Source organism: Amblyraja radiata, chromosome 17 (genome assembly GCF_010909765.2).
Source record: "Amblyraja radiata isolate CabotCenter1 chromosome 17, sAmbRad1.1.pri, whole genome shotgun sequence".
NCBI classification, from domain to species: domain Eukaryota; kingdom Metazoa; phylum Chordata; class Chondrichthyes; order Rajiformes; family Rajidae; genus Amblyraja; species Amblyraja radiata.
In genome coordinates this window covers 35,488,137-35,776,494 of record NC_045972.1, presented here as the reverse complement: position 1 = coordinate 35,776,494, position 288,358 = coordinate 35,488,137, and the positions used below count along the sequence as shown (strand labels likewise).

Genomic DNA, 288,358 nt, shown 5'->3' with positions numbered 1-288,358 from the left:
GGACGTTTTTTTAGTTTATTATATTGTGTACAGAGTGTACTATGTTTACATATTCTGCTGTGCTGCTGCAAGTAAGAGTTCCATTGTTGTGCTTGGTACATATGACAACAAAACCCTCTTGACCCTTGACCCCACCCAACACACTAAAGAATTCACCATGTTATTCTGCGAGAGGCTGTGAAAAAAATTCTCCATCATTGTGGACTCGTCAAGGTTGGACCAACATTGCTGATTTTTGACAGCTTTCTTTGCACTGAACCACGTGTCAAACACAATTTGGAGATGTGACAATTGCTGCTTGTGGAAGCTGCTGGATTTCATAAGTTGATCGCGCAAGAGAGAGACCACCCATCCCGCCCTGCCAGTGCCAGCATGTGGAAGCAGTGGGAATTATTGTGTGGGAAAAGATCTGTATTTACTGCATGCGCAAACATGCCGGAGAGGGAAAAGGTGGCTGGCCAACTGACATGTATCCCTATGCTTTTATTTCCCCCAGCCTAGTATTCAGCTGCAACTTTAATATATTTTAGTCCACTACCAAATCTAGTAGATAATTCCAAAAGCAATTGATCCAAAATATTACCTTTATCTTATATCTTGATGCTTGATCAGCATGGGAGTACTGTTCCAGGATCACCTTATTTATAGGTACACAAAAATGCTGGAGAAACTCAGCGGGTGCAGCAGCATCTATGGAGCGAAGGAAATAGGCAACGTTTCGGGCCGAAACCCTTCAAACCCTTGTTCACAGGCACATCTTATTTATATGTGCCTGTGAACAAAGTGGATACTGTGTAAATTAGAAATACATCTGAAGGGGAAGGTTGCCTGAGGAAATAGTTGAGGCACATGCAATAATAACATTTAAAAGACATTTGGACAGATACATGGATAGGTAAAGGTTTAATGGGACATGGACCTAATTCCAGGAAAATGGAACTAGCTTAGATGGGGCATCTTGGTCGGCCTGGATGAGTTCCATGCTGTATGACTTAATGACTCCATAATTGTCAGGACATGAGGATGATGATAGCAGCTTAAATTAGTACAGATGGGAGGAAAGGTCAGCTTGGAATTGGTGGACCAAAGGGCCTGTTCCTGTACTGTACACCATGTTAGTTGATACTTATATTTTACTGATGCACCATAGAGAGTATAGTGTCATACATATGTACCATAGAAAGTATTCTGTTAGGAACTGCTCTGCTCCAGACTGCGAGAAATTGCAGAGACTCAAGGAAGTATCCCAGTCCATTACACACACCAAACTCCACACCATTTAAACTTTATGCTGCCTCTTTATGGACTTCATTGTATTTTATAGTATTATCTAATTTGATTGTAAAGCGTACAAAGCAAAGCTTTTCACTGCACCTCGGTACACGTGACAATAATAAACCTAAACCTAAATTTAAATTAATGACATTATCCCTTAGTTTTCAAAGGTCGTTCATTTAAACCTTAGTAAAGCTTGAACACTTCAATGTCATTACAATGAGAATCATCCCTGTTGCACTTCCCTTCACTTACAACGCCTCACCTTTGAGTTATGGTAACTACAATCCCCTACAGTAATCCAGGCTGGATAACTCCACCCTGGTTTCTGCTTCCAGGTCATATATGTAAATCCAAATAAAAGTTTTTAATTTTTTTTATTTTAATTTTTATTAGAGGCATATGCATATCACAATCCAAACTAATACAAACTTTGTTTAACGATTAGATATTATTAGTATCTAGGATCCCCGGGTCCCAGCTACCAAAATAGCTGGGGTCCTCATTTGTCGATTACATATTAACATTGCCTCTAATTGTTTATTTATATTTATAGATAGAAAGAGAAAAGAGAAAAAAAGAGAAAATTTAAAAAATAGAATAAACTGTCAATAATGCAACTTGGGAGATAGGTCCATAGGTTAGAAAACATAACAAATTAAAGTCTAATAGAAATTCATCTTGGAATGCATTGGGCAGATTGCTCTGTCTACTGAGTTGTAGAACCTCAATGTAAATGAATGACAGGCAGAGTGAATAACAGGTGCCTGATGAAACAAAGGACCTTTGCAGCTACCGCCAAAGTCAGATTTCCACTCCAAAGGCACTAGGTCCTTGAGAAATGCTTTCTGCATTATATTGTTTTATCTACGTTGTGATCCATTTGAAATGAATTTTTGTTTAATTGGTGGTCTTTCATGTAGGATTTTGTAAAAGGTCTTCATCGCTAGGGCCTACCCTGAGTTCCCCCGTTTGTTAATCTGCATGCATATTTTATTATGCAATCTGTGAATATCAGAGAAGATTACATTTTCAGGGTAAACAATGCCATTATTCATTTGTCCTCAGATTAGCATATCTACTGTTTTTCGTGCTGGAAATACATTTTGAATAAACAATTGTTTAAGATATTCAATGACACACTACTTCACAAAATCCAAAGAATAAAATGCCTGCTTTAAAATAGCACAGAATTCTGTCAGGAGATTACAGGTACAGTTTTATAGGTGAGACACATGTAGAATGAAGAGACCACATCACGTGTCATTCCCAAGGCAGAGCATTGCGCAGAGAGGTGGATTTAGCTGAAAAATTATTCCTGTGCTCAATGAAGTGAGCACACCCTTGGATTATCGATAAAAACATGTTTGAGATTATTATCTATATGGAAGTGGTCAGGTCAGCCTAGGCCAAGTATGAATATGATTGCAAGTCCTCCATTTGTGTTGGGTCCATGTTGAGTTCTAATTTTGTGCATGTGCTTCTAACTTTCATTAATTCTTTCTTCTCTGGCAGAAGACAACAAATATTTTCATTTAAACGGCACCTCTGCTTATTGCAAAATGTTTTACATCTAATGGAGTTATTGTTGAAGTCTGGTCAATAGGAAAGGAGGTATGGCCAATTAGAAGGACACAATAGGAAGTATGGTCTTTTAGAGGGATATGAGCCAAACGCAGGCAAGTGGGACTAGTGTAGATGGGACATGATGGTCAGTGTGGGCAAGTTGGGCTGAAGGGCCTGTTTCCACCCTGTATGACTCTATGACTCTAATTGCAGGAAACATGCAGCTAAACCGTGCACCAATAGCAACCAAGTAAGTGTCAAGGTGATGGTTAGGGGATAGGGACCAATGGAGAGAAGTCCCTTGCATTTCCCTCACTAACAATGTTGGTGTAGATGGGGCACGCAGGTGGAGATGGTATGTAGGGAGCTTGGACCACTTATAAAGCAGAGGTCACCGGATGCAATCCAACAGGAATGAAAATCTTCAAAGCCTCCCATTCAAAGCAATATGATAATTAATTTAAGCCAGGAATGAAATAATCTTCTAATGAGCACATCCGGTATTCTATTTCTAGTAACTGTTGATATTGCTCAAATTTTTATTTAGAATGATATCAGAATGTGCCGAATTTAAATTAAAATGTTATTTGTTTTTCTCCCTATCGTCTCTCTCTGTAGTCCTTCCTCTCCTAGAAAAGATTGAACAGCGCTGAATTGCATTGCAAGTGTCGTTCAGCACCCTGTGAACAAAAGGCTTGCATCAGCTGACAAGATCGGACGCACCACAAACTGAACACATCACAAGCCAGTGACAGGTCATTTGTTGCAGCAGCTCCATCTGGGCACAGAACCACTGAAGTAGCACCACAGCGTGGAGATTATGTGACCTTCTGCTGAGAAAACTGACTTAAAAATACAAAGGTTAGTATCTCTTTGGTTGCTGGCCATTGGCAAATTGATTATTTCAATGATGCAACCAGACGATGCTTTCCATTAGCTTTTTTTGTTTGAAACTGACAGTGAAATATAAATTTAAGGTGTTATTTACTAGCTTTAATAGCTTTTAACTGGTTCTTGAATCCTGGGTTCATAGGTGGCACAGTGATTTAGTGTGGTTTCAAACTTTCAATTCATTGCTGCAGATAGGTGCAACAAATAATAGCAAGAGAGGTCTTCCCCAGTGCTCTTGGCAATCACTAATGTTGACAAAGAATTTGTCTGGTTTATGTACACCAAGCAAATTAAAAGCAGTAGTTCTTAAAATGAGATATTGTCATGTTGTGTCATGCCCTAACTGTGGAAGACAATTAAATATCCAACAAGGGTTCTTCAGAAGGATTTTGCACACTGTTTAATTCCATTTACAAATCCTCGGCAAATGAAGCAGCCCAGTCTGCATGCGGCAAGGCCTAAGCAATCCTCAGCAAGGCCTAATAAAGAGCAAGTAACCCTTACAAATGCCATGTATTAACCATCTCCAACAAGAGATCCACTTGCAAAGGTTCACTTGCACCTGCTCCAACCTCATCTACTGTATCCGCTGTTCCAGGTGTGGACTCCCATACATCGGTCAGACCAAGCGCAGACTGGGCGATCGTTTCACCGAACACCTTCACTTAGTCCGCCTTCCCCGACATGATCTCCTGGTTTTCAAAACTTTAACTCTCCTTCACATTCCCATCCTGACTTTTCTGTCCTGGGCTTCCTCATTGTCGGAGTGATGCCAAATGCAAATTGGAGGAACTGCACCTCATGTTAGAAGGGTCTCGACCCGAAACGTCATCCATTCCTTCCCTCCAGAGATGCTGCCTGTCCCGCTGAGTTACTGCAGCATTTTGTGTCTATCTCATATTTTGCTTGGGCAGCTCACAACCCAGCAGTATAAATATTAATTTCTCCAACTTCTCCTCTGCATCCCTTCTCTCTCCATCCCTTCCCCCACCCAAGTCGTCGTACTAGTTTCATTGTCATCCTGTTGAGTTTCACAGTCTGTATAACTTGTTATCACAGACTCGTCCACCTGCCAACAATGGACCATTGTGGGCTTCACCATTCCTTGATCATTGTTACTTTTTGCACATCTTCGTTCATTTGTTCTGTATCCCTCTTTATCACTATTGATATCCCTCATTCCCCTCTCCCCTGAATCTCAGTCTGAAGAAGGGTCTTGACCTGAAACGTCACCTATTACCTTTCTCCAGTGATGCTGCATGACCCGCTGAGTTACTTCAGCTTTATGTGTCCAACTAAAGATCGTCATGCTCCTGCTGCTGATGAAATGCCCTCAATCTGAAAAATGGTTTATTTTCCCCTCTCCACAGATGTAATCTGACGTGCTAAGTGTTTCCATCGTTTTCTGTTTTGATTTCCATCACCTGCAGTTTTTTTTACTTTTTAGGGAGAGTCTGCCACAGTTCCCTATATATTCAATGTCATTATCTTCAGCTGCCAATACCAACATCTTGGATGTTGGCATTGATCCAAACTGACCGAACCAGCCACAAAAATACAATGGCTACAAAGAGCAGTAGCTGGGGCAAGTGGCACGTGACATTCACCTTGCCATCCCAAAGCTTGTGCATCATCGTCAAGTCACAAGTCGGGAATATTAAAATTTTGGAAAGGCTCTATAACCCCCGCAATTAAAATGTGGATTATGGAAACGTCGGAGACCCTACATCTGGAAAGAATCAGACTTGTCTTAATGGACAAACAAGAACTTTTTGTTAGAATATGGTCTCCATTCATTGACTATTTGAAGGGGTAGATCGGTTCAGCACGGGAACCTAACTGAAGCTTGAACTCAGGATTATATGAAAAGTTATACTTTATAATTTACGAACCTATCTCCAATGATGTATTATTAGTAAATCATTCCATTCTTTTTTTATCTTGACATTTGTGTTTTTCTTTCTCTTTTTTTCTTACTCTCTATCTATAAAAAAAAAACTAGAAGCAGAATCAATGCACAATTAATAATATTAATAATGTACGACTGATATACATGAAATGTTTTTACTATAATATGTGTTTGCTTCTAATAAAAATATTATTAAAAAAAACCAAGTTGGGAATATAGAACATTGAACAGTATGGGAGTGGAGCAACTGGATGCTGTTTCAGTAGCTGTTTAGAAGCACAAGATCATCCAGGACAAAGAAACCACTGTAAACATTCATTTCCCCCATTGCTGGACACAGTGGTTGCGACGTGCACCACCGACAAAATTCACTCCTCATAGAGTCATAGAGTGATACAGAGCGGAAACAGGCCCTTTGGCCCAACTTGCCCACTTCGGCCAACATGGTCCAACTTGCACACACCGGCCCAGCTACACTAGTCCCACCTTCCCGCGTTTGGTCCATATCCCTCCAAACCTGTCCTATATATGATCCTGTCTAACGGTTTCTTACATGTCGGGATAGTCCCTGCCTCAACTACCTCCCCTGGCGGCTTGATCCATACACCCACCATCCTTTGTGTGAAAATGTTACCACTCAGATTCCTATGAAATCTCTTCCCCTTCACCTTAAATGCACTCCTGATGCATAAATATAGTGCTGGCTCTTCATGATCACTACAGTTATATTCTGGAACTCGCTACCTGACCGCTCCATGGAAATACCTACATCTGAATGTCTACCGTGGTTCGAGATAGCTCACTGCATCCTACTTCAAGGGTGAGAAATGCAACCTTGCCAGCAATGCCCAGATCTTCAATGTGGAATAAAATTAAATCAAAACATTGCTTTACATTGCTGTGACAATATCACCAAAGAATGGGAGTATGAACTGCCATTGTTAAAAAAAAATACTGAATTTAAGTGACAAGGTAAAGTATACAGGGTTGAAATGGGATTGACAGCTGCAATTGTTATGCAATTTTGAGGAGAGCATTAGAATCAAATACCATGTAACAAAGCAATGTTTGATTTTACTTCGGAGTCACGTGAGTGACTACGTGAAGAACCTGCTCAGCGCGCATGCGCGGCATTACGCCAGCAGTGCAACAAGCGGCGGCAGCTGGAGTCAGGCTCTCCAGCTGCAGGTTTAAAAAACGGACCGTTAGGTAAGTACACTGAAGGTGGAAACTAACGGAGAGGAGAGTTGTGTGTGTTCTTTCTATTTTACAGAGATGAGTACACTGAGGGAAAAAACTCTCAAAGAGAACTGCCCCCCGCAAAACTCCACCAGAGGAGCGTTCAATCTCAGGGGGACAGCAACAGGCGGCGGGACCGCTCGTAGAGCGGTCCACCATCCCTGACACCGTGCCAAGCCCAGTCCCGCTAATGCCTGAACAGCGGACTGGGAAAAAATCCGCCAGTAAAACCAACCGGCCGGTGGTTTCCGACTCGTCGGACGGGGACACGTCTCCACCTAAACGGAGGAGACACAGCCGCATGAGCCGCATGGAATGGCTCTTGGAGCAAGTACTCCAGCGAGTGCAGCAAAAGCGCTCTCGCTGAGGGAGGTCAGGCACCCCCTCCACAGTGTTCTGTACACTGTCCTCTGCTCCCTCATTACTGGAGGCTAGCATTGGTGACCAGGACTGGGCTGGTCTGCAACAGGGGTTGGCGGACGAGATCGGGAGTATGCAGGAGGTGCAGGAGCAGGAAGAGCTGCTGGGTGTGGTGGACCGCTATGTAGCAACCCCACGTGCTGGAAGACCGCTGGAACCGAAATTAGCGGCCAGCATTAATCAGCTTTCAAATAAGCCCTTGCAGGACAAGGTGCTCTCTGAGGCAATGGATCTCTACAAAACACCAGAGAACTGTGAGGCCCTCAGAGTGCTGACTGTAAACAGCCAAATCTGGGGGCACGTGGGGGCACACATGCGCAACTATGAAGTTAAGCTACAGCGGATCCTAAGGCTCCTGACGTCGGCCATCACAGCCTTTGCTCGTTCTGTGGAAGACACGGAGATGGATACCTGCCAGCAGGATGTACGGGCATTAATGTGCAACACGCAGTACGAAATTAACAACTTCCGGCGGGAAATCATAAGACCTGCCCTCAATCCCAAGTTTGCTGGCTTGTGTAAAACCCCAGCCGCAGAGACGGACGCTCTGTTATTCGGGACGGACCTCAACAAAAAGTTGAAGGACATGGAAGAGGCATCAAAAACTTTCAACCTCATGAGGGCAGGCCCTGGGACGAGCAAACCAAGACTTACAATACCCAAGCGGCAGCACCCCACAGCATCCACCAGTCGATGTCCTCAATATGGGACTGGTGAAAGCTCAAGGACCGCATTTTATCCCCAAAGATCATTTTTAGATCAGGGCCCAGAGCGGACCCCATGGAAAATGCGCCAACCCCCAACATCGCCAACACGTCAGACAAGAAAAATCTTCACGAACACAAGGAAACAGAACAAACGACAATAACCCTGGAGGTAGGTGGGTCTGGTTCCTGCCAGCATATAGAGAGTAAGGGTGCTTTACTAACAGGAGGGAGATTACACTTGTTCAAAACAGAATTTGTTAAGTATATACATTTCAAAATGGAGACATTTGTTACTGCCAAACAACTGATTTCCAAAGGATACTTCATGGCAAGCATTGATCTTAAAGATGCTTACTATCTAGTACCCATACACAAGGATCATCGCAGATACCTAAAATTTATCTGGATGGGGCAGCTATGGCAATATAAAGCATTGCCTAATGGTCTAACTTCAGCCCCAAGATTATTTACCAAAATATTGAAACCAGCCATGGCAATACTAAGAAAACAAAAACATATTGTCATGGCATATCTGGATGATATTCTGATAGTAGGGAAAACGATGGAATTGGCTGTGGCAGCAGTATCAGCCACAAAACAGCTCCTGGAAACTCTGGGGTTTGTCCTACATCCAGATAAATCTAAATTGAAGCCATCCACTATCATGGACTACCTGGGCTTCACAATTAACTCAGTCCATATGACTGTTACCTTGCCAAAGGCAAAAATGGTTGAATTAGCACAGTCATGCAACAATCTAATGGTCAACGAGCGACCAACTATCCGACAAGTAGCAAGAATAATTGGGAAAATGGTAGCAGCATTTCCGGCTACACAATTCGGACCTTTGCACTATCAAAATTTACAAAGAGCAAAGGTACAGGCACTAAAACGACATAAAGGTCACTATGATCGTATCATGAAATTACCCACTGCAGCAATATCAGAGCTACAGTGGTGGGCAGAAAACGTTTGGCATAGTTTCAGCCCTATCATTATCATTAACCCTACTTTAGTTATTCAAACGGATGCCAGTGCTCAAGGCTGGGGAGCGACTAACTCCATATCCAGCACAGGTGGGAGATGGACTAACATAGAGTCATCATTACTACTCACACTGGGCATTAACTATTTAGAGATGTTGGGCGCCTTTTATGGTTTAAAAGCATATGTATCTAATATGCGGCACTTGCATGTTCGGTTACAAATTGATAATACTACGGTGGTGGCTTACATTAACCATATGGGCGGCATAAAATCATTATCATGCGACAAATTGGTCAATATAATTTGGCATTGGTGTGTCGAAAGACATATTTGGCTATCAGCTACTTACCTACCAGGTAAGCTAAACATGGTGGCCGACACCAGGTCACGCAAATTCAATGATAACATCGAATGGATGTTAAACCCTAAAGTATTTGCGAAAGTTATTAAGCAATATGGAATGCCAGATATTGATTTATTTGCATCAAGGCTAAATCACCAGGTACCTATGTATGTCGCATGGGAACCAGACCCAGAGGCAGCAGCGGTAGATGCTTTCACGCTGGATTGGGGAAATTTCTTCTTCTATGCTTTCCCTCCCTTCTACCTCATCAGTCGGGTACTTCGCAAAATACAGATGGACTCTGCTTCAGGTATTTTGATGGTGCCCGACTGGCCTACACAGCCATGGTTCCCAGTCCTGCATGACATGGTGGTTGAATCACCAATGGTTTTTCCCAGTGATCCAGGATTATTAACTCAACCAGTATCAGGCATAAGCCACCCATGCCATGAGAAAATCAATCTCCTGGGTTGCAGGTTTTGAACAGACCTTACCTAGAACTGGGACTGTCCGAACAAACCATCACCACCATGTCAGCATCCCTTCGAACATCCACCAAGAGGCAGTACCTAACCAGCATCAAAAAATGGGAGAAGTACTACCAGGAAACAGGAACAACGTATGCAACAGCCACAGCCACCAATGTACTGGAGTTCCTGGCCCATCTACACCATGATGAAGGGATCAGCTACAGTGCCATCAACACAGCGCGGAGTGCGCTTTCTGCTTATCTCAAGCCACCGCCAGGACAACAGACGATGGGATCCCATCCACTGGTGGTAAAGCTGATGAGGGGCATTTACAATATCAAGCCCCCTAAGCCCAGGTATACCCACATCTGGGACATCAGTGTGGTCCTGACATACCTCAGGGAATGGCCACCAGCCAGATCCCTCGGCCTCGAACAAGCTACACTAAAGACACTCATGTTGATGGCACTGGTATCCGCTCAGAGGGTCCAGTCTCTACACATGCTAAGGCTGGACAACATGGTGACCACCCCAGATCAGATTGCATTCAGCATACAGGGTCTGGTGAAACAAAGCAGGCCAGGAACAGCCAATCCAGTAGTGGTATTCCGGGCCTACCCACCAGAGCCACAGTTGTGTGTGGTGACCCATCTACAACATTACATCGACACAACCTATAATATCAGAGGGAGTGAAAAAGCCTTATGGGTCAGCCACAAGAAACCTCATGGCCTCATGGCCGGGTAACGAGCCAAACCATTTCAAGATGGTTCAAACAGGTGCTGAAGGCTGCCGGAATAGATACTAATACATTTAAATCTCATTCCACTAGGGCAGCATCTACATCAACAGCAGAGAGAATGGACGTACCGGTTGACCATATTCTGAATACAGCAGGATGGTCGAGGGAAACGACATTCAGAACTTTTTATAATAAGCCGTTGACGAAACCTGATTTATTTGCAGCCAGAATATTACAAGCTGCAAATATTTAATTTAAGCCCGGGGGAGCAATTATTTTTTGTTATTGTTAATAAATACCTTTCGTTTCTCGAAAAACAGATTCATTGGTTGGTTACGATAACACTTCCTCCCTCAAGAACTTCGGCAGTGAGTGAAATAAAACTGTTACACGGTTTGAAATCACAGAGCTTTTAAGTCTTCACGTAGTCACTCACGTGACTCCGAAGTAAAATAGTAAGATTAAACGAGAACTTACCAGTTTGAAGTTTGATCTGTATTTTATGAGGAGTTACGATGAGGGATTACGTGCCCTCCGCTCCCACCCTCATTATATGGATCAAACTAAATAACTGATGTCTCCTTTTCTTTACTATGTTTACTTCAAATAACTGTGTCTATCTGTGATTCCACACCGCTGCTTGGAAGTATGCCGCGCATGCGCGCTGAGCGGGTTCTTCACGTAATCCCTCATCGTAACTCCTCATAAAATACAGATCAAACTTCAAACTGGTAAGTTCTCGTTTAATCTTACTATTAACTTGCAAAATATAGCATAAGCAATATGACAACATTTCCAGAGAGAATGGCCATTGCCCTTTGAAGATTCTACCATCCCCACCTAACGACTTCCCTGAGAAATGTTCACAACCTGGGACACTTCAGTTTGTGGATGATTGCGATATGGATTATGAGGAGAGAACCTGACACCCAGCTACTTCCACAGAAGTCGCAGGGAAGCAAAACAAGGGATGCTGACGGATGAAATAGAAGGAGGATAGGCGCAAAATGCTGGAGTAACTCAGCAGGTCAGACAGCATGTCTGGAGAAAAGGAATAGGTGACGTTTTGGGTCAAGACCCTTCTTCAGATCAAAAAGAAGCAACTAATTTTCATCACATTGGTTCAGGTATCACATTGGAAATCATATCCAGGTAAAATTAGCCAGATTTGGAATTGGAAAGGGCACATTGGTGAGCTATTCGTGTGCCTGTAGTTTCCCCAGCAACAGATGAATGTTAAATGATGTCATTATTTGCATTTCTACCGCTACCGACATTAGTAGGGACAGAAAGTTACTACTGACCATTACTGGACAGTCCCAGTGGAACCAGGAGCAAGTGGTTTAGTTAGGTGCTGTTTTAACTCTTTAACTAGGTATTTTGATGAAATCAGGAGAAGTAACTGGGCACCTTCTTAATTTACTGAAGGCTGCTCAAACAGTTTGCAAAATCCATAATGTGCATTAAAATATTTAGCTGGTGAATTTCCTATTCAATGTGTGCCTGAGGGTGATATCCTCTCCAATTTTCTGTCTGCCGTGATTTAATCCAGAAAATATTTCAAAATGATCTACTCTGGGGAAAAAAAACAAAAATCCCTTCACATAGTGTCCAAAAGTGTTGTTCTGTGCATTTCAATGTCCTTAGTGCCTTCACAATTGCTTGACATTTCTTCCTTTCTGTCATGATGCAAAATATAATCGCTGATGCCCTTGAATAAACTTCCATGCATAGTTCAGCTAGTAACCAAATATGGTTCACTTTTCTCTAAATGTTATAGGGCCAGTCTTGTGTTAGTTCTGGAATTTGTTGATGTGGAAAAATAAACTGAAAGCATTCAGGAACTTCATAACATTATTGACATGAACTAGTTAAAATCTCCCAATTAAAACCAATCATCCGTATTTACCTGGCTGTTAATCCCAGCATTTATAGATTCCACCACTTCACAGGTGCCACCAATTGCCAGGCACACCACATGTGTTTGGGGATTGAAGCCTTTAATGAGCTTAATTCTACCTCTAAAAATTCCATATAATCTTTCTCCAGATATCTCCTTTTATTATTGAGGTCACCTCATCTGTAATCACCAAGCCTACTGTTCTAGCTCCACAGTGTTCTGTTTTGTTTAACAAAACGCCATAGCTCGATAGATGAATGATTTCCAACCATGCTTCAGTCACTGCATTATCAAAACCTTCAGGGTGAGTTTGCACTTTATAATCTGTATATTCTTCACTCTGTATCTTCCCCTTTGCTCTATCTAGTGTACTTGAATTTGACTTGATTGTAGAGTGTTATCAGGTCTGATTGGATAGTTCATGCAAAACGTAGTTTTTCACTGTACTTATCCATTCTCTCAAGAGATGCTGCCTGACCCGCCAAGTTACTCCAGCACTTTTGTGGGGTTTTTTTTGGTCGAACTTCTGCAGTTCCTTGCATCCCTGTGTTAGTGTGGTCCAGGTTAGAGATGAGGAAGTTCCTTACATGGGAGCTCCCATCTCCCAGACTTCCCAGTCTGGTATAGAAGGCAACCTTCCACACCAGGCAGTCATTACTCACCCTGATACCACAGCAAACTGCCAGCTTAAACTATGAGTGATACTTCCCATCAATGACCCAAATACCGACCAGCCTCTCGGGCAGAATCCTCGGAGTGCAGTGCTGGGGCTCTGAACTTTCGCTCCCACATTACTGTTGTTGTTTACCTATTTACAAGTACTGTGAAGTACAGGCACAGTACAAAATATACATGCCTGTGATGCTGCTGCAAGCAAGCCTTTTCACTGTACATGGAGACAAAGTGGTGGAGTTCTGTGCCAGGGAGCCACCTCAGGGTGACGGTAGGAACACTGCAGACATCCATTTGTCCAGAGAGAATTAAAATGCATTGCCGACAAGAGAAATTAGTGAATGAGCCAGCATTCCAGAGTCTAATAACACCACATGCTAGTGCTCAGCTCAGGTCCCTGGGACCTGCTTCACCCATTACCCGTGACAGAAAACGAGAGTCAGAAGCAATGAGTCTATTTGTATTGACTTGAATTTTAATCAAATCTGTTTGTAAAGAACTCTTTAAGAATTGTAATTGGAATCCTTTAAATCCTGTGACCTGACCCCAAAAGATGACTCCCTGAAGAACTGGCACTGTAAATAATAAGTGATAGCTTTTAATAAAATGACAAGGCATATGTATAATCATATTGCCCCTCTGCCTCAATGGGGTTAGTGCAGTGCACAAGCACACTTCTTTCTCTAGATGTAGAAACAAAGTTAACTGCAGATACTGGTTTATACCAAAGATAGACACAAAGTGGTGGAGTAACTCAGCGAGTCGGGCAGCATCTCTGGAGAAAAAGGATGGGTGACGTTTTGGGTTGGGATCCTTCTTCAGAACCTGATATGTTTATTTACCCTCCATCCTGGTAAACAGGATTGAGGCCTCCTGCCTCCAATGGAAACTGGGACATGTCATGTAACATAAGCCGATGGAGAGAGATGCTCATTGAGTACCAGAGGCTAAATCACGTTAGCAATATGCCAATAGGGCAGCACAGTGGTGCAGGTAGTTAGGCCGCTGCCTTGCAACTCCGGCGAGCCAGGTTCGATCTTGACCTCCAGTGCTGTCTCTGTGGAGTTTGCTTGTTTTCCCGGTTGACCATGCAGATGCTCCTGTTTCCTCACATATCCGAAAATGCAGGGCATCAAGTTAATTGGCCATGGTAAATTGCCTCCATTGTGCTGATGATTGGTAGAGTTTGAGAGATATTGTGGGGAGAATAAGTTCCACTGGAAACTAGTGAGTAATGGGATTACTTTCTTAGCCGAGTTTAGTCTTTACAGCGCGGAAACAGGCCTTTCGACCCACTGAGTTCACCTCATAAACTAGCAAAGTAGCACACTGGGGGTAATTTACAATTTTTACTGAAGCCAATTAATCTACAAACCTGTAGGTCTTTAGAGTGTGGGAGGAAACCGGAGCACCCGGAAAAAAACCAAGCAGTCACAAGGAGAATGTGCGATTCCGTACAGACAGCACCCGTAGTCAGGATTGACCCAGGGTTTCTGTCGTTGTAAGGCAGCGCCTATATGGCTGTGCTACCATGCCGCCCTCGATAGGTTGAAACGGTCTCCTTCCATGTCTGAAGGAAACTTGGGAAAAGTTGGTTCTCTATTGGAAGGTGTGGGAATATATCTCCAATGGTGTACAGGATGATTTATTTCTACATTTTCTAGTACAGAGAAGACTTTTTCTTCAGGGTATTACAATCTGTGTTAAGCACATAGTTACTTCAGAAAAGTGATTTTTGCACTGCCTATTTATGTCAGTGATACCACCAGTGTTGGCAAAGTAGAATTGTTTGAGTGAAACCAAGTGTGGGTCCACAATGTAACACACGCAGCAGGATCCAAAGCTCCTGGGGATTCAGTAATTCACCTGGGAGGTACCGGTCATCCAGTTTCCTCTACTTGACGATGATCAGAACATAAACTGCAGCTCCGTGCAGAAGGCAATGATTTACAGGGGCAGAGCTATAATCTGGAGCAATTTCTCTCAAAAGCATCAAGTAAAACGCAAGTCAAAACCCACTCATTACTCACTATCTTCCCCACTCTAGACTGAGCGTGCCGGCATTTATGAACCACTGGTAATGGAATAAGGATTATTTCTGTTCATTGAAAATATACGTTTGCAGCTGACGTACAAAACACAACAGGTATAAATCTATTGATGCTGGTCTGCAAAGAGAAGCTTGGCTAATTTATTACTGTGTACCAGAAGGCAATGTTTCACCCCCACCAAGATCCCTGCACATTCTTTATCTATTACAACCTGAATCCTTGTCTGAATGTACTAGTCCATGTCCAGCAATTTGACTGGCCATGTGGTTGCCAACTCTTCCCTGTCAATTACTCCAATAATCCGTCTTCATTAGTCATTATTCTCTCACAATGTCCCCAATGGTTACCACTATTGTACCATCTCTGGAGCTGTCACTTTCCAACCCGACCATCCGAGTCCCTGGCCTGGCTCCCCCCTTCCCTCACTAATAGGTTTGGCTATCACAGGAGAGATGCATTTGATGAAAATGAAATTATGTGAATGATTTGCATTTCCATTGCAGGTGGCTGTCCAGAATTCTCAGCGCAGAAGGTCACATCTCTCCATCACAATTGACTGGAAAGGGTTCAGAGAAGATTTGCGAGGATGGTGCCAGGGCTCAAGGGCCTAACCTGTTGGGAGAGGTTTCGCAGGCTAGGACTTTATTCCTTGGAGTGCAGGAGGAATGAGGGGTGAACTTATCGAGGTGTACAAGTTCATGAGAGGAATAGGTTGGGTAAATCCACAGAGTCTTTAGCCAAGATTAGGGGAATTGTGAATCAGAGGAGAAGTTTAAGGTGAGAGGGAGAAAGATTTAATACATAAAGGGTGGTGGGTATATGGAATGAGCTGCCGGAGGAGGTAGTTAAGGCAGGTACTATCATAGCATTCAAGAGACATTTGGACAGGTTATATGGATAGGGTTGATTTCGGGGGTTATGGGCTAAGCGCAGGCAGATAAGATGGGGCAAGTAGGTCGGAGAGAACAAGTTGGGCCGAAGGGCCTGCTTCCATGCTCTATCACTGTGACTTTAAGAAAGCCTAACCTGTGGAGAATTGAGAAAGGACTGTGGACTCAGGGACACATCTCGATCTCCTCCAGCAGGAGCACTGTCAAGTTCCCATTCTAAGTGCTGCCCAAGTGCTGTAATAGCTTATGGAACATAACCCAGCTTATAGCACAGGACTGGTCCTTCAGCCCATAATGTCTATGCCGACTACAATGTCAATGTAAACTGTTCCCATCTGCTTGTACGTAGCTTACATCCCTCTGTCCCCTGCTTGTTCATGTACTTGCTTAAATCCATCTTAAATGTTGCCATCCTATCTGCTTCCACCACCTTCCTGAGCAGCACTGTCCAGGCACCTGCTATTCTTTGTCTAAAAATAGTGCCATACACCTTCTTTACCATTCTATCAATTTGTGTTGCCACTCTCAGGGAGCTATCAACTTGCACCCCAAGACACCTTTGTACGTCAGTGCTCTTAAAGGCCTGCCATTAACCGTATACTTTCTTCTTCAGTAACATCACTCCCTGACGAGCTCAATGCGTTTTACGCACGCTTTGACAGGGAGAATACTGATGTGCCTTCCCGATCCCCCATTCGCTGTGATGGCATTTCAGTCTCAGTCACAGAGGCCGATGTCAGGAAATCCTTCAGAGGGGTGAACCCCCGAAAAGCACCTGGTCCTGATGGTATACCCGGTCTTGTTCTAAAAACCTGTGCGGACCAACTGGCGGGAGTTTTTACGGACATTTTCAACCTCTCACTTCTGAGGTCTGAGGTCCCCACCTGCTTTAAAAGGGCATCAATTATACCAGTGCCCAAGAAGAGTAAGGTGACGTGCCTCAATGACTGTCGACCAGTGGCACTAATGCCGCTGGTGATGAAATGCTTTGAGAGGTTGATCATGGAGCAAATCAACTCCTACCTCGACAAAAACCTGGACCCACTGCAGTTCGCGTACCGCCACAACAGATCAACGGTGGATGCGATCTCGCTGGCCCTCCACTCCGCACTGGACCACTTGGACAACAAAAACTCATATGTCAGGCTGTTATTCATTGATTACACCTCGGTATTTAACACAATCATCCCCTCCAAACTGGTTACCAAACTCGCAGAACTGGGTCTCTGCGCATCCCTCTGCAACTGGATCCTCGGCTTCCTCATCCACAGACCACAGTCTGTTCGTATTGGTGGAAATGTGTCAGCCTCGATAACAATCAGCACGGGAGCACCTCACGGCTGCGTGCTCAGCCCTCTGCTGTACTCACTCTATACCCATGACTGCGTAGCGAACCACAGTGCGAACTCCATCATCAAGTTCGCTGACGACACCACTATTGTGGGGCGTATCACTGATGGGGATGAGTCAGAATATAGAAGAGAGATCGAGCAACTGTCCATATGGTGCCAGCGCAATAACCTGGCCCTCAACACCAGCAAAACCAAGGAACTGATTGTGGATTTTGGAAGGAGTAGGAGGGGGACCCACAGCCCCATTTATATCAACGGGTCGATGGTTGAAAGGGTCAAGAACTTCAAATTCCTGGGCGTGCACATCTCTGAAGATCTTTCCTGGTCCGAGAACACTAACGCAATTATCAAAAAAGCTCATCAGCGCCTCTACTTCCTGAGAAGATTACGGAGAGTCGGATTGTCAAGGAAGACTCTCCCTAACTTCTACAGGTGCACAGTCGAGAGCATACTGACCAGTTGCATCGTGGCTTGGTTCGGCAATTTGAGCGCCCTGGAGAGGAAAAGACTACAAAAAGTAGTAAACACTGCCCAGTCCATCATCGGCTCTGACCTTCCTTCCATCGAGAGGATTTATCGCAGTCGCTGCCTCAAAAAGGCTGGCAGTATCATCAAAGACCCACACCATCCTGGCCACACACTCATCTCCCTGCTACCTTCAGGTAGAAGGTACAGGAGCCTGAAGACTGCAACAACCAGGTTCAGGAATAACTACTTCCCCACAGCCATCCGGCTATTAAACCTGGCTCGGACAAAACTCTGATTATTAATAACCACTTTCTGTTATTTGCACTTTACCAGTTTATTTATTCATGTGTGTATATATTTATATCATGGCATATGGACACATTTATCTGCTTTGTAGTAAATGCCTACTATTTTCTGTGTGCGTAAGCAAAGCAAGAAGTTCATTGTCCTATACAGGGACACATGACAATAAACTCACTTGAACTTGAACTTGAACTATTTGACCTCACAAAATGGGCATCTCATATTTGTCCAGCTTATACTTAATTTCTCCGCTCATATGTCGATCTGATCTATACCCTGCTGTATTCTTCGACAATATTCTTCATCATCTCCACCATCATCAGCCTACCTTTATTTTCGTCCAAATCATTTATGAATGTCACAAACAACACAGAGGTCCGTGCACTGATCTATGCAGAATGCTGCTGATCCAGTTCATATCGCATTCCTCTGGCCAAGCCAATATTGAATCCAATCTACCAAGTCTCTGTGGATCCTCTGGATCAGCCTGCCTTGTCAAAAACGTTACTGAAGTCTATGAGACAACATGCGCTGTCCTGTCCTTCACCGCCTCCCCCAAATACTCAATTAAGTTTGTAAGACATGACCTTCCCCACGCAAGCCCTGCCGATTCCCTGTTCAAGTTCTTCCCTGCTTCCTTTATAATCCATGAAGTTCCTCTCTGATTTCTGCTAACATATCTCTGGTTGCTTTTTCTTTTTGACTAAATGTACAACCTTTCTCATCATGCAAGGTTTTCAGACCTTGCATGGACTCAGTCGGCATCTGTGAACAACATCAATGGTCATTGCCAGAATTAGGATTCAGCTTCAAGAGTGATAGAATGCAGTAAGTGAAAATTGGCTGACCCTTAAATTGATCATCAACAGAGGAAACAGTTCTGCTGATATCTCTGATGTGAGAGACCTCGGCTGATGCCCTTTGAAATGATGCAATCAAATTTTTAAGAGTGCACTGTGGGAGGAATAAGGTCATTAGGTCTGATACTGACAGTCCATGGATGAATCATGTACGAAAGTGCCTGGTGGAATTACCCGATTCCACCCACAGTGGAGCACTGCTCTAACACTATTGTATTTCCTCTGCATGTCACACCAGGCCTGTACTACCGAATTGTACACATTCTATTTACTCCTTCCTTACCTTTTAGACTGTGGATGCCTTCAGCTTCTATAAATACAGTGGTGGAAGAAGCACCCATTACAAAAATCTTGCCTGATTCATCTCTTCATTGAATTAAATGGAAAGGAATATAAGAAAATGAATTGTAACCGTACCAAAGACAAACTTCCCAAATAAACAATGCAACTTGTCATAGTAAAGTTATACCTAAGTATTTGTCACCCCAACAGTTATTTTGCTGAGTCTATCTGATGTGAGGCAATAGATGACACGAGAGACACCATGCAAGTTGCCGTGCCAATGTACCATTGCAAGTACGTAGATGCAAAGGAGATTTGTGAGACACCTTAATTTACACAAAGTGGTAGAAAGTTGGAACACACTCGCAGGGGAGGTGGTAAAAGCAGATACAATAGCAAACTTTAAGAGGCATTTTGACAGGCATATAAACATATGGGGAATCAGGGAGATAGATCAATCACAGGCAGATGGGTTTAGTTTAAATTGGCATCATGGTTGCCATTGGTATGGTGGGCCAAAGAGTCAATTCCTGTGCTATACTTTTCTATTTTCTGGTTATCTTGGTGCATTTGCATCTGAAAATAATAATTGGTTTTATGCTAATCTGTGAAAATCATCTAGTAGCCTAGCACCGCGACAATGTGGCGAGTGAACCGATGTTGCAGAGTGCCGCAACGTTGCAGAGTGCCGCCCGACAATAAAAAAGCAACTGACTTTCAACTCCATTTATTTCTGGTTGGCAAATTGAAAATCCATTCTGTTTTTGTTTCCATCATCACTTCATCAATCAACTTACTTTTGCATTATGGCCATATTGCATTCACATTTTGCTGAATAATAAGTTTGGAATATTTTAACCCCTGTTATACAATCTCACGACATGGAGATTCCAGTAGAAACATTTCTTCACTTAGTCTACTTCTGGAAGTCAGTCAGTGGATTCATGCAGTCTTTCTGTTTTATCACACACACCAGCTGTCATACTTTTTCACATTGCCTGAGTCACTGATAGTTGGAGGATAGATGATCTGTATTGGCACCAAACTATGTGACAAAACTTTACAGCTCGTTAAACACACAGACAAATTTTATGGGCAGCATGAAATAGAGCAAGTACAAAAGCTAGAGATGTGTAAGCCTTGAACCAAGGCCACGTTGAAGTAGGACTAAAAACGGAGAATGCTGGAAACACTCAGAAGGTCAGACAGCATCTGTGGGGAGAGAAACGGAGTTAAGATGGAAGTCTCTTGGATCTGAAGCATTAGCTCCATTCTGCATTAGCTCTGTTGATGTCTGAGGACCCTGGATGCCAAAATGAGGGATCTGCTTTTACAACAAAAAAAAACGAGATTGATCCTTTTGCTCATGGGATTGTAGGCATTGTGTTTTGGCCAACTAGTCTTGGTGAATGTGGTAATGGGGAGCCTAGACAAGCCCCACCATTGCACACCACAGGTTAGTGCAGGATTATCCTGTTTTGAGCGGTAGATGTTGCCTGGAGAAGTTACTGTAGTCTTGTGCCTTCCTGCTCAGCTCATACTCACAGCTCTTCAAGTAGTTCCTAATTTACTTAGAGCCTGTGGGTGGCAATCCTACTGCAGCACCTATCAAGTATCTCATGGAAAAAGTGTGAAAATCAACACAATGTTTTCAAGACGATACTGTAGAAAAGATCATACATCACGCATCCATTATTTATGTATCGCACTGTAAAATATTCCTGAGATATATATTAGATTTCATTTTCACTGCGTTTTATCTTTCACTTCCACTTTGTTACTTCCAAGACACAATTAAGGTACCACAGTGCTGTAGCTATCAGAATGCCGCCTCACGGCACCAAAAACACTTCATTGCTGACCGCAGGTGCTGTCTGTGTGAAGTTTGTACTTCACGTTATCTCTCTGCATGGATTTCCTCTAGCAGCTCAGGCTCCTATCACTTTCCAATCATTCCAATCACCAGTCATTTAAGAGTGAGGTGAGGAAAAACTTTTTCACCCAGAGAGTTGTGAATTTATGGAATTCCCTGCCATAGAGGGCAGTGGAGACCAAGTCACTGGATGGATTTAAGAGAGAGTTAGATAGAGCTCTAGGGGCTAGTGGAGTCCAGGGATATGAGGAGGGCAGGCACGGGTTATTGATAGGGGACGATCAACCATGATCACAATGAATGGCAGTGCTGGCTCGAAGGGCCGAATGGCCTCCTCCTGCACATATTTTCTATGTTTCCAAGATGTGTAGGTTAGTAGGTTAACTGGGCATTGTAAAGTGACAATAGACAATAGACAATAGGTGCAGGAGTAGGCCATTCGGCCCTTTGAGCCAGCACCGCCATTCAATGTGATCATGGCTGATCATCCCTAATCAGTACCCCGTTCCTGCCTTCTCCCCATATCCCCTGACTCCGCTATTTTTAAAAGCCCTATCTAGCTCTCTCTTGAAAGCATCCAGAGAACCTGCCTCCACCGCCCTCTGTGGCAGAGAATTCCATAGACTCAGCACTCTCTGTGAGAAAAAGTGTTTCCTCGTCTCCGTTCTAAATGGCTTACTCCTTATTCTTAAACTGTGGCCCCTGGTTCTGGACTCCCCCAACATCGGGAACATGTTTCCTGCCTCTAGCGTGTCCAAGCCCTTAACAATCTTGTATGTTTCAATGAGATAGCCTCTCATCCTTCTAAACTCCAGACTGTACAAGCCCAGCTGCTCCATTCTCTCAGCATATGACAGTCCCGCCATCCCGGGAATTAACCTTGTAAACCTACGCTGCACTCCCTCAATAGCAAGAAGTGGTCAAGTCTAGGGGAGAATTGATGGAAATATAGGGAGAATAAAAGGTTAGGTAGGATTGCTGCACAAATGGGTGCTTGATGGTCAACAGTGGCTCGGTGGGCCGAAAGGCCTGTTCCATCCTATATCTTTTATGACAATTTGTTAGGCAATTTACTGCCCAATTAGTTTAGTTTTAGTTTTGTTTAGAGATACAGCGCGGAAACTGGCCGTTAGGTCACTGAATCCTCACTGACCAGCGACCCCTGCACAGTAACATGACCCTACACACACGAGGGACAATATTACATTTTTTACATTTATACCAAGCCACTTAATCTATAAACCTGTACGTCTTTGGAATGTGGGAGGAACCCGGAGATCTCGGGGAAAACCCACGCAGGTCATGGGGAGAACGCACAAACTCCGTACAGACAAGCACCCATAGTCAGGATCGAACCCAGGCCTCTGCTGCTGTAAGGCAGTAGCTCTACCACTGCACCACCGTGCTGCCCTTGGGTATTAACTGGGGATGCAAATCCCTCCAGATCCCAGGTTGGAACTCCAAGATACGTACTTTTGAAAGTTAAACCTATTACCAAGCACTTCCCCCTGGCAGCAGTCGCCAGTCATATGTTTCCTGGAACACCACTCTTCTTTATTTATCACTGCCCCTTCAGGCTGCCTCTCGCACAGTGCTAGAAAGAATGAAAAGAAAAACTAACATTTATGCAATCTCAACCTCAGGATGTCCCAGAGCACTTTCCTGTCATTGAGATTTCGTTTTTTCCCGTCTTAGAGATACAGTGCGGAAACAGGCCCTTTGGCCCAGTGAGTCCGTACCGACCAGTACATTAATACCATCCTACACACACTAGGGACGATTTACACTTATACCAAACCAATTGACCTACAAACTTGCACGGCTTTGGAGTGTGGGAGGAAACCTAGCATCTCGGAGAACAAGGTTGCCAATTGCGCACAAAAACCTCCCACAAATATCAATGTGATAATGACCACATAATCGGCTTCAGAGCTGTTGACTGAATCATATTTTGAGTCAGAGAAAAATGCTGTGTTTTACCTGATGCCATGTCTTATATTGTGTAATGTATTAATGTCCCATCTATTGTCACAAGGAGAGGTAGTCCAGTTGAGCATGGGAATCTCTGGTGCTGATGCCATTCATCTTTCAGTGGCTTTTAACATAGGCATGATATTTCCACGTCACTTGTGTGGCCAACTAATTAGTATCAACAGGACTGGCAGAATTCATGGACTTCAACTTCAGGATTTCTGGTAAAACTTACGAAATGCAACCTCTGTGGATGGCACTGTGGCACGGCTGGTCGAGCTGCTGCCTCACGGAGTCAGAGACCCGAGTTTGATCCTGACCTTGGGTGGTGTCTGTGCAGAGTCTGCACGTTCTCCCTGTGACCGCGTGGGTTTCCTCCAGGTGCACATCCTAAAGGCCTACTGGTTTGTAGGCTAATTGGCTTCTGTCAATTGCTCCTAGTGTATGGAGTGTGGATGAGAAAGTGGGATAACATAGAACTAGTGTGAACGGGTGATTGATGTTCGGAGTGGACTCGGTGGGCCGAAGTGCCTGTTTCCTTGCTGTATCTTTAAAATAAAATAAAATAAACCTGAAATAGATTGGAGTGAGGATCCAAAGAGAGGAAAGTGGGATGATGGAAGGCAGAATATCAAGACTATGATACTTGCTTGAGTTTGCCATTCAGAACGGTGAGAACCCAAAGGGATATATTGATCTGTAATGAAGGGAGGAAGGATCAGGCTGATTATATCAAGAACGTATATCTGGAGTTAGCAAAGAGCTCAGAGCAAGGTAACCATGCTATCTATATTCCTGGATAAAGTGTAAGCAACATTTGAGTGACCTTGGCAGATAAAGTAAAACCAATGGTAGAGTATCCCTTCTTATGTTGTCATCATGCAAAATATGTGACTCTGCTTGCTCAAACCAGTCAAAGAGTCTTACAGCGTGGAAACAGGCCCTTCAACCCAACTTCCCCACACTGACCAACATGTTCTATCTGCAGTACACAAAAATGCTGGGGAAACTCAGCGGGTGCAGCAACATCTATGGAGCGAAGGAAATAGGCAACGTTTCGGGCCAAAACCCTTCTTCAGACTGATGGGGGGTGGGGGAGGGCGGGGAGAAGAAAGGAAAAAGGAGGAGGAGGAGCACGAGGGCTGAGGGATGGGAGGAGGCAGCCCGAGGGCTGAGGAAGGGGAGGGGACAGCAAGGGCTAATAAAATTGGGAGAATTCAATGTTCATGCCCGCAGGATGCAGACTCCCCAAGTGGAATATGAGGTGCTGTTCCTCCAATTTCCGGTGTTGCTCGCTCTGGCCATGGAGGAGACCCATGACAGAGAGGTCGGATGGGGAATGGGAAGGGGAGTTGAAGTGCTGAGCCACCGGGAGGTCAGGTTGGTTATTGCGGACCGAGCGGAGGTGTTCGGCGAAACGATCGCCAAGCCTCCGCTTGGTCTCACCAATGTAGATCAGCTGACATCTAGAGCTATCTACACTTGTCCCACCTGCCTGCGTTTGGCCCATATTCCTCTAAACTCAGGTGAACCATTCTCCAGCAAATTACTTCGCAGTACACTAATTTTGTTCAGACTACACTCTTCACATCTGTATTAGTCCATCCATCAAAACCATGAACCCCATCTCACTGCAACCTTCCCCTTATAGTCACCCTTAACGAATATTCTCCAAATAGCTGGCCCTCCAGCTAAACTCTTCCAGGGCACTTAAACCACATAATGGAAAATTGTTCAAGGTTTTCCTGTCCATAAAATGAATAACACTCCAATTCAGATAATTACGGCCCAATCAGTCCACTTTCAACCATCACTAGAGTGGTGGGAGATGTGGTCGAGTGGGCTATCAAGTTTTATTTATTCAACTATAATCTGTTCACCAATGCCTGGATTGAGTTTTGTTACTGCTACTTGGCATCAGTCCCCATAACATTAAACAAGAAGAAAATAGACAAATTTCAAAGGTGAGGTGAGGTGAAAGTGACAGCCCTTGACACCAAGGCAGTATTTTACCAAGTGTGGCCTCTTTGGTAAGACTGAAGTCAATGAGTGTTAAAGGCAAACCACTCCACAAACTAGGGCATACAATATGCAGCAATATGTCTGTCGCTGTTGGAGTCACCCCAGCCCCAGGACATCACTGTGTGATTCACCTCCTGAGACCTCAAACCTGTTCCACCATCCACAAGACGTACAGTAAGTCAAGAGTTAATGGAGTTCCCTTCATTTGCCACCACGAGTGCAGCACCTTCCGTACTCATGAAGTTTGGCATCCCGCCTGAACAGAGTGTCATAATATTTCATTCCCTTCCCGGCCCATGACAGTGGCTAAAGTGTATAGTATTTACAAAATGCACCGCGGTTACACACCTCGGCTTCTCTAACCTGTGACCTCTACCACCAGGAATGGCGAGTACAATGAGCACATTGCAACACCACCAGTTGCCTGTATGGTTCCCTGTCCAAGTTACACGCTGTTCCTAATGGTAAATATGCTGCTGCACCTTCATTGTTGCTGGATCTAAACCTCTGAGTTCCTTACCCAGCAACATTAAAGGAGTACATTTACCAGAGGATTTCAGAACGTGACTTACTACTACAAGGGCAATCAGTGAAGGGCAATAAATGTGCAGGAAAGTGCTGCAGATGCTGGTTTAAATCGAAGATGGACACAAAATGCTGGAGTAACTCAGCGGGACAGACAAAATCTTTGGAGAGTAGAAATGGGTGATGTTTCGGGTTGAGACTCGGGGCAGTAAATGTTGGTCCTGTTCTTGGTTATATTCTGTCATTACTCCCTTTTTTCTCTTTCAAAGGAAAAGAGATTCGAGGAAGAGCCAAGAAACTGGCATTAAACTCCCAAGCCCATGTTGATATTGTTTTAATGAAGGAACTTATTTGCTGAAGTTTATCAACATGTGCAGCTTCCCACATGAATTCATGTGTTTTCAATTTCTGGGAAAACTTTCTGGGAAAAAATAGCTGTTTAGTTTAGTTTGGAGATACAGTGTGGAAACAGGCCCTTCAGCCCACAATGTCCGCGGCAACCAGCAATTCCCACATATACACACACACAATACACAATACACAATACACAATACAATTTATTTGTCACTTGAACCTCATAGAGGCTCAAATGAAATGTTGTTTCTACAGTCATACACACAAGAAAAAAAGACCCAAGACACAACACAATTTACACAGACATCCATCACAGCGCATCTCCTCCTCGCTGTGATGGAAGGCAAAAAAAATTATCTCTCCCCTGCACTCCCCATTCCCCTCCCGATGTCAAAGTCAAAGCCTCCGGCGGGCGATGGTAATTGTCCCACGGCCATTAATGCCGCACTGGGTGATGCAAGGCCGCGCTCCGGGTCTTGTTGTTGGAGCCCCCGGCGGGTGCTAGCAAAGTCCCGCAGCCATTCCAAGCTGCGCGGGGCGATGATGTAAGGCCCCGCTCCAGGTACTCCTCGACCCCGCGACTCGGGCGGGAGAAGTCGCCGTTGCGGAAGCCCCGAAAAGCGGTCACCCAGCAGGGACCCGCGGGCTCCCGATATCACCGTCCAGCAGACCCGCGGCCGGAGCCTCCGAATCCCCGGGGGTCGGGTCACAGCAGCACGCCACCACCGCTCCTCCCGCTCCGAACTCGGCCAGCTCCGCGATGGTGAGCAGCTCCGCAGCTCCGCGACTGGAGCCCCAGGTCGTTCCTGCTGGAGGCCGCTCCACGTTGCAGCCCCAACGACAACGGAGACCCGACAGGGAAAAGGTCGGCTTCTCCGTGCAGGTGAAAGATTTTAAAAGTTTCCCCCCCCCCACACACACACACACACACACACACACCCCATCAAAAAAAAATAAAAACTACATTAAAACGGGACAAAAAATAACAAAAAGACAGACGGACTGCAGAGGCTACACACACGAAGGACAATTTACATTTTTATACAAAGCCAATTAACCTACAAACGTGTACGTCTTTGGAGTGTGGGAGGAAACCAAAGATCTCGGGGGAAACCCACGTGGTCACAGGGAGAATGTACAAACTCTGTAAAGTCAGCACCAGTAGTCGGGATCGAACCCAGGTCTCTGTTGCTGAAAGTGCTGTAAAGCAGCAACTCTACTGTTGCCATCACTGTCTTTCTTTCTGTGTGGCTTCTTTCAGTTTGGGTCGGCAATTTTATTGCGTCTGTGAAGCAACAAGTTGGGAGAGAATGAACGTTATGCTATGTTGTGTGATTTTCTTCCACATTGGAACAAATTTCGTTCAAGGCCTGATAGGCTTGTTTAAATTGCGGATTGATTCGGGAGTGCAGCAAGCTTGACATTCATTGCTCTCTTTAATTGCCCCTGAGAAGGTGGAGTTTGTGTCTCCCGGCTGGATCACGGTACTCCGAGTGGCGCTGAGGGCAACGTTCAATTGGGAGGTCCAGAATTCTGAACCAGCAACTCTATTGCAGACAAAGTGAACGATAATGAATTCACTATCGGACGAATTAATTGGGACCAGGCAGCAGATCAGATCACTTAGCTCAGGTCATATAATAGACTGCAGATATTCTAACATGTTCCCTGCTCCGTGTGTGTGTTTTGAGTGCATTCCAAATGACTAGCTTTGTTTCTGGAGTTATTTTTAAGTGTGAAACAGAAGTGACAGATAAAGCCCAACAGTCAGAAAAATGTGTGCTGTATTACTTCCCTTACATAACCAGCAAATATCCCATGGCATCGCTCACAGTAGGATGGAGAACATGCTGCTTTATAAACACAGGAACACAATGGCATATAAAACACAACTACCCACATTTCCATCTCTGTCTAGGTGATTATATTTCTGTGGCAGAGTAAAGGCATCTTTATTCTGACCGTCCTCCTAGTGACGAAACACGAGGATCTGTTAAATGCTTTGCCTCAATACCACTCTGAAAAGGCCATGGGTGGCTGTGCTATTCCTGGTTTGTAAAGGCAAACAAAAATATATTGCTTGCTTGCTGTCTCCAAGTTATTTTTTCCTAGCAGAGCTTTCTTTCATATACGCTAATTGTGGAAGTGTTTATGTTATGTGGGAAGGCAAGTGGAAGAAGACAAGTCAAAAGAACTGGACGGTACTAAGTTATGGCTTGAGGGAACTCTGCTGCTTTAATACATCTTGTAGCTCTAAGTGCTTTTGTGGACATTGTCTGGTGACATGAATAGCTGACCCATGCACCAGACTGTCTATCTATCTATCTATCTGTCTGTCTGTCTGTCTGTCTGTCTGTCTGTCTGTCTGTCTGTCTGTCTGTCTGTCTGTCTGTCTGTCTGTCTGTCTGTCTGCCTGTGCATTTATTTATTTATTAATTTATGAAATTATTTTGAAATGCCAGCATTTATTCCCCGCCCTTCTGTAGGTGATGTTATGCTGTTCTATTGAACCACGGCCGTCCTTCTGTTAACTGTACTGCCAGAGGAGAAACCCAGAAGTGAGGAAGGGATTAAGATACATTTCCGAGTCAGGACGGTATGTGATTGGAGGGATGGGCATTGAATATTCCTTCCTCATAACCGTCTTGGTGACAAAGGTAGTGGGTTTGAGAGATCCTGTCTGTGTGACCTTGGTGAGTAACCACAATGCATTTTGTAGTTGGTATAGGGTTCATCCCCACCGAGGGTTTAAACCAGAATCAGAATTCAATGCCAATCCCTCCAATCACAGAAAAAGTACCCCATGATTCACATTGCAGGCGGCCGATTCAAGTGGAGTCAAATAATGTAAAGGAAGTTCAAAGATGTTCCGGAAACATCTGTGCCAGTGGTGGTGTGTAAAAAGGAACTGCAGATTCTGGTTTAAACCAAAGATAGACACACAAAGCTGTAGTAACTCAGCGGGACAGTCAGCATCTCTGGAGAGGAATGGGTGACGTTTCAGGCCGAGACCCTTCTTCAGACTGGTTAGGGATAAGGGAAACGAGAGATATAGACGGTGATGTGGAGAGATATAGAACAATGAATGAAATATGCAAAAAAGTAACGCTGATAAAGAAAACAGGCCATTGTTAACTGTTTGTGGGGTGAAAATGAGAAGCTCGTGCGACTCGGGTGGGGGAGGGATAGAGAGAGGGAATGCCCGGGCTACCTGAAAAGGTTGTTCAATGATATTCAATGAGTCAGAATGCTGTGAACCTCTCAGAGAATTGAACACAAAATGTATACATTCTTTCCTCTAGCTTCACAATTCACAATCCTTTTGTCTCACATCTTCTGTTTTTTCATATCTGGCCTTTGTCCAACCATCTGCCTATTAAATAAACATCCTCACCTGTTACCTGCCAGGGTTTGTCCTGCACCTCCTCACTTCTAGCTTTCTTCCCCCCTCCTCTCCACAATCAGTCTGAAGAAAGGTTCCAACCTGAAACGTCACCTCTCCATGTTCTTCTGAGATGCTGCCTGTCCAGGTTGAGCTGCTGCAGCACTCTGTGTCTTCTTTTGTAAGCCAGCATCTGCAGTTCCTTGTTTCTACAAAATGTATATCGACGGTTCTGTGCAGTACTGAAGGAATGCCGCCATTACAATGAAACATTAAAGTCAAATCTCTGCACCCTCTCAGATGAACAAAAAGTACCCCATGGTACTATTTATGCAAGAGGAGGGTCATATCTAGGCCAACATTTATATCTGCACCAACACCTCAAACAGTTTATCTATTCATGCATCTCACTGCTGTTTGCCAAGCGCAAATCACATGCTGCCTGTCCTACATTTCATGGTGACTACACCTTCAAAACAACAAATGGCAGCTCCATTGAAACAGCTGAGCACCTCATCCATGAAGCAATCACTGTTTTTGGGAAGAGATTTGATGCATCTCAGGGCCTTGTAAGGCATCGTAATTAATTGCTAGCCTTTCATGTTTTTCTCTTATCATGCTGTTTCTCTCAATAATGCAAACACTCGTAGGATGAATAAATTGTTGCACACCTTACAGGCTACATTTAAAAAATAAAACATTCTGTCGAGCATCACTGTAGCTGGGAGCCGGGGGTGGGGGGGGGGGGGGGGTAGATATTTATTTTTAGCTCATTCCTGGATTCAGAGGGGAATGTACTGAGCTCAGTAACGTAGCAAGAACCCAAATTCAATGGAGTATATGGAGTTACAAGAGACTGCAGATGCTGGGATTTGGAGCAAAAATGAAACTGCTGGTGGAATTCAGCAGGTTAGAAGAAGGGTCGCGACCCAAAACGGCAATTGCTCATTTCCCTCCACAGATGCTGCCTGACCCGCTAAGATCCCCCAGCAATTTGTTTTTTGCTCTGTGTATAATCCTGGAAAGGTCTCTAAACAGAATACAGTTATCTCGTTACCATACACTGTTTTGCAGAGTTTAATGTTACCTGTGCATTTTCTTACGTGTGTGGGAGGAATATTTCCAAGGCAAGTGGAAACAGACATACATTTTTTTTTATCCTGAAATAATTAAAAAAATCTTGGGAATGCCATTTAATGCCCTTGCATGTTCTCACCAGATACTGTAGATTGAGGTTTCTCAGCACCATCCTGACTGCTCCACCTCAGCTCGATCAATCACATGCCAGGTATTCCCACAAATCAGTGAGAATATTATATTTTTTCAAAGAAGCTTTGAGACTCTCCATTGTGAATACATTAAAGAGCAAAGCAGCCAACAATATAAGAGCTGAAGGTACACAAAAATGCTGGAGAAACTCAGCGGGTGCAGCAGCATCTATGAAGCGAAGGAAATAGGCGACGTTTTAGGCCAAAACCCTTCTTCAGACTGATAGGGGGGGGGGGGGGGGGGGGGGGCGAGAAGGAAGGAAAAGGGGAGGGGGGGGAGCCCGAGGGCGGGGGGATGGGAGGAGACAGCTCGAGGGTTAAGGAAGGGGAGGAGAGAGCAAGGGCTAGCAAAACTGGGAGAATTCAACGTTCATGCCATCGGGACGCAAACAACCCAGGCGGAATATGAGGTGCTGTTCCTCCAATTTCCGGTGTTGCTCACTCTGGCAGTGGAGGAGACCCAGGACAGAGAGGTCGGATTGGGAATGGGAGGGGGAGTTGAAGTGCTGAGCCACCGGGAGTTCAGGTAGGTTATTGCGGACTGAGCGGAGGTGTTCGGCGAAACGATCGCCCAACCTCCGCTTAGTCTCCCCGATGTAAATCAGCTGACATCTAGAGCAGCGGATGCAGTAGATGAGGTTGGAGGAGATGCAGGTGAACCTTTGTCGCACCTGGAACGACTGCTTGGGTCCTTGAATGGAGTCGAGGGGGGAGGTGAAGGGACAGGTGTTGCATTTCTTGCGCTTGCAACGGAAAGTGCCCGGGGAGGGGGTGGTACGGGAGGGAAGGGAAGAATTGACAAGGGAGTTGCGGAGGGAGCGGTCTTTGCGGAAGGCAGACATAGGGGGAGATGGGAAGATGTGGTGAGTGGTGGGGTCACGTTGGAGGTGGCGGAAATGGCGGAGGATTATTTGTTGTATTTGCCGGCTGGTGGGGTGAAAGGTGAGGACCAGAGGGACTCTGCCCTTGTTGCGAGTGCGGGGATGGGGAGAGAGAGCAGTGTTGCGGGGTATGGATGAGACCCTGGTGCGAGCCTCATCTATGGTGGCGGAGGGGAATCCCCGTTCCCTGAAGAACGAGGACATTTCCGATGCCCTGGTGTGGTATATAAGAGCTGAGCTATTGGTTGTGAATTTGCAGAATTTGCTGGTTGATTTATTCTGCAATTTTGCTGTTTTGCTACCTACAGCTGCTTTCCTATTATTTTTTTTAAATATTACTGGGTTTGCACATTAATTGCCTATTACATTTGCTGTGGAAAGTTAAGGCTGATAATTAATACGACCAGTACAAATTTAACAACATGATAATTGTTAATGCAGCACTTGTTCATGTTTTTGGCGCATAAAGGGAACATATTAAATTATATTGTCTCATTCCTTCATGTTGATAATTATTGTCAGAGACTTGAAAAATATAGCATTTCAATTTTTTGTGCTTTTCTTCATTTTCCTTTATGCTGTTTCATTCTCGTTATATCCATGAATTTTGGGCATCACTGCATTTTTCATTCTATACTAAATTTATATGTATTTCATTCTCCTTCTGCTCATGCCAGTTTTATATAATGTGTAACTGCATGGAAACAGGCCCTTCAGGACATCATGTCTGTGCTAGCCAGCAGCTACACTAACTATTCTGCATCATCCAACCTCTTGTTATAGACACCTTCGCTAAGGTAAAGATTTCTCACTCTTGACCCTGTCTACGCCCTTCACAGTGATTATATCTATCATGTCTCCCTTCAGGCTCCTCCTTTCCAAGAAAAATAAATCCAGTCTATCCAAATTCTACTCATAGCTGAAACACTCAAAGGCAGGCAACATCCTGCTGAATTTCCTCGGCATCCTCTCCAGTGTAATCACACCCTTCCTATATTTTGGCGACCAGAACTGTAGTCAACTGTGCAATGGTCTTATTTTGAGCTAATGAAGGCAAGTATCCCGCATGCCTTAATTCCCCAACAATCCTTAACTGTCATTGCTTAAGGAAGTAGAATGTTGACATCATCATTCGCTAATGTTTCAGTTGCCCACACTTAAAAGTTAGCAGTTTGCACTGCCAGGAATATGCAGTGTCAATGGCCACTGATCTGAGAAACCAAGGTGTGCAAGAAACAGTGAATGGTGCAAAATGCCCCGTTCTGCAGAATTTGGTAGATGACATGTACAGCTACCCAGGGGAAATGTCCAATTTCAACACACACTGTCACAATTTGCCTGTGGTGATAAATTAAAAAGCAAATGTCAGTTGAAGTCGTTCAGATATAACTTCTAAGTAAACAAAAAATGAGATGTGACCAATGGCAATAAAAGTATTCTAAATATATAATCAATGCTTCAGTTCTAGGACCCTTCATCTGATGCAAATTACAATCTGTTCTGATGATGTGCCCAGACTGTACTATGATGAACATGTCTTTCCAAAGGTGTTTGTCCAGACCTTACAATACTCCAGTAGTGTAACATGCACGAACAGCTGCATTTCCTAGTTAATGAAGGGTGGCAGGGTTTTGCAGCTGGTAGAGCTGCTGCCTCACAGTGCCAGATACCTGGGTTCAATACTGGCCTTAGGTGCTGTCTGCGTGAAGTTTGTTTGTTCTCTGTGTTGGACAACAAAGATTGTTCCATTGTGAATTTGCTGATCTGTTTTTTAGGGGAATATTCTTATTGTGATGAACGCCAGGTTTAATAGGCTGGAAGACAATCTTATCTGAAATTGCCTTGGTCTTTTTGTGCTTATTTTAGTGAGAAGATGTTAATCACAGGCTATATAGGTTTCATTTTATTTTTCTAATTAGTATTGGTGAATGTTTATTATTGTCACGTATACTGAGACAGTGTGAAAAGCTTTACTTGCATGCTGTCCAGTCAAATCATACAACACATCAGTACAATCAAGCCAGACCTAAGTATAAAGAGAAAAATACCAACTGGACGTATCCACACAACACGTAGGAAAGACATGTTCAAGCTATAATTGGTTGTAATAAATTACCTCTTAGGTGTAGGTTCATGGCAAAAAGATATCAAAGATGAGTTGATGGGCAAATGAAAGAAAGCAAGTTGTGGGGCTTTAGTGAAAGAAGGAGAGGGAGTGATGAGACGGATGGAGTTTTCCTGTATGGACATCATGGGTAAAATGCCCTCCTTCCATTATAGGTTTGTGCATCATTTGTTCCAGTCATCACGGGCAAATGTCCTGTGCTGAGAATGGATTGATGATCAGTCATGCAGTTGAAACTGCTTTACTGCTGGTCTTACGCCAGATTACCTTTGAGAATGCCTTAGGTATCATTTCTGCTAGGTGGCATAATAGCATGGAACATGGAACATGGAACAGCACAGCTGAGGAACAGGCCCTTTGGCCCACAATATCTGTGCTAAACTTGAGACCAACATCAACTGCCTACACATAATCCATATCGTTTCATTCCTGCATATCTATTGTTTATGCAAAAGTCTCCTAAATGCAACTATCGAATCTGCCTCCATGGGCACCCCTGGCAGCACATTCTAGGCACTCACCACTCGGAGTAAAAAAATTGCCCCACACATCTCCTTTAAACTTTGTCCCTCTCACCTTATGCCCTCTGGTATTTGATGTTTCCATCCTGAGAAATAAGTTCTGATTGTCTACCTTATCAATGCCCCTCACCATTTTATATACTTCTGCCGGGTCACCCTGCAACCTCCAGGGTTCCAGAGAAAACAAACCAAGTCTGTCCAAATTCTCCCTGTATCTAATACCTCCTAGTCCAGGCATCAGTCTGGTAAACCTCCTCTGCACCCTTTCCAAAGCCTCCACATCCTTGCTGCAATGGGGAGACCAGAACTGCACATAATATGTCAATTGTGGCCAAAGTAAAGACATACAACTTCATCATACAGGCTGCAAAAAATTGCTCAGGTGTTCGGAGAGTTTCTACAGGTCTTTGTTTAGTTTAGTTTAGAGATACAGCTTGGAAACAGGCCCTTCGACCCACCGAGTCCACGCTGATCAGCGGCCACCCCATACACTAGCACTGTCCTACAGGCTAGGGACAGTTTACAATTTTACCGAAGCTAATTAATCTACGTCTCTGGAGTGTGGGAGGAAACCGGAGCACCCATAGAAAACCCATGCAGGTTACAGGGTGAATGTAAAAACTCCATACAGAATGCACCCTTGGTCAGGATCGAACTCGGGTCTCTGGCGCTGTAAGGCAGCGACTCTACCGCTGCGCCCACGTGCTGGTCACGGTAAAGTTAGGTGATGATGCAAAGTTTCCAAAACTGAGAGTTTAATCCACATATGAGAAGTTGTAGAAGATTGGTGAAGATTATGAACAATGCAAACTGAACTGAATGGGAGGGAGGGAAAGAGAGAGAACACCTCCAATGCGGGTAACTTCTCAATAAATTGCAGACTAATGGGCCTGTCCCACTTAGGCGACTGTTTAGGCGATTGCAGGAGACTATGCAGTCGCCACATGGTCGCCACATGTTCGCGGGTGGTTGCCGGGAAGTCGCCTTCATGGTCGTGTGGAGTTCCCGCATTCTGGGAACTAATCGCGGCCTCATTATGGTCGGCGCGAATTTTTCAACATGTTGAAAACTTAGCGGCGACTAGAATGAAGCCGCCATGGAGAGTAGCTAGAATTCTTGAGCCATAGGTGGGTCGGCAGGAGGTCCTAGTGGGTTGCTAGGAGGTCGAAGGTTTTCGGAGGTTCTCGTAGGTTGTAGCCGGTACTGACCGGTGAATTTCATTGGCTCATTGGGGAAAAAAAGGTAAGCAGTAGTTTTCAGAACCAAGGATACCCGACCGGTAATGTTAAATGTCCACCGAGCTTCACAGCTGTGTATCTCTGGCTTCTTAAAAGTTGTCTCCACTCCTTCTCTCCCCCCCCCCCCCCCCTTCTCCCCCCTCCCCCCCTTCTCCTCCCCTCCCCTCCCCTCTTATAAAGGACTTACCGTACACTGCTTTTTATTCGTCTTTTTACAGCGCCAACATTCCTGTTCATCGCGGTGTGTGTCTGTATCACCTTGGCTTTGCACCATGTGAATTTTTTAGACAGGGCAAGCCAGGGGAGCTCTGTCTGAAAAATTCACACGGGCTGGTGAAGGAAGGGATGTGTTTATGTGTGTGTGTTCCACTCTGAGAGTCGCTGTTCCAGTTCCCGGTTTTTCAGGCAACTGCCGGCAACCTGATAGTCGTCAGCAGTCTGCTGAAAAATCGGCAAAGTGGTTCAGGCCCATCAGGCTTGTTGCTGAAGAGGCAGAAGAATGAGGAAGCTTTCTCGGGTATTTCATCATAACTTGCAGTCAGGGGCGGAAAACCCGGGGGGGGGGGAAGAGGGTTTTCTCCATGTTTTGAGAGGTGGAGGACATCCCCCCAAGTTTTTGTAATCCGGATATTAAAACCCGGTGAAATCTCCGCTCTCCGCGAGACAGTGGGGGTGGGACTTATGATCGATGGCGCCGATTGGACGAGAGAGATGTCGGTTAGCAGGCATTGGGGGCGGGACATGATGATTTTGCGCTATGATTGGAGGAGGGAGGAGTGGGGGGAGGGGTGGGACTGAGGATAGAGTGCGGTGATTGGAGGAGGGAGACGTGGCACAGACCTGCGCCTCATCCGCAGCCAGGATCTATCCCGGCCAGCTCTCCGGCGCTGTCCCGAGTGCCCCCCCCCAACGGGTGGCCAGAGAGGTCAGCAGCAAAGATCCTCCGCAATAGGATCTTTGGTTGGGAGTCAGACGCTCGCGGTGCCCCCAGGCCCACAGCCAGCGCAGAGAAGCAGCGCGAAACCCAGCTCAACTCTGCCTGTCCCGCCAGGTGAGCCTACAGCCTTCCTGGACTTGCGGGAAATATGGCCAGTGTGGAGAAGCAGCACTGGTATCCCGTCAGTCCAGTCAGGGTTGCAGTTAACCCGGTGAGACAGGCAGAGTTGAGCTGCATTTAGCGCTGGATTGAGCCTCCTAGCCTTGCGCGTGTGGGTGAGTTTGCGCATGCATGCGTGGCTGCCAAAAAATTGTGTCCCCCTGTCCCCTCCACGTTTTGATAGCGAGTTCCGCTCTTGCTTGCAGTAATTGACGTGATTAGAGGTGAATGGAGGTTAATGCAGCCGGAATTCATGACTTAGGACAAATACATCGAGGTCAGCTGCAGAAATAGAGACACTCATGCAGTGTACACTTACTGTTTATTGTCCCTTTTCTACTAGCTGGAGTTTGAATTACAGCTAAGTAACTGTCCGGAATATAACAAGTTATTATTCATTCACAGGCTGAATGGCAAAGGATATTTTTAGGAATAATTCGTGGTACATCGTTGATTGTCCCCTACATGTTTGTACAAAAGCAAAATGTGGCAAAAACTGGGTACCTGAAATAAAAACAAATATTCTGGGAATGCCCAGAAAGTCACACAGCATCAGTGGGGAGAGAAACCGAGCTAATGCTTCAGGTAAATTTCATCAGAACCAACTTAAGGTGTAGGTTTATATTGGCACGTGCTCTGATGTACAGTGAAAAGCTTTGTTTTAAATGCTGTCCAATCTTTACTCTGAGTTGTTGCTTTATGTATAAAAATTATCTTGAATTTTGAAATATTTTCATGAACCTTAGCATACATATCTGTCTTATGTGTCATTTGGGATCTCTGGTAATATAGTTATCTTGCTTCTGAATCTGGCTCCTATCCAGTTTGAGGTCATATCCTAGGGCGCGATTCCAGTGCATTATTGAGGAAACGCTATACTGTCTCAGGTTCATTCACCAGACACGTTACACACCGTGTACTTCTCAATAGTTCTGGCAGAGGTTAGAGGCTGTCTGGTATGCTTAAACATTGGACACATCAACAAAAGCCGAGTAATCAATTCTGATTCTATGAAAATTGGCATTAAGAAGTTGTTGTTAAGTGATATCTATATTACTAAATTTCTGATCTTGTCAACTTCCTGTTGTTCTGTATATTGATTTTAGAAAAAACGCTGCCACTTACGGCTGTGAATTTTGGCCACCTTACTCAAAGTCCCCCTCCACTGCGCAGGACAAGAGGATTTTTCCCATTGATGAAAAATAAAAGAGTTATTAGTGTTTAAAAAATGTTAGGATTCCCTCTCCTGAAGGCCACGCCCCTTCCGGAGGGACTATAAAACCCGGAAGTGTTGAGTGCCTCAGTCAGTCTCTGCAAGATGGGGGAGCGAGAGGGTCACGTCTTTCAGTCTGAACTGAACACATGTCTACTAAACTGTGAGTGGTTTTACTGACCTGTCAGTGCTCTTAATGTGGTTTGAAAATATAGTTTGGAAATGCTAAAGCTGTGTTGCCTTTGGTTTGGAAATGCTAAAGCTGTGTTGCCTTTGGTTTGGAAATGCTAAAGCTGTGTTGCCTTTGGTTTGGAAATGCGAAAGCTGTGTTGCCTTTGGTTTGGAAATGCTAAAGCTGTGTTGCCTAATTAAAGTTGCCTTGCCTAATTAAAGTTGGCTTGCCTAATTAAAGTTGCCTTCTATATAATTAAAAGTCTAACCTTGACCATTTCCTATTTGCGCTTTATATTGATCTTAGAAAAGACGCTACCACGTATGGCTGTGATTTTTGGCCATCTTACTCAGTCCCCCTCCGCTCATCAGGTGCTGAGGATGTTTCCCAAATAAAAGAGTTATTAGTGTTTAATAAATGTTCAGATTGTCTCTCCTGTCAATCACGCCATGAAGGCCATGCCCCTTGAGGTGGGAGGGGGGACTATAAAACACAGAAGTGTGGGCGTGGCTCAGTCTCTGCAAGATGGAGGAGGGAGAGGTCATGACTCACTGTCTTTAGTGGCCTTGCACCCTGCTTGAAATGGTATGAAACTGCACTTCCATAGGTGGCCTTGCATCACGCTTGAAATGAAATTTCAAGGAATAGCCGTGAGTCAACTGCCAGCCCACCAGCCGTGAGTGAGTGAGCTACCAGCACAACAGGCTTGAGTGACAGAGCCGCCAACCCAAGACTCCATTCAGCCCACAATGTGCATACTAGCCCTCTGGAAACCTGTCCCTTCAGCCCACAACACCCATACTAGCGCTCCAGGAAGCCCCTCCACCCCCCCCCTCCCCACCACACTGGCCACCAATATTGGAACTGGTGGAGAGGTGGAATATTGTGTTGGGGGAACCAGCCCTCCCGTGTGATGCTGGGACCCAACGGGTCCCGCTTAGTCTAGTTCAGAGATAAAACTGAATTTACTCTGCATCTTAGAGCTAAGGTCCAATCTTTTCATTTCTCTTGGTCATGTCGTCTTATTTGAAGGATTGACTGGAAATGCACTGGAACAAAAAGGCAAGAGACAATATTTAATACATCTGCTGTATTAAATATTGTGTTGAACTACAAGTAATGTGCCCATTAGCCATGGGTGACATATGCCCAGGTACAACATAGAGATGATAAGTCAACATTATACGCAAGCAACAACAATTGGTGATGTGTAGAAAGGAACTGCAGATGCTGGTTTATGCAACTGGTCTGCAGCAGCTACAGAATGGTTCATAACACTGCCAAATGAAACTCGCTCAGGGAGCTGCAAGGTAACTACATAGTCTTTGGCCCATTGTCTCCACTCCAGGGCTATTGGTTCAAGTGAGCAGCACAGTGGCACAGCTAGTAGAGCCCCTTGCAGAGCGAGAGACCTGGGTTCAGGTGCTGTCTGTGTGGAGTTTGCATGTTTTCACATTGACGTGAATGTCATTTGGCTGCTCTGGCTTCCTCCCTCACCCCTAAAGTGTGAGGGAGGAAACCAGTTAATTGGCTGCTGTGAATTGCCCACTGTAGTGTGCAGACGAGCGGGAGCATCTATGGACATTTGATGAGAACATGGCGTGGTGGGGCTGGATAAAAAATAGATTGACGCTGGATCAATGCATGGATTTGGAGAGCCAGAGGATGTTTCTGTACAGTATCTGTGACTTAAATTCTGCCCTGGGTTTTAGGCCAAAAGGGATTCAAAGCCACATTTGCCAACCACATACGAGAACGGTGGGGTTTAACAATATCTCGATGTCTGGCTCCCTCGCGTCTGAGTTCATAGAAGCGTGGAATCATAGAGAGGTATTCATTTATTCTGATCCTAAATCAACTCATTTTGCTCCCCCCACTCTCCCTCATATTCTATTAGCTAAACCCCCCAAAATGAGCAGACTGGCAGTCAGTTGATACGTGTAAGGAATTACCTTATGCATAATGGACTGTAATGTTCTGTAGCATCACAAAACAGCTAGTGCCACTAAGCACTTACATTGATGGCACCAAGCCTACAGCCCAGTAACAGGCCCTTTGGCTCAGCTGGTCTATACTAGCACAATTCCCCTCCTATTCTCCTGCATCAAACCCCATGACCATCCCCTTATATTTATTTCCCTCTCGTGAACTAAAACGCTCTTTGCCTTAAACTTGCTTGGGGTGGCCTGTCCCACATTCTAACACGACAGTGGGTTAAAGTTCTCCTCTGAATTCCCCAGCTGGATTTATTCTCCTATAGTTTAGACCTTTGCCCATCATCACACACAGCCCCTACCACCTTGGCCATCCCAATCCTCCACAGAACAATAGCCTCATTTTTCACCAATGTGTTTCAATGCATCTTCTCATGACTTGAGAATTAGTGAGCTTTCTCAATGATACATCACAAAGCAATCACTTACTGAACCTCTCGACTAACAGACTAATGTTGACACGCTCACTATTCTGAGGTGTAAGGATTGGTGTCGGCATCTCAGCGTTCTAACAAAACCACACTGAGATACATTAAGATCAGCTGCCAAACCAGGTCAAGCTAAATCACTGTCCTGGTTATCGGTAGAATTAAAAAAAAACATGTCAAAGTTAGTGTGTGAACGTAAATTATGATGAATAAGTCCATAAGAAGTAGGAACTGGAGTAGGCCAACCTGCCCCCCTCCAGCCCACTCTGGCTTATGGCTCATCTGATGAACTCTGCATGTCCTCCTGATTTATTATTCAATTGCCATTTATCTTCCATTTTTCATATCATAGGCATTTTATTGCAACATAGAAGGTGGTCATTTAGCCCACTGAGTCTATGCCAGATCTCATCAATCTCTTTCCTCCACATTTTCCCGCAATGTGTTCCCTACCACCCGATCTCCCATCAGCCTGCTACACACTCGGGCCAACTTATAGTAGATGATTAACCTCAAGCTGGAGTTTGCAATACGAGAGAAAACCAGAGCACCTAGTGAAGCCCACATGGTCACAAAGAGAAGTTGCAAATTCCACGGAGACTGCACCAGAGGTCAAAGTTGAGTCCCGGTCACCTGAGCTATGAGACAGCTCCTGACCTCCAGTGCCACTGAGCTAAACTGAGAGATAAAACCAAAGGCAATCAGCTTGTGAACATCCCATACAACAGTCTAGTGTGGAAATAACCATGTGTCTCAAGGGCATTCACAATGACTTCAATAGCTTGGCTTTGGTATGGTCATAATAATCCTGCTGTAGAATCAGGGTTGATGGGTTCAAACCCAGCCCAGAGGTTTTAGCAGAGAGTGGTGTGATGTTCTAATGCTGAAAGGAGGCATTGTTGGAAGAATGTTTTTAACACAAGATATCAATTTGAAGCTTGCTCTCATCTCTCAGTGGGTGTAAGAGATCTGATGGCATATTTTTGAAGAGAGTGGTTTACATTCATCCCTCAATGGGTATCACTGCAAAGAAATCTAATTATGGTCACATTGCTTGTTCTAAGAATGAGCACAGCAAAGATTTCCAACAGCCACCATTCATTGGTGAGAACATCACTTGGACCACCTGGGATTATAAAACTTTCTTTTCATTTCTTCACCGTGCGTGGTTGTCACCAGTAGTGCCAACATTTACTGAACATTCTTAATTGCCTCGGAACAGTTAAAAGTTTACAACATGGGGCGGTATCGTTTACAAGTAGATGTATATCACATAGATCTGTCACATCCCAAAGACATGCAGGTTGACATGTTAACCGGCCACTGTAAATTACCACTAGTGTGTAAGCAAGTCATAGAATCAGGGCATAGTTGATAAAATAGCAAGGAAATTAAAATAATGCAATTAATGTAGGATTAGTTTTCATGGCTGGTTAATGATTGGCAGACTTTGTGGGCCAAATGGCCTGTTTCATGCTGGATCTCTCTGTGACTCTATGACTCTCGACAAGCATCGGCAGGTACTGTAAAGGTGGCATTTTTATGACCATCCAGCAGTTTTATGCTTACTATTTCTCAAACAACATTTTAATTACATTTGAATTCTAGATTTACTTAATTATCAGAATTTATATACCCTAGCAGATATGATGGAATTTGACTGTACATATTTGATCAATGGTCTGGAATTCTGGTAGCTAGCCCAGTAATATTAAAGAAAGAACAGCAACTGCTGGTTCAAATCGCAGGGAGACACAAAATGCTGGAGTAACTCAGCGGGTGAGGCAACATCTCTGGAGAGAAGGAATGGGCGATGTTTCGGGTCGAGACCCTTCTTCAGACTGAATGTTATCAATGCTCTTGATGTTAAACAAACACTAGTTGAGTCTGAAGAAGGGTCCCAACATGAAACGTCATCTATCCATGTTCTCCAGAGAGAGTTTGAAGAAGGCCCCTGATACTAAATGTCACCTATCCATGTTCTCCAGAGATGCTGTGTTTAAGAAGGAACTGCAGATGCTGGAAAATCGAAGAGTCTGAAGAAGGGTTTCAGCCCGAAACGTTGCCTATCTCCTTCGCTCCATAGATGCTGCTGCACCCGCTGAGTTTCTCCAGCATTTTTGTGTACCTTCTCCAGAGATGCTGCCTGACTAGCTGAGTTACTCCAGCATTTTTGTACAAATTTTGAATTTGAGGTTCCTTGTTTCTACTCGTTTAAAAAATATATATTTTTCCTGTGCGTTCTCACCTGGAACTTTTATATCCACCTGAGTTCACAGTTCTAGAGATTAATGTCACTTCCACAATAGAACAGTTCTACGCTTCAGTAATATATAGCTAATTAGGTTTATGATGCTATAAATGTTAGTGAGTCATTTACTTCTTCCTTTATATAGAGAATAACAGATGGTGGAGAGTCACATATAACTCAAGCGGTTTTGATGATGTCAAAGACCGTGAGAAGAAGCCTCATGCATTTTTGACCAGCATTCAAATCTGAGAGTGCACTTTGGTTTAAGTACATTGAAAATGAAATCGTACTTGTCTTGCAAGTTCTAGGTTGAAATACAAATTCAGTTGGGTTTGACAGAGATATCTCCTTAAGTTCTGTTTAAAATCACTCACCATGACAACAGAAACATTTCACCACTGGTTCAAGACTACATATTTAGCTGCCAATTGTATCAGCTGCCATATTAGAGGTCTAACCAATACAAATATTTCATTCTTGAAACCATGCATTTATCACGCTGAGCTGTAGCCATTTTTGCAATATTCACTTTCTTTAAATGCCTTTATAAGTACATATACCTCTAAAGAAAATTCATTGCCACTGTAACCAGGTTCATTGAGAAGCCAATTCTTATCATTATTGGAGAAATCAACGTTTTGATAGTTTTTCAATGCATTGCTTAAAGTTGTCAGTAACTGCTGAATTGAAACTTTATATTGCCAGAAGTTTAATGAAAAATCTGCAAATAAACGCAATAAGTGCTTCAAAAACAGCCACATAACTCCACATCTTCAGTACACTACCTGGATGAGTATAGCTGTCACTAATGATGATTCAAGGTGTTTTGTTTCCTCAAGATAATGTTTTCTTTCCTTGTGAATATTTTTCACATACCACTGCAATAGGCGAAGCCAAAACTGCTCCAATTGGGTTAAAATTCCACAGTGTTACATACCAATTTTATGGCCAGAAATATTAGTTTACAGGTTACCTGGGTTTCTTTTTTTAAATCTCTGGATAATCCAAGGCTTGTGTACATTAAACAGTAATAATATATCTCTTTAAAATCCTGTGGTACTTGTTCAACAAAGAGGGTTGAGTACTTATATTAGAAATACTAATGTGAGATCGATTGGCAATGCCCATCCTTTTGATCAGTCAGAGATGGAGCAATTTCACTCTGCCCCAACTTGTGTAAAGAAAGTCTAAAACCACATTTCAGCTAAAGTGACCACTGAGTACTAACTGGTGAAGACAAAGGCGGGGGTAATAGTACAATGTCTGATGGGGTTCGTGAAGCCCTTTTCCAGCTTGGAAGAGCTAACTCCACCATTAGGCAGTGCCTCTATGTTCAGGGGATTTATGTTTCTCTAACATTGTTCTGTCTTATACACACCCATGATAATAGAGAACGCAAATGTCTTTTCAGGTGCTTTCTTGAAATACACTAAACTGAGTAAAGATTTTGTTGACATTAATTCATGGGGATTTATTTTCATTCCATCATACGGATGACATGATACCCAGTCAGTCTAGAACATGGCTCTGATTTGATGGAACAGTCAAAGACACAGTGGCACAGTGGTATATTTGCTGCCTTACAAGCGCCAGAGACACAGGTTTGATCCCGACGACGGGTGCTGTCTGTACAGAGTTTGTACGTATGTTCTCCCTGTGACCACGTGGGTTTCTCCGGGTGCTCTGGTTGCCTCCTACATTCCAAAGACGTGCAGGTTTTTAAGTTAATTAGCTGCTGTAAATTGCCCCAAGCGTGTAGGATACATTTAGTGTGAACGGGTAATCGTTGGTTGGCGTGGACTCAGTGGGCCGATGGGTCTGTTTCTAAACTAAGCACTCGAAGTAGTCGAATCAATGCTTGTCAAAGTGACTGACACCACCAGGAAAGAACGTGATGAGGGCCTGACAATGCAAGCCCTTTACAAGCCTTTCTTATAGACTTTTTTTAAACACCAGAATCATTCAAAACTCTGGTTAACTTGAGCATCTTTGCTCACTCAATGAAGGTAATGCTGTGACTCACACAAAGAATTGCAATGATCTTTGCTAGTTTTTCCTTTCTTCTTCCACTTGACTTACAACTAAGGCAATCAGAAGTTATTGTTGGATTTTTTATAATGGACTTCAAGTAGATGGGCCATGATCTTGTTAAATGGTGAAGCAAGTTCAAGGATGAAATATTTTGCCACTGTGCTGAGCAATCATCAAGTTCAAGGCTGAAATAGATTTCCACTGTGCTAAGCAATCATCATCAGTAGCCTGCTCCATTATCCAGGAGACATCACTCTATGTAGGCTTTGCATTTTTGGGTATCTGATAATTGTTGTTAGTTAAGCTGCTTACGAGCATTTTGATGGAAGTGATCAAGTGAAGCGGATATTTCTTAAGAGCAACTAAGCATCTGCTATCAGCAGAGAAGGGGAATTATTTAATTGTACAGGGCCACAAGTGAAACACAAGTGAAACATAAACATATACCCCTGATAAATAAATATCGGTTCAAATATTTTCCCAAAACATTCTTCCTTCTAGCTTTGATTGAATGCCAGATTGTTGTTTGCAATTCATATGATTTCCATTGTAGAGAGAAGCCGGGCTCTGAGCTCTATTGTTTCTTAGTTTTTCATGTGTGATATCGTGGTTGTGACGGCCAATGTAGCTTGGACTCAAGCAGTAGAGTGGTTGGCGCTCTGGACCACCAGGGGTGCCGCAGGATTGGCAGCCCCGCCAACAGTCTGTCTGTTTTTTCCTCTTTTTCTTATTATTAGTGTGTGTTAAAAGTCTGTGTAAATGTTCTCCGTTTTGTTTTATGTGGGAGGAGGGGGAGGGGGAGGGGGGGTCAGGAGAAACTTTTTTTCAGTTTCTTACCTTGCCGGAGATGCAACTTTTTTTCCGGGTCGCATCTCCGGGCACTCTGCGGCCTACCATCGATGGAGTTGGAGGCCTCCTCGGACTGGCGTTGGGCCCCACCGCGGGGCGTGGACTTAACATCGGAGCTGATCCCTTGCCCGGGATCGCTCCAACCGCGGCTTGCGGACTTACCATCAAGAGCTCGCAGTCTCGGGAGAGGCTTGTCGGGAAGCTCCAAAGACGCAGAGGCACGACCAGCCACGACCTGGCGTCCGATCGCCCGGCGCGGGGGAGCTGACATCCCCCCCCCCCCCCCGATGCAGGAGCTGATCACCCCGATGTGGAGGGCTAAAATGCCTTCGGGAATTGCCCACAAATCCTACACTTCTGCAACTATCAACCTCAATGTCGATGCTGCAAAAAAGTCTTGAATCTACTGAGGCAAGTAATGATGGCGATGATTTGATGTACTTATTAATAACCAGCATCATAGTAAGACACTTGTATGGTCTAGTGCAAGTTTCTAATTCAAGGCCTATTGTTCTAGAATATTGGATCATGGTGTATTGTTCTGGAAAATCATTTTGATGGCAAATTATCCTGGAGAGTTGAACTCAGCAGATCATGCAGCAATGGGCATTTATGGCCAAGTTAAGACTCTACATGTTTAACAACTTTGGATTTGAATCATACTAAATGGCGCCAGAAATGTAGCGACACTTGTGTACTGTCTCAATGTAATCTACTATTCCTGCACTCCTGTACTTAAGTCTGATTGTGTCTATGTATGGTAAGATTTTTACTGAATAGGAATTTCACTGTACCTAGGTACATGTGACAATAAAGTATTGACATTGAGTCATTGGATACCTAAATCATGGCAAAATATTTTAGTATATTTAACAATGGGAGACTGTTCTGGAATAGCTAATTCAATCCGTATTGTCCCAAACACCCAACTGATGGCACTTTCCCCCAGAATATCTAACATTGTTCTAGAATATCAAACTGCATCCAGTGTTCCAGATTATTTAATGACAGCCCATTGTTCTGGAATATCAATTTGCCGACACAACACGAAATATTATTTCTGTACAACTGCTAATCGGGAGTTGTATGGTAATACTTCACTGGACTGTTTGTAAGAAAAGAACTTCACTGTGTGTTTGCACTTCACACATATGGCAATAAAGCACCATTGCACCATTGATATTTAATTCATGACAATCATCATGAAACATCTAACATGTTCATTCTTCTAGAATATCTAATCGAAAGGAGAAAAATAAATTAAGAAATTATCTATTAACATGTATTTTATCCTGAAATTCCACTCACAAATCATAACCTATCATGGGTCTCGACCCAAAACATCACCCGTTCCTTCTCTCTAGAGATGCTGCCTTTTCCCGCTAAGTTACTCCAGCATTTTGTGTCTATCTTCGGTTTAAACCAGCATCTGCAGTTCCTTCCTACACATATTAGTGCAGAGCACCATTTTCCTTTCAGAACAACATTCAATTGAGGTGAGCACTCTTTTCATGAGTGTCTGCTGTTTCAATAGACAATAGACAATAGGTGCAGGAGTAGGCCATTCAGCCCTTCGAGCCAGCACCGCCATTCAATGCGATCATGGCTGATCATCTCCAATCAGTACCCCGTTCCTGCCTTCTCCCCATATCCCCTGACTCCACTATCTTTAACAGCCCTATCTAGCTCTCTCTTAAAAGCATCCAGAGGATCAGCCTCCACCGCCCTCTGAGGCAGGGAATTCTACAGACTCACAACTGTCTGGGTGAAAAAATATTTCCTCATCTCCATTCTAAATGGCTTACCCCTTATTCTTAAACAGTGGCCCCTGGTTCTGGACTCCCCCAAGATCGGGAACATGTTTCCTGCCTCTAGCGTGTCCAAACCCTTAATAATCTTATATGTTTCAATAAGATACCCTCTCATCCTTCTAAACTCCACAGTGTACAAGCCTAGCCGCTCCATTCTCTCAGCATATGACAGTCCCGCCATCCCGGGAATTCACCTTGTGAACCTACGCTGCACTCCCTCAATAGCAAGAATACCCTTCCTCAAATTAGGGGACCAAAACTGCACACTTCCTGTTTTTGCTACCAAAGTAGATAACCTCACATTTATCCACATTAAACTGCATCTGCCATGCATCTGCCCACTCACCCAACCTGTCCAAGTCACCCTGCATTCTCAGAGCATCCTCCTCACAGTTCACATTGCCACCCAACTTTGTGTCATCTGCAAATTTGCTAATGTTACTTTGAATCCCTTCATCTAAATCATTGATGTATGATGTAAATACTGTAGTTGCGGTCCCAGCACCGAGCCTTGTGGTACCCCACTAGTCACTGCCTAAGATGAAAAAAATATAAATTAAAACCTGTATTTCCGAGAATACATTTAGACTATTCTAATACTTCAAACTCAGTCTGAATACGACCTGGTCCGAATCTTTGACATTCAGTATTAAAACTGAGAGTATTTCTTGCTGCCTTACCACCTCATTATTAGCTTAATTGACTGTTAATCGTTCATGGTGGTAAGAGTTATTATTGGTCGTTAACACTGAATAAAAACTGGAGAAAACACTCTCCATGTAATATGGACCGAAATAAAATATGGATTATCAGCACTATCAAATCTGTTAAATTACTAGCTTGTGTGGTAACAAAATCTGTTAAAAACAAATAAATCTGATATGTCGAATGTAAATACTGTAACAGGCACATCGGCATTATAAGGCAAGACAATTCTGACAGGCGTCTCATTCTTCTAAGGGACTGAGACAGTGAATAAATAAATAATGTGAAGCATTTGCAATGCAGATTAGTTTTGAACATGTACGATAATTTTATGAAATGCTCAAACTATATTTATGTTTAGAAATATATGCATCATATACCACCTCTATAAATGCAAGATATTTCTTTCAACATTGGACATTTCTTTGAAATTATTTGTGGGTCGTATTTAAAAATATATAAAGACATTACTAGATCAATTGAGTGATCCTTTGTGTATACAAGATTATTCTGTTAACTGATATAAATATCAGATGAGGGTGTAATGAAAATGATAGAGGATTCTCCAATTAGGAAAGATTCAGAAGGTTGGATGCTGTTAATACCCTTTTCCTTTTCTATTTCATTTAATTATGAATGTCCAACGTGGAATGTTTGTTTAAACCATATAAATCAGTCCTGTCCTATCAAGTTATAATGCATATTATTCCCCACTACATTTCCCTGCAGCATTCCCATCACCTCCCGTACTGATTCAACCATTCACCTGCACGTTAGGGGCAGCTCATAGTGATAACTAATGCACCCATATGGTTTTGGCATGTGGGAGGAAGCGAGTACCCAGAGGAGATCACATAACCACATGGACAGCCTGCAAACTCCACAATGACAGCACAGGAGTTCAGAATTGAAAAAGGCTTATCGGGGCTGTAAGGCAGCAGCTCTATAGGCTGTATCACTGTGCCACCCTAACTTTCCATGTAAACTTAAAAATGGAGTCCATTGTGACATCTATCCTTTCCTGAATTATCTTTTGTTATGTTGAATGTCTGGAGGAGAATCACTCGAAACAGTCTCCCACGATGTTTCTCTGGTATATGTTCCTGATCAAATATTACAATCATTTTACCACAGCTATAAAATATTAGGCCTTCCTTCAAAATACACAACACCATCAAATGTTGTTTTGAGGCGAGGAATATGTTGTTATATTAAAGGTGGCGAGTCTCAACTCTTTCTAGTTTTTGTCTGTGATTCCTGGTCTTACTCCAGTGGTACTAAACAGTTTTATTTTTAAAGCAAGGGCCGGATTAACAACTCTGGATCAGTTTTGAAGGCATTCATGGAAAAATGTGTGGGATTTCCAGACTTCCTGAGAGGCTCGTGGCTGTCATACTGGTTGTAGTCCAGCACTGGACTCCAGAGAGACAAGGCCACGCAGTTTCCCAACATTTATCTCCGTCATTCACTCAGTCAGAGGTACTCAAAGACCTTTGACAGTTTTGACGGCTGGTAATCCGGGTTTCGCCAGCTGTTGCAATATTTCTGGGGGTAAAGGAAGGCCCGAGCTTTGCAGGACTACCCCAGTCTGCAGCTGCCTTTGAGATCAAGGTGTTGCTGTAACTCTATGAGGATAGGGGAGAGGCAAGTACCATACAGTAACTGGGCTGCAGCCTAGACTGAGTCCACTCATGGACAAGGTGTAGTCAGTAGAACTATTGTTTTAACCTGACCTTTTTTGTTTTATCCTGACCTGAATCAAGGGATATGGGGAGAAGGCAGGCATGGGTTATTGATTAGGGACGATCAGCCATGATCGCAATGAATGGCGGAGCTGGCTCGAAGGGCCGAATGGTCTCCTCTTGCACCTATTTTCTATGTTTCTATGCCAGCCTTGTGAGCTTAGGCAGTAAGACTCATATTAGTAATTCTTGTGTCCTTCTTTAACTTGGTCCTTTACAGTCACTCACATTATGACTGCGGTAGAGTTGCTGCCTCACAGCGCCAGAGACCCGGGTTCGATCCTGACTATAGGTGCTTGTCTGAATGGAGTTTGTACATTCTCCCCATAACCTGCATGGGTTTTCTCCAGGATCTCTGGTTTCCTCCCACACTCCAAAGATGTACATGTTTGTATGTTAATTGGCTTGATATAATTGTAAATTGTCCTTAGTGTTTGTAGGATAGTGTTAGTGTGCAGGGATCGTTGGTCGGCAGGGCCTGTTTCCGAGCTGTATCGCTAAACTAAACTAAAAAAAGCTAAAAAGCTTGGATAAACAAACCAAACTTATGTTTGCTTCAATGCTATTGTATTGTAAAATTGTAAATTTTTTTATTGTATTGTATTGTATTGTAAATTGTAAATGCTGCAAGTTTAATAATAGCTGGAGAAAGGAACAAAGGAGGGTCCCAACCTAAAGTCATCAACCTATTTCCCACCACAGATGCTGCCTGACCTGCTGAGTTCCTTCAGCTGTTTGTTTTCAAGCAAAATTGGTATTCAATTGTAAATATTTCCTACAATACAATAATGACTGCATTTCGTACAATGCAATAACGACTGCACTTCAAAAGTGCTTTGAGAGGATCCTGAAATTATAGGACTAGAAATCAAAGCTAGAGGCATGCTCCACTAAGGCCTCATCTCTCAAACTTTCATTTGCTCCCAGAGTTTATATATCATTCTGAGTAACTCTAACTGGATCATGATTCACAAAGAACAAACATCAACAAGAATCCACTGCGTTGGTTCTTTGATAAGATTTCAGGGTCACCGCTATTAATGATGCTATGATCCAGCGAACGTTCCTCCGCACACCTTTATCAACATATATCCCCAAGGATCAGGAAAGTCTTCTTCCTGTGGTGATTTCCTTGCATTCCCTGATCCTTGCAGACTGTGATGTACAGACAAGCATTGCATTGTGCAATTAATAATTATTCAAACCACAACATTGCATTTGGTTAAATTACAGCCATTCTCTTAATTCTTATCTTCTTTGACCAGATAATTCTGAACCCCTTTGAAATGTAAATTAGGAATTTTTTAGAAGTACAGGTAGTTCTGATAAAACATTATAATTCCATTCCTAAGAAACCTTGCGTTGTAAAATATTGCATTATAAAATCTATTCTACTGATGGGGCTAGAGAGTTCCACTCACAGTAGTAATGTTATTTTACCTGCATGATTTTGAAAAATAAAGATCTTTTTTGTAGCTGTAGTTTATTTTTGTCACTGCAAGCTAAAAATACTAAAGTATCATTGCTGAATAGCTCGAACAGAAGTGATTGCTTGTCAATTTCAATGGCAACCCGGAGTGAAACTAATAGTTGTGTTCTTAAGAGACAAGTGTGCCTGATTACTGTGAGGAGGTTACATGAAAACTTGGCTTTTTTACCCACATACTGTTATTTTTTTTTAACCTGAGACAGCTTGTTCTCTGCTTGTTTATTTCCAAAATAACTTTTGAGAGGTTCTCTAGTTCACATTCAAAATTGGCTTCTAACCGATACTGCCTGCATAATACAAATAGTATTTCCTAATTCATCAATCGTGTCGTATTAAATTATCGTTCTGGAAGCATGCACTCTAGCAGAACTATATAGCAGAACCCATAAATATATTTTATAGAATGTTTGGTAACAGTCAAGATGTGTGTGAGATTAATTTCCTGTTATATTGACATTCTAGTCTAATTGAACCATAAGGAGATTGATTGATTGATCGATCATTTGATTGATTGCTTGCTTGATTGATTGATTGAAAGATACAGCATGGAAACAGGCCCTTCAGCGAACCATATCTACGTCCATGAATGTCCATGCACATGGTCTTTATTATCCCAGGCCTATAAACTTGTGCATCTTTAGGATAGAAAACTGGAGCATGCGGAGGAACCAGTGCAGTCACAGCTGGAACGTGCAAACTCCACACAAATAGCGCCTGAGGTCAACATCGAACCCGGGTCTCTGGTGCTGTGAAGCAGCAGCTCCACCAGCTGTGCCACTGTACCGGATGAAATTTAGGTTGAGACAACTTACAATCTTCCTAGCTTTTTTGACAATTATCAAAACAGTATAGAATAAAAGAACCTTCATTATAGCCCTCACTTTCAACTCATTTGAAGCTTTTAAAATAATCCTGGTGGTGTGGTGCTGCTAAATTAATTTACACGTCAATCGTCACAAGTTGCCCTGAAAAGGAATGGGCAGACTGATGGGATTAGTGGCCTCTGCAGCCGTTTGTATCAGCTGACTGGTTTGCAAGATCACTTCAAAGATGAGATTAGGCAAAGTGAACCTTTATACAGTAGGTCACTAGAGTTTTATTACAACAATCTGACAGCTTCATAGCAGTCCCAGATTTCAATTTGTAGATTGGTTGCTGATACCGAATTCAGACTGATACTTTTGCAGTGCGTATTAAAGGCATGAATTATCACTGCAGGTTTCTGATTGCTAGTCCCGGAATACAACCACAGCATGGCTGGCCCCATATTTAAATTCTTATTGATAGTCTCCTGTGTGTAACAATGATACAATCCTCGTTGGTTGAGCTGAATGAGGGTGATTTCACTTTAGGTCCTACTGGGTGTAGGTGGACAACAAAAAACTGGCCACAGCTCAACATCATACTGGCAGAGTCTGTGAGAAGAAAAGCCAACTCATTCCTCAAGGATTGCCTCATTTGTTCTCTTCATCAGTGCTCTAAACATCTGCAGTCTTTGACTCTCCCCATTTAGTCTGGCAAATTATTCCAAACTTTTATCTCTGGGTGAAGTGATTCTCTTTTAATTTTACCATTCATCAATCCTCCACTGAAGTTTTGATGTAGAAATATCCTGTTGATGAAATGGTGACATAAACTGAACAAAGGCACCTATAGAATATAGTGTGACAGTGTTATAGTATCACAGCCACAGCTAAAGTGCAGATTAAATAAAAAAAAGAGCAATGAGGTGGGTTGGGAGATCGGGATTGTGATGAATGGCCTGATCAAGATATTTTGATATTCAGGAATAAGAGTCATGGAAGTCTGGTATAAGAAATTATTAATTCACAGTAAGGCAACAGGGTGCCTCTATTGGGGGAAGGAAAAGGATGGGGTATCTTGTTTTGCAGCAGAATAAGCCCCACCATCTTCAGTTGTTTTATTAATGGCCTTCCCTCAGTGATGTGCTCAGGACGCTTACATTTGACACCTTTTGGAGAGGCATGTGGACTCATGCATATGTACTGAATGTACACGTGCATGTCTGTTATACGATGTTATATTTATGTTTGGTTGATTACCATCTCAACTTGGTTTGGTGAAAGCTCGTCCCAGGATCACAAGAAATTGCAGGAAGTTGTGGATGCAACACAGACCAGCACACTTCCCAGACCCTCCACCAGGGGCTCTGCACTTTACACTGCCTCAGAGAGCAGCCAACATAATCAAATAATCAGACTTTAGTCATTCACTCTTATCCCCTCTCCTACTGGGCAGAAGGTACAAAAGCTTGAAAGCCCATGCCACTAGATTCAGGAGCAGTTTCTTCCCCGCTGTTATCGCACTGTGAACAGGCCTCTCAAAGATAAAGGTTTGTTCCCAATCTCCCAACCTACCTCATTACAGCCTTGCACTTTTTATTTAACCTGCACTTTCTTTGTAGCTGTGACGCAGTAACACCTTAACACTATATTCTGTAATCCGGTGTCTTTCTCTTTGCACTACCTGTTGTATTTGTTTATGGTTTGATTATAGTCATGCATGGTATGATTTGACTGGATAGCATGCAAACATGTGTTTTCATTGGATCTCAATACACGCGACAACAATAAACCATTTACAATACCAAGGTTTGCCCCAATGACAAAATTATAGAGTCATACAGATTTGAAATAAACTCTTCGGCACGACTTGTCCATGCTGACCAAAACGCCCATTTATGCTGCTCCCATTTGCCCCATCTTTGGCCCATATTCCACTCAATAATTCCCATCCATATACCTGTCCAAATGTGTTTTAAATGTAATTACTGGACCTGCCTTTACAACTTCCTCTGGTAGCTCTTTCCATATACACATCACCCTCTGTGTGAAAACGTTGCCCCTCAGGTTCCTATTAAATCTTTCCCCTCATTCCTTATACCTATACCCTCTAATTCTTGATTCCTCAATCCTGGAAAAAAGACTCAGTACATTCATCCTATCTACAATCCTCGTGGTTTAATTAATCTCTATAAGATCATCTCTCAGTCTCCTATGCCCCAAAGTAATTCCTTCAATGGAGAAGTATGAGGTTTGTAAGGTAAGGGAGGTACATATTTCACCCAGTGTCAATATGCCCGGTTTCCATTCAGAAAAGTCGGGAGCCTCTCTCTAACGTCAGACTGATATATGTTTGCTATCTTCATGGGCTGTTACATCCTGTTGGTAAATATAATGCTGTGTGTTTTGAGGTCACAGCCACACACCCAGGTTTCTGCGGTTCTGAGCTTCAAAATACCATTGCATAGCCCCATTTGTAATTGTCTCTCCATCCCATATTGTTTTTACAGATATAAGCAAAGCCAGAATATATTGCCCAAGCTGCACAGGCTTTGTAAAGGTGTGTATGCGCTGCCTTCAGTTACAAAGACTGCTAGCGTAAATAATAGGTTTATAATTGATAAAACCTGCAGACAGGGGATGTTAAGTGTTCCTGGTTTGTGAGTGGGTGAGTCCCCTTTCGCACACTTCCACACACATACACTGGATTATAAGCTGTTTGTGTTAACCAGTTATCTTAGTTATGTTGGCATGGCCCTGAAAGGTTTAGTGTGAAATTCCTTACATGAGTTATCCATCGCGTGGTGATGTAGGTTAGAAAACAATCCTTGGTGTCTCATGCTTCAGTTTGATAAAGATATTGGGCAAGTGCTGTTCAGATCCTTTTGTTTATGAACAGTATGTTTCAGAAGGATGCGAGCCAAATGCAGGCAAACGGTACCAGCATAGATGGAGTATCTTGATCGGCATGCACAAATTGGGCTGAAGGACTCTATGACTATGACTGTGTGCTGTCCTGGCCTTTCTTTGTGGTGGAGATTGTGGGTTTGGTGCTGTCTGTGTGGCTTAGGCAAGTAACTGTAATGCATTTTATTGGTGGTACACAGCAGGCAGGGAGCGCTAGTGGTGGAGGGAATGCATGTCTAGGGTGGCAAAGCAGGTAACAATCAGAGTGTCAGTCAAATAGCAAAAGGATTTGAGTATAGGAGCAGGGAGGTTCTACTGTAGTTGTACAGGGTCTTGGTGAGACCACACCTGGAGTATTGCGTACAGTTTTGGTCTCCTAATCTGAGGAAAGACATTCTTGCCATAGAGGGAGTACAGAGAAGGTTCACCAGACTGATTCCTGGGATGTCAGGACTTTCATATGACGAAAGACTGGATAGACTCGGCTTGTACTCGTTAGAATTTAGAAGTTTGAGGGGGGATCTTATAGAAACTTACAAAATTCTTAAGGGGTTGGACAGGCTAGATGCAGGAAGATTGTTCCCGATGTTGGGGAAGTCCAGAACAAGGGGTCACAGTTTAAGGATAAGGGGGAAATCTTTTAGGACCAAGATGAGAAAAACATTTTTCACACAGAGAGTGGTGAATCTCTGGAATTCTCTGCCACAGAAGGTAGTTGAGGCCAGTTCATTGGCTATATTTAAGAGGGAGTTAGATGTGGCCCTTGTGGCTAAAGGGATCAGGGGGTATGGAGAGAAAGCAGGTACAGGATACTGAGTTGGATGATCAGCCATGATCATATTGAATGACGGTGCAGGCTCGAAGGGCTGAATGGCCTACTCCTGCACCTAATTTCTATGTTTCTATGTTTCTAAATAGATGGGGTTGTCATGCATTCCAGAGGTCTGTTGGAGCTGCACTTATCCAGACATGTAAAGTGACGGGGACAAAGTTTAAGGAAGATGTCTTTATTCTCTGGAGCGCAGAAGGTTAAGGGGGGACTTGATAGAGGTCTTTAAAATGATGAGAGGGATAGACAGAGTTGATGTGGACAAGCTTTTCCCTTTGAGAATAGGGAAGATTCAAACAAGAGGACATGACTTCAGAATTAAGGGACAGAAGTTTAGGGGTAACATGAGGGGGAACTTCTTTACTCAGAGAGTGGTAGCGGTGTGGAATGAGCTTCCAGTGGAAGTGGTGGAGGCAGGTTCGTTGGTATCATTTAAAAATAAATTGGATAGGCATATGGATGAGAAGGGAATGGAGGGTTATGGTATGAGTGCAGGCAGGTGGGACTAAGGGAAAATAATTGTTCGGCACGGACTTGTAGGGCCGAGATGGCCTGTTTCCGTGCTGTAATTGTTATATGGTTATATGTACGAGGCAGGTTTATTACACCGAGGCTGATGGGTGCCTGGAACGTGCTGCCAGGGGTGGTGATGGAGGCAGATACGAAGGCGATGTTTAAGGCTTTTAGATAGGCACTTGTATATGAAGCGAATGGAGGAATATGAATCATGTGCAGGCAGATGAGATTAGTTTATCTTAGCACCATGTTCAACAGAGACATTGTGGGCCTGAATGACCTGTTCCTGTCCTGTACAATTCAATATTCCATGTGTAGATTATACCTGATTTGTGCCTTCTTGATGGTATGAAGGTTTTGGTATGGAGTCGCTTACCACAGTCTATCCACCCTAAGACTCGCTCTTTTGGCCACAGTATTTAATTAATCGGAAGGAGAATGAGAAAAAGATAGATTAGCCACGATTGAATGGTGGTGTATATTCGATGGGCCGAATGGTCTAATTCTGCTCGTATGATTTATGAAGTTATGAACATTTCTGCTCTCACTCCCAGGCTGTTGCTGGTGAGGTTTCAGCAAAGATAACAATTTTCAAAGTCAAGCAGAAACAGTTGGAATCTCTCTTGTGGGATATGGCCTATGTCTGGTGTGTTGTGAATGTCGATCATCATCAGCTCAATGAACATCCTGCATGGAGGCACTGACCACTGCATTATCTGAGGAGCTGCAAAAGGAATTGAATGTTGTGCGATGTTGTGAATGTTGGCCATCCCTACTTCTGACCTCAATGATGAAGGGAAGATTATTGACGAACCAACTGAAGATGGTTGAGCCTACGGAATGTGAATTCCTGCAGCAAAAACCATGAGGCTTGGATAATTGACTTCCAACACCACTAATAATGTCTGAAGAAGGGTGTCGACCCGAAACGTCACCTATTCCTTTTCTCCCAGAGATGCTGCCTGACCCGCTGAGCCAATCCAGCTTTTTGTGTCTGTCTTCAGTTTAAACCAGCATCTGCAGATCCTCCCTACACCATTAATAATTTACTTTATACTAAACATAATTCGAATCATCGGAGAGTTTTCCTTTTTGACGCCAAATTATTTCACTTTTACCAGGGCTCCACAATGCTTCACTCAGCTGAGTGCAGCTCGACCTCGAAGGCAGTCAATTGTACCGCACCCCTGGAATTCAACTTCTTGTCAATGTTCACTGTAATGAGGTCTAGACTCACTGGTCCCAACAAAACCAAAACCTAGCATCAGGAAGTAGGTTACTGGTAAGTGCTATTTAACAGCTCCATCAGTGACACATTCCAACCCTCTGCTGACGATTGATAGCAGACTAATGGAGCATTAATTAGTCAGATTGGATTTGTCCTACTATTTGTGGATAGCACAGACCTGGGCAATTTCCAAATTGGCAGGAAGATGCCAGCATTGTATCTACATTGGAACAGCTTGGCCTGAGGTGCAGCTCGTTCAACAGTGCAGTTCTTCAGTCTGCAAGTGGAGCGGTGTTTGGCCCCATCGCCGTTTCACACAACTATTTCTTCGCAATATGTGGAGTGAATTGAATTGGCTGTAATCTGGCACCGTGACAGGGGAGACATCAGAAGGAGGAACATTGTCCAAATGGCACTCTGGGGAAGAAGGTAATTCCAAATGCTCCATTCTTTGGCCAGAAGACGGAAATAAAGGATAGAGGAAATCTGAAATAAAAACAGAAGATCTTAGACACACTCAGCAGGTCAGGCAGCATCTGTGAAAAGACAAACCTTTCAAATTCTGAGACTCTGCTAACTGTCTTTCCAAAAAATGCTGCTGATTTGCAGTGATCCAGCATTTCCTTATTTTATTATCATTGAATATGGAATTGTTTTTGAGACACTTCCTCTACAAACGGTTATGACAGTGTTCAGAGCTTTAATCTCATCAATTTTATGAGATCACTTTATTTCATTATTCTCTCAATGTTTCATATGCTTTATTTAGGTTTATTACTGTCACCTATAGCAAGGTACAGTGAAAAGCTTTGTTTTGCATGCTATCCAAACAGATCAAATAATAATGTACATAAATGGAATCAATTCAAACTCAAGTACAATAGTTGGAGCAAAGGGGAAGAAACAGAATAGGTCTCAGCATTGCAGCGCATCAGTTCCATAGACAACATTCGATGGCCATATGGGGTAGCGATAAATAGGACAATACTTATGGAAGGACCATTCAGAAGTCGGATAATGGAAGGGTAGAAGCTGTTCCTGAATCTTTGTGTAGTTTTGTTAGGATGCATCATTTTAAGGTGAGCATGGTACCACTCTGGCCATGGCCATCTGCACACCTTGAATCAGGTTGGCTTCCCTAGCTTGAAACTAATGGCACCGTTCTGTGTGGTCAAGAATGTACAAGTTCCAATGGAGTACAGTTCTTCTGCTATCTCCAGGAATGTGTAGTATTTACTCCCAACAATACTGTCACACTCAGGTGCATTGAGTTGCTGATGGTCTGCAGCAGCCGACCTAATCTAGCAGATATTTCTTTCGGGGCTCGTTCAACTTAGTCAGTGGTAGGGACACATTGACTGAAGGAAAGGATTCAGTAAACATAGCTCCAACCAAATGTTCATGAGGCTTCACAAGGATAACTGGGCAGACAGAACCTTTGCTACATCTGAGACCAGTACATAGATCAATATTGGATGTACTATTCATTTTATTCTTGTGTTTAAATAGACTGGTTTAATTGGGAGGTATTCCTGATCTTCCAATCTATTTTGCTGCAGTCCTTATTTTATTTTAATCTGCACTTTCTCTGCAGCTATAACACTATATTCTGTACTCTGTTTATTTTCTGTTTTGTACTACCTGTTGTACTCATGTAGAGTATGATCTGTCTGGACTGGAAGTTTTTCTCTATTTTTCAGCACACACCACAATAATAAACCAATTTAAACTGTGTGGCTTACAAAGCGAATACAGAAGGCAGTTAATACTCAACCTTGTAGCCATAGGTCAGGAGTCACCTAGAGACTAGACTGGGTGACAGCGTCATCAGTGAAATAAGTACATTTGTTTAATCAGAATCTGGCAGTTTCAGCATCTCCATTCCTCTTGAGACTTTACTTTAGACTTTAGAGATACAGCGTCAAACAGGCCCTTCGGCCCACCGAGCCCGTGCCGACCAGGGTTAGTCACCCCATACACTAACACTATCCCACACACTAAGGACAATTTGCAATTTTACCTAAGCCAATTAACCCACATACCTGTACATCTATGGGGGACTGTGGGAGGAAACCGGAGCACCAATAGAAAACCTACGCAATCACAGAGAGAAAGAACAAACTCTGTACAAACAGCACCTGTAGTCAGGATTGAACCCTGGTCTCTGCCACTGTGAGGCAGCAGCTCTGTGGCTGTGCCACTCTGCCACCCCTCTTATTATTTTATTTAGAATGTAATTTTCCTGATGGACTGTCAGCTGAGGGGTTTGAATGATTTGGCCAGGCCTCTGGATTGCCAGTCTGACACTTCATTCATTATGTTGTCATTCTCTTAACTTCTTCTCCTAACAGTTATTATTTTGATGTCATTAACTTTTCTCCCCCTTCCCAAGCAGCTGCTGCAGAGTTGTGAGGGTTGGAATACCTTACCCGTGCCTGATCTCTATTAAGTCACCTGCATTTATGTCAAAACAGAGGCAACATCCTAGGCTAATGTTACCCTCCATGTCCGAGACTCATGTCTGGGAGCAATGCACTTTTGCAGATTCAGCTCTGCTATCTCAATCTCTGTGCCTGCAGAGGTCAGCATCTTGAAACCACTGCAGAAAACAGTAAACAGCTGTAAAGCTGTAGAAACAATGAGAAATTAACCAGCAACACCTCCTGTAAGTGACTGATGATCCCTTTAAAAAGGACTGGTGTTGGGATCCATCCTGTTGCTCCACATATGTTCCGTCATTGCTGTTACATTGAGCTCTCAGTGACAAGCCTTGAGTCAAATCAACTGAGAGCCTGCAGTGATTTGTTTGCCTGCTCTGCGGATTTATGGCAGGCATTCAACGCACACACACACAAATCTGCCCTGTATTGCGTAACGTTTGAATTTGCACTACAGATGCTATTTTGGATATCTCAGGACTCTGATATAGAATCATATGTAGACAACCGTGTGCTGATTTTCACAGAGCTACAAGGACTACGGATCAAGGGATTGCTGTCAGCTAGTGTGAACAGGTAGGAATGAGAACTGTACCCATCTCTTGCAAATGTAGCTGTTGGTTGATTTTTTTCTGGACAAGAACTTGCTTTGGAGTGGACTGGTGAGGTATAAATACCAGCTGCACATTCAACAGAAGAGGCTGAATGAACAATCTGAAACGACAAATCTCCCAATCTGTCCTACATTGCTGAAAAGGTATTCGAAGCTGGAGCTTCATCAACATTACTCTCGAGCAACCTTGTGAAATCTGCAAGCAATAATTGCTCGAGTGGTTCCACACCCATATCACGATCTTCCAACATCATGCACACCTGCTCAGTACAGGCCGATTTTGCATTCCAGAGGAATTATCTTACAGTAGGATCAGAATCAAATCAATTGGGCTAAAGAAACAAGAAAAGTAGAACGTTGCGTAGGCAGCAAATGGACACTGAACTATGACCAAGAAATATTTGACATAATGATGACATCCTGTCATCCATCTTTCTCTTTATATATTTTCCTTGAATTATGTCACATTCTCTTAACTCAAGCTGTCCATTTTGATTGAATGGTGCAGGTTTTTGGGCCCACCAAGTCCACACTGATCATCGATCACCTGTTCACATTAGTTAGTGTTATCCTATTTTCCCCATCCACTCCCTACACATTCGGGACAATTTACAGAGGCCAATTAACCTAGTAGCCCTTAAGTCTTTGGGATGTGGGAGGAAACCGGAGAACCCACAAGAAGCCCACTTATTCACATACAAACTCCACACAGACATCACTCGAGGTTAGGATCAAACCTGAATCTCTGGCGCTGTGAAACAACAGCTCTAACAACTACACCACTGTGCCACCCATTCACCCTCAACTCTTAGAATCTTTCCTCATAACATAGTTTGCGTTATCTTTAACTTTTCACATTCCTTCAATTTTATATCTCTTGATTTGCTACAGGCAACCCACAGATCATGTAAGGGTTCCGTTACTGAGAGTTGTTTGCAATCTAATTTCTCCATAAGTCATACATTTCTGCTTTCTATCATGACCCATATCATCTCACTCGATACACATGATAATAATTCTTTCATTTATTGAATAGTCAGCCCCCATAATTAAACTAATGTAATATATGCTGTATCCAGTCATCAGTGAATACCTTGCTTCAATTTCACATTTCCGTCTGTCAGGTCATTCGTAATATGGGTGACTATTTTCAGCTTTCATTGTACTTGTTTTTTATTACCATATTATTCAAACCTTGTAAAAATGTCCTCTAATCACAAAGCAATATAAACATCTTGTAAATGTGTGTTTTTTCTACATCATCCAATATTGTCACAGTAGAGAAAGATGTTCTATACATGGAGTAAACTCTCATTTATCCAGGTTTAATACATTGTGCAATTTGCCAGAATTCTTGTGCAATTTGTTAAGAAGTTCTAAGAAAATTTAGCATTATGAAAATAGGATAAAACAGTGGCATTTAGACAATAGACAATAGGTGCAGGAGTAGGCCATTCAGCCCTTCGAGCCAGCACCGCCATTCAATGTGATCATGGCTGATCATCCCCAATCAGTACCCCGTTCCTGCCTTCTCCCCATATCTCCTGATTCTGCTATCTTTATGAGCTCTATCTAGCTCCCTCTTGAAAGTATCCAGAGAACCGGCCTCCACCGCCCTCTGAGGCAGAGAATTCCACAGACTCACAAATCTCTGTGAGAAAAAGTGTTTCCTCGTCTCCATTCTAAATGGCTTACCCCTTATTCTTAAACTGTAGCCCCTGGTTCTGGACTCCCCCAACATTGGGAACATGTTTCCTGCCCCTAGCGTGTCCAAACCCTTATAATCTTATATGTTTCAATAAGATATTTATTTCAAGTGTTATACAAAGTAAGTGCGTAAAGATTTATTCTGTACTCCCCTACAGAAGGGGAGTGCAGTTGTTGGCAGGTTTGCAGCAGCATCCTCTGGAGATTTTACTTCATGTGATTATGAGTTCAGTCATTCATTTGATTTATTTTTGCTTCATTTTATATTAATATTACATTTTATATTAATAGTGTTTGGATTTAAAATATAGAAATTTGCTGTAAAACACATTGTTATTTAACGTAGTATGAAGATAACATATAGTTTGGTAATTTATTAAAACAGAGAGTTAGAACGCTATGTTTTAGAAATGCCCATGCTAGTGAACTAATCACACAACTGACACCTTCCATTATCCATGGTTGCTGGATGGCTGAGAGTGTACTGTATTATTTATACAGTAAATCTATGCCGAGCCACTTGTCTGTGCTTACTGGATGTGATGACATGTTCAGGTATGATGTTGGGTGAATTGCAATATATTCGCCATCAGCTGGTTGTAGCAGACACAAAGGATGTAGCAAATTATCTTTTGTCTGAGGGTATACCACTAGATACTGTGTGGGAAAGAACTGCAGATGCTGGTTTAAACCGAAGATTGACACAAAATGCAGTATCACTGTACCTTAATTGGTACACCTGACAATGCTGGAGTAACTCGGCAGAACAGGCAGCATTCTGGAGAGAAGGAATGGGTGACATTTCATGTCTGAAGAAGGGTCTCGACCCGAAACATCACCCATTCCTTCTCTCCAGAGATGCTGCCTGTCCTGCTGACTTACTCCAGCATTTTGTGTCTACCACTGGATACTAATCCATTTGTCCATTCTGCTGACCTACTGTAGTTGTAGGCTTGTAGCTTGTAGCCTGACCAAACCTCTTCTTTCCATTTTTTATCCTCTCCGTTTCTCTACCTTGCATGTGAAAGCTTCCTTCTTGCTATATTCTCTGAAATGGATGCAACTGTTGGTGCAACAGGGAGAGTATTGATATCAAAATCCCATGGTTCGTAATAATCTGCCCACGTAAAAGAAGACTCCATTACAGGAGGGAAACAGAACAAGATCTTACTGCATGTGAAGGAGTCCAAGAAATGGGTGGTCTCAAACCTCCTTAGGCATAAAAGAGAATTTGCTATTTGTTTTGCAAAGTTGCAATATAATTTTTATGAACTATTTTCATAACTGGCATCTTCCCCAGAATTGTGATGACAGCTTCTGCCGTGAAGCTCTTTGTGCAATAAACTATAACCTTCAACCTTAGTCTATCTATTTTTATGGTGCTGCTGTTTGTGACACTGCCTCAATAACTGCTGGACAAGCCTGTATTAAAATATTTTATTTTGGTTTATGTTGATTTCATTTATTTTCTTGCAATCCCCATCAATTCCCTTTCTTGCCCTGTATGAGGAAACTAAATGCAAGTTTGAATCATGGCTTGATATAGAGCAGTGTTATATTAGAAACTTCAGAAAGCTCACTTAAAGAGTGAAGAAGATTAGACATTATTGCCTTCCATCACAGTGAGGAATGTGGGGAATCCTTTGTGGCGGATGTTTATGTTAACTTTTATGTAGTTGTGTGTCTTGTTGCATTTTCTTAGTATGGCTGTACCAAGCATCACTGTACCTTAATTGGTACACGTGACAATAAAATACCCCTTTGAACCCCTTTGATTTTTGGGCATTATTGTATTATCCTGGCGAACAATGGCTACCTTGCCAACAGTCTGTTTGTCCTTTCCTTCTTTGTGTTTTAATAGTATGTGTTAAATGTATGTTTTTAGTGTTCTGTAGCTTGTTTTATGTGGGGGGAAACTTTTTCTAATCTCTTACCTTGACGGAGATACGATTTTTTTCCATATCGTATCTCCATCCACACTGCGGCCTAACATCGAGAAGTTGGCGGCCTTTGCTGAGGACCGATTTCGAGAACTCCACTATGGGTGCCTACGGGACTTTAACATCTCAGAGGCCACAATCCCTTTGCCAGGGATCGACCTCAGAGCCTCAACCATGGGTGCTTGCGGACTTTAACATCATGGAGCCCGCGATCCCTGATCAGAGACCGACTTCAGGAACTCCAAGCCGCAGGAGTTTCGACCACCCCGACACGGGAGCTTCGACCGCCCCGACACGGGAGAATAAAGAGGAAGAAGTTGGACTTTTTGCCTTCTATCACAGTGAGGAATGTGGGGAATCCGCTATGTTAACTTTTTTGTTGCTTTTGTTTTCTTATGGCTGTGTGGTAATTCACATATCAATGTACCTTAATTGGTACATGTGACAATAAAAGACCTTTGAAACGTTTGGAGTTTGCAGTTCTCGGTATCAGAGCCTTTCAGTGGCCTGGTGGTCTCTCGGGGATGAACTGTAGAAGGATTCATTAGGCAGCAATGTTAATGGATTTAGTGGTTTTGGGTGGTGCATTTAGATCTTCTTCTTCAGTTGTCAACCCAGAGTTGTATGAGTTGTTCTGTTCACACTATGAATATAAATGCTTCATAAGTGCATACAAGTAAATAAATCTTTTATTTTATTTTATTAAGTTATCAAGATGATGGCTATTCCTTATAACTGCAATAAACAGGGCATGGATGAAAGCAGGGTAGCAACTTCATAGATGCTGCAAAATGTTTAATTGATCACCCATATTCATTGTCAACATTAGAGAAGATTTCCTCCACCTTTCAGCAATTGGATGACTAGCCTCATACACTGCTTTGTACAACAACCCCTTATTACTCACCTAACAACAATTGTTATCAATTATGCCTCCTACCTAACATTTATGGGCCCTATCACAGCCCAACTAACATATCATTACTTTGGATTAACACCCACATTTCACACTCTCCCAGCTATTGAATCAAGACAGACAATTGGTTCTGATTTATTATTGCCACGTGTACTGAGATACAGTGAAAGATGCTGTTTTGCTTGCTCTCCAGGGAAAGCACACCATACGAGAGAACATCAAGTTAGACCAAAAACAAAAAATAATCAAGGAGCAGAATATAGTGTTACGGCCACAGAGAAAAGTGCGCGGGCTGCACAAAGTAGATTGGAAGATTAATAAATCATCCTTACCATAGGAGTCTGATAACAGTGGGGAAGAAGCTGTTCATGAATTTGGCTGTATGTGCTTTCAAGCTTGTGTATCTTCTGCCTGACCGGAAGAGGAGAAGAGAGAATGACTGGTTCTTGAATGTGTTAGTTGCAATCGAGAGGCAGCATGACGAATTGATGGAGTTGATGGGGGCAAGGCTGCTTTGTGGGATGAATTGGGTTGTGTTCATAACTTACTGCAATTTCTTGCAGCCTTGGATATTGCCATGCCAAGCTGCGATGCATTCAGATAGGATGCTTTCCATGGTGAATTTGTAGAAATGGATCATTGGCGACATACTGAATTTCCTTAGACTTCTGAGGAAATAAACATGTCGCTGTGCTTTGTCGGCCATTGTAGATTGGTTATTTCCTACTAACCAATTGTAGTGCTTGTTAGTAGTTGCTCCGCTTAATATGCGATTTATATTACCAAGACTCAAGATTCAAGATTCAAGAGAGTTTATTGTCATGTGTCCCTGATAGGACAATGAAATTCCTGCTTTGCTTCAGCACAACAGAATATAGTAGGCATGAGTCGAGTCTAGTACCAACTCGACTCAACTCATTACAGCCATGGCATTAATGTGATTGGACTAGGACAAATTGTTAGTGATTGTTCTAGGAACTTGAAGATCGCGACCATCACCATTTTCACACCGGTACCACACCATGTTTCTTGAAGTCGATGTCCTGCTCCTTTGTTTTGCTGACATTAGTGGTGAGGTTGTTTCCTTGACCCCATGCTACTAAGCTCTCTATCTGTTTCCTGTACTGCATCTCATCATTATTTGAGATCCAATCTGCTATGGTGGTGTCATCTGCAAATATATAAATTGTGTTAGCCCAGAATTTAGCTGCACATTCATAAGTGTATAGGTAGTAAATAAAGGGATGTGTACAAAGCTTGGTGGGGCACTGATGTGTCCTTACTGATTATGGTCTTTGGGTCAGGAAGTCAAGGATTCAATTGCGGATGAGGTGCTGCGACCAAGGTCCAGGAGTTTGGAGATGATTATGGCATTGAAGATGGAACTATGGTCAATAAATAGGAGTCTGACATAGATGTCCTTGTTATCCAGATGTTCAAGAGTCAGTGTATGGCCTCTGAGATGGCATCTGCCATGTACTTGTGCAGAGGTAGTTGAATGACAGTGGATCGATGGGCTTTGGGAGGCTGGAGTTGATGTACACCATGGCCAGTGTCCCAACTTCATGATGTCAGAGTCACCAGGCAGGAGTCATTAAGGCACATTATCTTGTTTTTCTTTGGCACCAGGATCATAATGGTCTTCTTACCTCAGATTGGAGTAGAGAAGGGATGAAGATGTCTGTGGAATCTCCTTCCAGCTAGTTCATGCAGGTTCTGAGGGCAGAGCTGGGGACTTCATCCAGGCCAGTTGCTTCCCATGGTTCTCTCTCAGGAAGGCCGATCTGACGTCTGCAATGGTAACCGTGGGTACAGATGCACCCAAGGATGACGGGGTGGTATGATCTAATTCCACTGACCTTTTGTTCAAAATAAGTATAGAATTAATTGAGCTCGTCGTTGTTGCCAATGATTATATTGCTTTGTAGCCCATTATACCGTGCAAGATCTACCACAACTGGCAGGTGTTTATGTGGTTAGCTAGAGGCTCCAGCTTGGTCTGAAATTGTTTCCTGGTGTCCTTGATGGCTTTGCAAAAGTCATGCCTAGATTTCTTCTGCAGTTAAGAACCACCTGACCTGAACACTTCAGGTAGACACAAAAAGCTGGAGTAACTCAGCGGGTCAGGCAGCATCTCTGGAGAATATGGACATGTGACGTTTCAGGTAGGGACCCGTCTTCTGATATAAACCAGCATCTGCAGTTCCTTATTATTGCAATTGAGCACCTCAAACTTGGTCTTCAATCGGGAGTGGATAACACGGTTTATCCATACTTTCTGGTTTTGGAAAACGGATTGACTTATTTTGCATGGCAGTCCTCTGCGCACTTTCCTTGATGTTTGTGATACACAGATATATGCTATGTCGTTTGCTAAAGCATCAACCTCTGCCTTGTTGGAGAAGGTGTCTCACATTCACACCAGCATTTGGCAGAGAAAACACTACAATTTACATAGAACCTGCCACAACAAACCTCCGCTTCATGTGAACCTGCTTTCGAGCCTTTCTTATATCAAGGAAGCTGCTGAGCTACGAGGGAGCAAAGAAAGAAGCACTCCATCTCCTCATCTGACACAGTGTCATCATCTCAGATACAGCCACATGGTGCACCATAGAGAATAGCATAGAAAGACACAAAGTGCTAGAGTAACGCAGCGGGTCAAACAGCATCCCTGGAGAACGTAGATAGGAGAAGATTCTACAGATTGAGAATAGGGTAGATTGGGATCTGCAAATGGCATACTACTGGTGCAAAGTAAACGTACAGCCAGAGCTATGTTAAAAGTAATCCTCCTCAGGCATGTATATAGATATGCAGGGAATGGAGGGATGTGGATCATGTGCAGGCAGAGGAGAACAGTTTAACTTGGTATCGTGTTTGGCACAGAATTATCGGCTGAAGGGCCTGTTCCTGTGTGTACTGTTCTATGATTTCTGATAAGACATTAGGGACACTAACAGGATTGCCTGAAAGACTGCGTGGGATGTACCCCATTGTGGGAATCCCTGTCCAATCTTGCACACGGATTGTGTGGAGCTGACAATTCAGCCTTTCCAGGATGCAAGTGGTTGCCAGCTTCATTTCAACACTTGCAGTCCCAAACATTACATATGTGTGAGGCCCAAGATTTAACTTTCCATTGTAGCAGAAGCTGAAGCTCCTCAACACGTGCACATTGTAATGCAATGCTAGCTCGGACTGATTAATAAGGCACAGGTTACATGGCACAGGCACATGTTAAAGCCATCACAACTCTCCATCTGTCCTTCAACTGGTCACAAGAACCGCTGAGGTACCAGTCTGGAAGAGTGGAGCACAAACCAGCTGGCCTGTCTTGGAATAACAGCATTCATGACTCCACCACTATCACTCCTGGCCCCATCACTGGTGTTTGTCAGCTAGCCCAGACCCCGAGGCTGGACTAAGTGGGTCAATAATTGCTCAAGATTATCCGTCCATATCCAAAGAAGTCAGACACCAAGGATAAGGTGATTAGTAGGAAATTGTATGGTTTAACTGTTATTGTATATATATAAATTGGGGCAGCATAATGGCACAGCTTGTAGAGCTGTTGCCTCATACCTCCGGTGACCCAGGGTCATTCCCTACCTCCAGTGCTGTCTAGATGGAGTTTGCACGTTCTCACTGTGACAGCAAGGGTTTCCTCTGGGTGCTCCAATTTCCTCCCAAATCCCAAAGACTTGCAGATTGGAAGATTAATTGGCTGCAGTAGCTAACTTGCATGCAATGTGTTGGTGAGTAGTAGAATCTGGAGAAATCGATGTGAACGTGGGAAAAATAGGAAAACTGGGATTAATGTAGGATGTGTGTAAGCGGTTGGTTTATGTCCGGCACAGACCGATGGTGGGCAGAAGGAAATGTTTCCATGCCATAACTTCCTGTGACTCTCTAAATGTGGTTTGCAAATGATGATATGGTTGGACTGTTTTCAGGAATTGTGGTCTTGTGACTCTGACGAAGATTAGAAAAAGAGTGGCGGTAATATTGCAGCTCGGGTAAATGAGGAATCACAGTTTATGTTATTAACTCGTGGGTATGGACATTACTGGGAGAACAGGATTTAACAATCACTGCTAACCGCGTTAGAGAAGATTATGACAGACCTTAACACTATAATTGTTGCAATGCTGTTAAACCTGGAAAACTAGAATGCTGATCCAGTGATAAGGGAGAAGTGCAGCCTAATTATCCAAATCCCTGCACACGGCATTGGGGGTTCAGTATTGATGTGGATAGAGAACTGGCTGGCAAACGGGAAGCAAAGAGTAGGAGTAAACGGGTCCTTTTCACAATGGCAGGCAGTGACTAGTGGGGTACCGCAAGGCTCAGTGCTGGGACCCCAGCTATTTACAATATATATTAATGATCTGGATGAGGGAATTGAAGGCAATATCTCCAAGTTTGCGGATGACACTAAGCTGGGGGGCAGTGTTAGCTGTGAGGAGGATGCTAGGAGACTGCAAGGTGACTTGGATAGGCTGGGTGAGTGGGCAAATGTTTGGCAGATGCAGTATAATGTGGATAAATGTGAGGTTATCCATTTTGGTGGCAAAAACAGGAAAGCAGACTATTATCTAAATGGTGGCCGACTAGGAAAAGGGGAGATGCAGCGAGACCTGGGTGTCATGGTACACCAGTCATTGAAAGTGGGCATGCAGGTGCAGCAGGCAGTGAAGAAAGCGAATGGTATGTTAGCTTTCATAGCAAAAGGATTTGAGTATAGGAGCAGGGAGGTTCTACTGCAGTTGTACAGGGTCTTGGTGAGACCACACCTGGAGTATTGCGTACAGTTTTGGTCTCCAAATGTGAGGAAGGACATTATTGCCATAGAGGGAGTGCAGAGACGGTTCACCAGACTGATTCCTGGGATGTCAGGACTGTCTTATGAAGAAAGACTGGATAGACTTGGTTTATACTCTCTAGAATTTAGGAGATTGAGAGGGGATCTTATAGAAACTTACAAAATTCTTAAGGGGTTGGACAGGCTAGATGCAGGAAGATTGCTCCCGATGTTGGGGAAGTCCAGGACAAGGGGTCACAGCTTAAGGATAAGGGGGAAATCCTTTAAAACTGAGATGAGAAGAACTTTTTTCACACAGAGAGTGGTGAATCTCTGGAACTCTCTGCCACAGAGGGTAGTCGAGGCCAGTTCATTGGCTATATTTAAGAGGGAGTTAGATGTGGCCCTTGTGGCTAAGGGGATCAGAGGGTATGGAGAGAAGGCAGGTACGGGATACTGAGTTGGATGATCAGCCATGATCATATTGAATGGCGGTGCAGGCTCGAAGGGCCGAATGGCCTACTCCTGCACCTAATTTCTATGTTTCTATGTTTCTATGTAATTGTAGGTTGGTGTGTGACTGCACCTCAAGTGATTGTGAACACATGTCTTGCTGCCGATATCTCTCCACGTGACAAAGGCTACAAGTAAGTTTGTCACTGTCACCACAGCACCCATTATTTCCTGGTCTAGCCTATTATCCCCAGCTATATAACATTGATTCCCATTGTACACTGTAGAAAATCTCTCAGTGTTTTTAAATGTACACAGTATACTGCATGTTCCATTGTTCTCCAAGGTTCTGTGATAGGAACTAACATCATTCACTGGCAGTAAATTAAAATTAATTAAAAAAAACTACAGATGTTGGAATTCTGGAAGAAAAAAAGAAATACAGGTGTTGGTTTCACACAAAGGGCAGTGGGTGTATGGAACGAGCTGCCAGAGGAGGTAGTTGAGCCAGGTACAATCGCAATGTTTAAGAAACGTTTGGATTGGTACATGGATAGGACAGGTTTAGAGGGATATGGGCCAAGTTCAGGCAGGTGGGACTAATGTAGCTGAGACATGTTGGTCAGTGTGGGCAAGTTGTGCCGAAGGGCCTATTTCAACACTGTAGGACTCTATGACTATAAAATGCTGGAAACATTAAGCAGATCAGGCAGCATCCGTGGAGAGACAAACAAAATTAATGTTTCAAGCCTGATAGAGTCCCTCTGGTAGACTGATCAGGAAGGTTAAGATGCATTGGATCCATGGTGACTAGGTCATTTGGATTCAGAACTGGCTTACTCATAGTACACAGAGGATTGTGGTGGAAGGGTATTATTCTGGCTGAACATCTGTGACCAGTGGAATTCTGCAGGGATCTGTGCTGGATCTTTGTTGTTTGTGATATATATATAGATATAGATATAGATATAGATATATAGATATATATATATATAGATATATATATATATAGATATATAGATATATATATAAATGACTTGGATTTAAATGTAGATGGGTTGCTTAGGAATTTGGTGGAGTTGCAGACAGAAATGAAGGATGTCAAAGTATACATTAGGTACAGGATACTGAGTTGGATGATCAGCCATGATCATATTGAATGGCGGTGCAGGCTCGAAGGGCTGAATGGCCTACTCCTGCACCTATTTTCTATGTTTCTATACAACAGGGTATAGATCAGCTGCAGACAGGGGCGGAAATCCCTATCAAAACATGAGAGGGGGGACACAATTTCTTGCAGGCTGCGCACATACCCACACACAAACACACAAACGCAAGGCTTCGGAGGCTTCGGCCGTGGGCCCTGTGGACGGTAACATCGGGAGCTGACCTGGTTGGTGACCGACTCTGAACTCCAGCAACAGCAGCTTCGTCCACCCCAAATCGTGGGGCTTGAATCGGCACATTCGTGGGGTCTTTCATCACTCAGCACGGCTTAAAATCAGCATCGGGAGCCTCGATCGCCTCGATGCAGCAGTGATTTTAAGCTGGGCCGGGCAATGAAAGGCCCCGCGAACGGGCCGATTCAGCCCTTAGAAAGCGGCTGATACTGTAACGGGTATAGCTTGGACCCAATAGCAGCACAGAATCAGGCAGGTATAGTTGGTAACGAACTTTATTACGATACTGTAACACAGAGTAGTAACACAGGAATGGGTACACACCGTACTCACACAGAGGCTCAGGATTGAGCGAGGGTTTCGAAGAGTGGCAGGCAGGAGACGTAGTCGGGGTAGCGGAAGGTCCGGTCACCAGGAGATCCAACACACGATGCAAACAAACCAGCGAGGGACAGACGAAAGGAGAGTCGAAGCCAGGCAGGAAGTCGGGAAATCACTGGAGAGTCTTGCATGAATGCTGAGAACAATCTGGCACTGTGTGAACGGTGAGGAGAGTCTATATACTGGGTTAATTGGTGATCAGAGGCAACTGAGTGCAACAGGTGAGGAGAGTTGGGCTGATGAGAGGGGAGTGGCAGGCAGGCAGGTGAGGAGAAGGAGGGACCGGTGGAAAAGTACTGGGAGGTGAAGTGGATGAGAATGAGGAGAGGGCAGACTGTGACAGAACCCCCCCCCCTCAAGGGACGGCTCCTGACGTCCCAAAACAAAAAAAAAACAATAAAGAAAATAAACCCAATTCCACGCAGAGTTGGGTGGGAGGAGGGGGACCGGAGGAGGGCTAATATTCGTCCGAGACATCCATGTCCGCATCCTCCTCCATAGCATCAGAGGAAAGCTCCGTCTCGTCGTCACTGGGCGCCTCAGACAGAAGAGGGGACAGAGTCTCAGGGGCGGCGACCCCTCTAGGAGTGGCGGACTTGGACGGCTGGTCGGGATGACGCCGGTGAAACTCCCTGATGAGGGAAGCGTCCAGGATGTGTCGAGCAGGAATCCAGGACCTCTCCTCTGGACCGTAACCCTCCCAATCGACCAGGTATTGGAGACCCCTCCCACGACGGCGGGAGCGCAGGAGGCGGTGCACCGTAATGGCGGGGCCTCCGTCGATGAGACGAGGAGGTGGAGGAGGAGGGACTGCGGTGACCAGGGAGGCCTCCCGGACTGGCTTTACTCTGGACACGTGGAACGTAGGATGGACCAGCATGGAACGAGGCAACTTGAGCCTCACAGCCGCTGGGTTGATGACCTTCTGGGTCTCAAAGGAACCGATGAACTTGGGTGCCAACTTCTTGGACTCCACCCTCAAGGGAAGGTCCCGGGTCGACAGCCAAACCTTCTGGCCCGCGAGGTAGGTGGGGGCCTGGGTGCGGTGACGGTTGGCAGCCGTGGCGTAACGGTCCACGGAGCGGAGAAGAGCCGCACTGGCTTGGGTCCACGTCCTGCGGCAGCGACGAATGAAGGCCTGGACGGACAGGCAGGAAACCTCTTTCTCCAGCGCCGGGAACAGTGGAGGCTGGAACCCGTAGGCACACTGGAAAGGGGAGAGCCCAGTGGCCGAGCTTGTCAGGGTGTTGTGGGCGTACCCCACCCACAACAACTGCTGGGACCAGGAGGAGGGATGCTTGGACACCATACACCGCAGCGCCGTCTCCATCTCCTGATTCTTCCTTTCAGTTTGGCCGTTGGACTGGGGATGAAATCCGGACGTCAGACTCACGGTGGCCCCCACAAGCGTGCAGAACTCCCTCCAGAACACAGAGGCAAACTGGGGTCCCCGGTCAGAGACCACATCGACGGGAGGACCATGGAGCCTGAAGACGTTAAGTAACATGAGCTCGGCAGTCTCCTTGGCTGACGGAAGCGTGGGCAGGGGCACGAAGTGAGCCATCTTGCTAAATCTATCGACCACGGTCAGGATGGTGGTGTGACCACGGGATGGGGGCAGGCCGGTAATGAAGTCCAGGGAGATGTGGGACCATGGTCGATGGGATACAGGCAGTGGAAGCAGATGACCCGCAGGAGCTTGGTGTGAGACCTTGTGCTGGTTGCAAACGGGACAGGCGTTGACAAACTCCCGAGTGTCCCCCTCCAGCGATGCCCACCAGAACCTCCTTAGCACCATCTCCTTGGTCCGCTGAATGCCGGGATGACAGGTGTGTCGAGAGCTGTGGGCCCACTGAAGGACGTCGGACCGCAGGGCAGAAACCACAAACAGGCGATCAGGAGGGCATGCGCTGGGTCCCGGCTGGTTCTCCAAGGCCGCCTTGACCCTCTCCTCCACTTCCCAGGTGAGGGAGGCAACCCTGTGCGAGGACGGGAGGATGGTGTTGGGGCCAGAGGCAGGCTCCTCCTTCGCCAAGAACTGTCGAGATAGGGCATCGGGCTTCACGTTGCGGGACCCAGGTCGGTAGGAGAGGGAGAAGTTGAAGCGGGTGAGGAAGAGAGACCAGCGGGCCTGACTAGAGTTGAGCCTCTTGGCTGACTGGAGGTATTCAAGGTTCTTGTGGTCAGTCCAAACCAAGAAAGGCTGCTCGGTTCCCTCCAGCCAGTGACGCCATTCCATAAACGCCAACTTAACCGCCAACAGTTCTCGGTTGCCAATGTCATAATTCCTCTCAGCAGGGGTCAGGCGTCGGGAGAAGAAGGCGCATGGATGGAGCTTCTGGTCCCCGGCAGCCCGCTGGGACAGAACAGCTCCCGCCCCCACATCGGAGGCGTCCACCTCCACCACGAACTGTCTCTCTGAGTCCGGAACTTGGAGGATGGGGGCCGATGTAAACCGTGTCTTGAGTGTCTGAAAAGCTTCGTCGGCCGCGGCAGACCACCGGGACGGAACCTTGGAGGAGGTGAGTGCTGTGAGGGGTGCGGCCACAGTATTGTAGCCACGGATGAACCGTCGGTAAAAATTGGCGAACCCAGGAACCTTTGGAGCTGCTTGCGGGAGTCAGGAACAGACCAGGTGGTGACAGCAGAGACCTTGGCGGGGTCCATCTTGATGTTCCCTTGGCCAACGATGTATCCTAGGAAGGAGACTGACGGGGAGTGAAACTCACACTTCTCAGCTTTAACAAAGAGCGAGTTCTCCAGGAGCCGATGTAGAACTGCCTGGACGTGGTGTACGTGTTCCTCCTTGGTCCATGAAAAGATGAGGATGTCATCAATATAGACGAACACGTACTTGTTCAACATGTCTCTGAGAACGTCATTGACCAAAGCCTGGAAGACGGCCGGGGCGTTGGTGAGGCCAAAGGGCATCACCAAGTATTCGTAATGTCCCGTGGGAGTGTTGAAGGCGGTCTTCCACTCATCTCCCTCTTTGATGTGGACCAAGTGGTAGGCGTTGCGTAGATCCTACTTCGAAAAGATGGTGGCCCCCTCCAGGAGCTCGAAAGCAGAGGAGATGAGTGGGAGAGGGTAGCGATTCTTCACCGTGAAGCCGTTGAGCCCCCGGTAATCTATGCAGGGACGCAGAGATTTGTCCTTCTTCTCCACGAAGAAGAACCCAGCCCCAGCAGGAGACGAGGAGGGACGGATGAGACCAGCAGCCAAGGAGTCGTTTATGTATTTCTCCATGGCGCCTCTCTCAGGGGCGGACAGGGAGTAAAGGCGACCCCTACGAGGAGCGGAACCAGGCAGGAGGTCTATGGCGCAGTCATAGGGCCGATGAGGAGGAAGGGAGGTGGCCCTAGACTTGCTAAAAACCTCCCCAAAGTCATGGTACTCGGCTGGGACCCCCGTCAGATCTGGAGCAGAACTGGAGCAGGTGGCCGGTTGAGGAGCTGAGGCTTGCTTCAAGCACACTTGGTGGCAGGAAGGGCTCCAACCCAAGATGACCCCCCGTCCTCCAGTCGATGTTGGGGTTGTGTCGCCGAAGCCAGGGGTAACCCAGGATGAGGGGAAGACGGGGAGACTGCAGGATGTGGAACTGGATGGTCTCATGGTGATTACCAGACAGGAGCATGCGCACTGGGACCGTCTGGTGAGAAACAGTCCCCAGGAGATGGCCGTCGAGGGCGTTGGCGGGAACAGGTTCAGGCAGGGGAACACAACTGATGCCAAGCTGGCGGGCTAGTTCCTTGTCCATAAGATTAATGTCACAACCAGAGTCTATGAAGGTGGTGAGGGTGTGAGAACCATCAGACAACAGCAGACGGGCATGACAAAGAGGGCGTCGGGCAGAGGAAAGTTCAGAGGTTCGACTCACCAGTAATTCCTCCGCTACTGGTGAGTCTGGCCTTTTACTGGACACTTGGAGATGTAATGACCCGCCAGGCCACAGTAGAGACAGAGGTTCTCCCGACGCCAACGTTCCCGTTCCTCGGGGGTGAGACTGGTGCGACCCACCTGCATGGGTTGGGGTTGCCTCGACGGTTGCCCCAACGAGGGTAGTCCAGTCTCCGGAGGAAAACGAGCTTGGGTGGATAGCTGGCGGTCCGCCTGTCCCTGTCGCCTCTCCCGACGTCTCGCCAGGATGCGTCGGTCCAGACGAGTCGTTAGCTCGATAAGCCCATCCAGAGAAGAAGGAAGGTCGTGGGACACCAACTCATCCTTGATATAGTCATTCAAGCCCAGCAAGAAAGCGTCACACTGGGCCGGGGCGTTCCAATCACTCTGACGGGCCCTGGTGCGAAAGTCGATGGCGAAGTCAGCGACGCTCTGGTTCCCCTGGCTCAACCCCAGCAGACCTCCCGCAGCGTCCAGCCCCATCGAAACCTCACCAAACACATTGCGAAGCTCCGCGGCGAAGGCCTGGAAAGAGGAGCAAGCCGGCGTGCGTCGCTCCCATTCAGCCGTTCCCCACAGCCGAGCTCTGCCAGTCAGGTGATTAATGGTAAACGCCACTCTCGCCGCTTCCTGGGCGAAGGTGTAGGGCTGTAGGGCGAAGAGAATGGAACAGTTCGTGATGAATGGGTTGCAGCCCTCCGGGTCTCCAGCGTAGCGCTCCGGGGTTCCCACCCGGGACTCAGGTGATGGTCCTGGCGGACCGGGAGCTGGTGCTGTCGGAGCCGGAGGCGAAGCATGGGGTGTAGCCTGAGCGAGGGTGGTCGTCAGCTGTTGGACCTGGGTGGCTAGTGCAACCAATGCTTGCTCCTGGTTTGACACAGCCTGTCGAACCTCGGAGTTGGAGGCAGTGAGCATAGCTTTGTGCTGCAGGAGCGTGTGCTCAATCCTCTCGAAGCGGTTTGACGGAGACGTTGTGTGCGCTGAGTCCATTGTTGGCCAGATTGTACTGTAACGGGTATAGCTTGGACCCAATAGCAGCACAGAATCAGGCTGGTATAGTTGGTAACGAACTTTATTACGATACTGTAACACAGAGTAGTAACACAGGAATGGGACACAGAGGCTCAGGATTGAGCGAGGGTTCCGAAGAGGGGCAGGCAGGAGACGTAGTCGTGGTAGCGGACGGTCCAGTCACCAGGAGATCCAACACACGATGCAAACAAACCAGCGAGGGACAGACGAAAGGAGAATCGAAGCCAGGCAGGAAGTCGGGAAATCGCTGGAGAGTCTTACATGAATGCTGAGAACAATCTGGCACTGTGTGAACGGTGAGGAGAGTCTATATACTGGGTTAATTGGTGATCAGAGGCAACTGAGTGCAACAGGTGAGGAGAGTTGGGCTGATGAGAGGGGAGTGGCAGGCGAGGAGAAGGAGGGACCGGTGGAAAAGTACTGGGAGGTGAAGTGGATGAGAATGAGGAGAGGGCAGACTGTGACAGATACCCGCTTGAATCTTTCAAAAGCTACAATGTGATAAATAGCACAAACAAATAAAACTGAAGCAAATTAATGCAAACAGAAGCACCAACCTTGGAAGGGGGGGGGGGGGGGGGGAGGGGGGGAGAGAGGGAGAGAGGGAGAGTGGTAGAGATGGAGAGGGAGATAGAGGGAGAGAGGGTGAGAGGGAGAGAGCGAGAGAGAGAGAGAGAGAGAGAGAGAGAGAGAGAGAGAGAGAGAGAGACCCCGATTAGGAAAAGGAGAGATGCAACGAGACCTGGGTGTCAGGTACTCCAGTCATTGAAAGTAGGCATGCAGGTGCAGCAGGCAGTGAAGAAAGCGAATGGTATGTTAGCATTCATAGCAAAAGGATTTGAGTATAGGAGCAGGGAGGTTCTACTGCAGTTGTACAGGGTCTTGGTGAGACCACACCTGGAGTATTGTGTACAGTTTTGGTCTCCTAATCTGAGAAAAGACATTCTTGCCATAGAGGGAGTGCAGAGAAGGTTCACCAGACTGATTCCTGGGATGTCAGGACTTTCATATGAAGAAAGACTGTATAGACTCGGCTTGTACACGCTAGAATTTAGAAGATTGAGGGGGGGATCTTATAGAAACTTACAAAATTCTTAAGGGGTTGGACAGGCTAGATGCAGGAAGATTGTTCCCGATGTTGGGGAAGTCCAGAACAAGGGGTCACAGTTTAAGGATAAGGGGGAAATCTTTTAGGACCGAGATGAGAAAAACATTTTTCACACAGAGAGTGGCGAATCTCTGGAATTCTCTGCCACAGAAGGTAGTTGAGGTCAGTTCATTGGCTATATTTAAGAGGGAGTTAGATGTGTCCCTTGTGGCTAAAGGGATCAGGAGGTATGGGAAGAATGCAGGTACAGGATACTGAGTTGGATGATCAGCCAGGATCATATTGAATGGCGGTGCAGGCTCGAAGGGCCGAATGGCCTACTCCTGCACCTAATTTCTATGTTTCGATGAGAGATGGGAAAAACATACTAAATACTGTGAGTGACCTGAATGAGGGACTGACCTGCAAGCCAGCCAGGAAACCCGTTCGACCGGATTCCTTAATGACCTGACCCATTTAAATCCGATACCCTGTTTAAATCTTTCCCATCCACCAATACATCCAATTAGTTCAAATAGTAATTGTACCCCCATCAGACAGCTTTGGAAATCAAAACACAACTGGTGACACATCGTGTTAATACGGTGTTAATAGAGACATATAACAAGCGCTTAACATTGATACCCCCACTGTCTCACGGAAAGTGGAGATTTTAAGGGGTTTTTTTCACCTAATTTCAAAATCCGGATTAAAAAACATGGGGCTGCGGAAATGGGCAGAGAAATAGCAGATGGAGCTTAACCCAGTCAAGTATGAGGCATTGCAATATGGGAGGTTGAATTTGACCCTTAACAATATTGATAAATAGATGGATCTTTGGATCCTAGTCCATAGCTCCCTGAAAATGGCCACATAAGTAGATAGAGTGGTAGAGAAGACATATGGCATGCTTGCCTTCATTGGTCGGGCATTGAGTATGGGCATCAGAAAGTTTCATTGCAGCTTTCTATAGAGTTTTGGTTAGGCCGTATTTAGAGTATTGTGTGCAATTCTGGTCCTTTTCAGAAAGGATGTGGGGACCTTGGAAAGAGTGCTGAAGTAAAACAGAATGCTGCCTAAATTAGAGAGTGTTAGCTATATGGAGAGATTGTGCAAACTTAGATTTTTTTTTCTGAGGCATCAGAGGTTGAGGGGGACCTGATGGAAGTATATAAAACGATGAGAGGCATAGAAAGGGTTGACTGTCAGAACCTTTTGTCCCCAAGGTTTAGAGGGCAAAGCTTTAAGTTGAGCGGAGAAAAATTGAAACGAGATGTGTGGGCATGTATTTTACCCAAAGTGTGTTGGGTTTGTTTGTACCAGCCCTTTCGGTCTTCTTGGGTGGGATGATGGGGCGGTAACCCGTGCCCATTGAATCATGTGAACTTTGGAACGACAGCACTGCAGCGGCAAGCAAGCGCCGTGGGACATGTAGGGCGGGGAATAAAACAGCTCCTTCGACGGAAGGCCAATTCTCAGGCGGAGCTGGTATTCCGGCAATTATCGAAATTAGTGTTAACCCACTTTCATCGCAGAGTTTTCACAATTCCCATTTTAGCACGCCTTTCATCTTCGCCTCTACTCAACACACCGCGATGCACATCTCCTCAAACCACTTCATAAATATTGCATTGATTAAAAAAAATAAATGTCTAGTAAAACATAATCCTCCTAATGGATGATCGGATATTCTAAACCTGTTTGCTGCGGGAATTATTATTCTGGGGGGGGGGGGAGTGGATTGATCCAGATGTCACCGTGGGAGAAATTATCAGTTAGGGATATTTTTTTGGGGGAGGATGATGTTCTACAGAGATTGTAAGAATTTCACAGGCAGTTGGGAAAGGGCTGTTGCAGCGGGAGGGGTTTGGCGGTGGATATTATTTATAGATTTGAATTGTCAACATGATGCTTACTTAAACTGGGCGGGAGCTTGTTTGGCTTGGGTACCCTGCCTTGCCCATCTCAGGTACACGCCCAGAGACCTGGTAAATAGAAGCATAAAATTAACAGCATTTATTGGGCCGTAGGCTCACGTCCCCGACGCCGTGTTTGTGCTAATCTAACACCTCGCTTCCCGGTCTAATAGTCCGATTTAAGACGCGTTTTCCAATCTGCGTTACGCTAAAACGTCATAGGCATTAGTGCTTCAGCGCCCGGCGATATTGTGGTTAAAATCCATTCGGAGACGAGGGTGTGATCAATTGAAAGTGCTGACCATAATATCTGGCTCCCGGGGGCGTATGGATCACAATCCCATTTAAATTCGATAAAAGGCATGTTAAACGAGCAGCGTGCATGTGTGCGCAGAAGTGAGAGCGGGTCTCAGACATTGATACTGCTCCGCTTTGCATTGAATATTGTAAGCACACAGGTTGATGGCTCTGAGTTCAGATTTCGCAATGCAAATATTGACTTCAGTCGCCTTGATCCCGTACGTCCACTCCCACAATCGGTTTGAGGGGGAGGGGGGGGGGGAGGGTGTCACAGGCGAGATTGCAGCCTTTACTGGCACGCCTTGCAATGAGGAGATGCACTCGGACGCCCACACCCCACCACACCTCCAGTGCTCTCTCCCGCTGCTTAAGGTGCAGTCAGCGGCGGCGCTGGGTGTTGGTGGCTTGGCGCAGGCTCAGTGTGTTTTGACGTCAGTGTGGAGCGGAGCAGAGGCTGGTGCTCTCTCTCTCTCTCTCTCTCCATTGTCAGCAGTCGAACGATGCGATCAGGCTGAACCGCCGCCGCCGCCCAGCATATCTCACCCCCACACTAATCCACTGACAGCCTCGGCCGGCCCCAGTCCCCATTCTTTCTCTCTCTCTCTCTCTCTTTCTCTCTCTCTCATCCCCTCCCCATCCGAAGGCTCATCCGCTGTCTTGATTGTGCAGAGCTGCGGCGAGAGAGTGAGAGGAAAAAAAAAAATAACGCCAGCTTTTTTCCAGGATATTCGTGCTTCTGTACAACGGTAAAGGGACGGAGTGAGTCCGGCTGCTTTTTTCCCTCCCCCCCACCTTCCGCCTTTGGATGTGCGATTAGAACCCCGGCGTCTCGCAGCGAGAGGGTTCAGTCGGAGCGAGCGAGTGTGAGTGAGTGAGGAGAGAGGCCAGAGCGAATTTCCACACACTAACCATGGGATGTACAATGAGCGCCGAGGAAAGGGCAGCCATGGAGCGGAACAAAGCCATCGAGAAAGGCATCAAAGAGGATGGTATCACCGCCGCCAAGGATGTGAAGCTGCTGCTTCTCGGTAAGCCCTGAGCTCCCCGACTGCCCATTAATTACCCCTCCCTGCCTCTTCCCCGACTACCCTCACTGACAGCCCCGGCCAGCAGGCAGCGAGCTCCCGGCAGCTCGGCGGGCCTGCCCGCTCACTCCAATCTCTCTTTATCTCCTTACATTCACGAACGCACCCTTTCCCCCCGTCCTCCGTAACCACTTTCTCTCATCTTCACCCTCGTTCTCTCTGTTTTCCTACAGGGGCGGGCGAATCGGGGAAAAGCACCATCGTTAAGCAAATGAAGTAAGTGGCTTCTGCTTTTATTTTGAGGGGGGCGATGATTTGATTTTATCATTCGAAATGGATTATAACATCGCGCACACATTACCCTCTTCATATGTTCACGCCTCAGTTTTGAGTCGAGACTGTATCTCGAGGTTAGATGTATATTAATGATAGAGACCGCCATATTTATGGTGCTGTTACCCAGTCTCCTGTCTCCAATATATTGAAGGCTTTGGTGGAAGGACAGTGACTTTTCTCAACATGTGCACTTTGGCCATTGGAGGGTCCAGATTTGTTTTTGCTGAGGATGGGCTGTTTATTTGTGTCCAGTGTCCTCAATTCTTTGGGAAAGGGTGTGGATCCGGTGTATTTAACGTTGTAGCTGTGTTGGCATGGCTGGGTCTGCTCCAGTGAATGTGCGAGTATGCATCAAGACAGAGATTGGGGTTCGAGGGAGTGGGGAGGGGGGAGGGGGGTGGGGGGGTATCATCTACCGCTACCAATTAAGATGTAATACTAAGCTCTCATGTTTGTCAAGTATTTTTGCCACGTTTGACACTGGGCTGGAAGGCCAGCTCTCTGAGATTTATTAAAACAAATGTCTACATTGGATGCGAAATTAACCCGACAGACGGCAACCTGGACATTTGTCATTTTAAAGCCTTTAACCTATATTTTATCGTCACGATCCATTGTGGTAATTAATCAGCCTGGTTGCACAGATTCCGATTCACAGTATTAATAAATGGGTGGAATTCGTGGAATTTCTGGTCAGATTGGTCCCACCCTATCCAATACATTCATTTGAATCCTGATTTCTTCAGGCAATGTGGGATAGAGACGCTTTGAAAGGAGGGGGGTGGTTTAATAAAAGAATGTGCTGAACATTTCTAACCAGTCTATTTTTGCTGTATAATAATGATCGAGGCCTGTCTGTAATTTTTATGGCTGGCCCGGGTTTGTGTATGGTGGAAGTGAATGTCCATGCCCACAAATCGCTGAAAGATAGTGGATGGGTTGGGACAGCAGTCCAAGGCATGTCCCATTTGTACAGAGCGCATCTGGAGTGTCATGTGCTGTTTTCTGGTCATTCCATCCTAGGAAGAGTGCATTGCCTTGGATAATAAATGCAGCACAGATTCACTAGGATAATATTGGAGCTTAAATTACGTCCTTGGCTTGTTCCCTTGAGTTAAGAATGCTAAATGCCAATCAGTTAAATATTTTTTGATAGTTAGAAATGATAATTTCACCTCACACTGCCCCGCCCCAGACCAATTGAAACACAGGGTACATTAAAAACCAATAATAATCTTGGCATTTCAATATTGAAATCATGGAAAGCTTTCCCCATGTAAAGGTAGTAGAAATCTGGACATTTCTTCTCCAGAAGTGTTATGATTGCTGAGACAATTGAATTGTTCAGGACCATGATTGATAGGATTTAATTTGGTACGGTGTCAAGAAATGTCTTGGCGGTGATTGCATGGAGTTGATTAAAATAAAACATGAGCTGACTGAACAGCAAAGCTGGCTCCAGGCTAGAATGCCTGCATGTTTCTTCCTGTGACAATGCCTGCATATCTCTTTGTATATCAACATGGAAGCTGGAGATGGAGCAACTCAGTGGGCCAGACAGCATCTTTGGAGAAAAGTTAATAGGTGGCGTTTTGGGTCGAGACCCTTCTTCAGTGAAAGCTGGGTTCATATCTGGGTGATGAAGTTTGAGTCTTACTTGCTTCTTCTTGGAAGAACAAGCAGATAAGGTTGAAGATGCTGTTTCTGGGACTCATGTCGGTGTTGCAGCTTAAATTAGTTTGGTTTGTGGATTGTTTTGCACTGGGTTGGTACAGGTCAGAGACACCTAGTATGGTCAAGGTCTACTTTCTGAACCATGTTGGCTTCCACGCATTGGTTCTTTTTGTACACATTAGCAGGGGTCTACTACTACTGCTACTACTATGTCAATGTTCTATATCTCCAAACTGCCTCAACTAAAATCTCACGCATATTCATGTTACTTCTGGACAATATCAAAAATCTACCCTTTATATCCAAACTAGTGCCAAGTTCTGTGTTTCCCAAACCCCTACAAACCAATTTACCCCCCCCTTTAACTCCAGTCACCTGGTAAAATCCCACCCTTGGATTTAGATATTTCCATAACTCCATCAGTTTACATTCTCCACCCTGCAAGGCACAGAAAAATGTGCATCTCTAGCTTTCTGGTTGTCTTTGCTTCACCACAAGAAGCCAGCCATGAATTTATGTCTTCTACCCACCCTTAAGCACCCGGCCTCTCCACCCCTCCTCCTGAAAAGCGCTTCTTCTAGTCCTCTCACCACAACCAAGCATTTGATTATATGTCCAATGTCTTCTGTCAAGCATTTTTGGAGATATTTTATCCCGTTTTCCGTGGGCTGTTTTGTGGCGTTTGATGCCGGTGTCCGTGCCATCACCGTCCACGTTTGATTTGTTGGGCTCTTGGCTCCATGTGTTATGACAGGCCCTGTGTGCGCTGAGCCGGGTCAGTGCGCGCAAGGGGTAGCGTTTCACCGCCGCTCAGTTCTGCGTGGGACCAGAGTTTAGCCCGGACTGTGCTCTCTGATCGGCCGGGATGAAAGGTGATAGACCCTGTCCTGTCGCTCCTGACCAAGAGCTCCATTCAGGGACTGTCCCGGCCCCCTGGATGGGGTTTCTAAGCTTGGAGCCAGACCAGTGGCAGGTTGGAGCCGGGATGAGGAGCCGGGGACCGAAGGGCGAGAGGCGGCGTGAGCGTGTGGAGACCGGTGGCGGCCGAGCGACTTTCAGCCGCTTTCGTTGGTGGACAGCGCCCAGGCAGATACGCCGAGCGGCTTCGGCAGCGCTCGGGCGAAGTCGGCGCAGCGGGAGGGAAGGAGAAGGGCGGGGCTGAGCGGCCACGCAGCCCGGCGGAGCTGCTCGAATCCCCGCGGGTGCTCCGAGCCTGGCGGTGCACTGGGCTAAAAGCCCGGAGCTCACCGTGCTGGCTCTGGGGAACGCTGTTAACAGCAGGAAGAGTGGCGAGGTGCGGTGCGGACATCAGCAGAGAGAACCATTCTTGTTTTCCTCACGACAATCCTGCCGAAATTGTCCCAATCTCCGCGCCGTCAAACAGCACAGAACACCCCGAGGCAATTAGGGAGTTGCGCCTTTTCTTGTTGCCCCAGCCCTTGGCATGAGTGAGCTATGTACCACACAGGAATGAAGCACTGCCTACCAAAGATACAGTATCTTGCTGCCTACCGGTACAGAAAGGGCGCTGGAGGCAAGGCTGTAATATGTTCACTTACGCAGCACGCCTGTCGCTAAGACTGGTGTCACTAGTGAAATATAATGAAGCTACTCTGCAGTTCAGAATTGAAATATATTTTACCGTGTGTGTGACCAGATCTTGCCACACGGTTGGAACCTGGCTATGCGTGTTCTGAGTTTGATATGATGTGGTCTTTGCAGTGTTTCAACCGATTTGAGGTCGAGTGTTGACTGACCCGTGGAAATTGTACAGAGTTGAAGTCCATGCAAATGATGCAAATACAATCACTTATCTCTAAAAAATAAATAATTTTCAAATATATTTACATTTTTTAAGTATTGCAGTACTGACCAATTGACACTACTGGTAATGGCACCAAACCTAATTGTTGTAGGTGGATTCTGGACCAGTTTGGTTTTAAAGGAAAGAGATGTCGAATGAAAAACATTGTCAGCATCTGAGAGTTTAATAGCTATGAAGGAAAATAACATTATTAATCATTTGTGAATTATGGAGAGAGATAATGAATACAAAATATTGAATTATTCACACATATTGGGCACGGAATGAGGGCAGAATCAAACAGTGGATACAGTCTCTTCGAAACTTTCCACTGACACTGTATGATGTGAACAACAACATTTAGATATTTGAGATGCCCCTGGTGATATTATGCAAGAAATGCAAATGTTCAATGGATTTCTGAGCATGGTTGCTTATTTGCATTGCGATGTATCTAGGGACATATCGAGCTATTGGCAGATATGTGCCATAAACAATATTTGAGTCACAGCTGGTGGCAAATTGGCTTTGGACAATTAGGTAATTCTTAGTACAGACCAACATCTGAACACGCAATGTCACTGGGTGGAAGTTCGTGTTTATTAAATAGTTCTGCTTGGATTGATTAAGCGAAAGATTGAGGAAGTTCTTCTAAAATTGTTCATTGCTGGAATTCACAATTGAGCTGCACACAATTCCAAAAGCCCTTTCCATCTTAGAGAACATTCAGAAATTTTACTCGATGTATGATACTTTGGTTGAAAGCATAATCATTTTTGGATACATCACAGAAACAGTCACGTATAATGAGTGTTAGAGCACCAAGTCTTGCCACAAGATGATCTGCAATAATGTGCAGAAAACTCACATTGAATCAAATTTATTTTGTTTTGGTTTTATTTTAGAACTCCCAATAGTACCACTGTTAGGTCCCTGATCTTTGCAATTCAAGATGATTAAATACCGTTATAATGAACTTTTTGCACCTGATCCTGTGTAATCAGTTATTGTGGAGGGTGACAAGTGGGGGGAGGGGGTCCAAAAATAACCTCTACCCACTGCTTAAATAACTACGTCCAAAATAAATCTTTACATTGCATGGAATGTCACAATTCTATTTGCAATTAACTGGAAGTGTAGTGTTGAGTAAAATTGAACTTCTTTGGGTTCTTAGTGGGAGAGTCTTTATATACCGGCAGCAATATTTTCCCATTTCGCAGCTAACAAAATGACTGTGTCATAGAGCAGCTGCTAAAGTCCAATTGTGTTCATTTGAAATGGCACGTAATCCATTTAACGTTCAGGTCGCAGCTCCTACAGCCCGTGTACTGCCCGTGAAATGCTGTAAAGTATAACACCTTGATGGCAGGTATTTTTCATATCATTCACTCATTACTGACATAATTATATTTTGTATCCGTCATAAACAGCGATTTATGAAGTTTGTGAAGTCATTTGGTCAGCTGCTGCTGACCTCCACTCCTCCCCGTACCTACCCACATCTTGTTTTTAAACAAAGATACAATAAAAGGAATTGGGAGCTTCCAAGTGCTTAAATGGTTTCACGTAGAACATTAAGGAATCCCAAGCCGTTCAGCTGAAACTCATTAATGGTGTAATATTTCTCAGTGCATAATTGGTGAATGCACACTAAGAAAAAGTGCGAGTTGCACAAGAGAATTGGGGTTTGGAATATTTTCTTCAAAGCTTGAAACTTTCCAACTAAATTAATTTTTCCCACCTTGAAATTTTACCAATTATTAAAATTTCTAAGAATTTCAGGAATATTTTTATTCATAGACGAAGGAGATTTAGAGATCACCGTGTTTTAACATAAAAAGTGTCAAGATTCGGAATCCTATACAGTGAAACAAAAAAAAATAACACTTTCATTTCTGGTTTTCCCAGGACTGAGTCATGTGGTTAAACGTTAAATAGTTTAGGATGAGAGCTATTTGTTTGTTGGCGGGACAGAGCATTACTAAATAAACTTACAATTCTGTACCTGGGGATGGTGTTAGATTACAGAGAAACCTAAAAGGGGATACCTGAAATAAAGGTCTATAGATCTCTTACAATGTGCTTATTAGTTGGTGCAAGTTCACAACACAGATTATCCACCGTTTTTATTCATTTGAAATTGTAATAAAGGATATGGATGGCTAAATAAAAAACATACATCTCAATATTGGTGCAATTACTTTCTTTTCAAGGATGAACCTAAGGCTAATTGAAACAATAGTCAGGGAGTGATTTTCTTTAGGAGCTTAATGGGGCAATGTGGATAAAGCTTTATTTTTGTATCTTCTCACTGAGACATCCACGAGGGATTGATAAATTGGTTTCTCGGGCTGGGAAATCTACATTTTGGGGGAATGTTTTCACAATAAGGAGTGAGATGAGGAAGCATTTCTTTAAAATGAAAGGTTGCATATATTTGAAAATCTCTACTTCAGGGGGCCACTGATGCTTAGTCATAGCACCATGTTTATTTAGTGCTATTGGAGATGCTTTGTTCCAGTCAAGTAGAGAGTTTTCCGTCGCATCCCTGGTTTGTGCTGTGGAAATGGAATAATTACTTTGGGCAGGGACGACGACCATCCTGGAAGTGGTGATGTGCAGTAGGGGCAAAAGGTGGAGACCCATGCATTGCAATTCAGAAAAATTGGATTAGAAGCATACAAAGTAAATTCCACATAGAATGATGGTCCAGAGGGGCATCGGAAAGTGAAAGTGCAGTTGAATATGAAGCCTTAGTCTATCTTTACTCCCACTTCAACAGTTATGGCTGTGTGTTCAACAGCAGACAGCCATTTTTCTTCCAGCTTTCTACTATCTCTATTAAATCATTTTTTTCTTAGCCTTTGCCTGTTTTCCTTCTTGCCAAAATCCCGATTTTTTGATTGGATTTCTGTGAAGTCCTTCACATGTTTAGTTTTCCTGCAATAAAGGTACAAAATAAGTTGTTGTCGAGAAAGGGTAGTCCACATTGATTACAAACACAGAGGAACTCTCATGTGCCTCAAGCATAGAAGGATATGGACCTGGTGCAGAAAATTAAATTTGTGTCCATTGGCAAATAGGTTGCATGGATGTAATGGCCAGAATGATCTGCTTCTGTGGTGTACTTTGCCTTTATAGTTTTTGAGGACAGAAGTTGACCTGTCATAATTATGCCTGGGAAAATTATGGGACTTTAATGTGAAGCTGGATGATATGAGTGCTTTTCGTGGACCTTGGAGAGGAAGAGCATATGATGAGCGGTTGACAACTCTCGGCCTGTACTCACTGGAGTTTAGAAGGATAAGGGGGACCGCATTGAAACTTAGTGAATAGTGAAAAGTCTGGATAGAGTGGATATGGAGAGGAAGTTTCCACTAATTTAGTTTGGTTCAGAGATACAGTGCGGAAACAGGCCCTTCTTCTCACCGAGTCAGCCCTGACCAGCGATTCCAAAACAGTAACACTATCCTACACACTAGGGATAATTTCCAACTTTTACTAAAGCCAATTAGCCTACAAACCTGGAAGTCTTTGGAGTATGAGAGGAAACCGGAGCACCCGGAGAAAACCCACGCAGTCACAGGGAGAATGTACAAATTCTGTGGAGACGGCACCCAGAGTCAATGTCGAACCCAGGTCTCTGGCACTGTAAGACAGCAACTCTACCACTAGGCCACTGTGCAGCCCTTTTTTTTTAACTCGTGGGAGAGTCCAGGACCAAACTGCACAGGCTCAAAATAAAAGGACGTACCTTTAGAAGCAGGATGAGGAGGAACTTCTTTAGTCACAGTGTGGTGAAACAGGTTCTTGATTAGTAAAGGCATTGAAGGTTTTGGGGGGCAGGCAGGAGACTGGGGTTAAGAGGTAGATCAGCCATGATTGAATGGCGGAGTGGACTCAATGGGCCAAATGGCCCAATTCTTCTCCTATGACATGAACTTATGAAGGATGGATAGAATTGGAATTACAGACAGGCATTTATAGTGCATGAAAAAAAGAAGCAAAGAGAACATCAACTCACAATGGGGGAAGAAAGGAGAGTCGAATGATGAGAGAATTCGTGGAAAAGTAGATAGAGATTACAAATGATAGAAGCTGAGGGGTGAATAGATGATTATACTGCAAGGGGAGACTTGTGGAGAAGGTGGGCAAATGAAAGAGAGATACAGTAAAACTCTAATACAAGGGACCCCTGCATTATAGGAGGAATTGTATTCATAGTATTGGTCCATTTAGCAAATTTCCATAAGGCAAAGTTGTGTCATCGCACAAGATGAAAAAATGCATTTTAATTTCAATCATTTATTTTTTCTCACATGGATACTGTAAGGATGATTTTCACTTACACGAACAGTGGTAACGTGGAGGTCACCTATAATTTGGTATCCAGTTGCTCAGATTTCCTGATGATTTGACTCGCATATCAGACCAAAGTGTGATCTGGTGGTTGGGAACGCGAGCGTGGTGTGTACCTGGGTCTGGTCTTTTGACTTTTGACTGGAACCAGAAATGGGTCTGGAATATGAGAGGTCAGGAACATTTGTTGGTTTACAGTCAGAACCAGGATCTGGAGTGTTTGTATATATGCTGCTTCCTTTAAACTCATTGCATTCACTGGAAAATGTATTGTACTGATATGAAATATAAAAAGAGAGTGAAATGGAAATCTATATTGGTATTAATAGAATTTAATATCCAATAGTCTGGTAAAACAGTCAAGTCAAAAAGGTGCCAGATTCTCATAATTTTACTGTAAATTGTAGCAGTAACTACATAGATAGTTCTAAGTTTGAAGGAGAGAAAGGCGATGAAACCAAGACACTCCACCTCACCCTCACCACCCCTTGTCTGCGTATTCCTTAACACATTTTGGGAACTGAGCAAATGTTGTAATCAAATAAAACCCAGTATATTTACATGTCATCTCTCTCTATGATGATGAAACATCTGAACAGGTACCCTAATAATAGATTGAGGTTACAAAACAACAAAAATACAGAGAATTCTTAGAGTACACAACTTATAATTGTTCTGCTATTTTTATTTCATATCTTGTGCCTGTTTGAATTGATTCGACCACATTCATTTCACATGGGAAGAAAATCATAAAGCCTATTTAATTGAATGTCCAGTTGTAAATTCTATCCCAAATGAGTTATTTGTTTCAAAATGTAGGGAGAGGATCACCTCTGATGTTTCAAACTACGATATACGAAATCTGTCAGAATAAAAATCTGGAATGTTTCCACCTAATTATAGGAAACATGAGCAATCTCTTGCTGTTTCTACATAAACCTAAAGCAAAAGCACCTTTTTTCTTACAAAGCTATAATTATTGTCAAAGGGTTTTAATGTCCTCATGAGCTAGATGAGATGTAAAAATGTTCACTATTGTCCGGGCAGTTCGGCACTATATGTTTATTCTTATGGTATCATCATCCGCTGATTCTGAATAGTGTGCTGCTACTATTTTAAAGATACTCCCATTGCCATCTTCTCTTTGTTGCTTTAGACCATGTTTCTGCTTCCTAAAACATGTAATTAATCTCATTAGTTCTTTTTAGACACTGGTGCAAGTTGAAGAGCATTCATTTGCATTGCCACATAATTCTCCGCTATGCAAGATACCCCATCTCCCTCTGAATTGAGTGCTGTCCCAGTTAGCCTCTCCTTTGGAACCAGGTTTTAACATAATTTTCCATACTTTTCAAATTCCAAACATCTGCTCTTCCTTTTAAAAGAAACTTAACAATTTCATCTGTAAACCAATGCAAAGGAACTGGAAGTTTGTCAGTGATCGCCTCAGTGGGGTCATGTAACCTCATGTTTTGATTTGATAACATAACTGGACAAATAGACTACAATATGATAGTCTGTTAGCTGATTGTGGTATTTAGAAGTATTGATTAAATGATATTCCATAGAAACTGATATATTACTGTAACTGCTTGTTTTAGACTGTTCTAAAGACCAATCTACCTGCACCCCTCCCTTTGGCCTCTTACATTGGCATTGACTATTCCATTTTTTTCCAAACAAAGGAATTTCTTTCCTTTGAAGTTGCAATACACTGCCCACTGAGAACCCACACAAACATTATTGTTAAACCAGCTGACAAGGGTGCTGCTATTATTTTGTTGAACTGACCTCTGCCTCAGCGAGGTTGAAAGCCAGATCTCAGACATTCCCTCGTGCCTCCCTCTGGACCATGTCAGGACATTGTCTCTTACTCACTGCCCACATTTCCTCACATATCATCTCTCCGCAGCCTCCAGCATCATAGTCTCCCAACCCAGCGCAACCTGCTTCTACCTTTCTCCCTATGGCCCACAAATAGGAGTAACCTTGGAGTCATCATTTCTTCTCTGGTGGAACCTATTTCCATTTGTGACATCTCTGATGACCTCTGCCTCGTTGAGTTTCCAGTATCCTGGTCCCAACAGGCTCATTTTCACCATGGGCATCCCATCCCTGAACACCTCCACTTTATTGCAGAACAGAGACCTTGACCAATCCCCCTCACCATCACACTGCTTCATGTGGCTGCTCATTCTCACACTAAACAACTTCTCCATTTTTTTAAACTGCAAGTCAAGGGTGCAGATATGAAATCCTGCAGAGGCCAATATGTCTGTATTGTTGTGGGAGGCTTTGGAAACTTCTTGGTTCAGACCTATTTGGCCTCCTCCCTCTCTTCTTTCCCACCACTTTTTTGATTGTTTTGGTGATGCTTGGCAACCTTGTACAGAATTTAAACACATTGTTGCTGCCAGTTTCACCCCACTCTCATTTTGATGTGATTTTCCTCTACTCTTTCTCAATTTATTTCCTCAATCTCATCGGACAGATTAGCAATCAATATCCGTCACAGACTCCCACAGCTGTCCTGAGCACACCTCCTCCCATTCTACAAGCATTCCATTCTCCCAGTTCCTCTGGCTCCATTGCACATGTATGGATAAGGCAACATTCTTTAACCATGCCTTTTTCATCTTTCATTGTTGACAGGACTTCATCTGCATCTAATTCATTTCTTGCTGTTTTGCACTAACCTACTCCCCCCCCCCCCCCCCCCCACTGCAAGGATAAGGTTCCCCTGAAATTTGCCTTCCATTCCACCAACTTCCACATCCTCTGTAATTTCCACCACCTTCTACATGATGCCACCACCAGGCACAACTTTTCCTCGCCTCTTATCTCAATGTTCGAACTGGCTCCTTGGTTCTGCTTTAACAACCTCAGAAGTTCTAACTGCAGTTTCCCATGAAACAGTAGGAGATGCAACACCTTCCCTTTTGCCATTTTCTTTGCTCCGTCCAGGGAGTCCTGAAACATCTTCCCCGTGAATCAGTGATTCACTTGAATTTCCACTCCAGTGAACTTCATCTGGAACTTGCAAAATGGCCTCTTCTATATCGGAGAGAAATCTAATGCAGATTGGGTGAACACTTTTCAAAGAACTCCCCTTCAGTCTGCAAGAGGGTTCCTCAGCTTTCAGATGCCTGTTTCTGAGTGGAATATTTTTAGGTCAGTCAACTGCACTAACCAGCCTGTTGTGAGACAAGATCGAGGATTGATGTGAAATCTCGCTTTAAGAATGCCTAATGTGACCTGTAAAAATGATGTGTTGTCATAGAAAGACTCTTTGACTGCAGTTAGCATTAATTAGTGGGGCAGAACTGGGTGCTCTACATTTCATCCTATTCATACCATGGCTGATTTGGGAGCACTTAGGACAGCAATGAAAGGTTTATTCCTCGGGTCTGCCGTCAATCATCTCTTGAGCACAGAAATAAACATGAAATTTGAGAGGATTTGATTGGGTGACTAGCGTAAACCTGTTTATGCAAGATAACGCGGGTTTGGACATTCTTCACAAGTCCGCCTTGTTTCCACCACTGGCATTGATCCATCTTGTGGAGGTATTGATTGAAGTTTGGCCAATCCCCATAAGAAATAGTTCGAATGTGAAGCATTACTGTGCCACATTGTGTGGTTGGCAAAAGTTGAAACTTTTATCAACTGAAAACGCTGTTGGTTCCGTTGATACATGTCAGTGGTGTCATCTCGCTGAGGCGGTGAATCTGTGGAATCCCAGATGGTTGTGGAGGCAAGGCCATTGGAAGTATTTAAGAGGAAGTCGATAATCTTTTGTAAGTTTGGGGAATAGAGAGCAATGGGGAAATGGCTTAGAAGAGGAGATAGGACTAGGGCAGGTCAGCTGTGGTTGAACTAACTTGAGGGGCCGAGTGACCGATCCCAGCATCTATTTTCCTATATCCTTATGTTCACAGAAATAAAAGGATTTTGTGGATGTGACCCATTTTTGGACCCATTTGCTTTTAATTGTGAGAAATTCTATGTACCAACCTTTTTAAAAATAAATGTTGTTAGTGTGGCCAGGTTTATTGGAATATTTAAGCGATCCTTGTTTCTGATTGCCAAACCTGGTTTGTGAGAGCTCCACCTAATATTGACCTTGCTGACTAAAGTAATTGATGGTGATTTTAATTACACAAGAAAGAATAAGCCAGTATCAGTGTGGAATCAGTACCCAGTGAAGCAGGTCGTGTATGACTGGCACTAACTACTCCCTCATCGGCTCTACTGCTGTAACTTTGGCAGAAGTACAGCAGGGTTGGCTATGGAAGTGTACTGGTTTTTGAAGCTGTGGGTTTATGTCACTGGTAAAATCAAGTGGTCCCTCTTGTTCCTTAATTTTCCATTTGCTTTGTTGATCGCTGCATCGGCTGGGGCAGAGACAAATAGGCAGAGACATTTTGTGTCTGTTGTAGATTAATGTTAAGAAGTTAATGTTTTCATAAGACAGGAGCATTTTGTGGAATAGATTATGTAAGACATATGAGCAGAATTTCAATTCCATAACTCGCTAAAGGTGGTAGCGCAGGAAGATAGTGTGGTAAGGTGCGCTTGCCTTCATTGCTAGGGGTATTGAATATAAACATCAAGAAGTCTTGATGCAGCTCTATGGGACTTGGAGTATTGAGTGCAGTTCTGGTTGTCCCAATACAGGAAATATGTGGAAGCTCTGGAGATGGTGCTGAGGAGATTTATCAGAATGCTGCCTGGATTAGAGGGATTCAGCTATAGGGAGAGGTTGGATAGACTTGGATTGTTTCCTCTGGAACGTAAGAGATTGAGGGAGACTTGATAGAAGTATATAAAAAATGATGGGAGGCGTAGATAGGACAGGCAGCCAAAGCCTATTTTCCCAGGGTGGAAATTGCCGACACCACAGAGAATAGCTATAAGGTGAGAGGGGGGAAATGGAATAGAGATGTGCGGGGCAAGTTTTTTACACAGAAGGTGGTAGGGCATGGAACACATGGCCACAGATGGTAGCGAAGGCAGATACAATAGTGGCATTTAAGAAGCTTTTACATAGGCACATGGATTTACAGCGAATGGAAGGATATGGATCACTTGCAGGCAGATGAGATCAGTTCAGCTAGGCATCATGTTAGGCACAAACGTTGTTGCCTGAAAGGCCATCTCCTATGCTGTACTATGTTCTAATTAGGCCATTCAGCCCATCGAGCCTATTCTGTCATTCAGTCAAGACTGATCTATTTTTCCCTTGCACCCCAATTCTCATGCCTCCTCCCTGAAACCTTTGACGCTCTTACTAATCAAGAACCTATCAATCTCCGCTTAAAGAATACACAATGTCTTGGTCTCTGTCCAAGCTCTATCACAGCTGTCTGTGGCAATGAATCCACCAGCCTCTGGCAAAATAAATTCCTCCTCATCTCCATTCTAAATGTGCAATCTCAGGTTTATCATTAGTTCCTCTATATAATTTTACCAGCAAAAATTAGATTAAGCATTGGTGTGCTCACTCAAATGGAGAGATCCAGAGACGAATATGAGCTGGCTGTTTCGCTTCTAATTACTACCTAATGCACAAGAATAGGTTTCAGTTCACAGAAGGAGTGTCCCCTGAAAGCTATCTTGTGTGAAGAGGATGAATAATTAGAGTCATACAGTGATACAGCGTGGAAACAGGCCCTTCGGCCCAACTCGCCCACACTGGCCAACAATGTCCCAGCTACACTAGTCCAACTTGCCTGCACTTGGTCCATATCCCTCCAAAAACGGTCCTATCCATGTACCTGTCTAACTGTTTCTTAAACGATGGGATAGTCCCAGCCTCAACTACCTCCTCTGGCAGTTTGTCCATACACCCACCACCCTTTGTGTGAAAAAGTTACCTCTAGGATTCCTATTAAATCTTTTCCCCCTCACCTTGAACCTATGTCCTCTGGTCCTCGATTCCCCAACTCTGGGCAAGAGACTCTGTGCATCTACCGGATCTAATCCTCTCATGATTTTGTCCACCTCTATAAGATCACCCCTCATCCTCCTGCGCTCTATGAAATAGAGACCCAGCCTACTCGACCTCTCCCTATAGCTCACACCCTCTAGTCCTGACAACATCCTCATTAATCTTTTCAGAACCCTTTCAAGCTTGACAATATCTTTCTTATAACATGGTGCCCAGAACTGAACACAATATTCTAGATGCGGTCGCGCCAACGTCTAATACAACTGTAACATGACCTCCCAAGTTCTATACTCAATAGTACACAAAAATTCTGGAGAAACTCAGCGGGTGCAGCAGCATCTATGGAGCAAAGGAAATAGGCAACGTTTCGGGCCGAAACCCTTCTTCAGCAGTCTGAAGAATACTCAATACTCTGACTGATGAAGGCCAAAGTCCCAAAGGCCTTTTTTACCACCTTATCTACCTGCGACTCAGCCTTCAAGGAACCATGCACCTGTACTCCTAGATCCCTCTGCTCTACAACACTATCCAGAGGCCTACCATTTACTGTGTAGGTCCTGCCCTTGTTCGACGTCCCAAAATGCAACACTTCCAAGCTCTATCCCATTCTCTGTATTAAATTCCATCAACCATTCCTCTGCTAATCTGGCCAATCGATCCAAATCCACCTGCAATCTTTCACAACCATCTTCACTATCTGGAAAACCACTAACGTTTGTATCATCAGCAAGATTTGGAAATGTCACAAATTGTGATACAGTTTAAGTAATTATTTTTAAATCTAAATATATCAAGCTGATTAACACATGGGATCATATGAGTGCTTCTGCACTAATTTTATGCATTGTAATTTCTTGAGGTTGCAATAAGGAATATGCTCCAGTAAATGAGAGCTATCGATCACCAGCAAGACTAGTATTTATGGCCCATCCTTGTGGTCCTTAACAGTCTGGATCAAGCAGTGATCAGTTAAAGGTCATAAGCTGACTGGTCCAATAAGGTGAGCCTAGGGCAGCACAGTGGCGCAGCGGTAGAGCTGCTGCCTTAGAGCCAGAGACCCAGGTTCGATCAATGACCACGGTGCTGTCTGTACGGTGTTTGTATGTTCTCCCTATGACTATGTGGGTTTTCCCCGGGTGCTCTGGTTTCTTCCCACATTCCAAAGACGTGCAGGTTTGTAGGTTAATTGGCTTCATTAAGCTGTAAAATTGTCCCTAGTAATATTAGTGTAGGTGGTGATCGCTGATCGCCGAGGGGCCTGTTTTCGTGCTGTATCTTTAAAGTCTAAAGCCAATTTCCTCACTCTGAAGAACACGTACATCATTTGGGTTTCTTTGACAATCTGACTTAACTGGCACCATCTTTTCATTTCTAAATAAAAGTTCTCTTTAATATTTTAACACGACAAATCTTGATTTTGTAATTTTAAAGTGAATAAGTCTCAACTGCTTTAACAGCAAATGATTTATAAATTTCTATTCACTTTTGTGTTAAGCAGTGCATCTCAGTGGGACCCCTAATCAGCCCGGGCCTGGTTATTAAATCAGGACCATGGTAATATTGGTAATTAAAGGAAATCTCTTCTGAAAGGTTCAGCATGCTTACATGTAAAATGCTTCCTGTGTACCATTTATTATTTCTGCTGGTATTGTGTGTTCCACTAAGAATATATATGTCGTGTTCCCATGTTTGTGTGTTGGTGATTTGGTGTAACAGTATTGAAAAGCTGCTGCACTGGAGGAGTGAGTTCCTAAACTTCCCTTGACCCTATTTTTTTTTTTTTAATTGAACGGATATCTTTGGTGCCCAAGGCAATATTTAAATTGACATTTATAATCAACTTAATTACCCTGCCATCCAATAATCCACTATTTCCTTTGTCCTATCCATTCCCCCCGGCTCCATACTCTGCAACGTAAAGACACCATTTTCTGTTTAGCTCCTTCTCAGTTTGTGTCTGATGAAGGATGCTGGACCTGAAACATTATCAGGTTATCTCTTGATACATTATCTCTAGTTTGTCTCTCCACGGATGCTGCCTGACCTGTTGAAGAGTTTCCAGCATTTACTGTTTATATTTCAGAGTTCCAGTTTTTGTGTTAAAAAATAAAAAATTCTAATTGATTTGCGATTGGTGAGCATTGTATTGATTGTTGTGGGGACATTTGTGTAACTTGACTGTTGTGTTTATTTCTTCCTATTTGTGCTTTGAGGCTTCTTAAGAATATAGGACTAAGAGAATAGGTCAGATGAATATGTGGCTAAAGGGAAGGCATATGAGGAAGAGCTTTAGATTTCTTGGGAAGATGAGACAGGTTGCACGAGAACTAGACAAAGTAAAATATTCCCAAGGAGGTTCGGAAAGATTTAAACTAATTGGGCCTGGAAATGGGACACAGAGGAGATGTGCATTTGGATGAATAATGCAGTTAAATATAGGAGGAAAAATTAGACCAGTAGTCAGAGTAGACATGAGCAAAAGACACATTGGAGGAATACATGGCAAAATTATAACTGTTTTAACGCAAGAAGTCTGATTAGTAAAGCAGATTAACAGACCATTGATCAGCGCATAGAAATGTGATATAATTGTGATCACATGGACATAGTTGAAAGAAAGACAGGACTGGCAACTCAACGTTGCAAGATACACAGTCGTCAGGTGCAATGGGCGGTGAGGGGAGACTCAAAAGAGGAAATAGCATTGCAGTATTGACTATGGAGACCAACACTGCAGTAGTAATGGAAAGCTTTTCAAAATGAGACCATGTGGTTAGAGTTTGCACACAGAAAGGAGGCAATCGCCTTGCTTGGGGTGTATTACAAACCTCCTAACAGTCCGCAGGAGATTGAGGAGCAGGAATGTAGACGGCATCCAGGGAAAGTTGTCACATTGGATTCAAAATTGGCTTAGTGTTAGGGAGTAGAGGGTGATGGTGGAGGGTTTTTGACATGATTGGAAGGCTGGTGTACCACCGACATGGATTCTTACTGTTTCCTACATATATTAGTGATTTGGATAGGAAATATAGTAGGTATGGTCGGTAAGTTTGCAGATGGCATGAAAATTGGTGCTGTTGTTCATAGTGAGGAGTATATTTGTAGGTGCAGGTCCTGACTACCGATGCTGTCTGTATGGAGTTTGTACGTTCTCCCCATGACCTGTGAGGGGGTTTTCCGGCTGCTCTAGTTTCCTCCCACACTTCAAAGACATCCAGGTTTGTAGGCTAATTGGCTTGGTAAACTTGTAAATTGTCCCTTGTGTGTAGGATAGTGTTAGTGTGTTGGGATCACTGGTTGGTGTGGACTCGGTGGGCCGAAGGGCCTGTTTCCACGCTATATCTCTAAACTAAACTAAACTAAACTCAGAAGGCTATGGATCAAGTGCTGGTAAATGGAATTAGTATACAAAGCACTTGATAGATGACATAAACATGGTGAGCCAAAGAAACTGGTTCTGTGCTAAATGATTCTAAGAAAGGTGCTATATTAACGCAGTGTTATTTTCTTTCATGAGTTTGTTTTTTGCTAATGATTTACTAATTGCTAATGAATGAGAGCCACTGAATCATTCAAAATGGGACGAGTGCCCTGTCTGTTCACTTACCAGATTTAGGCAGTGCGCTGTTCATCTTTCTCTTCAGCTTGTGCCTTTCTGTTCTGATCACAGTGATCAATTTTCTTGTCAGGCGAGGTTATAGCAGGTACATATCAGGCCGATCATGTAACAATGGAAGCCATGCGAGTTCTCCATTGAGAGACCAAATTGCCGGGCTCCATGGGAGTTCATGCCTTCACAGTCACTGATGATGGCCGTATTGATCTCATGCCAATAGAAAACATGCCAATTACAAGCTGAGAGAAACCATGCCCTTCCTGTGCCAAGAGACCAAACTGGTTCCTGCCGTGCGACGGCACTTTTCTATGCTAGGTATTCATGGGGTAAATCAACCACATATGTAGAAGAGCCATCACGACATATGCCTTGGAGACTCTGCCAACCATTGCCAGGCTTCTCGTAAATTAAAGTTGTCTTAAGAGACCTTGCTCAGTCTATTCCTGGAGAGACCATCTGATCTACTGCAGGAGCTGATGCACGTGCTCAAGTTATATAAACTTTGCAAGTAACTGGCTCCTGTTACAAAACAGTCACACAGCTTGTCTGATTGCACAGTTGGTGAGAGTGGGATGAAAGTGAACCATTGGTTTTAAGATATCCCAAGGTCAGAGTGTCTGCACACATCTGACATATAATGGCGTACTCTGAGCTATAGACAGAAAATTGTTGATCATTTACTCCTTGAGGTCAGGTCAAGAATGTTTTATCATTATATATCCCAAAACAGAACAAGAAAATTCAACACAACAATGCAGCACATATGTAAAACAAAAAATGCAGCACAACAGATATGTAAAGATAGTACTCTGTAAACACCATAATAAGCAATTAAAAAGTTCAGTATTTAAAAACAAACAATAATTGTGGAAAGCAAAAACAATGCTCCAGATCTATGTAGTTCTGAGCTCAGTTAGAAGTTGTAGCGTTTAATAGCCTGATGGTTGTTGAGAAGTAGCTGCAACTGAACATGGGGTGTTACCGTTTTCAGGTTCCTCCTATAGCTTCTTCCCAACGGCAGGAGTGAGATGGGAGAGTGGCCAGGGTGGTGTGGGTCTATGATGATACTGGTTGCCTTTTTGAGACAGTGACTCTTGTAGATCCCTTTGATGGTTGGGTGGACTTGCTACAGTGAGATTACCCAGTGCTGGTAACTGTATAGATGTAGTTATGCATTACAATACACAATAGGTGCAGGAGTAGGCCATTCGGCCCTTCGAGCCAGCACCACCATTCAATGTGATCATGGCTGATCATCCCCAATCAGTACCCCGTTCCTGCCTTCTCCCCATATCCTCTGACTCTGCTATTTTTAAGAGCCCTATCTAGCTCTCTCTTGAAAGCATCCAGAGAACCCGCCTCCACCGCCCTCTGAGGCAGAGAATTCCACAGATTGAATGAACTAAGTCACAACCAACAGAGAACACTAGGGTTATGATGAGTTGCATATTGATAAATTATGGACAGCTACAGATAAACCAGTATGCTCCTGAGTATACAGTAAATAATTCATAATTAGTTTTAATTTAATAAGTTCATTATTTTATCTTTTCATCGGTTAAGGCTATTTTTCACAATAGTAAGACCATTCTCCTCTCAGAATCATTAATCCTTAGTAGTGTGGAGATGGAGCGCTGGGGAGGATGATGATTTGATATTGCACAGTTGACAGTTGTAATGATGACAACAATTGTGTCCCTCATCTGGTTATTGTACCACTAGGAAAACCAAGGTGTGATTGACCCATCTAAGTCAGTTTTGAGTTCATCTGAATAAAAATTTGTCACAAGAATAGGAAAATCACACTTAATTTTTCAGTCCAGAAAGAAGAAGAATGGAATTGGTTCCTTTTGCAGAGCTACATGTGGATATGGAAATTGGGCATAGATAGGGTTAAGTCTGGTTCTGAATTACTCTCAGAATAAAATAATCTTACTTATGAGGCCAATTTTTCCTGCCAGATTTTGTCTGCAGCAAAATTGTAAACCCATTTATAGCATGTATTCTGAAGACTTTGCTATATTTGGGAAATATTATCTTATGTCAAGCATCCATGCAGCTCTGGAAAGGGGCGGTGTTTCAGGAGGGAAATTAAAGTATTATTTCCAGCAGGGAAACAATGAATTGGAAGAAATTATACCATTTGAGGGCTTCAAATTAAATACAACTTTTTTTTAAAAAGTGATAAATATTTTATTCCTGTTTGAAGCAATGAACCACCTTCTTGAGAATTGGAGATTTTTCTTTAAGCAGGAAAATGATCAAGCTGCCTGAAAGGGTGGAGGGACAGATTCAATGATAACCTTCATGGTAGATTGAATAAATGCTTGGAAATGAAACACAAGTCTGAGATTATTGAGAAATTGTCAAGGGATGGGGTTAATCGGAACACTCTTCCAAAACAATTGGCACATGTACTTAGCCATTCTAATGGTTAGAATTACTTTTTCTACTTTAACACTGAGTTTGTTGGTTTATCTAATCTTGTTTCCGCCACGGGAGAGTCTAGAATGAGAGGGCAGAGTTCCAAGATCAAGCAATGGCCATTTAAAACTGACAGTGTAGGAAATTCACCCAGACAATGGTCAATCCATGGAATTCTTTCGCCCAGAAGGTTGTGGAGGCTTGATCACTGGGATATTTAAAGAGGAGCTAGATATTTGTTTTGAGAGGTCACAGAATTGGGGCACTGGGTAACTGGCACAGAAGAGGAGCAGAAAGGAAGCGTGGATCAGAATGGGCCATTATCATATTGAAGGGCAGGCAGGCTAGAGGAACTGAGTGGCCTCCTCCTGCTCATCTTTTATATTTTTTTATGTTCTAATCTATGCTGGGCGAAGGCTCATTCATAGAAATCTTTCATTCCTCTGTATGCTGAAACAAGAGGGGATTCCTTCCATTGAGAAGATCAGTAAGTCTTTCCTGAATGCTTTCCCAACAATTAGGTGGCTTGTGCATCTCTGTGTTTTGCTAAGGCAGGCTGATGATTTCACAAACCTTCTCAAGCATTTAGCATACACCGTGAATGGCTCGATTGTAATTATGTATTGTCTTTCCACTGTCTGGTTAGCATGCAACAAAAGCTTTTCACTGTACCCCGGTACACGTGACAATAAACAAAAGCTAAACTGAACTGCTTCCAACAGTGTTGTCTCTTTATGATTATTGTGCTCACAGCTCTTATTGGCTTCAGACCACTTAGTCTTCAGACTTAGAGTCAAGGAGCTGAGCTCTGGCTGACATTAATCATACCCCAATTTCTTGAGATCTCTGCTGCTCTGATAGGAACATGATCTTGACTTGATCCGCCATCCATCCATGTTCTCCAGAGATGCGGTCTGACCCGCAGAGATACACCAGCATTTTGAGTCTTTTTTTTAAACTGGCTTTTACAGTTCCCTGATTCTACTCTTTTCTGGAATGTCTTTGTTTGCTTCTCCAAGTTCATCCACTTGACCAACTTTTTATGTCACCCTGTATTAAATCTCTTCCTTTCTAGCCTGGCTTCCATTTCCCTTGTGTCTCTTTATGTGTATACAGTTTATAAAAGCAGAGTTGTGTAAGTGAGTTGTGTACACTGGGGTGACATTTACGATGAATTCAACCTTTAATGGAGTGTAAAACTGACTGAAGGGGAGTTTCAGAGTTGTATCTCTGAAATCACTGTGCGGTTTTGTATTTTGAATGAAACACGAGAGTCCCTTTCATTAAATAACCTCTACAGCAGTCAAACCTTTATGGTTCTTCTTCCTCTTGCGTATGGCGTGCACAGCCTAAAGTTGTAGGACAACTTGTTCTATTTGACTGTGCACGCTGGGTTGATTGCATTCGTCGAAACAGGGCGGACCACGTGAAGGTTGCAATCTTCCACCCCAACATTTATGGATAGAAAAGATCTTGAGGAATGTGGGCAGGTGGGACTAGTATGGATGGGGCATGTTGGTCGGTATAGGCAAGATGGGACGAAGGACCTGTTTCCATGCTGCATGACTCTATGACAGGATAGGATGCCATTATGCAGTAGCTGGTCTATTATTGTGGAGACAGATTTTCTTACTATGAATTAGATGCAAGTCTGACCTTGGGACAAGGGCAGGGCTATTCTTACCAAAGATCTTATAAGATCTTTGATTCTTACCTATGTCTGACGAGTAGGTGTGAAGTGCCTTCTGACGCACTAACCTGAGAACAAGAGCAACCTGAAATGCTTCAGTTTTGTTCCATCTGTTTAGAAAGTGATGAAGGGAAAGTTGATGTTTTGTTGAAACAAGTTTGTAACAGCACTTTATGCAAATATATGTGCGTGGAGTAATATTGTGATTCGTGCATTGGGAAATGGGTGAATGAAGCTGTAATTGGCGGCAATTAACAGATTGCATGAGATTTGGATCTTGCCTTGGTAATTAAATGAATACCATAGACTCTCGTTGGGCTTTAACATTATCTATCCCTTGATAGGTGATGTAGGTAAGCATATGAGGGACAACGGATTAGAAGGATGTGCTGATGAGGTTTTCATTATTGGGGTTGGAGAAAGCTCACTTGCATTGTAAGCACTGAGCATTAGGGACCAAATGACCCACTTCTGCGTTGTATTCTGTAATTTAAGAGAGTGTTGTCCACCAGTATGGTTGCAGCTGGAGGGTAAAATCAGCATTTGGGAACTGGATATGTATAAGAAAGAACTGCAGATGCTGGAAAAATCAAAGGTAGACAACAAATGCTGGAGAAACTCAGTGGGTGAGGCAGCATCTATGGAGAAAAGGAATTGGTGATGTTTCGGGTCGAGACCCTTCTTCAGACTGAAGAAGGATCTCGCCCCGAGACGTTGCCAATTCCTTCTCTCCATAGATGCTGCCTCACTCGCTGAGTTTCTCCAGCATCGTTTGTCTATTTAGGAACTGGATATGGTTTGTAAATATTATTAACACTAGTTTACAGGATTATAATCCAGCAATGTGCTCAGAACAGGAGATTTGAGAAAGGTAATCCAGGATATGGCTTGAAACAGAACATCCATGGCATCAATTCATGAGCAGAGCAAAAGGGGGCAGTGCTAATGGTTCACCCGATAGACATCTGTAGAGATACCATTAATAGCCGAGAGTTGACCAGAGCTCTGTGAGAGTGGGGACTGCAGTCGGGCTCTGCGGTTGTCAAACTATATTGTTTTATTGGAACTTGAGGCAGGGCAATAGCTTGCAGTCCGCAGGGCAGCGTATTTTAGTGCTATCAGTTGCTGGTACATCCCGTCCACAGGCCGATGACAAGTACTCAATGCCAGACTTCTACAAAATGACAATGAAATAAGAGCAGCTGCTGAAAAGAAATGTGATTAAATGACATTAGGCCAAGTTCCATTTATATTTAATAGCAGGATTTGTACATCTGGACAGAGGAAAAAGCAACGTAGATTGTCGACGTGGGGATTGGCAACAGATAGAGATTACTGATTAAAAGTACCAGCCGGGATTTGCCCATGGCTTTTTTTTGAGAAAGAAATGCAGCTGTTTGAGGATAAGTGGGTTGATTTGAGGTTTGCAAAGTAAAATATGCTTCAGATCCCTCTGGTGTGTGCTTGTGCGTAGGAGATGAGTGATGGGATGTGCAGAATAGCAACAATAGCACCAGCAGACACTAAACCATTGGATGCTCTCAGTGCAGAGAGAGGCTCTCTAGTTAATTGTGTTTGTGCCAAGTCTTTGCCAGAAAAATCCAAAACCAATCCCACTGCCTTCCCCTCCCTGCAGACACGTATTTCGTTGTTTCATATGTTTATTCACGTCCTTTAAAAGAAAACCTATTGATATTAGATTGGTATCAGTTTCTCCCAGTAGTAAACTATTTCATACTTTCACAAAACACCAAGATAGTTTTCATAACCTCTCCGCTCACTCCTGAGAATTAAAAACATTTTGTCTATTCCCCATTTCCCTGTGAATTCAGCTCAAGCCTGGTTGAGAATCTTAAGAGTTCAGGGCCGAGGGAGTAGTGGCTTTTAAACAAGAGGATCCCCTTTCCTTTCCATCAGGTCATAAAACGAGCAAGGTGTCATTCATTCACTGATGAAGCCCAAGGGCATTTTCCCCATCGTCATTCATTAATAAATACAATGACTACTTGCTGTTCCTGTGACAGTTTTGCCAGATAAAGATGTCTTGACCTTTTCAAGATTCTGATTTGATTAAGAAGCTTGCGTGTGGCCTTGCATTATTTCTGCTCCGTCTGTTACTTGCTCCCTAGGCAGAGTATCCTTCTATTTCTAGTATTCTATTTCTTGATTTTTTTTTTTCCCTCTCCTTATGCTAAATTTACTACTTGGGACCTGAACTCAACACTCTCCCGATCTCCCTGACGCTACCCCATTCTGGTCAATTACCTTCCACCAGAATGATACATACAGAATAAATTGCAATACACCATTGTTAACGAGACCCCAGCCAGCTTTTCTTTTACATTGATGGTTATACACATCAATTAATGTTTGCCCATTAGTCTTTTAAATAGTTAGAAGATGAAGGGTGGTACAGCGATGGTTTCGGCAGATCAAAAAACATAGCAGTTTAGGTCCCACATTTGGGCTCAATTAATTCTTCCAGTCGTATCATTTCTGAAGGTTATTTTTGGTGGATTTTAATCCTGGTTCTGAATCTCTATAAATGTTGAGTATTCGTTGCTAATAAGACCCAATAAAGTACACCATCAGAAACTCGAACCATGGCCACGGTGGCGCAGCGGTAGAGTTGCTGCCTTACAGAGCTTGCAGCGCCGGAGACCCGGGTTCGATCCCGACTATGGGTGCTGTCTGTACGGAGTTTGTACGTTCCCCCACGTGACCGCGTGGGTTTTCTCCGAGATCTTCAGTTTCCTCCTACATTAAGTGGCTGATGGGCCCGGTTCCGTGCCGTATCTCTAAACTAAACTAAACTAACCATTTTTCCAATTTGACTAGATTCATTTCTCAAGTATAAATTCAGTGGATAAGTTTTTGAACCATGTTGTGTAAATAAGTGGTATGAATTTCTGCTGCAAGTGTAGGAAACAAATTTCCAATTATAAACAGTTGATGACTCGGGACAATGAAATATTATAAATGTCACATAACTGTTCTTTAGTATTTTTTAATTTTGCAATGACACAACCATATTGCTTGTATTGCAGTTTATAGATGTCTTGATTGAAACAAAATATTTTGGCAAGGGAAATATATCTATAAAAAATGGTCATTATTACCCTTGGGCTTTCTCTTAATTTCCGAGGTTTTCTTCCCTTTATGTGGAGTCTTATTTTATCATCACCAATAATTACTTGTTCCATCTCTGGCCTGCAAAACTTCTAATCGTTCTCACTTGGAAGCTTGGAGAGTCAGAACAGCTTCCAAATATCTCCGATCCGTGCCTGATGCAGATCAATTGCATAATTGTTACAGTGATTAATCAGCAGCTCTGCTCCGCCTGTATCATTCTACAAAGATAATGGAAGGTGAATTAAAGAGACCTTGGGCCGTCTTGCCTAATAATTCATTTTTATTGGCCAATAATTCCTCCGTACAATGTTGTCATTCCTTTTCAATAATAACACTTCACTTTACATTGTAAAGAAAAATAAATGTGACCCATAATATCATTCAGAATGAACATCCTTGCGTTCTTAGTGCATCCTTGAAAACTCGGTGCCACTTATTTTTCTTTCTATCCCGATTATTGGAAAATCCATGTCAGAATATGAAGACAATCTTCATCCTTGAATGGTAGAAGGGAATACATCCTTTACTCTACAAATTAATGACCCACTACCAAAAATCACAGTTTTCCCAAAGACCACTGTGTAGCCACAATGCCTTTTGATTTTGTTGGTGTACCATTTATTTTGAAAGGTTACAGATAAAGTTTTCTCCCAATACTGTTCATATAGTTGAAGGCTTCAAAGAACCAAGATCTACTTGTGTGTGTTTAATGAGAGTGAGCCAGTGTGTCCAGAATTAACAGTTACCCTTTTCAACTATAATTGGATTCCAGAACCCATAAAGATATCCAGCACACATACCTTGTGCTTTGGGCAAGTAGACTCTCAGTACCAGATCGAGTTGCACAGGTGAACATTGTTGAGCATTCAGATTTAGAACAATACAATGAAGTGCTTGAAGGCGAGAAGATAGGAAAATATTTTGAAAAATAACAGTTCACAGTAGTTTAAAAAATATTCTGCAAAATTGTAGCAGTTTCTTTGTAGATTTCTACAAAGCAGAAGTCACGTAACATTCCAAATCTAAGTTCAGATCCCAAAATAGAATTAAATCTGCTCTATCAGAACCACAATTTATGTCAAGTGAAACTTTTCTGGGTTACAGAAAAGCTGTAGATCAGTAGGTATTCTGAGAGTAATTTTATTTATCCCTTGTGGAGAGACTTTAATGTCAGGATGTAACCGTCTATCAGCAGAAAGCTTTCATTTCTGCTTTAATTAAATTTCTCCATCCTTGTGTATACTAACTATCACACATTAACATGTTGCACATCCTGTCCAACACAAGTATTAATGAATCTTTGAGTAGAGGTGATGATAAAAGGAGAATTTACCCAGGACAGAAATTGCTAATAATCAGACAATGTCTCAGCTTTCATTATAGAATCCTCTATCAAATTTCCAGACCTGTCTAGTTTCTAATGACTGCCTAATGCCTGCCTCAATTAAGCAAGGGTTCCCTTATAATCCAAGCTTATCTTCAAAGTTTTTTAAAATCTTAAACGGGTACAATTCCTCATTACCCTCTCCAGTTTCACAACCCTGACATTTTTCCATTTTCCATTATTAGTATTCCATCTCGTCCATAATATGCATGTCTGAGGAATACTGTTATACCTTGGTCCTTGTTAGTTGTAGTATTGAAGTGCAGTTATTTAATATGCTAGGCATGAGATAATGCTCTTACCACTGCATTGAATAATGAGGGCAGTACCAGTCACCTTATCCCCATGATATCAATATAGCAGTTCCTCGGGCTTAGACATCTTCAACTGCTTCATCAAAGGCATACCTTGAACCAGAATTTCAGAAGTGGAGTTGTTTGCACGTCCAGTTCTGTTCCCAATTTCTCAGCTAATGTAGTTGTGGCCCATGTGCATCAAGCTTGAGGTAATAATTAGACTTTAGCTGACAAGTCATATTTTCATTACTTTGTTAAGAAACAGCCACATTATTACTAGAATCAAACCCCAACCATCAACATCCTGGAGGCCACCATTAACCAGAGTCCTGATATAAATATCATGGCCAAGAAAACATTGTGCATGAAACCCTCATAAAATATGAAGCATCACTCGTGAAGTGACTGGAAGAGCCAGCTTTGACCAATTCTGAAGGTACGGCAACAATCATATTTGAAGGCCAGTCCACCATCCACCTGCAGTCATCACTAGCCTCACTCTGCACAATGAACACAGAATTCTTGCATCTACAAACACCTTGTCGCAGCCAATATCTACGCCTAACACACATCTTCACAGATGGCATGGACCTCAATTCACCATCTCCAGGGCATCTCAGAGACCATTCCATAGGAGGCATACAGGATGCCAGCATTGTTTACAAGGAGCCACTGTCTTATCAGAATACTAATGTCTGTCTAGGCTGTACTTCCTCAGGATGATCCTCATGGAGCTCTATGCTCATAAAATCTCACGTACAAGCACATATATGTTCATGGACAACACGTGGTCGAGGACCGTGTCTCTGTCAATGAATTACAAATGTTCTCAAATGGGTCATAAGGTATATGATCAGAGGAGCATGGATCAGGAGTAGTAAACTCAGCCGCTCAAGCCTGCTCTACCGTTTAATACAATCATAATTGATCTAACTGCAACTCAACTTCACATACCCATCTCCCCAACACTAAGCCTTCACTCTCTTGCTAATCAACGATCTATTTAACTCAGCCCAAAATATATCACTTTGCTTTCACTGATCTGCGAGGAAGAGAGTTGCAGAGACAGAGGACCAGCTGAAAGATGGGCACCGGGAAGATTGGCTTGCTTTGTAGGTATTTGGCCTCTGACATTATCTCAAGGGAAAAGTAAATGTAATTTAAATGAGGAATGAAGTTGCCTTTTTTCCAAGGATGGATGGTGATGACAAATAGACTTTCTCAACAATGCCTCTGGTTCTGAGGAAGCCCCTGTTGCTACATAGAAACATAAAAAGATAGAAAAATATGTGCAGGAGTAGGCCATTCGGCCCTTTGAGCCAGCATTGCCATTCAATATGATCATGGCTGATCATCTAAAATGAGTACCCCGACCCTGCTTTTTCCCCATATCCCTTTATTCCTTTAGCCCAGAGAGCTAAATCTAACCCTCTCTTGAAAACATCCAGCGAATTGGCCTCCGCTACCTTCCGTGGCAGAGAATTCCACAGATTCACAACATCTAGCTGAGACGGAGGAAGGAAGACTCTGTCCATTTTTGGCTCAGTAGATGTCTTGGAGTCACAGCTGCAGTATGAAGGTTGCAGTGAGAGATTGGATCATTCTAATGAAGACTACTTGTAAGGTTGTGGTAGCTGAAATAATGTTGCAACTGTAAGTGATTTTAAAGTGAGCGTGCAGGGAGTGGTGGACGTAAGGGGATTTACAAGTACCTTTCCCTGATCAGACGCTGTATCTTGGTACATCCACAGGTGTGACCTCTTGAGGTTGCCGGATGCCTGTGAGGCTCCTGTGGCTGTGGGTCTGGGCTGAGTAGTTCTCCATCCTCGACTTCCTCTTCCGCCAGGCGCACGTTTTCACCCGAGTACTTCTGCTGTCTGGCCTCAACATGCAATGCTTCAGCTCATCTGAAGAAGGATCTCGACCCGAAACGTCACCCGTTCTTTCTCTCCAGAAATGCTGCCTGTCCCGCTGAGTTACTCCAGTGCCTCCCTTCAATTTTGTGTCTACCTTCAATTTAAACCAGCATCTGCAGTTCTTTCCTACACGGTTCAGCTCGTCTAATGGCCAAATTATCCAGCAGACCACACTAATATAAGTAACTATGGCTGGTGATTGCTGCAGGGTATCACTGCCACTGGTGCTGGACAATAACGTCACACTTTCAGCAGCCCTGCCGTGGTCTCTGCTAAGGTCCGTGGCTGTGGCATTGTCCAGTTGGTATGCTTGGAGCTGTGAGTGGAGATGGCTGAACAGGGGAGTGAGGGGTTGGGAGGGGATATGGCTTTGTCCCTCAAAGTCCATCCTTAAGGGCAGTGCAGCCCCTGAAAAATGAGAAGCAGTTGTGATCATTTCTGAATGAATGAGCCGTAGGAGTTGCCGCTTCATATGGAATTGACCATCAAATTCCGGTTTACAATGCCATGCATGTTGTGAGAATGTAGCCCTTCCTATCAGTGATCGTTTGTGGGTTGTGAATGGAAACGCCAACAAGTGTGGTGTAGGCGTGTCTGCACAATAGGGAGTCCTCTGTGTTTGGGTTTTGGACCAGAGGGTCAACTCAGCACTGCAGCCTAATGCTTCTGGAGCAGAGAGGGTTGTGGTTCTGTCTTCTCCTGGGGTTTGAAGGAAGGCAGAGAAGGAGAGGGAGAGATATGTAGAACTGCAGGGGAAGAGAGAGCAGCAGGAAAATGGAAAGAGGGACAATGGCGAAGGGAGGCAGAGTGCGTGTGAGAAAATAAGTGTTACTAATCAAGCCTTATCAATCTCCACTTTAAATATACCCAATCTTGGGTACTTAAAAATACCCATTAAACTCATGGGGCCTTTATCTCCATACTACCCATAAACCCACTGTCCCTAAACCTTGTGGCCACTGTGTCCCATTGACCCTAAACCCATGGCATCGCTGTGTCCCACACACCCCCTAACCTCTCTGGACCTCATCCTTTATCCCAGTGGTCCAAGCTACCTTGCTGTCACTGAATTACTGTAGAAATCTAATATAAGGATGCATGACATGCGATTTATGGACTTCACATCACCCATGCTGCACTGGAGCATCAACCTAGGACATGCTTGTAAGTCTCTAAAAAGCAAGTCCACCAGCTGCCGGTTGCAAACTCAGCCTGGCACCTCGATTTCCTCATGTACGCCAAGCGAAAACAACAAAGGAATTAATTCCCTCCCAACCAACACTTCACTGTCAAGATAGCGGCAGGGTGTTTATTCCCTGCATCTTATGACCTCCAGCCATTTGTGACGTTAGCATTTCACTCTTTGTTTGCGAGTGATGTAGATTAATGAGTTAGATTTCTTTAAATAAATCAATGACTGACTTAATCTCATTGTACTAGTGATTTTGAGGAACTTATTTTCCTCCCAATGTAATTTTACTGAGGTAGGACTTTGGCTGGTCATAAAAAGCAACGTCCATTTCCTAGCTTTGGTAAATGAACACAAGTACACTCCCTTATTCCTTGTCAACATCACAGCAGGTGTCCCTGTGGCAGACGGTCTTTAAGATTATACAGCAGACAATAAACACTCTGCATATTTAGGAATTCTGAAGCCATTAAATAAATAGTTGCCACATTGGTAAACATTCCAAAGGCCATACCACCTCTCTATTCCCTTCTGATACTGCAAGATCAGAACAAAACCTACTATTTATATTCCGCCTTTAATGTAATAAAGTGCCCAGTGCACTTCCCAGGAGCATTTCGGACTCGTTTGCAGGAATGTTCTGAGCTGTAGAATTTAATAATGTATTAACGGAGTAATGCTCTGAGAACCTGTTATATTTTTTTGATGGATAGCTTGCTGACTTGCGATTCTGTAGCCCCACTTATATTGGTAGAAGAGTATTGTACCTAGCACCCTCCAGCTCAGGGTTTGTGGCTTTCAGCGGGTCTGTGGAAGGATTCGTTGCAATGAGAGCCAGGATTTTCCCTGGTCAGCTGCCAGTTCCTGTTTAGAGTCGCTTTATTTCAGACTGTGAGTGGATTAGGTGTTATGGGTTCAAAGGATGGCTCCCGTCTTGTAGAATTAGGACCCACTTGATTAAGTGTAGGAGCGTGGAGCTTGTATGCGCACATTCAGGATATAACAGCAATGTGGATTTAACTGCTTAATACTCATTTGCGCTGCTTTTTAACATGTGGAAGAATCAGTGTTTTTTGCTCTGTGTAGTAACAACATTGGATTCTCTCCAACAATGTTCTGGACTTGCTTTTCTGTGAAGGAAGAAATTCAGACTCTTGAATCGGGTCTCTTTCAAAGGCCAGTGCTCCCACTCTTCAAATGCTTTGTCCTTGTTTCCACAATCCTTCACTGCCTCATCTCTGAGCGTCACTAGTTAATTGCCTTCAAGTTGAAGTATTCTGAGTTGTTCTGTCACCTACCCAAGCTAGAACTTTCAGGAATTCCCTCTAAGAACTGGTCACTATCCTCTCACCTCCTTTAAGATATCTTTTGAAACCTAGTTCATTGACCAAGGTTTTGAGCCAGTATCTCTTTTTGTGGCCAGCTATTGATAGTGCGGTTGTTACAGTAAGTAGCTAACGATCCCAGATATGTGCTTGTAGCTGGCTTTCCAGAAAGATGGCTTGAGGTTGTATAGAATTGTTCAATGGAAGCTTGTAAGTTTGGAGGAAGAGAATGTTACCTGTGATCTGGTGTTCATACTGATCCAGTGGAGACCTAGGATCGTGTCACCATTCTGAATGGCAAAGGAGGCAGCTCTACAATTGTAATATTATGATGCTGGTGCAGGGACGGCACAGTGGTGCAGCTGTATAGTTACTGCATTAGAGTGCCAGAGACCCAGGTTCGATCCTGACTACGTGTGCCATCTGTATGGAGTTTGTACGTTCTCCCTGTGACTGCATGTGTTTTCTCCGGGTGCACTGGTTTCCTCCCACATCCCAAAGACGTACAAGTTTGTAGGTTAATTGGCTTTGGTAATAATTGTAAAATTGGCCCTAGTATATAGGACAGTATTGGTGTACGGGGTAATCAATGGTCGGCACGGACTCAGTGGGCCGAAGAGCCTGTTTCCGGGCTGTACATCTAGATTATAATAATTGATAGAGATAGCTTTTTTTAAAGGATGACTGATGCAATTTCCTCCTTCAGAAGAGGGATTTGATATTGTAAAATGACCATTTATAATGTAGAGGAGTATTCAATTCTCTGCATGTTTGGATCCCAGTCAGCGAGTCTGAACAGAGAGTTCCCAGAAGGAATCTATGGGTTTATGAGGTGAATATGAGTCTACCAGTGAGCCCCTCACCTCCCTGACCTCCACCCTGTCCATAGTGAGCTAGTGCCTTCTAGCTGTAGTTGTGAACAATCGTCAGAGATCAGTCCTCTAAACTTTGAGTTTGGGAGGAGTTAGGGCTGTCATTTGGAGGGACTGTGCCATCATCCTGCTGAATGTGTATAGGTTTAGATAGCTGCAAAGGATGACATTGGGTTTGTCAGTGAATTCCCCCACTATCAATTCTGTTGCTTATGATCAGGACTATGCACGTTCTCCCTCCGGCCGTGTGGGCTTTCTCTGGGTGCTCTGGTCTCCTACACATTCCAAAGACGTGCAGGTTTGCAGGTTAATTGACTTCTGTAAATTGTCCCTAACATGTAGGATAGAACTAGTGCATGGATGATAATTGGTCGGCACAGACTTGGTGGGCCTAAGGGCCTGTTTCCATGCTGTATCTCTAAACTAAACTAAACTAAACTAAACTAAGAATGAAGTGTGTAGGAAGGAACTGCAGATGCTGGTTAAAATGAAAAATGACTTTCTCATCAATAATTGTCACTTGATTCATGGAAAGACAGGTCTCCCTATAATTGCAGCACAGGGTACCTGAGGCAGAAGGTTCCTGATTTGTCAGTCACGTGAGAAATAATATTACAGCTAATAAAAGTCACTGGGTAGCATAATGACTTTCAAAGCCTGTTTAGATATTCTCTTTCTATATTTTCAAAAACAGTCAGCATCGCCTTATGAGGTACAATGGAAACTCTTTACAGCAGTTATCCGTGAAAGACAGACATGCCGGAAAAAGGTCGACACCAAAGAAGAAAGACATTGGCCTAGCCGCTGGTAAAGGGTTGTGACTTAAGAGTTCCGAACCTTTTGCATACTCTGTGTCATCTTCTTGAGCTGGGCAAAATGTTAGACCAAGGTTTGCAGATATTTATTGAGAAAAACTCCTCAATAAGTTTAAAGGGTGTGTGGGAACCATGGGGCCCCAGTGAGTTGCAAGGAAGCATAAGTACCGGAATTCCAATTAGTTTCAAGGGAGCACTGGAAATGGGGCACCAGTAAGTTTAAAGAGTGTGGGGACCAAGGCACCAGTGAGTTTTAAGGGAGAGCAGGAAACATTATCTACTAAGTCAGATGGCAATTCATTGGCTTTCAGAATAATAATATAGTGAATTATCCAAATTTTTACAAACCATCAAATTCTTTCAGATGATGGAAATCAGGATGTTTTACAGTTTACTCGTGTTCAATATGAAGGCCGCAGGTTGTTCTGCTTTATGGCCAATGGGAAGGAAAGCAAGTGGTTTCAACTGTCTGATGCTGGTGTACCTCATTAACCTACTTCTCTTTAGTTTTTTCAAGTTTGCCTACGACAGACTTCCAGCCTTCCTGCTTTTGCTTCCCTTTTCTGTGCACAATAAAATAGAAACATACTTGCTGTAGAAATAATTGATCCAGGTTGGCTGCCAGTATAGGGCAGATAGGGTGTAAGCAGTGGTACACAAAAATGCTGGAGAAACTCAGCGGGTGCAGCAGCATCTATGGAGCGAAGGAAATAGGCAACATTTCGGGCCGAAACCCTTGCCACTGCCATTAAGGTGCCAAGACGTGGGGTTGAGTTTGACTCCAGCTGATACTGGCCACAGAGGCATGAGCTTGGCCTTAACTTCCACTTCTAGACAGTAGATGACAGCTGATTGCTGGATTAAAGTTCTGATTTAGGCTCTGAAGGTCTCTTCAAGTTCCCAGTGAGACTTCAAAAGGCAGTCTGGGTTTTCCTGCATAGGCCAATGCAGCAGCACAAGGCATTGGGGCCTGGAGAGGGACACAACTGCATGGATTGTTTTTAGTACTTGTGTGACCCTGGTGAACCTGGAGACCAAGCGTAGGTTGGGCGATCGTTTCGCCGAACACCTCCGCTCAGTCCGCAATAACCTACCTGAACTCCCGGTGGCTCAGCACTTCAACTCCCCCTCCCATTCCCAATCCGACCTTTCTGTCCTGGGTCTCCTCCATTGCCAGAGTGAGCAACAGCGGAAATTGGAGGAACAGCACCTCATATTCCGTCTGGGGACCTTGCGTCCGTATGGCATTAACATTGAATTCTCCCAATTTTGCTAGCCCTTGCTGTCTCCTCCCCTCCCTTAACCCTCTAGCTGTCTCCTCCCACCCTCCCATCCGCCCGCCCTCGGGCTCCTCCCCCTCCTCCCCTTTTCCTTCTTTCTCCCACCCCCCATCAGTCTGAAGAAGGGTTTCGGCCCGAAACGTCGCCTATTTCCTTCGCTCCATAGATGCTGCTGCACCCGCTGAGTTTCCCCAGCAATTTTGTGTGCCTCCAGAATCACACCCACTTGATCCAGCACCTGGAGCTTATCAGTTGAAGACCTCCTGGTCCTAATTGATAGCAGAGCTCCTTGGGGTTTGCTGAGAGATGGCCAATGCTTCTCATCAAATGAGCTTCTCTGCAGAGGTCCTTGTTAGAAGTTAAATTTAGCGTGGAAAAGTGGCACTAGAGGCTATCAGACAGTTGCCTGTGGACACTGAATTGGAGAATGTATCATCAAATTTAATGAGCCCCAGGAGAGATTATTAATGAGAAAACATTTGAGACTTTTTTCAAAGTTTTATGAAAACTGCTTGGCTAGGGCTGTCGATTATCTTGGTTCGCACCTTCAAACCAAGATCTAAAATGTGCTTGTATCTATCTGCTTGACAAGGTGAACTGTAGGTGAAAAGAATGGTGCTTGCTGAGGATATTGTGGAATTTTCCTTCTATTTGTGGCTTACAGTATATTTCACTTGAGGTGCAGCGGTGTAGAATGCATGCTGGAGTGTGTTGGAGGTGGATGGGCAAAGATGTCATAAGTAACCGGAGTAAGATCTGGACAATCATTCATTTGATAGACACAAAGTGCTGGAGTAACTCAGCGGGTCAGGCAGCATCTGACTGAGTTACTCCAGCACCTTGTGTCTTATCTTTGATGTAAACCAGCATCTGTAGTTCCTTGCTTTTCATTTGATAGCCTAGCTACTCTGTCCTGCAGGTTCGTCTAGGCTTGCTTTGGCGTCATTATCGCCCATTATTCTTTTCCAACCAGGATTATTTTACCTCGGTTGGGAAGCCTTGATTATAGAAACATAGAAAATAGGTGCAGGAGTAGGCCATTCGGCCCTTCGAGCCAGCACCGTCATTCAATATGAGCATATCTGAAAATACACAAACTTTGGTGAGAGGAGAGCACCCGCACTTTACTGCCCTTGAAGTTGGCTCCTCTGTTAGTAAACTGCTAGGAATCTTGATGTAGCACTCTTGATGAGGTGAAGATAATGGTTCTGATAAGAACAGAAGAACACATGAACAGATTTCCAGCAGCTGTAGGAGCAGTCGACTAGGCACCTCAAGCCTACCCTGCCATTTAAAATGGTCATGTTTGATCGATGCTGGCCTTAGCAACTCTCATGTGCCAGTTCCCCATAACCCTTGATCTTTCAAATATTTATCTGTCTTCACCATCAATATATCTAATGACCTGGCCTCCATCACTCTCAGGGGCAGAAAGTTTCAAGAATCTCTGGGAGAAGAAATTTCTATGCACATAATTTTTAGATAATCAAGCCCTTATTTAACAGCAATGTCCCGTTGATTGTCCCCTCTCCCACTTTTGAAAACATCTCCATATCTAAAGAAGGGTCTCTACCCGAAACGTCACCCATTCCTTCTCTCCAGAGATGCTGCCTGTCCCGCTGAGTTACTCCAGCTTTTTGTGTCTATCTTCGGTTTAAACCAGCATCTGCAGTTCCTTCTTCCACATCTACCATGCCAGGCTCCTTATTTATTTGAATGAGGTTCGTTTGACTGATTCCTGGGATGTCAGGACTTTCATATGAAGAAAGACTGGAAAGACTCGGCTTGTACTCACTAGAATTTAGGAGATTGAGGGGGGATCTTATAGAAACTTACAAAATTCTTAAGGGGTTGGACAGGATAGATGCAGGAAGATTGTTCCCGATGTTGGGGAAGTCCAGGACAAGGGGTCACAGCTTAAGGATAGAGGGGAAATCCTTTAGGACCGAGATGCGAAAAACATTTTTCACACAGAGATCTCTGCCAGAGAAGGTAGTTCATTGGCTACATTTAAGAGGGAGTTAGATGTGGCTCTTGTGGCTAAAGGTATCAGGGGGTATGGAGAGAAGGCAGGTACGGGATACTGAGTTGGATGATCAGCCATGATCATATAGAATGGTGGTGCAGGCTCGAAGTGCCAAATGGCCTACTCCTGCACCTATTTTCTATGTTTCTATGTTTCTATGTTTGAACTCCAGGGAGTGTCGACCTAAACTGTCTCTTGGCAGGTCAACCCTCTCATCCCAGGAACTAGCCTTGTGGAACCCATTTATACTGCCTTCAACACTTCTATCCTTGCATCGGTAACTTCTGTTTCTCTTTCCACGGATGTTGCCCGACCTGCTGAGTGTTTCCAGCATTTTCTGTTTTTGTTTCAGATTTCCAGCAGCTGCAGTTTAATATTTGATTTTTAAATAGTTCCTCAATTTCCGGAGCAATCTCTGCAGAGCATAACTGAGAAATGGGAAATTATTTTTGAGCTGCTGAGCAAAATCAAAATGTCCAGTAGACTTCTTGAATGATATCTTGGTTGAGCCTCTTCGATGAATTTTCAGGATTTTCTTGAAAGGCCATTGGTGATATTCATAATGCTGTACTCTCATCTCTGACGCTGAGATCATTTCCATTGTCCAAGCTTACAGCTTTACTGGCAGTTCCAGAGTTCCTGCCTACAATGACCATGGACAACGTCTAGTAGGTAAAAACCTGCAGCTAAAACGCCTAGCCATGTTGGTACTGAATAAATTGATAGACTGGTATGAGAAAGAGAACAATTGTTCTCAGCTAAATGTTTGCCCATTGAGATGAAACAACATGTGACCACAGGACTTCTAGCAAGAGGTCTAATTACTTGGATTACTCTTTCGATCAAACATAATAAAAAATTCCAATCAAGAAGACCCTGGAAGGACCATAATTTGTTTTTGGTGGCAAATATCTGCCTTTTCTCAGCGAGAAAGGCTTTCTGTAAAATCGTTAAATTGTGCAGAAAGAATGGTAGCTTTTACCTAAACAACCACATCTAATCAGGAATGCAGCACAGATACTACAGCCTTCATCTGGACTGGACTGCCGAAGTCAGCCCAGATTTTGTGCCCCATGTTCTGGAGTCTTGAACCGATGACCTGAGTATTTATACAATCATATTATTAACATAATTTCTAGGTTATGGTGTACAAATTGAAAGCCTATGTTTGGCTGTGCAGTGTGATTAGTCATCAAGGGATTGAATATTAATCAGGAAAGGTCTTTGAGAATAATGTCTGACACATATCTTGGATCATTCATCCTCTTAATAATAGGCCCTTATAGCATGACAACCTTTCGCACTTGTTCAAGATATGAAAATCCCAAATCGGTGGTCTCCTTTCAGCTCAAGGCTCGAAAGAAATCAGCTGTGATATTATTGGCAATACTACTGGAGTGAATCAGTGCAATCAAATCAGTTTATATTAACAACAACACTGAGGGGAAAGGACAGAAAATGAATATTTATTTAATTGCCTACGGCCATAGTGGTTTGTTCCCTAATGTTTGTGTTGTATTGTAGGAAATAAAGTATTCTGATTCCTTTCCCCTCCACATGCTTCATACACGACCAACTCAGTCTTTATTGCTTGGACTAAAATGAGAATTGGTTTAATGAAGCAGAGCTGTTGACAAGCTCCCAGTATATTCTCTGCCCCTGGAGACACTGGTCGTAATGCAGGCAGGAGCATGGTGTGGAAATATACAGCAGCACTGGTGGTGTTAAAGACGGCCCAGTAATCCAGCACCCCCCCCCCCCCCACCCTGTTCTGCTCCTCAAAAACAACATGGCTGCATCCCAATGTCACCAGCACACCTTGAGTTTATTGATAGTTAAAGGCAATTGGTTTTTAGTTTAGTTTAGAGATACGCATTGAAACACGCCCTTCTCCCTACTGAGTCAACGCCAACCATTGACCACCCATTAACACTAGTTCCGTGCTACACCACTTTCTCATCCACTCCCTACACATTTTTTTTATTTACAGAGGCCAATTAACCTAAAAACTCACACATGTTGTGGGATGTGGGTGGATACCTGGAGAAAACCAACATGGTCACAGGGAGAACATACAAACTCAGACAGACGTCAGGGTGAAGCTGTGAGGTGGCAGCTTTACCAGCTGCGCCACTGTGCTGCTCTAATTAACGAAAGCCAGTGAAGTTCTTATGTTCACATTCAGACTAGGTGTAACACCAGTCAGATTAGCTTTGAATATATACGTGTAGGACTAGGGTGTGTAGGTTGCGGTGGGCCACAAATCCACATTAGATGGGTTGGTGAGACAACAGTTGTTCAGATGGTGGGATCTGATGAGTTAGTTAGGCTCACATTAGGCCTGGGAGTGTACATATTGGGGACATGATGTGCTGGTGGCACTCTGTACCTTCTTAGTTCAGCGTGTTGAAGGTGCGATGGTTTGGTGTAGGCTGATAACCACAGCTGGTGCACACCTTGTCAAAACAACCTTATTTTGCAAACCTAAAGGCCCCCTGGGTGATAGTACCATGAGAGTAACCAGTCCACAGAGACACCCTACGAACTTTGCTTCATTTGTTTCACAAAGAACAACATGCATGTAATGATGGTGATGGAAAGAGTGATGCTTGTCCTTTCTCAAGAGTACACAGAGTTCAGCACAAAGCGATCTTTCAGTGATCCACTGTGGAAACAAGGAACTGCAGATTTGCTGGTTTGCTGGAGTAACTCAGCGGTTCAGACAGCATCTCTGGAGAACATGGATAGGTAACATTTCAGGTCAGGATCTGAATTCTGAGGAGCGGTCCCAACCCAAAATGTCACTAGAGGTGATGCCTGTTCTCCAGACTTTCTGCCTGACACGCTGAATCATTCCAGCATTTTTTGTCTTTTTTTCAGAGCACTTGCAATCCACCAATTATCCCAAGTTCAATGATTCCCTGTAGACAATTCTTTAGGCACAATGGCTGACGTTGGGATTCTGCCATTAACACACTGGAAAATGGCTTGTGTTTTCAGTGCAAGGAATAATGTCAACTTGGGGATGAATGTGAGAAGGGAGATCATTTGTTTTATTGGTAGAACTGGAAGAAACTCCCACATTCGGACAATGATACCTATACTGATTTCAAGAGATCAAGAGATCACAAAATACATAACAGCCAATTAAGTGATTATCATGGATGTAATGCAGGAAACATGGCGTGCCGAGCAAGATCCCACTATGACCAGGCAATCATCACTAAAATGTAGATTGAATGGTAGCTGTTAGCATTGGTGAAAAGCTGTGCTCTTTCAAAGAGTGTCTTGGGATCTGTTATGGTTTCCCAAGAGAAGCAGATGGGGCTATCCAAAGGATGTATGGAATGGGAGGGTGTGTATTTCGAAAAAACTGTCTCCTGCCTTCTGCAATTTCCAAGAGTGGGAATATTTTCTTTCAGTCCTGTCCTGTTAAAAACACAATAATAACATGAGGAATAAAATCAGCTGTGGCCATTCGGCCCCCTTTTTGTCTTCTCAGTAAGATTGCAGCATTTATTTCATCGCCACTTTCTTGCTCTGAGCCCACGCCTTTTGATTCCTTTGATCATTGGAAAATTTACAGATCTCTCCCTTGGATATATTCTTAGCCTTCACAGCCTCCGGGGATGGAACATTCCAAAGATTCCTCCTCCCCGGGTGAATGCATTTCTCCTCCATTATCCCACGGCATCCATCTCGACTGCGCTGAGAGACTTTGACAGACAGCTGATGAGCGAGGAACCTCATGAATGCATCATGACCCTGCTTGTGCACAACAGTGTAAGAATAAGAAATGCTCTGGAAGTCAGATGGAGACACAGCTGATCTCTCTAGCCACCTCCAGACCCTCATCACAGATGCTGCCTAACCTGAGTGTTTACAGCAGTTTCAGTCTTTCCAACTCTTCTGACATGCTTTTTTTGTCTTTTAGGTTAAAGGTTGTGAAATGTTAAGATTTTTTTGGGATAAATTCTTCTCTCTTTGGGTTCATTTCCTCCTTCTTCATCGCTCTATTCCTCAATATATAATCCCTGTTGCTTCCACTCTTTCACACTCATTCTCTCCAAAACCCATGGTCATGTTAACATGCATCTGTGAACCGAATCTTCTATGTTAGAACCTCACCTGTCACTCTTACCACAGCAATAAATTGGCAGCAGAGTCACCAACAATATCCCCTCTCTGTGACCATGGTTCCCCATCCTTCCTCAATCGTCCTGCCATCTTTGCAGCTTTGGATGTGGTTCAGATTTGTTCCTTGTTGGACACCTGATGACCCTCCCCAGGTTCCAGCCATAGCCACGAAATCTCCTGCAAAGGCACTTCTTCCATTCAATCAGCATCGCTGTCAGAATCCTCCCCCAAACACCATCTTCCATATCATCCATTTGTTCTCCTTCAGTATTATCATTCAAAGGCATCAAGCAGGACACATTATTGACAGCCTTCAGTTCTGTCTCCCTATCCTCATCTCCTCCTCTCACTACTTTTGTGCTCTCTGGTTGCCTGTCTGATACATAACATCATGTTGAAACCAGTGACAATTGCAACATGCCGTTACATTGGCTTGTTCATGCACAACCCTGAATGAGTTGCATTTTACTCTGGTTAAAGGTTTTGAAGGTCAAAGCCAGGTCTGATGCCACAAGTTTGGTGCCATCCCCCATTCCAGGCCAGTTTTATGATGGGGTAGGTTGGTTGCGATCCCAGTATCCTCTCCAACCCCAAGATTATCATCTCCCCAATAGGAGTTCCTACTTCCTGCTGTTCCTTTTATGCCACACCACAATCAAAGTTGGAAAACTTTGTGCTTATTTTACCACCGACTGTCCGAGCTGCTCCCTCATCTTCAACGTTTACCAAAACAGGTGGTGATCCAAAATGCTTGTTATATCCTAACTTCATATGAAAATTTGACTTGCATTCGCTACGGTTTAGAAGAATAGGAGAATGTCTCACTGGGAGGGCTTGAGAAGTAGCAAGACCAAGACAAATTCAAGACCAGTACATTCTTTTTTTTTAAATATTTTTATTAGAAGTGCGGTAAGTTACAATAATACACAACACATATGTCTTAATACATTTTTTTGTACCGCTTCATTTTTTAAGCTTTAAGAAAAAGATAGAAGTAAAGAAAGTAAGGAAAGTGCGCAAGAGTCGTTAAGGTGCAAGAGAGTGTTGAGAAAAGAAAGCCCCTTAGAAAAGAAGTTAGAGAAGGAAGTAAAGAAAGAAAGAAAGTAGACCCTAGAAAAGAAGGAAAAAGAAAGGAGAAACAATCGCTCTATTATAACATTAAACTCCGCAGAAAGGGAACTACCAACCAAGTCTGTTTTGTTGTTTTGTTGCCAGATCCTGGCACCATTTATTTATTTATTTATTTTTTAGATTACTATTGCACCTCATGCTTGTAATGGTTCCAAAAACGTACACCACGTCTTTTGGAATTGGTCTGCTTTGCCTGCTAAGAGGAATCTCATCTCTTCCAGATGTAGTGTTTCAAACATATCTGATATCCACATTTTTATTGTTGGTGTGGGCGCATTTTTCCAGAATTTAAGTATAAGCTTTTTTCCCCATTATTAGTCTATAATTGAGTAAATTCTTCTGAAACACGTTTAGTTCAGGGTTACCTTCCGATATTCCAAAAATAATCCATTTTGGTTTTGGTACCAGTTTTATTTTAATTAATTTTGTAAAGATGTCAAATATTTCATTCCAGAATTTTTGTATTTTTGTACAAAAAACGAAAGAATGCGCTATGGTAGCTTCTTGACACAGACATTTATCACAGATGGGTGAGACATTAGGGAAGAATTTATTTATTTTAGTTTTTGAATAATATAGTCTATGTAATGTTTTGAATTGGATGAGAGTATGTCGTACGTTGATCGAACATTTATGCACCTGTAGTAAATGATTATCCCAGCTCTTTTTTGAAATTTTTATAGCTAATTCTTGTTCCCAGTCTCTTCTAATTCCATCAGTTGTGGGTATTTCTATGTTTAAGATGATGTTATATAAGTACGATATTAGATTCGCTGATTCCGCCTTTGTCTTCATTGCTTCATCCAGTAAGTCTGTAGGCATATTATGATAGTCTTTTGTGTATTTTTTCAGATAATCACGAATTTGAAGATATTTAAAATATTGATTATTTTTCAAATTATATTTCAGTTGTAGTTGTTGAAATGATAGTAATTTTCCCAATTCATACAAGACCAGTACATTCTAAAACCAGTGTCAGCTTAGAAATTAGATAGTGATTATTTCGCATTAATGAATTCAGTGTCATGGCAATAACTGTTTGTAGGTACTTTCATTTTATTTTTAGAATCCCTCCAGCTGTTTTCTAGTGAGTAATGGTTGCACAACATGCATGGTTTCCACATCAGCAGCCTGCAAGTCATGCCTTTCTCTGCCAACTAACCCACCCTTTTGGTCCATTGCTGGGAAAATTAGACCATCCTGGTGTGGCAGTGGTCAGCATTCAGCATTCAGGATCAACAACAGCTCCGTACTTCCATGTGAAGTCAAAACATTGTGTGGGTTGCCCGCCTGACGGTGTTGGAGTTGCATGAAGTGAGAATGATGCACAGTTCATACAACAACATCAAAGGCTTGCCTTGTGCAATGCTGCGGTAACACTGACATCACTTTCAGTCTGGTGTGCCCTGAGGATGCGTTGAAAGGCCTGGCTCTACTCAGCAAGAAACACCGCAGGGGCCATCCTGACATGCAGCTCCCGAAAGGACAAATCACAGAGCAAGCAAAACTCTTCTAACACCATCTGGATTGTGCAAATGAATAAAGGGATGGTGCAATAGTGGGAGAGTGTTGCAATGATCAGAGGGTCTAACAGTAAGAGGGTGACGGAAAGCTTTACAGTGCCAGAGGGCAAAGGGGAATGTTATGGTGAGGGGAAGAGGGAGAATGTTATAGTGTGGTGGTGAAAGATAATGTTACAGTGAAGGGACGAGGAGAGTGCTACAATGTGGGTATGAGGGGGAGTGTTACAGCGAGTTAGTGAAGGAGTGTGTTACAGTGAGGGGGAATGGTGTGCGTTAGAAAGAGTTACAGTGAGGTGGTGAGGGAGAGTGTTGCATTACAAATGCCTGGTTTGTTTTTAATTTCAGCTTGTTATCTGTATTTAAATTCCATATCTGCCGTGGTGGGAATTGAACACTAAATTGTTAACATTGTAATTTAACTGCTGCACCACCATCATGTAAATCCACGTGCCCGACTTGACCCTCATCTCTCAGTTCAGGATAGATGATTGCCATTGATGTTCACACCCTGTGACCCAATAGAATAAGCACCAAGTAACATTGCTCATTTTTATTCTGTAAAAGTTACAGGTGATCCAACAATCTGTCTGGGGGGGAGGGAAGGTATGCTGAGGGGTTACCTAAAATTGTACAATTCAATGTTGGTACGATACAAAAGCGAATATGAAATTTGATCTCAGTCTTGTTGGTGTCAAGTTTTAAGAAGTGTAATTCAACTGGAGAACACTCAGTGGAACAAGGCCTCATCTACAAGGGAGAAGGTCTTGTATTTATTGTATACCACTCTCTGACCCCAGTGCCGAAATGGCACTCAGCAAAGGGGGTTTACAAGTTGTGTCATTCACACAGAATAACATTCCTTATCCCATCTCGAAGCTGTTTCATTTCCAGTATGTCATAATGAATGGGAGAGTCAATTGGGGCCAAAACATTAACACTATTTAACAACAGTCAGGCCAGCAGATACATGATGGGCACTCCAGAATCACCATTAGTTGTGATTTACATCAAAATGATTACAGTATCCTTTTATTTCACATTTACTAACGAGGACCCTGAACGCTACTAAAAGGGTGATTTGACACGTTTAAACCTAACTCATTGGCTAACAAAAAATTCCGTGGTAATGACAATTATACCTGAGACCGAGAGATGAAGAGAGTGGTATCCATTTCTACAAGTTTCCAATTGGATGGGCTAGGTTCAGCCTCCCCTTCCTCTTAACCGTGCCAAGGGAAAACAGGGAAATGCTTCACAGTCTAATTTCCTAAACTGTACCCTGGTCCTTTTATCTCCTTGTGGTGAACACTGTCATGATTCTAAAATGATCCAAGGTTGACTGTTGGAACCTCTGGGATTGAAAGGGCGATTGTATAAACAGAACTTGGTTTACTGATCATAGGAGGAGGTGTGTATTCATATAATTGTTTTAACCATATGTAACAGAGAGTAGGCTCTGTTAACAATGTTAAAATGGGAAGAATGAAAGAACAAAACATTTGGAGCTCAAAAATGTCACATATAATGGGACATGTGTAGGCGGTGCAATGGTGCATGAATTCAGCATTGTGCTGTCACGTACTGCAAGTGGAGGACTTGGTGCAGTTGTATACATGGGCTGCACTTCACCATCTAAGTTAGTAACCTGGCTGCACAGGACGGCACAGTGTTCAGTTCCTTTCAGTTCAGAGATACAGCGCTGAAACAGGCCCTTCGGCCCACCGAGTCTGCACCGACCAGAGATCCCCGCACGTTAACACCACCCCACACATACTAGGGACAATTTTTTAAACATTTATTCCAAGTCAATTAACCTACAAACTTCCGTGGTGTACGTCTTTGGAGTGTGGAAGGAAACTGAGGATCTCGGAGAAAACGCACGCGGGTAACGTACAAACTCCGTGCTGGAAGCACTTGTAGTCAGGATCGAACCTAGGTCTCAGGCGCAGTAAGGCAGTAGCTCTACGACTACGCCAATGTGTTGACCCAGTGATGCAGCAGTAGAGTTGCTGCCTTACATCGCCAGAGACCCTGGTTCGATCCTGACTACGGGTGCTGTCTGTATGGAGTTTGTATGTTCTCCGCTGACTGTGTGGGTTTTCTCCGGGTGCTCCGGTTTCCTTCCACATTCCAAAGATGTGCAAGTTTGTAGGTTAATTGGCTTATGTAAATTGTCCCCAAGGTGTAGTGTAAGATAGAACCGGTGATCATTGGTCGGCGTGGACTTGGTGGGTTAAAGGGCCTATTTCCATGCTGAACTAATCTACATTACGGCATAGAGGGAATGCTCAACAAGTCAGGGTACGGTACAAATTTGTGCTGGTGTTCAAATTTTGGAGGAGGATGTTGGCATAAGGATCTCATTCAGATTTAGAAGGGAACCAATGTTAACTGTGACAGGGTAACATTTACTGCAAGTCAATATTTTATACACAGCTATAAAACTAATGGCAACCATATGCATGGGATGCAGGGCTCTGAACTGAAGTTTGTTGACTGGAATGATACTATGATCAGTACTGTATTATTGTAGCAAAGGCGAAACTGATGGGGAGGTGGCAAGTGAATTCCAATTCTGAAACGGTAGATGCAACATGGCTTATTTGCTTTATCTTGTTTTGGAACCTTGAAAGATATAGAGAGAGAGGTTAAGTCTCAAATGGCATCTGCATCTCAGATCAATAGGAAATATGTCCAGTGTTTAAAAATGCATACACTTTCCTTAGTGTTGTGTCTCACTGATCTATTGCAGGCAATTACAACTACATGAGAATCCTCAGTCTAAATGCAATCTCTGCTGTTGGAACTACAGTATGTACTAATTCTAATTCTAGGTGACATATTAAATGTTAATTTAATTGCACAATTGGCCGCTTTATATAGCAAAATCAGATTGCATTGAGATGAAACTGTTTTTGTAATTTCTCTCGGCTGTCAAAACTTTCAGTGGCAAGAGAGTAGTCCTGTACTAATATTAATTCCCTGGAATTTTGGAACCATTGTCCACAGAGTGCATGAAGGTTACATCGTGATGGACAGAAGGTCTAATGTGGAACGGTATAGTTACAATCGAATAATTACCATCAGGCCTTATTATTGTTTATGTATGCAAACAAATATTTGTTTTGCTTTGCAAAAATTGAATGGGATGCAATGGAACAGTAACCATTTATTTTGACTAAATTAATCTTGCAAACTAAGACGTAATAAGTCATGTTAGCTAAAAGGACCTTTTGTGCAAGTGGAATAAATTGGTTCCACTGTCTGCATTTATGGATCAACATAGTGCAAAGTCACAAGGAGCTACCAAAAACATATTGCTTGCTCGCAAACTCTGCTCCAGCTTAGGATCGCTAACACTAAAACGTCAAATGATAAAACTTATGTAAGGCACTCTTAGTTAATGCATTACCATATAATAATACTTTTAATTATGGTCCTCATCTATTCAATTACTTGTGGCGGTCATTTATTAATCTTAAATACCTACAATGAAAACTACAAGGTCTCATTGGCTGATGAGACGAAGATTGGTAGCATTGTAAATGTAAATCTGTGCTCAAATGATTTGAATATTGGCAAAGTTGAGTTTATGTACTTTGGACCTAAATAAATGAAAGAAGAGCAAACTTTCTAAAATTGGAAAGCTAGAATAGGAGAAGACTCAAATGTCTACAATCTTTGGAGTCCGGTGATTATTATTATGCAACCACGCCACCACGCGTCTTCCTCATGTTTGATGCACGGAGCTGTATTTAACTGTAGAATATTTGATGCACAGAGCTGTATTTAACGAGAATATTTAACTGTACACGTATGGCCATAATCAAGACTTTATAAAGCTTCAGCGTAATCTTTACCTCCTAGTGTTCTAGTACTGTGTGGTATTTTGAGCCCCATGCCCAAGGATATTATCACTGGATAATGCAGTTCATATGCATCAATATGATGTTCAAATAGATGGAGGGAATTAGACGATAGATTAGATCGAAGTTGGAGCACAGTGAATAATTCTGGATACCATTCTTTGAGAATAGGTCAATTGGCTTTGGGAGCAGAGCAGCCTAGATTTATGAGAATATTACTTGGATTCCAAGGGTTAAATTACAATGAGAACCGTTTTGCCCTGGAGTAAAGAAGAGTAAGAAGGAATGAACAAAGTTTTCAAGATTCTCAGGGGACCTGTTTTGGTGGAAAGAGAAGATTATTACAGCTGGTTGATAGGTCTGGGGCAAGTTGAAGTGATTGGGCCTTTGAACGTATTGGGAAAGACTGGTTCATGGAAAACGGGGTGGATGTATGGAATTCTGCTCCACTCCTAGAGTCATACATCATGGAAACAGGCCCAAGATGTCTAAGCTGGTCCTATATGCCCACGTTTGACACGTTTTCTTCTAAACCTTTCCTATCCATGTACTTAAGTCCAAATGTCTTAAGTGTTGTTACTACATATAAAGATTAAATATAACATTTATAATAATATTAATAACATAATATTAAATGTTAGATATAAGATCTGACTGTGGGTAGTAAAGGATTTGGAGCAAAGGCAGAGAAATGAAGTTCCATCTTAGATCTGTCATAATGCCAAAGGACACATTAGGATTGAGGAGCTGAGCGCCTGACACACATCCCTTGTTCATGAACTTCTACCCTCAACCTCACCACTGGGCTCAAGTTCAGGCAGCTCTGATTTGAGCAACACATGAGCTCAATGTAGCTGGACTAATAATCTTCATTTTATTGCAGTTTCTTTCAAATGTTGCTGTTTATTGAGGGAAAAGACATGAAGTTGTGTTTTCCAGATGTCAATTCAGGGTTTTAAAGCGTAACCTACTGCAGTCCTTCATATTGGTTAAATAGCTACGTGGAGCATAAAGTAAAACAGGCAGTATAGACTGGAATAACTCGCACACAGAATCATTGACTAATCAGATTTGACAGATTTGCAGAGTTGGAGATTTCAGCCCTTCATTCACCATTAATATTGTAAACAGCAATATTCCAACAGTGTAACTGGAGGAGGGAGTCGGGTTACCCAGACAGAAAAGATAGTTCCCAGGAGTGAGAAAGGATCCGAAAGATGCATTAGAGGAGGATCTCGATCCGTCTGAAGAAGGGTCTCAAACCAAAACATCACCTATTCCTTTTCTCCAGAGATACTGCCTGAGCCGCTGTGTTACTCCAGCATTTTGTATCTACCTTTGGTGTATACCACAATCTGCAGTTCCTTCCTGCATCGGAAGATGCATTGCCAGGTTAAGAAATAAATGGATGGGTGGTTTGTTAGGAGGTAAATGATAGTAGAGAGTATTTGGGCCAAGTGGTCAGGCATGATGGAGTGCACTTATGTTATTAGTAAATTTGGAAATTCATTGAAAATAATAGATAAAACAGAAAAATAATCTTGTTTGTTACATGCTTTCTGCACTCACTAGCTTCTTGCAGTCCTCCCACAATCTTTTCTGTCGGCAAAAACAGGCCTGTGTGGGGCAAACTGAGGCTGTTGCAAATGGTGTTTTTGCAAATGAGAGTCTGGCTAAAATGCTACGAGCAATGAAATGAATGACGTGAGAATATTTGTTCAGAAGCAGCCTGAATTTACAGCAGCAGTCAGACTACATTTGCTGGAGGCATGGCGAGGCGAGATTGTGGTTGTGGCAATGTGTTTCAGCAGTTGCTATTCTTGCAAACAAGCAAGCAGCAGAACCACTCCACGAACGGAGTGTATGATTAAGGGAAGACTAGCTTGCCCCTAGCAACTTGTACAGGACATTATAGTGAATCCAGCAAGTATCACTATCCAGTAGCAATATGCCTCACCTTTCCAAGTACAGTATTTTAATATAATACCAGGAATCTGCACAATTTCAGTTTCCTCCCAGGAACACATAGCTGGCATATTCCTCCAGTTGCCTGATTGTAATTGTGAGTTCTCCTGGTCCTCATCTTTCACCCAACATCCTCTGCAGCCAACACATCTTTCTCTGACACTTCCGCCATCTTCAACAATTGACTTTTCAGCAGTCCCATCTTTCCAGACCCCTTTGTATTTTTCATAGGCACCACTCTCTCTACACTTTTTGGTTTGCTTATCCCTTCCCACCAAACCAGCCCTTGCACAGGCACTTTCCTCTGCAACTGCAGGAGATGTAATTCCTGCCCCTTCAACCCCAATTTAACATCCATCCAGGGACCCCAGCAGCTCTTTCAGGTGAAATAGAGATACGAGTGCACCTCTTCCAACCTCATCTATTGCTGTTGGTGCTCCCGATGTGGCCTCCTTTACATCAGCAAGACCAAGCATAGACTAGGTGACCATGTCAACCTTTCTGTTCTAGGCCTCCTCCATTGCCAGAGTAAGGCTGCACATAAATTGGAAGAGCAGCACCTTATATTCCACATGGGTAGCATACAACCCAAATATTTGAGAAATGCATTCTCCAAATAATCAGCTCCCATTTTCCCTCTCTTTCCCCTGTCCCCTTCCCCACCACAGTGCACACACATTTCTTCCAACTTCTCCTCCCACTCTACTCGCACTATCCCTTTCTCCTCCTCTACGTTCAACCCTTTTCCAGCTTTCTCCCCCCAACTCCATCAGTCCGAAGAAAGGTTCCGTCCCGAAACGGCCCCTGTCCATTCCTTCCACATATGCTGCCTGACCCGCTGAGTTCTTCCAGCGCTTTGTGTTTTGCTCAGGATTCCAGCATCTGCAACTTCTTGTGACTCCTGCTTGTGATTGGTGGTATCTGATTCGCAATTCTATTGAAGGCTGCTGACTCTTCTTTCCTCCGCCATCTCCATTAGTTATTGAAGTGACTGAACAGCAGGTTTTGTTACACCGTCCAATGTCTTCGGGTGTGCCACATATTGAACAAAGGTACATGGAGTTCCCTTCGGCTCAGTGCATGGCAGTGGAGATGACAGTTCTCTGTGCACTGGGTTGACAGTCAGTAGAGAACAAACATCTAGTCGAAACAAAACACCTTCATCTCCACTTCCCTCCTTATGCTCATACCCTACCCCAGCTTCTGTCATTTTCCTTCAATGTATTTGAGAGTCTGGCAACAACAAATTGGATTTCTGCAGCTTCTTTGACATAATATTTTACTGGAGCAGATTGAACAAAAATTGCTACCTAGCTTTTTCACCAATAGCCTGCCTGTGCTAAAAGGTATCTTTGATGCCAAAGCAAGCAGAATATGATCTGCTAGATACAGGTCAGTGCAAGAGGTTGGCTGTCTCACTTACATCCAATCACGGATGAAAGAAGCCAAGCAAACCTTTGTATTCAATCCGCCCTGAAGATTTCTTGACACCTGTGGGCCCCGCCCATTACTTTTCTGGTTTGTGAGTTTATTTATTTTTGATTCCAAGCTCAAGTCTATAGTTCTGCATCTTCTGCAGTCTTGGGAAGGTTATAGATTTGTGCAGCAGAGAAATAGGCCCATCAGCCCACCATTTCCCTATCAACCATGCATATACCAATCATACTAGTTCCATTTACCTGCATGCAGTCTGTCAAGGTTTATCAATATTCAGTCTGAAGAAGGGTCCCGACCTGAGACCTCACATATCCATGTTCTTCAGGGATGCTGCCTGACCCGCTGAGTTACACCAGCACTTTGTGTCATTTAAAAAAATCAATATTCTAATTCTGTTGATCTAATTCAAAAAATTTACACTGACAGATCAGCAAAATGTGCTGCATTACAAAGCATTAATTAATGTGAATAAAATCACTCTCTAATCTGTTCGTCTTCTGCTCGATGTTGAATTACCAGGGTTTTTGTCTTTATATTTTTGTGTTGAGTGTTCAGTTATGCTGACAGCTTGTCATCCGTCATTCCGACATGATAAAAGAATGTCATGACAACGCAAAAGCACTTGGCAAGTGAGGGCATCAAGACCTCAAGAAGAGGAATGAAAAATTGTGAGGCATTTCTTTTAATTTAATGGGGAGTTGAATGAACAATGGAGCAAGACAAATGGTTAAATTACATTTGTTAGCTAGTTTTGGGACAAAACTGTGGATTTGCCTCGGCCTAGCATAGCCTCAGCACAGGAGGTAGCACAAATGCGCAGTTAGTAGAGTCACTGTTTTGGAGGCAGCACAGCGGTGCAGCGGTAGAGTTCCTGCCCTACTGCGCCAGAGCTGCAAGTTCGATCTTGACGACGGCTGCTGTCTGTACGGAGTTTGTGCGTTCTCTCTGTGACCGCGTGTGTATTCTCCAGGTGTTCCGTTTTCCACTCACATTCCAAAGAAGGCAGGTTTGCATGTTAATTGGCTTCTGTAAATTGTCCCCAGTGTGTTGGATAGAACTTGTGTACAGATAATCGTTGGTCAGCGCGGACTCGGTGGGCCGAAGAGCCTGTTTCCACACTGTAGCTCTATACTAAACAAATCTCTAAACTAAATTAAACTCTTAACTATACTGTCTCACAGCGCTTGCGACCCAGGTTCAATCCTGGAGTTCACACAATATCCCTGTACCACATGATTTTTTTCCCCGAATGTTCTGTTTCCACCCATATCCCAAAGACATACAGTGTAGGAAGGAACTGCAGATGCTGTTTTAAACCAAGGATGGGCACAAAATGCTGGAGTAACTCAGCGGGACAGGCAGCATCTCTGGAGAGAAGGAATATGTGGCGTTTCGGGTCGAGACCCTTCTTCAGACTGAGACATACAATTTGGAAGGTTAATTGGCCACTGTAAATTACCTCTTGTGCTTAGGTGTTCTAGTAGGCTCTTGGAGTGGGGGGTATTAATGGGTATATGGGGTGAATAGGTTGGAAGGAAATTTAGTGGGTAATTGGCAATGCTCCAAAACCCAGTATGAGCACAATGCTAAGAGCCTGCCTTACATGTCATAAGAAAATAGGGTAACATAGAAATCCTCATTAACACCATTACCATGCCACCTATTGCTTCAGTGGAAGAATTGTGTTATTTTGTTCTATATCTTGAGCTGTCATGGTTTAAAGTCACATTTCAACGCAGTATTCCAGTGCGCTGACCTACCTCAGAATGCAACATTAAATTGGGATGCAAATCAAAATACAGCAGATGCTGGAAATTTGAAATAAAAACAGAAAATGCCACAAACAATCAGCAGAACAGAGGCCACCTGTTGAAGGGACTGTGACTGAAATGTTAACTGTTTCACTTTCCGCAGATTGTTACTTGACGATATAATGTGCTTTAGGGGATGTTGTCAGCATCTTTCTCTTCACTAGATAAGATGGGATAAACTCTGAATTTAACACAAAATAACACAAAATGCTTATTATTTAGTCCAAGAATGTTTATTTGTCATTTATCAGTGCTCTCACCAGTTTCTGCATTTTCTATATTAAAATTATAGTTTTGTACAGTCTATCCATTGAATGCAATAGACACAAAGGTAAAGAGTGAAGTTCTCAGTGTCCTGACCAACCCTCAACCAGTGCTAGTCACTTATCCCTTTGTGGAACCTTGTATGCTAAATGTCCACTTTATTTCTGAGATCACAGTGATCACATGTGAGCAGCGTTTCGTTGGGAGTGGAGCGCATTGGGACGTTTTGAGTTGGGAAGAGCAATTGTATTTCCCGTTTGTTCATATTTGACATCTGTTTTTTTTTTTCATACTCTATTTTCTCAGCCCTTTCTTTGGACCGGTGCAAAAAGCACTGGAAATGCGCTTTAAAAGACTGTTCTTCCCACTGTGCTTATTAGTCAAGTCGCAGAAGGTTTATTGTGCCAGTTGTCAGTGCTCCCCACCCACTGCTCCAGTCCCTGCAGCTCTGGAACAGATCACTCGTCTTCATTTGAAATAATTAATTGAATCTCTGCCCCCAAGGAGTACTCATTAAGGAGGCAACCTTTCTATTGGTTACTGTTTCCAGATTGTGGTTATTTTGGTATTTACTGGAAATCGCCATTCTGGTTTTGATTTGTACATGGGCAAAGACTTTATTAAGATTTCTAAATTATTTTTACTTTGTTAAACCAATTTATTGATTCTGTACACTGTATGTATTTAGAAGGACAGGCGGTGGATCTGGTGCTAGAATAATTGAGCACTTTATCAACTGCTTCGTTTTAAGGAAGAGGACCAGGGTTTGAGTAACGGCTGACCAATTTCATTAGAAGTTATCGATGCTTCTTAAAGGTCAACATTAAGGTTCCCATAACTGTATCTAATTGTTACTGAGATGGAAACAGTCATTTGAAAATGGGTATGTTACTGTAGTAATTCCACTTCCATCGACAAATAGTTAATATTTGAGCTCAGCTCGATTGGAAGATGTCTGAGAACAAGGGGAACAATGGCCTTTTGCACCTCTTTGTAAAAGCTAGGTCATTAGTTCCATTCCCCCGCAGTACAATTTATTTTGCTCTTTAGGAATGTGTCTAATTTCCTTCAGCGAGTTACTATTCATTGTATCTCCATCACTTTTATGGGTAGCGCAGTCCATACATCTCCAATTATTATTTCCCAGTTACCTCAACTGTGCATTCTCCAGCAACTGTTAATCCACATCCACACTCCTACACAATAAGAGATACTGCTCAGAAATAGTGGAGCTAATAACAAATAATCCCACTATAATGGAATTGTAGAATTACAGAATTGTTATAGCACAGAAGGAGGCTATTCAGCCCATTGTGCCTCTACGGGCTCTGATCCTCTTCCCGAACTTTCCCATATTTATTTTCAGGTCTCTATCCAATTCTCTATTGAAAGCCACAATTGATTCTGTTTTCGGTGCCTCTATAACTGCTGAGTTCCAGATCACACTGCTTTACAGCTTTCCATCTCATCCCTCTTGTCTCTTTGGCTCCAACATTTCAAAAAAATAATCTGTGCTCCCTGTTCAGTGAAGCAATTCAAATGGGAACAGCTTCCCTCAACTCACCCTTTCTAACTTAGTCATGATCAATTCTCAACCTTCTTTGTCCAAGGAGAACAAGCACAGCCATTCTACCTTTGTAGCTAAAGTCCCTCATGCCCAGATTTAAGGAAATCAAGGAATATGGGGAGAAAGCAGGAATGGGGTACTGATTTTGGATGATCAGCCATGATCATATTGAATGGTAGTGCGGGCTCAAAGGATTGTACTCCTGCACCCATTTTCTATGTTTCATCTCTGTATCAACCATCCACTTTCCCCAAACATTGGAGATAACAAAGAAACACAGAGAGATCATGGACCCCTCCCAAAGAATACTGCAAGTGTAGCTGGACATCTCCAATTAGTTTTTCCTAGTTACCTTAACTGTGCATTCTCCAGCAACTGTTAATATCACACATCACCACCCCTATACAATAACAGATACAGCTCAGAAATAGCAACGCTAAAACAACAGCACATTCATTGGTCACAGTAAAGTTCTCTGCAACAAATATTAATATCTGCAACAAGATTAATATATGATTCATTACTTTGTAAAGCTGGTGGATAGTGAGTTGCGACCAGACGGTTATGTACTTTTCTCCTGTTCTTTGCTATCTTGCCATTCTGGCATTCTTATACTATCTCAGTGATAATTGCTGCATTTTTAGCTCTGAATGCTCTATGGATTCCTTACTAAAATCCTCCTCGAACATCATTTCTCCCTCCTTTGCCTCTACCGTTGGAAGATGTGCCTGTGCCTTGCGGCTTAATGGACCAGAACTCTGTCCATTGCTCTATTCAGATTTGAAAGCTTGACCAATAATTCCAATTTCTGTTTAGCAACCCAAGTCTCAGAAATCTTGTACTGCTGAGGTTTCGCATGTTCGGAGTTCTTCAACAACAAATAGATTTTGTCGCCTTTAAAGTGATCACGATTAAATTTCAGAAAAACAATAGATTATACCTGACAAAGTATAATTGACCAATCCTGGTGTTGTCTGTAGGCAATGCCACAGGAAATTAGCCAATATGGTTGATTTGCTTTCATTATCCTCATTATATTTCTACAAATTTGCCTGAAGCTGGAGCGTTATTTGAAAATGCCAGTATCTTTACTGTGGTACTGGGATAGAGGTTCCAATCCTTGTCTAGGTTTGGGTACAGTGGTTGCTGCCTTGCGTCGTCAGAGACCTGGGTTCGATCCTAACTATGGGTACTGTCTGTAAGGAGTCTGCACGATCTCCCTGGGACCACTTGAGTTTTCTCTGGGTGCTCCGGTTTCCTCCCCAATTCCAAAGATGTGCAGGTTTGTAGTCTAATTGGCTGCTGTAAATTATCCCTGGTGTGTAGGATAGAGCTAGTGCAAGGGTGATGGATGGCTGGCGAGGTCTCGGTGGGCCGAAGGGCCTGTTTCCACATTTTATCTCTAAACTAAACCACCTGACCTTTGCTGCACTGTTGCTCAGTGGTACCAAGTGAGGTTCAAACTGGAGGGGTTGCTGTTGTGGTTCCTCACAAGCCCAATTATGGGCCAAACTGCAAGCGCAAACAATACCTCTTTCAATGTCAGCTGAAGAACAGCTCCCATAAAACATGAAACACTGCTTTCTCTTGTTTTCATTGCAGCTTTCGAGATACTTATAAATAAATCCTGTGAGACAGTAAAGGGCCTGATCGAATGAGCAAGTTGACAAAGTCACTCCTTTATTGTGAGCAGGCCACGTGTTAGCTCACATTCTCTGTGGCGTTGTTGCCACAGTTCAGATCCACTAGGCGCAGCTGCACGATTGATGCCATGGAGTGCCTTTCCCCCAGGAGAAAGCACTGGAGCTGGAATGAGGCCATATGATGTCTTCTGTAGAGACTGTGTGAAGCACAAGAGCTTCAGTTAATGGGCCACTGGGTGTGGCTGCAACAATGAAAGCACCATTTGGAAGGATCCAGCAGCACTGATTCCTAACTGGTGTGGTTTAGTTTAATCTAGAGACATTGCATGGAAACAGGCCCTAGGCCCAAGGAGTCCACGCCGACCATTGATCACCCGTTCACACTCATTCTCTGTTTTCCCACTCACCCGCTGCTTACACACTATTTACAGGAGCCAGTTAACCTACAAAGCCGCAGGTCTTTGGGTTGTGGGAGGAAACCTGAGTACCCGGACGAACCCCACATGGTCCTGGGGATGACATGCAAACCCACAACGTGCAGTACATTTAGTCACTCGGGCTGCTTTCCAATTTATAAATATGTGGAGTCACACAGAGATACAGCATGGAGACAGGTCCTTTGGCTCACCACGTCCAGGCTGACAATCAGCCACTCATTGACACAAATCCTAAATTAATCTCATTTTATTCTCTCCCTATTGCCATCAACTCTCCCCAGATTCTACCGCATACCTCCACGCTGGGGTTAATATACAACCATCAATTAACTCACCGACCTGCACACCTTTGAGAGAAGGAGGAAACTGGAGTACCCGGAGGAACCCCACGCAGTCACAGGGAGATTGTGCAAACTCCACAACAGAGGAATTGAGGCCTGGGGTAGATCAGCCACGAGTGCCAGATGAACGATTCTGCCCCTACTCGGTGGGGAATCACTGGTGGAGCTTGGCCTGCAGGGCTGTGTAAGACTGGCAGCCATAACACTCACTTTCCAGGTGACTGCTAGATTGGATTGGGTGGCAATCAAGAGCTGGCAGAACCGCTGCCTCACACCTCCAAGACCTTTGATTCAACTCTAATCTCTGTAACTGTCTGTGTGCAGTTTGCAGATTCTCCCCAGTTTCCACTGGATGCTCTCCTTTCTCCCATTTCCCAAAGCTGTACAGGCAGATTAATTGGACTCCAATAAATTGACCAGAGTGTGTAGGTCAGTGGTAGAACCTGAGGAGTTGAAGAGAATGTGGGAAGAATGAGCATGAGATTAGTGTAGGGACTAGTGTAAATGTTGTGTGTTAAATGAATGTTGTGAACTTGGTATACCAAGAGACTATGAGTGCCTTGCATCCTGTGTACGTGTCATCAGAGAGCCTTCACTTCCCCCTTGCTTCTTGATTTTAAGCTTAATGTGGGCAAGAGGGAGGGTGAGGCTCACTGCTGAACATCCTGTTTTGCAAAACCACTACATTTCAGGCAGAATCACTGAGGAAAATTCTATGCTTAAAGCTTCCTGTACCGATAATAATATAATGAAAACATAGTTTCGAGATACAGCATGAAAACAGGCCCTTTGGCCCACTGAGCCCACGCCGATCATTGATCACCCGTACACTAGTTCTATGTTATCCCACTTCCCGCATAGGGTCAATTTGCAGAAGCCAAATAACCTTCAAGCCTGCATGTCTTTGTAATGTGGGAGGAAACCGGAGCACCCGGAGGAAACCCACACCGTTACAGAGAGAACATACAAACTCCGCACAGAAAGCACCCATAGTCAAGATCAAGCCGGTGGTCTCTGGTGCTGAGGCAGCAGATCTACCACTGCACCATTTACATAGATATAACGCTTGACATGACTTGAGATGCCCAGCAGCCAGCATTAAGAGCATAAGCAAAGCTTCGGTGTAGGAAATGGAATAGTCAAATGGCAAACTGCAATGTGATCATAACCAGGTCATCTGTTTGAGTGGTTGAGGGATAACAAGGCTATTAAATGGTTGCAGTGTGAGCACAGACTGCAGCCCTGCATGTCCCCACTGCAGGCAACGACAGCAGGTGAATCAGTCTGCCACCATCATGAATGGCAAGAGCGGACGCTCTATATTCATCAGGACGCAAGCAGACGGCCCTACTCTATCAGAGAGGATCTTATCACTACCAGTGACTTTGATTAGCAAGCAGATTTTACCCTCCTGGTGAACCTGCTTTTTATTGTGATCCTTTGTCCTGCTTGTCTTTTAAATGTGTGAAGTGAAAAATGCCACCAGTATATATAAGAGCACAGTGGCGCAGCTCGTAGAACTGCTGCCTCACAGCACCAGAGACCCTGGTTCGATCGTCACCTCCGGTGCTGTCTATGTGGAGTTTGAATGTTCTCCCTGTGACTGTGTGGGTTTCCCCTGGGTGCTCAGATTTTCTCAAACATTACAAGGACATGCGAGTCTCTGTAAATTGTGCCTAGTGTGTAGGGAATGGATGAGAAAGTGGCACACACTGAAATGGTGTGGACAGGTGATCGATGGTCAATGTGGACTCGGTGAGCGGAAGGGCCTTTTTTCATGCTGATACTTTCAATCCATTCTCGTGGTTATCTAGTCCTCACTCCTGCGGCTGTGAAAACTGGTGTACATCAAGCCTGCTTCCATGGTCAGAGGTTACGCTCAACTGCTGGGGTCACCCTATGATTTCCCCTTGAATCCCACTTTATAACTTCTCTTCCAAGCACTTGGCAAAGATACCAACCTGAAACATGCAGAGTCCTGGGTTTAAAAATAATCTTGGCATCCGTCTCCGGCCCAGGTGAGGAATACACGGCATCTTTCCCACCAGGTTCGGTCAAGAGGGAAAGTGATCAGATTGGAAGAGGGCATTCCTTCTGAGTTCTCTGTGGAGCAAGGGGCGGGAATGTTTGCTCCTTCCATTCCCTGTCACTTGCCTCCCCATTCTAAACCAGAGTGCTGGTAGCAAAGGTCACCTGAATGTACGCTGCTCAACAACTGAAACCTTTAATTTCCCCGGTTAACACCTATCCGTTTGCCCAGTGGCCTGCTTCTCCAAGCCTGCCATATTGATACAATCTGCTGGGTTTTGACTTTCTGCAATCTGAGAGTCTAAATGTCACGTTAATAGCTACAGTCCCGGGCGGGGAGGGGGACAAGTAAACACTGCAAAGTTCGAGTTGCTGCAGACAGGGTGGCACTGCATAGTGTCTCATGTTACATTGATAAGGAAGTTTTACTGCTTTTTATATATGTAACATTATCTTAGGCAATGGACATATGGTGAGTGGGCCTGGACCAATCTAAATGTTGTTTAATGACTAAAAATGTTCACTGAGGGAGAAAGCTTAATTTGTGGGCCCAGGCTCTGTGGGGACTGTGGGCCCCAGGCTCTGTGGGCTCAGGCTCTGTGGGCTCAGGCTCTGGGGAGAATAGGGCCCCAGGCTCTGTGGGGACTGAGGGCCCCAGGCTCTGTGGGGACTGTGGGCCCAGGCTGTGTGGGGAATAGGCCCCCAGACTCGGTGGGCCTGGGCTCTGTGAGTGCTCTCTGGGGATCAGATGAACCTTTCTCAACCTGTGGAATGGTCTGCTCCAATTCTTTTGATTGGATTAGTTTCAGATTGGGTTTTGATGGTCCTGTAAAGGTATGAAGGTAAACATGCTAATTAGAAGCATGACTGCTCTTTGATCCATATGTACAAATATGATTTATTAAAGTTCAGGGAAGTCTGTTGCCTGAGTTAATATTTGTCCTGTATTTTGACCTTTTGTCCCATATTTGGGAGTGAGAAAGTTGGTACCCAACAAAGAATGAATGGAAAGGTGTAATGGTCCCCTTTGAACGCTGGACTTACAGACACCATAGAAATGGTCGAGCTCCCACTCATAGGAGAGCTGTGTTTAATTCACAGTATGTGACCGTGTAAGTCTATAAACACTCCTAAAATTGATCTTCAGAGGACAGGTTTGCTATCCTTTGTTTCCTCAGTGTCACTTTAATGATCAACAACTAGTCGTGCTTTAACTTTATCAAGCTTTAATGCTATAAATGTGTGTACGGTCTCCCTGGGTAATAAGCAGGGGTTTTTTTTACAGTCGTCTGTAAGTTGATTTTATCCATAAGTAGGAAAATGCACAAAAATCACTCAATATGTAACCATACCTCCACAGTACTTTTACGAATGGCATCAAAAAGCATATTAGACTGATAAAAAAGATCAATTACCAGAAATGGACAGGGAGAAAGGAAACTAGTTCTGCCACTCATAGGAACGAACATGTACATCGGTCTTTTGACCACTATTATGGGAGCTCATTTCTGGGGGTGTCCATAAGTCGAGTGTTCATAACCTACAAATAATAACAACAATAATAACAACAAAAACTCTACAATAAATGACAAGGCTGATTGCCTTGCCTAAAGGTTGGTCATGGATTAAAGCAGCCAAAACAGTCTGAAGAAGGGCCTCGATCCGAAACATCACCCGTTCCTTCTATCCAGAGATGCTGCCTGTCCCGTTGTTACTCCAGCAATTTGTGTCTATCTTAGGAGCAAGTTTGTCTATCAGCCCCTCAAAGCTGCTCATTACTCAGCCAGATCATGGATGGTCCAATATTGATGTCAATGTCATTCTTCCACCATTCTCTCAAGAGGCATGAGATTAAGGTGAAATAACCTCTGGTTAAATTTCTGGCACAGCATTAAACACGACAAAAAAGTGTTGCAGCAGCCATTTAGAGTCATGGTCATAGAATGATACAGTGTGGAAACAGGCCGTTCGGCCCAGCTTGCCCACACCGGCCAACATGTCCCAGCTACACCAGTCCCACCTGCCTGTGCTTGGTCCATATCTCTCCAAACTTGTCCTATCCTTGTACCCGTCTAACTGTTTCTTAAAAAATTGGGATATACCCATCCTCAACTGCTTCCTCTGGCAGCTTGTTCCATACACCCACCACCTTTTGTGTGAAAAAGTTACCCCTCAGATTCCTATTAAATCTTTTCCCCTTCACCTTGAACCTATGTCCTCTGGTCCTCTATTCCCCAACTCTGGGCAAAAGACTCTGTGCATCTACCCAATCTATTCCACTCATGATTTTGTATACTTCTATAAGATCTCCCCTCATCCTCCTGCACCCCATGGAATAGAGACCCAGCCTACTCAACCTCTCCCTATAGTTCACACCCTCTAGTCTTGGCAACATCCTCGTAAATCTTTTCTGAACCCTTGATAATATCATCAAGCTTGACAATATATTTTCTATAACATGGTGCCCAGAACAGAACACAATATCCTAAATGCGATCTATTCCTCTCATGATTTTATACATGGTTCTGCAAATAAGCAGCTTAGCAGCATCCAGTATCCAGGCCGAACATTGTCAAAGTGTAGTCACAGTCATGATGCATGGAACTGAGTGGGGTACTATCACCCAATGAGGCCCTGTAGACCACAATTAAATTACAAATCAATTTTACTGAGGTTGAATGGAACTTTCTCCAATCTTCTGACAAAATCATAGGGATCCTTTATATTCTATGACTGTGAGTCTATTTTGCTTGAGAGTGGAGATGAGGCCTCAGTTTAACACCACATTTTTCATCCCTTGAATGCTGCATGGTGGAAAATATTGCTCATGGTTCTCAGTTTTCTCATGACATAAAGGAGGCCATTCGGTCTATCAGGTCTGATGGTATTTCTCCTCATCTTTGGGAGGAAATGAGAGCGCCCGAGGGCAACCCACACGGTCATAGAGAGAACATGCAAACTCCACACAGGCAGCACCAAAGGTCAGGAGTGAACCTTAGTCATTGGAGCTCTAAGCATCAGTAATACCTGCTGCACAACTGTGTGGCCCAAGGTAAGGGTGTTACTCTGCTGAAGTCACTGAAGCATGAAACTCGGCAGGAGAGAGAATTGTACAGTTGGGGTGTTTGTACCATTGCTTACAGTAAACCCCAGGCCTTTACTTTCAATGTAATGAGGAGGGAAAGAGGGATTACAGGCAACCTATGTGTTACAGCCTTCCAGCTGCGGAAATTCATGAATCACCAGTATTCATAAATCACCATCTAAAAATGGCAGGACAATGGCGCAGCTGGTAGAGCTGCTGCCTCACAGCGCCAGAGTCCCAGGTTCGATCCTGACCTCGGGTGCTTTCTGTGTGGAGTTTGCATGTTCTCTCTATTACCAAGTGGGTTGCCCTCGGGAGCTCTCATTTCCTCACAAAGACGAGGAGAAATACCATCAGACCTGATAGACCGAATGGCCTACTTTATGTCATGAGAAAACTGAGAACCATGAGCAATATTTTCCACCATTTTTCCTGTGACCGTTTTGGTTTCCTCCCGGTGCATCGGTTTTTCCCCACATCCAAAGGCCATGTGGGTTTGTAGGTTACTTTGCCTCGGTGAATTACCCCTCGTGTATAGGGAATGGATATGCAAGTGGAATAACACAGAATTAGTGTAAACCGGTGATCAATGGTTGCCATGGACTCAGTGGGCCAAAGGGCCTGTTTCCATGGTGTACCTTTCAATTGATCAATCAAAGTTGTGATGTGTAGGAAGGAACTGCGGATGCTGGTTTACACAGAAGATAGACACAATGCCAGAGTAACTCAGCGGGTCAGGCAGCATTTGTGGAGAAAAGGAATAGGTGATGTTTCGGGTCGAGACCCTTGTGACATGGAATCAAATTCACTCACAGAATTTATGTGAGAAAAGTACATTAATTTTTTTAACAACTCACATTTTGTGCTGCACACAGAAAACATGATGTGGAAAAACAAAATAGGGACAGTTTTCGCAGTACTCGGTTCTCCTGTAATACATTGTTTTAATAAGAGTGTATTTGCCAACCTAATGTGCAAAATCATTCTAAGATAATTTGTTACTCATATTTTGTTCTCCATGATTCATCTTTTACTATATATTGTATTTGGATGTGCAAGGAGGATGTGCAATAAAAAGTGAGCAGATAAGACTGCATGTGGGGATTATTTGTACAAAGTCCTTCACTTCATGCACCCGATTAATATGTTTTAATAATTCACCTTATGTCAGAGTTTGATAACATGTAGATTTTGTGTTTTATTTCATCTATTTTGAGAGACTATCTGGTTGGCCAGTTAGTTCGATGGAGTGGCAATTATGCTATTTGAAGTTCAATCTTGTGTTCCCTTTCAAAACTAAATGGGAATGTGTGTGAGGAAAGATAATAGTAACCTTGAAGAATGGCATGGACCTTCCAAATAAAATGTTGCAGATTGGCTTTAAACTACTGTCTGTTATCTACCTAACTATAAAAAAGTTAAAGATTCCTGAGCAATGCCGGAAATCCAGAAGCTCCAAGCTTCTATTCCCAGAACAGTAATGCTGTGCAGTTGGATTCCTAGTAAGTTATATCCCTTTAACCATCAACAATCTTCCATAGTGTTTGTTATTTTGGTTGTGTCCGCTCTAAGGATTCAATAGGAACATCGCATTTTTGGGCCATTGCAAGTTGAGCCACAGGTAGTTTTCCGATTGTTCTATCGGCTTTTTTCCAATATTGGACAAAACACATGGCAATCGGCTGGAATAACTTTGATCTGCTAAATATCCTCCAGAATATGACTGCAGTAGCAAAATCTATTAATACAAATTTAGAATGGATTTTATGTTGACTGATATAGTTCACAGACGAGCAAATGGGCTCTTATTATGCCCAATACAAACAGAACATGCTGCAAGTACAGGGCCTGTCCCACCAGCATGCGATTGCATGCGTCTAGCGCGACCAAATGTGGTGGCTTGAGGCGTACGGCCTTGCGGGGCCGGTCTCACTTCCAACCATGGAGCCGTGTGGAGTTGTGCGGGGCTGGTCCCGACATCATACTCACCAATCAGCTGGGCAGTAGGCGGGCCGACTGAATTTGGACGTTGCATGGCGTTGGGCGGTTACGTCATCACGCAATGGCACGCCGGGTGGTGATGTCATCGCGTAACGCCACGCGCTAGGCGTACGCCGTAAATACGCTGCATATGGCTTCAAGACGCTGCGTACGGCGTCAAAACAGTGCGTACGCCCGTCGAGGCGCTGCGTACGGCCTCAATGCGGCTGCGGGCCGACAGGCCGTTGCCGCGCGGAATTTTTGGACAGTGTCAGTTTTTCGGAGCCCCGCGCGATGTCGGGACCAGCCCCACACAACTCCATACGGCTCCAGCGATCGAAGTGGGACCGGCCCCGCGAGGCCGTACGGCTCAAGCGACCTTGTTAGGTCGCGCTCGCCGCATGCAGTCGCATGCTGGTGGGACAGGCCCTGACTCAGCAGCTAAGACGGCAACTATGGATCCAGAAGCAGGGTTAATGTTTGATGCTGAAAACCCCTTGTCAGAATTTGACCATTCTGATGAAGGGTCCTCAATCTTAAAGCTTAACTCTATTTCACTTTCCACAACTTATTTAACATTTCCAGCATTCTCTGTATTTACTTCATCTGCAGTGTTTTGACTTCCTTATACAGCCCAGTTCTTATGGCAGACACCCTCCAAAGGCAGGCTTGTATTGATTAACCTTTTTGCTGCCAAGATCGTCAGTGGAATAGACTGGGTAAACTCAATTTAACCCAAGCCACTGAAATTAAAGTTTGAAATTCGGAATCTGAACTATCGTTTCAACTTGTGAGAATTTAAATCTTTTAGCAAGCTTATCCAAGTGCTCCGTTCTAATTATTTATCTTTTGAATAATTGAGTATCCTTTCACGGAATCTGATCAGATGACTAATTCCTGAAACAATGATCCTTTTAAGCACCAGTGCCGCATTAAATGAGCAGAAAGACTGTGCGAAAGGAGTGATATCAGAGCACTAAAGGAGGACTGATACAGCACTAAGGATTCAACAAAGCATCATTTGGTATGATTGAGCACCACTTGGTTTGTGTTCAAGTGGCCTTTTATTTGTATCTTGAAAGGAATCTCAAGCACATGGTTTGGCTGGATGTCCAACTGGAATGCTCTCAAGGTTTATGTTGCCGCCTCCAACAGGCATCCCCCCCATCAATGAAAAGACCCACATTCCATCTGGGCTTAATCCAAGCAGGTCACTTTTTGAACTACAGAACACCACTTCCTATCCAAGCTGCCAATTGGCACCACCTCAAAAGCTTGCTATAATGATTCAGCCTGTTAGATGGGGGAAGATCAGGCTATCAGTGGGAGATCCGATTTATTAGCCTGCTAGAGATACAAGTCCAAGACTGGCAACATCACTCTCAATAAATGGCTTATTTCCGTAGATAAACCTTCAGGAAAAGTTATACTGCGAGAAGGTTTGAATAGTAAAATAAATCAAGAAGGAAAGGTTGGTTGATTGAAGGCTTGGAATTTTGAAATCATGTTAGGAGGTCGAAACATGCTGGGGTTAAGAGCTCCATAATGTTTGAATCAAGGACTGAATTGGCTGTTGGATGCTGCTGAAATAAAGAGAGAGTGAATGAAAAGTGCTTGGAAATGCAAACAAATTGGTGGTGAGTTGCTTTCAATAATGTGGTGACCCCTTTCATTGTTGAAGCCTTTGCTAAACCAGGTGGAAAATGTTCGATCTAGACCATCCCCACCTTTAGAGAGAAGTCTGGGTTCAGATGGCTACTAAGACCATTGGGTTGTGTTCCACGATGGTGGGTATGATGCAGGGACAGCGGAGGTTCTGTCGTCTAGAGTGGGTTGAGAGTAACTGGATATACGGGATATATATATATTTTGATAATTTTGAAGACATTAACTGATTAGCAAATGTTGACAATATCCATAACAAGACACGACTAATGAATTGGGCTAAATTTAAAAAAAAATCATCATCTGAGGAACCATATTTAATAAAAAAAGGAATTTGTATACACTGTATCTTGCATCATCTTGTATCTCAGAAGTATCTCACGGTGCTGCTGAATTACTCTGTAGTTATGAGGGGATAACATTGACCATTTTGTACAGATGGTTAATCTATTTTAACATGATCTCTTGGTAAAGAATTTGGTAAAGAGACCAGGCAGAATTCCTGCAACCATAGAATCTTTCAGCATCCGTTCCAGCACTATTACAAGCAGATTAGGATTTGGTATGCAGCGTATTTAAAGAGGAGGATACCATCAGAGGACAGTGCATCACTGTCCCGGTACTGTGTAAAGAAGCAGTCTATATGTTTGTGTCCCTGCAATGAGGTTTCAACTTGCAACATTCTGATCTAGAGGCAGGACTACTACCAACTCAAGTTGTTTCTCCAAATAAATTCAACAACTGCTTATTATAAATGACAGCATTAAGATATTAAGAAAACAGCAGGTGGAAATCACGAATGAGTAACTGATTGCAGTGATCATTGGAATATTGACAAACTAAAGTGTTCTTGCATCAACATAAAGAGTTATGGAACTTCAAGGTTATTGGTAGAGAGAGGGAAAACTGATATTTTTCAGTTCATAGGGAATAGGTTAAAATCAGAGAATTCCAACAGTTTCATTGGATTAAGAATCCCCGAAGTGAATTGTGTGGAAACAGATTATGGAACAATTCCACCAATGTGTATGAAAGTTTTTTTTTAAATTCTGAATGATAAAAAAAATTGATGAAAAGAAAGGGATTCTTTTTTACTGGCGGAATATGTTTATTTTTGAGTGAATTTTGAATCAATTTGGTGGAAATGTGTGATGTTGAGAATAACTCTGGGAATTGCCATTATATTCCAGAGAATCAGGAGTTATTAGAAGGTGAGAAGGGGGAATAAGTCTTCATAAAGGATTTTGTCATTAGATTCAGTCCAAGCAGGACTGGCAATCTTTAGCAACTGTGAAATCCAATCACATAGTGTTAGTTTTTCAGTACAATGTGATTGAATATTTTTTTTTCCAGGAGTAAAATGGATAAATATAATTTCTAGGTTGTTTCATTCACTCTGGAAATGTGACCGGGCACTTCCTGTAGCTTATCACCTTTTGCGCCCATCACAGTTTTAATCTCAGTTGTGCATGACATGATTCATAGCCTCTGCAACACTTGACAAGGTTCTGCATGGTCGGCTGCCCTGGAAGGTTAGATCGCATGGGATCCAAGGGGAGCTAGTTGACTGGAAGATTGGCTTCATGGAAAGCAACAGAGGGTGATGCTGGAATGTTGTTTTACAGACAGGAGGCCTGTGACTAGTGGTGTGCCTCGGGGTTTGGTACTGGACCTTTTGCTGGTTGTCATCGATATCAATGATTTGGTTGAGAATGTACTTGGCATGATTAGTAAATTTCCAGATGATGCAAAAGTGGGTGGTATTATAGATAGTAAAGATGGTCAAAAATTGCAAATTGCAGTAGAAATTGATTGGTTGGACAGGTGAGCTGAGGAATGGTAAATAGAAATTAATGCAGAAAAGTATGAGGTTGCATTTTGGGAAGTCCACCCAGGGCAGAACCTACACAGTAAATGGTAGGGCTCTGGGGAGTTTTGTAGAGCAGAGGAATCTAGGAATGCAGGTACATAGTTCATTGAAAGTGGTGTCACAGATAAATAGAGTGGTCAAGAAGGCTTTTGGCACATTGGACTTCATGAGTCAGAGTGTTGATTATAGAAGTTGGGAGGTCATGTCACAAGTTCAATAAATAAATGGTACAGGTCAATATACTTATCATTTGTATATTTACAATGGATATCTGCCAATAGCTAGTAACCAGTGAAGTAAAGTACTCAAGGGTACCTAGCCTTTCATCTTGCCATTTTATCAATAAATCCTATAAAGATTAAAGTGTGCATTGTATGAATGGGTTTCAGAGTCACATGATCAAAAGTGGGAGATTGCATTTTTTTTTTAATTAGTCATTCGAAATGTGGATGGCAAATGTGGGTTCACAAAGAATCGCCCGGGAACCATACACACCTAGATTAGTTAATATTAGACTCCTTAGTACAAGTGGGATTCAGATTCCCTCCACACCACTGACTCCTCACCTTAAACCTTTGCCCACTTGACTTAGTCACCTCTGCTATCGGGAAAATATTCTTCTACATACCGTAGTTATGCCTCTCATAACTTTGTACACCCCTCCTACAGCGTACAGCGCCTCCTCCGCTCCAGGGAAAACAGATTCAGTTTAGTTTATTGTAATATACACCAGGATGCAATGAAATTCTTTGTTCGCATGAAGCTCAGTATACAGTATGCGTTGTGACGAATACAACAATGAATACAAAGCGGCAGAATGGTGCTAAGATTGTAGTGCAAATCGAAATCATGCAACAAAAAAAAGTGCATTCATGCAATAACCTAATGAGGTGGTGTATGTGGTACCTCCTCTAGGAACGGGGAGAGAAAGAGGTGACTAGTTCAGGAATTTAAAAACAGAAGGTGTGCCTAAGTCTGGACATCAGAGCTTTCAAGCTCTGGTAAATTCCAGAAAATAAAATAACAGATTGAATGCAAGGAATACAAGCATCCTTGATGATACTTCCAGCCTCTGGATGTATTGCACTGTGAAGATGGACTTGATGGAAGGAAGTGAATGACCTGTGATGGAACGGGTTGTGTTCACCTCTCTCTGTAGGTTCAAGAGCAATCTAGATGCAACCCGTCAAAATCTAGATGCAACCCGTCAAAATATTTTCTATGGTGCATCTGATGCGCTTTCTTGATCACTGCCTATCCTGCCTATCTAGCCTCTTCCCATAATGAAATATTCCATCCCATGCTAAATCCCAGTGAATCTCTTCCGCATCCTCTCCGGTGCAATCCAATTATTTCTATAATGTGGGGACCAGAACCGCACAGAGTATCGCAACTGGAGCCAAACTTATGTTTCATAAATTTGTGCCGATCTCTCTCCTGTTATTCTCCTTGAAAACAAGACTTCTTCACCACCCTATCTTTCTGCCAAGCCACCTCTAGGTATGTTTTCAAAGACATAAGAGATCAGGGAAATTGAAGTGGAAGCTGTTAAATAGATGATCCTGGTTAAAGGAAAATTGAAAAAAAAAGATTAAAATGGTCAGAGAAAGGTGAGAGGTGACTTGTACAGGTAATTTGTTTTCTTATAAGTGTCATGATGAGAATATTAGAAATGCCTTAATCGGTCTAGGTAGAACTGAAAGCAGATTAGGTTTTATATAAGGAGGAACTGCTGGTTTATACCAATGATAATTCATACCCTTGTAACGTTATAACTTGTGTATTTTCCAGGATTATCCATGAGGATGGATTCTCTGGTGATGATGTGAAGCAGTACAGACCTGTGGTGTACAGCAACACCATTCAGTCACTGGCGGCCATCGTTCGTGCCATGGATACCCTGGGCATCGAGTATGGTGACAAGGACAGGAAGGTAAAGTGGTAAAAACACATACAACACAAGGGTGGAAAGGAAAACTGGCTTGCATTGAGACATGATACACTGTGTAAAATGAACCAAACAGGAACAGGGAAATGTCAGTATTATCTGATAAAAGTGGGGTAACCTGAGAGATACAGGAAGGAACTGCAGGTGCTGGCTTAAACTAAAGATTGCCACAAAAAGCTGAGTAATTCAGCGGGCCAGTCGGCATCTCTGGAGAGAAGGAATGGGTGATGTTTCGGGTCAAGACCCTTCTTCAGACGAGGTAAGGAAAAGGGAAATGAGAGATATAGTCGATGATGTAGAGAGATAAAGAACAATGAATGAAAGATATGCAAAAAAGTTACGATGATAAATGAAACAGGCCATTGTTAGCTGTTGGGTGAAAACGAGAAGCTGGTGCAACTTGGATGGGGGAGGAATAGAGAGAGAGGAAATGCCAGTGTTACTTGAAGTTAGATAAATCATTATTCATACCACTGGGCTGTAAGCTGCCCATGGGAAATATTGGACGTACGATGTCTATCTAGTCTTTAAATAGTCAACACTTCAAATTACAGTTTAGTAGAATTGGGTACATAATTCTATAGCTCAGATAAACTACCTGCAATACACGAGTTCTGAGAGATTAGTGAAATCTCAATTATAGATAAATCTGGATTTGTCTGTACCTTACACTTGTTTTATCACAATGACCTCCACGTTTTACATCTGAGCAAATGTATGTTTTACTTCCTGATTGCTGAGGCTTTGATCATTTGCTTGCGCTAAAATCGATGGTTCGTTTCTGTCGTTGGATGTCATGACGCCAGTGTGCTCTGGTGTTGGGACCCGGGGTAAGTGTCTCTCCTACTCTGCCAGGCCAAGACTTTGTTCAGTTTACATTCACAAGCATTTTGAGAATTGGCTCACACCACTCAGGGCAAAATGGGCAGCATGTTTCCATTGCAGTGCCAATGCAGCATTTTAGACGGACCATTATTTCTTCTGCTACAGTATTTCAGTCACAATTTAATGCACAATCAGTTTGGATGGGTGGAGCTTGAACATGCAAATTTGGTTTTTGTTAGTGTCGAGAGTGCATGGACTCCCTCCTGTGGACTGGTGATTCACAGGATTGCACCATTTTACCAGTTAATTTGGAGTGGCATTTGCCAAAATGCAATCTTGGAATCAATACTGAGTTCATTTTGCGATGAAATGACATAATTATTGAGGAGTTTAAGCACAATGAATTGGTGGCTCAATCAATCCTCCCCCCTCAGCCCAAACACGCTCAAATATAAGCAGGAAACTGTGCCCAAAATTGGACCTTGAACTTTGGTAGGCTATATGTACGTTCAGATAGAAAACCCATTTAAATTGCAGTAGATTAACGCGCAACTTTGAAACGCCTTTACTTGCACTGTGTAGACAAATAAGCTCTTGTGATTGCTATGGTAACGTTTCTGAAATATAAATATAAAGCTGATCAAAATCCTATCTTCTTTACTATGTTAATGCTTGTACAAGATATCAATGAAAGAGAAACACAGATGTGCAATGGAGAAACCAAGAGCATAAGATATACAAAAACAGCTCTGTGTTATCAGAAGGTAGATTGTGTCGCATTTAATTCAGCCATCTGATCAACACTGTATAGTTATTTATGAGGGGCATTGCTAATGGTTACATAGTTGGAAACCAATGGATCCGTAAAATACTTTTAGAGATGTGAAATGGTTGCCTAAGCATGAAATATACATTTTAATTGAGGGAGGCCAGGTTTCTGACTATTGATTCCAACCCTATGATTTTTGAGTTGGAAACTATATTAGGGAGAGCACATCCATTCCCGTCATCAGAAACATAATAAGGTGATCTTGTTTTGAATTCCACTTTCGACCGAGCTTCACACGTGAGCTATGCCTGGGGGACATTTCAGATGTCACATCCAGTGAAAAAAACAAATAACAACTCAGTCTCCATTCAATTCTTGGGTAAAAATATCAACAAGAACTGTTTAAATTGCCTTTGTTTACTGCGTTACGTGAAACTCTCACTTTAATTAAGTATCTTATAAAACCCTTGTGATCATCAAATTGTTTGCACAAGATTCAGATTTTAATGTAATGGAATGCCTGTGGTGATTATCTTTTAATGTGCTCATTAGAGGTTTGTTGGGATATTCATTTGTAAGCATATATAATTCTAAACATTTGTAGAATATAGAACTTGTGTGCTGGTGGAAGGTTTTCTGATTTTCTCCCTCCCCCTCTACCCTGGAAGATACAGACTCCTCTGAATCCGTCGACAGATTTCGTCCGTATCATGCTGGAGATGTCATTTTCCATGCATGGGTCTTCCTATAGGAGTCAGCAACCTGTTACCCCCATGGGTGCATCACGACTGACATAATGCTGTACTCTCTGATCACAGATGGCAATTCCAACAGGGGTTAATGGTTGGTGATTAGGAGCCGGAAAGCATGCCAGACTTCTGCTACCTCATCCAGAAATTCAATTGTTGTCATTGCTTCAGTTTCAGCATTGGATCATAGGCTGTGAGTTTAAAGTATGACTGTTTTCATATCTCTCTTCTGCTTCAAACTCCCTAACCAGCTGAGTTATATCGTCCTGTAGAACTTAAAGAACACGTCTTGATCTAACTGTGGCATGCACTGGATTGCTGGAAGAAATGAACCAAGTCGTAATATTTAAAAACAATTTTACTTCTAGAACTGAAGGGATACAAATACATATGTTCTATAGCTGGTAGTTCCCTTGAGACTGGTGTGATATGATTATAGTTGTTATGTAGAGGATATTCCCTTAAGACCATGTAATGTGATTAGAGCTGTTCTGTCGAAGATGTTTCTCTGGGTATAATTAGAAGTGTAATACAAAGGATACTCTGTCCAAACAATCTTCTGGTCAGGATCAAGCCCAAGGCCGGTGGCAATACTAACCTCTCTTTTTAACACAAACTACGTTTGCTAATCTTCCCTACCCCATCTGCTCTATCCTCACCCCTCACTTGTGAAGCTGACGGGTGACTTCTTCAGCCAAGACTGTCCACCAGCTGCCTGACCATCTGTCCACCCTGCAAAATTGCTCAGGCCGCCACCTGCAATGGTTTGTTAGATTCATTTTCTTCCAGAAATGCCCAAGCTTCCAACATTGGAACGACTGCATTTCACACGGTTTGCTCTCTATATATTGCTCCATCTCCACTCTGCCCTTCCTCCCCAGACAATCTGTTTCTTATGTTCATCCACTAGTCCTTCTAACTGAAGAAAGACACAACATGCTGGAGTAGCTCAGAGGGACAGGCAGCAGCATCTCTGGAGAGAAGGAACCAGCATCTGCAGTTCCTTCCTACGCAGTCCCTCTAATTGGCTTTCCTTACACCCGTCTCCAGTCAAGGTGGTCTTCTGGTCACTGCCATCAATGCCAGCCAGACTGAGTGACCGAGGCATCCTGCCATCAGGCAACGTCCCCATTAACTCGTGACGAATGCCGATATGTGCCTGTTCAGAATGGAGAAACAAGAAACTGCAGATGCTGGTTAAGACATGAAAAGGCACAAGGTCTCGGAGTAACACAGAAGGTCAGACAACCTGCTGATTACTCCGGCACTTTGTGTCCTTCTACTCAGAATGGTGCTGCTCCCCGCTTTTCACATGGAGTTATTGCACACAGAAATTCAGGTCCACTGTGCCCTCATATGGAAGCCATGCTGTTGCTCAGAGGGAGCAGGGTCTCGGACCGCTGTGGTTCAGGAGGATCTAGGCAATGATCTTCCCAATGGCAGACAGTATTTTGAATAGACTTATCTCCTTTCTAGAAGATGGGCACAAATTTAGCACCTCTGAGATCTCCGGGCATGTGCTCATCTTCTCAGGCAAAGGAGTAGAGTTTGTGAATTTATAACTAAACTTTCTCTCTGCTGAGTTTGAGAACTAAATCACAGGCCACATAACCCTCATATCATGATACTAATTTGCCCGATATCCTTGTTCAAAAGGGAACTGCAGATGCTGGAATATCGAAGGTACACAAACTGCAGGTCTAACTGCACACCTTCTGTGATCCCCTCTGCCCTATTTCCTTCGCTCCATAGATGCTGCTGCACCCGCTGAGTTCCTCCAGCAATTTTGTGTACCTGCCCGATATCCTTGATGACTTTGCTTCCTTGCCATCATCCCCTTTTGAAAAGACCAGCACCCGATTCCTATAACTTTACAACCATCAATATTTTCTCTTTCCTCTCCAAGTAGCATTCAGGCCACATCAGATAATGCTTGACTTCAACTAGAGAAGATCTAATGAACTATCCTTCACATTCAGCAGCATCACCAGGTGAACTCACCACCAACAATACCCGGGAGGGCACCACTGAGTACAAACTGGACCAGTAAATTACTGTAAGAGCAGATCAGAGGCTGGGTATCCCACAATGAATAACTCACATCCTGTCGACAAAGCACAAATCCAGTATTATGAAGTACCCTTACATAAATACGTTCAACTTTTCATCCCCTGTGAATTTTTATTCCTTGAAGAGGAGGAAGATAATAGGTGATCTTTTCGAGGTGCATAAGATCATGAAGGGAATTGTTAGGGACAATGCGTAATCTTTTACCCATAGTAGGTTAATCAAGAACCAGAGGACGATGGTTTAAGGTGAGAGGGGAAAGATTTAATAGGAACCCGAGGGGCAATTTTTTCACACAGAGGGTGGTGGATATATAGAATGAGATGCCAGAGGAGGTAGCTGAGGCAGGTACTATAACAACATTTACAAAACATTTGGACAGGTACATGGATAGGAAACGTTTAGAGGGATATGGGCCAAATGCAGACAGGTGGGACTAGTGTAGATGGGACATCTTGGTCGGCATGGGCAATTTGGGCCTAAGGATCTGTTTCCATGCTTTATGACTATGACTAAAATTCCAGCAAGATGATGCCTAGACCATTGTGACAGCACCTAGCAAACCCACTGGCTCTGTCCACACTAGGTACTAGGTCTTTATGAGCCTGTGAACCCTGATGCCTGTGGGGCCCCCCCCCCCCCCCCCACCATGTCCTGCTAACAGGCGAATATATCACCATTCCTTCATTGTTGCTGGGGCAAAATCCTGGAACTCATGACTCACAGGCCAGTGGAAGAAGCTTTACCAGAAGGACTAGGGTTACACATGAAAGCATCAGCTCCACAAGGGAGAGTAGGGGTGGGCACCAATGCCTTGTTCACAATAAAAGGAAAGAACCTAAACGTCAGGTATAAATTTACATATGAACATAGAAATTAGGAGCGGGAGTTGACCATAAATATATGAGCCTGCTCTGCCACGTAATACGTTTCAGCAATAGGTGAGCTAATGTGAAATGTCATCAGACAGTTATGTTGCTGGTAGATATATGGTCTAATGTTGTACCAAAGATGGGAACCCTTTGGTTCAGTCTTAGACAGTCGCCAAGGGGAGAGGCAGAGTTGGAGGCCCAAGAGAGGACTTCATGACAGGGACCAAAGAAGTTGCAGAGGTATTGCAGGATGATGATTAACCATCTAAAAGATTGAAGAATTCGTATTCCTAAGTTCTACAATTCCATCCCCAAGCAGGTTCAAATTTCAACCTCTGAACCTTTGAAACTTGCCACTAGAAATCTATCTTTTGGACCAATCATCTGGCCTCCTGTCCTAAAACATCCAGAGTGGTTTGATGCCAGATTTTGGGATATTATCCTTGTGAAGCCTCTTGCGATACATTGCTATCTGAGGTATGTCATATTATCTGTTGTAGTTGGTGGTGACTATTGATGCTCCGTGATAGAACCCAACCACATGCTGCCGCAGTCTAGTGTTCAGTCTTTGCCTGAGAACCACCTATCCCCCATCTCACCCTTAGTACTATTAAAATCCTGGTTTATCTCATCCTCATTGTTAGGATCAATTACTTTCCTACATTCCTGACCTTGCTCAGTTTTGCTGATTCGCAGAGCATTGATTTCAAAATCTTGGTCTACATCTACAAACACACCCGTGGCCTTGCTTTATCAGTCTTCTCCTGTGGTCTTCTCCTACTCCACCCCATCAGCATACTCCCCCTGTCCTTCCTTGAAGATCGACACAAAATCCTGGAGTAACTCAGGCAGCATCTCTGGACTAGGAGAAGGAATGGGTGACGTTTCAATAAGGGACCAGCTGAGTTCCTCCAGCTTTTTCTGTCTATCTTCGGTGTAAATCAGCATTTGCAGTTCCTTGCTACACTCTCTCTCCTTCCTCTTTGTGTCTTCCACCACTCCTCATTAAGAATCTTTATTCACCACGCATGCGCACATTCTAATTCAAAGACAACATTCTCCGTCTTGCCATTTTTTCTTCGTCCTTCAAATGACTCCTCAAAATGTATCTATTTGTCCATGTTCTTCAGGCTTCTTCCCTGCCCTTCTACCAAAGGTAAGCATCTAGTTGCAAGACATGTGGAAACAGTCAAGTGATTAGTGGTGTTAAGTTGAGCATATCCTCTGAAGACTGGGACGGTATGATTAGAATTATACTTCAGGGATGTTCACTCAGGACTGATATATTTAGAGGTGTGTACAGAATGGAACTGTTGGGGGAATACGAGTGACTAAATTAGCCTGTTGGAGCTGCTGGTGAGTAGCTGCCGTGAAATTGCAGCATCCCAGCAATAAGTTCACTTCTACTTTTCATGATCACGGACTCTTATAGACCTATGTGAGTGAAAGATGAGGGGTAAATGAAATACCTTGTCCTTTTTGTTTCCAGAGAACTAAATGTAGACTTAACCATGCACACTTTCCAATAAGGTAGGTGTAAATAGCAACGACATATGGGCCTACACTGGATTATATCTAACATTTTCTGTTTGTCCTCATGTAGAGACTGCGTGATAACACTTCTGATAAGCTTCTATTCACAGTGCTGGCAGTGCTGCGGGTAGAGACAGGGGTGTGCAGAATTTAATTCTCACTTCAAGTTATTAATAACTCCTTATCTTTCACTCCCATTTAAAGAAAGCACAGTGTTAGTGCCTTGAATCGGCTTCAGTGAATTTGGAATCATGTAGGAGCAACTTCCCATGAAAATGCTGCAGTCATTTCTCCAATCAGTGCTTTTATTTAGCTTCTGGCGCTGACCTCTACTCCATTTTTCTGTGCCTGCCTTTATTTAATTTTTATAATGTTGGTTTGATGCCTGTTCCATTCCTGTTTAATGCCTGTGGCTATTATTAACTTGGCTTCAGCAAAGAGGACTGTGAGCATATATTTCTGGTTATCACTGCAGAAAGGTTAGAAAGGTTTTAAATTAAAGAACCCTCACTTTTTCTACGTATTCCTCTTTGACAACATTTTTAAAATCTATTCAGGAAGCAGGTGTTGGGCTTTAAGTGACATGACACCAGCTCAAGCAGTCAACATTTCATTGAAATTATGCTATGGGAATGGTTGATATTATTGAACATGGAATCACTAATGCTTTATTGGTCCTCAATCACTTCCATAAAAACTGACAAACCGAAGAGTTTATTTTAATTTAAAATATGGTCATATGTTTACAATCTTAACGTTTCGGCGAAGTCCAAATACTAATGCTATTGGAGCATCAAAGGATTGAGTGTAATTAATAGGTTAGCCATTGTGACTAGACTGGAATCACTGATTGTGTTACTGATTTGGGTTACACAAACTCCGTCTAAAGGAAATAGCTGGACTTGAAATTTAATCCTTATTTAAACCACTCACATATGATAGTCATATATCAGAACAGGAGAGAAAAAAAATGTGGTTTTGTGTTTCTACAGTCGATGAAGCACGTCTCGATATTTCATAAATAAATACATAAGTTCAGCCGATCAATCCTGTCTAAAACAGGGATGTTTGGGTCTGTGGCTGGTTTTAGAATGCTTGCTCATAGGAGGAAGGAAGATTCCTGCTCGTTATTGCATATCCTATATCTTTCTCACCAGGACTCAAAACAGACTTTCTTCTCTGCGTAAAATATTCACCGTCTGCTAACAGAACGAGAAATGGGATTGGACTCGGCTATGATGTCCATTTATCTTTAGACTTCAGAGATACAACAGAGAAACACAACAGGCCCTTCAACCCACCGAGTCCGTGCTGACGAGCAATCACTCCATACACTATCCTAGACACTAAGAAAATCTTAATTTCTTTTTTACCTAAGCCAATTAACCTACCAACCTGTATATTTTTGGAGTATGGGAGGAAACCAGATAACCCGGAGAAAACCCACATAGTTACAGGGAGAACGTACATACTCCATACAGACAGTACCCCTAGTCAGATCGAACCAGGATCTCTGTTGCTGTAAGGCAGCAACTCTACCGCTGCGCCACTGTGCTGTCCTGTAAAGAGCATTTATCATTCTGCTTAGATGGGAGCATGCAGGTACTAGGTTTGGAGGCGGATTTGTGTGTGTAGCATATATGTAAAATTAGCTCAAGCATAAAACGACATCTTCAGAGGACTGGTCAGGTATTAATCATAGGTTTAATTCCAATGTTAAGCCCAGGCCTTGCAGATTAACTTCAGCACTTCCAAATTCTACAGCCTACAACAGATTTCATTTTGCCACACAATGTAATAAAGGATTATCTGATACAACAGAAACCATCCCCCCTCCCTCCCTTCCCCAAGTCCTTCAACTTAATAAATAAATTGAAGACATTGTGTTTACAAATGTAAGGGGACACAATAAGGAGGAATTGCTTATTCTTTCACTAAATGAAGGAAAAATAAATATGTGTCTCCAGAAAAAAAAATGAGTGTCTCCAGAAACTGGAGAGACATACACCAACAAGTGGGATTGAGGGTCATGAGAAACTTGAGTAGTTGGGTGGACGATCTTTCATTTTTCCCAACTGTTGCTTAGTTGCGAAATAATTTTTTGAAAGAATGCTTCCGTAATCCAAGATACCTTGAGTTGAACATGCCAGGTCGACTTCCTAAGAAGAGAATGAGATGTGAAAGTTGTTTCTTTAAGCCCTGGAATTTCTACATTACCTGCTAGTGATGGGATAGTGCAGTTTATTGCGTCCCTTACTCTTGCCTCAGCTTGTATTCGTCCTTCTAGAGGTCTCTGATCACTGATTGTATTCTAAGTTGGAGAGTGTAGTTGAACTATCACATTTCCGCATTTGTTTTTCGGGATTGATTGATTGAAAGGCACAGCGTGGAAACAGGCTCTTCCGCCCACTGAGTCCGCACCGACCATTGTTAACCCATTCACACTAGTTATATGTTATTCCATTTTCTCATCCACTCCCTACACAATGGGGGCAATTTACAGAGGCCAATTAACCTACAAACCTGCATGTCTTTGGGATGTAGGAGGAAACCGGCACACGGAAGAAACCCATGCAGTCTGATGGAGAATGTGCAAACACCTCACAGACAGCACCCGAGGTTGAGATCGAACTTCCACTTTTAATTAAATTGAGGTAGTCAGGATAATCTCCTCAGCTATCCATTGGCTTTTACGAGTTTTGACCTGACCTTAGCTCTCGGTAAATGTGCACTTAAGCTTGGCATTCAATACTTTGATGGGAGAGGGGGGAGGGGTGGAAGGCAAAGTAAGATCAATATTGCATCGCACTTGAAGATAATAATATGGAACAAGTAAGGGAATATTCTGTTCTTCGGCTTATAATTAACTTCCCTTGATTACATTTAAGTATCTATAAAAACATGTCAGGCATTATTGAGGAATCTGGGAACAGTGGTGCACTCTAACTAGACATTTATCCAGAATGAATCATAAGCAAAAGGTAGCGACAACATTGTCCACAACAGCATAGTTTCTTCCTTCTGCTTCATTAATTAAATGTCACATAACCTGGTAACTCGAGTCTGGGTATTCACTCAAGGCAGACAGGACTTGATTTAGTGTCTGGTTCAGGTTAGATTGGCTTTGAAATTATGTATTGGGATCAGGTTGGGTCAGAGACTGAATTTTTGTAAGTCAAAACAGGTAAATTCAGGACCTTATAAATAGATGTGCCGTTGTATAAATAAATAAAGGTAGACGTTCCTGCAGGTCCTACTCTCTGGGTCAAACCAAATCAAATGCCTTGTGCTGCATGCCCAGGCAGAATGAGATCCTGGATGGATGGGTCGGGTCAGGTCTAGCATCAAATATATCCACATTGTCAAGCATGCATTGGTGTGGATTAGACTTGTATTTGTTGCGTTTTAATTTTAACTCCATTGCTTGTAGAGAAGTGAATTGAATGCCTTTATTTTGTGCTGCACATGTTATCCAAATGTTAAAGGCAAACTCCCAAAGCTTGCAATTTCCATTTAGTGTCTAACTTGAGATCATAGCTCAATATTGATTGCTCTGTCAGGTCATAGGAATCTGAGGGGTAACCTTTTCACACAAAGGGTAGTGGGTGCATTGAACAAGCTGCCTGAGGATATAGTTGAGGCGGGAACCATCCCAACATTTAAGAAACAGTTAGACAGGTACATGGATAGGACAGGTTTGAAGGGATATGGACTAAATGCAGACAGGTGGGACTAGTGCAGCTGGGACATGTTGGCAAGTTGGGCCGAAGGCCCTGTTTCCATACTGTATCACTCTATGACCCTATGACTGGCAGTTTAAATCTGTATCAAGATCAGTGGTGCAGCAGTAGATTTTCTGCGCCAGAGACCCAGGTTCGATCCTGACCATGGGTGCTGTCTGTACAGAGTTTCCACATTCTCCACATGACCATGTGGGTTTTCTCTGGGTGTTTCGGTTTCTTCCAATATTCCAAAGATGTGCATTTTTGTAGGTTAATTGACTTCTGTAAATTGTCTAGTGTGTAGGATAGAACTAGGGCATAAGGGTCGCTGGTTGGCATGAACTCGGTGGGCCAAGGGGCCCGTTTTCATGCTGTGTCTCTAAACTAAACTAAAATTCTTGTTGAAACCGGAGCCAATTCCAGAGCAACGAGCCCATCTGAGAGGCAGTGAGCACATCTAGGCACTTATCAAGCTCAGTGCTGATTTGATTCAAACCACTGAAGACCAGTGGATTGGTTGCAATTTACAGACTGATTTGAGATATTGGACAGATGTTGCCCCTGTGTGGAAATTTCAATTCAACAAAACAAATGGCCTTTCCTTTCATCCCTCACTCTTTCCCTCAGCAGTAACAGGGACCCGGTATTGAGAATGGGCATAAATGCCAGCAGTCAGTCCCGACCTCCACCCCTCTATTGTTCTTCCTCGCCAATTTCCACATCTACCCCCTCCCTTCTGCTCCTCCCTTCTTCCCACCTTTCCTAATTCCTTTTTGGTCCCAACCCCTTCTCTTTACCGTCCCTGCCCTTCCTCTTCCTCCCTATATATTTGACTTCCCTTAACTTCTTCCTAATTCCCCCATGCAGGATCATGCCACTGTATCACCTGGATCACTTGTACTCACTCTCTTCATAATGGTCAGAAACCAGGGTGGAGGGAAGACCACTTAACGATTCTTTATAGATACTGTGCTCTGTCCAGGGTGCTGAGAGATCACAATCTCCGCAGCAGTTTACAAACGATGACATCGGGCCTCTCCACCAGAACAGTGCAGCTTGAATTCCATTTCACAGATAAGGAAGGGCCAACATATCTCAATTATTGTTCTATAATTATTAACATGCACCCAATATTTATGAAAATTAAAATATTCAGTATGTTACTGGAGAACGCAGTGTACTTTAATGTCACGTGCACCGAGGTACAGTGAAAAGCATTTTTGTTGCGGGCTATCCAATCTGCGGAAAGACTGTACATGATTACAATTAAACCGTCCACAGTGTGCAGATACAGGATAAAGGGAATACTGTTTAGTTCAAGATAAGGTGCAGCAAAGTCTGATTAAAGATAGTCTGAGGGTCTCCAATGAGGTAGTTGGTAGGTCAGACACTCTCTGACTACCATCTTGATTTAGGGCAATCGTACCACATTGATTTAGGGCAATAATATTTGTCTGCAGTTTTGGGAAGCTGCAACATTTGCTGAACATGGTGAAAGTTATTTTTTCACCTTCGAGACTACTCTTGCAGTTATTGATCAGGAACTTGCAGCTCCTGAACTTTCATACTAGTCCTGGATCTATAGATGCTCTGCACCTTAGCCATAACTGGCAGGATAGTTGCCACTGGATTAAATTAAGCAAACCTCATCATCATCATGGGAGATACCTCTATTGATTCATCAGACCCAGCTTTAGTATGTTGAAGCATATTTCAAGATATTGGATATATTTTTAAATAAGAATGTTCTGTCTGAAATTTAAACTGTTAATGCAATGACTGGATACACTAAGGACTCATTGTTTAGAAGGAGAGGCATGTGCAATGATGAGTTCATTTGTTATTCATTCGAGGGGCACAGGGCAGCACCAGTCCCTCCCACAACTCGAGTGGAGTGGTTTTTCCCCTGATCTCACTGTGATTAGCAAAGACTGAAGAACCAAAGTTGAAAACATTACGATTCTCTTGAACAACCAGCGCATCCTTGTTTACTCTTGCAATTCTGTGAGTTCGGTTTGAAAGACTTCGGGCTATTAACTCTGAGTTCACCACTCCGTGATCAGCTTCCTCATTTGTTCTGTTTCCAGCCTTTGCACACTTCAGGGCCTTAGATATACAAATGGGCAGTTAAATATATTTAGTTAATCTTGAATGGGATGTCAACTCTTCCTTCATCTTCCCCTGTCTTTCTTTTCTTCGTCCTTCATATTTCCCCCTCCTGATTCTTCCCCTTTATCCTCCCTCACCTCCTTCTCTTCCCTTTCCTTCCCTTTTCATCTTGCCCTTTCCTTCTTCTCTTTACCATCCAACATTCCCTACCCTGAAAAATTGGGGCTGTGACGATCTTTTCCTCTTATCTTCTCTTGCAATTCTCTGAACATAGTAACTACTGGGAAGGTCTGAAGTAGGGTCTCGACCCGAAACGTCACCCATCCATTTTCTCTAGCGATGCTGCCTGACCCACTGAGTTACTCCAGCATTTTCTGTTCATCTTTGGTAATATGAAAGAACTTTGTATCGTTGGATTTTGTTAAATTTCCAATAAAGATGAATCGCTATATCTATTCTGCAAAATATTTAACCGTGTCACGAATCTTTGGCCTTAGTGGATTCCTTTTCAGACCAAGTTGAAGGATAGTCATGTGAAATATAGGCATGCTCACTTTGAGCCAAATGCAAAGAGAGTGTGCCAAGAAAATGCTCAATCTCTTACGTAGGCAAAATGTGAAATTTAAGTTTATTACCTGGATTCAGAAACACAGTGGGGCACTTCAGAGAACCATTGTCTCATATCAGCATAGTCCCAGATTCAATCCTGACCTCGGGAACCCTGTGTGGGGTTTGCCTTCTCTCTGTAATCCCATAGTTTCTAGGTGTCCGTTTTCCTTCAACGTTCCAAAGACGTGCGAGTTTGTTGGATAATTGGAGATGTAAATTGCTCCTTGTGTGCAAGTGGATGATAGAATCTGCAGAAACTGTTGAGAATAAGAAGAGAATAAAAATTGGGATTAATGTAGGATTAGTGTAAATGCGAGGTTGATGGCAGTCACAGACTTGGTAGGCCGAAGGACCTCTTTCCATGCTATTGGGGAAAAATCAAATACTAGCTTTAAGTTCAGAGGGGCAAAGTTTAAAGGAGATGTGCGGGGCAACTATTTTACACAGAGCGTAGAGAGTGTGTAACGTGCTGCCAGGGTTGGTGGTTGAGGCTGACATGAAAGTGACATTTAAGAGGCTTTTGGATAGGCATATGGATATGAAGGGAATGGTGGGTTATGGATCGCACACGCAAGTAGATAAGCGATGGTCTTGGCATCATGTTGGGCACAGACATTGTGGACCGAAGGGCTTGTTCTTGCACTGTACTGTTCTATTGATATCCCTCGATGGATCGAGAAATTCACTGCAGAATGGTCCCATGTTCAGATGAAGCCAAGCTAGCAAGGCAATGGAAGAGGGGAACACAAAATAAGTGTGTTAGGAAAGATGCTGATAGTTGTTTGGGACAACACAGAGGAAGGAAAAATAAGCAACACACAAACTAAAGAAATAATGGTTTAAAAAAAAAGATATATAGAAAGCTGGAAGTAATCTTAGGAATTTGATGTCAGGGAAAGCAGACTGATCAGGTTTGTTGTCCATTAATATAGATCACAGAGTGGGCTTAGAGAGTCATGGACCATGGAAACAGACCCTTTGGCCCACAAAGTTCAGACCAACCATCAACCATCCATTTACACTAATCCTACATTAATTACTTTGTTGTTCTCCTTGTAGTCTCCTCAACTCCCCCCAGCCAACTTCAGATTCTACCACTCCCCTACACACTAGGGGCAATTTTTACAGGGACCAATTATCTTTGGTCTTTCGGATGTGTGAGGAAACCAGAACACCAGGAAAAAAGCTATATTGTGACAAGTAGAATACAAGGTTAATTCCTAGGATGGCGAGGCTGTCATATGCTGGGAGAATGGAGCGGCTGGGTTTGTACGCTCTGGAGTTTAGAAGGATGAGAGGGTATCTTATTGAAACATATAAGATTGTTAAGGATTTGGACACGCTAGAGGCAGGAAACATGTTCCCGATGTTGGGGGAGTCCAGAACCAGGGGCCACGGTTTAAGAATAAGGGGTAAGCCATTTAGAACGGAAACGAGGAAACACTTTTTCTCACAGAGAGTTGTGAGTCTATGGAATTCTCTGCCTCAGAGGTGGAGGCCGGTTTCTCTGGATACTTTCAAGAGAGAGCTAGATAGGGCTCTTAAAGATAGCGGATATGGGGAGAAAGAGGATATGGGGAGAAAGCAGGAACAGGGTACTGATTGGAGATGATCAGCCATGATCACATTGAATGGTGGTGCTGGCTCGAAGGGCCGAATGGCCTACTCCTGCACCTATTGTCTATTGTCTATGTCGCCTCCACACAGACAGCACCAGAAATCAAGATTGAACCCTGTATGTAGGAGCTACGAGGCAGCGACTCTATCAGCTGCATCACTGTGCTGCCAGGCCCACTTGTTATTATGTTGGCATCTGACACCCTTTTGTCTCCTTACAAACCCCCATTTCATGTATCCACCAAATACTTGCCAGACTTTGTCCCATCCCCATCTCTCTTTTCCCCACTACTGCAAACAGTTGGAAGAAGAATCCCAACACAAAACATGGCCTATCCATTCCTCCCCAGATGATGTCTGACCTGCTGAGTTCCTCCAGCACTTTGCTCTTTGCTCAAGATCCCAATTTCTGCAGTTCTTTGTGTCTTCATGTTAGGAAAGCAATCCTTCGAAACCACACAAGGTTGTAAATTCAACATTTTTAATCAAAAGAAATTAGTTGGGTAGGACAGGGGGACATAGGGAGAAGGTGTCCTAAGTAATTTTAGATAGGGTTGAGTGTAACCAAACCATTTCCTTTCCAGCAGCTCCCCTAATTTTCAATCTAATGCCTGGAGTGATTAACACGGCATAAACTTCCAGGTGGAGTAATAGAGGGGCAAACTGTAGAATAATTTTGAATTGGATACCCTGTGGGGTGGGAGAGAGGGAGAAGGCACACAAGAATCTTCCTGGATGTTTGGCCTAACTTAAGCAAATGGCCTTGCATATTTTGTGATCCCTAGATGAACTGCAAACATAACAGACCACAGTGTGATTTATCAATTAATCTGTTTCTGTACCTTTCATGATATTGTCTCTTGACGACTCAAATACTTCAAGGTTGGAAGCCACAGTGAGGGTTCACGGTTCTAGTTCAGACATGGTAGACCTGTTTGTGCTATCGTGAAATGGCAGTATTCGCCATTTATCATCGACGTCGGCACTTTGCTGAAATCACAATCGCACTTGTCTAACACTTGTCAAATCTGATCAACCTTACTTTGAGTAACGACTTGGTGTGTCCTTGAGTTGCGTTTTTTCCCCCCTATTCAGTGGCTTTGAATAATTCCAAGCAGGAACACTGACCCACTTCCACAGTGCGCTCAGGGCCCCTAATGGGCATATTCACTGGCTGCAATTAACTGTATCAGGTTTTGTGCTTGAGCCAGAATGAAAGGCGACCACCCACTTAATTTAGTTCCCGTTAACCATTTCCTGAAACTTGTTGCAACCCCTTTTTTCCCTTGAGAGTATGACAGTTCAACATGACAAAAGCAAGTCAATGAGTGGCAGTGAGATGGAGAAGCAGCATAACTGTTACTATTTTACTACTTCCAAAAGGTGAAGTATGAAAGAAGGATTGCATATTCAGATCACGGTTAAATGGAGTGATCCTTAATATGATGATGAGGTTATTTTAAATTAAAAGCTATCTCGTATAGTTTATGACTCAATACGACAAGCCTGTTGAGAATGATTAACGCACCAATTTCTGGGAGTTGCCTGCCATTTTGGGATAATCAGCCTTAATTTTTTTTGCTGAAGAACTAGTAATTTGTAATGTAAATCCTTTGGATTTTTTAATAATTAATGGATTTGGAATATTGACCAATAAATGATGCAAATGGCTTTGGCAATGCAAGAAGGTCTGAGTTAACATAAAGCAACACAAGTTAAAGCGTTTAAAATATAGACGAGCTAATGGAAATTGAACATCAAGTGTTAACTGGTGTGGAAAGAGTCACTGAATGTTTAATAGGTTGGCCATTTGTGCTCATTTAACAATCTTATATTTTAATAATAAAGCACACATTTATGTCAAAATCATTGTGATTTGGAATGTCTGTGTTCTTTACTTTGCCAGAATCCTTAATAGTGGAGAGCTCTTTCATTCATGTCAGTAGACTGTGAGATCAAATCCCTTTGCAGAGTCTTGAGCAGTAAACATAGATCAACACTCCAATGCAGTGTCGAGTCAGTCTTCTGCTCAAGTTTGCAGTTGCATTGATTCTGTCCTGTTTTTTTTATTTCATAAGCATACCATTGGGCACGGTGACATAATCTACATATTATGGGAATACTATTGACCAAGGGTTTTTTTTCCCTGAGTTTTACAAAGTAAATTGAAGTTGTTACCTCAGAGTTTTTAAGATGCCTTCTTTGTGGGCCTACGTTGTCACTGACGGCCTCAACAATCCATCTCCACCAATAGATTAACGTTTAGGCTGCAATTTTAAACTGTCCTTGGAAGCAAGGATGTGTAAACCCTTACTGTTGTATGGAGGAGTGGGTCCATAAAAATAGAAAAGTATTCAGCTTCAAAGTGATTGATATTGTGTTCTTGCAAGCTCTTCAGATCTTCAGTTTTGCCTGCAGGGTTGGGGTGAAAGACTACTCCCTCGTGTGGAGGAATCTGAGAAGTATTCACTAATGAGGCAGCAAGAGGCTTTGAAGCAGAGACTTGCAGCACAAAGAATATTTGGAGAGGATTTAAATTTCACGCTCTTAACACCTGGAAACCAGCTGTTGGCAGGAACACCACAGCACTAAAAATAAAATTGCAATAGGATGTAACAAGTAGAATGGACAAGGGAGAGCCAATGGATGTGGTGTATCTGGACTTTCAAAAAGCCTTTGACAAGGTACCACACAAGAAATCAGTGTGCAAAATTAGAGCACATGGTATAGGGGGTAGGGTATTGACATGGATATAGAACTGGTTGGCGGACAGGAAGCAAAGAGTAGGAATTAATGGGTCCTTTTCAGAATGGCAGGCAGTGACTCGTGGGGTGCCGAAAGCTCGGTGCTGGAACCCCAGTTATTTATAATATATATTAATGATTTAGACGAGGGAATTAAATATGACATCTCCGAGTTTGCGGATGACACAAAGCTGGGTGGCAGAGTGTGCTGCGATGAGTATGCTATTAGGCTGCAGGGTGACTTGGATAGGTTGGGTGAGTGGGCAGATGCATGGCAGATGCAGTATAATGTGGATAAATGTGAGGTTATCCACTTTGGTGGCAAGAACAGGAAGGCAGATAATTATCTGAATGGTGTCAGATTAGGAAAAGGGGTGTTGCAACGAGACCTGTGTGTGCTTGTACATCAGTCACTGAAGGTAAACATGCAGGTACAGAAACCATTCCAGGTACATGCAGGTACAGCAGGCAGTAAAGAAAGCTAATGACATGTTGGCCGTCATTGCAAGAGGATTTGAGTTTAGGAGCAAGGAGGTCCTACTGCAGTTGTACAGTGCCCTGGTGAGACCGCACCTGGAGTATTGTGTGCAATTTGGGTCTCCTAATTTGAGGAAGGACATTATTGCTATTGAGGGAGTGCAGCATAGATTCACCAGGTTAATTCCCGGGATGGCAGGACTGACATATAATGAAAGAATGGATCCTGGGCTTGTATTCACTGGAATTTAGAAGGATGAAAGGGTATCTTATAGAAACATATAAAATTCTTAAAAGATTGGACAGGCTAGATGCAGGAAAAATGTTCCTGATGTTGGGGAAGTCCAGAACCAGGGATCACAGTTTAAGAATAAAGGGATGGCCATTTAGGACTAAGATGAGGAAAAACGTCTTCACCTAGAGAGTTATGAATCTGTGGAATTATCTGCCACAAATGCAGTGGAGGCCAATTCACTGGATGTTTTCAAGAGATTTAGCTCTTAGCGCTAAAGGAATCAAGGGATATGGGGAAAAGGCAGGAACAGGTTACTGATTTTAGATGATCAGCCATGATCATATTGAATGGCGGTGCTGGCTCGAAGGGTCGAAAGGACTACTCCTGCACCTATTTTTCTATGTTTCTATGTAAAGGTACTGGAGTAGGATGAATATTGGTTTACCGGAATTAGAGCAAAACTGAAATGTTGAACGGAAATGCGTGGAACTCAGATGCTGGAATCTTGAGTGCCGGAGTCACTCTATATGTCAGGCAGCACCCGTGGAGTCTGAAGAAGGGCCCTGACCCAAAACATCGCCTAGCCATCCCTTCACAGATGCTGCCTGATCTGCTGAGTTACCCCAGCACTTTGTGTTTTACAGAAAAATTGAGATCATTTCCAATAAATCGGGGCTGGAATCTGTCATGGATAGCGATGTTTAAATTCATGAATGGGTGGCTGGAGTTGAATACAGAGGAATTGCGGAACTAACATGCAGTCGCTGAATTAAATAGAATCGATAGACATACGGAAGTTGATAGGTACATGACGATGAAAGGATGACAGAGATGTGCTGATTTGATGAAACAAAATGGAAGGGAGCTTATTCTGTAGTTTAAATTCCAAGCATTGACCAGTTTGCTTATGTGCTGAAATTCTGTGCAGATTAGATGTCTTCAATAGTTGTTTCCCACTGAGGGTGATGGTACATAAAAAACAGATTTTTGCAATGCTAAAATGACGGCAGCCAACATAATGTGTGGCATGCAATTGGTGCAACATCTGTTGCATGCAATGGCCAGAACATAACCCCTAGACCAATGTACATTCAGCTTTGCTGGTTGTTTATGAGCTGAAGAGATGCTTCCAAGATGGCATTTGTCATTTCCAAACAAAATAGCTATTTTCAGCCACTGCTCCAGAAGGATGAAGAGAGGCAGATTCAAGACACAGTTGGGAATACTGTAGATATTCTGTCTATTAATCATGCAGTCTGATGGTTTGAGAAATAATTGGCCAGGAGAAAGAAATTTCACCTGGAAATTTTTAATTTTTTTTAAGTACTGATTGTACATTACAGCAACTAGTTGTGAGAATCTAAATTGGCTAGACCACGTTTATTTCTTCAGTTAAGACAAGGAATCACTGACAATGTGCTCACCTACCAAAGGGAGGCAAAAGGAAGGAACAGATGCAAAGGGCGGATCCCCTGTTGATTATCCAAAGTAATAAGGGAATAGATGAACTTGATATTTGCAGCATGTTAATTGGCCAGAGTGTTTCCGATTGTGACCTTTGGGGTTCCATTCCATTGGAATTTTGGGGCCTGAAAACTCCTACATCAGTGCCAGCTTTTTTTTGTCCCCTTTGTGAATACGCTCCTGAATAAGCTCCTGAATAATTTCAGGGCAATTTATCACAACTTCTACACTGCCAAACAATTGTATCAAATCAGTTTCCTTCCTGGATTGGATACGAGATGTTCTGAGTGTGTATTGCTTGATGTGGCTGCAATTTTTGAGAATCTCCTTTCCCCTCACGCCCCCTCAACCTTCTCTTGTATTGCTTCCATGCACGGCTCCCCCATGCTTTGTTGCTTGAGTCATGCCTCATTTTCTTCCTATAGAATGTCCTTGTTGCTTTGGGGTGGCAGCAGGAGTGCTGGTGTTGCAGGCAACACCGTTGCCTGAGACGCTCCGGTAACCCGGCTTTAATGCTGTCCGTAGTGCCTCTGGTTTCCTCCTACGTCCAAAGGTGTGCATGTTGGTCGGTTAATTGGTCTTACAAATTATCCCTCGTGTAAGTAGGTATGCGATAGGAGAATCGGGGTGAGGTTAATGGGCATGTGGAAGAGAATAGGTTGCAGAGAAATCAGTGAGGGAATGCGATTAATAGGACTGCTCTGAGAGCTGGCAGAGTCTCAATGGGTTCTGTGGCGTTCTGTGTCATGTGAAGTATGAATAAAATATGAAATCTCATTTGAATTTTTCTTTCATGATTTGGAGACAGTTGGAGCATTACATCAATCACAAATAATAGATTTGATTGTGTGCATTTTTTGGCAGTGTGGGTCTTCTCTAGGGATTATCTTTATTTTAAATTACAGCACGCCTGTAATTTAAAGGTCTTGGTGTATTTATTGTGATGCGTTCTTAATTCTCTGCTTTACACTTCACAGCCAAACGAGTGTAGGATATTGATCACAGTGTCTCATTTACTTTTTGTTATTGTTATACAGATTTGCAAAGTAAAATATTTCAAATAAAAGCACTGCTCTGGATTGAATAATAACAAAAGAAAATCAGTGGCGCAGGGCGATCACACACGGAGCCAACACAAGACTGAAATAGAACTGGAGGCAATTTAGAGGTTTAGCTCCTACTGGTCTATTGTCACAAACAGGACATTGAACTACTCACACACTAACATACTCACACACACACTAATCAGTTAGATTGTTCACAGCGTAGTTTTCAGTGAAAGTTAATTGTTATGAGCCTTCTATTTAAGATGGCACCAGGATTTGTTTGACAATTAGAGATTAGTGCAGAGATGCAGCTTGGAAACAGGCCCTTCAGCCCGATGAGTCTGTGCCGACCTGCGATCTTCCGTATACTAGTTCTATCCAACACACTGGGGAGAATTTACAGAAGCCAATTAACCAACAAACCTGCATGTCTTTGGAATGTGGGAGGAAGCCGGAGCACCAGGAGCAAACCCATGCGGTCAGAGGGAGAATGTTCAAGCTCTGTAGAGACAGCACTGAGGTCTGGATTCAACCTGGGTCTCTGGCGCTGTAAGGCAGCATCTCTACCTCCGCGCCACTTTGTCGCCCGACATTGTTACCAACCAGGTTAGATATAAAAGCTTTGGTTTTGAATTTGTTTACGGGATGTGGGTGACTGTTGAGCTGTCTTCATCCACATGTCCAAACATGCGGAAAGAACTACACTTCAACTATTACCCAAAAACTTGATGTACTTTGGACAACTCCAGTTGATTTGCTTTGCAGAAGGTACTGTGTCAACGGGTCTTTTTATAGACACTACCAAGTGCATACTGGATAGGCACGAGGAATTTACACCAACCACTTATTTTATGTAAGCGATGCCCTCTCATAAGGCAACTGTCCATTTAAATTGTACCTGGCACAAGAGAGTAAACTTTTATTTGCGATAAAGATGAGGTCACCCTGTCAACCATCTCGTGCTCCAGGACCTAGAAGATTTTGCCACCAACATCCAGTTTGCAGAGATCCAGAATGAAACCCATAGACCAATGCTTCACTTCAAGTGCGAGATTAACATTAGACTGGCATTGTTAAGAAAGGCCCACCATAAAATCAGCGTATCTAATCCCCTCAAACTCTGATGATGCTGGAACTCAGCTGATTTAATGAACCAGAATTCCCATAAAATTGAATTACAGTATATGTTTTCAGTAAGTTGAGCGTTAATTAAATTGAGAGCATGCGCAATATGCAAAGCTGCCTCTGAGGACAGATGCCTACCATTTAAACATCCATATAATAAAACTGTAGAGCCATGGTATCATTAATCTTTGCTTTTATAGTGTAATCTTGCCATTTCCAGGGTCATTGAGGCCTTCAATATAATTCACATGACATCACAAGTAATGCTTCCTACATTGTAACATTACCACACATCAGAAAGACTTTATCTGTGGCGATCCACTTTGAGGCATTCCAATAGAGAGATGAAAGATGCTATATAAATGCAAGATTGTGTTTGTCATTGTGAAACATTTTGCACATAAAGGTAAGTGCTTCAATCTGTCGTTGTGAATCTATTATCATCAAACACTGGGAAGTAAATACAGGGAATTGCATCATGGAGGCTCTTGAATTTCAACTGGTTTTAATCGGTTGTGATTGACAAAGTAAGTGGTTTTGTGTAGACAAAAAGGTGCTGGGATGTATATTGTTCCTTGCAGTTGCAGTTGGTGTCTGTGGTAGATCTTGGAATATAGAACAATACAGCACAGGAACGGCTCCTCTGGCCCACAATGTTTGTGCCATCATTCAGGGCCTCACTGCATAATTTAATTATAACTTTTATTTTTTCAACTTAAGTAACCTTGTGGCGGCACGGTGGTGAGATCTTCAGTTTCCTCCCACACTCAAGAAGTACATGTTTGTAGGTTAATTAGTTGGTATAAGTGTAATTTGTCCCTAGCGTTTGTAGGATAGTGTTAACGTGCGTGGAAGTGTTAAGGGCCTGTTTCCGCGCTGTATCTCTAAACTAAATTAAATTAAAATACTAATCATTCAAAAATTAATGTTTTCACTTTCTGGAGGTGCCAGTACACTATACGGGTACCATCACATAAAAAAGCACCGGGTAAAGTAGATGTTGTTATGATAACTCCCACAGGTTCCAATGATAAACAGGTATAGATGCACTGCATTGCAAGCATGTGAGACAAACACAAGACTGCTTGTTTATCTCATTGTGCATTTACCCTGGATGGAGTTTTGTTACTATGCTAGACTATATAGCAAAATAGCAACATGGTATTTCACAACATAATCCACTCCACAATCCACAGGAATAGACAATTTTGCTGGCCTTTCCAACAACATCCACATCTCAAAACATAAATAAAAATAATTTGAGAGTGTCCTCAGTCCCACATCACATATTCGTCATAGAATGAGAATCATACAACATGAAATAGGCCCTTTGCCCACTAATTTTACACTGGCCATTTAACACCCATTTACACTATTCCCACTTATTTCCTCCATATTCTTATCAACTCCCCCAAGATTCTACCACATGCACTAGGGACAATTTACAGGCCCAAGTTATCTACTAGCCAGCACATCTTTGGGGAAAAGAGCCAGAGCACCCAGTGGAAGGTCAGGATTGAACCAGATCACTGGAGCTATGAGGAAGCAGATCTAGCAGCTGCACTACCATTGAAATGTCATGTTGATATATTCCCTATTGTGGAATTGATGTTGATGTAAAATGCTGCTCAAGTATTCTTGGCTGCTTCTGCTCCTTCCTGTTGTGCTTTTGTTATCTGAGCTCCATTCCATTTTCATCGCATCTTTTCTATCTCGATAAAGCATTTTCAGAGTCAAACAATTATTTGTAGCACATGGGAAAAGTTGCCCCACCCTGGACACAGCCATGTTCTCTCATAATCAGGAAGAAAAGTGAGCAGTTCAACTTTTCTGCCAGCACGACTGTACAAGGAGCTGATGTTGTTCAGGAGACAAGACAAACTCAGCTGGTTTTCATTGTGCTTTGCAAACCCTTTGCTGCCAGTTAAATGAACCTTAGCTTAACCCCTCAACGGTCATCGATGTGGCATCGGAGTAGGGCTAAAACAGCTTGCTGCCATGCGTGACAATACTATCATGTATCGATGCCAGCAGGTGGCTAGTATAAGACTATAATTATTTCCCTGTGAGGTGTTTTTCAGACCTATGGAAGTAATAGACCGGAATCGCAGTGGGGAAATGCCATTTCTGCACCCGGCATTTGCCTATGCAAGAGTCAGGAAGTTCAAAACTCCCACAAGAATATAATAATCCCAAATCCAGAGCACAACCAGCTGCACTCCGATGGGCTCCTCATAAAGTCTACCCGTGAGGCATGAACACTACAGTAACCCAGCAGTTATAAGACAAGCCAACTGATTAAATGGAAAGAAAGGGCAGCAGTGAGGCTAATTATAATTTAACATATAATTTTTGAATTAATTAGGTTTGCTTTCATGCTTTTAAATATTCTTCTTACATTTTCAGTATTTTTAAATGTTTTAATAAGTTTATTGGTGTTAATTGTTTTATAGCGAACACAGTGGACATTCAGAGGTTTTCAATACATTTGACAGCTGGCAAAGCCAGGGGTCGCGGGCACAATGTGTTTGTCAGTCATTTTGTGGTCAGTGATTGTTCTGTCCCTTCAGCAGGTGTCGACGGTACATAGCCGTCACACAGATCAGGACAGCTTTGAACAGAAGTCGGTCTGGCCAAGGCAAGCTTGTCGTTGGTACGCACATCAGCAAGTTAGCGTGACTGGCACAAAGTTGTGACTCTCTCCGATTGTGCTTTTACCTTCCCTGTAACACACAGCTTTTCTTTTATTCCAAAGTACCATGTTGATTTTCTTTGCTTGGGTGAAAATTAGCATGAAAGGCAGAGAACAGTGAACAAACCTGCCAAATAGAATACAATTCCAATGAGTTGAAGCCAGCATTGCTCCTTACTCAGCAAATAGTCACTTCTGAAATAAGCTTTGTGCACTGAAGACTGCAAGTTAATGATGTCTGGATCCCTGTGGAAAATGCGCAGATGCAAATATTCTGCCACTGCCTTTTCATATGTCTGCTGGTTTCCCAGTCCAGAACTGTCACCGCACTGTTCACAAATTCACAAATTATAGGAGTAGAATTAGACCATTCAGCCCATCAAGTCTATTCCGCCATTCAATCATGACTCATCTCTGCCTCCTAATCCCATTTTCCTGCCTTCTCCCCATAACCCTTGACACCCGTTCTAATCAAGAATTTGTCCATCTCTGCCTTTAAAATATCCACTGACTGTTGTACCAATGTTCTAGAGCTACTGGCCTTGTTCAACCACATACAGCATTGCAGTAGCACCTACTCCTGTCCTCATGTACAGCTTAGTTACAGGTAGAATTATTGCCTTCACCATTCATTCCACAGTGATTGGAAGCCAGGCCTCTGGCTGACCATCCCCATAACCATTCTCCCCATCTTGAACTGATCAGGGGTTGCAAAGCTACTTTTACTGAGACTGGAAACAGTTTCTGCCCATGCATCCTTAACTATTCTGAATGTGTACACCTACTTAATGATTAGAATGAGCCTGTAGCTTTGCTAACTGAAGCATGAATCTGACCGCATGCATTCTCCGAATAGGCTTGGTGAGCGGATTGATGCTACATTGCACAACCACTGCAGGCCAAGGAGGGGTACGTGGAGATTGCTCGTATATCTGCATCCACTTTTCTTCCCTCAGGTGACACAGCTGGGAGAATCGCTGCCTCACTGCACCAGAGACCCAGGTTCAACCCTGACCTCGGGTGCTGTTTGCGTATACTTCGCACGTGACCTTGTGGGTTTCCTGTGGGCCCTCTGGTTCTTCTCACATCCCCAAAACGTGCACATTACGATAGGTTAATTGGCCATTGTAAATTGCCCTGAGTGTGCAAGAATATTGTGGTGGGCGGGTTGATGAAAATGTGGGAGAATAAAAACCGGGATTAGTATAGGATGAGCATAATTGGGAGGTTGAAGGTCAATGTGGACTTAGTCGGCCAAATAGCCTATTTCCATGTTGTATCTCTCTGTGATTCTACAAACTTATTTTATGCACGGGATCCAGGAAGAGAAAGCCGACTGGATAGAGAATTGGCTTCAGAGAAGGAAGCAGAGGATGAAGATGGAAGGCGGTTATTCAGACTGGTGTAGTTTACACCAACAATTTGGTGGGAATGTAAAAGGCATGATTAGTTAGTTTGCAGCAAAGATCCTATAGGATCTTTGGTTTGCAGATGGTATCATAGATAGTGAAGATGGTTATCAGAAATTAAACCAGGATCTTGATCAGCTGGGCAAATGGGGCGAGGAATGATTAATGGAGTTCAATGCAGATAAGTGTGAGGAGTTGCATTTTGGGAAGTCAAACCTGGGCAGGACCTTCACAGTGAATGGCAGGGTCCTGGGGTTGCTGTAGAGCAGAAGGATCTTGTGTGCAGGTACATGGTTCCTTGAAAGTAGCGTCACAGATAGATAGGGTTGTCAAGAAGACTTTCGGTACATTGGCCTTCATCAGTCAGGGTATTGAGTATAGAAGTTGGGATGTTATGATATAAGATGTTATAACGAGGCCGCATTTGGAGTATTGTGCTCAGTTTTGGGCACTGGCACCATTAGGCAGCAGCTCTAGCAGCTGTGCCACTGTGCTGCCCAATGATAACAGTGGTCTCCAGCCTTTGGATTGTATTGTCAGTAAGGTCCAGTTGAGGGATTCTGCTTTTCCAGAATGCTTCCCAATGACAAGATATGCTAGGGAGCCAGATTATCTTTCAGTGGTTGTTACCCCACAAGAGCCAATGGTAGGCATTAGCTCAGTGATTAGTTTAGTTTAGACACATAACACAGAAACAGGCCCTACAGCAAACCGAGTCTGCACCGACCAATGATCCCCGCACACTAATACTATCCTACACGCACTAGGGCCATTTTATAATTTTACCAATGCCAATTAACCTACAAACCTGTATGTCTTTGCAATGTGGGAGGAAACCGGAGCACCCAGGGAAAACCCACACGTGTCACGGGGAGAACATACAAACTCCGTACAGACAACACCCATAGTCAGGATTGAACCTGGGTATCTGGCGCTGTAACTCTACTGTTGCGCCACCGTGCCTGTATTCCAGTGGGTGACTTTTATTCTGTTTCGGTCACCTGAGTTCTGAGAAGCCCAGGGCCTGGGCAGTCTGAGTGCCCGCCTGTTTGCTACGCAAGCCGTACACAGTGGGAGCACTTTTCCTCCCTCTAGTGAACAACAGAGGAAAACAACAGCAACAACACACTAAAGATGAAGCACAGCTGCTTTCGTTTGTGCCGAACAATAAGGCAGCAGGTGCAGCGGGAGCAGGTTGTAAACAGCAACAGATTAGGGGTAGGTGGAGATCGAGGTCACTGAGTGGGCTGCAGGTCATCCAGCAGGACGCATGCATACTCTGACACAGCTCCAGTCTGTTGGCCAGTGCTCTGTGCAACTTGCCCAAGAACTGCTCCAGGCTCACACCTATCAGCAAACAAACCTATCCAATCAAAAGTCACAAAGTGCTGGAATAACTCAACCTTTGCAATCCTTACTCAGGTTTACAAGTATATGATTTTTTTTTAATTAACTCTCCTGTTGAATGTTTAATTACACAGGGATCAGAGATTAATATTCTTGGCACATTTCAAAATGGAAACCATCCCCACCCAGCCCCAAAACTCTTTCTGCCCTTGCACGAATGCTTGGGATGTGTACGTGACTATTGATCCTGGGTGTAAGGACAATCACAATCATTAACAGCTAGAATGTTTTAATAGTTTCAGTAGGAAGCTATATTTGTGTAGTCCGACCATTTTCTTTGATGTTTGCTAGAATATCCTTATCCTGTGTTCAGCCAGCAGCAACTGTGCAAATTGGTGTCAATATTCTATAATGTCATCCTTCCGTTAGGTGGTTGGTGCGTGAGAGAGAGTTCTGGTGTCCATGCTTATAGTTCCTCTCTTCTTCCTATGCTTCCCACCCCCCCCCCCCCCACCCCCACTTTACTGTCTTCATCTGCCCAATTTAATGAGAGGAAATTTTAAGGGATTCTTCCAGTTAAATGTCGTAACATATAAGGGTGAAATACAGAGACTGATTCAAATGTTTTCAGTCCCAAAGAGCTGCCTGAGTGAAGTGTAATCCCATTTTACCATGTGCCTTGCTAGCACTGTCTTTTTAAGGTCAGGGTGGTTTTATAAATAAGATTTACTTCTGCGGAGTTTCCAGGCGGGGAGGCATATGTCCAGGATTACACCACAAGGCTGGTGCCCTGTGAGCTCTGCGTTAAGACCCTGCATGCTGTGAGGCAGATGGGATTTTAACAAGTTCCTCATTTGAGCCAGGAAGATGAATCTTTGCTGCAATAATGCAGGACCCATTGTATCCTCAACTGCAGCATATCCAGCGCATTCTGCATCGCATCACGCGACACCTGCAGATCGAGGCTGGGGCGGTTGCCACATCACGATTAAAAGGTTTGAGGCCAAGGAAAATTCTGCATGTAGTGCCAGATCGCAGGATATGTACCGTCAGAGTGGAGTGGCTTATGCATCAGGGGGGTTGCATGTAATTGTATTATCTTTGTTATAGCTGGATAATTGGCCACAACAGGTTGCATGCAACATCCATGGGATTTTTCAGTTTAAGAAGGCCTGGGGCATATTCTAAAGCATTCTTTCATTGTGGGAATTTTAGTTTACTAGTTGTACTGAACTCACGGAAGGTCAGAAGCTTCCCCAGGAGAGAGGGGCTTGGAGACTGGGTTGGCACAAACCATATTCCCAACCAGCTGAGGAGCAGCCTTGCAGAACTGCACGAGATGTTGCTGCTCTTCCCTTCCAAGCCCACCTTAATGCGGGCAGGTCATTTCCAAAGTGAGAGAAAACGAACCACATGTAGCAAAAGATTATAACTCCCCAAAATTGAATTTGCTTATGTCCCTGCAGAGTAAATTTTAAAAAAAGGGTGGCATGGTGGCACAGCACTGGAATTGCTGCCTTACAGTGCCAGAGACCCAAGTTTGATCCTGACTACGTGTGCTATCTGTACGGAGTTTGTACGTTCTCCCCATGACCAGGATTTCCAGTTTCCTCCCACGTGCCAACAGCGTATAGGTTTGTAGGCTAATTGGCTATAATTGTAAATCGTGCTCCTAGTGTTTGTAGGATAGTGTTAGTGTGTGGGGATCACTGGCCGAAGTGGATTTGGTAGGCCAAAGGGCCTATTTCTGTTCTGTATTTCTAAACTAAACTAAACTCAACTAAACTAAAAAGCAACATGCATCAGGAGTGACAAATCTTCTGCCTGTCTTTGTGTAAAGATAGGAAACTAATGCTCAAGAGAAACTCGAACACCAAGATTGGTCCATTAGTGATAATGTTTCCCAGAAAGGGTGTATTTTGCTTTTATTCTGAAGGCTGTACTCAGAGTCTAGGCCTGAGGCTGAATGGAAAGTTACATAAATGCGAGATAAATCCCAATTGATGATATTCGAGAAAGGAATATGGACCAAAACAATGATGTCCGTTATCAACAAGGCTGTAAACATTGCCTGCCCCAAGAGTTCATAAGATCATAAGTGATAGGAGCAGAATTAGGCCATTTAGCCCATCAAGTCTACTCCGCCACTCAATCATGACTAATCTATCTCTCCCTCCTAACCTGAAGAAATTGCAGATGCGAGTTCCTCTCGCACTTCCTTCTTTTGCTCCTGTAAGCTGCGCCGCCCTTCCCATCGCCCCCACACCTATCACGTCATCATCCATTTGTAACTGTGCAGAAACAAATGGGTCAGGCTGCCACTTGTCCTCCAGTATAGATTGTTGTGATGTGAAATGCATTGCGAGAAAAGGCGTGCAAGCAATTACAACAGCAAAAACGAAAACAATAGTATCAGTGCACTCAAAAATCATTACAATTCGCAGGCACATGGTGGAAAGCAGAAGACTGATTACTAACTGGATTACTGTCCAAAGATTTTAAAAGATTTAGACATCATGATGCATAAATCTTTAAAATATATTGAACAGACACAAAAAGTAATCAAAAGGGTTAATGAAATGCTGGGCTTGATATGCTACCACTCTGAGGCCAGATTCCACCTCCCCAGGAGTACTGTTGGTATATTGGGGATATACTTGAGGAAGTATATATCGGACGTGAAACAAGTGTAACCTCGATTAACCAAATGATACCTACAAGCATATGGTGCAACATAACCGTAGAAATTAACTGTTTCAGGATCGGGTGAAGGGTGGTCAAGAATAATAAATAGCTATTTCTCCTTCAGTCCCCTGTTTTCTATCTCCTCTTTTTCTCTCTCTATTTTCTCTCTTTTCTTCTTTCCTTCACCTCACTGTTCGATATCACGCACTTCTCTATTTTTCTACTATTCTCTTTCTTTTCTTCCATTTACTGCTAAAAAAAAAAAAGTTATGTACATAAAATGTAAAATGTCAATATATATTAGGTATCTACAAGGTACCACATTATTGTACTTACTTCTAATAAAATAAAAAAATTAAAATTAAAATAAAAAACCAAATGATCCCTGTACATAAAGGAGAGATCACACTAACTCAGGCTGTAAAATGTAAAAGATTAGAGGGCATTAAATGAAGTTTTGAAGCTGTAAAGGGGACCCAATAGAATAGATGGAAAGGAACAGTTTATGTGGATTGAAGAAGGGTTTCGGCCCGAAACGTTGCCTATTTCCTTCGCTCCATAGATGCTGCTGCACCCGCTGAGTTTCTCCAGCATTTATGTGTACCTTCGATCTTCCAGCATCTGCAGTTCCTTCTTGAACAGTTTATGTGGATTGGTGAGTCCAGATTGAAGGAGATTGTTTAAAGTTGGGGCTTGGTCCCACAGGACAGAATCTTGGAAATCCTACCATCGGCAGAGCATTGTAGGAAATGATGTGACTATTTGCCTTCTGTGAATACTCAACATTATCCAGTAATTTGATAGTTTTCAATCTGCGATACATGAGCAACAATATTAAGTAGGGTCCCATCCCGAAACGTCACATATCCTTGTTCTCCCAAGATGCTGCCTGACCCACTGAGTTACTCCAGCACGTTGGGTCTTTCTTTTTTTTTGTAAACCAGCATCTGCAGATCCTTCTAACTAGTATTAAATGAAAGGTGAGTATATGAAGTTAGGTCAGAGATCAATGTGATCACATTAAAGAACAGGTTAGGGCTAAGGGGCTAAATGGACCACGTCCGTTCCCACATGTCAGCCCAGTGACTCCAAGACATCTGGTAGCGCACCATTCCACCCTAACATGATTGGTATTTTCTGAAAGCGCTTGTCATATGAAAACATAGCTAATTCCTCTGGTAATTCTTCAATTTTAATCGTAGGCCTGCAGTTGTACTTGGAAGTCCGATGTACAATAACTCCTCTGTTGATCCAAGCTGATTCAAAGTCAATGTTCAAGGTCAGTTTATTGTCACGTGTTCCAGTTAAGGTACAGTGGAATTTGAATTACCATACAGCCATACTAAACAAGAAGCAGCAAGACACACAATTACATAAAGGTTAACATAAACATCCACCACAGCAGATTCCCCACGTTCCTCACTGTGATGGAAGGCAATTAAGTCTAATCCTCTTCTTCTTTATCTCCCCGCGGTCGGGGCAGTTGAACCATTGGCAGTCGGGGTAATCGAAGCTCCCGCAGCCGGCGATCGAAGCCCCTGTGTCGGGACGATCGAAGCTCTCGTGTCGGGGCGATCGAAGCCCCTGTGTCAGGACGATCGAAGCTCTCGTGTCGGGACGATCGAAGCCCCTGTGTCGGGACGATCGAAGCCTCTCGTGTCGGGACGATCGAAGCCCCTGTGTCGGGACGATCGAAGCTCTCGTGTCGGGGTGGTTGAAGCTCCTGCGGCTAGGAGCTCCAGAAGTCGGTCTCTAACCAGAGACCGCAAGCTCCATGATGTTAAAGTCCACAGGCTCCCACGGTTGGAGCTCCAAGTCGATTCCTGATAGGGATCGCGGGCTCCATGTTGGAGCTCCCTGAAGTTGGTCTCCAGCAGAGGCTGCCAACCTCAATATTAGGCCGCAGTGCAGACGGAGATACGATACAGAAAAAAATCTCCTTCGAGGTAAGAGATTAAAAAAAGTTTCCCCCCACCACCCTTCACGCATAAAACAAGCTAAAGAACACGAAAACATACATTTAACACATACTATCAAACAACAATGAAGGAAGGGACAGACAGACTGTTGGCGAGGCAGCCATTGGTTGCATTTGCTTCCAAAGGTACCATGTACATGGATATCTGAAGATACAGATAGCTCTCCAGACAATAGACTTTGGATTTCGCATCCTTATCACTGACGTTACCTGCAATGTTCCAGCCAGCTACATAACTGAGATTAGATAGGGGAAACGCAGAGGCTTGGTTCAGATTACATGAATCAGTTACAGTTATGGTTGGTTTGCATGAGATTGGTGAGGCTTTGTAAAGCAGGTGAATGAGCCCTTCCGAATTAGAGTCAAGGGACAATCAAGAGAATGGCTTGGCTCAGTTGTGTAATTCTGACTCAGGTGGGCACTGCTGTTATTAGCTGTAGCTAAGGAGTGATTGTTTAATTCAATGCTACAGGGACAGTTATCTGCAACTGCAATTGTATTCTGCTGTTTGAAATAGGTTCTGTGGCAAATTAATTAGTCGTGTTTATTACCATTACACCTTTGACTTCAGTCAGACTGGAAGGACAATCGACAGGAAGGCGGTACAGGACAGGTCACTGTTGCAAAATGTAAGAAACACAAATAGTGCAAATGGGTAACATTAAGTCAAACCGAGTACAAGGTATAAGTGAGAATATTTTCAACAGTATTGAGAGAGAGAGAGAATGAAGAAACAAGCCAGAATTTTAATTTTAATTCCTTGGTGGAATTAGTAAAATGATTTGATTTTTCCCTCAGTGACTACCACCGATTGCTTCATAATTGTCCTATCCCATTAGCAATCCATCTGACGATGTCAATCATTGAGGCTAAAATCTCAGAGTGCTTTCAAACATTGCAAAATAATTACAACAAAAATTTGGTCGGAGATTTGACATAGATTCTGGAATTGCCTCCCTACACCTTCTGTGAAGTAATTATAGGATACGTGTACTACATTAAAACACTGTGAATGGAGGCGGTTTTCACAAAGATCAAAGTGAAGTTTAAGGGGAAACTACACAGTTCTCCACACAGGCTGCAAGGTTTCTGATATGTGGACTTGCTCCCATCCACACTTTTGGTGGCGAGATGCAGGGAGATTTGTTGCTGGTGGGTGTGGAGGCAATGCCTATGTGTCGGAGCATCCCTGTCCATGTTCTCCTGCCTGGGTAAGTGGAGGGTGCCCCCGTGGGGGAGAAGAATGTAATCCATCCTGAGCACTGAGAACAGCACTCAGTGAGTTCCTCAGTGTTTGTTTTTGTCATTCAGCAAGGTGTCCAAAACTCGAAACAGGAGCGGAAGAACGTGACTCTGCTCCCTCTCTTTGTAAAGAAGAAGTGGCTGTGGTTGATGTGACAAATGGTTCCTCTCCCCAAGGAGATCTTAAGACAGTGGTACCCCATTGATCCAATGACCGAATACTACATCCAGCCACCCCTATCGATCTCATGCCATACAGTATCCTGCATATTATTTGTATGTTCATAAGTGACAGGAGCAGAATTAGGCCATTCAGCCCAACAACCTTACTCTACCAATCAATCATGCCTGATCTACCTTTCCTGCTTAACCCCATTCTCCTGCCTTCTCCCTATAACCCCTGACACCTGTACTAATCAAGAAGCTATCTATCTCTGCCTTAAAAATATCCATCGACTTGGCTTCCAAAGCCCTCTGTGGCAAAGAATTCCACAGAATCACCACCCAGAGACCCCGGTTCGATCCTGACTACGGCGCTGTCTGTAAGGAGTTTGTACGTTCTCCCTGTGACCCCATGGGTTTTCTCTAGGAGCTCCAGTTTCCTCCCACACTCCAAAGACATACAGGTTTGTAGGCTAATTGGCCCGGTTAAATTGTAAATTATCCCTCGTGTGTGTAGGATAGTGTTAGTGTGTGGGGATCGCTAGTTGGCATGGACTCGGTGGGCCAAAGTACCTGTTTCTGTGCCATATCTCTAAATTAAACTAAACTAAACTAAAGATGTGCCTTATGTGGTGCAGTGCCCTGATCGCTGCGCCATCAGGAAAGAGTAGCAGTTGTGGACCGCACCCATTCAGTTAAACACAAGAATGCACACAGGCCTTCACCTATGGCTTGTCTTCTGTAGGTTCCACATTGAAACAATCAACTTGGCAGCTATGGGCTGTCAGCAGGGAAATTCTGCAACTACCTCCAGCAGAGATATGGAGATCGATACCATGACCACAGATGACTTGGGCAGACACTGATAAAGTATTGCCATCAGGCCTATGTGGCAATGCCATCACTGCACTCAGATGTGTTCATAGTGATGGTCACTGCGGACAACTAGGAGCTGCACCTTAACGTAGTGCAGAATACAGCTTTTGGACCAGCTGCTGGTTAATATCAGGGAAAGCCGGAGCTCGTCAGGAAGCTGGTTACGACCCACCGGAATCCGCATTTAACCGCATCAGGCTGTATCCGAGCAACCCTTCACGAGCATGACTTTCAGCTTCGAAGTTAATTGCTTAATTAGGATGATGTTAATATAACTTCATTAATTGAACTGTGGATGTTCCTAAAACTTGATGATAAAAGGAAGGGGTGAGTGGAGGAGCAGGAGGCGGTACTGGAGAAATATTACGGATGATTGCTGATTTCTTGACTTCCATGGGGGGCCTTGGCCTGCTTGTCGATTTGACCTGTCAGACTTACTCCATGTAGACCTGAAATGCCAAGATCCACATCCATAGTTTACATAGTCCACACATTGTCTTCCTCAACATGGAAAAGCACTGGTGTCTCACATCAGGCAGTGACAGATATCTCTAGCTTGCCACGTTATCCTGATGGCAATACTTTATCAGTGTCGGCCCAAGTCCTCTGTGGTCAAGGGGTTGGACAGGCTAGATGCAAGAAGATTGTTCCCGATGTTGGGGAAGTCCAGAACACGGGGTCACGGTTTAAGGATAAGGGGGAAGTCTTTTAGGGCTCATTGGCTATATTTAAGAGAGAGTTAGATGTGGCCCTTGTGGCTAAAGGGATCAGGGGGTATTGAGAGAAGGCAGGTACAGGATACTGAGTTGGATGATCAGCCATGATCATATTGAATGGCGGTGCAGGCTCGAAGGGCCGAATGGCCTACTCCTGCACCTATTTTCTATGTTTCTATGTTTCTATATCATGGTATCGATCTCCATATCTCTGCTGGAGGTAGTTGCAGAATTTCCCTGCTGCCAAGATGCTTGTTTCAATGTGGAACCTACAGCTGACAAGTCATAGGTGAAGCCCTGTATGCATTCTGGTGTTTAACAGAATGGATGCAGTCCACAACTGCTACTCTTTCCTGATGGCACAGCGATCATCCCACAACTAATAGAGTCGCTGCCTCACAGCTATAGAGACTCAGTTCAATCCTGCCTGACCGGTTGAGTTCCTCCAGCACTTTGTTTTTTTCTCAAGGTTGCAGCACCTGCAATCTCTAGTTTAGAAAAATAACTTGATGGGAATGCATGGAATAATTTGACATTACTATTTTTACAAACTGCTCCCTCTTTTTCTGAGTTTATAAAACAGATTAGTACTTGTATATATCTTGTCAGTGGATTAATCATTCTCTATATTTAGGCAACCTAATATCCTACTGAGGGTTGTTTTCTATTCAAGACCTTTCTCAGCGAATGGTTTTTACACTAGGGATGGTGGATCAAAGATCCCTTTCAGCAAAGGAACGGGCCACTTTCGGAGATTCTCTGCATTGCCTATCAGGAAAGAGTATAAACTGGCAACGTTTACAGACTCGGAGCATTAAGCAGCTTACATGTGCTCAACGGGGATTCTTTCCTTTCCGGCCCACCCCCATCCAACCTAGTTGTTGAGTAGTTCCAGAATTATGCACACGGCTAGCTATCAATATAAAAATAGCAGGCTGCCTCCCCATACCAATGATAATGATTAGTGACTCTACGTTGCCTAAGGGATGAGCTGCTGTACAATAGTCACGGTGCCTTTCAAAGGTTGGGCAGCCTTTCCTTTCCCGAGCGCTGCATCACTTCAGGAAGGAAGGAGTGACCATGGCATCTGTTATATCTCATTGCCTTCTCTTGGATAATTATCAGGAATGTATGGCCCTTCAGCCTCTTCCCTTCTGTTATCAGGATTCTTAAGAGTCCTTGTCCAATTCACCTCTGCCCCATTGCAGACATTGGACTTTGTCTATGGAACAATTGCACTACAATGCTGAGAACTATATTCTGCACTCTGTATTCTCACCTTTGCTCTACCTATTATACTGGAGTTTGTCTTGATTATATTTATATATCGACTTTAGATATTTGAGATAAAGCATGGAAACGGGCCCTTCGGCCCACCGAGTCTGCGCCGACCAGTGATCACCCCGTACCCTAGTACAATTCCACATACAAGGGACAATTTACAGAAGCCATTTAGCCTACAAACCTGTACGTCTTTGGAGTGTGGGAGGAAACCGGAGCACCCGGAGAAAAAACAAGCGATCACAGGGAGAACGTACAAACTCCGCAAGGACAGCACCCATAGTCAGGATCGAACCCAGGTCCCGGTAGTTGAAAGGCAGCTGTGCTAATGTGCCCCCCTTAATATTATCTAATCTGATTGAACAGCGAGCACAAACAAAGCTTTTCACAGCACCTCAGTATATGTGAGAATAATAAACCTAAATCAAAACCTAAATATAGAGCTTCGTGAGGACATAATTGTGAATTGATGACAGCAATATAAATCACTAATAATTGGATTTGAACCATAGTACAAAGATGCTTCTGTTCAACTGGTTGCAGAAGATACCATTAAATGGCTAGGGAAATCTTGTAGTAACTGCTTGAATCTGGAAACACTTGGGCCTGAGGGAATGATGATCACAATTGTGACACGGGAGATGGCAAAAGTGGGAAAAAGTGGCCAGTTGGATGCATCGTAAGCAGAAGTGGGTGAAACAGCAAGCAGATCAACAGCAATGAAGGTAGACACAAAAAGCTGGAGTAACTCAGCGGGACAGGCAGCATCTCTGGAGAGCAGGAATGGGTGACGTTCCGGGTCGAGACCCTTCTTCACTTTGAAGAGGGGCTCGACCCGAAATGTCACCCACTCCTTCTCTCCAGAGATGCTGCCTGTCCCACTGAGTTACTCCAGCATTTTAGTGCCTACCTTCGGTTTAAAACAGCATCTGCAGTTCCTTCCTACACAACAACAATGAAGGTGCTTATTGGGTGAGAGTGTCACAGTGGGAGTTGAGTGCATGAGAAATAACTAATAAAGGAGCAAGGGGATCGTTGAACAAAAGCATCCAGCCATTAATATCCATTTCAAAGTAGCAGGAATTAGGTGAACACTTACAGATGGAGCAAGAGTGGCATTGAAAGCAAATGAAACCCAGATCAAACCAAATGGTCTTAAGAATTCTTAAGTGCTCTTAAGAAGTCTAAAAGCTGGGCATGGGAACTATGGCGATTAAAAGTGATAGTTTGATTGCTAAGAAGACCAAAACTGAATTGATTTCTTTATAGGGAAATTTAGAATTTTCTTTCACAAAGGAAATATTTATCTTTATATTCCACCTCCCCTCTTTTGCCCAGCTATCGTCCCACCAAGCCTACATTTTATTAAATGAGATCATTGGGATTATTTTACCTTTGTCTTCCATGTCACAGGTCTGACCTTCCACAGGCCACAACCTGCCTTTATTATTTGAGCTAATCTCCCAGGACAATCATCACAGAGCAGCAGGCAGTTGGAGGTAGTCGGTTCTGTCTAACCTACCACATACAACTGCGATGGCTTAGGCACCATGCATTTAGGCCCCGATGCATTCAGAAATGCATGTGACCTCCTGCAAAGAACAAAATAGAAATGGGTGAAAATCCATGTTAATTTGAAGGCTGCATGATCTGAAAAATCACTCGACAATTTCCTTCGAGAATTGATACCATCAGCTGCGGCTCTAAGAGCGAGCCAAGCCCAAGACTGTGGAAAGATTTCTGCTGCCGTTAATGAATTGGATGGTATTAGATTGAAGCTTCCCCAATGCTGTACCATTGCTGCAATCGGTACAGTAGGATCTCTGCATTATGCACGTGTGTAGGAGGCGGGAGGTCACCAAGACCATCTCTACAATTGGTGCCTAAAGGAAGTTGGTGCTGTCTCTCAATCCCGGCCCTAACAAGTCTCACTGAACTCCAGGTCTGATAAGCACTGTTAGAGCTCTAGTTTATATGATGATGAACTCGCTGCTTCCTGTGCGAACAAGCTTGGAAGAATGAGGCGATTACGTTTAAAACAGCGAACAGGACCTTCAATTGTAGCTGTTGCACTGAATTTACCTGATAGTTCTGGTGGGCAGAGCCTGTGAGGGAAGGTGCTGAGAATGAAGGATAATATATGAAAGGCAGCTGAACTGAAAGGGCAAGCCCAGCACGAAAATAATCACCCTGTGCAATTTATGTATATTCAATCGTTTATTATCGTTTTCACATCAGATTCCTACCGCAAAGCAGTGACACATTGTTAATAATTCATTTGCATCCCTGGAGGAGACTCTCCAAAGAAAGAGTTTGCAGGCGTGTTGCTAGGGCGTTGCTAAGAGGTTGCCTAGGCAGGTCGTGAGGTAGAAAATGGTACAGCCCGTTGCTGTGGACACTGATGGATGTCTTGTGAAAGCAGGAAAAGAACAACAGAATTAGCTAAAAAAAGTGGAGATAATCTCATATTCTGCCCAGCTCCAGGGAAAAATATAATTTAAACATTTTCACAGCTACAGTAGCGTCTTTTAATTAGGATGTGTCCTGCATATTGCCCCCTCAGGATTAAACACTGAAACTGATTTATTTTTCTGCTTGCATTGATGAAAATGCAAAGTACTATTTGCATTGAAGGGGTAAACAAGAAAGTGATCTGTGCACAAGATGGAATTATTTTCTCTCTTTTGTTTCAAATGGTGCTGTTTCATCTTCATTTTGACACTGCTCCTCAAAGTGTGCAGATTCAGCAATTGGGAAATTCTGCTGCTGCTGATCATAATATCTACACTGCTCATGGATCAGCCTGCACACAGGAGAATGCATTTTACATCAGTTTGGCTGCCATGCCACAGCATACACCTTGTGCCCAGAGTCAGATACAGGAGCACTCACAGAGAACGTTAGATTGTGAGCCTTGTGTGTCTTGTGTATCTGAAGTTCAGTAGCTGCATCACTAAATGATCTGGCACAGCAATCTGGGTTTTCCGGCAATAATTACTTCTTCTTCCTCGTGTCCGGCCATCTTCCATATCACGTCTTTCCGGTCGGTCAGTGACGGTTGACGGTCGGTGGTTGCAGAATTGGCTACTTCAGTCAGTCACTGTGGTGCAGTTCCTGTCGTCAGCATTGCCCGGGATGCGCCACGTGGAGGCTTCTGCTTGCATCCCGCAATAATTACTTGGAGATTGTGATACGCTACCTTTGTGCCAAACCACAGCCTATATTCTGCACCTGTCAATTTTCCAGTTCTCATTTCTGAACAACTACAATCACTTCTCCACCCCCACCCCCATCCCTTTTAAAATGGACTGAAATTATGCATTGTTATTGCTGGCAATACCCATATCACATGAAATTAGTTATCAAGTCATGGATATTGGAGACGGGTCCATCGGCCCACCAAGTCAAGTTCCCATTTACACAAATCCTACCTTTTCTTACCCAATTTTCTTCAACTCCTCCCAGACTCAACTGCGTACCAACACATCAGGGACAATTTACAGTGGCCAGTTCCCCTACTAGCCAAACAGGGGCCACAAAATGGCTTTGGTGAGTTGGATTAAAGAAAATCCCAATGATGTTTCTACCAAGAGGATAACCAGGGAGAAGGTAGGAGCGCTGAGGGTAAAGGAGGGAATTTGTGCTTGGAGTCCGGAGATGCACGTGAGATACTAAACGAGTTCTTTGCATCTGTTCATAGAAAGGGAGAGAACTGTTCTATGTACTAGCACATCTGTGAGATGTGGAATGAATCCAGAGCACCTGGAGGAAACCCACACTGTCACGGGGTCCCTGGATCTAAGAGGCAGCAGTTCTGGGGATTGCACTAACTTGCTGCAGTGTGATTCCATAAGCATCGTCTGAGTGGTGCTACAATGCTGAAACTTCGAAGGTGCGCTTAGACTGGCCGTGTTACTCTTCAATACATTTTGTCTCCGGTCATAAGTATTGTATTAGTGTGCTGACATACAAAGAGATATCATCAGCCAAATAAATCTGGAAGACAGAAGCACCCATGGAGAAGAGAAATTGGGCTGAAGATGGCAAGAACCTGAAGAAGATACTGTGTCCAAGCCACTGCCAGCTGCTGGAAACGTCAGTTGCAAAGTGAAAATGGAGATTCTCCCTCGATTACCATACCTGTTACCACAGCAACAATCTCCTCTACATCTCTCCCACTTCTGTACCACCTGCAAAATCCCACCCAGAGTCCACAAGACGTCCAGAAATAGCAATCGGGTCCCTAAATGGTTGAAAAAATACCATTGATAACAAAGCAGATCATGTGAAAAATACAATGCCTAAATTATGGTTTCTGTGCATGGATAATGAAAGGCTGTTAGAATCCCATCTTTAACCAGTGGCTCTGTGATAAACCACGGGCTGAGCAGATTTACTGCACGCACAATTTCAGTAAAAATCCACTTTGTACATTAATCCTTTACTTATTTCTGTGTCCATGAAGAGTTGGTGTCAAAATTGTGACACCATCTCATACTAGTGCACCAAGTTGTTTGAGTAACGTCAAAAACCTGCACCTCCGTATCTGCACCCCACTCTCTTCCTAAAGAAACCTTGTTTGACTGAGCTTCTGTTGCCATACCCTCCTTTGGCTAATTATCCAATACTTTGGTGGTGTCTCTCTAAGGTCTCTTTTGATATATTGTCTGTGTTGGGTGTGTTATAGCACTGAAATGTGGCAGTGATGATGATGTAAAGCTACAGCTGTTGAAGCCCCAGCCCCCAGAATCTATGCTCTTTACCTCTTGATGTGAAGAATGTATCATGTTGTTTGGATATTTAGCGGGATAATTGTTCAGCCATAGTCAACTGACAATGCCATTTTGTAGGGGAAGCTGGCAAGCAGAGTGTCCCTTGTATAATCTCTCTCACAGCTGCGACGCACTCTGTTCGCAGCATCCACCAGGAGGGGTTCCATTCCAATGTTTGTGGTTCCTCATCATGCAGCTGAATTTGTGCAATTGACAGAAAGCAACCTGATCAGGCCTGGCTGCAATAAACAACAGGCCAAGGCAGGGGGAGATCAGGCACAGGGTGCTCTTGTACTGCACTGACGCTAATATTGATAGTAGTACTGCCCGTTAGAGAATCCGGATTTAGTAAATAAAATAACTGAGATCAGCCGCACGGTCCATTGTGCACACCGACGTGATACTTGATAGCTTTTCCGCCATCTAATTATATGTCATTATGGTACTGAGTGCAGGGTATGTTTTAAGTGATCATCATTACATGCCAACAGCAAGCAGCCTGCCTGCTGATTACAAGGCCAAAATTATCATTTCACATTGAATGGAGTATATCACTTTTGCTGGGAAGGAGGCATTCGAGGTGGTTATTGAGCCAGAGTCCTGCAGACCCAGACAAAGCTGGGTGCTGCTCTCGATGCTTTTAGTTGCAACGGAACCCGAATTAGCAAATAGAATCAGGTGACTGACCTCACTTCTGGCAGCAAAGGCATGACAGGTTTCCAACATTTGGACTAAACTAAATTCTTCATTTGAAATGCTGTGTGCATAGAGTATCCATTAACAATTCACGGGGCAGCGCGGTGGGTGCAGCGGTAGAGTTGCTGCCTTACAGCGCCAGAGACCCAGGTTCGATCTTGACTATTGGTACTCTGTGTACGGAGTTGGTACTTTCTCCCCGTGACCTGCATGGGTTTTCTCCGCGTGCTTGGGTTTCCTCCCACATTCAAAAGACGTACAGGTTTGTAGGCTAATTGGCTTTGGTAACATTTGTAAATTGGCTCTAGTGTGTGTAGGATAGTGCTAAGCCGCTGTCCCACGATGTAAGTTTACCCAAGAGCATTTTTCACAGTGTTGAAAAAACTTTACGAGTATCCGCGTTTCCCGAGTACCTGCCGTTAGCATTACGAGCCGCTACGAGGCATCCACGAGCTCCGACGTACCCGCTATGTACATTCTACGTACTTACCATGAGTTTGATTTTTTAAAAACTCGGGAGAGCTCTTGGGTAAACTCGCATCGTGGGACAGGGGCTTTAGTGTGTGGGGATCTCTGGTCAGCGCGGACTCGGTGGACCGAAGGGCCTCTTTCCATGCTATATCTTTAAACTAAACTAAAATAAACTAAATGATTCAATTATACTTTATTGTCACATGTACCTAGGAACAGTAACATGCTTTGTTTTGAAGACAACCCGATAAATTCATACAGCAGACCTCACCTAGGCAGTACACGAGTCGCCATGTTTCTGGCACTAACAAAGTTAACAAGTTCACTGAATAGTTTTATTTCTGCCTGCCGCCACATGTGGCAGCAGATGGCCCCCCGAAATGCATGCCATTCCTCTCCATCAGTGTCAGATCACTGACATCACAAGGCAAAGGTGCTACCGACTGCACCACTGTGTCACCTTTAACATTGGCAACCACTCCCATCCACTCACTCAGAGGATTGTCACAAGTTACAGTTTAGCAAGTTGCTGCTAGGTGACCCAAGGACATGAAATCCTCGATCACTAATGCTCTATTCCCTTTGGCCAATGCACATTAATGGGGGCAGCCACTCTCACTCCTGGACTCGAGCCTGAGAATTGTGGGCCAAGTCTGTGATTGTCTGCTCTTCTAACCAGTCAGAGGTTGTGCCAGAGGAATGGCATTGAAGTGTGCGAATGTTGATTCATATGCATTGAAATGTGACTGTAACTTACGAGGAAGTTGTCTGCTTTAAGGCACTGGGAGGGACTGTTAGCGCTCAATCCAATATTGATGAAGAATGAAGGGCAATGAGTTAAGGATGTCAGGTGTCCAAATAGGGACACTTGCACTGTGAGAGGCTCACTCTGCTGCCACTGAAACATAGCTGGACCATTCCGTCATTCCAAGGGCGCTTATCGTTCAGTTGGTGGCCTTTGCTTCTGACCCATCCTTAGCAGCTCAAAGAACAAAAAGTATCTGTATTGATTCCCTCTGACATTCCAGCTTCTTACAACCACCAAAATTAGGAAAATGTCTGACAAACAACCTTACTGATCCTGCAGTACTTCATAACCAACAAAATTCTCTCTCAGAGTTGTTAGAAATTTGGCTGAAATCCTGTAATTGTGGGTTGTTGTGAGGACATACAGCAAATATAGTACAGGGGATTCACAAGCATATCAATACACTTTCCATTCACTACCAATGTTTGCAGAGAAAACTTGATGGCCATAAACCATTTCTTCAAATTTTCAGATCACTATCATTTTGATTCTGTTTCAGTTTATTCCTATATGAATCCATAGGATGAGAAATACAAGCCTATCAGTCAGTCAAAGACAGTATGCGGGATATGATTGGCTTTCGTCGCCTTGATGCTGTGCTTTTGGGAATGTGAAGCAATTTAATTTTTCACTTATGCTTTAGTTTAGTTTAGTTTAGAGATACAGTGCGGAAACAGGCCTTTCGGACCACTGAGTCCGCGCTGGCCAGTGATCTCCACACATTAACATTATCCTACACACTAGCATCAATTTGTAACTTTACCTAAGCCAATTAAGTTACAAACCTGTATGACTTTGGAGTGTGGGAGGAAACCAGAGTACCCGGAGAAAACCCACGTTGTCACGGAGAGAATGTATATAACGGGCAGCAGTATATTCCAGTGAGTAGCAAATGCCTGTGCTTTACTGATGTGACTTCCTAATGCTACAGTCTGAGATGGGGCACCAGGAAGAAAGAATGACAATAAACTTACATTCATGATCTGGGGAAGCCCCAAAGTGCATTACAGCCAATGAGGTTACTATCGTAATGAAGGCACCTGCTGCAAGCTATCTGTGTACAGCATCACATCCAGAAACAGCAATGGTATTATCACCAGACAAACCATGAAAGGAAAGTTGGTACAGAGGAAAGTACAGGTCAGGACACCAAGGACAGCATCGTTACTGCTATTTCTCTTTCCACGCTGTCTTTAAACTAAACTAACCACGCTAAACTACACTGCTGTCAGACCTGATTAGTGTTTCCAGCACTTTCTGTGTTGGCTGATGGCGTCTATGGACAAGAGACCAGTCAGGCTCTGTGCAGCAGTCAGATCACCTTCTCTGCTCTCACGACCTTCTATTAGACTGAACGATAGTGGAAATCTGGGAGCTGATTGCTTCAATGGCTAGCAGTGCTGTGACATGTCGAGAGGGATTGAAAGCAAGAGTTGATAACATGAAGGGGAAAGCATTCAGCAAGTGCTAATTCAGCTCTGGTCAACCACTCCTTGTGTCTGAAGAAGGGTCTCGACCCGAAACGTCATCCATTCCTTCTCTCCAGAAATGCTGCCTCTCCCGCTGAGTTACTCCAGCATTTTGTGTCCACCCTCCCTGTGTTGTTGCATTGTCTGTCTCAATTGTAAGTTAGTTTGCCAATCCTGGAAACCAAACACTTCTTGCATGCTGGAAGTGTGTATCTCCCATTGCATTGCAGAGGCTGCCACTTCTGCACTATTGAAGATCCTTCATTCCCACACCATACATTGAAGAGAATCAGTCCCTTTCATGAATCCTGCGTGAAGAAACTGCCACATATTTCTGATATTGTCAAGCTCTGTAACCCCTATCCCCAAAGAAAGCTCAATTAATTGAGATATTTCAACATGCCATAGCAACCTGAAGCCTTCCATCATTTTCTGTTAAAATTCGATTATTTCCAAATGAGATTGAACGATTATCGACCTCCTTTCTAGTCCAGACTCCCATAGGAAGGCGCTCTTAAATCTTCACAGTGTGAAGGATTTCCTTATGTTATTGAGGATTGATTTTGCTGTATTGCTGGTGCACATTGTTCTGCTGAGGAGACTCTTGTACAAATTGACCTACGGACATTTCCAGGGCAATTGTGTGTGTGTAGCACAAACTGCAATTCTAGAATCATAAAACAAATGATACAATTCAAACATTTCTGCTTTAAGAAACCATGACACATGTCTTCTCCCCTTTAAAGATGTTAAAACCGGCAGGCAGATGGCGAATGGGTCTCCATGGGCACCCCATGCCCTACTTACAGAACCAAGTGGTCATCCAGAGCTGACCCCAAGCCCATTCATTACTCCATGTCCCAGGGGTAATGTCAGGGGTAATGTTGTGGGCAGCAGTTAGCAGTCCACAGACTGCTTGTCCTCAGTTACAGAGGACGATGATCTCGCTGACCTCTTCAACTTGTCTGCAAACAGTATAGAATTAGGTTAATTATGCGCAGTGCTCGGGTGATTATTCAATAAAACAAAGGAATTGTAGCAGGTATATGTAGAGCAATACAATATTGGTTACTGTAGAAAACGGACTCTCCTGACTTACGGAGAAATAGGATCATGGACAGTTTTAGTGTAGTTTAGATTAAAGCCACAGTGCGGAAACAGGCCCTTCGGCCCACCTAGTCCACACCGACCAACGTCTCCACACATTAACAGAGTTGGCCCTAGTCAGAGTTCCATACTTCCAGCAAAGACATTGTCCAAAATCATACGGGATGAATTAATCCACTTTCTATTAAGTGATTAAAAGTAGTTGCACCCATTGATGACCCTGTTGCCCATCTGAGGGTTAAACCTGCACTGGGATGAACTACAACACCAAGTGCCGGTACACGTTTCCAGACTGGCAGGGTGTCAACAGGAAGCAGGCACAAACACTTCCATGCAAGCACAGAACCCTTTCCAATGAACAGTTTGTGGATTAGTTGGTGCAAAGCCCAGACCTTTTCCACATGGTGGTGGGTGGAGAAGGCAATGCTGATGAGTCATAAGAAACTTGGGCCAGGACCTAGTGCAACTGCTGCCTCACAGATGTAGGGGCCCAGGTTCGATCTTGACTTTGGGTGCTGTCATTTGTGAGGTTTGCAAGTTCTCCTTGTGACCATGTGGCTTTCCCCTTGGTAGTCCTGTTTCTGCTCACATCCCAAAGACTTGCTCGTTGGCAAATTGGCTACTGAAAATATTACCCATCAGTGTAGGTCAATGGCATAAAAAAATTCAAAGGAAAAATTGATGGGCTTGTGTGAGAGAGAGTTCCAGGAAGGAGCAGTAGGTGGGGTTACTTTGCTGGGATAGTGCATGGAGCTAATGGGCTGAATGGTCTCCTTTGTCATAATAATTAAGCAACAGCAGTGTTGGCACCAGGACCATCCGCCAGGACGAGAGGAGACAATACCATCTCTGTCTCCTGCATCCCACACAACTCGGCCAACAAGAGCACTTACTAGCCCTTGCCGTAAAGTCTCTAGTAAAAGTAGGAGCCAAATGAGGGAGAAAGAGAAATGAGGAATGGTGAAAGGCCTGGATAGAGTGGATGTGGAGATGATGTTTCCACTAGTGGTAGGGTCTGGAATCAGAGGCCATAGCCTCAGAATAAAAGGACGTACCTTGAGAAAGGAGATGAGGAGGAATTTCTTTATTCAGCAGGTGGTGAATCTGTGGAATTCATTGCCACAGAAGGCGGCAGAGGCCAAGTCGATGGATATTTTTAAGCTGGAGATTGATAGATTCATGATTTGTATAGGTGTCAGTCACAGCCCACTTGCTATATGCTTGAGAGTGTGAAACTGCATTAAATTCAGGTTTAATGTAATGAACAGAAATCCACCCATATTGTGAAAATGTATCACTATGGTCACGTTACAATCAGAATCTACTGCCATGATCCTAATGCAACAGTATACATGTTAGTGTCGCGGTTATTGAGAAGAGGAATTTCCAGGCAATAATCATTCTCCTGCCGAGGGTTCCTTTGACTCATCTGTGAGGCCATCAGTAGGTCATTTGATTGAGCCATGAATCATTAGATTATTGAATTACTGTAGATAAACCACTGCCCTTTGGCCAATTCCTATAGTAGTTTGGCTGCTAATTGTGCTTTTATACTGTGGTTCATCTTGCTGGTAGAGGGAGTTGGATCTTCCCACTTCTGTATAATAGTATGTACTGAACGCAGGGGTACATTTTGTTTTTATGTTACAAGTTTATTTATCATGGCAGTGGATTTCTGTTGATATGAAAGGAGATTACAGGGTGTCACTCGTGACCTGAGGGTGCCCAGACCGCTCTATACCCACTGAGGTGAAGTCACTAATGCAGGAGATGTGGCGGCCATTTGTGCAAGCTCCCATGATGTCCAAATAATCTGTTTTCTATTTCTGTTCATGGAGGGATAAGTAGAATTCCATAGAGAACAGCCCAGCACTTTCTTTTTTTAGAGATACAACATGGAAACAGGCTCTTCTGCCCACTGTGTGTACACAGACCATCGGTCACCCATTCACACTAGTTCTATGTTATTCCACGTTCTCATCCACATTTGGGCAATTTGGCACAGATTTCTGAATTATTCAAAGAAAGATTTCACTAAATTAAAATGTTATTTCCATGATCCAGGTGAATTGTGCATTGGATTAACATTTATCGGAATGGGCTGCACTGTATACATTTTAATGGCAGCAGTGTTGTATCTCAAGGGGTTTCCTTACTGCTACTTTGAAACCATAAAACAAATGCAGTCATTCTCACTGAATGTGCTTCAGCAGGCTATTGAGTGTCCATGCATTGATCAGAATGTTATCCTCTAAATCATTGTATCGATGTATTGATTAGAATTGTATCACCTACACCTCACACTGTATTGATGCTATGAATAGATTTGTATCATCTACATTCTACACCTTACATGTTGTACTGCCCATGCCAGATCCCTCCCTCAAGTTGTGGCCCTTTACTTCCATTTGAGGAGCTGGGTCTGTATTTTGTTTCAGAATGCTTAAACTCTCAGTGAAGTGTTGGGATGCCCTCTGCAACTTATCCCGATGGCAACCCTGGCCGTACTCTGCAGAGATATTTTCTTTGTTTAAGAAGGAACTGCACATGCTGGAAAATCGAAGGTACACAAAAATGTTGGAGAACCTCAGCGGGTGCAGCAGCATCTATGGAGCGAAGGAAATAGGCAACGTTTCGGGCCGAAACCCTTCTTCAGACTGATGGTAGATTCAGTCTGAAGAAGGGTTTCGGCCCGAAACGTTGCCTATTTCCTTCGCTCCATAGATGCTGCTGCACCCGCTGAGTTCCTCCAGCATTTTTGTGTACCTGAGATATTTTCTTTGTTCTATACAACTCTCCCCACCCTGGCTGCATCTTAAAATTAGCATATTTTCTCTCTCTTTACCACTTCTGATAAATGTGAGCTCTGCCTCAGTCTCCACTGATACTGCCTGACTTGCTGAATCTGTGTTTTTTTAAAAGATATGCAAGTGGTAGAGATTCATCAGAAACCGTGTTGACTTTCACTTCATTGAGCTCCGAGGGTCTTCAGCACTCTTAAAGGACGATAGGGTGTGGCGGGGAAGTGCAGGATCTTGAGGAGAATGAGGGTAGAAAATTCTAAAAGTGGTAGGTACGTTGGTTGTGAAATGTTTTCTAAAATAATCGTGGGCTCCCTGTTTGTAATCAGGCAATTTTAGGTTTCTGTCGGTGAAGAGACAAAGAAATAATGAAATAAGGAGAAAATTGTATAAAAATTTCAAAAGGAAATGCAAACAAGAACGATGAAAATGAAGCAACGTTAAAACCATGTGATTTTCTTTTCTTTGAAGGTGCCAGTGTGTGTCTTCCATTTCTGATTGCAAAGAGTTGCCATAGATACAAGGACCAACTGGGATCAGAATGAATGCGGGGAGGGGTGGGAATAGAAAAATATATTCTTGGAAAATCTGTAGGAAAAATTCCTTTGTGGCTGGATATTTTATGGGTCATTATGTGTCGTCAGTGAAACATTCCAAACCAGAGTCCTGCATTTTGTGAGTTAAGGAGATGATGCTTATCTTTTGAGCAAATGATCAGTAAGGTTATATATATATACACCATTTTGTACATGCAAACAACTGTTATTAGGTCTTGTGTTTGCAGAATGCGTTGTTTCAAGCCAAGGTCAGAATCACTGCAAAACACAATTTAACTATGGAGCAGTTCATGTGCAAGGAAATTTATCAGCAAAGCCAGTGAGAGGAAGATAAAATATATGTTCCAAATGCATGTAGAAATATGCTCTCAATCGAAGTGCTCCAATGTTGATTGTTCATGGGAATTTATATATTCAGGATACAAATAGTTCATATGTGGTTCAGGAAATTAAGTATTGGAAAACTGGTTTAGGTATTTACAAAGATGCTGCAAATACTAAACGATCAAAATGTCTGTCTGGGATTATTAATGTGATGGGAAATTAAGGTCGTGCCCAAACAATTGAACCATGCAGCTCACTATGTACAGCATCAAACTCACTGTGGATGGTTGGTGGAGTGGAGTGAGCGTAGTATGAAGAAGATGTCTGACGTTGACACTCCATCCCATCCTGCCCAGTATTGCTGTGTATTTGGAAGGAGACAAAGTAAACTCATAGAAAATTAGAGAAGCCCCCCTTAAAAAAAAACACATTGTCAGTGTGATCATGAATCACTTAACTGTTCATGATGAAAGTTCTTTAGATCATTATATCACCGTTGAAATAACAATGACTTAGATTTCTATGTGGAGTGGAAAATCTTCAGAAGCACAAGGAATATATAAATTCTTCGAAGTAATTTTGCAAAGGGGGTAGTGTTAGATTGGATTTCCTAGATGTGTTGCCTTAATTACCGATGACTGCTCAACAAGTTGCACATCCAACAGTTCCAAAATATCCACCAACTCACAGGGCAACATCAGCGAGAGCAAGAATGTATGTAATGGTACCAAAACCCCAGTATATAGGCCTCAATTCTCTATGTAACAGACAGGAAATACCATCCAAAGGATCCTAAATGGATCAAGGCAATAGGCAGTAGTGTGGGTAGCTTCAGAGATTCATTTCGCACAATCATAACAGGCAGCTTTGTAGATCACTGGAGGCTGACCATTCACCACACGGCCCCATCGACCAATTGGGAATAGAAAGACAAAAAAATGCTGGAGTAACTCGGGGGAATATGGATAGGTGGCGCTTTGGGTCGGGACCCTTCTGCAGACCTGACCCAAAATGTCAGCTATCCATGTTCTCTGGAGATGCTGCCTGATCTGCTGAGTTACTTCAGCATTTGGGTTTTTTTTATGTCCATTCAATTGCATTGTCATAGAGTCTTACAGCATGGAATCGGGCCCTTGGCTCAACTTGCCCATACCTGCCAACTGCCTGCATTTGGCCCATATGCCTCTATACATGTCCTATCCATGTACCTGTCTAAATGTTTCTTAAACGTTGCAATAGTAACTGCCTCAACTATCTCCTCTGGCATCTTGTTCCGTACACCCACCATTTTTTGTGTGAAAAAGTCACCCCTCAGGTTCCTATTGAATCTCCCCCCCCCCTTCCTGCCCACTCCCACCCTCACCTTAAGCCTATGTCCTCTGGTTCTTAATTGCCCTATTGATTAGGTGTATTCCTTTGGATCAGAGGCTCCTAACATAGATGATTGCGGATAACGTTTAAAGCAAACTCCATATTCTGTGCGGTAGAAGAGCTAGGGGCTGCAAATCCTCACATGTTTATTTCAGAGTGGATCCTCTGCCTCATCATGGCTTGCAGCCGACAGCATCTCATCACACAGAAGGGATGAACAGACTGTGGCCCGTGAGCTGTTGAGCCATTGGGGCCATCAGCCAGAGATAGGATTAAGACCTGTGATTTTATTAATTTGTAATGATCCTGATGCCAGTGTCAATCATCACAGTTTATTGTCCACCCATAACTATCCTCGAGCCACCTTCTTGAACTATTGCAGTCCCTGAGGTGGAGGTACTTTCACAATGCCATTGACTTTCAAAAATTATATTTGGTGACAAAATTGGGAGCCAAGCCACGATTATCATATTGTTAAAAATAGACATAACTGAATATCCAGATCCTTGTTTACAAAATGTATCTATTTTTGTATATTTCATTTCCAGGATGAAGATTTTATTAATATTCTTCATCGGTATAAATTAAGAAAGATCTATTTAATAATGAATTATTTAAGAAGGAACTGCAGATGCTGGAAAATCAAAGGTAGACAAAAATTTACAAAGTTGAGGCCAGCTTGTTTCCTTGGGATTATGAGAGGGTGGGACTAAAGGGCCTATCCCTCTTACGCAATTTTTTCTGTGACTTGCCGGCACCCGTCATATTCGCAGCAGGTGGCCGAAAATCCAGCGGCGACCAGAAAAAGGTATGACTCTTTGGGCGACTACTCACCACCAAAAACAGGCATCACTGTGCGATGTCGCCTAAAAAAATCCGTAAATGGGACAGGCCCTTAAGGCAGAGCAAGTAGAGCTGTTGCCTCTCAACTTCAGTGACCCGGGTTTGATCCTGACCTCGGGTGCAGCCTGCGTGGAGTTAGCATGGTCACTCTGCAAGGTTTTCCTCTGGATATTCTGGATTCCTCCCACATCCAAAATGCTGATAGGTTAATTGACCTCTGTAAATTATCCCGAGTGTGTAGATAAATAGTAGAGTCTGGAAAGAGTTAAGGAGAAAATGAAATGTGCTGAGTTAGGGTTAGTGCAAATGGGTGCAGGATGGTGGACAGGAATTTGGTTGGCTGGGCCATGTTTTCGCGCTGTATCTCTCTGCGATTCCGTGACTGCAACAAAATCATTATGATTTTGGGATGAAATGAAAACCCGTGGTATTGCTGGCCAAGTACAAATCATCATTGTGACTCTGCACCAAAGAGTGTGGAGCTGAGAATTTAAGGGGAACTTGAAATTCCATTTATGGAGCACTTTTGATCCATTGCTATGATTAACTATCTTAGGGATACTTCCAGCACAGTTGGATTTTTGGGGGTTACCAGGAAGTAAATTGTTGTCTGCTGTCCTGCATTAGGCCTCCTGGTGTTACTAAGCCAATAATCTGAGCCGGTGGTACCAGGTCAAGTTAAGTTTGAATTCTTGGGTTGTTATGGAGACTTGGTTCCATCTGCCAGATTTGAATCAATTTTAGGATGGGCTTTCTTGGATGTTCCTGAGTTATGGTTCTTCACTAAATGAGAGTCTCCTGTGAAGGGCAGATTTTAACAGCTGGATTTGTGGAGTAAGAAGGTGTGTGTTTAGCATGATGTCTTCCAGTTGGCATTTTACCAAGCGCATAGTGTGAGAGGTGTGCAAGCAATCACGCTGACAGATTTGGCCAGGACACAACCTGCTAATGGAGCCAAAACCCAGGTGTAGGCCAGAGGTTTTCAGGTGCAATGCTGCTGTTCCAGTTAGCAAAGAAGAGCCTCAATAAAGATGGCTGACCAGAATACTGTCCTTTTCCGCTTTATTTGGCTGAGAAACGTGTACTCTCTGCCAAAATAACAAAAGTGGTTTATTCGTGGTGAGTTCAGACGCCAGGCTCTTTGAGAATAATGTTGAAACAAGCCTGGAAGATTCAAAAACGTTCAGGCTATTTATTTCAAGACATTTTTATATGGAGCTGACTAGACAGTGGTTAAAGGCAGCCCAGATAGTCAGAACCAAAACATGCCTTCATTTTGAACGAATGGTGTCTTCAATACAGTGCAGTGGATTGTAAATCACTGCTCCTGCAGATGTTCATCGTTTCTTATGGTGCAATGACAGGTGAAATTCAGAACATGGAAAGAAAAACTATTCAAGCCTTTTATTGAGGAAGGAAAACGTTTTGTATCTGCACAATGTCCTTTGCAGGCAATTTCTGATTTGCAATTATTGGTGCAATGTAGGAAATATGACAGCCATTTTATGCACCAGGAAGGTTTACAAACAGGGATCTGATCATGTAGACACAAGGAACTGCAAATGTTAGTTTAGTTAAAAAAAAGAAATAAAGTGCTGGAGCAACTCAGTGCATGAGGCAGCTTCACTGAAGAACATGGAAAGGCGATGTTTTGTGTCGTGACCCTTCTTCAGACCTTCTTCTGATCGTATTGTCCAGGTAATCCTTTTCAGTGTTGTCAAACAAGGGCTAAATAATTATGTGTAGTTAACCATGTGGGTGGCACAGTGGTAGAGATGCTGCCTTACAGAGTCAGAAATCCAGGTTCAATCCTGACGATGGGTGCTGTCTGTGTGGAGTTTGCAGCTGCCTGTGATTGCGAGGGTTTTCTCCAGGTGCTCCGGTTTCCTCCCACATACCAAAGACGTGTAGATTTGTACGTTGATTGGATTCTGTAAGTGTGTAGGATAGAACTAGTGTACAGGTGATCGTTGCTTGGCGTGGACTCGATGGGCCAAAGGGCCTGTTTCCATGCTGTATCTCTAAACTAAAAAAGAATTAGGGTGCATTTATCAGGAACTGATATCTACCCACCGTGGGCTGAGAAGTCCTTGTATGTGCCGATCAGCAGTGACATGAACAAAGTCTCCGTGCCACTTGACATCGCCTTGTGACGGGGGAAGGGACAGAGGGAGTCCATTTCATGCAGTGCGTACCACCATCTAGATTACGTTAAAGCACTAGCATTACCCGTTTCTGCTCAACAGCTGAAAAAAGAATGATTGTAAAGATCAGGCAGCGTGCCTATTAACATGATCAGCCAAGCAGAAAATCATCAGCAGCCTCCCAGCCAGGAGCAATTACGCACTGATTCCTGGGTCATGTGGCTCTCAAAACAAGATGCACACTTTGGCCATGTTCCTGACAGGAATGGGGCTGATCCCAGTGTACCTGCTTCCCCTTGAAGGGCAACGCCCTGATCACTTGCTCTTGTGCTTTCCTCCCTGTGAGAGGAAGGCGGATGATGATCATTTTCTGCTTGACTGAACATGTTAATAAGCGCACATCTCATGTGGCCAATCAGCCATTTAGCCCTTATGCTGACGGACTATTAAGTATTTCAATTTCCCAATTATTGGGCCCTGAATCTTTGGATTGTTTTGTTTTCAGTAGAAATGCCTTTGTTTTTCCCACGGGTAACATTTTCCATTAATTTTCCATAAGCTCACTTCTCCTGGCCTTTTGCTGCTAAGAGATGGGTGGTTGTCATGGCAACAGTCCTTCCAAGATGCCTGGTGTCTCCCTGATTGGTGCATCGGTGCTGTACTGCTTTCAGATTAATTTTTATTGTGCTTGAAGATACAAAGACATGGTCTGTTGTGCTGGTTAATGTTTCGGTGATCGTTAGAACGTGGGAGGGTCAACATCTGCAGAAACCTCCTATTTTCTCTCCGTGGCAAATCCAGTTACTCCATTCAGGCAGATCGAGGGAGACTCCATGTTGGTTGCAGAGGTTGTCACAGTTCTGATAAAGCAATGTGGTTCCTTAAGATTAAACTCTTTATTAAGGTAAACTGCCTGGGAGAATCGTGTACGATGGAACTGCAGATGCTGGTTTAAACAGAAGATAGGCACAAAATGCTGGAGTAACTCAGCGGGACAGGCAGCATCTTCAGAGATGCTGCCTGTCCCGCTGAGTTCTTCCAGCATTTTGTGTCTATCTGCCTGGGAGAATCGTTCCACCGATACCCTCCTGTTGCGGTAGAGAGGCACTGTGCTCCGTGATGAGGTCGTGGGCAGACAGAGGGTGTTGGCCTTGGTCAGGGATAGTGGGAAGCCATATTGTCTTATGCACAAGTATGGTGAAAATCTCCCACGTGAAAACAACTCAACATCTACTGCACCATTGCCTTCTCAGGATCTTGTATGTCTCAATAATGTTACCCCTCGGTCTTCTAAACTGGGCACAGGCACCAGCAAAAGTAGTTGACTAGTCAGTCTGGCAAGACTGACTACACCAGGGCAATGCGTGACTCTCACGCTTTGAGCGTGAGAGTCACGCATTGCAGCCAATTTTCACACTCTCACGCTGTTGACAGAATTCTCATGCTGTCTTCAGTCCCTGCACAGTTTGTCTCTTTGCGCCACATGACAGTGATCTGTGCAGTCTGAATACTCCTCCTTTTCCTTGTATTATTCACCGCCTCATTGGGACTGGATGGGAAGCAGATGGAAGGTTTTTCCAAGTCCACTTGCACTTCCACAGCCAGCCATTAGGTGGGGCACAGAGTTGTGATGGAGTCTATTCTTCCCCATAAGCTCTCCCTCCTCCTTCAGGGGAGAGAGTAAGAACCGAAGGTACACAAAAAAGCTGGAGAAACTCAGCGGGTGCAGCAGCATCTATGGAGCGAAGGAAATAGGCAATGTTTCGGGCCGAAACCCTTCTTCAGACTGGAACCGAGGTTGTGGGGAATGCCGTGCCTTTGCTTGTGGCCTGAGCATGGAGTTTTGGAAAGGTGCCATTATTAGATATTCTTGCACTGTACACTTTGCTCTTCTATTTTTTTTTAAACCAGAGAGCGCGGTGGGTGGAGCCTGGAACATGCTGCCAGGAGTAGTGGTGGAAGCAGATAAGGTAGTGAAGCTTAAAAAAGCAAACGGATATGCAGGGAATAGAAGGATTGTGATCACGTGAAGATAGGGATTAGTTGAAGAATGTTTGGCATAGACATCATGCCGACAACATATCGAAGGGCCTGTTCCAGTGCTGTACTGCTCTATGTTATATTTCTCAGCTAATAGCCACCCATCCCTTTAGGTGTGATGGAGCCTCCAATAGATCATTGCTTGTTCTGCATCTACAACAGTCAATCTTTCAGTTGTGACTTACACCCACTGCGTTGCTCACTAATCTAATGCATGTGATTCACTTTTATTGTAGCCAGTCTGTTTACATCTTTAATCCATGCGGCTCTCTGAGGTTTTCTACTTTTCCTTCTGAAAACCAGGTTATGATCCCACTGGCGCTGACTGCATCTATTTTTTTCCCCAAAATAAACTTTATTCAGAATAAAAAATATGTTCAGAAGTTCTAGGAGCAGAATAAGGCCATTCAGCCCAACAAGTTTATTCCGCCTTTAAATCGTGACTGATCTATCTTTCCCTCTCAACCCCATTCTACTGCCTTCGCTCCATAATCCTCGACACCCTTACTAATCAAAAATCTGTCAATCTCCGCTTTAGAAATATCCATTGAATTGACCTCCACAGCCGTCTGTGGCAATGTACTCCACAGATTCACCAACGTTTGATTAAATTTACTAAAGACTATACAAAAAAAATTATGTAAAAACAAATAAAACGTGCTTCATGAATTTGCATGTAGCTCTTTGCCTCGCAACAAGGATAGCTTCAGTTGGCTGCTTGATTTACAGAAGATTACTCCAACTTTCCTGATGTATCCTGGCAGATAGGCTTCGTTGGGTAGCAGGCAGTGGCAGATTTGCTGGGTGACTCACTGTCTTTCCTTTTCTCCCATATCCCAGTTCATAGGACAGTAGCCAAATGATAATCTAAGAGGACATAGATTTAATGTGAAGGAGGGGATTTAATAGGAATTAAATCCTATTAACAGGGCAACATTTGTACAAAAAGGGTGGTGGGTATATTGAACGGCTGCCAGAAGAGGTAGTTGAGGCTGGTACTATTACAAAGACATATGGACAGGTACATGGATAGGATAAATTTAGACAGATATTGGCCAAACGTCAGCATAGTGTAGATGGGGCATGTTGGTTGGTATGAGTAGGTTGGGTCGAAGGGCCTGTTTCCATGCTGCATGTTTCTATGACTATGACTATAATACTTTAATATTTTACAATCTATTGACCTCTTTCTCGAGTACGCTCAGTGACATCGCTCTAGACTAGAGAATTCCAAAGATTCACTTCCTTTGAGAAGGAATTTGGTAAATAGTAATTATGTCTTCCCTCTCATTACTTACGTTGAGACAGTGAACACAAATTCTGGACAAGTCACCTCTCATTCTTCTAAACCCATTCTCCTTCTTTGACTAACAAACTAATCCGGGAATAAATCAATCATGATTTTACTCATGACAGATCTAAGGTACACTGTGTGGCTTCTTGATCTGTTTTGTTTAGATCACTTACCACCAGGTCATCGAGAAGCTTCAAGAAACTATTCTAATCTCTGTTCGTGCTTTGTTGGACAATTCCTGCATCACGCTGTCAATCCTGCCTCATTGGAAAGCAACTAAACAAACACGTGTCTACATCGCATCATTCCCAGTACAAGGGTTTTCCAAATTCTTTAACCAATTAGGTCGTTGGCGCAGCGGTAGTAGCGCTGCATTACAGCGCCAGAGACCCGGGTTCGATCCTGACTACTGGTGCTGTCTGCTTGGAGTTTGTACGTTCTCCCCGTGACCTGCATGGGTTTTCTCTGGGATCGTCGGTTTCCTTCCACACTCCAAAGACATACAGGTTTATAGGTTGATTGGCTTGGTATAATTGTAATTGTCCCGAGTGTGTGCCGGATAGCGTTAGTCTGCGGGGATCGCAGGTTGATGTGGACTCAGTGGGCCAAAGGGCCTGTTTCCACAATGTATCTCTAAATTAAACGAAACTAAATTAAATGTTGTAGGATCAAGGAATCTGCAGATGCTGGTTTACAAAAAAAAAGACACAAAATGCCCTTCCCACCAACATTCCTTCCTCTGGCTTCACAATTCACAACTCTTCAATCCTTTTGTCTCGCACGTTTTTAAAATCCCTGGCCTTGTCCAACCATCTGCCTATCCACCCACTCTCACCCCCCCCCCCCCCCCCCCCCACATCGGCTGTATTCACCTATTACTTGCCCCACTTTATCCTGCCCCTCCTCTCTCTAGCTTTCTCTCCCCCACCCCTACACTCAGTCTGAAGAAGGGTCCTGACCCAAATGTCATTAGTCTGAAGCATCGCCTATTTCCTTCGCTCCATACATGCTGCTGCACCCGCTGAGTTTCTCCAGCATTTTTGTCACCTATCCATGCTCTCCAGGGTTGCTGCCTGACCTGCTGAGTTACCCCAGCACTTGATGTCTTTTTGTCAGGTGTTGTGGGAAATGTGGCAGGCAAGTTGTGAATGGAAAGATTGCACAGATTAAATAGTGAAATTGTCCATGGTGATGTGTGGGCAGTGGAGCATTATACTATCCAGGGCATCAGGAGCACAACCCACAGTACCATTGAATTGCTGGAATCTGCCAGGGTTGGACATGGCTTAACAGGATGGCGACACTTCTGACTGTCCCTTCATCGCATGCACTTGGTTGGTTCTATGCTCAGTGTTTTGTTGTACGACTCAGAGGCAAGAATGCTCTTATTGACAAAGCTCCGAACTGTCTATTCTATGTTGCTGTTGTTGTTTAAGACCACAGCTGCAGGCAGAACAGTCTGCTTTCAAATGGAGTTGCTGAGTATGCATTGCATTAAGGGGCTTATGCTTAGGCCATGACCAGATAAGATATCATTCTAGTGCATCAGAGTGTGAAACTGATTGGATTTACAGGTATATTACCGAGCTGGCAGCTACATACAATCCAGGCAGTGGATCCTATAAGATGATGTTTAATGATGTGGCTGTACTTCAAGGATACCTTTTGCTTCTTGTAGCACTTAACACAGGCTTCACTTCATCGAGGCCTGATAGTGTCTTTGTGAAACAAAACTCGGCATCTTTCTAGGATTGAAGTTCCCCAAAATGTAGGCAGTTTGAAAGAATTGTCAGTTTACAAGGAGCTTCTGAGTTTGCAAACCATTATACCATGGATGTTTCACACTTTTTTGTGGCTGTAACTGAAATTGGCCTTCATTGGTCAGGGTATTGAGTATCACAGTTGGGATGTTATGTTACAGTTGTACAATGTATTGACGAGGCCACATTTGGAGCACTGTGTTCAGTTTTGGCCAGCCTGCTATAGGAAGGATGTTTTTAAAACGTGCATGAAGATTTATGAGGATGTTGCCAGGGACAAGGGGCTGAGCTATAGGGAGAGATGGACAGGCTAAGGCTTTATTTCTTGCAGTCCAGGTGGCTGAGGGGTGATCGTATAGAGGTATATAAAGCGTTGAGGGGAAGAAATAGAGTGAATGAATAACCAGGATAGGAGAATCAAAAACCACATGACATAGGCTTAAGGTTAGATTTAATACGAGCCTGAGGGATAACTTTTTCATTCAGAAGGTGGGTGGTATACAGACTGAACTGCCAGAGGAGGTAGTTGAGGCAGGTACTATAACATTGTTTAAAAGACAGCTGGATAGATGCATGGATAAGAAGGAACTGCAGATGCTGGAAATTTGAAGGTAGACAAAAGTGCTGGAGTAACTCAGCGGGTGCGGCAGCATTTATGGAGCGAAGGAAATAGGCAACATTTCGGGCCAAAACCCTTCAGCAGGGTTTCGGCCCGAAAACGTTGCCTATTTCCTTCGCTCCATAGATGCTACCACACCCACTGAATTTCTCCAGCACTTTTGTCCACCTTCAAAGTGTTTCTTTCAATTTTTGCGAATAAATGTGATTATTGCAAGGTAGGCATCTCTAAAGTCTCCAATGTCAGTTGCATAGGTCAGTATTGCAGCCTGTTTGAGAGGAAGCTGAATGTGACTATTGCCCCCAAACTAAGTTGGCAATACTGCTGGTCCTTCCAGAAGAGACTGGTCTGACAAATGTCCATGCATTCAGCCAAAGCTGGTTTCAGCCATAAATTTCGAAAATGGGAAGCAAAATAGTAAGTTTAAGACGGAGTTGACCTGGGTTACTCCCCTTGTTGTGTGCTTGGTGTTGAAGCAGTTTAATTAGAAAGCCAAATGTTTATATCTCTATTGTTGATCAAAGTAGGGTGCCTCACTCCCTCAGACTGGACATCCTCATTACATCCACCGCACTATCCTGACCTACCTTGTTCAATGGACATGCCAAGCTTCCTGCTGAGGTTATCCATTCTGAAACCCCACCTTCTCTCAGCAGCTCATATTGAGACCTATTTTTCAGATGTATATCTCATAGATTCATTCTTTTTACACATCTCATAGTCATGCTCATCTCCATGTACCTAAACATGCTCATACACATGTGTAGGAAGGAACTGCAAATGCAGGCTTACAACGAAGATAGACACAAAAAGCTGGAGTAACTCAGCGGGTCAGGCAGCATGTCTGGAGAAAAGGAATAGGTGACGTTTAGGGTCGAGACCCTTCTTCAGACTGCGAGTCAGGGGAGGGGGAAACGAGAGTTAGAGAAAGTACATAGAAGAAATGAATGACATTGCATGCTTGTGTAACATCTTCAGTAAAAGGGGCTTAAATATAGATTTACCATCATTTGTATCCATCCATCCTTACTGTTCTTATCTCACAGCCTCTGACAATGGAATCACCTTTGTTTCTTCACATATTCCCAGTCATGCATGGTTGGGCTGTCTATAATATCCAGTCCATAATCCAACTAGACTGGTCCAATGGTGCAGAGCTGCACTTATAACACGACAAATGCAAGTATTAGCTGGGGTTTCTAAATATTTCATGATATCAATAATTTAATGACAAAACAGGCAGGAGCCTCCTTGGTGGCCTGTAGATTGCATCGTCAGCGAGTGTTAGTTGCTATGGTTACCATCTCACTCTGCCATATGATGGAGAATGAGGGTGGGAGCTGGGATGGGTGTTTCCATAGCTACCATGAAGAATATACTTGCTGATGTCTTAAAGAGAAAACACAAAAGCATAATTAATCCTTACTCATCTTCGCTGTACAAAATCAGAATAGATCACGCATCATTTCCCTGACCGATGTTCAAAGAACAGACGGACTGAGATGATGCCCAGTCAGAGCTCCAGCTCTTTCCAGGTACCAAAATGAAGAGATTGTCCGGCTTGTCTTGATGGGGGTTCGTTTAGTTTATAGATACAGCATGAAACAGTGCATTCAGCCGACTGAGTCCATGCCAACCATCGATCGCCCATTCACACCAATCTTATATTATCCCACTCTTTGTATCCACTCCCTTAAACACTAGGGGCAATTTACACTGACCAAGTAATCTACAAACCCGCACGTCTTTGGGGTGTTGGAGAAAACCGGAGTGCCCGGAAGAAACACAATGGGGCCACAGGGAGAACATGCAAACTCCACACAGCACCCGAGGTCATAAAGGAACCTGGATCTCTGGCGCTGTGATGCATCAGGTCTATCGCTGTGCCATTTGTATTATGACTCCTTTATATGTTGTGTTCACCATTAAACACCCCTAATGACAAACAAAAATGCAACATGAAATATATCAGTAATTTTAAAGTACCTTCCAGCTTATTGAAAACTGATAGGCTGCCTGGTTTAAATTAAGTGCCTGATTTGTAAGTGCCATGAAAAATATGCAGCCATATGATCCATTTTACATGGCCAGCACAAATGTCTCATCAATGAATGCTCTTTCTCCACAGTCTAGCCCCACCACCACTGTCGGCACCAGTGCTTGGCAGTGTTAACAATGCTAAATTTAGTTTAGTGGCGACGTTTGAGTTGTAGTTTGTGGCTTCTGGAACAATGACTCAAATGCAGCAGGATCCAAACCTCCGAGGATCCAACCTCCAGGATCAGAACATACCATTTTGTTCAACGCTTCAGTACCATAGTTGGGTTGGCAGAGGTTGCGATATTGTCACCAAATCAAGTCCAATCATTTGGACGGATCCAAAACACTTGATGGCACTTTTTGAAAAAGGGAGGAGTTCACTCTGGTGTAGCAAACATCCTAGAATGGCAAGTATGTCATTTGAGGAAAAATTAAGTAGACTAGGCCTTTATTCTCTGCACTGAATGTGAAGTAACCTCATTGAACCATGGAGAATTCAGGAAGGAAGATTCCTCTGGCTGAGAAGTCTGGAACTAAGACTGTTCCAAATTTAAGAGGCCTCCTTTTCAGATTGAGATGAGGTAAAATTCCTTCGAAGGGTTGTGAGACTTTGGAATTCTTTACCAGCAGATGTCAACTCAGTTATTGATATCATTTAACACCAAGATTTCTGGGTGTTAGAGAAATTAATAGATGTAGGGACAGTGCAGGAAAGAGGTTTTGAATCAAAAGATCTGACACTGAAAGGCTCAGCAAGCTGGAGGGGCAGAATGGTCTATGTTCACCCCTATTATTGCTATTACTGATGTCATTATGTCCCAGGTCAATATCACTTGGGTACATTATTGTGTCATTATCTCACTGTCGTTTGAAACCAAACAGTGGCAGGCAGACAAATCCAGGGCAAAAATCATAAAGGGACACTTTTAAACATAATTGTATAAGGGATAACAGTGTTGTAAAAACAAGCCTGAAGGCTTTGTGTCTCAATGCAAGGAGCATTCGTAATAAGGTGGATGAGATAAATGTGCAGATAGTTATTAATGAATATGATATAGTTGGTATCACGGAGATATTGTGACCAAGGCTGGAGCTGAACATCCAGTGATATTCAATATTCAGGAGGGTGAGAAAGGAAAAGGAGGTGGGGTAGCTTTGCTGGTTAGAGAGGAGATTAATGCAATAGAAAGGAAGGACATTAGCTTGGAGGATGTGGAATCGATATGGGTAGAGCTGCGAAACACTAAGGGGCAGAAAACACTAGTGGGTGTTCTGTACAGGTCCCCTAACAGTAGTGGAGTTGGGGATGGCATCAAACAGGAAATTAGAAATGCGTGCAACAAAGGTAAAACAGTTATAATAGGTGACTTCAATCTGCATATAGATTGGGTGAATCAAATTGGCAGGGGCGCTGAGGAAGAGGATTTCTTGGAATGTATGCGGGATAGTTTTCTAAACCAACATGTAGAGGAACCAACGAGAGAGCAGGCTATTCTAGACTGGGTATTGAGTAATGAGGAAGGGTTAGTTAGCAGTCTTGTTGTGCGTGGCCCCTTGGGCAAGAGTGACCATAATATGGTTGAGTTCTTCATTAAAATGGAGAGTGACATAGTTAATTCAGAAACAAGGGTTCTGAACTTAAAGAAAGGTAACTTTGAGGGTATGAGACGTGAATTGGCCAAGATAGACTGGCAATTGATTCTTAAAGGGTTGACGGTGGATATGCAATGGAAGGCATTTAAAGACTGCATGGATGAACTACAACAATTGTTCATCTCAGTTTGGGAAAAGAATACATCAGGTAAGGTAGTGCATCCGTGGATAACAAGGGAAATCAGGGATAGTATCAAAACAAAAGATGAAGCATACAAATTAGCCGGAAAAAGCAGCCTACCAGAGGACTGGGAGAAATTCAGAGTCCAGCAGAGGAGGACAAAGGGCTTAATTAGGAAAGGGAAAATAGATTAAGAAAGAAAACTGACTGCAAAAGCTTTTATAGATATGTGAAGAGAAAAAGATTAGTTAAAACAAATGTGGGTCCCTTGCAGTCAGAAACAGGTGAATTGATCATGGGGAATAAGGACATGGCAGACCAATTGAATACCTACTTTGGTTCTGTCTTCACTAAGGAAGACATAAATAATTTGCCAGAAGTAGCAGGGGACCGGGGGTCAAATGAGATGGAGGAGCTGAGTGAAATCCAGATTAGTCGGGAAGTGGTGTTAGGTAAATTGAATGGATTAAAGGCCGATAAATCCACAGGGCCAGATAGGCTGCATCCCAGAGTGCTTAAGGAAGTAGCCCCAGAAATAGTGGATGCATTAGTGATAATTTTTCAAAACTCTTTAGATTATGGAGTAGTTCCTGAGGATTGGAGGGTAGCTAATGTAACCCCACTTTTTAAAAAGGGAGGGAGAGAAAAAACAGGGAATTACAGACCAGTTAGTCTAACATCGGTAGCGGGGAAAATGCTGTTCAGTTATTAAAGATGGGATAGCAGCACATTTGGAAAGTGGTGAAATCATTGGACAAAGTCAGCATGGATTTATGAAAGGTAAATCATGTCTGATGAATCTTATAGAATTTTTCGAGGATGTAACTAGTAGAGTGGATAAGGGAGAACCAGTGGATGTGTTATATCTGGACTTTCAGAAGGCTTTCGACAAGGTCCCACATAAGAGATTAGTAAGCAAACTTAAAGCACACGGTACACAAAATTGCTGGGGGAACTCAGCGGGTGCAGCAGCATCTATGGAGCGAAGGAAATAGGCGACGTTTCGGGCCGAAACCCTTCTTCAGACTGATAGGGGGTGGGGAAAGAAAGAAGGACAAAGGGAGGAGGAGGAGGAGCCCGAGGGCGGGCGGATGGGAGGAGACAGCTAGAGGGTGAAGGAAGGGGAGGGGGGGAGGGGACAGCACGGGCTAGCCAAATTGGGAGAATTCAATGTTGATGCCAAGGGGACGCAAGGACCCCAGACGGAATATGAGGTGCTGTTCCTCCAATTTCCGCTGGTGCTCACTCTGGCAATGGAGGAGACCCAGGACAGAGAGGTCGGATTGGGAATGGGAGGGGGAGTTGAAGTGCTGAGCCACCGGGAGATCAGGTAGGTTATTGCGGACTGAGCGGAGGTGTTCGGCGAAACGGTCGCCCAACCTACGCTTGGTCTCACCGATGTAGATCAGCTGACATCTAGAGCAGCGGATGCAGTAGATGAGGTTGGAGGAGATACAGGTGAACCTTTGTCGCACCTGGAACGACTGCTTGGGACCTTGAATGGAGTCGAGGGGGGAGGTGAAGGGACAGGTGTTGCATTTCTTGCGGTTGCAACGGAAAGTGCCCGGGGAGGGGGTGGTGCGGGAGGGAAGTGAAGAATTGACGAGGGAGTTGCGGAGGGAGCGGTCTTTGCGGAAGGCAGACATGGGGGGAGATGGGAAGATGTGGCGAGTGGTGGGGTCACGTTGGAGGTGGCGGAAATGGCGGAGGATTATGTGTTGTATTTGCCGGCTGGTGGGGTGAAAGGTGAGGACCAGAGGGACTCTGCCCTTGTTGCGTGTGCGGGGATGGGGAGAGAGAGCAGCGTTACGGGGTATGGATGAGACCCTGGTGTGAGCCTCATCTATGGTGGCGGAGGGGAATCCCCGTTCCCTGAAGAACGAGGACATTTCCGATGCCCTGGTATGAAATGTCTCATCCTGGGAACAGATGCGGCGTAGGCGGAGGAATTGGGAGTAGGGGATGGAGTCTTTACAGGGGGCAGGGTGGGAAGACGTGTAGTCCAGATAGCCATGTGAGTCAGTGGGTTTATAATGTATGTCGGTCAGGAGTCTGTCCCCTGCGATGGAGATGGTGAGGTCAAGGAATGGTAGGGAAGTGTCTGAAATCGTCCAGGTGTATTGGAGTGCCGGATGGAAGTTGGTGGTGAAGTGGATGAAGTCAGTCAGTTGTGTGTGGGTGCAGGAGGTGGCACCAAAGCAGTCGTCAATGTATTGGGGGTATTGGGGGTTCAGTATTGATGTGGATAGAGAACTGGCTGGCAGACAGGAAGCAAAGAGTAGGAGAAAACGGGTCCTTTTCACAATGGCAGGCAGTGAATAGTGGGGTACCGCAAGACTCAGTGCTGGGACCCAGCTATTTACAATATATATTAATGTTTTGGACGAGGGAATTGAATGCAACATCTCCAAGTTTGCAGATGACACAAAGCTGGGGGGCAGTGTTAGCTGTGAGGAGAATGCTAGGAGGCTGCAAGGTGACTTGGATTGGTTGGGTGAGTGGGCAAATGCATGGCAGATGCATTATAATGTGGATAAATGTGAGGTTATCCACTTTGGTGCAAGAACAGGAAAGTAGACTAAATTATCTAAATGGTGGCCGATTAGGAAAAGGGGAGATGCAACGAGACCTGGGTGTCATGGTACACCAGTCATTGAAAGTAGGCATGCAGGTGCAGCAGGCAGTGAAGAAAGCGAATGGTATGTTAGCATTCATAGCAAAAGGATTTGAGTATAGGAGCAGGGAGGTTCTACTGCAATTGTACAGGGTCTTGGTGAGACCACACCTGGAGTATTGCGTACAGTTTTGGTCTCCTAATCTGAGGAAAGACATTCTTGCCATAGGGGGAGTACAAAGAAGGTTCACCAGACTGATTCCTGGGATGGCAGGACTTTCATATGAAGAAAGACTGGATAGACCTGGCTTGTACTCGCTAGAATTTAGAAGATTGAGGGGGGGATCTTATAGAAACTTACAAAATTCTTAAGGGGTTGGACAGGCTAGATGCAGGAAGATTGTTCCCGATGTTGGGGAAGTCCAGAACAAGGGATCACAGTTTAAGGATAAGGGAAAGTCTTTTAGGACCGAGATGAGAAATTTTGTTTTCACACAGAGAGTGGTGAATCTGTGGAATTCTCTGCCACAGAAAGTAGTTGGGGCCAGTTCATTGGCTATATTTAAGAGGGAGTTAGATGTGGCCCTTGTGGTTAAAGGGATCAGGGGGTATGGAGAGAAGGCAGGTACAGGATACTGAGTTGGATGATCAGCCATGATCATATTGAATGGCGGTGCAGGCTCGAAGGGCTGAATGGCCTACTCCTGCACCTATTTTCTATGTTTCTATATTTCTGCAACCCATAACGGTGATTATGCTTCAAGTGGTTGTGAGGCATTTGATAAAAAAGATAAATGTGCTATGTAAAGGCAGCCTGGTTCGTGATTAGTTTGCTGTGTCGATGAACTGCAAGAACGTTTCCTTCCCTGTGCAGTGGTGATTTTAAATACCAATATAATGAACAGCATTTCTGTTCATTAGATAGTTTAGTTCATTAGATATCTTCATTAGATAGAAATAACACTGTGAACAGCAAGTCCCCACACAACACTGATGTCATTGGTGATGAAGAAACATTGACCAAGGCACCAGGATAACTTGCTGCTGTTTGTTAAACACTTTTGGGACCAGAACACAGATGCTGATGTCTCATCTAGTGTCCAGTCTCCAGTATAGCATCAGCCCAGCCCGTGTCACCTGGCCTCTGGTGGAAGCCATAGATCCTCCGAAGCAGAGTCTGGATGTTATCAACAGAGCTCACAGATCTCTATTGCTTCTCCTTACATGACCCTGGTCACATAGACTACTGGCTTAGCAGCAGGAGCCACTTGCTGCCGCCAGTGAAACAATAGTCTGGTAGACTTCATTAATTGAATTTTATTGAAATAACTGAAGACAATTCCTTAAACAGGTTTTGATTTCTCCAAATTCGTTTAACATTAATCTGCAGATTGGAAACTTGTTGAGCACATTACTGGGAATGAATGGTATGTAACCTCCTGACTCAGGCAATGGGAGCGAGTTACTTAGAGTATCTGGGATAGACAGAGCCAAAGGGATGGCCTTAAGAAATCAATGTTGGATTTATATACATGCACCAAACCATTATCAATTCTGGCAATTTTGGAAGTGCCTAGCCTTGAGGTTTTCACCCATGGGAGAATCTCGAACAATGTGACGTAGTTTCAAGATAAAGGGCATGTAAATAAGACTGAGGTACAGAGAAATGTCTTCACACAGATGGTGGTGAATCTCTGGAATGCTCTGCCTCAAAGACTTGTGGAGGCTAGATCACTGGAAGTATTTAAAGGGCAGGTAGATAAGCCCTACAAATACAAATTGAGGGTTTGAGGGACATGAAGATATGAGGCCTGGAATGGATCAGCCACAAAAACACTGAATGATAGTCACTGCCACCATTTTACAAACGCAAGCTCAAGTTCTAGGTATGGGAAAGGGGTTATTTGGTCAAGCTAAATCTGGGATGTCTTTGGGAGGAGGTTTGTCTTCTCTTACTACTCTATGTCCTTGGGGCTGCAAGATCTGCATGGCCTATTTTTTCCAAGTGAGCCCAATTATAATTCGAAGCACCAAATTATTTTTGTAAGCGATTCTGCTTCCACGACATAGGGACTGATAGCAGACAACTCTGGTTTAGCTGTGAAGCCTGTTTTATGCAAGGTTGCCATGGAGATGGGGTGATCATGACACTCAGAGACTCTATGACGATACGAATCACTGACAGTGCAGCTGTACATTCCTCTTCGAGACAAGTTGCAGGCAGCAGTCCAGGGACAAGTGGTATAACAAATATTGTAAGTCCATCCAGTACTATGGTCTGTTCCCCTGAAGGTACAGTGGTTGCATTAACAAGGCCTCATAGCTATGGAGCTGGAGCATGTGGGTCTTTAAGGCAAGGTTTGCAGCACCTGAGATGCTGCAAGTGTTTTGTTAGCAGAATTACCTGTTGAAGCTTTAGCATGCAAAATTCATTCTAAAATGTTCACTTTTGCAAAAATTCTGAGATAAAACATACAAAACCTTGCAAGATATAAGATTGAATATGAACTGAAGGCTGTGATTATTTTTTTTTTTAGCATAATGTTCCTCATTTCATACATGCAGGGAGTGCATAATTGAACTCAGTAAAGGTATGGACTGGAATAACTTTTTTTAATCAACTTGAATACCATAAAAACATAGATTTTGGAAATTTGTTAAATAGACTCATAGAGAATTTGTATCTGGCGAACCAAGATTACTAGAACTTGATCCAAACTACAGAAACACTTATTGCCTGAGATATCTTCCTGTGTTGCACCGTGTATAACACGAACACCCAATTAAATTTCCTACAAAATACATGGAATTGGTCAATGAAAAGGGAGCTGTGGAGGTTTACATCCAGAATCGTGCACTAAAATGGAACTTGTACAGTTTCCGACCTAACACAGCCTCTGATATTTGCCTGGAGACCTAAGAAGCCCTTGAAGACACACTCCCCTCGACAGGCTTAGGGCAGCAACACGGATCCTGGCTACAGTGCTGCAGGGAGACAAGCCCTAGGTCAAATGAAAGCAAGTTGGGGTCCTCATCAGAGAGAAAGTCTGGTGAGCCTGAGCCAACCAGAGGTGGCTCCGGGCTCCCCCTCCCCTGTGGGAAACCCCACTCAGCAATAAACTCAATGTCCACACTTGGCATGTCCAGGCTAAACCGCACACCTCTGCAAACTGTCCCAGTGAGCTGTTTCAGTAATTGGATCAGGGACTCATTCACTGATGTATCAATGGTCAACACAGTGCTTCCAGAAAGAAGAGTGTGCGTAATTATAGGGCATCGACTGAGCTCTTGCGACTGACTTCTGGTGATACTGGAGTGTGCAAAGCGAACTTTGCATTACGTCCAAGATGTATTTCAAGAAGAGCAAACAGAATCACTCAAGGAGTCCCTTATTGACGCATAGCCAGTGTCCTCCTGTCCTTTGCTGGCTTTCTGCCGGCACTTCCCTCAACACCGTCCATGTCCTCATGCTCCTGGTGTCCCTCAGGCTGCTCTCCCTCATTCATCAGCACCAGAGACTCAAGTTTGATCCTGAATATGGGTGCTGTCTGTATGGAGTTTGTATGTTCTCCCCGGGACCGTATGGGTTTTCCCTGGTGCTCCGGTTTCCTCCAAAAAGGTACAGGTTTGTAGGTTCATTGGCTTTGGTAAAAATGGCAAATTGTTCCTAATGTGTAGGATAGGGCTAGTGTGCGGCGATCGCTGGTTGGATAGTGAGTTGGATGATCAGGATACTGAGTTGGATGATCAGCCATGATCATATTGAATGGCAGTGCAGGCTCGAAGGGCCGAATGGCCTACTCCTGCACCTATTTTCTATGTTTCTATGTTGGTGTGGATCCGATGGGCCGAAGGGCCTGTTTCACTAAACTAAACTGAAGTAATCTAAATCCTTTGTCTATACTAGTCCTTTGTCTCATCATTCATGTGCCAGCTTTTTGATAAGCCTATCCAATCAGTGACACTGTGCAATCTCCCTGTGGTCCAGCTTTCTATTTCCCTTCCAGTAGAAATCCAATTCTCCCTTGAATCTTCCCGCACGCCGACCGCATTCAGACAGTAAGATCCAGTTCACAAAATAAAATTGTCTCGTGAAAAAATTGTCTTATCTCCCCAAACCCACCGCTTGTTATTTGGCCAATAAAACAGATGGGTTGGTAAACATCATCTGTCACCATAAACCATTCCAGATCCAATAGAAAACCTAACTGAAATATCTAAAGTTGTTATTAATGGGAAAATTCCCTTTGGGGAAAATTGATTCTCCTAATTTTGTGAAATCGTTAGAAAGGTTGCCAGATCATGCAACCTGAACAATTGCCTGCAAAGCTGAAATGTGGCTTTTAATTGACCATTGACCATTGACCTTAAACACTCTCACAGTACTTGCTATGTGCACAAAACCTGCATATTCATTTTTATGAACATATCTATTTTAATGGTCCTGTCCATTGTTTAATTGGATTTTCTTAAACGAACTTGTCATACTTCAATTCCCTGCTTTTATTTGATAATTTGATTTTCCACTGGGGTCCAGTTGAGTTAAACAAACCAGAACATTGTCAATTAAAAGCCACATTTCAGCTTTTCAGGCAATTGTTCAGGTTGTATGATCTAGCAAAGCCAAAGGCACCTGCTAGGTCTCTGCCATTGGATTAAAATTTAGACCTTTACACAATTTTGCTTATTCCGCCTGTTGTAGTGTTATCTGTATTTGCTCCATGAAGATGTCTATCTCTTAGTTTTAAAAGATGCAAGATGTGGTATCATATATAATAGTCTTGAAATCCCTTTTTTCTAAAGCACATTTTTAAAATATAAATTCCTTCCTGTTGTGGAAAGAATATATTGGTCATGGCCGATTTTCTAGTGATTTCACAAAATGAGGAGAATCAATTTTCCCAAAGGGAATTTTTCCATCAGTAACAACATTTGATGTTGGTTTTCTTTTTTTATAGATACAGTGAGGAAACAGGCCCTTCAGCTCAACAATTTCATGATGAGCCTTGATCACACCCATTCACACTGTTATCTATATTATCCCACTTTCTGATCCACTTCTTGCACAGCGGGGGCAATTTGCAACAGCCAATTAACCTACAAATCTTTGGGAGATGGGAGGAAGCTGGAGCACCCGGATGAAACCAACACAGTCACAGGGAAAATATCTAAATTTCATTCAACCAGCACCCGAGGTCACGATTGAACCTGGGTCTCTCTGGCATTTACATTTCATGGAATAGAACTGGTGGGATAATATATTTTAATTTGAAGAAGGGTCTTGACCTGAAACGTCACCCATTCCTTCTCTCCAGAGATGCGGCCTGTCCCATTGAGTTACTCCAACTTTTTGTGTCTATCTTCGGTTTAAACCAGTATCTGCAGTTCCTTACTACATATTTCTCTTTGATCAATTATATGTATTAGGGTTGGCGAATCCAATAGTTCTTGCAGCAGGCCCCTCAACCTACCACATCCATGCCAATCTTCAAGTTCCTTGCCACAATAATCCCATTTTCCAACACTTGTTCAGTAACCTTCTGTGCTTTGGCAGAATACAAATCTCTTGCATATCAACCAGTGCCTGTGTAGTGCTCAGGGGGCTTACTCACATGAACCAGAGGCCGGGGTCTATGCCTGCTGGTGACAGTGCGCACTGGGCCAGATGGAGCAGGGAAAGGGGATGTTACCAGGTTGGTGCCCACAACACTGAACGTCTCAGAACTCTAGTAAACCCAGCCTGTAGAAGTCTAAGGCGTCTGTACTTACCCTGGGCCAGGACTACAGCCTGTCCTTGCCCACACCATGGCAATGGGCCTTGGGCCTCATCTTGTTGGGTGTGGCTGCTGCCACTTCAACAGCCGTCATGAAGAGGATATCCCAGCCTGAGTCTGGCCTTTGCCAACATGGTTCCTCCCTGAAAGCTAACGGCAAACTGGTCTCTCTCAGTCCCAGGCGACTCTCCTGAGCCAGGAACAGATAGTGAAACCTGATCCCAGTTTCCCAGTTAAACCCCATCCCAGTTTAACAAAGAGTGAAAAGACTCCTTTCAGAAAAAAATGATTGGAACTTGGTTCCTGATGAACTTTAGCTTCACGAAATATATGAAGAAGCTTTGTTCCAATGTTCCAGTTAACTCCGTGCCCTACCTACTTCTATTTCCCTCTATTTGTTCTGCACCGTCCCATGGAAGTGGTTACTTCCTACTGCTTTGACCTTCATGCACTCGCTGATGTTGAGTTGCTTCCCTCACTAGTTCTCTGTAACCCGATGTCCGCTCAAGAACTCACTGGCTGTCGACTGTCTTTCTCACATAATGTGCAAACAATGTAATTTGCTTAAACCTCAGTGAAGTTTGTGCAGTGATCTGTCAGTAAACACACCACTTCATTCTGCTGCTCATTCCATCCTAATGTTGGATAATCTCTGATTTAGTACATAGTAAGATTTTTATTTGCTCCAATTTTTTCCAGAGGAATATGCCTTAATTTTGCCTTCAAAGCATTTGAAAGCGATGTTTGATGTAATTAATAAATTTCTGTTTGGCGTTAGTCAAGAGGATGTGTTCTAGGTATCAAGTTCAAATTTCCCAAAGTACGGTGCAATCCTTCACCATGCCTTCACTAACGGAGGATCAGCAGGGGTCTTTCTGGATTAGATTCTGCTGTATGGAAGGCAGTGAGGCATTTTACATCTGCCTCTTTTATCCCTCTCTTAATCTAATCTTTCCCTCTTTATTTCAAAGATTTTGTATGCACTTGAGTGTGTGTGTGCAGGTACGCATATATGTGTGTATGAGAATGTGTGCACATGTGTGTGTGTGCGCTCACGCGTGAATGTATGCACGTGTGTGTGTGTATGTGAGCGTGTGAGTCTCTATGCACACGTGGTTGTGTGCTAAAAATATTAATAACAGCTTTTAACCTGTTGCTTTAAACCTTTTCCTCTGTATCTAAATTAATGCTGAGCAGCTGCGAGTCAAGCAAGAAATTCATGCCTTTGAAGTTCACTGACAACTTTGTTCAAAGCTTTGAAACCTTTAAAACTTCATGCCATTTTAACTTGAATTGCAAGCATAACACCTGCAATAAATGTACAAATTAGTGAGGTCGAGGATCGCTGATCCACAAGAAGAGAAACTAAACGGTTTACAATGGTGACCTTCCTTTGACTTGCTCCCAAATGATGCCGAATCCTCTGAGTAGCACCAAACCTGCTTTAGTTTGGACCTGATGGTGCAGCAGTGCAGATGAACATCTTGTGCAGGTTTCCCTCGGCATCTGAACCTGTTGCCCGGGGATGGTGGTGGAGGTGGGGTTCGAGGGAAAGCTGTAGTGTCGACGGGATCAATGTCTCAGGCTGTATTACTGGTGTCTCTCTGCTGATTGCCGTGGGCAACAGAGGCAAAGATTGCTTTTAGCGCATCAGTAATTATGATCACCCCATAACCAAGTTTAAAATTGCATGAGGTTTTCCAGGTTTGAACAAAGTTATCAAGGAACAATAAGGGGTGCAAACGGTACTAGACCAGTTTACACGTGGAATGGTTATTAGTTGATACAAGATGAGCGCTTCATCTTATGCTGCAATTGGTGGAGATGCCATAGGTGTAGATGTATCAGTTCTTACCAGTCCATTCTCTTGGATGGTGGGACATTAGTCCAACCTCCTACTTGAGGATGGTGTGTCCTGCTATTCAAAGGAGATCATGTGTAAGATATGTGAGAATCATGAGTGCAATAGAGTCATAGAGAGTCATACAGAATGAAAACAGGTCCTTCGGCCCAACTTGCCAATGCCGACCAAGATGCCCCATCTACACACGTCCCACCTGCTTGTGTTTGGCCCATATCCCTCTAAACCTTTGTTTTAAGAAGGAACTGCAGATGCTGGAAAATCGAAGGTACACAAAAATGCTGGAGAAACTCAGCGGGTGCAGCAGCATCTATGGAGCGAAGGAAATATGCAATGTTTCGGGCCGAAACGTCACCTATTTCCTTCGCTCCATAGATGCTGCTGCACCCGCTGAGTTTCTCCAGCATTTTTGTGTACCTTCCCTCTAAACCTTGCTTGTCCATGCTCCTGTTCAAATGTTGTTATAATAAATGCCTTAACTATCTCCTCTGCAAGCTTATTCCATATGCCCACCTCCACCCTCTAAGGCAGAGAATTCCACAGACTCACCACTCTCTGAGAGAAAAAGTGTTTCCTCGTCTCCGTTCTAATTGAAGAATGGTTTCCTCGTCTCCGTTCTAATTGGCTTACTCCTTATTCTTAAACTATGGCCCCTGGTTCTGGACTCACTCAACATCGGGAACATGTTTCCTGCCTCTAGCGTGTCCAAACCCTTAACAATCTTTGGTCTTCTTCCTACACTGACTGTTGTACTCAACACAGTTATGTTGTATAATATTATTATAATATATAATTATATTACATATTATAGTAGGACAGCATTGTGGTGCAGTTGGCTGAGCTGCTGCTTTATACACCAGAGATCCCGGTTCAATCTTGTCCTCGGGTGCTGTCTGTGTGGAGTTTGCACGTTCTCTCTGTGACCGCTGGGTGCTCCAGTTTCCTCCCACATCTCAAAGACGAGCAGGTTTGTAGATTAATTAGCCTCTGTAAATTGTCCCCAATGTATAACAAGTGGATGTGAAAGTGGGATAACATAGAATTAGTGTGAACGGGTGATCGATGACTCGGTCGTCCAATGGGCCTGTTTACATGCTGTACCTCCAAGTTAACAACATCTTCTGTAAATTTGGACCAGAGAGCCCTCTGTTTTTCTTTACAAGGGTGGATTTATTTTCGAGTTCACTGTTGATTGATGCCGAGATGCCAAGCCTTTAGTTTACACAAGAATCATTTGATGGAAAATTCATATTAACCAGTAATCCAGTGATTAGCTGGAGTTTGCTGTATCGGAAGATGAACTCAGGATAGCTGCCGGGAGTGTGTAAGAGGTGGGGTCACGTGGTTTGTCTTCACTGCTCCCATTTTCTCTCACGTTTCCATGTGATCTTTGAGTGTTTCTCTCATTCTTTCAGTGGACCTGGTGGACCAGCCCATTGTTCCCTCTTTATAATAGACATTTACAACATTCACAAATGGTGGCTACAATAGTTCTCCTATTGAATCATGGTTAGACTCTTTCTACCTACAAATGAACAAACATTCACAATACGGCCTGGGGTTGTTGCTAGTCCTTGTGGACCAGCAGGTCCAAGATTGATCTTGAGTTAGTGGTGTTCCTTCTGGAGGTTTGTTCTAACTGCCAACTGGGTCATAATCCTCTTGTCTGGCTCGTTATAACCATATAACCATATAACAATTACAGCACGGAAACAGGCCATCTCGACCCTTCTAGTCCGTGCCGAACACATAATCTCCCCTAGTCCCATATACCTGCGCTCAGACCATAACCCTCCATTCCTTTCCCATCCATATAACTATCCAATTTATTTTTAAATGATAAAAACGAACCTGCCTCCACCACCTTCACTGGAAGCTCATTCCACACAGCTACCACTCTCTGAGTAAAGAAGTTCCCCCTCATGTTACCCCTAAACTTCAGTCCCTTAATTCTCAAGTCATGTCCCCTTGTTTGAATCTTCCCTACTCTCAGTGGGAAAAGCTTTTCCACGTCAACTCTGTCTATCCCTCTCATCATTTAAAAAACCTCTATCAAGTCCCCCCTTAACCTTCTGCGCTCCAAAGAATAAAGCCCTAACTTGTTCAACCTTTCTCTGTAATGGTTATGGATGAGTTATGGATGAGTTCTGTAGGGTTACCTCCAATCATTGGAACAAGCCCTAGCTGGGTTGGCTTGCTGAAGAGCATTGGCATAATGTGGGCAGACAAGGAACTACAGATGCTGTAAAATACAAGGTGCTGGAATAATTCAGTAGGTAGGATAATAGCATCTGTGGAGGGAAATGGATAAGCGATGTGTTGCATGGGGACCCTTCCTCAGAACGACAAGCATCATGGGATTGGCTTGTTGTTCTTCTTTCCCATGGCCAAACGAGATCGGTGCTGTGGTTTCCCACGATGTGATTGACTTTTTGCTCCCCCTTGCTGATCCGCTTTGTTACTGTCTCACTCTGACGGATTTTTCTTTCTCCCCAGGCTGATGCCAAGATGGTGTGCGATGTCGTGGTCCGAATGGAGGACACGGAACCATTCTCCCCGGAGCTGCTGGGCGGCATGCAGCGACTCTGGTCTGATTCCGGGATGGTGGAATGCTTCAGCCGCGCCCGTGAATACCAGCTGAATGACTCTGCGCAATAGTGAGTACACTCTCAATATGTGTGTGTCCCATTCACCTTTGATCGGGGATGTGTGGGATACTGTGCTGGGTCAAACCAATGTTGAGTCTGTCATGCACAAGTTGAGTGAGGTGCAATGTCGATTGTCGTGCACAATACTGCCAATATGGTCATGCACAAGTACAGGGTGGTATAATGCAAATCATGCTTGCAGCAACATCACAGGAACACAGACCCAGACAACGCACATAAAATATTAGTGATACTTAAAAATTCAACAAGAGAGTAAAAAGGAAATAAGACTGTGCAGGAAAACAAGACACAATTAGAAAGTGCCGTTAGCATCATACCCAGAGAATGAAGATACTTCATTGGCCATCCCACTAAGGCAACTTCGCCCTCACATCACAACATGGGAAGCATGGAAAAGTGAGGAAGCATTAAAAGGAGATGTGAGGGGGACCCACCCAGGCAGGAGGAACTGGGTAATAAAATCAGTGGAAAGTTTGAGATAAGATGTCAGGAACGTTTGAGGAGCTGACAGACAAGTGTGGCCAGAGACCGCAGCGCTTTTGGGAGTCGACGCGGAGTACCGTAAGGGAGCCCTGGAGACCCGTCGGCTCGTATGGGAATGGAAGTGTTGACGGTCATTTCATGAGCAGGGGGGCTGGAGTGAGGGCAGGACCACAACGGCAGAGGCTTGAGGGAGGCTGCGGCTCACGAGGACGCACAGAGTCCCCCGTCAACGGAGTGCAGGGATGGCAAATGGAATGGATTCAAGATAAAACTGAATGTCCTCACCTCACCTCCTCACTGGGACCAGAGTTCAATTCAGATACAGGGGGAAGGACTGGGTGATGGAGTAAGCGTGGAGAAGTGAGGACATTCTGGTCGCAAGGCTCAGGGCACTTGCCCGGCTGGAATTTGGAGGACATGACTGTTGCAAGGTCACTGGTGGGAATTGTGTCCAGCAGAATTCCTGAACTGTTGTATTGTAGATTGAAAGGCATGGAGCATGAGGAGGGGAGAAGCTTTTGCAGCGTTTCAGAAATAAATTTGAGCAATATTGAGCAGCTGCAGAGTTAGAATGGAAGTGCTGGGTCGCTGTGTGTTGTACCGTGCATTAAGTCAAGGACTTTTGCTGATAGAATATGGAGAAGTTCAAATAATGGAGCATAAGAGTCATTAAAGGGCGTTCTAGACAGGGGATACACCGAGTCTACAGGTTAGAGTTACACAGACCCTCAGCAGCCTCCAGCAGAAACTGGGAGATTACATGGGTGGTCAGACGAGGTAATAGATGGTTTGTTTGTAATTAATTTGTAGAAGGAGCTGAATAGGTGAACGCAGCAACCTGTAGAATGCTGGTAACCAGCAGAGGAATCCCAATCAAAGAGAAGTGGGGAGAAGATACGCAGTGGGAAGATTTTAGAAATGTGAAACTGTCCACTTTAACTCCAGAATTCTGGACCTCTGGCCACAACGATGCCAGCCTTTGGGGCCTGGTGACATCTCGGCTCAATCTCATTCCTGGTTTTCACCATTCACTCGTGTTTAGTGGTGAAATTTACAGCCGTTTTGTATTTGCTGTCGAAGAGGCAAATCTAGGAAACACGGCGCTCTAAATCAAACTCTAAATCAATCTCGAGTGGTTCTTGACCTTCCGTGACGGTAAAACAGGCGACTATGAGCGGGCAGCCATTTGGTATCTCTTCCATTGATGTGGGGAGTGATGCAAAATGGGTCGGAGCCCAGTTGTCGTCCACTGTGTCTGGGATTGGCGTGTCAGACTCCTGCAGTGTTCGGGTGTTGCCACCAGATGTATCTGCTGAGCTGCGATAGAGCTGTGGGGGACTCTGCTGGCAGAAGTTTAGTCCTGCAGCGCCACTCCTCTCATTTTCAACTCCTCACCAGCCTCAGAAGCAAAACACTGCGGATGCTGGAAATATTAACTGAAAACAAGAAGTGCTAGAAATACTCCACAGTTCAGGTAACGCACACCCAGGGGGAGAGCGTTAACTTTCGCCAGATTCTGACGAAAGATTATTGACCCAAAACATCAACTCTGGTTAAAAATAGTTAAAATAAACTCCTGCTGCAGTAATCGCATTGCAGGGGCTCCAGTTTGTGCTTTAGTTACTGAGTGCAAAAGTGGAACAGATGTGCTCTCATGACGTCAACTAACAGGATCCCCCGCAACACTGTTGACAAGCGCTGGCGTTGAGGCCATGCAGTCAGTTCGTGGGTTTCTTTTCTTAATTATATCGTGGATTCTTCATGTTTGCTCTGTTGAACAATTCCACTCAGATCACGTGTAACTTTGCTGTTAATCTGGGCCTCAGCACGTGGTGAGGCTGGAATACATCCAAAGAGACTGCAGATGCTGGAATCTTGATCAAAGCACAAAGTGCTGGAGGAACTATGTGGATCAGGCAGCATCTGTGGAGGGAATGAATAGGCAATGTTTCAGATCTGGACCCTTCTTGAGGTGTGAAGGAGGGTCCCAACCCGCAACATCACCTGTCCATTCCATCCAGAGATGTTACCTGAACTTCTGAGTTCCTCAGACACTTTGTGTATGGATCAAAAGGAAATGGTTTGCTGTAGAAGAGTCAAATCTAGGAAACGCAACGCTCTAAATCAAACTCTAAATCAATCACCGAAGATAGACACAAAATGCTGGAGTAAATCAGAGGGTCAGGCAGTATCTCTGGAGAAAAGGAATAGGTGGCGTTTCAGGTCAGAACCCATTTGGGTTGGAAAGCAAGAAGGGTCCCAACCCGAAACGTCACCTATTCCTTTTCTCCAGAAATGCTGCCTGACCTACTGACTTACTCCAGCATTTTGTGTTTATCTTCAGTATAAAGCAGCATCTGCAGTTCCTTCCCACACCACTGGACAGGGAGACGCGCAAGTTGCTCATCAAGGTTGCGGCTCCATTGGACGCTGTGACACACCCACCAAGCAATGCCGAGTGCATGAAGTCGTTGTACTCAGCCACTGAGCTGGCCTGTAACATTGAGGTTTGAAAGTGGATTTTTTAAAATTATTCATTCAAGGGATGTGAGCTTCACAGGCTAAGCCAGCATTGAATTGCCCATCACTATTTGCCCTTGGGAAGGTGATGGTGAGCTGCTTTCTTGAACCACTGCAATCATTGAGGTGTGGATACACACACAATGCTGTCAGGGAGAGAGTGACAGGACTTTGATGCAGTGACAGTGTAGGAACGGTCATATGTTTCCGAGTCAGGATGGTATGCTGCTTGGAGGGTGATGTTGTTCCCATTCTTTTATTGCACCCTTGTTTTTCTAGCTGGTAGTGGGTTTAGAAGGTGCCATGAACTACTCCAATCACTCACCAGGCCCATATCACCCAGAGCCAAGGATCTTATAACACATATTTGCTGAATTTTACCTGTTATACTTTAGAAATACAGCGTAGAAACAAGAATCCACACTGACCAATGTTTACCCGTACACTAGTTCTATCCTACACACTAGGGATAATTTTACAGAAGCCAGTTAACCTACAAGTAGGTTTACAACCTGTACGTCTTTGAAGTGTGGGAGGAAATTGTAGCATCCTGGATTGAACCCGGGTCTCTAGTGCTGGAAGGCAGCAATCTACTGCTGTGTCATTGTGCCTCCCTAATAGTAACAAGAGTTTTGCATCTCTCTGGTTCTCAAGGGTAATAGGGGTGCCGGTGGAATAGATAGGTTGAGTTCTTTAAATGTGTAGTTGTTTAAAGCGGTGAATACACAGAGTAACAGCTATAAAACCACCCATGGATCACCCAATATGGACCGCCCATATTGAAACAACGGCTAAGAAATCACACCAACTCCTCTACATCCTGAGAAGGCTTAGGAAGTTTGGCATGTCCCCAACAACTCTCACCAACTTCTACAGATCCGCCGTATAAAGCATTTTATTGGGATGCATCACAGCTTGGTTCGGGAACAGCTCCACCCAAGACCGCAAGAAATTCACACAAACCATTGATTCCATTTATACCTCACACTTCCTCTGCAAGGCCACCAACATAATCAAGGACAAGCAGCACCCTAGCCACTCCCTCACCTCCCCTCTCCCATCGGGCAAAAGAAGTGTGAAAATGCACACCTCCAGATTCAGGGACAGTAACGTCCCAGCTGTTATCAGGGAACTGAACCATTCTACCCCAACTAGAGTACAGCCCTGAATTATATCTACCTCATTGGAGACCTCAAACCATCTTTGATTAGACATGACTGGCTTTATCTTGAACTAAATGATATTCATGTCATTCCCTTTATCATGTGTTTGTACACTCTGGATGGCTCAATTATAATCATGTATTGTCTTTCCACTGACTGGTTAGCACACAACAAAAGCTTTTCACTGTACCACGGTACACGTGACAATAAACTAAACTCAAACTCAGAAAACTTTGAGGCCCTTAAGTTCTATGGGATATTTCCTGCTTCCCCTATGCAGCCTACAAAACCCCAGAGCTTTGGTTCCAATGGCTGAGATCTTGTCACGCAACAGGGTCCAGGCACTCTGAGGTTTTCATTCATCTTCCTTTAAATGACAGACCAACATTGGCACGCACCCCGGCCCCTGACCTCCGAATCGGCCTGGCTTCTCCTCCCATCCTGGTTCATGGTTGTCCAACATCAGGCCTGACCCAGACCCAGACCCAGCCCTCTCGGCTGTTACGCAACCCCTTCCCATGTCCTGACTGAGCACTGCAAGTCCAGTGTCCACCCTCCTCGTACCAATGGCAGGAATATGGGGAGAACAGGCGAAGGAGGAAACAGGTGGTGTCATGGAAAAAGTTATGTGAGCCAGCATAGGCACGACGGGGTGAAATGACTTCCGTTTAACTTGGTGAGAAAATTTGGGAATGGAATGGCCATCCCAGTTTTCTTCATCATTGTTACTTTTTTGCTTCCATTCATTGATCGTTATCTCTCTACATCATCGTCTATATCTCTAGTTTCCCTTCCCGTGACTTTCAGTCTGAAGAAGGGCCTCGACCCGAAAAGTCACCCATTCCTTCTCTCCAGAGATGGTGCCTGTCCCGCTGAGTTACTCCAGCTTTTTGTGTCTATCTTCAGTTTAAACCAGCATCTGCAGTTCCTTCCTACACATCCCAGATTGGTATTCCTTTCCATCCAGAGGATAAGCAAACAAGAAGCACTGATGCCACTTCATCAGAAGGGCACAGGCACAGGCCCATCGATTCTGCGCTGACTATCATCTGCCCATTTACACCTATCCCATTTTGTCCTCCCCACATTCCCACCAACTCCCCCCAGATTCCACCTTTTTCCCCGAACACTGGCGACAACTTATTTGCTGTCAGGCTGTGATGACCAGCAGTGTACCAGCACCGACTCTCCGACCCCAGCTGCCCTGGAGATGTTGGCAGTGTGCCTCCATCGACTCACATTACAAAGGTCTCACAACAGCACAGTCGGAGTTCCACTATGTTGGCACAGTGACAAGGAAGGAGTGCCGAAAGCTTGGCAAATTTTGATGAAGCCTGCTGAATATTCTGGCTGTGATCCAAGATCCCCTCATTTATTGTTCAAAAGGGAACTGCAGATGCTGGAATATCGAAGGTACACAAAATTGCTGGAGGAACTCAGCGGGTGCAGCAGCAGCATCCCCTCATTTATTATGGATTGTGAATCGTTCTTTCAAAATCAGGAATCAGGTTATTTTCCTATCAGATCCAATTCATTGGTCCCAGCAGTAGTGAAGTGTTCCCCTATTCATTGGTCCCAGCAGTAGTGAAGAGTCCCCCGTACTCTCTCATTGGGCCCAGCAGTGATGTACCTTTACTTTCTGTCTTTTGATAGTTGATCTATTTTTAATTTGACTCAAAGGAAAACTTTAATTCTCAAAATGATCTGACAACTGTGTTTTGGCAAGGGTTGATAGTCATATCTCACTCTTGCCATGCACACACTGTATAATGTATTTCATTGCTATCTTGTGCCTTCCTGTATATAAGGGCACTCTAATACAGAGGTGGAAATTCTCTCCACTTGACGCTACCTGAGATGAAGGGAGGAATTGAGTGTGCAAATCCTTCTAAATGGCAGCCGCACTACCTTAATGGGGTAGACAGTCAGAATCTATTTCCCAGGGTGGAAATATCAAATACTAGAGAACCTAGCTTGAAGGTGAGAGGGGCAATGTTTAAAGGAGATGTGCGGGCAAGTTTTTTTACACAGAGGGTGGTGAATGCCTGGAACACACTGCCTGGGGTGGTGGTGGAGCAGATATGATAGTGGCATTTAAGAGATTTTTGGGTAAGCACATAGCTATGGAGGGATATGGATTACGGGCAGCTAGATAAGGGTTGGACTCGATAGGCAATAGACAATAGGTGCAGGAGTAGGCCATTCGACCCTTCGAGCCAGCACCGCCATGCAATGTGAGGTTGGCTGATCATCCCCAATCAGTACCCTGTCCCTGCCTTCTCCCCATATCCCCTGACTCTGCTATCTTAAGACTCGGTATCATGTTTGGCACAGACATTGTGGGCCAAAGGGTCTGTTCCTGTGCTGTACTGTTTTAGGTTCTATGTTCTAATGATAAACTGATCATCTGATGCTGTCCTTGCTTTGCAAATTGGCTGGAATAGTAATGTACAACAGATTGCAGCTAATCTCAGTGTGTTGTCTCAAACACAGAGTGTTGGTGAGATTACAGAAAGGCAGGGGAGAGTCACACGAGGAAGGAAAGAATGGAAGGCTTGAGTTTACATGAAGCCTTACCAATCTCATAATAAAACGCAAAAAAAACTACAGATGCTGTAAATCTGAAATGAAAACAGGAAATTCTGGAACTACTCTGCAGGTTAGGCAGCATCTATGGAGAGACAAACAGTGAACTTCCCAGTGAACTTTCATCAGAAATGTTTTTATTTTTTAACAATTTCATTGATTAGCACGGGTGTCAGGGGTTATGGGGAGAAGGCAAGTTAATGGGGTTAAGAGGGAAAGATAGATCAGCCATGATTGAATGGCGGAATAGACTTGATGGGCCAAATGGCCTAATTCTGCTCCTATTACTTATGAACATGATGCCCCAAAATGTTTCAGATAGACATGTAATTTTAAAGTGTGATCATTGCTTGAGTGTAGGAAATGCTAACGGCCAGTCTCATTCATGATATTGGATGTGGATTAAATATCGAATGGGACATTGGGATAAATTCACCATCTCCTTTTTGAATGGAGCCATGGTTTCCCATGTGGCAAACAGAGAAGGCCTCAGGTGTAGCTCTCATTAAGAAGGTAGTACCTCCAGATAGTTGCATCTCTTTCCCTCGGCACTACACTGCAGATTTAACCTGGATAAAGTAGTCATGCAACCTGGGTTAACCCATCAGATCCCACTCAGTACAACCACTGAGCTAAGGCTAAGAATGGGGTAATGACTTGTAGATCCTAGCCAAGGGTTTGATAATGTTGGGTATCTGTGCAACCTGCACTTGGCGGGACAAATGATACTCTCAGCGTACGCAGGCAAGGGACCTATTTCCAGATGGTTATATGATTGGGTTTTATGTTTAATAGAGAAAATAAAAATCTAAATGCCAGCAGCTCTCGTGTCAGTACAAGAGTCATTGGCGCAAATTGTCCCAATCAGTGGCAAATGGTGCACGACACTGATTCCCCAGAAAGAACTAACGTTCTTCATAGCATTTGGCTTCATCTTTTCCATGTTGATTGCAGTCAGATCTCAGCCTTAGGGCCCTTTTGAGTTCCAGCAATGGTGATATTATCCACAGACTGAACGGCCAGTCCTATGGAAGGATTCTCACCTGTAAACCAGGTGAGAAGTAAAAACTTCAACTACTGAGTATTAAATAAAGACTTGTCTGCACATGCATTCTTAAGCTAGAATATTTTTTTTAATGTAATTTTTATTAAAGGTATATTGAAATAATTCTGAGCCTACGACAATCAACACAAATAAAACATGTTAAGATGAGGGAGGTTGTTAAGCAGTAATTATAACATGGTGTGCCAAAAATTCACATACCTTATGCAACAACATGTAACATTTATGGGGGAGACAGAATTTTCAATGCCAAAAATACTTTGTAAGTACCCAAAACATTAATTATTCTGTTGCATTTTGATGATTATACGGGAGAGGCCTGCAAGGCCGAGTGCCCCGCAGAGAGGCAGTGAATATCTGGCAACAATATTTGGATTTCCATGCCTCATTGCGAGGTCACATATTCCAGAGGTTGCTGACAGAATTGCACCATTAAATCTGCAACCACTAATCTGGCACTGCTGTTCCTCCTGGCTATCTCCTGGCAATCATTCTCGAACAAAATGATGTCCAGGCACTGTTAATGGCGGTGAACACAGAACAACTGTACCATTAGTACAGGCCGTGAGGACACATGGTGTTCCAATTGAAAATAGAATTGAGAAAACCATGCAGATTAACAACTGATGAGGAATGTCCAAGGACTGCAGAATCAACAAGGCAGACGACTCTGATGCAATAACATGGTGTTCTGTGTAGATATAAAATCGTACACTACGGAAAAGCCCTTTGGGCCATTGAATCTGTGCCAGTCATCAAGAACCTTCAGTGAAAATCCTATTATTCTTCCCACACTCATGCCACTATCACCAGACTCTCTGCCTCACCTGCACATTAGGGCAATTTGCAGTGAGTGACCAGTTAGCCTACCAACCTTTCGGATGTGAGGGCAAACCAGTGAGAGGGTTTTCCCCCGATGCTTAGGTTTCCCCCCTCATCTCAAAGATGTGCAGAAAGGTAGGTTAATTAGACTTTAGGAGGAAACCAGAGCACCTGGAAAAAACCCACGTGGTTACAGGGAGAACTTACAGATTCCATACAGACAGCACCTGTAGTCAGTATCGAACCCTGGTCTCTGGCGCTGAGAGGCAGCAACTCTACGCTGCGCCACCTTGCCACAATTGACCACTGTAAATTAACTCCAGAGTTATGAGAATGTGGAGAAAATTTTAAAAATAGGATTATTGTAGGATTAGTGTAAATAGATGCTTGATGGTTGGCAGGGACTCAGTGTGCTGAATGTCCTGTTTCCATGTTATATCTCTGCGATTCTGCAGACCTGCACCAGCCAGTTTATTATATTGCAACTATAAGCCAAGAAGTGATGAGTCAGGTAAAAATGAGACTTATTTCAGTGATCAGTAAATTAGAGAGGGGAAAGAAAGGAAGAGAAAGAGGAGAAGCAAAATAAACTTGGTAGTAGCTGCACCTGAAAGACAGCAGTGTTGTTGTTAATCCCTGATCTCTCGTCCCTGAGGTGAAAATATTCAGCAGGTTATCGAGTTCTTAATTCACAATCCCCCCCCCCCATAAATACTCACACAGCTCACACAGTTGGTGAGTTCACTAGGCTTCCAACCTCCTGAGCAGGCTCAGGGGATTACAATAAAGTGGCACATCAATCTCATTTAATGGATTGTTATCATATTAATTGAGCTTTTGAGGCTGTTTTGGAATTGTAATGTCTACGGGCAATGGCTCATTTGTGATAGCTTGCCTGATGTTTGGTGGGACACAGATTTAGAGTGTAATTTAAGTGCACCTTCAGTGATCTGCTGTTTGTTACCCCCTCACTCATAACACGTTAGGGGGATAATTACCCAGGGTAATGTGGAAATGTTCTATAATGAATCAACCTTGGACAAGATGAGAATTCGGCCTCTGTGGGGCTCAGCCACACACGTGTGTTTCTCAACAGTGTTTATCGTGGCCATTGTGACGTGGTGGGGAAACTGGGACAGCAACACTCTAACGATTCAAATATCACCAGATTTGAAGGAAAATATGATAATGCAATGAAAAGGACTTTTAATTCTGGTTTAACAATGACAACAGTGACAGTGGGATCACCTTTTCCCCCCCCTCTATGAGGTATATTGTTCCATTCCTCATATTTGTGTTACCTGGGCAAGAGGGAGAGTGAATGATTTCTCCCCCCCCCCCCCCCCCCCCCACAGCTCAGCCATCCTGAAGACAGGTATGGTGATGGGACCAACCCTTTTAATATATCCCTTCACTCCCTACAAGAGAACTCAAGCTTTGCTCAATACCTGCCCAAGGCAATAATGCTGTTAGTGGTGGGTGGGCCAGGATGCTGATTTTAACACTGTGGCACTAACTACTCATATAGGAACACCACATACAAAGTTATTCTGTGTTGTTTCAGAGGCTCCAAAGTTGGTGCTGGTTTCCATATCACCATCTTGGCAATGAGCTTTGAATTTTTTTATAACTACCGCAATGACAATGTATTGAGCTATGCTCGGTGTTGCTTCCACATTAATTCTCCTCAAGTCCAATAGATTGGACGTGTTTAGTGGAAAGATGGTTTGTGATACTGTACATTGGAATATTTCCATAGTAGAATAATTAGCCTCATTGAGGAAAATCTGCTGCAGATATGATTGTGTATGAATCTTTTAATAAAATGCCAAGAATCAGCATGCCAGGTACTTTCTCAAAAAGCCTGTGCGGATTGTAAGTCAATGCAAGACAGAACAAATCTTGTCCACACTGTAACCTAACTCTATTTACTGTTCTGAGAGGATGCTGCAAACAGCACAGGTTGATTGATGTGTGCACACTGAAAGCTCTTAGAGATAAGTAGCAATTCGCCTGTGAAATAAAGAGCAGCAATGTAAGTAGATTCCTCCTCTCCAACGGCAGCCCTGCAGTATAGGGCTCTGGAATAATTAATGCTCACAGCAGAGTAAATGAGTAATTTACTGTTGATGTCACTCAGTGATAACATTGTGCTATCAGGTGGAAGATAGAACTACGTACATCTGAGTGAGATCTTACTGGGATCTTTGGTCCAACATGATTAAGAATTGTACTTAGCAAGCTCTTTCTGACTATTGTGGAATCCAGACGTGGTCTGTTGGGATGAAAACTGGATGAGAGCTTTATGAATGTTATAGGATGTACAGCACAGGAGCAGGCCATAGCATTATGGAATTGTACAGTGCAGATTCTGGCTCAGAATCAAGCCCATATCTCATTGATGAACATGAAAGATGACAGAGGACAGTCAGTCCATCAATAATGCAACATCTTTAAAGAAGAATCAAGTTAGCCCACTCACGGGATCCCTTCTCACAGTCCCTAATCATCTTCTCTACCAGATTTATTCAATTTATTTTCAAAAGTTAGTATTCAATCTCTACACACAACCAAACTAAATTGTGCAATCCAAAGCTTTTCCATTTGATAATTTTTTTTTTTAATCCTCAAAGGCAAGGATTTCATAATCTTGTTAATTGCTGTGTTAACTTGCTCTACTACCCTTGAGGACAGTCACTAGTATCACTTGCATCCCAGTTTTCAAATTGTATTTACTACCATCTCCTCATACTTCCAGTTCAACTGGTCGACATAAATATTTACACTCCACTCAAGTCTTCTCACATTCTATTTCATCCAAATCTGTTTGATTTTCAAGGGACAGCTATTGCTTACATTCCCATCATCCTGTCTCCCTCATATGTTTACCTCACTTTACCATAAATGCAACCTATTCACCTCAACCACAACCTGCGATAACATCTCCTTACAACAACAAAGGAGGAGGCCATTTGCTTCATTGGGCCCATGTCAGCTCCCATTAATCCCATTAATCCCGGTCCCCCATCTCCTCAGTTCTCTCGCGCACATGTCTATCAACTCCCTTTTGATTGTTTTTGCCATTAACCTGCAGTTAGGGTGATTTGCAGCAGCTAATTAACCATCTTTTGCATGTGGGAGGAAATTGAAGTGCCTGGAAGGAATCCACAGGATCACAGAATAAGCAAACTCTACACAGACACCAGCCAGATCCCTGGAGCAGTGAGGCAGCAGAGCTACGTGCTGCACCCACCAGTTGCGATTTTAACCATTCTCCACTCAGATAACTTTCTCCTGCATTCCACATGGATTTATTAGTATTCAGCTTGTTTTTATGCCCTTTAGTTTTGGATTGCCTCCATTGATAAATTCTTGCCCTCTGTGCATGCTACTTTCAGTACAGTGGTGGCGCAGTGGTTAAGTTACCAGACTAGTTCAGAGACCTATTCAAATCCCAGCATACCAGCTGTGGAATTTAAACTCGATTAATAATCTGTGATTGCAAATTCAAAAACTCATTAGGAATAATGACCTAGATCCACTCGATTGTGATTAAAAACCCACCTGGTTCCCTTGGGAAGGAAACCTGCAACCTACTGAATTCTATTCTTCTCCTACTCTCCCACATACACACACGCATTCACGGAAACCTACAAATATGTACACATACACACACATGGGAATTGGTGACTTTATTTGGCTTCCATCCTCTTGAGCATGCTCATGGAATTTCAATAGTGGCACAGAAATCTCATTCATTATTATACTGATTGTGTTTTTGATGCTGTTTTGGAATTGTATTTTTTCCCTAATGAAAACATGAATTGGAATAGCTTGGTATGGATTAATGATATAGAGTCTTTCACTTGGGTAAGGGATATGCATTCTTATCTGTGTAGAAGGAACTGCAGATGCTGCTTATACTGAAAGTAGTCACATCATGCTGGTTGCAGATCTCCTGTCGGGGAAAACTTTTTGTTTTCTCCAGGGATGCTGCGTGACCCGCTGAGTTACTCCAGCATTTTATGTCTGTATTCTCGTCCGGTTTATACGTGACTCCAATCCTACAGTAATGGACAAGTGATAAAGAACTAAAGTTGTATTTTTGAGATTTAAAATCGTAATGGGTCTGTCCCACTTAGGCGACTTTCTAGAGGACTGCTGGAGACAATACAGTCACCACATGGTCGCCACATGTTCGCGGGTGGTTGCCGGGGAGTCGCCTTCATGGTCGTGAGGAGTTCCCGCATTCTGGGATCTAGTCGCGGTCTCATTATGGTCGCCGCGAATTTTTCAACACGTTGAAAAATTAGCGGCGACCAGAATTAAGCCGCCATGGAGAGTAGCGAGAATTCATGTGCTATAGGTGGGTCGCCAGGAGGTCCCAGTGGGTTGCCAGGAGGTCGAAGGTTCTCGTAGGTTCTCGTAAGTTGTAGCCGGTGCTGACCGTTGAATTTCATTGGCTCATTGGGGAAAAAAAAACGTAAGCAATAGTTTTCAGAACCAAGGATAACCGACCGGTAATGTTAAATGTCCACCATGCTTCACAGCTGTGTATCTCTGGCTTCTTAAAAGTATTTCTGACTTCTTAAGTTGTCTCCACTCCTTCTCTCTCCTTCTCCCCCGTTCTCACCCCAATCCACCCCTCTTTTAAAGGACTTACCGTACACTGTGCTTTCACCGTCTTAATTACAGCGCCAACCTTCCTGTTCATCTTGGTGTGTGTCTATATCACCTTGGCTTTGCACCGTATGAATTTCACTCAGACAGCGCTCCCCCCGCTGGCCCTGTCCCCCACCTGATAATGGGCTGGTGAAGGAAGCGATGTGTGTGTGTGTGTTCCACTCTGACAATTGCCGTTCCAGTTGCCGCTTTTTTCAGAAACTTGACAGTCGCCGGCAGTCGCCTGAAAAATCGCCTAAGGACAGGCCCATAACAGTGGAATCACTTTCTGGAGAAGTCGACCTGAAACCTGACTGCTGGGATGAACTGAGAAGTTCAAAGAATTCCACCATTTGGGAGATCCCAGACACAAGTCTGGATGGGAAGTGGGAGGATGGTTAAAGTGATTGCAGCCTCAATCTTGAAATTACTCTCATACTCTTCACAAAGCTTGGTGTACGAAGCCATCACCTCATCTCCTTTGGTACCGGTATTGAAAAAAAGGTGTTGTATTTATTTAGAAGAACCGACTTACTTGTCAATTATATTTCCTTATTTATTTACTGGGCACCACGAGCAAGGCCAGCTTTTATTCCCCATCCCCCATTGCCCTTGAACTGAGAGGCTTGCAGTCAATCCGAGGGCATTTACAAGTTGAGCTCATTGGTGAGTCTGGACCCAGATACAGTCCTGAGTGGACACAAAGTGCGACCGTCGCAACTCACAAGGTCAGGTATGAATTCTGGAGATCACAGAGTGGTGAAGTTTCAGGTTGAGACCATTCTTCAGTCTCAATCCAAAACATCACCTATCCATGTTCCTCAGAGATGCTACCTGTCCTGCTGAGTTGTTCGAGCACTTTATGTCCTTTAATGTATTAACCAGCGTCTGCAGTTACTTGTTTCGGCAGTCCTGAGTGGGTGAGAGGACGGACAACCTGCCTGAAGGGTCTTAGTGAACCAGAATAGGTTTTACAGCAATTTGGCAGTTTTTGGTCATCGTTAATGATGAGTAGTTTTATATTAGATTCCAGATGATTAATTGAATGTAAATTCCACAGCTGTCACACTGGGGTTTAAACCCTTGTCCTGGCCTCTCAGTTATTAGTCCCATAATTTAACCTCTGCACCACCAGACGTATCTGTTCCCAATTATGAAAACCTACACTGGTTGCAACCTCTGACTTCATCACTCTCCCAGGCCACAGTCTGAGGCAGAACCTGTCACGACCTTGGTATCACAATGAACTTCCCAGCATGGCCACTGGTAAACGGCACATCATGCAGGGTTTGATGCATATATAGCTGCTTTCTTTTCCCCAGTCTCACAATGCTGCAGTCTAGAACCAAACCTATCTGACAAGCAGTTATTAAAGATATCGTTGACTCCCTTTAGTGTTTCTGCATATTTATTGCTTGTGGTCTTTTCTTCTCCTTTTGTCAAACTCTCTCTCCTCTGACAGTCTTATTTGGTCTCTGACCTTTCTCCCCTAATTTTCACTCAGCATATTGGTCTCTCTTTCTCTCCTATCTCCTAATTTCTAAGTTTTCTCCATGTCTTACCACCATCTCTGTTGACTGTTGAGCCATCTCTGAATTGTCTGTAGGTTCAAGAGGGAAATATTTGTTCCAACCAACTGATGGGAAGATGAAGCTGTTACCTTAGTGACTCACAAAAGACTCTGGTCCCTAGTCACTGTTCCTCTCACTCCCTACAACTGTCGGAGCTGAGCCATGCTCATGACCCTGTGTTCATAGTTAACCCCAAAGTGAGATTTTGGTTTCAAATGTGTTCCTTCACTAAGGATATGTACTTACACCCCCATCGCTATCTCCACCATTTCCTCATGTCTTGCCTATGTTTCAGTGCTGTCCTGGCTACCCATTTTCCAGCTCTCTTCCAGAACTATAGATTTCCATACAGAGGTGCAGAGTTTAAATTACATCAACATTCAAGATAGTTTAAATGTCAAATGTACAGAAACGTAACAGTGAAATTCTTACTTGCAGCAATATAACAAGTCTGTCGATAACAACAAACACAAAAAATAGTTCAATAATTTTTTTAAAAACTACTAGTGCAAAAAACTACAATAGCTCAAAATCTCTATGCAACCAAAACAGTTTGTAGTTCAAAGTTTAGTTGTTTTTTGTACTGTTCAATGGACTGATGGTTGTTGGAAAGGCTGGAATGTGAGATTTTACATCGGAGATGTGTCACTGCATTTTGCAGAGAAGTTCTGAAGGGAATAGGTTCGTATTTCACAATGCTTTCACTGTGAAACCAGATCCACTGGCATTCCAGGGGAAATACACGACATCCTTGATAATAGGAGATTTAAATGTCAGAGAAAAATGTTCCCCAAGAAAGGTGATAGATGACAAAATAAAATATTAATTGTTAGGCATGGTCAGAAATATCCCGAGGCACACTACCTGGAGGGGTCCCCCGACCCAGTACAATAACGCCTTGAAATCAAACCGTCACACATTGGATTATTACCCCCTGTACAACGGTTAAACCCCATTCACAACACCACACAACACCACACAACACCACACAACACCACTCTGGAATAGCACTTTACTCACGCAGACCAACACATGTTTTCACCCTGAGATCATAGCTCCTGTAAGGTCAAACCAAAATCTGACCTACATGCATAATCAGAACTTCCTGAGCACTCAGCCTGTGTTGCACACTGACCCACAGAATCACACTGCCATGAGAAGCCACGTACCCACATACCTTTTACACTTTGTCACACCGCGACACAAAATCACAACCAGAGGTCAAGAACCCAACCTTCAATCACGTCCTAAGGTCATCTCACCAAGCACAATCAAACCTGATATTGCAACCACATACAATCAATCACTTGTACAGAATGCACGTCAGAGATCCAACAATGTCTTCAATTAGCAAATGGCGAGTTAACGACCACATGCAATTGCATATGATGCAAGGGAATCTTTAAATGAGTGTGATTAGATTCAACATGGAAACATCTTTTAAGGGGTCAAAAATCAAGAGTCAAGAGTATTTAGTTGTCATATCTGTGTGGCGGTAGACGAATTGTAGTATGGATCCATTCCTGATCGCATAATCTGGGACATCAAACCTGCACTACTTATTATGACCGCATTTTAATAGACTTGAATGTAAGAGATCTGGTCCTCGGTAAATTAAGGACTTCCTGCTGCAACCAAGGCATCCAAGAGTGTGATTAGGCTGGATACGAGGGAATTATTGAATGATTATTGAGCTGGGAGTAAATCGTTATGATTAGTGGAGATGGTGAAGAAATTAGCAAATTAATATGATAGGTGTAGATGTGAATTGATCATTGGTCATCAGACAAAATTGATGGGAGTGGATGGTCTTTGATCCACCTCTCATCCCCCATGTGCCACGCTACCCCCAGGACCATGGTTACCTTTTACAGCCTAACCGATTCAATCATCTCCAGACCTTAAGAAACAAGTGACAACTGAGCCTTAGTTCCCAGAACCTGGGACGCCACCTCCAGATTACCCTAATGGCATTTTGACAACCTTTGCTACCACTGGCCATTTAACTGCTATTTAATATCCCTAATGATCAAAAATATTTAAAAACGGTCCCAAAGGATTAAAATACCTAAAAGAAAAATTAAAAACAAATGTACTTGTGAACGCAATGATATAAATTCATTAAAATCATTTCCATTGAGTAAAATATAAAAAGAGAAGCAAGCCAACGATATGATAGAACGATAGAATATGCACATGCCTTTTCAGTCATGTGACTGGTATAAAACTGAGGAGGCAGGTATGAGGTAATCATTCTCCTCAGTTCAGGCCATTGGGTTCCACACTGAGATTGGGAATCAGATGTTCCAGGACCTGACCTCCTCCAGTGTGGTAGAATGTACAGACATGGACATTCCGTGCTGTAATTGTTATATGGTTATATAATAGACATGTTGGCCTCAAAGTACATCTTGTCATCTTTCTTTACCAAGCTACCAGCAAGGAATAAGTGTGTTCCACCAAAAAGTCTGATTTGATCAGATGTGAGTGAACTATTGGATGACTGTGATTCATTTTGTCATGATAGATTGAGTATTCTTGTATGTTTGAATAGCATTAGTTGGAAAGGATGTGCATCTTACTGGTATTTGTCTCAGTGTACCTAATGGTTGCACCGCTTCGTGGAATTGTCTGGGAATGGCCAAACATTTAATGACATTGCATCAATAAATCTATCAAAGTTAGTGTGAAATATACATGTTACTTCCTTCACTATTGTGTTTCTACACCATAAATCACATCTACTGCTAGTGCAGGGTATGTAAAATAGATTACATAGAATCTATGCACAGCATAATGAACACATAATTGAAATCTTCGCAGCACAATACCTATTGTCATTTAAAAATGTCTCATCCTGGCCTCGTCAGACTTTCAGTGACAATAAGAGCAATTCTTTTTGACGTGCGAAAATAGGTAGATGCTTCCTCTATAGAAAGGTGGAAAGATCTAGCCAGGAAAATATCCTCATTGAGTTCATTGTGTGTGGTTAAATAGTACCCCCATCCAATCTGAGAAGTTAATTATTGTTATTCACAGATGGCACACTGAGATCAATGGGGAGTTAATTGGCCTTAAATATAGAAAGCAACCTCCACCCCTGTGGTGACCATGCAGATGAACATTTCCACTTGCAGCGAGAGAGTTCATCTCCCCTGCATCCGCCTGCGTTGCAGAAAATCAAAAAAACATATATGCATGCATAGCCTGCAGTTTCCCCATAAGCATTGAAGGCCCAGAAGTGAAAGCTTTTCTTAAAGTGATAGTGTGGTCAACTCATCTGACCAAAAAGGCTGAATATAGACACAAAAAGCTCGAGTAAATCAGCAGGTCGGGCAGCATCTCGGGAGAAAAGGAATAGGTGACATTTTGGGTGAAGACCCTTCTTCAGACTAACAGTCTGGAGAAAGGGGAAAAAGAGATATAGACGGTGATGTAGAGAGATATAGAACAAATGAATGAAAGATATGCAAAAATGTAATGATGATCAAGTAAAGGTGGAGCCCACAATGGTCCATTGTTAGCTGTGGGCTAGGTGATAACGAGTTATATAGACAATGAAACTCAACATGATGGCAGTGAAACTAGTACGACGACTAGGGTAGGGGAGGGATGTAGCGAGAGAGGGTGCAAGGGTTACTTGAAGTTAGATAAATCAATATTCCTACTGCAGGGTAGTAAGCTGCCCAAGCAAATTATGAGGTGTAGTTCCCCCAATTTGCCTCACTCGGACAATAGAGGAGCCCCAGGACAGAAAGGTCAGAATGGGAATGGGAAGGGGAGTTAAAGTGTTTGGCAACCGGGAAATCACATAAGCTAAGACAGACGGATCGAAGGTGTTCAGCAAAGCAATCGCCCAGTCTATGCTTGGTTCAGTGAAACGATCGCCCAAATGGCTATCAGTATAGCACAGAAACAAGCCCTTCAGCCCATCATGTCTGCACTGATCACGTTGCCAATCTAACTCATCCAACAAGGCTGCACATGGTCTCTATCCCTCCATTCCCTGCCTGTCTAAATCGTTGTAAATTGTGTTAACGAGTCTGGTATTTTGATACCGTTCAATCAACACAGAGTGCATGTGGTCCTCACAACAAAATGGGAAACTCATCTTTACAATGGTTGGAAAGAACTCGCTAAACACTCTGCATTTCACTATTTCTGTTCGCCAGTTGAATATTTTAAATCAATGTTTATGTTAATTACATTGTTAGGAGCAACTCTCTGTGAAAAAGCATATTATTCATAATAGAATTCCAATTACAGGCACTTCTCTGGAGATATTTCATCACTTTGTATGCGTCCTTGAACTCTTTCACTTACAGTGCAGTTGAGGGCTCCTTGTAATGTTGCCTCTTCTCTTCCAGCTACCTAGAATGCTTAGATCGGATCGGTGGGAGCGATTACCAACCAACAGAGCAGGACATCCTCCGGACCAGAGTGAAGACCACTGGCATCGTAGAAACCCACTTTACATTCAAAAATCTCCACTTCAGGTGAGCCTAGTTACTAGTTACTACTCTAGTCTAGTGTGGAGTCACGTAGTGGTTTCTTCCTATCACATCAATGGCACTATAACCACTAGAATTGATTAGATATGCGGAAATCATAGACTGTGAATATACTTAACATGAAGATTATAATGAATACAAAACACATCTGTAATAGGAGCGGCTTGTTCATTTTGCTGTTACCTTGGTGACAACATACTATATAGTACTTACTGCTGACCTAACAGGTGGCAAAGAATTCCACAGATTCACCATCCTCTGACTAAATAAATTATTGCTCATCTCCTTCTTAAAGAACGTCCTTTAATTCTGAAGCTATGACCTGTAGTCCTAGACTCTCCCACCAGTGGAAACATCCTCTCCACATCCACTCTATCCAAGCCTTTTATTATTCTGTTTAAGAAGGAACTGCAGATGCTGGAAAATCGAAGGTACACAAAAATGCTGGAGAAACTCAGCGGGTGCAGCAGCATCTATGGAGCCACAAAAATGCTGGAGACTCATTATTCTGTTCGTTTCAATGAGGTCCCCCCTCATTCTTCTAAACTCCAGCGAGTACAGGCCCAGTGCCGACAAATGCTCATCGTATGTTAACCTACTCATTCCTGGGATCATTCTTGTAAACCTTCTCTGGACCCTCTCCAGAGCCAGCATATCCTTCCTCATATATGGTGCCCAAAATTGTTCACAATATTCTAAATGCGGCCTGACCAGCGCCTCAGCATTACATTCCTAACTTACTCTCCTCTCTTACCTCCCTTTGTATTGTCAGCACATTTGACTACTATACACTGAGTGCCTTCATCTCCGTCATTAATAGAGATCGTAAATAATGAATGCCCCAGCACTAACCTGGCACCCCACCAGTTGCGGTCTACAAATCTGAAAATGACCCATTCTTCCTGACTTTCTGATTTCCGTTCATGGCCGAGCCACTTTCTGTGCTAATATATTGCCTTGAGCTCTAACCTTACATGATTACCTTTATACAACACCTTAATTAATGCCTTATGGGATTCAAGAATATTACATCTGCTGGTGGTTTAACTCAGCATGCCCACTACATTCTCCAAGAATGCTAATAAATCTGATAGACCTGATTTCCCATTTCTTAAAACCAAGTTGACTTTGCTTGATCATGTTATGATTTTCAAAATATACTGCATATACTTCCATTATAATAGATTCCAGCATTCTCGCAATGCTAGATGTTAGACTATCTGGCCTATCATTTCCAGCTTTCTGACTCTGACCTTTCTTCAATAAGGATGCCACATTTTTGACTTTCTGAGCCTTTCTGGAATCTGGAGTATTTTGGAAGATCAGACCCGATGAAGCCGCTATGTCCACAGCCCCTTTTTTTGTCAGCCTGAGATGCAAGTCTTCACTCTATCATTTTGCCCACTGATTGTGTCTCCAATGAGTATGATTACCCTCCTTTTCTGTTTCAAAATCAACTCCTATTATTGGGATTCTTTTATTGTCTTCTATCCATAAAGACAGATACAAAATATTTGTTCAAAATCTCTATCATCTTTTTTATTTCTCATTATTAATTCCCCAATTCCAACCTCTGAGAGACCAAAGTTCACTTTTAGAACTCTCTTACTTTTTATCTACTTGTGGAAATTCCTACTGTCCATTGTCATATTTCTTTCTCACTTACTCACTAATCAGTTTCTATCTTCTTTATATTGGTTTCATCATCTGGCTTTTTGGCTATTTTCTAATTCTTCCAAATCTTTTGGTTTTCCACTCATGTTTGCAATTTGTGTGCCTTTTATTTCGATTTTATATCACCTGCAACATTCTTAACTTGATTATCCTTCTCATAGAGCCTTCATTTATTTCATTGAGAAGTATGAAATAACTCCTTAAATATCTGACACCCCTTCACCTTTTAAACTGGATTATTACATGAAATGGAGGGATTTCAGCTCACGCCAGTACCTTATCGTTGTATTTACCTGGGCTCTATATTGCAGAACAGTGGGAGAACCAGCATCTTGTAGAACTGTTTCACATAGGAGCTGATCAGGTGTACACACAAGATAATGGAAGTGTCAGACCATTCAGATGTTCTCTGGAGATGGAGGGCCTCACAAAAGGGCTGGTGTGTCAGACTTTTCCATTCCCCAGGGTCTGATTCGCATCTCAAAAGATTTTTCATTTCATTAAGTGATTTATTTTAAAGATGCGATTACGTAGTTTTCTGAGAGACAGTTTAGATGCCTGTTCACTGGAAATGATACACCTCATGGGAGTTGTTAGCTGGAGATTTTCGGTAATTAGCCTCTACGGGCAAAGTCAGACCACAGAGTTTTGATTAGTAAAGAACTGCAGATGCTGATTCAAATCGAAGGTAGACACAAAATGCTGCAGTAACTCAGCGGGACAGGCAGCATCTCTGGAGAGAAAGAATAGGCGACGTTTCGGAATGTTCTCTCCAGAGATGCTGCCTGTCCCACTGAGGTACTCCAGCATTTTGTATCTACAAAGTTTTGATTGTTAACTTTTTAAAACGCTACCAATGATTTAATATAAAACATCATATTTACATTTTCAAACGACATTTTTTCCCATTAGGAAAGATAATTGTAAATCGAGGGAGATAAATTTAACTGGTGTATACAAATTCTGCACTTCCATACTCAGTTTGAAATACAGTTGTACACCATTATTAACAAGGAGTTACTGTACATTATGTGCCCAGACCAGAATGTAATATTCTCTGCCCGTGCTAGTTCCCTCAAATCTGGACCTACGCTAATACTCCCTCTTAACATAAAAAAACTTTTGTGTCCTTAATTTTGTACCCACTGTAATCCTAATCCTGTGACCAACAACTACCATTTAACTAGAGATTAGTGTGCAGTTCATGCTCATATCTGGTCATCTGATTAGGACCCACAAGCTTGTACCCAAATCTGTAAGCAGTATTTAACACTGTGTTATTGGCAGTGTACCTGGCACTCATGGTTGTCACCCTGAGCCATTATATGAGTGACTGTATATTGAGTAAACAGCATACTAATGTTCATTCCATTCCATATATTTAGCCATTGGAGTGAAATATTTGTAAGTACTATTCCATTACCACTGCCCCAGTGCAACTCACACCCTCTGCACCCAATGAATGACAAGAGCGCCAGGCTCCATCTGAGTTTTCTTTAATCAGTAAAGAACTCTAAACCATTAATAAACCTCTTTAAAACCTGTAGTTTGTGAAGAGACATTGGTTTGTCTAAAAGAGATACAGCTGGAATCAACAGCACAGTGGAAGGACACGCCACCCATCTGATCCACATGGGTGTTAATGTTTCTCACAAGCCTCTCCCTTTTCTGTCAATCCATTCAGCACTGACTTATCATCTAATCTCCACTTAAATGTATCTCAACTATTCTGTATCCACCCAAATTCAAACCACATTCTGGGTAATGATGGTTACATATTAATGACCCTTAGTTTTTGGATTCTCCCCACACCCTACACATGTTCTGAAGAATGGTCTAAAGAAAGGTCCCGACCTGAAACGTCACCCATTCTTTTTCTCCAGAAATCTGCCTGACCCGCTGAGTTACTCCAGCACTTTGTGTCTATCCTCGGTTTGTTCAGCTCTTTCCCAAGGCTGGGCTACAACTGTTTGCAAAATGCTTAAAAGTGAAGTCAGCCACTGCATCCCATTAAAGAAAGTGATTACTTTTTCGCAGGCTGTTTGATGTGGGAGGTCAAAGATCAGAGAGAAAGAAGTGGATCCATTGCTTTGAAGATGTGACCGCGATTATTTTCTGCGTGGCACTGAGTGGCTACGACCAAGTGCTCCATGAGGATGAGACCACGGTGAGTAGGGCTGAGGAAGCAATGCCAAACTGGTGCCCAATGTGTGGCCTGGCAGATCATGGGATGTCAATGTGCATCCTATCAGGCACCTGGATTAGTACCCAGGTATAATCATGGGTTTGCTGATGCGTATGTGTGTGTGTGTGTGTGTGAGTGTGTGTGATCTGTACATCAATGTTCTCAAGTAGTAATGTGATTAAAATCGTAGGAGTGAAACTAAAATTAATATTGTCTCTTTGTGTAGAGGGTCTGATGACTCTTTTTGAGAAACTTAATAGAGGGGAGGATGGAATAGTGATTCCTCTTTATTTATTGAATTTTAACAGTATAATTTGCATTTAATACATTAAACTTTTAAAATGGTGAAAGTCCTGTGAGATGTGGATTGCTGCCTCTGCTGTTGTCCGTGAGATACCAAGTACACGTAATGCTGTTTATCTTGTGTTTTTAATATTATCCATCTCTCAGGATTGTGCTGCCTCAGGTTTGACGACTTTATTTCTGGTTAAATATGTTGCTCTTCCCTATTGATGTTAAGGAAAATCTTTTGTTTCGTGATGCACTGCTGATCAGTATTTTCTCTTGAAAGTTTTTCACATTTTTAATGTAATGATGAAAATGGCAAAAAAAAAAAGAAAGAAAATAATGGATTTTATAATACGTTTTAAAATAGAGCTTCATGTAGTCAGTGTTGTTGAGTTGTACAGGCATCTGTTTAGTGGCTCTTGTACCCATTATAATTCTGTTCCAAGATCCTCAAACCTATCCAATCAAGCCTTCACTAATTTAACAAGAAATTATTGCCTGAAAAATAATTGTATTTTTGTAAATACACTTGCAGGATTTTGAAAGCAGCTGAGAAGAAACAGTAGATAAGACAATCATGAAAAAATGATAACCATCTAAATTCCCCTTCATTTCTCTGCCTTTAAAACACTTCTGTCGTATGAACTAATTATTAAGATTCTAGGAGTTGTAAACTGACAGTTTTGCTTCCTGGGTGAAAGTAGAAGTTTAATTGGAAATAGACATAAAAAGCTGAAGTAATTCAGCGGGACAGGCAGCATCTCTGGAGAGAAGAATGGGATGTGGTTTATAATAGTCCTTCTTCCAGAAATAATCGAAAGCTGGCAATGGTTGCTGCCAGATTGCCCAACATGATTCCCACACACAAACTGGACTGTATAATGCGTTGATGCATTGTAGAGTTTCCCTACAGAAGACAGGACACAATTTCATGTTACCATTCTGCTCCCTATCTTGAAATTATGATCAAAGCACAGAGATCCAGTGATTTTCACTCATTCATTGTGTCTGTCAGCTATGCCTTTTTTACTAGATGCTGTGCGCTCCCCATACAAGTTGAATCTAACCACCACATAGGACAACATTTTCAAGTCAAGTCAAGAGTCAAGAGAGTTTATTGTCATGTGTCCCAGGTAGGACAATGAAATTCTTGTTTGCAGCAGCACAACAGAATATTGTAGGCATAAATACAGATCAGACCAGTGTGTCCATATACCATAGAATAGATATATACACACATAAATAAACAGATAAAGTGCAGTAGGCTGTTATAGTTCAGAGTTTGTTTGAAGTTGTGTTTAATAGTCTGATGGCTGTGGGGAAGAAGCTGTTGCTGGATGTTGCAGATTTCAGGCTCCTGTACATTCTACCCGATGGCAGCGGAGAGATGAGTGTGTGGCCAAGATGGTGTGGGTCCTTGATGATGCTGCCAGCCTTTTTGAGGCAGCGACTGCGATAGATCCCCTCGATGGTAGGGAGGTCAGAGCCGATGATGGACTGGGCAGTGCTTACAACTTTTTGCAGCCTTTTCCACTCCTGGACGCTCAGGTTGCCGTACCAAGCCACGATTTCAATCATAATGTAAGTCTAATTGGCATTAAAGAGGTGAAGGAATCATTAGGTGTTGTAATGTAATGCCAGCAATCATAAAACTTTGCAAAAGAGTTTGTATAATAATGAAAGTTAGCCAGCCCTACCACAGTCATAATCACTGGTAACAATATTCCTTCATTAATTTTAATTAAAAATCATATCTTTTTTTAATATTAAATTTACACAACCCAGAGAGAAAAGAAGGAATGGGGCCCAGTTGTGAACATTGTGTTCTAGGAATATGATCTATCACTATGATTTTCATTAGAAAAATACAGTGTACATCTCTGCTGAATCAAAATCAATGTTATTTCAGTTCAAGCAGATTACCAACAACCAATTAGGGTTTAGTTGTAACGTTTTGGCAATATATGCATTGAATGTGTACTTCTATCCTTCAGGTTAGTGGATGAGTGGAGGAAACTTTCGAATAAAGTACCGGTAGTTAATTTGATCTTCAGACTTTTAGATCCTTAGAATCTCTTCTGGGACAGAGGTGACCTGTGCAAGAGAAATGGTTGCACCTGAACTGGAGGGGGACCCATAACCTTGACAGAACGTTCACTAGTGCTACTCGGGAATTTTAAACTAGAGAAGCGTGAGATTGGGAACAAGAGGAGTAGGTCAGCAACTGAAAGGGGTGATGGGATGGTAGAGGTTACGACAATTAAGTCTCAAAGGAAGGACAGACAGGAGGAAGTGAAGGAATATGGTGTGGCTGATAGGCTGAGGTGTATTTATTTCAATGTAAGGGGCACTGTGTGGTAAGTAGAGTGATTTAAAGTCTAGATTGGTGCTTGGGACTGTGATGTTGGAGGGATTGCAAAAAGATGGTTGCGAGAGGGACACGACTGGCAGCTCAATGTTCCGGGATGTTGATGTTTCAGATGTGATAGAGAGGGAGGGTGAAGAGGTGGAGCAGCCGCTCTGCTAAGCAGAGAGAATGTCACGGCAGCACTCAGAGAGGATATACTGGATGGCTTGTCGCTGAAGCGATATGGGTAGAGTTCAAAAATAAGAAAGGTGCAAGCACTCGAATGGGATTGTACTATAAGCCCCCCCCCCCCCCCTCCCAATAACCAACCGGATATAGAGGAACAGATATGTAGGCGGATTATCAAAAGATGCCAAAGCAAAGGGGTTGTCTTAGTGGGTGCCTTTAACTTCCACAATATTGACTGAGACTTACTCAGTGCCAACGGCATAGGGAGGGCAGAATTTGTTAGGTGTATCCGAGAGGGTTTTCTGAAACAGTATATGGATAGTCCAAGCTAAGAAGGAAATATACTGGACCTTGTATTGAGAAAGTAGCCTGGCCTGATGATTGGTGTTTCAATGGAAGAGTATTTGGGGGATGGTGATTGCAACTCCTTAAGTTCTAAGATTGTTTTGAATAGGATGTGTGGATCTTGTGGGAAGGTAAGGCAAATTATAATGTTATTAGGCAGGTGCTCGGAAGGGTACATTGGTAGCAGTTGTTAATGGGTAAGTCCACATCTGACAAGTGGGAGTCATTTAAAGGCCAGTTGATCAAAGTTCATGTCCTGCATGTTCCAGTAAGGAGGAGGGATAAGGACAAGTTTCTTTATTTAAAACAAAATAAAGGAAATCTTTTATTTCAGACTTGGTCAAAATCTGAAATAAAATTATAGAAAGATCCAACTGCATCTGAAAAGAGATTTCAGGTATGTAATATCTTCATAAAAGCATTGAGTTGCAGCCAGTCTATATTCAGAGATGTTGTGTTTATTAAGAATGCTCCCTGAAACTTTTTATCCATTGAAACTATAAGGTAGCAAACTAGGTGTCTGTGACATTGTTTATTCGCTGCAAAACAGCCATGTAGTTAGTGTATCTCGTGTCCATTCCGGTTCATAACAGGAATACCGAGCATGCTCATGCTTACAGGTAAATTTAAAGAAACATGACAAAGTAGTACTCCTTCATCAGGAGGGTGTGATCATGGCATTTTGTTTAAGTATAATTCCTACCAGAAAAGTATTCAGCACGGCAGGTAATAAGAGGAATTCTGACAAAGTTATCTTTATGCACACTTACTGATTGCATTCAGTCCTTCCTGCATGGGTCTGCTTGAAATATTCAAATGGTCTCTGTTAACATGCTGTTCAAATCCTATCTCCTCTGACTATTGCATTCCATGTGATTCTTCTGTCCAAATGCAAGTGTGAGATCAGTGGGGGTTATAGCAAGGATTTCCAGCTTCATCACCCTTAAAGGCAATGTTGGTATGTAAAATAGCAAATAGATGCAAAGTGGACTTTTGCACCTAGCAAGTACAACGCGGTGAAGTAGAATGGTATTATTTTGAAACACGTTAATTTTATGGTGTAAGTTGCATTACTTAAATTATATATTTTATATGAGAAACCTCCAGAAGTAAAATGTAATCAAAGTATGGTCCTTGTTTGAACATTCAATGGTTTCTGCCTAAATTCCACACAATCCATGATGTAAAGTGACAGCTCTCGGGCACACTGTGCAGGTTATTTTGGATTGCACTGTGGCGTATCAGTGCGGTGTCGCGAGCTGTGTGACCATCCCATGACTCTGGGTGTGCTTCGTCCTCCTTTTGTCCGCTCTCTGGTATCACGACCCAGGGGAAGGAGGTGACCCTGCAGCTACAGCCTCGTGCTACAGCCTCTTGACACCGCCCACCACCGGCTGAATATTGCAGACAAAATGCTAATAATGAGATTTTGAGAGAACACCCCAAATTGGCAGGTATGAAGCTTCTCTTGACCAAGAATTGAAAGCAGCAGTGTGACCTCTGGCCTGGATTTTGTTGGGTACACTTTCCATCACTCTGTCCCCTTCGAAGGCTTGCAGACCTTCACCGAATTGGCCATTTACTCTGCCTCACTGCTCGTTCTGTAAAATGGCATGTTCTTATGGGATCACATTTTGGCGAGAGACAAATATCTCTGTGAGCTGATACGGTGCTATTCAGTCACCTCATAAAAATCTTTGTTCCTTCTCTCTGGCCTATTCTTCACCACTTTCAAGTCATTACCACAACAAAGTTTCAGAGGTCAAGAAGAGGTTAATCACTGACTGTTTTCAAGTCTAGATTAATTCAAGGATCTCTCGATATCCTGGGTTAATGTATCCAATTAATGTATGCCACTGCGCTCTGGTTACAAGTCTCTGCATGGATTTTGAACCTAGAGATAGAGAAAGGCAGCAAGTCTTTGGCTTTAGTTTACCAGTACATGCATGATGCATGAATTATATCATTTATAATTACATGACTTTAAAAGGAATAAAGTCTTGCAGCATAGCATTGTGTAAAATTTCAAAATACCAGTGACCTTCCATAATTAACGTGCATTTAATGTGTAATTGTAAAATTATACCTTTGCTCAGCTGCCAAGATAGAAATGTCGCTGTTTGATTGCAAGCATTTGGCATAACCACGGGTGATTCTTTCTATTGCAGAATCGCATGCAAGAGTCACTGAAGTTATTCGACAGTATCTGTAACAACAAATGGTTTACAGACACTTCCATCATCCTTTTCCTTAACAAGAAGGACATATTCGAGTCAAAAATTAAGAAATCACCACTAACAATCTGCTTCCCCGAATACGCAGGTAACATGACCACAGCCAGATCGCTAGGGATGAAATTGGATGGGCTGGGAGAACAGAGGTTTTTTTAAATCATTTGGTAATTTATTTGAACTTAGTTGGCTTAATGTACAGTGCCCTCCATAATGTTTGGGGCAAAGACCGTCATTTATTTATTTGCCTCTGTACTCCACAATTTGAGGTTTGTAATAGAGAAAATCACATGTGGTTAAAGTGCACATTGTCAGATTTTATTAAAGGGTATTTTTATACATTTTGGTTTCACCATGTAGAAATTACAGCTGTGTTTATACATAGTCCTCCCATTTCAGGGCACCATAATGTTTGGGACACATGGCTTCACAGGCGTTTGTAATTGCTCAGATGTGTTTAATTGCCTCCTTAATGTAGGTATAAGAGAGTTCACAGCACCTAGTCTTTCCTCCAGTCTTTCCATCACCTTTGGAAGCTTTTATTGCTGTTTATCAACATGAGGACCAAAGTTGTGCCAATGAAAGTCAAATAAGCCATTATGAGACTGAGAAACAAGAATAAAACTGTTAGAGACATCAGCCAAACCTTAGGCTTACCAGAAGCAACTGTTTGGAACATCATTAAGAAGAAAGAGAGCACTAGTGAGCTTACTAATCGCAAAGGGACTGGCAGGCCAAGGAAGACCTCCACAGCTGATTACAGAAGAATTCTCTCTATAATTAAAAAAAATTCCCAAACACCTGTCCAACAGGTCAGAAACACTCTTCAGGAGTCGGGTGTGGATTTGTCAATGACCGCTGTCCGCAGAAGACTTCATGAACAGCAATACAGAGGTTACACTGCAAGATGAGAACCACTGGTTAGCCGCAAAAATAGGATGGCCGGGTTACAGTTTGCCAATAAGTACTTAAAAGAGCAACCACAGTTCTGGAAAAAGGTCTTGTGGACAGATGAGACGGACACTAACTTATATCAGAGTGATGGCAAGAGCAAAGTATGGAGGAGAGAAGGAACTGCCCAAGATCCAAAGCATACCACCTCATCTGTGAAACACGGTGGTGGGGGTGTTATGGCCTGGGCATGTATGGCTGCTGAAGGTACTGGCTCACTTATCTTCATTGATGATACAACTGCTGATGGTAGAAGCATAATGAATTCTGAAGTGTATAGACACATCCTGTCTGCTCAAGTTCAAACAAATGCCTAAAAACTCATTGGCCGGCGGTTCATTCTACAGCAAGACAATGATCCCAAACATACTGCTAAAGCAACAAAGGAGTTTTTCAAAGCTAAAAAATGGTAAAGTCTTGAGTGGCCAAGTCCATCACCCGATCTGAACCCAATTGAGCATGACTTATATGCTGAAGAGAAAACTGAAGGAGACTAGCTCCCAAAACAAGCATAAGCTAAAGATGGCTTCAATACAGGCCTGGCAGAGCATCACTAGATAAGACACCCAGCAACTGGTGATGTCCATGAGTCGCAGTCTTCAAGCTGCCATTGCATGCAAAGAATATGCAACAATATACTAAACATGACTACTTTCATTTACATGACATTGCTGTGTCGCAAACATTATGGTGCCCTGAAATGGGGGGACTATGTATAAATACTGCTGTAATTTCTGCCTGGTGATACCAAAATATATAAAAATGGCCTTAATTAAAATCTGACAAGGTGCACTTTAACCATATGGGATTTTTTCTATAACAAATGTCAAATTGTGGAGTACATAGGCAAATAAATAAATGAAGGGTCTTTGTCCCAAACATTATGGAGGGCATTGTACATTAAGCCAAATAAGTTCAAATAAATTACCAAATAATTTTTTTTTAAAAGCCCTTTGTTCTCCCAGCCCACCCCAAACATTATGGAGGGCAGTGTACATCCTTTGATTGATAGTGCAAAATATGCCAAGTCATCGTGATCTCCCTGTTCAAAAAATTTACTTCAAAGCAGTTGTGTTAAGGAATAGGACCAAAATATTGTTGGCGTATAACCAAGTGGATTTGTCCAAAATAACCAATGTACCCCACCGGAGTCTATCGATGATTCATCCATCTATTTCAACCAAGGCTCCTGCAATTTCTTCTCTCGCCTCCCACAGTGTCCTCGGATATATCTGATCAGGCCCAGGAGATTATCCACCTTCATATGTCTTAGGACGTCGAGCACCTCCTCTACTCTAATACAGACTGTTCTCAATACATCTCCATTAACTGTTTCAGACTCCCCAGACTTCATGGCGTTCGCCACAGTAAAAACAGAGGTGAAATAGTCATTGAGGACCTTGCCCATCTCCTGTGGCTCCACATGGAGATGACCGTTTTGGTTTCTGGGGTCCTATTCTCTCTCTAGTTATTCTCTTTCCCATAAAATACATAAAATTTTCTTTAATATTATCTGCCTGAGCTATCTCCTACATCCTTTATGCCCTGATTTCCTTCTTAAGCATCCTCCACAGTTTCCGAAACTCCTCCAGGGATACACTTGATCTCAGCTGCCTATACCTGTCCCATGCCTCGAAACGTTGCCTATTTCCTTCGCTCCATAGATGCTGCTGCACCCACTGTGCTTCTCCAGCATTTTTGTGTACCTTCGATTTTCCAGCATCTGCAGTTCCTTCTGAAACACTTCAATTTCTCTTATCACCCAGGCTTCCTGCTATGCCCTTTGTTCTAACAATCCCAGTCAAAGATTAGGTGAATGCCTTCCTCTGCAGCAATACTGTTGATGCTTTCATTTTCAGACACCCGTGTCCCTGCAAGTGATTTGGTAAAAATAATTCTCAGCTTTCGAAGATCCAGGAATAAATAGAGAAATATGTGTTTTCAGTTTTTTAGACATTGACATTCAAAAAGCTGAAAATCTGAAATAAAAACAGAAAATATGAAAAAGACACAGCACGCCAAGCACGCTGTGGAAGGAGATACAAGGTTAATGATTCAGATCAAAGACCCTTGATCAGGATTGATATTAACTGTTTCACTTTCCACATACTTACTGTATGCTGCCTGACTTGCTGAGTGTTTCCAGTGTTTTCTGATCGAGACCCTTCTTCAGACTGATGTCAGGAGAGTGGGAGGTATATAGATAAGAAATTGTATAGATAAGGAAGTGTACGGTGTGAAAACGGGACAAAGGGAATGAAGATCAAGGAAAATGTAGAATAGATCATTGTTAGTTGGGAGAACAGAGCAAACAGAGATAAAATGTAGTCAAAGACAGTAAGACTGGTTGGAGAACTGGGAAGGGGGGGGGGGGTGTTGGAGAGAGAGGGAAAGCAAAGTTTACTTGAAGTTAGAGAAGTCAATGTTCATACCGCTGGGGTGTAAGCTGCCTAAGCTAAATATGAGGTGCTGTTCCTCCAATTTGCACTGGGCCTCACTCTGACAATTGAGGAGGCCCAGGACAGAAAGGTCACTGTGGGAGTTGGAGGGGAGTTAAAGTGTTTAGCAACCAGTTAACTGGGAAAAACAATTTTCAATATTGCTGATGCTGTTTTTTCCCTGTGTTTGTCTGTCTGTCTCTCTCTGTTTCAGGCCCTAGCATGTTTGCTGAAGCTCTTTCTTATATTCAGACCATATATGAGAACAAGAACAAGTCCGTGAGCAAAGAGATCTACACGCACATCACCTGTGCAACCGACACCAATAACATCCAGTTTGTTTTTGATGCAGTAACCGATGTGATTATTGCTAACAATCTGCGAGGGTGCGGATTGTACTAGAATCATCGGATGCAAGAGGATGGCATTTTTGCAGATAATTCTACCACTGGTTTTACCATAGAAGAAAACAGAGCAACCTATTTTCAAAATCAACTTGCAGAGAGAGCGGGATTGGACAGGTTTTATCGTCATTTGCACTCATGAGTCAGGGAGCGAGATACATAACCCTTAAGGCACAGTTATACTGCTACTCTTGCATTGATGATGTAGGTGCCCTTCAGTGCCTAAGTAGTAGTATAACTCATGAGACCACTGATAGCCGAGGAACCTGGAAGTGGGAGGAGACACAAGGAACTGCATATGCTGGAATCGAGCAAAAAAACAAAGTGCTGAAAGAACTGAGGCCAGGCAACATCTGTGGAGGCAAATTATAGACATTGTTTCGGGTTGAGACTCTTCTTCAGACTGAAGAAGGATCTTGACCTGAAACATTGTCTGTCCATTTCCCTCCATAGATGCTGCCTGACTTACTGAGTTCCTCCAGCACTTTGTCGTTTGGTACCGGGAAGGTGCCTCTCATTTTAGTTGGCCCCTGCATTGAGTGCCATATATTGTTTGCTTAGTGGTGCTGGCCCATTCATTCATACCTAAGCTTTCACATTTTTATCAATATACACATGTATGCTCAGGTATACATACTTAGCCCCAATATATGAAACACACACATACACACGCACGCACACACACACACACACATGCGGATTGCATCCTTGTAAATTGTTCTTTGCCGTCAGTTTTGGCGGTTTCACTCTCTCATTTGCATGTTCCCATGGTGCGTTCAGTTCAAACACATTTATCCTTGCGTTAACTTTACCCGAAATGTTCATCATCTTAATTATGTAAATTTCAGAATTAAGAACTATACAGCTCACGCGCTTCTCAATTTGCTGGACAAGCTGATTATTTTTGGTGCGACTGCTAAAACTAAAATGGTGATTTAGTCAGAAAGATATTGCTGAGGAAATGGTGAATGATCATCTGGCTAATGCTGAGATTACAAGTAGGCTGGGCTTTGTCAAAACACTACTGACTAGTTGTGTGTTGTCTGATCCATGAGGATTCATGTTATCTAGTCTTGTGGACCAGTGTTGGCTCTCTTGTCTGTCCGATAAGTGAGGAGCCATATCATCGGCTTCGTGCAGACCTGTATTATCGGGTCAGAAGGAATCACAAACAGGTTTTTATGGCTCAACGAAACAAACAAAGTCAGCACTGGGGCCATGTGTTAATGTATGTTCAAGTGTCTGCCTTCCTTGGGCTTCACGATTACAGCCAAAGACTTAGGGTCCAGTATTTGAAAATATTTATAGTATCTGTCATGGTTGGACAGTTGTTCACTTTCAAGAACTTCGGTAGGAAGACCTGAGAGGTAATTGAGTCCATTATATATGGACCAGCTCTTAGAAAGAGCAAGACGTGCAGATTATTTTTTGCCAATTAATCAAACTGCCAAAATTTTAACGGTGATCCTTTTAAACACTCCATAATTCTAACTGTGCAAATAGTGTACATGTGAGAGGAGATTCATTAATGCTACATCCTTAATTAGAAGCCACATTATATCTTAAAAGTCACAACGTATATTAGAGACTACAAAAATTACTATCAGGATGACTTAAATCAAAATTATTTAACAGAACTAAAGTAAAATAACTTTATTTCTGCCCCATTTAATGATGTGTTTGTCCTTTCAGAAGAAGCTGTATTTGGAAGATTTATTATTACATTGAGTTTTTCTGCAGTGTTCCTCCCTCTCCCCAGGCACAGGACGAGTACTTTGTGGAAGAACTCCAAAACAATAAATAGCATGTTTACATTCTGATTGCATGGAAGAGTCTGGGCTATTAATTGCTTGTGGGGTGGATAGGTGCAGAATTGACTTTCTTAGGTGTTTTTCACAACAGTTGAGTCACAGTTTGGCTATTTAAACAATTAACAGGACTCAACTCAAAGCTTCAGTGGAAGGTTTTGGCATGGAAGTGGCAATAAGTGTTTATTTACATTTGGAACGGAATCAAGGGATATGGGGAGAAAGCAGGAACGGGGTACTGATTTTGGATGATCAGCCATGATCATATTGAATGGCGGTGCTGGCTTGAAGGGCCGAATGGCCTATTCCTATACCTATTTTCTATGTCTCTATTTTTATGTATTGAGTTATCTCATTTGAGTGATGCAGATAATTGCAGTTGGTGTCCAATTTTTCACACAGGTTCTCAACTAGCTACCAATAGGATCAGTGTCTATGAATCTAACATTGTTTCAGAGAAGGTGATAGAATAATCTTTGGTCCTCCAAGGCCTTAATTATTCCCTCTGACAACATATGCAATCTTTTTTTTAAATTTCAAAATAGACTTTATTCAATTAATAAATATATACAATACAGGAACTGTGCAAAAAAAATAATCCGACATTCTCGGAGGGTATACAAACATTCAATACTGTTTACACAAATTACACAAATGTATCCCCCACCCTTGCCACTCATGTAGTCCACTGGCGTGGAATCCCTTCCCTTATTTTTGAGGAGCGTCTCCACCACACCATATGCAATCACAACAATAGGTGGCAGCAAATAACCAACGTGAGCATTAGAGAACGATTCAGCGGATTCTGCTCCTGATATTTTCTTCTCCTTTTAGAGAATCATTCAGGCTTCGGCCCTTGTATCCACATTGTCAGAAAGTGAACTTTTCTTCTCATAGAAAAGCTTTACCGTGCTTTCCAACTCCTGGACCAGTGCATTGGCTGTAACAGCATCTAAAAGCATCTCCTTGGCATCAGCTCCACCTACATCAACCGACTCCAACTGGTCCAGAACGCAGCCGCCCGACTCATTACCCACACCAAATCCTGGCATCACATCACTCCAGTCCTCAAACAACTTCACTGGCTTCCCATCTCCCACCGGATCAACTACAAAATCCTGATCCTCACCTACAAAGCCCTCCACCATCTGCCCCCCCCATATCTCACTGACCTCCTCTCCCCCTACCAACCCTCATGGTCCCTCAGATCCACATCAGCCGGTCTCCTCTCCATCCACAAGTCCAACCTCCGCAGTTTTGGGGACAGAGCCTTCTCCAGGGCAGCTCCCAGGCTCTGGAACTCCCTCCCCCAACTGATCCGCAATTCTGTGTCCCTCACCATCTTCCAGTCCCGCCTCAAGACCCATCTCTTCACCTCTGCCTATCCTTAGCCCCACGTCCCCCTCCCTTTTCATCTGTGCATTAATTGCCTCATATTGTGTTTTGCATTGAATTCTGTCTTTACTTTGTGTACTAGTCATGTCTCTACTATTTATTTCATTCCCCTTACATGTTTTTCCTCTACCTGCTAAATTTTTGTAAGGTGTCCTTGAGACTCTTGAAAGGCGCCCATAAATAAAATTTATTATTATTATTATTATTATTATTATTAAAAGCAGGGGTAGTTTCTGGCACTAAGTTATAGACTTCCTCCCTCCCAAATTCCCTCCCCCACATGCACACACACCTATCCTTTAGCTGAAAGTAATAATTACCTTAAATCTGTACACCTTGACTTTTCAGGGAAATTGGCTTCTATTGTAATTCTATATACCCCAACAAACTCTCTCTTAAGCTTCCTCTGTGCCAAAGAAAACAGTTCCCACCTGATCAATCTCCGTTCCTCCCTAAAATTATCCAGTTTAGGTAAAAATCTCCATTGTTAATTTCTGTACGCTCTTTAAAGGTGTAACATCTATTTAATAAAATGGCCACTGGAGCCATGCACAATACTGTAATGTGACCCAGCCACGCCTTTTTGCACTGTTCTGCCACAACCTCGATAGCTTTCTTAACCACTTCATCCATCTGTCTTGCCACCTTCAGGGAATTGTGAACATGTAGGAAAAGGTCCTATTTCTCTATCCTACACAAATGTAATGCCTTATAATTCTCCGTATTAACACGTCTTTGCCATTTTTCTGCTCACCTAACCAGTTTGTTGACAATTTCCTGTAGCGTTAACTTTTCTCCTTCCCATCAACCACATGCCTATTATTTTCAATATTTGTTCTTACTCTTTTCTTAGTTTTGTTTCCCAGTTGAAGCATTTTCTTGATTTTTGAATGTTGTTTTCCTTTCACTGTCTTATAGAATGTATATATAATTTATGTTTTATGTGTTGTCTGAGTCCATATGCCTTTGATACTGCTGCTGCAAGTAAGCTTGTCATTGTACCTGCACTTCATCATATTTGTGCTTATACCCATAAATGGACTTGACTTCTTAACTTCTTAATCTTTATACATTTATAAAAGTCTATTGACTTTTCCTTGATTTCTTTGCCAGTAGTTTTTCAGGCTCTCTTTTTATTTGGCAAAGTTCCTTAAACATTCAACTGTAAATATTCAACGCTCTCTGTAGGAGTCGGCTCAAGATATCTGACATGTCCTTTTTTGCCTTTTCCTATCTGAAGATTCTTAGTCATGTTCCTCACCATCAACCACATGCCTATTATTTTCTGTCTAAATGCTGAATAATATCGCTCAAAAGGCTAGGGACCTATTTTCAAACCCCGGTGGAAATGGTTGCCCAGTCATTGAAATGCTCATCAAACATTGCTCCTTATTTCCACTGGGCTAACTTTATGTCCACCTTGCAACGTTACTTTGGATCCCATGGGATTTTGTTTTTCCAATTAGTGTGCCCCAAAAAGACCATGTCAACTCCATACACACTAAGTATACCATAACACATAAAATGCTGGAAACAATAAACATGACTGGCAACATCTGTGGAGATTGAAACATCACTAACATTTCTGATTGTTGACCCTCAAAAAATGTAAACAAGTTGCTCATATACAACTTTCCCTGAACAGATTCCTGCTGACTATCAGCTGATTTGAACCTATCAATGGGATAATTAATACAGTCACTCAAATTATTTTGCTATTGCTTTTCCCCCCACCCTTATCCAAGGTCGGACTGACTGAGCCACAATTACTCAGCCTATCGCTTTATTCTTTTTTCTTACAATGGCGCACCAACAGTACTCCAGGACCATGCTAGTGTCAGAGAAAATTGTAAAATGGTCAGATTATTACTGTTTCCTCTCTAACAGCATGATATGTATTTTTCTAACAGCCTTGAATACATTTCATCCTAATGTGGCAACTTATAGTGCTAAACACATTAACAATCCCTTTCTACAAAACCAATATTGTATGTTCCTTCTCAGTCACAATGTCTACTTACAACCATGCACTTTGAACATTCTTCTGCACTTCCTGCAGTATTGAGCTCATAATGTCTGACCTAAGTTCTTTTCTCTCTTTCCCTATCCTGTACTATCCTGCAGTTGTACAGGGTATTGGTGAGACCACACCTGGAGTATTGTGTACAGTTTTGGTCTCCAAATCTGAGGAAAGACATTCTTGCCTTAGAGGGAGTACAGAGAAGGTTCACCAGACTGATTCCTGGGATGTCAGGACTTTCATATGAAGAAAGACTGGATAGACTCGGCTTGTACTCGCTAGAATTTAGAAGATTGAGGGGGGATCTTATAGAAACTTACAAAATTCTTAAGGGGTTGGACAGGCTAGATGCAGGAAGATTGTTCCCGATGTTGGGGAAGTCCAGGACAAGGGGTCACAGTTTAAGGATAAAGGGGAAATCCTTTAGGACCGAGATGAGAAAAACATTTTTCACGCAGAGAGTGGTGAGTCTCTGGAACCCTCTGCCACAGAAGGTAGTTGAGGCCAGTTCATTGGCTATATTTAAGAGGGAGTTAGATGTGGCCCTTGTGGCTAAAGGGATCAGGGGGTATGGAGAGAAGGCAGGTACAGGATACTGAGTTGGATGATCAGCCATGATCATATTGAATGGCGGTGCAGGCTCGAAGGGCCGAATGGCCTATTCCTGCACATATTTTCTATGTTTCTATGTACACATCCTGCAGGGCCCAGAGTTGGAAATCATGGGGTAATATTTGCATCAAATTCTCTCCTTTTTGAATGCCTTGCATTCCTCCAAAATAGCTGATTCCAGTCCACTTTGGCAAATCACACACATACCACCTAGTCTTTCCCTAATTGAAGCATTCATCCCAGGCTTTTATTTGATACATTTATCCATGATTGCACAAAATTTAACTGGCATTATTGGCTACAAATACTTTTAGTGACAGATCAAAGGACCTGTCAACCTGCTGATGGAAACCTGCTACATAGCGGAATCCTGGATAGTGCTTAGATTGTGACTGCATTCATTTACTTCAAATGTTGTGCTGAAGGACGATGTTTATGACTGAGAATAGAAAATAATGATGCCACAGCATGAGGTTAATAGGTACTGATCCATGTTTTGCATTTTATCTAGGACAGTGATGGAAATTGCATAAAGATAGTGTGTGTTGGGTGTTGTCCATTTACTAGAAACAGAACCGATATTGGCAGCTTAATTGCAGCATACTATGAGCTACAAAGAGAGTTTGGCAAAGGGAGCAGATTCCTGAAGATGGTATCCATCTTGGAATGTTGATGTTCTCTGTGGGAAGTGGATGAAACGTGTGTTGGTGGATGTAGAAAATAAAAATCATTTCAAAAGCCTATCCCAATAGATCTTTCAGCAAAGGAGCATGTTTAATGATTTTGTTACAGGACATACATTGTCCTTTTACTGAAGATGGGACGTAAGAATGCTGTACTGTTGTAGAATGATGATTTAATTTTGTGGTGCTAGGTTATTGCTGCCTCAGAGCTGCTCCATATGGGAAAGTAATTGAGATAGCTTATGCCATTAATTGGATAGATGTCACCAACTGTCAGTATTATTATAGTATAAATCTTCAAAGGCCATCCACTGGCTTTGAACCACTCATGAAGGTCTGCCACTTGCTGTAAAGGCTTTGAATGCCAGTTATGCTTATTTACCACTGAAAAATGTCCATCGAACCAATAATATGGTATTCCCTTCCACAGTTTTAACCACAAACTGGGTGATACCTAGTAGGGGTGAGTACTTCAGGCATGTGAACATTGAGGAACATGGGAGTACATCTTTGTCCAAAATCTAGTTGTAATGAAGTCCTCACTCTTATAGTATGTGCCAATGTTTAGTGCCAATCTCATGGTCATCTCTCTGTGGGGCTATGAACCAAAACATGGTTTAAGTGACGACTTAGGCTAATGTCGTGTTTTATTGCTAATTACACATAAATGACATAGAACTTACAATACGTTTGTAGGAAGTATGTGTCAGTTTGTACATTAGCATGTACTGTTATTTATTTCTGTTAATGTATTTATTAGTAAGATGTCAATAAAGTGCCAGCTGTTTACTAGTGTATGCATTTGTCTCCTTTTTGTGTCTGAACTAATGAAGCTGAACATATTCTTTGTGTCATTTAGACCTGTGATTCTGTCGTGAGAGACCCAGTTTAGGGTTGCTCCTTCTAATTTTCAAGGAAGTGAAGATCAGTGAAGTAATCTTGGTCTTTGGAAAGCTTCTGAACATCTTGCAGGATTGCTTCACGTTATATATTTGTGCCGATAAATGACTGACCATCATTCCTATCTATATAGGATATTTGGACTGTTGTCTATCGTTTCCATTATCAATGTTAATTACTCACATACAGAGTTTATGATTCTCTCTCAACAAGTAGATGATTTTAGTTTGCTCAACTGTCTGCTTTTTCCTCTTATTTAACTGACGTTTTACAGGATAATGTAAGACAACGAGTAGAATAACTGAATGCAGGTGTATACCTAGTGTAATTTCAGAGAATAGTAGTGTCTGATGTTGGAGGGAGCAGTCTGATATTTGATATTCAAAATGGTAATGAAATTCAGCCACATGATGTGCCTCAGATATATCTGGGAGCGACATCTCAATAAGACTGCCTTCCCTTGTACAGTATGTTGTTTACTTCAAGAAACCTATGGAAAAAAATATTTTCAAATGGATGGATAGATTTGTTCAATTGGTTGGTCAATACAACTGAAACCTTTGCAGATCTTATTAAATTGTTATTTACAACCAATTACAGCATCTAGTGAAGATTGTAACATTGCAGCTGTAATGATATGGCAGAAAACAATGAGAATTTATTTCCTTCTGTGAATGTAGTCATTGCTTACAAACCTTTTGGACAGTAGTTGGGGAGAGGGCTTGATGGAGCATATGATCCAGCACAAATCTCATATCAATGCGTCAGAACAGTCAACAGAGAATGTTGTAGTTTATGGTCTCATTGTTTGACTAAGTGCAGCCTGATGTGTTTCATACCAATGCTATAGTGCTCAAGGCATGTTTCTTCATGGAAGGAAGTGATATGATTGAGTTGTGTACCTTGGGTTTAAATCTGCCCAAGCCAATTGATCTCTTGGCTGACCTTCCAGTTTAGACATACTGGATATTGAGCTACTTCTTCTGCTTCTGTTTGCTACTGCACAACCGCCAACAGCTAGGTTATCTCGTGCAGGTTACGCTGGCATGAGCACTGGTTGCAAAAGGGTTATTTAGATTTTTATGTGGGCAAGTTTGGTGAGATGATCCATGTCCAAGTTGAAGAGCTGTGACTTGAAGAGTGACAAGGTTGGTGCACATCTGGTGGTGTCGGGAAGGACATTCCACTCTCGGATAGCCCATGGATGTAGTGACTGCAGTTAGCTATTTATGTTTGCACTAATTCAACCCTGACTAAATAAAGTGACCTGAGGACTGTCTTGTAGATTTCTGCCAACAAAACTAAAGAAAAGCCAGTTATCTTGTTACAGGGGAATCTCTTAGCAAAATCTCATGATAGTTAAGTAAATGAAGATACAAAAAAATTGCTGATGTTGGAAAATAGATAAAACAGAAAATGCCGAGAAGAAATTCTGCAGGTTAGGCAGCAGAAACAGAGTTAATGTTTCAGGTCTAATATTCTTCAAAAGAATTAGGAAAGAAAGAAAACTTGTTTTGAGTGTGGAGAAGGTTTGGAAGTGATAGGTAGAACAAGGGGAATATCTGTATTGTTAATATATGCAAACAAAATGGCAGTCATTGTGCATTTTGATGTTTGCAGCAGGTTTAATGACTGTGATTCCCATTCTCCACAACCCTCACTCAATTAGAATATGATATTTTAACCTGGAAAGATTAATTTTGTATATTGTAAATGACAACTTTAACAATCTAGAGACATGGTCAATAATGGAGTGAACAAGTTTAAATTTAGTTAAGAATTAAAATGGGGCCTACCGATGTCAACAGAACAGGGCTAAATTCACATGTTTCTACATTGAGCAAAAAGAGAAGGCTTTATATTTTAGATGCTGTGTGTGTGTGAGTGTGTATGTGCGTGAGCATATGCAAAATGTCTCTGCTTCTAAACATTCAATTGCCTGAACTCGTTAGTCTTATCTATATCTAATATCTATTTGTCTCATATTTATTAACCACGCTCGTTCATACGGTTTCCCCTTTCTGATGCTAACGAATCCTCCTTTCTCTTTCTCTTCTTTTCCTTTCTCTTGCTGCAGAACCGCATGCACGAGTCTCTTATGCTGTTTGATTCCATCTGTAATAATAAGTTCTTCATCGACACCTCCATTATTCTTTTCCTCAACAAGAAAGATTTGTTTGGTGAGAAGATCAAGAAGTCACCTCTCACAATCTGTTTCCCTGAGTACACAGGTAGGAGTTTTACTGATTTAAACCTACCTTTCTTTAGTCTCTCTCGCAGTGTTTGCCTCACCGTGTGCACGTTTATGCATTCATTCTGTTCCTGTCAAATGATATATGTTCACTACTTTCAAAGATACTAACCCTTTTCCATGTCATGTTTGTGGGGTCCATATCCTCAGATGTTCCAGGCTTGCCAATTCCAAATGCGTGTGTGCAAACAGTGATTGTAAAATACACTGGGGCTGGCTGAGCGAAGTTGAGGGTGTGGGTGGAAGGGGAAGAGAGTTTAGGTTGCATACTGCATCAGGGAGGAGGTTTTGCAGATCTGAGGTCTTTCCATATTTTGCAAAGCGTTTGAGGAAGCTTTAGCTTTGTGTAAGTATATAAGATGGATGACAACCAATGAGCATCACATTTTTTTCACTAACCTCAAGAGAAATAGAAAGCCAGAAGATGTGTAACACAGGCTGCCAATGGGAGAATATTGATACTGTACATTAATGAAGCTTCAGTTCTTACCCCCATGATGGTCACAGATGGAAATACTTAAGAGATTCCAATGAAGTAACAACTGTGAAGGATTCATGAACCTTCAGATATTCTTCATGTGTATGTAAGAAAATAAAATATGAAAATAGAAAGGGGTTGAAATGCTTGCCAGGTCTGGCCATATCTGGAGAGAAGAGTTCACTTTTCATCAAAGCTGGATGGCAATTGAATACAGTCTAGTCTCTTGACATTGGTGTACATTTCTGTATATTTGGTCATGTTTCTGTATCTTTGTAGTATATTCGTGCTTGTTTTGGTACATGTGGATCTGGGTGTCCATGCATTTATCTGCTTATTTCAAACTGCAAATTATCTGTCCATTTATGTAAAGATCTGGATGCATGTGTGCATCTGCATATCTGTGACTGTGCTCATATAGGTGCCCACAGTAAACCATTACATATTTGAGCCATTACATCTGTCCATTTGTACATGTGTGTGGATTAGGCAGTGGTCAGTGGTACCTGTCATGGCATGGGCAATGTGACTATCCCTGCAGTGTCTCACTCACTCAGGTGATAATGTCATCTCACAGTTCCCTGTGGATTGATCAGCAATGTTGCCAAGAGGTCTTGTGTTTGTCACTCAGGTGAAACCCGGTGCTGGTAATGACAGCAATTTTGTCCGAAGCCGAACTTAAGACATAGGAGGTCACCACCCTGTGGCATGGGATTAAAACATACAGACCGTTCTACTGCATGGGCATTAGCACGTACATAGGTGGCCTACGGTGTAGGGGCTGAAAGCACACACACACTAAACACCTACTCCTTTGACCTCCCCTGATATCCTCCATCTTCAAAACTCTTCTCCTCAGTGACCCTCATTTCTTAAACTCCTCTGCCCTTTCAGTGCCCTCCCTCCAATCGCATGTCCCCCTCATTCTCATTTCTCTGATCCAAAGGAAAGGTTATGCAGTTGACATTGGGTTTATGCCAGAGTAGAGCAAAGTTGTGACTGTTTCAGGTTCACCAAACAGCAATCCACCCTGACCTTCCCCCTGGGAGTTTCGCTGGCTCAGGAAATATGTGTCCAGAGTGCTATTCATGACAGTAACATTAACAATGCTGCAATGCCCTATGTTAACTTTCCAGCTTGGCTTTCAAACTCATCAGTCTGAAACATTACTTGTATATTACTCACAGAACAACCAGTTACTAATACCATTTTGCCTGAAGGCCAAGCATAAGTACTTTGCAAAATTGAGACACATCAGTTTCATATAACATGCTTGAGCTCAAATAATGCATCATTACACCACGGAACACAACAACACTATTTAATAGCATATCACATATGAAAATTGTGATCTTATGAGCACTTTTAAAAACAGCGATAACCCGCCCCACAAAAACTGAGTAAACACAGCTAAAATATAGAAAAGGAGTTTCAAGACCACAAAGTGAAGCACAAAGTAAAATGACAAACAATACAAATTTATGGTGACGATATGAAGTGTAGTCAGATCATGAAAAGGGACAAGGAGTAATTGAAATTAAAAACAAGTAATGAAGGAATGGCTGATGGATAAAGGGAATATGCTTCAATGAAGTGTCCAGGAGGCGACAACTAAAGTTGTCTCGAGGTGCATGATGAATGAGGAAACGTGAACAGAAAATTGGTTGACAGAAAGGATGCAAGTAAATGAGTGTGATTCTGATAGGAGAAAAGGTGGATGGGGAGTAACCTATGGACAGCTACTGAGTTCTTATTAAAACATAGATGAAGAGTGTGGATAAGGAGAGTAAAATCTCAATGTTCACTGATTAAGTGAAAAGCGTTTGCCAAGGAAAATGTGCTAGAGTGTGTTGAAAAATTATCAATGTTTTAACAGAAAGGATTGAGGATTCCTCCTCATTTAGGAGTGACTGATGAGAGGTCATCAATTTATAATGTGAACAGAGACCTTTGATCTGTCAGGTAATTGAGAGTTACGGCAACAGGCAGGAAAGTGCAGCATAGGCTAAGTTCAGATCAGCCATGACCTACCTGACCAGCAAAACAGGCTCGAGGCCGAGAAGCCTGTTACTGTGCATAGTTCTTCTGTTGTTATATTGGGAGATATTTCTTTGCATGAGATGTTGCTGGAATTCTTTATCACATGGAGTTGTAAAAGTAATAATAGACAATAGGTGTAGGAGTAGGCCATGATTCAATGTGATCATGGCTGATCATCCCCAATCAGTACCCCGTTCCTGCCTTCTCCCCATATTCCCTGACTCCGCTATTTTTAAGAACCCTTTCTTGCTCTCTCTTGAAAGCATCCAGATAACCTGCCTCCATCGCCCTCTGAAGCAGAGAATTCCACAGACTCACCACTCTCTGTGAGAAAAAGTGTTTCCTCGTCTCCGTTCTAAATGGCTTACTCCTTATTCTTAAACTGTGGCCCCTGGTTCTGGACTCCCCCAACATCGGCACATGTTTCCTGCCTCTAGCGTGTCCAAACCCTTAACAATCTTATATGTTTCAATGAGATTTCCTCTCATCCTTCTAAACTCCAGAGTGTACAAGCCCAGCTGCTCCATTCTCTCAACATATGACAGTCCCGCCATCCCGGGAATTAACCTTGTAAACCTACGCTGCACTCCCTCAATAGCAAGAATGTCCTTCCTCAAATTAGGGGACCAAAACTGCACACATCATAAGCATTCCATCTTTTAAGGGAAACTTGGTTAAATATTGGAGGTACAAAGGGACATAGGAGCATAGAGGAGAATAGGGCAGTCATATATTTGGATTGCTCTTAGCTTTGACTCAGTGGGTTCAATTGAAACCTTGTGCTCTGTAAGCTTTTACATATGTAATGTAGGAAGATTATGTGAGTAATCTTATATAAGTAAGAGTAAGATTATATAAAACAGGTGATGGCAAGATGGTGGTCTGCTTTGCATCTGTCCTTCCTTTTGTTTCTATTGAAAACAATGTAACTTGAGCTGCTAATTTGCATTAGCCAATATTTCATAGCCACACAAGATAAAAGATTTACCTTTTTGTGCACTTGTGAGCTGGAAGGAAAGAAATGCCACAAGCGCATTGAGACTAAGCTTAAAATACTCCTGCAACAGGTATTCTGAGGTCAGGTAGAAAGGATTAATGCCAATTGATGGGATTAATGCAAAGCTATGTGTTTACCACTCTGGTTATGTCTCAGAACGAGCCTCAGATCACTTCTTACATTGCCCACATAATGCTTTAAAACACCGATCCTTTATAATCTTTATAAGAATTAATGTTTGGGAATAAACTACAGTTTAAATCCCACTGTGTTTAGTGTTTTTAGAAATGGTTCTGAGGTTTAAAATCATATTTCCAACATTATTGATCAGCAAAATTCAGTAGGTTTGAATGTAAATTGTTAATTCATCTTCATATAAGTAAGTGCAGAGGGGTGAGACCACAGGGGAATGAGCTACACTGACTGTTAAATTGGAGGTTTGATTCAACCGACAAGTCAGAATATTGCCTGAAATAACCTCCTCTCTTTTTATTTGAAGGAGCATCAATGACTTCATGCAGCAAAGTATTCTCAGGAACTAAAATTATCTCCGACTATTCTGCTAATATACAGTATGTGCCAAGGTTCACAACTTAGATTTTTCTCAGTTAGACATTCCACAATTTCCATAAGGCATCCTGAAGTTTGGCATTCAAAAACTCCCTGTACTTAGAAGGATTATTTCCAATAACCTCTGCATTGGCTAATGCTCTCTCTCGTTAAAATCTTTAGTCTAGCATAATCACATGTCATCAAATTATAGAGTCTTACATCGTAGAAGCAAGTCTTTTGGCCCAACTTGCCCACACCGGCCAACATGTACCATCTACGCCAGTCTGCATTTAGCACATATCCCTTTAAACCTGTCCTATCCATTTACCTGTCTAAATGTTTCTTAAACGTTGTGTTAATACCTGCCTCAATTACCTTCTCCGGCCATATACCTGCCACCCTTTGCATGAAAACATTTCCCCTCAGGTTCTTATTAGATCTTTCCCCCCTCACCTTAAACCTATGGCCTCTGGTTCTCGATTCCCCTACATTGGGAAAAAACTCTGTGCGTCTACCCGATCTATTCCTCTCATGCATTTGTACACTTCTATAAGATCACCCCTCATCCTCCTGCGCTCCAAGGAATAGAGTCCTAGCCTGTGTTTACTGTTTGATTACTCTTTTTTCCTAATTACTATTCATTTAGGGGATGTGGGTATTGCTGATAACTCAGTGTTTATTCCCCATCCCTGAAAGCTTGGGAAAATTATGATGAGCTAGCTCTTGGTGCCACTAAAAAAGGATGGGTATTCCCCACAGTACTAGTAGGTGGTGAATGGCAGAATGCTGACTTGCCAGCCATAAAAAAAAAAAAACAGCAATATTCTCTGTCAGGGTTTTGTGTGTGGAGATCCTAAAGTCCCAATATGCTTGGCTGCCAGAATATTGGCCAGAACACCTGGGAGAACCTCTGTGCCCTTCTTCATGATCATGCATTGGGATATTTCACATCCTCCTGAAAGGGCATAGGAAATTCTCTTTAATGACTGATCTAAAAGACAGCATTTCTACAATGCACTGCAAATGTCCTTAGTCCTGCACTGCTGAATGTCAACCTTGTACCAGGAGTAAGTTTCAAATCTACAACCTCCTGCTTTTAACGCAAGCATGCTGTTCACTGCCACGGTGAAGAGTCGTCTGTGCTGGCAACATATCGAGTGCCTAAGTCTTTTCGGTATCAGATTGCCTGTGCAGTTGTGTTTTCTATGTGTGTGTGTGTGTGTGTGTGTGTGTGTATGTGTTAGTATATGTGCATGTTTGTGTGCCCTCCCTTTGTATGGTGTCTGAGTATTTAGTACCTGCACATCAGTACTGATGGCTGTCATCATGACTGACATCACGTGAAAACTCTGCATCTTGGCCTTGGTGCAGGGTGTTTCAAAGCATGTCCATTGTGAAAGGGTATGTTTAAGATGATGGAGATTCAGGATATATCTTTGGAATTAATAACTTATCAGGAGAAAGCTTCCAATGCTCTGGGCATCTCTACAGAGCAAAACAGTTATGATTAGAAGTTTGGTTGTTCAGATTATTTTGGTCAAGAACAAAACATCTTAACTGTGGTGTCACACGCAGGTTCCACTGCACTAAACCCCTGTCATGAGAAGTCCATTACAAGGAAAGTAGTTATCTGATAGAAATATATAGTAATAAGGCTTGACTGTATTTATCACTGGTTTCAGCAGAAAACTGATACGAGGGATCAATTCTGGAGCATATTCACCCTATGCCACTCAATTATGCTGCAGCACATTATAGCCACTGTAGACAACCTCAGATGCCTTATTGGAATGTGCCAAGAAAAATATTTCTGATGTTGATGCTGAACAAGCCAATTAACCAGAAGAAAAAATGGGGCAGCTTGTGTATAGCCGGTTAGAGGAGACATTACTGCATGTTAATTAAACTACTTTGAACAGATGCTATATTTATAAGTTACAACAGCTGGGCTCAGTCATGCTACGAAATATAATTTGTGTCAGAAATCACAAAATATACCTTCTGGAACATATTGTCGTAGTCAGTCACTTTATTATTACAGAAAATATTGGGGATACTCAGGAGGTCAGGCAGCATCTGTGAAAAATACGTTTTTCTCATTTTTCCAGTTCTGATTAAGGAACATCATCCTGAAAAATTAATCCTGTTTCTCTCTCCATAAATGTTTCTTGACTGTTTCAGCATTTGTGGCTTCATTTCTGCTTTTCAGCACCAGTAGTTTTTTTTCAGTTTCAATTCTGTGTTATTATGATCGCATCCAGTTACAGCTCCACTCCAGTTTACGAATCCCCAACTTATGTGCACTCTGAATATGAACGAGCGTTTGGCAGACTGGCAGTGTGGATTTACCAGCTGCTATGGAGTTATAAGCTTTTACGGGTGCAGTATCAACATATAAACTGTTTGGATTAAGAACGGTACAGTTCTCAGGAATGGAACTCTGTCATAACCTGGGAAGGTTCGGTACACACTCACATTCCCACCTCACCTAACCATAGAGAGAAATGTTTCACTTTTCCTATTTCTCTTCTTCGAGTGTGGCTGTTCAGCAGTGAAACCAACCAACTACCAGAGTGCTTAGTCCCATTGTAGAAACAAGAAACTGCAGATGTCGGTTTACAAATAAAAGACACAAAGTGGTGGAGTAACTCAGTGGGTCAGGCAGCAAACCTGGAGAACATAGATATGTGATCTTCGGGCCGGGGCCCCTCTTCAGACTGAAGTCGCGATCCTTCTTCAGTCACATTACCTGTGTTTTGTTCTATTGATAAATATGATGTAAAATACTTTGAAATCATGAATGAGCTCTGCAGGCTATTGTTCCAGGACAACTCATTCAGGATTTCAATGTATTTGTGCAGCTCCCTTAATATCTATTAAATAGATTGCCATCCATTTTCCAAGTTCATTTACATCACTGGTCCAGTATCAACAATTTCTGTACTCACAACCCATGAGGTTGATCCCTCCTTCAGCCAACTAGTGAGTGGCAGAGCTCTAATTGGGGTGCTTCATTGAAGACCCACAGAATGGTTTGTCATACATTGGGCCAATGCAGGTAAGAACACCAAATTTCCGTCCCAAGAGGACATCAGTGAACTGTGTGGGGAGGAGTTTAACATAACAATGCTTTCAAGGTCACATTGCTGCAGTTTTAGTTAATCAATTGTGAGATTATACTCACAATCTTTGAATTTGTGTCTTTTGACCATTAGTCCAATAACCACCCTGTCCCACTTAGGAAACCTGAACGGAAACCTCTGGAGACTTTGCGCCCCACCCAAGGTTTCCGTGCGGTTCCCAGAGGTTTTTGTCAGTCTCCCTACCTGCTTCCACTACCTGCAACCTCCGGGAACCGCACGGAAACCTTGGGTGGGGCGCAAAGTCTCCAGAGGATTCCGTTCAGGTTTCCTAAGTGGGACAGGGGCATAACTGAACACACGAACCAGCTGTTAGTCAATAATTTTCCAGATCAATAACATTGAGGAGTTGTAAGTGAAATCAATAGATTTATTTTCACAGCTACACCACTTTTCAAATTGCTCTGTGCCATCAGGTATCACTGAGTGGGAGACAGGACAGTATGAAAATGCCAGTCTAAGTACACAAAATAGCCAACATTTGACATAGAGTATTAAGTGTTTTGGTTATTATGTTATCAAACTAATGGTCAGAAAACATCAAGTCAGATCCCATCGCAGCAGCTGTAGAGGTTCAATGTGTCCATGCACTGCAGACCAGCCATTACCAAAACAGACAGGATGCCGTAGCACCAGAGTACAAGTTGGAGGAAAACTTACTGATGTTAGTTGGTGCTCTGACCTCACCATTGATATTGTGATTCAGTGACTGTGCTATAAAGGAATGACAGGGAAGGAAGCTGGATTTTATCTGAGCATGGCAGTTTTGTATGGAAAGTCTGTTATGTGCCATTCCTTATGCTGAAGCCTACTTTTTCTTCCCATTACACCTTTGCCTTTAGGCGCCAACACTTATGAGGATGGTGCAGCCTACATTCAAGCACAATTTGAGAGCAAGAACCGCTCTCCCAATAAGGAGATCTACTGCCACTTGACCTGCGCTACAGACACAGGCAACATCCAGGTGGTCTTCGATGCCGTCACTGACATCATCATTGCCAATAATCTCCGAGGCTGCGGCTTATACTGACTTTACTGTCTAGAGGCAAATTTGGTGATGATTATTGAATGCAAGTTGGTAAATAAAGGCATAACGTATATAATTCTTTTTAGTTGTTATCATAAGCTGCCAACAGAACTAGACTCCTGAAACCCGCAGCCTTATCACAAACTTGTATACGATTAACACCTTACTTCACTTTAAGAGAAATTTTACAAGAATCTTTGAAAAAAATCCCCAAATTTCCCGCCACCACCTTCCACCAACACTGGAAGGTGAGCCCTTTTATTGCTATTGTGTCTGCCTGTTTTTAACACTTGACTGTGCTCTGGAACCCGTCTGCCACTTCACCTTCCAAGCACAAGGCCGAGTTTCCAGTGTTTAGTTCCGTGGCAGCTCTTTGACTAATATGTTAGGAAACCTGAGGACGCACAGGACAGCACCATATCAGCTGCATTGAGCCTCCCTCTTCACATGGTGGAATGGAACGGCCCTGAGTTAAGCACAGCAACAGCCTTGGATCTTTCCACTCCGACCGAGGGAGGAGAGGGGTTTCCGTTTACTAAAAAAGCTTGAAGGTCTACTCTTGCCAGAGAAGTTTTATTTTGTTTTCTTTCTTTGACTATCCTTACCAGTGCCAACTTGCCCCTCCAGCCCTTTCCTTACCCTTCCCTGTGGTGAGCTTGTGAAAATGGCTTAGCCAAGTTGGTGACCTGATAAATGTTTCTCCTGCTCCCTCCCCTCAAGAGTGTGCATGAAGAATCTATTGCGTGTTTTGTGTGACGGGAAGGTTCCCCCCAGATTCCCTTTCTGCAGACTGTATAATGGACTATCCTGGTGCCCTTATGTACAGATAGCATGATCTTTGGCCTTTGTGAGACACAGCCTTCCTACACGGTCAATTCAACCTTCTGGAAACTGATGGTGGTTGTGTGTTTCAGTAGAATGCTGTATATCTGGTTTTAGCCCAGTCTTTAAAAGTAGAAGCTAAAATAATAAATTATTTAAAAAAATCAATTTCCTGTGCTTTGTAGCTTCAAAAGGTAATTTCCCCCCAATTTTTTTAAAAATTCAAGACATTTTGCTGAGAGGTTGTGTACAACACTTTGATTAGTTGACCCAAATTAATGTTTTGGATTATACTGTTTCAGCACTGCTTTGATTACTCTTTAGCCACATTCTGCATTTGCAACATCTTTACTAGGCCCGGAGTCCTTCAGCACACACTATGGACCCTGACTGTCTCTCAAGACAGCGCAACTGTACAGTAACAAGGAAACTCTGCTTAGATTTCTTAGTTCTAATTGTATTGGGATTAAAAATATAATTAAATTTGTTCACCCTCCAGGTTTGTATAGAAAAGCACAGCTCTCACTGGCCAAGTAGGTGCAGTAAAGATGTCCCCTTTTACAATATTTGCTATGATAATGTGTAATATATAAGTTAGGCTTTCTTTCTTTCTCAGTGAACTTCTGTGCTGCTAATTCTTCTTTTTAGTGAATGGTGTTTTCTCCTGTGGGATGTTAGTGACGCAAACACCTCGAATGTAGTGTTTACATTAAAGCCACAGTTTTCATGACCAATATTGTTTGTCATTTCCTAGTTTGATTGAAACAAGGTTGCACCCCACCGTCTCACTCTGAATAACTCGTGACCCTTAAACACTGACAGTGAACCAGCTTGTAGGAAAATGGTGGCTGTCCGTGGTGGAGGCGTTTCTACTTTATTTATTGATTTGTTTCTTCGATCTGGTGTCTGTTCAACGTGGCCAGTCTCTTTTACAGATGATGGAATATTCGTGTGTAGCTCTTAAATAAAGAGGACATTTGTCAGTAACACCAAGTCTCCTAACCTCTGGTTTTCAGAATTACAATGTTCCTTCTGTTTATGTTTTTCTTTATGTGCTTGGTACATTTGTGCAGTCTTTGTTTTTTTTAATTCTCTGTTGAAATGTGTGGGAGCTGCCTGTTACGCAGCATTACCTTGCCCATTGAGTGGTGCTGCTCATATTTCAGTCCCCACGTGGGATGTTTGGTTGTGATCAGTGACAATAAGCAGTGCAGAGGAACCACAGTCGGTTTCATTTGAACTTAAAGCACACCAAAAAGTCTTGCGTGATGCCTCATCTACTAAATTCTTTAAAAAATATGTAGCAAGCTTCTTTCTGTGCCTGACAGATTAAAAGAGTCACAGAAAAAGTCTGTTATCTTTGAATTTCTGTCAGACTCTTGGTGAAGAATTAGGTTTTAATTCTCTCTGGTTTTATCCAATTTAACATTTAGCCTCATTCCTATGTTAAAACACATCCTCATTTAAGCACTTGGTGAGCAGACCATTTATAATAAGGGCCACTTTGGAATCCAGCAATTCTTGCATGTAGATGCCAGTTTTCTGGGTTCAAGGTCAATGTAGCAATGAGACCTTTGCTAATTTTAAGGATGAGTTTCACTGATATTGGGAGCATCTTTAATTTGGTGAAATGTTTTAAGCATCACATACATGTCATGTTTGTTCATTTGTAGCCGAAAGAATTATTAAACTCAAATGAAATTAATTGTCCCTGTTATTACCTCAATGAATCAGATGCATAGTGACATTAGATAGCGGGAGTGCAGGGGATGGGTTGGCATGGGTTGATGTAGGGGTAAATCAACAATGAGATTAAATGTGTTTACACACAGATTTTATGACATTACAAAGTGATTTCTGGTTTTAAATGAACCTCAATTGGTAGTTTAATTCCAGAGTTAAGTTTCAGCAGACTCCATAAATTCTGCAATGGGAATACGCCATCCGACATTTCCAGTGCTTTACAGATAATGTAAGACTGTCAATTAAAACCAATTGATCTCAAATGTTTCCCAAAAAAACATTGATTCACCCACCTGATCTCCAAAACAGTGATGGTTAATGTGAGCCAGAACTGTCCCTGGCAATGAGAATTAATGGATGTAAACTATGTAAGAAAAAGGCGGCATTGTGACACCGCTGGTAAAGCTGCTGCCTCACATTGCCTGAGACTCAAGTTCATTCTGATCTTGGGTGCTGTTTGGGTGGAGTTTGCATGTTTTCCCTGGGACCACATGTGTTTTCTCTGAGTGCCTCAGTTTCCTCCCACATCCCGAAGACGTGCAGATTGGTAGGTTAATTGGCCACTATGAATTGTCCCTAGTGTAGGTAAGTGGTAAAATATGAGAGGAGATGATAAAAATCTGGAGAAAATAAAAAATTGAATTAATATAGGATTAATTTAAATGGGTGGTTGATGGTTGCCATGGATGGTGGACTAAAGGATCTGTTTCCATGCTATATCTCTGTGTAGCTCTATGGACATAGCAATTGATTAGGGACAAGGGAATTAATACTATTAAAGGGACAGTCCTGGAAAGGTAATCAGTATTGTCACGGTGGACTTTTGGAAGGATACAAAGAGCCCTGAATTGGTCTTGGAAGTAATATATTTCTTAAAAAACTTAAACCACCCTCCAAAAACTTGCAATGGTTTCCCTGTAAAGATATTACAGTATGTGCAATGCCTTTATGTCAAAATCTGACCAGGTCCAGGAATGAAGAATTATTATATTTAAAATTATGAAAATTATGTTTCAGTAGAATACTAGCTGTTACCCACACAATCCCAGGAAATGATATTAGACTACATTTTTTTAAAAGGGGTGGGATGCTTTGTATCACATTAAATGCAAAACTAAACATGCCCACTTTAACAGATTCAGATATCGGGCAAGATGGGCAGATTATGGGAAGTTAGTTGCCTATTTAACTTGAATAATGAGATTTATTGGGTTTTATTTATAATAAATAGGGCTACAAAAATAGGACAGTCTTGGTGTTCTATAAAATCGCACGTGGAGTAGCGTGAATGGTTTCTAATCTCCTTATCTAAGAAAACATAAATCTGTCTTGGTGTATGTAGATTCACTATATATATTCCTGGGAAGTGTGGGAGTGAGTAATTTTAGCCAACACTATGTGAACTCAGAAGAATCTGTGAAGATGTTATTCAAACAAGTAAGGCACTGGGAGGGATTGATAAGGAAGAAGTTTGTCCAACTTCTACTTTATACCTAATACCCTGCAATCCAGGCAGCATTCTGGTAAACATCTTCTGCACCTTCTCCAAAGCCTCCACATCCATCCTGTAATACAGTGCCAGAACTCCACAGTACCACAAAGGAATATTATACTCGATACAATACTTTAACTATTAATTTCTAAATTCTGGAGAGTGTAGGCCAAGTTGGCTTAATCTCTCCCCAAATGGCGAACCCTGCATCCTGAGAATCAACCTGGTGAACTATCACTGCACTCCCTCAATTGTAAGTATATACTACCTTGGATAGGGAATTCAGACATCTGCACAATATTCCAGTATATAAGTTAATTCACCCACCCCCTTCACTACACTGCTGCTTTAGTAACCTGGTATCAAAGTTGGTCATGTGATTGCATGCATCAGAAATTCCATGTCGCCACCCAAAAAATAAGCCTTGATCCTTCACCAAGAAAATGGAGAGAATAACGAATTAAAACTCCCAGCCTCAATAAACCAGATCTGAAGCCATGTTTTAACACCCCATCTGAGGAGAGAGAAGCAGAGTTTCTGGTTGAAGGCTCTTTGTCAGTTCAGATGCCACCTGAACTGCTGACAGTTTGCAGGAGTTCCTGGTTTTTTTTTTGGATGTCCGGCATCTGCAGCTTTTTGATTTTCATCCCATGAATTGCCCAACCACTGCTTTTCATAGGAAAGTTATTTTATCCTCCATTTTAGTAAGAAGTGCTTCCTAACCTCCTGCTGAAAGGCCTGGTTCTGATTTCAATTATCCTATGTCATAGACTCGCCAATCAGTGGAAAACATTTTCTTTCCCCATCAAGACCTTTCAAAATCCTAAACAATAAAATCAGCTGAAAGTCAAAACTCTTGTGATTATAAATATAGTTTATGAAATATCTGCTCATCATCTAATCCTTTAGAGCCTCTGTAACATCCAGGTGAAACTGTGCTGCACAGTCTTAGATCACCTCAGGCATCTGAAGTTGTCATGGCAAGAACACCAGGCAGATGTGGCTCACTGTGAAGATGTAGAGTGCAGCAAAACAATTACAGGTTGTCCCCAGGTTACCAATGCCCAATTTGTGTTATGCCCATACAAGCCAATAAGTATTTGGACAACCAGCTAGATGGATTTTCCTACTGCTGTGGGGCTGCAGATGACAGGTCTTGCCACTAGCTGGAATTTTGCCACATCAAACCCAGGAAGACTGAATTCCATTTTAACTAATTGATGTCCATTTTGTGATGCCCTTTTTAAAGCCACCAAAAGCATTTTAAACCTCATCTGCAGTAAAATCACTATTTTTTCTGTTCTCATGGGACAACCTACCTACGGAGTCATCATCTGCTGAGTGGGAACACCAGGCCCAGTTCTGCCGTTAACTGTTAGGAACTATTCTCGGTAACCAAATCCTGCAATAACCCAGAATGGACGTCTCTACATTCTAGCTCTCTCTTTAAACCAATTAATATTCTATTTGCTTTCTGTCTTTATTTGCACCCGACCTTAAATTTACTGTACACAATAGGTTTCATCAAGGTCTGGAATTCAAGATTGTTGAAACTGATTGTGTTAGCCGCACATGGCTGAATTTGCCCACCTGTCCCTGTACTGGTTTTCTTTGTCAGTATTTGCTTCCTAGTAAAGAAAATGATACTAAAAGCCCATTAATCTGGCATGTTGAAAATTCTAGCCAGGCTAGTAGATTTGCCAGTCTATCGGATGCTATTCTATTCATTCTCCAACAGACATCACACATTTAATTCCAGTGTCAGGAACCCCCCCCCCCCCCCCCAACATATCTCATCTACCCAGTCCCACCTCCGCCTGCACACACACCTTTTTTTCCTTTCTATCCTTGTTCACCCATTTCCTTGTCCCACCCTCCCTACTCGGGGTCCCCCATTTCTCTCCCCCCCCCCCCCCCTCCCATTCCCGGCGCCTCACTTTCTTATCACATTCCACCATCTGCACACTTTTGTCTTCACTTTTCACCATTCAATGCTATTATCTCTACTCTTCTTTCACACACCTGATTCCTCTGACAATTGACCCCCTCTTCACCAGGATCCACCTATCTCTTGCTAGCCGTTGCTCCACCACTTTCTCCTTTCCACCAGCCCTCTCTACTCCATCAGAAAAAGCCAATATGAAACTTTGTCTGTCCATTTCCCTCCACAGATGCCGCCTGACCTGCTGAGTTCCTGCAGCAGTTTGTTTTTACTCAAGATTCCAGCATCTGCAATCTCCTGTGTCTTGGTCACACATTTAATACGCGTTTTCCCAAAATGTTACACGGTAAAATAATGTGTTCTTTCCAGTGAAACCAGTATGTTTGAAGGGAGCAAACCACAAAATGTTGGAGGATCTCAGCAGGTCGAGCAGCATTTGTTTAGTAGTAGGGAGAAAGCTGGAAACGTAAGGTGGAAGTGGGACAAAACCTGGCAAGTGGCAGGTGGATAAAAGGGAGGGGGAGGAGGGGTTGGTTGGCAGATGGGTAATATATGTGACAAAGCCTGGAGATGAAAAGGAAACAATGGGGCGTCTGACAAGGAGAGAAGTGGAAGAGTGAAATGTTAAGCTAAAGGGAGGGGGATGGGAGATGAGAATACAAAGGGTATCCAGGGGACTGGGAGATTTTGGGAGAAATGTGTGAACACTGAAGTGGGGGGAGGGGGGGGGGATGGAGAAGGCGGGATAAAGAGATGGGATATAGGGGGGAATATTACTTGAAATTGGATAATGTGATGTTCGTACCATTGGGTTGTGAGCTTCCCAAGCAGAATATGTGATGGCATTTCTCCAGTTTGCGTGTAGCCTAATTCTGAAAATGGAGGTGGCCTAGGACAGAAAGGTCAATGTGGGAATGGGAAGGGGAGCTAAAATGATTAGCAACCGAAAGCTCCAGAGGGCCTTGGCAGAGCACATGTTCAGCAAAACGGTTGTCTAGCCTGTACAGTCTTGGAGGTCAAATCGGGATCACCGTATACAATAGATGAAGTCCGGAAAAGTTGCTGGGGTTCCTGGATGAAAGTGAGGGAGGAGGTGTGAGCACTGCAGGAAAAAGTTACAGATTGCATCTGCAGGAAAAAGTTGCAGGTTGGGTGGGAAGAGATGAGTGAAGGAGTTGTGTTTGAAAGGGAGCATGGGAAACAAGGCATAGCTGAGTTCAAAAGGGGCTTAAGAAGTAGAATTAGCTATTCTAGGATTCCTCAAATTAGCAGAAATTTCATGATTCCAAATCTTAACTCGAAGGTCATCTGGGCCAATGGATAGCAACACAATAACTGGCCAGCAGATGTCACTCCTGGTCAAGACCTGAATTCAAGTTGCCTTGAAGATAAGACACAAAATGCTGGAGTAACTCAACTTTTCTGGAGAGAAGGAATGGGTGATGTTTTGGGTTGAGACCCTTCTTCGGACTGATGTCAGGGGAGTGGGCAGTACAGAGATAAGGAAGTGTATAGATAATGAAGCGTAAGGTGTGAAAACAGGACAAAGGGAATGGAGCTCAAGGAAAATGTAATCAGAGAGCAGGAGGAAACACAGAGGGGGCGCAGTGAGAGATGACGTTGCTGAACTCTCGTTGGAGAGAGGAGAACATCTTCAAAGTAGACATGCCTTGAGGAGATTTTGCAGTGTAGACAAAATGTGTAGGAAGGAACTGCAGCTACTGGTTCAAATTGAAGATAGACACAAAATGTTGAGTAACTCAGCGGGACAGGCAGCATCTGTGGAGAGAAGGAATGGGTGATGTTTCAAGACCCTTCTTCAGACTAATGTCAGGGGAGTGTTCAAAAGGGAACTGCAGATGCTGGAATATCGAAGGTACACAAAATTGCTGGAGGAACTCAGCGGGTGCAGCAGCATCTATGGAGCGAAGGAAATAGGCGACGTTTCGGGCCGAAACCCTTCTTCAGTCAGGGGAGTGCTCTGTCAGTCTTGGTGCTTGCCATATGTATCCATGAAGCAAAGAATCCCAAGTAGGTCTCTCAGTCCTTACCGCCTACACGGGACATGCTGCACCATGGAAACAAGATGCAAAGATAAGTGAGTGAAATGATCCCAAGCAGAATTATCTCATTATATGATGCAGCAGGAGCAAGGTAATGATTGAGTTTTCAAATGTACTTTTCCTGCAATTTACAACTGATCCTTACAACATAGGCTGGGAGCCATTTCTCCTCATCATGCCATATTTCTTAGGAAGAAGTTGCAGCCTGCATTGGGTGCAGTTCCCTTGAGAAACAGAGCTATGGGCTCCATAGGGGTCAAATCCCTGAACTAGGAAAAGGAGACAAGGGAGCTATTATGGCAGCACATTGGCACAGTTGGTAGAGCTGCTACCTCACAGCTTCGGAGACCTACAGTGCCCTCCATAATGTTTGGGACAAAGACCCATCATTTATTTTTTTCCCTCTGCACTCCACAATTTGAGATTTGTAATAGAAAAAAATCACATTGTCAGATTTTAATAAAGGCCAGTTTTACACATTTTGGTTTCACCATGTAGAAATTACAGCTGTACATAGTCCGTCCCCCCCCCCCCCCCCCCCCATTTCAGGGCACCATAATGTTTGGGACACAGCAATGTAATGTAAATGAAAGTAGTCATGTTTAGTATTTTGTTGCATATCCTTTGCATGCAGTGACTGCTTGACTGCAATGGACATCGCCAGTTGCTGTGTGTCTTCTCTGATGATGCTCTGCCAGGCCTGTATTGCAGTCATCTTTAGCTTATGCTTGTTTGTGGGGCTAATCCCCTTCAGTTTTTTCTTCAGCATATAAAAGGCATGCTCAATTGTGTTCAGATCGGGTGATTGACTTGGCCACTCAAGAATGGACCATTTTTTAGCTTTGAAAAACTCCTTTGTTGCTTTAGCAGTATGTTTGGGATCATTGTCTTGCTGTAGAATGAACTGCCGGAAATGAGTTTTGAGGCATTTGTTTGAACTTGAGCAGATAAGATGTGTCTATACACTTCAGAATTCATTATGCTCCTACCATCAACAGTTGTATCATCAATGAAGATAAATGACCTTCAGCAGCCGTACATGCCCAGGCCATAACACCCCCACCACCGTGTTTCACAGATGAGGTGATATGCTTTGGATCTTGGGCAGTTCCTTCTCTCTTCCATACTTTGCTCTTGCCATCACTCTGATATAAGTTAATCTTTGTCTCATATGTCCACAAGACCTTTTTCCAGAACTGTGGTTGCTCTTTTAAGTACTTCTTCGAAAACTGTAACCCGGCCATCCTATTTTTGCAGCTAACCAGTGGTTTGCATCTTGCAGTGTCACCTCTGTATTTCTGCTCATAAAGTCTTCTGCGGACAGTGGTCATTGACAAATCCACATCTGACTCCTGAAGAGTGTTTCTGATCAGTCGGACAGGTGTTTGGGCATTTTTCTTTATTATAGAGAGAATTCTTCTGTCATCATCTGTGGAGGTCCATTTGCGATTAGTAAGTTCTCCCTTTCTTCTTAATGATGTTCCAAACAGTTGATTTTGGTAAGCCTAAGGTTTGACTGATGTCTCTAACAGTTTTATTCTTATTTCTCAGTCTCATAATGGTTTCTTTGACATTGGCACAACTTTGGTCCTCGTGTTGATAAACAACAATAAAAGTTTCCAAAGGTGATGGAAAGACTGGAGGAAAGACTAGGTGCTGAGAGCTCTCTTATACATGCATTAAGGAGGCAATTATTACACACCTGAGCAATTACAAACATCTGTGAGCCATGTGTCCCAAACATTATGGTGCCCTGAAATGGGGGGACTATGTATGAACACAGCTGTAATTTCTACATGGTGAAACCAAAATGCATAAAAATTGTCTTTGTTAAAATCTGACAATGTGCACTTTAACCACATGTGATTTTTTCGATTACAAATCTCAAATTGTGGAGTACAGAGGCAAATATATAAATGATGGGTCTTTGTCCCAAACATTATGGAGGGCACTGTAGATTAAATCCTGACTTTGGGGTTCTGTCTATGTGATGTTTGTTTATTCTTCCTGTGACCGTGTGCGTTTTCTCCAAGTGCTCTGGTTTCTTCTCACATGCCAAAGACATGATGCTTTGAAGGCTGACTGGCCTCTGTAAATTTCCCCTAGTGTAGAGGGAATGGATGAAAAAGTGGGATAACAGAGAACTAGTGATCGATGATCGGCATGAACCAAAGGGCTTATTTCCATACTGTATCGCTAATAAGTCCACACAGGCTGCTGTAGTGTTAAGGGGTCAAGTAAGGCTGGGCAACTACAAAGCATTGATACCTCAATGGTTGCTTTGAGTCACTGGAGCAGCTCTAATGGAGGGAAAACACATCAAAGCTCTGCAAACTTTCATCAGAGGAGTAGAATAGCTCCTTTGTCTCCTTTGCTCATTCAGAGGCTGAAAGCAATTGCTACCCAATTGAAATTTGTTTTGGTTCAAATCCTTACAATCTGGATGCTGACTGCTGAGGTATGATGTTTGATCGGAAATATGAGGCAAGCATCTCCACCCCAGGTAATGCTTGTCAGGCAGTCCCAAGATTGTGACCAAGTATCAGAAACATTGATTAAAGAAACACTGCGATTATCAATATTGAAATAAAACACCAAGTGGTAACTGCACATTAAAAACCCCCCAATATTTTGGTTTTAAATAAAGTTGCAATGCCTGACAGAGACCGAACATAATTGTGACCTTCCTGCTATTTATGTGGAAGGTGGTTGCTGTCCATTTTCAGCTCAGTAAATGTGGCAGAGACATTCATAGTTGCAATATGGCTGCAGTGTGAAGGTAGCAATGGCTGGTTGCTAAATGAAGATGATGTGTAGGATTGTGCAGTGGCTAAAATAACCTTGCAACTGTGAGTGATTTAAAAAATGAATGTTCAGGAGGGGATGGATGTAATAGGATAATACAAGAACATTACCCAGTTCAAATAATTTTGACACATCCACTTGTCTGTTCTTTTTGGCGTTGCCTGGCATGAAGACAGCTGTCGTTGTGAGTCTGCGTTGAGTGACTCTCCACTCTCATCCTCTTCTTCTTCCAGTCTTCATATGAATGTGTAGTGGGAACTAACAATGGGAATGGACGATTAGAAATAGTAAATGGTCAACCACCAACTTTGTGCTGTGAATGTGCATTCTATTACTTTAAAGCCTGGCAGACTTTCCTGCTGGAATTCATCACATCTGGGAGAATAAAGAGTGGAAACTTGCAGCAGGGGCAACTGCAAGGAGGGAGGAGGAAGGAAAGGAGGGCTTTTGGCAGAGGTCTTCCTTATCCTGCAAGAGACCGACTGAAGAGTATGTCAATGAGTGTTGTGTGGTATATCATGCAATGTATACAAACTGAAAACTCGGCGCCTGAGGTAGAGTTTTAAAACATAATTCTGACTGGGTTGGATGTTGGCAGGATGTTTCTCATGGCTGGGCAGTCTGAAACAAAATACGATAGGACTGAGATGTGAAATTTCTGAACTCAGAGGGGATGAACCTAAGAAATTATTTACCAGGGAGGATGGTGGAGACCAAATCATTGTATGTAGTCAAGAAGGGATTGAT

The 288,358-nt window shown here is 43.1% G+C and overlaps 1 protein-coding gene and 1 long non-coding RNA gene across 4 annotated transcripts; both read left to right on the top strand.

Annotated features, from left to right (window-relative positions):
- Positions 1-80,791: 80,791 nt before the first annotated feature.
- gnao1 (G protein subunit alpha o1) lies at positions 80,792-279,271 on the top strand. Of its 3 annotated transcripts, none has more exons than XM_033036143.1 (8): positions 80,792-81,466; positions 81,697-81,739; positions 150,093-150,234; positions 226,236-226,396; positions 245,646-245,774; positions 249,501-249,630; positions 254,986-255,139; positions 258,652-259,205. In XM_033036143.1, exons 1-8 carry the CDS (start codon positions 81,349-81,351, stop codon positions 258,837-258,839), a joined length of 1,065 nt encoding a protein of 354 aa, XP_032892034.1. In that variant the 5' UTR covers positions 80,792-81,348; the 3' UTR covers positions 258,840-259,205. The 3 variants fall into 3 exon arrangements, with proteins under 3 accessions (XP_032892034.1, XP_032892035.1, XP_032892033.1); XM_033036142.1 differs by lacking the exons at positions 254,986-255,139; positions 258,652-259,205 and adding exons at positions 268,337-268,490; positions 276,560-279,271 and having other exon boundaries at positions 80,807-81,466; XM_033036144.1 differs by lacking the exons at positions 254,986-255,139; positions 258,652-259,205 and adding an exon at positions 276,560-279,271 and having other exon boundaries at positions 80,804-81,466.
- LOC116982737 lies at positions 195,514-202,723 on the top strand. The gene is made up of 3 exons (XR_004414524.1): positions 195,514-195,694; positions 199,160-199,163; positions 202,712-202,723. It is a non-coding gene; the product is annotated as an uncharacterized LOC116982737 (long non-coding RNA).
- Positions 279,272-288,358: the final 9,087 nt, after the last annotated feature.

Bases quoted from the DNA above. Each gene is read 5' to 3' on its own strand.
- gnao1 (XM_033036142.1), top strand. From the start codon at position 81,349: ATGGGATGTACAATGAGCGCCGAGGAAAGGGCAGCCATGGAGCGGAAC. The intron at 81,467-81,696 runs GTAAGCCCTGAG...GTTTTCCTACAG, and splicing joins TGTGAAGCTGCTGCTTCTCG to GGGCGGGCGAATCGGGGAAA. The intron at 81,740-150,092 runs GTAAGTGGCTTC...TGTATTTTCCAG, and splicing joins ACCATCGTTAAGCAAATGAA to GATTATCCATGAGGATGGAT.